The sequence below is a fragment of the Macrotis lagotis genome, chromosome 2 (genome assembly GCF_037893015.1).
Source record: "Macrotis lagotis isolate mMagLag1 chromosome 2, bilby.v1.9.chrom.fasta, whole genome shotgun sequence".
In the NCBI taxonomy this organism is placed as follows: domain Eukaryota; kingdom Metazoa; phylum Chordata; class Mammalia; order Peramelemorphia; family Peramelidae; genus Macrotis; species Macrotis lagotis.
The window spans coordinates 234,605,414-234,861,622 of NC_133659.1; the positions used below are offsets into that span (position 1 = coordinate 234,605,414).

General features: G+C 35.2%; 3 protein-coding genes, 1 non-coding gene and 1 pseudogene across 7 annotated transcripts; 2 read left to right on the plus strand and 3 right to left on the minus strand.

The window, feature by feature from the left end:
* The first annotated feature begins 24,428 nt into the window (after positions 1-24,428).
* On the plus strand, positions 24,429-55,356 carry ZKSCAN5 (zinc finger with KRAB and SCAN domains 5). 3 transcript variants are annotated; one of them, XM_074225161.1, is made up of 7 exons: positions 24,429-24,634; positions 24,802-25,318; positions 30,111-30,249; positions 33,149-33,240; positions 33,820-33,955; positions 52,097-52,708; positions 53,705-55,356. In XM_074225161.1, exons 2-7 carry the CDS (start codon positions 24,908-24,910, stop codon positions 54,826-54,828), a joined length of 2,514 nt encoding a protein of 837 aa, XP_074081262.1. In that variant the 5' UTR covers positions 24,429-24,634; positions 24,802-24,907; the 3' UTR covers positions 54,829-55,356. The 3 variants fall into 3 exon arrangements, with proteins under 3 accessions (XP_074081262.1, XP_074081263.1, XP_074081265.1); XM_074225162.1 differs by lacking the exons at positions 24,429-24,634; positions 24,802-25,318; positions 30,111-30,249; positions 33,149-33,240 and adding an exon at positions 33,247-33,304; XM_074225164.1 differs by lacking the exons at positions 24,429-24,634; positions 24,802-25,318; positions 30,111-30,249; positions 33,149-33,240; positions 33,820-33,955 and adding an exon at positions 43,043-43,405.
* A 30,196-nt stretch (positions 55,357-85,552) lies between these two features.
* Positions 85,553-133,474, minus strand: PMP22 (peripheral myelin protein 22). 2 transcript variants are annotated; one of them, XM_074225189.1, is made up of 5 exons: positions 133,311-133,474; positions 128,408-128,511; positions 127,137-127,236; positions 98,139-98,279; positions 85,553-86,807 (listed from the first exon to the last, which is right to left on the minus strand). In XM_074225189.1, exons 2-5 carry the CDS (start codon positions 128,483-128,485, stop codon positions 86,644-86,646), a joined length of 483 nt encoding a protein of 160 aa, XP_074081290.1. In that variant the 5' UTR covers positions 128,486-128,511; positions 133,311-133,474; the 3' UTR covers positions 85,553-86,643. The 2 variants fall into 2 exon arrangements, with proteins under 2 accessions (XP_074081290.1, XP_074081289.1); XM_074225188.1 differs by lacking the exon at positions 133,311-133,474 and adding an exon at positions 130,636-130,861 and having other exon boundaries at positions 85,554-86,807.
* Positions 133,475-154,774: 21,300 nt separating this feature from the next.
* Positions 154,775-215,926, minus strand: TEKT3 (tektin 3). Its single transcript, XM_074225173.1, has 8 exons — positions 215,789-215,926; positions 208,150-208,756; positions 205,662-205,745; positions 170,700-170,770; positions 165,997-166,140; positions 164,559-164,781; positions 161,466-161,620; positions 154,775-155,068 (listed from the first exon to the last, which is right to left on the minus strand). The coding sequence occupies exons 2-8, from the start codon at positions 208,702-208,704 to the stop codon at positions 154,852-154,854; spliced, it is 1,449 nt and encodes a 482-aa protein (XP_074081274.1). The 5' UTR covers positions 208,705-208,756; positions 215,789-215,926; the 3' UTR covers positions 154,775-154,851.
* Positions 179,663-179,805, minus strand: LOC141515821 (U4 spliceosomal RNA). Its single transcript, XR_012476558.1, has one exon. It is a non-coding gene; the product is annotated as a U4 spliceosomal RNA (small nuclear RNA).
* A 12,281-nt stretch (positions 215,927-228,207) lies between the features above and the next one.
* On the plus strand, positions 228,208-228,789 carry LOC141514389 (putative monooxygenase p33MONOX pseudogene; annotated as a pseudogene).
* The last annotated feature ends 27,420 nt before the right edge of the window (positions 228,790-256,209 follow it).

Here is a 256,209-nt window from a genome sequence, read left to right on the forward strand (position 1 = left end):
TTCTCCACTACCATGTACTATATTTTCTCTCTCCTTTCACTCTGACTCTGCTGTAGGGTAGCTGAGTGGCACATCAGACATATCCCTGGTCCTGGGGCCAAGAGGCCCCGAGCCTCCATACCACCCCTTAGGCCCAGCATCCACCTGGCCCTATGGCCCCAGACAGGTCTTCCAATCCCAGCCCCTTGCAAGAAGTAAAAAAGAAAATGTGTTATATCTGACCACTCTCCCCCCATAGTCCATCCTCTCCTCCATCACTCACATCACCCCCCCTTCCCCCTGTCTCCCCCCTTCTTACTCCAGATGCCTATACCCCATTGAGTATATATGCTGTTTCCTTTCCTAGCCACCTCTGATGAGAGTGAAGATTCCCTCATTCCACCTTGCCTTCCCCCTTCCATATCATTGCAATAGCTCATTGTAATAAAGAAAAATCTTATTATATGAAATATCTTGGCCTATTCCCCCTCTCCTTTTTCTTTCTCCCATTATATTTCCCTTTTTTCTATTGACTCCATTTTTACATCATATTTTTTCTTCAAATTCAGCTTTCTTCTGTGTTTCAACTATAAAAGCTCCCTCTACCTGCTCTATTAACTGAGAAGGTTCATATGAGTATTATCAGTGTCATTTTTCTATGCAGGAATACATGCAGTTCATCATCATTAAGTCCCTCATATTTTCCCCCTCTCCTCCAATCTCTATGCTTCACCTGAGTCCTGTATCTGAAGATCAAACCTTCTGTTCAGCTCTGGCCATTCCAAAAGGAACCTTTGAAATTCCCCTGGTTCATTGAAAGTCCATCTTTTTTCCCTAGAAGAGGACATTCAGCCTTGCTGGATAGTTCATTCTTGGCTGCATTCTAAGCTCATTTGCCTTTCGGTATATTATATTCCAAGCCCTATGAGCTTCCAATGTAGTTGCTGCTAAGTCCTGTGTGATCCTGACTGCAGGTCCACAGTATTTGAACTGTGTCCTTCTGGCTGCTTGTAATATTTTCTCTTTGACTTGGGAATTTTGGAATTTGGCTATAATATTCCTAGGGGTTGTTTTTTTGGAATCTCTTTCTCGGGGGATCTGTGGATTCTCTCCATTTCTATTTTGCCCTCTGCTTCTAGAATATCAGGGCAATTTTCCTGTAGTAATTCTTTGAAAATGATGTCAAGGCTCTTTTCCTGATCATGACTTTCAGGTATTCCAATAATTTTAAAATTATCTTTCCTAAGTCTGTTTTCCATATCAGTTGTTTTTTCAATGAGATGTTTCACATTTTCTTCTAATTTTTCATTCTTTTGGTTTTGAAGTATTGATTCCTGGTTTCTTGTAAATTCATCCATCTCCCTGAGTTCTATTCTTTGTCTGAAGGATTTGTTCTCCTCCAAGAGTTTTCTTATCTCCTTTTCCATCTGGCCAATTTTGCTTTTTTAAAGCATTCTTCTCCTTGATAACTTTTCGAACTGTTTTGTCCATTTGACCTATGCTAGTTTTTAACATGTGATTTTCTTCAGCATTTTTTTGGATTTCCTTGACTAGGCTGCTGACTTCATTTTCATGTTTTTCCTACATCTCTCTCATTTCTTTTCCCAGTTTTTCTTCTAACTCACTCATTTGGTTTTCAGTCTTTTTTGAGCTCTGTCATACCCTGAGCCCAATTTTTGTTTTTCTTGGAGTCTTTAGATGCAGGAGCTTGTGCTTCCTCATCTTCAAACTGAGTATTTTGAACCTTCTTGGGCTTATATGAAAAATATTTCTCAATGGTGTTCTTGTTTCTCTGCTTGTTCATTTTTCCAGCCTGAGCCTGATTTTGGGGTGCTCCCTGAGCTTTTGTGACACTCCCACAAGGGTCTCAGTGTGTGAGCCTCTGTACTCCCTCCTGGTCTGTGAATGAGCAATAGCACCCCACCCCCACCATGGGGTTGAGGTGGAGGGGGCCCTGCTGTTCTATTGGGGGGGCTAGACTGTGATCAGGATCTGAATGTGGTCAGAACCCCAGAGTCCTGTTCCAGGGGTAGAGGACAGAGCTTGCCAATCTCTCTCTTCACTCCCCTCCCTAGGTTCAATGGACTCATGCCCTGGGGGCTCCTGCTTACTGGCTCTGCCTGCTTCTGTTACTGGAACTCTGCTGCTCTGTCTCTCTGTGTGCCCTGAGGGCTGGGCTTCACATTCTCACTCTGGCAGAGGTCCCACAGCTGTTCCCCCAATTTGTGCCTGGTGCTCCCCAGGGCACAAGTCAGGAAACTCCCCCACTGCTGTGAGCCATGGCTCCCTGCACCCTGGGGCTGCTTCTGGGAGGCTGAAGTTCTTTTGCTCTGGCGGGCCACCCCTCTGGTGGCCTGCCCCTCTGACCCCGGAGAGCGGAGCCTTTCTGCTCTTTTCCAGGTTACTTTGAGTAGGAGAACTGCCTCATTGGGTCCCTCTGTGGGTTCCGTCTCTCGAAAATTTAGTTAGAGTCCTTAGCTTATAAGTTTTATGAGAGAGTGCCTAAGACATGACCCGTTCTTGTCACCATCTTGGCTCCAATTATTAATCTTTATATTTAAATCACATATGTATTTTGAGCTTATTTGAAATGTAAGTGAAGGGTGCTGCTCTGTGTCCAATTTCAACCAGATTCCATCCTAGTTTTCTGGCAATTTTTGTCAAATAGTGAGTTATTGCCCCAATAGCTGGAAAATTGAGTATCATACACTAAAGCTGTATTCCTTTTCATATGTTGTGTACCTAATCCATTCCAATGATTGACTCCTCCATTTATTGTATAGTACCAAATTATTTTAATGATTAAAGATTTCCATACTTTTTTTTAATCTAGAAGAAAATCAGGAAATGGAAAATCTTGCAGCAAATTTCTAGGAAAAGGTTTTGATTTCTCAAATGTGTAGGGACTTGAGTCAAAAAAATTTTTTTGCAAGATAATGGGGTTAAGTGACTTGTTCAAGGTCACATAGCTAGGTAATTATTACATGTTTGAGGTTGAATTTGGACTCAGGTTCTCCTGACTCCAGGGTTGGATAGTTACTGAGTATCCACTGTTCCACTTAGCTTCCTCTTGCATCAAAATTTTAAGAATAAGAGGTATTACCCAATTGATAAATTGTCAAGGGTTATGAAGAAAAGTTATCAACAATCATACAAAAATACTCTAAATCACTAATGATCAGAGAAATGCAAAATTTATGCTTATTAATTGTTGGATATGAATTATTTTGGATACCAAATGCTTATCAAGAGAAATTTCATATAAAGATTTTTTCCCAATCAACCATTTTCTTTTTCATCTTATATGCATTAATGTTATCTGTACAAAAGCTTTTAATTTCTTATGACAGTTGTCTATTTTGATCTTTTGTAATTGTCTTATTTAGTTAAGAATCTCTTAGAATCTTAATTAAATCTTTTACCTACAGCTGTGAGAAATGCATGATCTATTTATCTTATAATTTTTAAAAATATGATTTTTAATATTTTAAGATCACATATCAATTTAGAATGTATTTAGTGTATAGTATGAGGTATAAACCTAATTTTTGACAGACTTTTTTCCAGTTTTCTTAGTAGTTTTTATCAAATAGGGAGTTCCCCCAGGTAACTTATGTTTTCTACTTTATCAGACTCTGAATAAACATTTTTAAAATTAGAGAATTGAGAAATTATAGGGTTATTGAATTTTATTGTTTCTGAATCTCTTGTCTACTCTGTTCAATTGCTAAATATCTCTATTTTTTTAACCAATATCATGGAATTTGATGATTATTGCTTTATAATATAATCTGAGGTCTGGAGGTGCTATTTCCCCCTTTTCCTTACTTCTTTTCATCATTTCCCTTGATATTTCATATCTTTTGTTTTTCCAAGTGAATTTTATTATTATTTTATCAAGTTTTGTATTTTTCATAGTTTGATTGGTATAAAAGTGAAAGTATAAATTACTTTTTTGTATTATTGCCATTTTTTATTATTTTGATATAGCTGAATAATGTTCACCAAATATTTCTCCAACTATTTAAATTGTTTTTTAATTCTTTAAAAAGTGCCTTGCAAAAAAAAAAAGATTTTGCATCTGTATTCATCAGGGAAATAGGTCTATAGTTTTCTTTCTGTGTTTTAACTCTTCCTGGTTTAGATATAAGCACCATATTGGTGTCCTAGAAAGAATTAGGCAGAGTTTTGTCTTCACCTGTTTTGCCAAAGGGTTTATATAGAATTCAAACCAATTGTTCCTTAAATGTTTGATAGAATTCACTTGTGAATTCATCTGGCCCTGGAGATTTTTTCTTAGGGAGTTCAACAATGGCTTGTTGAATTTCTTTTTCTGAGATAGGGTTATTTGGGTATTTAATTTCCTCTTAATTTAACCTGGGCAATTTGTATTTTTTGTAAATATTCATCTATTTCATTTAGATTATCAAATTTATTGACATAGAGTTGGGCAAAATAGTTTTGAATTATTACTTTAATTTCCTCATCATTGGTGGTGAGCTTTTCCATTTATGATACTAGCAATTTGGTTTTCTTCTTTCTTTTTTTAATTAAATTGACTGGAGGTTTATCAATTAGTTTTTTTTTCATAAAACCAGCTCTTGGTTTTATTTATTGGTTCAATAGTTTTCTTGCTTTCTATTTTATTAATTTCTCCTTTAATTTTTAGAATTTCTAATTTGGTATTTAACTGGGGGTTTTAGTTTGTTCTTTCTCTAATTTTTTAGTTGTATATTTAGTTCATTTATTTCTTCTTTCTCTAATTTATTCATACATGTATTTAAAGATATAATATATCCCAACAGCCATTTGGAGTGTATCCCATAATTTTGGATATGTAGTTTCATTATTGTCATTATCTAGGATAAAAATAATTAATTCTTTCTATAATTCATTTTTTGATCCACTCATTCTTTAAAATGAGGTTATTGGGGTGGCTAGTTGGTGCAGTGTATAGAGCACTGGCCTTGGAGTCAGGAGTACCTGAGTTCAAATCTGGCCTAAGACACTTAATTACCTAGCTGTGTGGCCTTGGGCAAGCCACTTAACCCCATTGCCTTGCAAAAACTAAAAATAAATAAATAAATGAAATAAAAATAAAATGATGTTATTTAGTTTCCAATTAATTTTGGGGCTATATCTCCCTGCCCCAATATTGCATATGATTTTTATTGCATTATGATCTGAGAAAGATGTATTCACTATTTCTGCCTTTCTGCAATTGATCTTTAGGTTTTTATGCCCTAGTATATGGTCAAGTTTTGTGTAAGTGCCATGTAGTGCAGGAAAATAAATGTATATTCCTTTCTATCCCCATTCAATTTCCTCCATAAGTCTATTGTGTCTAGTTTTTCTAACAACTTAACTTCCTTCTTGTTTATTTTATGGTTAGTAAATCTGAGAGTGGGAGGTTGAGGTCTCCCACTAGTAGAGTTTTGCTGTCTCTATCTTCCTGTAACTCTTTCAACTTCTTCTCTAAGAATCTGGTTGCTATAGCATTGGGTGCATACATATTTAGTACTGAAATTACTTTATTATCTATGGTACCTTTTAGGAGGATATAGTTTCCTTACTTATCTCTTTTAATGCTATCTATTTTTGCAGCTGCTTTGTTTGAGATAAAGATTGCTACCCCTGCCTTTTTTCTTTTTTCTTTTTTTCAAGGCAAACGGGGGTTAAGTGGCTTGCCCAAGGCCACACAGCTAGGTAATTATTAAGTGTCTGAGACCAGATCTGAACCCAGGTACTCCTGACTCCAGGGCCGGTGCTTTATCCACTACACCACCTAGCCGCCCCCTACCCCTGCTTTTTTCACTTCATCTGAAGCAAAATATATTTTACTCCAACCTTTTACCTTTACTCTATATATATCTCTCTGCTTCAAATGAGTTTTTTTGTAAGCAGCATATTGTAGGATTCTGGTTTTTAATCCAGTCTGCTATTCACTTAAGTTTTAAGGGAGAGTTCATCCCATTCACATTCAAAGTTATAATTGCTAACTCTTGATTGCCTTCCATGTTATCTTCCCTCTGTCTGCATTTCCCCCCTTTTCCCCATTATCCATATTCTCCAATATTTTGTTTCTAAATACCACCCCCTTCAGTGTGTTTGCCCTCCCCTATTCAACCCCCCTCCCCTTTTTTCCTCCTTTTCCTTTGCCCCTTCTTGTTTTCCTTTCTTCTGTTGTTTCCCCCTTTCCTTCCCCTTCTCTTTTCCCCCTTTAACACTTTAAAGGTAAGATAAGTTTCTTAACTTAACTGAGTGTAGGTATGTTAATTTTAAGGCAATCTGATGAGATTAAGATTAGATGATTCTCACCTCATGCCTTCTTCCCCTCTATTGCAATAGGTCTTTTGTACTTTCATTAATTGCCCATCTTTTGCCCTGGAAGAGAAGGTTCAGTTTTGCCAGATAATGAATTCTTGACTGCATTCCAAGCTCCCTTGCTTTTCAGAATATTGCATTTCAGGCCCTCTGATCCCTTATTGTTGATGCTGCCAGGTCCTGTGTAATCCTTACTGTGGCTTCTTCATATCTAATTTTTTTCTTTCTGACTGCTTGCAGGATTTTCTCTTTTATCTGATAATTTTGGGATTTGGCCACAATATTCCTTGGCATTTTCATTTTGGGATCCCTTTCTGGAGGGGATCGATGTATTCTTTCAATACTTATTTTGCCCTCTGGTTCCATGATATCAGGGCATCTTTCCATCACTAAATCCTGTAATATTGAGTCCAGGCTTTTTTTCTCTTCAGTGTTTCCAGGAAGACCAATTATTTTTAATTTATCTTTCCTCAATCTACACTTGAAGTCAATGGTTTTGCTCATGAGGTAGTTTATATTTTCTTCTATCTTTTCAATTTTTGGTTTTGTTTAACAGATTCATGTTATCTCATGAAGTCATTGTTTTCCACAGACTCCATTTTTTTTCAGGGAAGAATTTTCTTCATTCACCTTTAGCAACTCCTTTTCCAATTGGTCAATTCTATTTTTATAAGAGTTTTCCATTTGACCAACTGAGGTTTTGAGAGAATTATTTTCTTTTTGCATTTGTCCAATTGTATTTTCCAAGGATTTGTTTTCTTGTTTCAAGGTGTTAATCTTCTCTTGGCTTTCTTTTCCCAAATTTTCCCAATTAATTTTTAAACTAGTTCCTGATTTCTTCGAGGAAGTTTTTCTGTGCTGGAGACCAACTCATATTCTACATCTGAGTTAGGGTCTCTCACTTCTAGGAATTTTTCTGTGGACCCCCTCTTGCTGCTGGCCTTTCCTCATTTTCCAAAGATCTTGAGTTGGGGAGGAGCTGGTTCACAGAGGTTTGGTGTTGGGATCCCTAGAGGCTTTACTTACTGAGTTTAGTAACTCTCAGTAGGGGATGCTAGAGGCTTTGCTCAGTGTAATATCTCCATCTGCCCAGTAGGGGGTGTACTAGAGGATTTGCTCACTGCATGTAATATCTCCTCCTGGCCAATGGGGGTGCTAGAGGCTGCAACTTACCCTCCAGTCCTTCAGGTAACCAGGGCCACGCTTCCACTCCCTAGTTGTTTTTCTTGGAGCATCTGCCTCAGGGCTGATCTTAGGCTGCTCGGCTCTCACCCCACCCCTACTGTCTGCTCTCTGTGCTGCGCACACCCACAATGCCCGAAGACAGACCTTGAGGTAGGTGTTGTTCTCCCAGCTTCTCTTTCTGGGTTTTGTCGATTGGACTTCCATTAAGAGGCTTGTTTCATATTATATATGAGGGAAGGTCAGAGGACCTTAGCACAGGGCCTGACTCCTTTCCGCCATCTTGGCTGGAAGTCCTATGAATTCTTTCGATTGAAATTTCATTTTCTGTGTTTGAAAGTTCTGAACATTTCTATTTATTCCTTATAATTATAGTATTTTTTTATAATTATATTATTAAAATCTTTGTTCTATCATGTTCTTCTGGGACTTCAAAGACATCCTGTCTTTGAAACTTGTATGTTTTGTTTGTATGGTGAACATATTCTCTTTTTATATGTTCTTGTTTTTTGCTTCTCTTCTTCAAAATTGTCTTTCACTTCTGTGAAAGTGCTGTTCTGTGCCCTTCCAATCTACAGTTCTCTATTTTCTTCCTTTGGCTAGGTTTGCCACTGTACATTCAAGGTTTTCTACTCTGCTCATTATTTTTGCTGTGCAGGACAAGTTTTGCTCTTATATTTCTCATTTATCTTTTAAACATGCTCAGAACTGCATTTTGTGTTTCCATATTCTCTTCAACTTTCACCAAGTCCCCCATTTTATCAAGTGTTGGATTATTTTTCTTGTTTTGCCAAATTTTTAGATACCTGAATTTATTTGCCAGATTTGGAAGCCATGTTTCCTTTTGTTGTTATTATTTTTCCTGTTGATTTATCTGTTTATGTTCAAGGTCTCTGAAATTTCTTCTTCCTAGAATCTTTAATACTTTCAGTCACCCCCCCATTTTCCTTATTACTCATTTCTGATCCCCTTCCCTCTGACTGTGGTTTCCTTGGGAGGTAATTCACACTTCACCAATCTAGGTCTCTGCCTTAACTGACTTTTGAATGATCAAAAGTCCTAGCTGGATGCTATGTTCTTTCAAACTTGTTCACTGTCTTGTCCTGATGTCCTGTCTCACTCTCAGTACTAGAATTTCAGAACCTGCTGGCACTGGCAGTTCAGAACCTACTTTCCTGGCACCAACAGTTCAAATTAACAGCAGGTCAGAGTTTTGTAGTGTTGATGCTTCCAGGTTACAGATTTCAGGAGACTTTTGCTCTTGAAGGACTGTGACCAAACTGTTGTGATTTGAGAAAACTTTCACAGCCTGTGGCCAGAGCCTCTATATCCCTGGAAAGAAGGAGGGACTGGGAAGATTTTGATGCAAAGCAGTGTTGGATGCTTAGATTTCCTAGTGTGGCTTCCCTGCTGAAAGTGTGAGAGGTAAGAGACCTCAATGTGCTTTGCATCAGTGATTGTCAATTCCTGGGTTTTTGTCTTTTTTTTTAACCTTGTCTCAGATTCTCAATTCCCAGACCAAGGAAACAGTTGAAGTTACTTTTTATAATTTATAATTAATAATTTTATAATTGTGGAGGTTTGAGAAGTCATGGAAATTGGAGATAATATTTAATCTGTCATCTTGTTACTCACAAGTTCCAGAAGTCCCTGCTAGTTTTCTGTAAGTGTGAGTTCAGTCTTCCTGTTGGTAAGAGAAAGTATTCAGTTTTATGAGTAGACTGTATTTAAAATTTTTCAGTAATAATAAAAACAGCTAGATTTCATTAATGCCTAAACATTTGCAAAATACATTACATATTTGCTTATTTGAACCTTGCAATAACCCCCTAAAATGGGTTTTTTTTATCTCCATTTTACAGATGAGGAACATAGCTTTTCCTGACAAAGAATATATTCTATTACTCTCTCTACTTGAGTTGTTACCATTATTCTCACCTTTGCTGTATTATTAAGAAAATGCTGTAAAAGTTAATGGTATTATGGTGACTGATCTAAGCTATTTCACCTTTGGATTCCCTGGTGCCAGAGGAATAGAAGTAACAGTTGAGGTAGCTCAGAAGAAGTACATTCCCATTGCTTGAATGGGATGTGGAATGTGCACAAGGAGCAACCCACAAAAAATCCGACTTCATTTTGGATATAGAAAGAGCCCTTTGTTCATGATGGATGACCTCAGAAGACAATTCAAGAACCTTCTGGTCAATGGCATCATCATAGAGCCACCATTAAGTTCAGTTTAAATATTGTTGAGAAAAAATATTTAATATTTAATAAAGGAGGGGTTTTCTTTTCCCTAACACAGCAAGAATATGCAGGACAGGTACATAGCTGGGTGCTCAGTTTCTTTGGTTGTAGCCTTCCTCATCTTCACCTGGAAATACATTTGGTTAGGGTATAGCACTTAGCCTGATATGGCTTGCTTTTGTTTTTTAAATTGGTCCTAGGATAGGAAGCTGCATTAGAGAAGTTGGGGCCAATCAGGGTAGGAAGTTTCATTAGAGAAATCTCTAAGAGAGTTGGGGCCAAAGAAAATTTTGTGGGGGTTGTATGTGGGAAGAAAATTGTGTCAGAGTAAGGGGAGCTATCAGAAAATTGCTGCCCTAATACATCAGGAAAAACCAATGTGGATACATCCAGAAGACCTCAGGACACCAAAACTTTGGTAATGCCTAAAGAAGAAAAAGAAACTATGGGCAGCCACAAAGACTGTATGAGGCATTATAGTGAAAATCTAGTCTACATGCTGACAACATATGTGAATCTCATTTCCTTGTACCTACTTCCATTGAGTTGGTTGTCAGCAGATTACTAGAGAACAGATGACATCATGAAGTATAGGGCAACACTCTATCATCCTCAAGGGGACTCATAATGTGAACATTTTAACCAAATTCTAAGAACATGTTAGAGACAATGAGACCAGGACAAAAATTTCAATAGAGCCAGAAAAGTCTGTGGCTATTGACAGAGAAATTGAAGATGTTCATGCCTAGTATGTCTCCTATTTGAGAGAAATTAGCTACACAATCATTTAGGAATGTTGAAAGAAATAAATGGCAATATAATGTTCATATTCATTATCAGGATCTTCAACAAGATGACAGTGTCCTGCTAAGAAATCTTGGCATTTGTGAGACATATAGCTTAGTACACCCATGGAAAGCTACTCCATATCTAGTTGTGAAGCTAGGCAACTTGCTTATTTATGAGGTAGGCCCTGAGACAAGTGAGGGCACACTAAATATAATACACTGTAATCATTTATTGTGAATTGGTGAATTAGTTGGTCTCCAGATGGACAGGATAAGGATGGAAGGCATTAACTTCAGTAGAGACTATATATGATTCAGATAGGGATTTAGAAATAGATATTTCTTTTTTTAAATTATTTTTATTTTCATTTCTGCCTCTTTATTCTTTTCATTTTTTCTTGTCTTATTGCTACTACTAGAATTTCTAGGAGAATATTGAATAATAATGGTGATAATGGATGTACTTGCTTCACCTCTGATCTTATTGGAAATACTTCTAGTTTATCCCCAGAAGAGATGTTTGCTCTTGGTTTTGGATAGATATTACTTATAATTTGAAGAAAAACTCCACTTAGTCCTGTGCTTTCATGTGTGTGTGCGTGAGTATATGTATATATTTAATAGTAATTGGTGTATTTTGACAAAGACTTTGCATCTAATGATATAATTGCATGATTTTTATATGGTTTGACTAAGATTGACTCTAGTATGACTCTAGTCAGATAATAGTGTATGTGATCTTTGCTGTCATCTCCTTGCTAGTACTTTAAATTATTTTGCAATAATATTCATAAATTTTTCTTTCTCTGTTTTGGCTATCCCTAGTTTAAATATTGAAACCATTCTTAAGTCATAGAAGGGATTGGTAGGACTCCTTCATCCAATTTTTTCCCAGTTTGTATGGTATTAGAATTAATTATTTGTAAAATGTGTTGTAGAATTCACTTGTAAAATTATCTAGTCCTAAAGTTTTGGGATTTTGGTTTAAATGAGGGGTCTCATTTATGACTTATTTAATATCCTTTTCTAAGATGAGGTTTTAAAAATATTATATTTCCTCTTCTGTTAATCAGGGTAGTTTGTATTTTTGGAAATATTCATATAATTCATTTGGATTCCCAGTTTTATTGACATAAATTGTGAAAATAGTTCCTGAAAATTCAGAGACAGAAATTTCTTTTTTATTTTTTTAATTAAAGATTTTATTTATTTTGAGTTTTACAATTTTTCCCCATCATACTTTCTTCCCCCCATCCCCCCCAGAGAAAGCAATTTGTCAGTCTTTACATTGTTTCCATGTTGTACATTGATACAAATTGAGTGTGATAGGATATCCTTAAGGAAGAAACAAAGTATAAGAGATAGCAAGATCAGACAATAAGATATCAGGTTTTTTTTTCCCCTAAATTTGAACTTTGTTCAAACTCCACAGCTCTTTCTCTGAATACAGATGGTATACTCCATTGCAGACAGCCCCAAATTGTCCCTGATTGTTGTGCTGATGGAATGAGCGAGTCCATCAAGGTTGATCATCACCCCCATGTTGCTGTTAGGATATAGAGTGTTTTTCTGGTTCTGCTCATCTCACTCAGCATCAGCTCATGCAGATCCCTCCAGGTTTCCCTGAATTCCCATCCCTCCTGGTTTCTAATCAAACAATAGTGTTCCATGACTTACATATAACACAGTTTGCTAAGCCATTCCCCAATTGAAGGACATACTTGATTTCCAATTCTTTGCCACCACAAACAGGGCTTCTATGAATATTTTTGTACAAGTGATGTTTTTACCCTTTTTCATCATCTCTTCAGGGTATAGACCCAGTAGTGGTATTGCTGGATCAAAGGGTAAGCACATTTTTGTTGCCCTTTGGGTATAGATCCAGATTTCTCTCCAGAAGGGTTGGATGAGTTCGCAGCTCCACCAACAGTGTAATAGTGTCCCAGATTTCCCACAACCCTTCCAACAATGATCATTATCCTTTCTGGTCATATTTCCAATCTGAGAGGTGTGAGGTGGTACCTCAGAGAAGCTTTAATTTGCATTTCTTTAATAATTAATGATTTAGAGCAATTTTTCATGTGGCTATATATTACTTTGATCTCCTCATCTATAAATTGCATTTGCATATCCTTTGACCATTTGTCTACTGGGGAATGGCTTTTTTTTAAAAATGTGACTCAGTTCTCTGTATATTTTTAGAAATGAGTCCTTTGTCTGAAACATTAGTTGTAAAGATTATTTCCAGTTTACTACATTTCTTTTGATCTTGGTTACAGTGGTTTTATCTGTGCAAATGCTTTTTTAATTTAATGTAATCAAAATCATCTAGTTTGTTTTTAGTGATGTTCTCCATCTCTTCCTTAGTCATAAACTACTCCCCTTTCCATAGATTGGACAGGTAAACTAGTCCTTGTTCTAATTTGCTTATAGTATTGTTTTTTATGTCTAAATCCTGTATCCATTTGGATCTTATCTTGGCAAAGGGTATGAGGTGTTGGTCTAATGTAAGTTTCTTCCATACTAACTTCCAATTTTCCCAGCAGTTTTTATCAAAGAGAGAATTTTTATCCCAATAGCTGGACTCTTTGGTTTTATCAAACAGCAAATTACTATAATCATTTCCTGCTATTGCACCTAGTCTATTCCACTGGTCCACCACTCTATTTCTTAGCCAATACCAGATAGTTTTGATGAATGACTTATGCTTTATAATATAATTTTAGATGGGGTAGGGTTAAGCCCCCTTCTTTTGCACTTTTTTTCATCAAATCCCTGGAAATTCTTGACTTTTTTATTTCTACATAGGAATTTAATTACAACTTTTTCTAACTCATTAAAGTAATTTTTTGGAATGTTGATTGGTAGGGCACTAAACAGGTAGTTTAGTTTTGGTACAATTGTCATTTTTATTATATCAGCTCTACCTATCCATGAGCAGTTGATGTTTTCCCAGTTATTTAAATCTGATTTAATTTGTGTGAGAAGTGTTTTATAATTGTTTTCAAAAAGTTTCTGAGTTTGCCTTGGCAAATAGGCTCCCAGTTATTTTGTATTGTCTGAGGTTACTTTGAATGGGATTTCTCTTTCCATCTCTTCCTGCTATATCTTGCTATACATATATAGAAAAGTTGAGGATGTATGAGGGTTTATTTTATATCCTGCGACTTTGCTAAAATTGCTAATTGTTTCCAGTAGTTTTTTGGATGAATTCTTGGGATTCTCTAGGTATACCATCATGTCATCTGCACAGAGTGAGAGTTTTGTCTCTTCCTTTCCAATTCTAATTCCTTCAGTTTCTTGTTCTTCTTTAATTGCTGAAGCTAACATTTCTAATACGATATTGAATAGTAGTGGTGATAATAGGCATCCTTGTTTCACCCCTCATCTTATTGGGAAGGCCTCTAGCCTCTCCCCATTGAATATAATGCTTGTTGATGGTTTCAGACAGATACTGTTAATTACTCTAAGGAACAGTCCATTTATTGCTACACTCTCTAGTGTTTTTAGTAGGAATGGGTGCTGTATTTTGTCAAAAGCTTTTTCAGCATCTATTGATATGATCATATAATTTCTGATAGGTTTGTTGTTGATATAATTGATTATACTAACAGTTTTCCTAATATTTAAACACCCCTGCATTCCTGGAATAAATCCTACTTGATCATAATGTATTATCCTAGTGATAACTTGTAATCGTTTTGCTAAGATTTTGTTTAACATTTTTGCATCTGTATTCATCAGGGAGATAGGTCTATAATTTTCTTTCTCTGTTTTACTTCTTTCTGGTTTAGGTATCAGAACCATATTGGTCTCATAAAAAGAGTTATGCAGAGTACCAGCTTCCCCTATTTTTCCAAAGAGTTTATATAGAATTGGAACCAATTATTCCTTAAATGTTTGGTAGAATTCACTTGTGAATCCATCAGGCCCTGTAGATTTTTTCTTAGGAAGTCCAATGATGGCTTGCTGAATTTCTTTTTCTGAGATAGGGCTGTTTAGGTATTTAATCTCCTCTTCATTTAACCTGGGCAACTTATATTTTTGTAATTATTCATCCATTTCACTTAGATTATAAAATTTATTTGCATAGGGTTGGGCAAAATAATTTCAAATTATTACTTTAATTTCCTCCTCAATGGTCATGAGTTCACCTTTTTTCGTTTATGATACTAGCAATTTGGTTTTCTTCTTTCTTTTTTAAATCAAATTGACCAGAGGTTTATCAATTTTATTGGTTTTTTAATAAAACCAACTTTTGGTTTTATTTATTAGTTCAATAGTTTCCTTGCTTTTGATTTTACTAATTTCTCCTTTAATTTTTAGAATTTCTAATTTGGTATTTAATTGGGGATTTTTGATTTGTTCTTTCTCTACCTTTTTTAGTTGCATATTTAGTTCATTGATTTCCTCTTTCTCTAATTTATTCATGTAAGCATTTAAAGATATAATATATACCCTGACAGCTGCTTTGAGTGAATCCCATATGTTTCATTATTGTCATTATCTAGGATAAAATGATTAATTTTTTTCTATAATTTGTTTTTTGATCCACTCATTCTTTAAAATGAGGTTATTCAATTTCTAATTGGTTCTGCATCTATATCTCCCTGGCCCAATATTGTGTATAACTTTTTTTGCATTGTGATCTGAGAAAGATGTATTCACTATTTCTGCCTTTCTGCAGTTGATCATTAGGTTTTCTAAAATTTATTTTTATTAAAGATATTATTTGAGTTTTATAATTTTACCCCCAATCTTACTCCCCCCCCCCCAGAAAGCAATCTGTCAGTTCTCTATACTGTATCCTAAAAACCAATTCAGAGGTGGAGTCAAGATAATGGAATAAAGGTGGAGACTTTGCCTAAGCTCTCCCCCAACCACTTCAAATGCTTTTAAATAATGAGAAACAAATTCTATACTGGCAGAACCCACAAAAAAACTGATTGAAACAATTTTCCAACCCAAGGGAACTTGGAAGATCAGTAGGAAGTGTTGTCTACATCAAGGTGAGAGTGGGGTACAGAACATCCTGGGCCACTCTTGGGCAAACCAGACCTAGCAATTTAGGAGCAGGAAGTGAGGCAATTGGGTCAGTGGCAGTGGTAATGGTTTCCAGGCCTTACAGTCCAGAGATTGCCAAAGACAACGTGGAAGGTTAGTAGGAAAATTCTGCCACACCAGGCAAGAGTAGAGCACATGCCAATGTAGGCAATGCTGATCTCAGTGAACCAGGAGCAGTCCTTGGGAGTCACTGAATCAGCTACTTCTGGAGCTCTCAGTCCACAGATAAGAGTCTCTGAGCAAATTATAGGGATCCCTTTGCTACCACTGAGACAGGACTCTAATGCTTTTCTCATACTCAGATCTGGGTTGCAGTCCCAGGACCAGGAAAAAGTGTGGAAGCACAACAGAGCAAACTGCTGTAGCAGAACTGGGACCCTCCTCACAATTCCAGGCAGATAGAAGTGCTTGTGGTCACTTGTAGATGAGTACAGTCCAGGAGAGTAGTCAAAACCTCTCCTTAGATCATAAGATCTTGGAAGAATTGAAACTTGTACTCCCTAGAAGGATCTCTGAAAACAGCTGCCAAACTCCCCACAAAACTTGGGACATTGTACCCTCCACCCTGGAAGCAGAGCCTCTCCTTAACAAAGAGTTAAAAATAAACTACAGCTAGGGAAATGGGAAAAAACAGAAGAAAAGAATCTAAGTATAGTCATATTACTATATGACTGAGGATAAAGAAGATCAAAATACTCAGAAGATAACAAAGCCAAAGTTTTATACCCAAAGCCCCCAAGAAAAATCTGAATTGGTCTCAAGCCAGGGAAGAGCTCAAAAAGGATTTTGGAAATAAGGGAGTTAGAGGAAAAATTGAGAAGACAAATGAGAGTGATGCAGGAAAATCATGAAAATTGAGCAAGCAACAGTGCAGGAGATACATAAAAATACTGAAGAAAATAACATCCTAAGAAATAGATTGGGCCAAATGGAAAAAGTGGTCCAAAAAGTCAATGAGGAGAATAATGCCTTAATAAAACAGAATTGGTCAAATGGAAAATGAAATATAGAAGCTCACTGAAGAAAATAATTCCTTAAAACATAGAATTGAGCAAAGAGAAGCTGATGGCTTTGAGAAATCAAGAAACAACAAAACCAAACCAAAAGAATGAAAAAGAAGAAGAAAAATGTGAAATATCTCACTGGAAAAATAACTGACCTGGAAATTAGATCCAGCAGAGATAATTAAAAAATTATTGAACTACCTGAAAACTATGATAAAAAAAGAGCCCAGACATCATTTTCCAAGAAATTATCAAGGAAAACTGTCCTGCTATTTTAGAAGCAAAGGGTAAAATAGAAATTGAAAGAATCTACTGATCAACTCCTGAAAGAAATCCCAAAGTGAAAACTGGAATAGTATAGTCAAATTTCAGAATTCTACATCAAGGAGAAAATATTGCAAGCAGTCAAGCCACAGTCAAGATAACATAAAATTTAGCAGTTTCTACAGTAAGGTATCAAAGAGCTTGGAACATGACATTCTGGAAGGCAAAAGAGCTTCAATTACAACCAAGAATCAACTACCCATTAAAGTTGAACATACTTTTCATGGGAAAAGATGGATATTCGCAAAATAGGGGACTTTCAAACTTTCCTGATGAAAAGACCAGAGCTATAGAAAATTTGATTTTCAAATATGATACTCAATTGAAGCATTAACAAAAGGTTATCAGGAAAGGTACATCATAAGGGATTTTTTTTTACCTGTGAGGTCTCTTCTAGCTTTAATACTTTACAATTTTTTTTTTACTTTTTTATGTAATATTTATTCTCATTTTGTACAAATAATGTTTTTTTACATTAATAAAATGTTCTTGTTTAAGAGTAAATGAAATACCCCCTTCCCCCATAAATATAGACTTGTTTGAGCGATAAAGGGGAGAGAAAAAAAAATTAAAATAAAAAAATAATAGTAACAACAATAATAATAAGTTTCCCTCATTCCCCCTTGTCTTCCCCCCTTTCATATCATTGCAATAGCTCATTGTAATAAAGAAAAATCTTATTATATGAAATATCTTGGCCTATTCCCCTCTCCTTTTTCTTTCTCCCATTACATTTCCCTTTTTTTCTACTGACTCCATTTTTTGCACCATATTTTATCTTCGAATTCAGCTTTCTCACATGCTTCAACTATAAAAGCTCCCTCTACCTGCTCTATTTACTGAGAAGGTCCATATGAGTATTATCAATGTCATTTTTCTATACAGGAATATATGCAGTTCATCATCATTAAGTCCCTCATATTTTCCCCTTCTCCTCCAATCTCTATGCTTCACCTGAGTCCTGTATCTGAAGATCAAACCTTCTGTTCAGCTCTGGCCATTCCAACAGGAACATTTGAAATTCCCCTGGTTCACTGAAAGTCCACCTTTTTCCCTGGAAGAGGACATTCAGCCTTGCTGGGTAGTTCATTCTTGGCTGCATTCTAAGCTCTTTTGCCTTCCGGTATATTCTATTCCAAGCCCTATAAGCTTCCAATGTAGTTGCTGCTAAGTCCTCTGTGATCCTGACTGCAGCTCCACGATATTTGAACTGTGTCCTTCTGGCTGCTTGTAATATTTTCTCTTTGACTTGGGAGTTCTGGAACTTGGCTATAATATTCCTGGGGGTTGGTTTTTTGGGATCTCTTTCTCTGGGGGATTAGTGGATTCTCTCCATTTCTATTTTGCCCTCTGCTTTTAGAACATCAGGGCAATTTTCCTGTAGTAATTCTTTGAAAATGATGTCAAGGCTCTTTTCCTGATCATGACTTTCAGGTATTCCAATAATTTTAAAATTATCTTTCCTAAGTCTGTTTTCCATATCAGTTGTATTTTCAATGATATATTTCACATTTTCTTCTAATTTTTCATTCTTTTGGTTTTGAAGTATTGATTCCTGATTTCTGGTAAATTCATCAATCTCCCGGAATTCTATTCTTTGTCTGAAGGATTTGTTCTCCTCAGAGAGTTTTCTTATCTCTTTTTCCATCTGGCCAATTTTGCTTTTTAAAGCATTCTTCTCCTCAATAACTTTTTGAACTGTTTTATCCATTTGACCTAAGCTGGTTTTTATTTTTATTTCTTTTTATTTTTTTAAATTTAATTTTATTTTTATTAAAGATATTATTTGAGTTTTACATTTTCCCCCCAATCTTGCTTCCCTCCCCCCTCCCTGCCACAGAAAGCACTCTGTCAGTCTTTACTTTGTTTTCATGTTGTACCATGACCCAAATTGGGTGTGATGAGAGACAAATCATATCCTTAAAGAGAAGAGAAGTCTAAGAGGTAACAAGATCAGACAATAAGCTATCTGTTTTTTTCTAAATTAAAGGGAATAGTCCTTGAACTTTGTTCAAATTCCACAGCTCCTTATCTGGATACAGATGGTACTCTCCTTTGCAGACAGCCCAAAATTGTTCCTGATTGTTGCACTGATAGAATGAGCAAGTCCTTCAAGGTTGAACATCACTCCTATGTTGCTGTAAGGGTGTACAGTGTTTTTCTGGTTCTGCTCATCTCACTCAGCATCAGTTCATGCAAATCCCTCCAGGCTTCCCTGAAATCCCGTCCCTCCTGGTTTCTAATAGAACAATAGTGTTCCATGACATACATATACCACAGTTTGCTAAGCCATTCCCCAATTGAAGGACATTTACTGGATTTCCAATTCTTTGCCACCACAAACAGGGCTGCTATAAATATTTTTGTACAAGTAATGTTTTTACCCTTTTTCCTCATCTCTTCAGGGTATAGACCCAGTAGTGGTATTGCTGGGTCAAAGGGTATGCCCATTTTTGTTGCCCTTTGGGCATAGTTCCAAATACTAAGCTGGTTTTTAGCATGCTATTTTCTTCAGCATTTTTTTGGATTTCCTTGACTAGGCTGCTGACTTCATTTTCATGTTTTTCCTGCATCTCTCTCATTTCTTTTCCCAGTTTTTCTTCTAACTCACTCATTTGGTTTTCAGTCTTTTTTGAGCTCTGTCATACCCTGAGCCCAATTTTTGTTTTTCTTGGAGTCTTTAGATGCAGGAGCTTGTGCTTCCTCATCTTCAGACTGAGTATTTTGAACCTTCTTGGGCTTATACGAAAAATATTTCTCAATGGTGTTCTTGTTTCTCTGCTTGTTCATTTTTCCAGCCTGAGCCTGATTTTGGGGTGCTCCCTGAGCTTTTGTGACACTCCCACAAGGGTCTCAGTGTGTGAGGCTCTGTACTCCCTCCTGGTCTGTGAATGACCATATGCACCCCCCTCTGCCATGGGGCTGAGGTGGAGAGGGCCCCTGCTGTTCTATGGGGCGGGGTTTAGACTGTGATCAGGATCTGAATGTGGTCAGAACCCCAGAATCCTGTTTCAGGGGCAGAGGATAGAGCTGGGCAGTCTCTCTTCACTCCCCTCCCTAGGTTCAATGGGCTCATGCCCTGGGGGCTCCTGCTTACCTGCTCTGCCTGCTTCTGTTCCTGGATCTGGGCTGTGCTGGCAATGCTTCGTGTGCCCTGAGGGTTGAGCTCCACGTGCTCCCTGTGGCAGAGGTCCCCTGCTGTTCCCCCAATTTGTGCCTGGTACCCCCCAGGGTGTAGCTCAGGAAACTCCCCCACTGCTGTGAGCTGGCTCCCAGTGCCCTGGGGCTGTCTCCACGAGGCTGAAGTTCTTTTGGTCTGGCGGGCCACCCCTCTGGCAGCTGCCCCCCCCAACCCCAGCAAGCAGAGCCTTTCTGCTCTTTTCAAGGTTACCTTGAGTAGGAGAACTGCCTCACTGGGTCCCTCTGTGGGTTCTGTCTCTCGAAAATTCAGTTAGATTCCTTAGCTTATGAGTTTTATGAGAGAGCGCCCAAGACACGATCCTTTCTTGTAGCCATCTTGGTTCTGCCCATCATAAGGAATTTAATGATGTTGAACTAACTACTTATATTCCTGCCAGGGAAGACAATAATGATAACTTTTTTAGGCTAGTTAGAAGGAGCATATATAGACATGGCACAAGTGGAGAGTTGAATATGAAGGGATTATATATTAAAAAGATGGAATTAAGAGGTGAGAGAGGGATGTATAGAAAGAAAGGGAAAGGGGGAGGTGGAATTGGGTAAGTTTTTACACATGAAAGAGGCAAGAAAAAGATTTTGTGGTGGAGCAGGAGATGGGGGCTTTGAGGGAGAGTAACTGAGTCTTACTCTCACAGAAATTATCTGAGAGGGAATAACATATACAATCAATCACAATCAATTGGGTTGAGAAATCTATTTTACCCTAGAGGAAAGTAGGAGTGAAAGGGAAAGGGAGAAAGGAGGGAGGAGATGATAAAAGGGAAGGACAATTGTGGGAGGGGTTGAAGAAGGACAGGATAAAAGGAGAGAGAGAGAATAGACTAAATAGGGATGGGGGGATAGGTTGGAGGGAAATGCGGTTAGCAATAGTAACTATGGAAAAAATATTGAAGCAAGTTTCTCTGTTAAAGACCTCATTTCTCAAACAGAAATGAGTCAAATTTATAAAAAAGTTAAGAGCCATTCCCCAAATGATGATCAAAGATATGAACAGTTTTCAGATGAGTTATCAATACCATCTATGGCCATATTTTTAAAAAATGTCCTAATTCAGTATTGATTGGAGAATGCAAATTAGAACAATTCTGAAGTTTTACCTTTATACTTTTTGGATTGGTTAATAGGACATAAAGAGAAAATGACAAAAGGTTATGGGATATAGAGAGAAAATGACACTATAATGTACAGTTGGAGAGTTGTGAAATAATTCAACAATTCTTAGAGCCATTTGGAATTATACCTAACTTTAAATCACTACCAGGTCTATATTCCAAAAAGAGATGAAAAACAAGAAGGAAAAGGATCTATATGTATAAGGATATTTATAGCTGTTCTTTTCTAGTGGCAGGGAATTAGAATTTTGGAAAATTGAGAGGATGCCCATCAATTGGGGAATGATTGAACAAATTGTGGTATATAATTATGATTGAATCTATTCTACTATAAGAAATGATGAACAGGATGCTCTCAGTAAAACCTGGAAAGAGTTACACACACAAATGCAATGGGGAATGTACTATATAGAAAGTAACAGTGATATTGTTGAATGATTAGTTACTAATGACTTACTTTTTTTCAGAAATGCTGTGACCCAAGACAACTCTGAAGGACTTATGATACTGAATATTATCTCTCCCCAAAGACAGTTGATGGTATCTGAATACAGATTGAAACATCTTTTTAAATTTAACTTTATTTTTCTTTAGAGTTCTCTTTTTTGGGAGGACACAGTGTTTACCTTCACTACTTGACTATTATGCTAATGTTCTGTACGACTACCCATTTTTAACCTATTACAAATAACTTGTTTTCTCAGTAAGAGGGAGTAGGATGAGAAGGGGAGAGAATTCAGATCTCAAAGTTTTAAAAATGAATAGTGAAGCTTGTTTTTATATGTAATCAGGAAAAAATAAAATTAAGATGCCCAAACTATGAAGGATACATGAGGGAAGATGCTATCTGAATCCAGAGAAACTTCTTATAAATAGAAGTATGTACAAAATGATTATACATAGACATATACATTTGTGTCTAATGATAGCTATCCCTGGGGGAAAAGGAAGAAAAAACAAAAAATAATTAAATGATAATTTTAATATATGGTTTAAAAGAATAGCAAGTTGTACATAAGCTTATAAATTCATGTGAAATCATCTTTTTATTTCATTATGTTATGAAATGCTTGTTTTGTTTCATAAATTATAAAATAAACCAATTCAGATGAGGGAAGATGAATCCAGTAGCAAAATCTTTTCTAGTATTTCAACTTTAAAGATTCCGAAGGGCCAACAATTACCTCAGAAAACAGAAACATTGTCAATCAACTCGAAGCCCTAATAGTGTTAAATTTAGGTAGAGAAAACCATCGAATACCACTGCTATAGGGGCAGAGGGACTGCCAGGGCACTGGAAGATTAAGACCACCTACTGGTCAAATAATCTTACTAGCCCCATGAGCTGGTTTATGAGCATGACATTACACTTGTCTACTCAACAACTAGCAATGTGCTTGGGCAGGTAGAACACCCTTAGTAAATATTCCTCATGCAGGATTATTCCTCATTTACACCTAGGAATGGTTATTAAATACTTTTTTCAGAGCAGGGAGAGCTTGAGAACAAAAGAACTGAGAACTTGAGTGGGGAAAGGGAAATATGTTTGAGGACAAGAAGAACAAAGATACAGTAAAAAAGAGACACTGCAAAACAAATCTCTCCTCTGTTTCAGGGACTGGTAGAGAACCATGGAAGACTAAGGGAAAGCGTCTTAGCTCTATAAATGAGTGTTTATTAAAATTGTAGCCCCCATAGGGCGGCTAAGTGGTGCAGTGGATAAAGCACCGGCCCTGGACTCAGGAGGAGCTGAGTTCAAATCCGGCCTCAGACACTTAATAATTGCCTAGCGGTGTGGCCTTTGGGCAAGCCACTTAACCCCACTGCCTAGCAAAAAAACTAAAAACAAGTATCCACCTCAATCTAATGAAGACGCCATGCAGAGATGGCTCCTCTCCTCCGTCTCACCTGCATGTTCTGATTGGTCCTTTGGGTGGAAGGGAAGCGTACACATTACATCATCCGGCTTTTGCAGACTTAGTACCTAAAGAAGCTTCTAAGGGAAAATCTTTTAACTAAGTTAGAAGGAAATTTGGAGATTAGTATAAACTCCTGATCTTTAAAGCTCTGGTGTCTGGTCTGGGGCTGAAGGGGTCGGGGCCAGGGCCCGGGTCGGGCCGGCTGGAGGACCAAGTGTGCAGGACGGCCAAGCCTGGTGCTGTGTAGGGAGCCTCTGGGGAGGGCGCGGCCTCGGGGAGGGCAGAGCCTGGGGGTGGGCAGAGCCTGGGGAGGGCAGAGCCTGGGGAGGGCGCAGAGCCTCGGGGAGGGCAGAACCTGGGGGAGGGCAGAGGGGGGGGCAGAGCCTCGGGAGGGCAGAGCCTGGGGGGGGCAGAGCCTGGGGGGGGGGCAGAGCCTCGGGGAGGGCGCAGAGCCTGGGGGAGGGCAGAGCCTGGGGAGGGCAGAGCCTCGGGGAGGGCAGAGCCTCGGGGAGGGCGCGGCCTCGGGAGGGCAGGGCCTCGGGGAGGGCAGGGCCTGGGGGAGGGCAGAGCCTGGGGGAGGGCAGAGCCTCGGGGGAGGGCAGAGCCTGGGGAGGGCGCGTGCTCCCGGCGCCGCACCTCGGGCCCCTCCTCCCCGCCCCCCGCCCGGTCCCACGCTTCCGGAGCGAGGCCCGCGGCGGGCGCCGTCGGGAGCTCCGGAGCGGGCACTGCCGGAGCGCGGCCCTGCGCCCGGGGGTGGGGGCCCGGAGCTGGTGCGGGCGCCAGAAGCCCCGCCCCGAGCCGTGGCCGCCGCCCGCCGGCCCACTCACAGCGATGCGAACCTCCGGGATTCCTAGAGAGGACTCGGAAGTTTATTCCGGGAGGGGAAGGGGCGGGCCTTCGCGGCCCTGCCAGCCAAGGGCAAGGAAGGCATTGATTTAGTAATTTCCCGTGAGTTTGGGCAAGTCCGGGGAGTGAGGCGGCCCCTCCTGGGTCTCCTGGAAAGAACCACTTACTTCTCCCTGGATTCCTCCCAGTGGCAAGTTCCGCCGCCCGAAGAACGAGCGTCCCGGGGGACAGCGGAGCCGGGCCGCGGAGGGAGCCTCGGGGCCGCCGGGGAGGCTCCGGCGGCGTCTCCCGCCGACTAGGCCCGGCCCTGGTCCCGAGCTGGTGCCGGGACCCCGCGTGTCCGGGGCCGGGGCCCCGCGTGTCCGGGACCCCGCGTGTCCGGGACCCCGCGTGTCCGGGACCCCGCGTGTCCGGGGCCCCGCGTGTCCGGGGCCCCGCGTGTCCGGGGCCGGCGGCTGTGCCGTGAGCGGGCTGCGCCGCTGCTGCCGGGAAAGCTTGGCCGGCGGCTTCCAAGTCTTGTTTGCTTAAACGGGAAAGTCTTCTCCTTTTTCATTTCTTCCTTGTCGAATCCCTGGGCCAGTTGGGATTGTCGTTTGGGATTTGGCCCGCCGTTAAGAAAGGATCCGCTTACCTGGATGGTATTTGTAAGTTTGGGTTTTATTACTTGATACCTAGTAACCTTTATGTTGGTTCGAGCTTTCCCTTTCCCACATTTACTCCTGTGGTTAACTCAGCAAACTTCCCTCCTCGTAGCATTGACGGGAACTTTGTTATTTCTTTATGCTAATAATTATTTTTAATGTGCCATTAGGTCGCCTTCTACTTAAAGTGCCATTCAAGAGTTCTCCTAAGAGCAGAAGTGGGTTTGAACTCCACAGGTCAGAGCTTTTAGTGAAGCATTGCTTTGGGTGCGAATCATGCCCAGAGAGTCGAGAGAAGCCGCGGCGCTACCCACCGCAGTTCATCCTCCACCGGAGCAAGAAGGACTTCTGATAGTGAAAGTGGAGGAGGAAGATTGCACCTGGATGCAGGCAAACAGCCCTCCCAGCATGGAGACCTTTAACCAGCGCTTCAGGCAGTTCCAGTACTACGAAGCGTCGGGGCCCCGGGAGGCTCTCAGCCAGCTACGGGTGCTGTGCTGTGAGTGGCTCAGGCCCGAGATGCACACAAAAGAACAGATTCTAGAGCTGCTAGTGCTGGAACAGTTCCTGGCCATCTTGCCAGGACAACTTCAGGCCTGGGTGAGAGAACATCATCCAGAAAGTGGGGAGGAGGCTGTGGTTTTGTTGGAGGAGTTACAGAGAGACTTTGATGAACAAGGAGAAGAGGTGAGGAGAGTGAAAAATTCCTACTGATTTTGCCAATGAGGAAACAGAAGGGAATTGGGTGATTTGGGAATCACCTAATATTTGTTTAATTGAATTAAGGAAAAAATTGGAAAATTATCTACAGTTTTTTGTACTCTGATCCCCCTTAGGATTTTTTTTTCTTTTAAATTCTACCTGAGTCCTAGTCTGAAGCATTAAGTATCCGTTATATACCAGGCAATTGTGCATATGAAACAAATCCCTTTTCTAAAGGAACATTATAATTCATAATAAAAATTTCTCAACATTTAAAAAAGGAAAACAATATTCATTGTGCCTATCTGAAGCAGATAGGTGGTCTGAACACCTTTCCTTTCACTATTCTTTTGGGGATATAAGTGGATTTTCTTGTTTTTTTTTTTCTGTAATGGTTTTTCTTTTTCCCATGCCTCAGGTCACTTTGGGCTTCTGACTGTACTCTGGATTTCTCTCTAAAAACTCCTTTTTCTCTCTTTAGACACTTCACAGGTTCATTCTCTGTGAGTACTCTGGGTGCTAGGCATGGAACAGAACAGAACCTTTTCGTCCTGGTATCTTTGGGCAAGTTTTCCAACGATCTATTTAACATTTCATTCTTTTAAAATTGAAATAGCAGGACCCTCCAACCTAAGACAAATAACCTTGATTTCAGAGAATGGCTGAGGAAACTGCTAGATTTTCTTCTTGCTCTACTACCAATTGCTCCCTTTTCACTAAGCTCATTTGGTTCTTTTGTACTATTAGCCAAATTCTATCAGAACATTAATAAATCGCTCCCAAGGTGCTACTTTAGACTAATACTTAGTCATCCTGAACTGCTTTGTAAAGGCATCAACATCATTAGTTTATAGTATTCATTGAGCTAAATACTATAGGGAGTAAGAAAAGACCTCAAGATCAGATATTAACTGATCCTAAAGAGGCTACCCCAAAAGGAGGTATAATACTGAAAGAACTCTATAAATATAATCAATTGAAGACAGGTAAGGCGATTGCCAGGGTGACTAGACTGAGAGGGGTTAGTAAAGCCTCCGGTTAGGCACTATGTCTTTATTTCAAACTGGAGATGTAAGGACCAAGATCACCAAGAGAACATGGTTCTTGATAAAGGAAAACAAACTTGTGAGTTATTTGAATTTTTCCTGTTAGCTACTCATTTTGATGTACACAGGGGATACTCAGTTCACTTTGTATTTTTCTGTACTCTTAGTATTCCTAATAATTTTTTTCTTTTCCTTTGATGCTTTATGTTTTAGCCATTTCCAGTATTTTCTGTGTGTCTCAGTTTTTGATGCTTTTGTCCTAATTGGGCTTTCTAGTGTTTGCTCCTTGAAGGGTCTCCATTCTAGGGTGGTCTGTCAGATGGAGGTGGGAGAGGGCAGGAAGAGATTCAATAACTAATGTTAATTTAGTTTGGGCAAGCTAGAGGTGTGTGAAATAAGATTTTAAAGGAAAGTTTGGACCTAACTAAACTAAAAAGTCTTGAAAGCCATAGTAAGGAGTCTATATTTTATCCTTGAGACAGTAGGAAACCCTACATGATGTGAACAGAATCGTGTATTAGGAAGATTACTTTAGCCATGGTGTGAGTAATGGATTAATAAAGGATGACAGAGAGACCAATTGGGAGGCTATTTTCATAGTATGAGTAAAAGAAAATAGTAGTCCTTGCATTGTGGGTAGAGAGGAGAAGAAAAATGCAATAGAGAAGTCCTAATCTCTGAAACTGGGAATTTAAGGATGTGAGAACTAGAAAAGACATAGAGTCCAAGATGACTCCAGGTTGAGAGTTTATTAAAGTAAGAGAATTTGGGAGGAGGGGAATTTTTTGCTAGTTCCTTCCCTCACATTAGCTCCAATTTATCCTATGTGTGTTTTATTTGAATGTAGTTGTTTGTAGAGTGACTCTCCCGGTTTCATTGTGGGCTTCTTACTCTTTTTTGTCTTTCTTTATATCCCCCCAGTCCTTAATATAAGCTCTAGTGTATAATGGATGATTAATGGATGTGTGTTGACTTGACTTTGGTATGGGGATAAGTTAATAAATTTTGTTTTGGATGTGAAGAATTCGAAGTAATTTTGAGTTATTCAGATTGATAAAATTTCACTTCATTAGAACATACTAGATTGGAACTCAAGTAGAGGTTGTGATTCATAGGTGAATGAGATTGCCAGAGGAGAACATGGGAGAGAGCCAAAAACATACCCTTGAAGGATTTTTTTTAAAGAACCAGAAGAACTGTGAAGAAACAGTTAAAAAGGAATGGGAGAATCAAAAAATAAATATGTCATGGAAGAGGAAGTATGGAGAATGTTGTTGGAAGTATCAAATTATGTAGAAATTTCGAATAATCTGACTAAGAAAAGATGGTTTGTCAAATTTAAGATTTAAGTAAAGAAAAACTTTCTATTAATTAGAGCTATTCAAAAGTGAAAGAGCTTGCCTTAGATAAGTTTCCCTCTCCTGGAAGACTTCAGTCAATTACTGTTTATTTTGTAGAGGTGAATCCTGTCTAAATACAGTTTGTATTTGACTCAGATGACCTCTGAAGTCCCTTTCACTGACAACTTGAAACTGTAAGCAGGAAAACTTTCTAGTTTGGTAGTGAGGAGGAGAAAAAGTATAACTTTTGAGGACCTGATAGCCAAATGACCTAGTGTCTGTCAGGCTATATGCCATTGTAGAAAGAATGGTTGGAAAACAACAGATATGAACTTGAATCATAGAATGTTAAAACTGGAAGAGACCTTAGAGAAAAACTGATCTAATTTAATTTATTTTTATTAGAAAACATTTTGTTTTCTTTCCCTTCTATCTTCTCACTTCAATTAAAAAAAAGGAAAAACAAAACCTTTTAGACAAATTTTCATAGTCTAGTAAAACAAATTCACAATTGGCCATGTCCAGAATTGCATGTCTCACTCTGCATCTTGAGTTTATTGCTTTTCTCTTAGTAAGAGGACAGTATGTTTCTTCTTCAGTTCTGTGAAATCATGATTGTACATTGCATTGGTGATCTTTCAAGGTTACTTGATTTTGCATTGTGTTGCCTTAGGAATTATTCTTCTGGTTTTTCTCAGTTTGCTTTGCTACAGTCTATAAAAGTCTTTACAAGTCTTTTTTTTTTTTAAAAACTGTACCATTTATCATATGGCATGGTTAGTATTCTATTACATGTATGTTCCATTGTTCAGCTGTTCCCCAATTGATGGATACATTAATATACAATTCTTTTATAGCACAAAAGAACTTATGGTAAATATGTATAAATGGATCCTTTTTCTCTTCCTTTGATTTTTTTTTTGAGGGGGGATATTGGTATAGTAGTGTTATCACTGAGTAAGAAAGTATGCCTAGTTTCCAAACTTTGGGCATTGTTCCAAATTGTTTTATAGTAGGTTAGACCATTCAGCACACGTTAATCCTTCCAACATTTGTCTTTTCCTTTTTTTTGGGGGGTGGTAATTTATCATTCTAATAGGTGTTATTATCAGAGTTGCATTTCTCTAATTAAGTTATTTGGAGCATTTTTTCTCATGATTTTTTTTTAGGGTTTTTTTTTTTGCAAGGCAAATGGGGTTAAGTGGCTTGCCCAAGGCCACACAGCTAGGTAATTATTAAGTGTCTGAGACCGGATTTGAACTCAGGTTCTCCTGACTCCAGGGCCGCTGCTCTATCCACTGCACCACCTAGCCGCCCCTCACATGATTGTTAATAGCTTGAATTTCTTTGGAATTTACCTATTTATATTTTATGACCACTTATCAGTTGAAAAATAGCACTTATGAATTTGAAACAGTTCCTTAAATAGTTAAGAATTGAGATCTTTGTTTTAGAAACTTGATATTGTAAAGATTTTATTTTCCAATTGCTCTTTTATCTAATTTTAGCTATATTTACTTTGTTGCATAAAACACTTTTAAATTTATGTCTTCAAAATTGCCCATTTTATCTTTTATGATCCTTCCATGTTTGGTCTTGAACTCTTTCATCTATGCATCCAAATTACTTCCTTGTTTCTGTAATTTGTTTGTGATATGACTTTGAATATTTAAGTCTCTTATCCATTTGTGACTAATTATCACATAAGGTATGAGGTGCTGGTCTAAACCTAATTTCTTGTTGTTGTTCAGTCATTTAAGTCTTGTCTGACTCTTCCAGACCCCATTTTTTGGCAAAGACACTGGAGTGGTTTGACATTTCCTTCTCCAGCTCATTTTACAGATGAGAAAACTAAGGTAAATAGGGTTAAGTGACTTATTCAACTTCATGTCTAAGTCTGGATCTGAACCTGGGTCTTTCTGACTCCAGGCCTGGCACTGGACTCAATTCACAGTGCTACTAGGTACCCCAAACCTAATTTTTACCAAGCTGCTATTAAGCTTTCCCTTCAGTTTTTGTTGAATAGTAGTTTTACCCCAGGAACCACAAGTATTGATAACCTATTCATTCTGTAGATGAGAAAGTTGAGGCTTAGCAAAGTTAAGTAACTTGTTCAAGGTGACAAAATCTACTACACCTTATTGCCTTAGACCCAAAGGTCCTTGAGACCAAAGTGAGAACCAAGGGAAAGTGATTATAGCAATCTACTAGAATTGGCTTTTTCTATTAATCTCTATCTCCCATTTCTTAGTCTCAAGTTTTTCCCTTGCTTGCTGTGAAACTGAATAATTTAGTTCCTCCTTTATATTTTATCTGTTTAATATGGAGGCTTGGGTTTTCTTAGTATTCCTGATATTGTTCTCTAAAATGATGCTTATTTGCTGTCCCTAGGTTCCTGATTATCCAGAAGTACCCCTTCAGGAAATGATGCAACAGAGAATGGTGCAGGAGTCCCTGAATATCCAGCTTCAATCCATGGACACCCAGGCTGAGAGTGGTCCCCAGAAACCTCTCTCTTTGGAGACAAATGGTGAGGGAGCAGCACTGTTCATTGATGGGCATGGGAAAATCCCTATGGAATGGAAAATGAGAATGTTGGACATAACAAGTAAAAGAATTCTGTGAAAGAAAAGTAAATATTGTGAAGTTGAGAACTTAGTTTGGAAGTCAAATTAAAGAAATTTAATTCAGCTCAACAGTTACTAAATTTTAAACTATACTCTGAAAATATGAATGTGAAATAAAATAGTCCTGCCCTCAAGAATCATTTAGATCATGGGTGTCCAACCTTTCAGTTTTTCTGGGCTGCCCAACTCCAGTGCCCACCAAAAACTTGTCAAAGGCTGCATATAAAGTTTAATATTTATTTATAACTACAATGTAACCTGTATCACCATTGAGTATCATAATAAAATGTAATAATACTACATGAATAGGCTTTGAGGTTCATATGTGTCCTGCAGACTGGACACACCCGATTTAGGTCAATAGAGGGGATGGAGGTGTGCAAACAAAATAGAGTGAAAAACCTGAAAAACTGGGGAAGATTAGGGAAAGAGATAGCACCTGGGGGGAGGCTTTAAAGGCAAAGATTTCAACAGATGGAGTTGGTAATTGGGGAATGAAGAAACATAGAAATGGGAAGAGTAGGATGAACAGTCCATTTTGCCTGGAATGTAATTCAGTAAACGTGTGCAAAGCACTGGACTAGTGTTTGGTGTATAAAAGACAAACATGAAACCATGGTCCCCCGGGAATTTTCATTTTACTAAAATGTCCAAGAAGAGCATTATAAGATTAGAGGAGATAGGACAGACTAACAATAGCAACAAAGGCAAATAAACAGTGACTAGCACTTACAGAGCACTGGTCTAAGCATGCTGTAAGTATGATTTCCTTTGGTTCTCCTAAAACTCTGGTAGAAGTAGAAGAAATTGAGGCCAGCAGAGGTTAACGTTTCTTGTCTGAGGTTACACAGCTTGGAATTGTCTGCAGTGGAATTTGAATTCAGGTCTTCCTGGTGCCAGGCCTGTGTTCTATCCTCTGTGCCACCTAGCTGCCTTGTAGAGAGTCAAGATGCCAGGGTAAAGAATATATTATTCAGTAGCTAGTGGAATCACTGAAGGTTTTCAAGTAGAGGAATAGTGATACATTAGTGAGAATACTAAGGCAGCAGTATTAGAATGGATTAAAGGGAAACTGAAATTAAATTATAATGTTATTACAGTAGTACAGCTAGGATTGATAAGGGCTTGAATTAGGGTTTCAGTGCAAGTAGACAGTAGGGAATGCATGGAGAGGTAGACACACTGTAGAAGTAGAATGGACAGAACTTGGCAACTTATTGGAGGAAGGAGAGAGAAGGGATGACTTTAGGAAGTTCTGAGTGATGAGCTAGCTGACTCAGACAAGTGAGGCAGAGATTCACAGGTACATTCTTTCATCCTTCTTTGTAGTTTAAAGTGATTGCTGATAGTGATACTTGACAGATATTCCTTGAAAATAAAAGCTACACAAAAGTCCTTCTCCAGTGTGTTCTAATGTGTTCATGTACTATTTTGCTGCTATTTGTAGCACTCCTTACTGTTTGTAAATCTCCCTTTTAGAGTCGACCTCTCAAAGCTTATGCTCAGAATGAATCCTCCTTTACTTGATTGCAGCATGCTTGGCTGATCGCTATTTCCCCTAAGTAATTATACCCGATTCTTTAAAGCTGTGCTTCATTGTGCCCTTAAAACATATTCTCTATTCTTGTCTCACTTCACCTTGACAGACCAGTTTACTAACTTATATCAAAGACATTATGGAAAGAAAATGAATAATTAGTGACCTAATGCCAGTTATTATGATGTTAACCTATATATTTTTGTTCTTTTCTTTGTATTTACTTTTCTTCATAACCAACTCTATTTGATTCTTAGCTATCTCTTCAAGTCCCTTAGGGTTTTCCCAACTCATTACTTTCACTCTCCCTAGGAGTAGACACTCCCCTCCACCCTCCATCTCCCCCTTTCAGTTTATCCTCTGACTGAAGGAGGCTTCATTATTTAACTGGGTACTACTCTTGTGTTCAGATCCTTAATGTCATTTAGAGTTATCTAATAATAATTTGGCAGTCATAGCACTTTTTATGTTTTTCAGATTTATTCTTCCTTTTTTTTGCTTTGATGTTCAGATCCCTGAACAATTTTTACTGCTACTTTTACAGTCATCTTTTTTTTTAATCACACATTAATTGCTTTTCATTCAAGACTTCTTTGACCCTTTGACCTTATTTACTTTCTTGGTTTTCTATTTTCAGTCTTTTCTCCATTCTACCTTTAGGCCACAAATAGAAAGCAATTCATATGTACCAGGCAGGTAGTAAGGACTGGAAAAACTGTTAACAAGATCTAAAGAACTAAACAAATATTTGGTCAAGGGAAAGTTTGAGGTAAATCAGTCTCAACCACAATGTATCCCAGGGTCAGGGTAACTCACAGGTAGAGCTTGAATGTATGGAGGAAGACAGACAAGGTGGCAGCAGAAATGCTAGCAAAGATTTAAAGAACAGCGGCATTAAATTCAGAAGTAGAGATTTGTTGGATCTAGATTAAAGTGTGGGCTTTATATTGTCAGAGATGAGGGCTTACCAAGTAGTAACCAATCAACAAAGGTGCAAAGACAAGAATAATCAGATGATCTATATAGGGCACAGAAATGGCTTGATTGAAGCATAGTGTCCATATTGGGGAAAATGGTAAATAAGGTTAAGTACAGTAGAGTGAGGGGCCCTATTTTTATGGGCAATGAAAATTAATTAAAGGAGTTTAAACTTGAAACAACAGGCAGTGGAGTTCCACTGTAGGTTTCTGAGCAAGGGAATAACATGATGACCTTGAGGGGTAGGGCAAGGCAATTCTCACTCAACTCCTTTTCTCCTCCCTCAGCTCTGCCTGTTTCCCAGATTCCAGTTATTCCTCAGAAGGGAAATCTTAGAGACCAGCAGATGGCAGCTGCATTTCACATGACTGGGGCCCAAGTGAGCTATCGTCCTTTCTCTGCCTTCATTGAAACCCTGTGGCTACTCCTTTGATTGTGGCCTTGTATGCTTCCCTTATCCTGTAATTTTTTTAGGACCTCCTCCCCCCCTCTGCCCACCCCACTTTCCCCCAGTTAAAAAACTTTACTCTAAATTCTTTTCCCAGAAAATAGACCCATCTTCAATTGGTCCCCAGTTCCCTATGTATTTTCAACTCTGCTTTCCTCCTCTCCATTTAATACCCTTTCTAGTGAGACACATAAATTATTGAATAATTATAGAAATGTTAAAACTGGAAGAAATTAAAAGATTATATTGTCTAACAACCTCATTTGACTGATGAAGATATTGAGATCTGTAGAGGCTAAGTGACTCGCCCAAGGTCACACAGTGAGCCAGTGGCCAAAACCAAGAGTAGAAGGAAGGTTTCCTAACTCCTAATTTAGTATTTCTTTTATGTAACACCACACTGCATATTTCCTCCCACTTCATTCTGCTTTGATGTTTTGATGCTCTGCTGTCCTTTATTTAAGAGCAGAGCACAGGGAACAGGAACTGAGCAGGGATCTCATGTTTCAGACACTGGTGAAAATTGAGGATGTAGCCGATGTGGCTGTATCTTTTATCCTGGAAGAATGGGGACATTTGGACCAGACTCAGAAGGACCTCTCTAGGAATGACAGACAGGAGAATTATGAGACCATTGCCTCAGTGGGTAAGAACTGTTTTCATATTATGGATTAGAATAAATTAGTTTTGTTATGTTGTATAGGACATTTATATCACATGTAATTATGTGTATATGTGCATGTATCTCTCCCTTCTCTTCCTCTATTGTTATGACTTAAATTTTTAATTATGAACTAGAAAATCATCAATAAACATGAACATTTGCATATAAAAATAAGAGGATTGAATAGGAAATCATCAATTTGGTACAAAATGATTTTAAAAATATATATTGAATTTAATTTAACAGACCAGCATTACTCTGCTTATCTTTGTTACTTTGTAAGCTTCCTTCACTATTTTTTATGTATTTTTAAAATGTTTCATTGTTCATTTTTTTGGCATCACTATTACTATCTCCTACTATGCTCCACACACACACACACACACACACACACACAAACACACACCTTCCTTTTAATAGATAAATTTAATCAAGAAAAGCATTTGTGTTGAATGTTTCTGAAATTTCCTGTCCTTTCTGCAATTAGAGGTGGGAACCATGCTTTATCAGTTTAATGGAGTTCTGATTTTTTTCTGTATTGATCAGTGTTCTTAAGTCTTTTCAAAGTGGTTATTACATAAATAATTTCCTTGGCTTTACTCACTTCAATCTGTATCAGTTCATAGAATTCTTTTATGGTCTTTAAAACCATGCTTTTTGTCATTTCTTATAACATAGTAATATTCTATTACATTTTTTTAGTATGATTTATTTAGCCTTTCCCAACTGGTTCCCTAGTTTACCTCTAGTTCTTTGCTGTAACAAAAATATATTTGTACAAAATATGGGTAGTGGTTACTTTTTGTCTTTCTTTGATTTCTTTGGTACATATCACTGGGTCAAAAGTTATGATTTAGTGACTTTGGGTATAGTTCTAAATTTCATGAATTAGTGTACCTTTCCTTTACTAGTCCTCCAATAATTATAATTTTCCTATTTGATCTTTTTTTGTCAGTTTGATGAATATGAGTGATTTTAGTGCCCAAATTCTCATTATTAGTGAGAGTAGCTGTTCTTAATGATTATTTTAATAACTCACTTTTTCTTTTGAGGACTGTCTATTCAAATGACCATTTTATCTGTTATATGGAAAAGACTTTGATTCTTTTTTTTTTCTTTAGTTTTTGCAAAACAAATGTAGTAAAGTGGCTTGCCCAAGGCCACACAGCTAGGTAATTATTAAGTGTCTGAGGTCGGATTTGAACTCCGGTCCTCCTGACTCCAGGGCCAGTGCTCTATCCACTGCCACCTAGCTGCCCCAAGACTTTGATTCTTAAGTATTTGTATTCAGCTTGGATATCAGACATTTATCAGAAGGATTTGCTGCAAATATTTTTTCCAGTTAATTGTTTCCCTTTTAAGAATTTAAAATATATTCCTTTTGTATGTGCAAAAACTTTCAATCTTAACATAATCAAAATTGTTTATTTTTATCTCCTGGTGATCCTCTTTTCCATCTTTAATCGAGAATTCTTCCTCTACTCATAGCTGTGAATGGTATCTATCTCCTTCCATTCTCCTTGAATTTTTATTGTCTTTATATAAGTTATATGCATCAGTGGAACTTATTTTGATATATTATGTGAGTTATTTAATTAAGCCTAATTTGTCTGAACTGCTTTCCAATTTTCTCAGCAGTTTTGTGTAATAATGAGTTGTTATTCCAAAGATTTGGTGTCTTGGGTTCATTGAAGACCATTCTATTATGTTCAGTTGCCCCAGCATCTTGTGTACTTAATGTGTATTGTTAATCTGACCTATTTTTAATCAATTTTTGTGATTTTTTTCTGTAATATCATTTGAGATCTGACATTATTAGGCTCTCTCCCTTCTTTTTTTCCATGATTTCTTTTGGGATTCTTGTCCTTTTATTCCTCCAGTTGAATTTTTTTAAAAACTTTTATTATTAAGCCAGTGGAGTTGTGACTTGCCCAAGGTCATACAACTAGGTAATTATTAAGTGTCTGATGCTGGATTTGAACTCTGGTTATCCTGACTCCAGCTGGTGCTCAATCTACTGTACCACCTAGCTGCCCCACTCCAGTTGAATTTTGTTATGATTTTGTCTAGTTCTATAAAGTAATCCTTTGGTAGTGGGGACTGCATTGAATCTGTAGGTAGTATTGTCCTTTATGTAAGTATAGTTCTAATTATTTAATTTTTGTAAAAAGTGTTTTGTAATTGTATCTATACTGTTTCTATACTGTATCTGTATATATTATATGTATATGAAATATATCCTGTGATTTTGATTAGATTTTTTTCTATCTCTGCTAAGTTTTGTTGTTATATAGGAAGATGTATGATTTTTTGACTTTATCCTGCTTTTTATTAAAATTTTTACTAATTTTTATCAATTCTACTTATTAATGTTCCTGTTGATTTTTAATTGAATCTCTTAGAAACTCTTGTCATCACAAAATGACAGTCTATTCACTTATTCCCTCAATATATATTTTTAGTTTTTGTTATTTCTTCTCGGTCTATGTTTAGTCCTTCAATTTGTTTATTCAGTTTAGTTGGGTTTTGTTTTTTTTTGCAAGGCAGTGGGATTAAATGACTTGCCCAGCGTCCCATGGTTAGTAAGTATTAAGTGTCTGAGGCAGGATTTGAACTCAGATCCTCCAGACTCCAAGCTGGTGCTCTATCCACAATGCTACCTAGCCCCCCCCCCCCCCCAATATAGTTTTCCTAAGATTATAGGCAGTATTTGAGAACATATGAAATAATAGAGCTACTGGAAAGGTTTCTAATATTTTTCATTACATATAATGATAACTCTTAATTAACAGATGGAACCTGTTGACCTTAGTAAGGAAATATTTTATTTATTCTCATGTTTTTTAACCTCCTGGGGGATGTATTTTTTTCAAAAGCTTTTTCTGCACTAGTTCATATAATCACATGATTTTTGTTACTTCTGTAATTGTGGTATATTATATGTGTAATTTTTCCTAATATTGAATTTAAACCTGCATTCATATTATAAAGCCAACCTAGTCACAATGTATCATCTTTTTAATATGTTGCAGAAATTGCTTTGCTAATTTTGTAAATTAATTTTTAATAGCAGTTCTTACTATTATTAGTTTCTCTGTTTTGACTCCTTATTTTTGCTGTTACCATATTTGCCTCATACTAGGAGTTTATTAAAATGTCATCTTTCTATATTTCCCTTGCAAACCATTTATGTAAAATTGGAGGAGTTTTTAGAAAGTTTAATAGAATTCACTTGTAAATTTATCTAGTCCTGAGGTTTTTCTTTTGTAGCTAATTTATGGCTTGTTAAACTTTCACCCTCTCCCCCACACACCCTCCACTTCAAGATTTAATTATTTAATTTCTTTTTTTCTTGTTCTTGTAATATGGGTTTTCTGTATATCCTGTATTCTCATGAGTTTATGATCTCGAAGTTCCTTCAGTAGTGCAGATTGCAATTCATCCAGTGCTAACTTATCTTGTTAGACTTCAATGTTTATCTTCTATTCTTGTTCACCACAAGAGTTCCACCTTTGTGCTGGAGACCTTTGATTTTTCCTGATATTTTGAAGTTACCAGTAGAGTACTCTGGCCATTCAGTTATCATTTCTCTTAAAATCTTAGCAGATTAACTTTTTTTCTGTCATTCCTGGCACCCTTTCCTTCTGTTCTGCTTCATGCTTTTCTTCACCAGTTCTTTGGCTGCCTTCTGTGTAAAATTCGTCTTTAGATTTTAGTGGTATTCTAGATCTTGAAATACTAGTAAAACATTTGTTTTAATAGACCTTTGCTTTTATAGGAAGCTTAACATCAGGGAAAGTATTCTGTAATTTTCCAATAACAGTCTAAAATTCTAAAAACAGCCTTCTCAAGATCATTAGGAGTCCTTAGAGGTTATAAAAATAGAAAATAACCCTGTTCAATGACTTTCTGAAATTAGACCTTAATGGTGAAATTAAAACAGGGAGATATGTGTGAAAAGAAGTATTTGCCAGTGTAATGGAAGAGATAGTTGATACCCTGTCACAGAGGAATTGGATTCTCTGTAAATGGTTAGATCTTCCAGATGCTGATAGTGTTGATTACATCAAAACCCAAGATATTGCCAAACCTGGAAATGAGAGAATAATTGTCCACACAGGAAAGAATTTATATCAAGGTTTCAACAGGATCTTCATGTATACCCAATAGAGCTTATCCAAACAATATCCTCTTCAGTTTTTTGAATTTTTTTAATTTTGGGAATTTGGTTTACCTTTTATTAGTGAATATTAACTAATGGTTTGCTTTTGTCATTATTTTATTTTAGAAGGTTTTTATCAATTCATTTTTTTATTTTCAATTTTTGTTTATTGGATTTTGAGAATTTTTGTTTTTTGTGTTTAGTTGGGGTTTTTTTTGATTTGTTTACTTTTCTAAGGTTTTTTTTTTGTTTCCCTGATTTTTTTCTCAATTAATGAAAGTGTTTTAGAAAAGTACTTTCCCCTCTATCTTTGGTATTATCCCCAAAACTTTCGTATATTTTCTCATTGTTGTCATTTTCTTTGATGGACTTACTCATCTTTTATGATTTTGTTTATTGCTGCACATATTTTTAAGGATTAAATTGTTTGTTTCATTGAAATAGGATTTTTTTCAAGGATTCTTTATTGATTATAATTTCATTATATTATAAAGTATAAAATATGCTTTTCTTTATTTGAAGTTTTCATACTTTAACACATGGTCATTTTTTTATAAAGGTTTTATGCATAGTAGAGAAATATACTTTTCTTGTGAGGTCTATTGTATCTATCTTTTCTAAAATTCTATTCATGTCTTTCATTTCTTATTTATCATTTTGTTAGCTTTTGTCTGGTTGAAAGGAGCCCAATAATTATAGTTTTGCAGTCTGTTTTGCCTTGTAATTAGATGAACTTTTCTTTTAAGTACTATACTCTTTGGTGCATATATATATATATATATCAATACTTTATGTTCTTGTATGTGTTTAAAGAAATGATCAGATACGAAATCCTCAGTTTATATTTTAAAGTCCTCCAGAGTCTGTCCCCTTCCTCCCTTTCTGGTCTTCATACATTTTAGCCCTTTCCATGCATTCTCAATTTAGCTATATTGTCCTCCTTGCTAATCCCTACTCATCAATGACCCTTCAAATCCTATCTCTGTATATTTGTACTGGCTGTGAGGCCTGAAATCCTCTCCTTCCACCTCTGTCTTAACTTTATTTGGCTTTCTTCAAGTCTCAGCCCAAATCCCATCTTCAGCAGGAAGCTTTCTCTTTGTTAATGTCTTCCCCTCCTCCATTGTCCCACTTGCTAATAACTAACTTCGCTTTAAAGATTATCTTTTATATTCTGCTTAAGTGTCTTGTGTGCACCTAAATTTTCACTTCTGTATAGAATTCTATATAGAATAACATATATTCTATATGTTATCTCCTTTCAGTCAAATGTGAGTTTTTTGAGGTGAGATTTTACTTCTTCATATTCCCACTGTTTGACACTGTGCTTGGCACATAGTTAGCACTTACTGATACTTTGTAGCTTACTAAATATTGGTATTATTTCATTTTCTGTTTTGTCTTTAAGAATAATGTGGTTTCCCTACTTGTTTCTTATAATTATGTCTGTTATGGTTATAATTCCTTCTTTTACGCTATTGAACTCACTTGAAGGTAAGTTTTGTTATAGATCCCTATTTAAGCTCTGTGAATCTTTATGTTTCAAGTTCATGTTTTACAAACAACATATTTTAGGATTCTGTTTTCTCATTCATTTTATTATCTCATGTTTTATGCATGAGCTCATACCATTTATGTTTGTGGTTATGATTGAGAATAGTTTTTCTGCCTTCCCTACTCCCTCTTTAAGTATTGATCAGTACTAGAAATGTTTAGTAAAAAGTGTCTGATCACATTTCTCTGCCCTCCTCTCTTCTAACAGATTTTGATCACTGGTTCTTATACTTTTTCTTTTTGACCTCCTCTGCATTGAGATTATCATTTTTTTCTTTCAGATAGACTATTTTTTTTTTGCAAGGCAATCGGAGTTAAGTGGCTTGCCCAAGGCCACACAGCTAGGGAATTATTAAGTGTCTGAGATTGGATTTGAACCCAGGTACTCCTGACTCCAAGGCCAGTGCTTTATCCACTATGCCACCTAGCTGCTCCCAGATAGACTATTTTTTTTTTTTGTTTTTGTTTTTGTTTTTTTTGCAAGGCAATGGGGTTAAGTGGCTTGCCCAAGGCCACACAGCCAGGTAATTATTAAGTGTCTGAGGCCAGATTTGAACTCAGGTACTACTGACTCCAGGGTCAGTGCTTTACCCACTGTGCCACCTAGCCGCCCCAGATAGACTAATTTTTAAAAAAAAATTTTCATTCAGCAACAGAAATATCTCCCAATATCCATTTTCCTTTTAGAGAGTTATCTTGTTAAAAAATTTTTTTGTTTTCAATTTTTGCAAGGTAGTGAAATTGAGTAACTTGTCCAAGGTCACACAGCTAGGTAATTATTAAGTGTCTCAGGCTGCATTTGAACTCAGGTCCTCCTAACTCCAGTGTTGGTGCTCTATCCTCTGTGCCATCTAGCTGTCTCAAAAAAATTTTTTTTGAAGAAAAGAGCAAAAAAAAGTACAAATGATCAACATATTGATAATCTGAAAATATATATATATATATATATATATATATATACTGTACTATACCCATCAACTTTTCGCCTCTACAGAGGAATAGGGTATGTAGTATTTTCTCATGTCTTCTTTGGAGTATATTTAAGTTTTTTTACAAAACAATTTCATTAAATATTTCCCAATTAAATGTAGACTTTTTTTTAATCAATCAGTTTTTAAAAATTTGAGTTCCAGGGGCAGCTAGGTGGCGTAGTGGATAGAGCACTGGCCCTGGAGTCAGGAGTGCCTGAGTTTAAATCTGGCCTCAGACACACCTGGCTGTGTGGCCTTGGGCAAGCCACTTAACCCCATTTGCCTTGAAAAAACCTAAAAAAAAGTTGAGTTCCAAATTCTCTTCCTTTCTCCTATCTCTCCACCTTCCTTGAGATAACAAAACAATTGATATTGATTACATATGTGAAGTTATACAAAATATATTTCTATATTAGCCATGTTATAAAAGAAAACACAAAAAAACTGGAAAAAATTGTGCTTACTTTTGCATAATTGAGTTCATTCTCTGACTTGAAATAGCATTTTTCTTCAAGAGTCCTTTGGATTTGTCTTGGATCATCATTACAATGTTGTCTTTACTATGTGCAGTATCCTTTTGGTTTTCTGCAGTTCCCTTTGCATGAGTTCATCTTCCTCAGGTTTTCTGAAATCATTCTGCTCATCATTTCTTATAACCATTTCTTATAACCCAGTAGTATTCCATTCCATCAGGTTATTCCATTCCATCAGGCTATTCCCCAGGTGATGGATATCCTCTTGATTTCCAATTTTTTGCTACTATAAAAAGAATTGCTATTTTTCCATTCTTTGCTCTCTTTTGCACACAGATCTAGTGTTGATATTGCTTGGCTAAAAGATTATGCACAGTTTTGTAGTTGTACATAGGTCCAAATTGTTCTCCAAAATGCTTGGACCAATTCACAATCATCATCACTACAAAAGTATTCCCTATTTTTCCATATTTCCACCAGCATTTGTTATTTTCTTTTTCTGTCATGTTAACCGATATGATAGGTGGGAGGTGATAATTCAGAATTATTTTAATTTGCTTTTCTCTATTTATCCATTTTGATCTTATCTTGGTATATGGTGTGGGATGTTGATCTGTGTCTAGTTCCTACCAAACTACTTCCTAACATTTGTTGAGTTCTTGTCCTAAAAGCTTGAATCTTTGGTTTTATCAAACACTAGATTACTATTGTCATTTACTACTATGTAATATGTACCTAATCTATTACACTGATCTACCACTCTATTTCTTATCCAGTATTGGATTGGTTTGATGATTACCACCTCATATTATATTGTGAAATCTGGAACTCCTAGGCTGCTTTCCTTTACATTTTATTGGTCCCCTTTGGTTTCATTGGCTGACCTTTTCTTCTTCCAGTTGAACTTTATTAATGTTTTTCCTGAGTTTATTAAATTTTTTTCAGAGTTTGATTAGTATGGCACTTATTTTTATTATATTGACTCAGCCTTCTCATCAGCAATTAATATTTCTCCAGTTGTTTAAATCTATATTTGTAAGAAAGGTATTTTACAATTATGTTCATATAGTTCTTATATTTGTCTTGGCAGATAGATTCTCAATTATTTTATATTGCTTTCAGAGTGCTATATTGTTCTTTGTGATTTTTCTCTACTCTCACTTTACCCCTTATAATCTTATTCAGTTTTCACCAGTTAGGGAGTTCTTTACCAAGAAATTTATATTTTCTGGTTTATTGAATCCTGGGTTATTTAGTTCTGTTGTTTCAGATTTTTCTTTACCCTAGTATATTCTATTGTTCTACCTCTGATTTTAAATCATTAACAAATTATTTTGATCACTGCTGCTTTCTAATACCATTTGTGGTCTGGTTCTCTCTATTTTTTGATTTGATATTCTAGATCTTTTATTTCTCCAGATGAATTTTGTTACTGCTTTCTCCAGAATTACCAATTATCTCTCTTTTTTTTTAGGTTTTTTTTTTAAGGCAAATGGGGTTAAGTGGAAATTATCTCTTAATTGTCAAATTCAATAACTTTTTTTTCAGTCCTCATTCTTCTCAACATCTCTACAGTCTTTGATCCCATTAATCATTCTTTTGTCCTTAATATTCTCTTTTCTCTAGATTTCTGGAACATCACTGTCTCATGGTTCTGACCATTCTCAGTCTCCTTTATTGGATCCTCCTCCAGATGACACCCTCTAATTTTTGGTGTCTATCAGTGTTATGTTTTGGGTCTTCTCTTCTCTGCTATTTCATTTGGTGATCTCATCAGCTCCCATAAATTTAAATACCATTTTTTATACTGAATATTCTTTTTTTTTAATAAATTCTTTTTTTTAGTTTAGTTTTTTTTTTTTTTTTTTAGTTTTTGCAAGGCAATGGGGTTAAGTGGCTTGCCCAAGGCCACATGGCTAGGTAATTATTAAGTGTCTGAGGCTGGATTTGAACTCAGGTACTCCTGACTCCAGGGCTAGTGTTCTATCCACTGTGCCACCTAGCCGCCCCTATACTGAATATTCTTAGATCTAATTGTCCTGCCCTTAGTTTTGTCTTTTGTTCTCAGATAAGACTATGATATCAGGGAGATGATGCTAGGACAAGCACATGAATTGGATTTAAGTGAGGGGGTGCTGTGCCAAGTCAAAAGCTTCACTTTCTCCTCCAGAGCCGTCTGCATCCAGTGACCAGATATGAATCAGGACAACTGGAGATGGTCCTGGATGGGAGGCATTTAGGCTTAAGTGACTTGACCAAGGTCACTCAGCTAGTAAGTATCTGAAGCTGGATTCAAACTCCTGTCTTCCTCACTCCAAGGCCAGTATTCTATCCACTGCACCACCTTGCTGCTCCAACCTCTGCTGTCTTGTGGCTCCAGGCATTTTCTTTTTCTTTTTTTTTTAATTTATTTTTATTAAAGATATTATTTGAGTTTTACAATTTTCCCCCAATCTTGCTTCCATCCCCCACCCCCCACCCCCACAGAAAGCACTCTGTCAGTCTTTACTTTGTTTCTATGTTGTACCTTGATCCAGATTGGGTGTGATGAGAGAGAAATCATATCCTTAGAGAGAAGAGAAGTCTAAGAGGTAACAAGATCAGACAATAAGATATCTGTTTTTTTTTTTCTAAATTAAAGGGAATAGTCCTTGCACTTTGTTCAAACTCCACAGCTGCTTATCTGGATACAGATGGTACTCTACTTTGCAGACAGCCCAAAATTGTTCCTGATTGTTGCACTGATGGAATGAGCAAGTCCTTCGAGGTTGAACATCACTCCCATGTTGCTGTTAGGGTGTACAGTGTTTTTATGATTCTGCTCATCTCAGCATCACTTCATGCAAATCCTTCCAGGCTTCCCTGAATCCCCATCCCTCCTGGTTTCTGATAGAACAATAGTGTTCCATGATACCACAGTTTGTTAAGCCATTCCCCAATTGAAAGATAGTCACTGACTTCTTTTGACTCTCAGCTTAAATCTCATCTTTTCAAGAAACCATTCAGCTCCTCTTAATTCTGGTGCCTTCCCCATGTTATTATTTTTTGTTTATCCTGTATGTAGTCTGTATATATTTGTTGTCTTTTCCATTAGATTGTGAGCTCCTTAAGAGCAGGGATTGTCTTTTTCCTCTTTTTGTTTATCCAGGGTTTGTTTATTGAGTAGCACATAACAGTTGCTTAATAAATGTTGATTGATTGATTGAGCTCTTATTTATTGGAATTACTTGAGACTTCATACACATAATGTTAGTTATCTAAATACTTTAATATCAACCCTTTATCTGAGAATTTGATGCAGAATTGATTTCCATAGGATAGTTTTACTTTGAATCCTTATCCTGGATGCCTTAATTTTTTTATCCGATTCATATAAACAAAAGTTTTTTTTTGTCTTTTGTAATTGCCTCTATCTCTTATTTGGTTAAGAATCCATTTCCTAGCAATATTATGTGCAGTTTTAAATTTTTAAAAATAGTTTGAGCTTTTATATTTTGAATTTATTTTGGAATATGGCATTAGATGTTGTTGTGAGCCTAATTTTTATTTTCAGTTATTCTGTTTTCACCAATTAGGAAGTTTTTTACCAAGTAATTTATACTTTCTGGGTTATTGAATACTGAGTTATTGAGTTCTGTTGTTTCAGATCTTTCTTTGCCTAGTATATTCTATTGTTCTGCCTCTGATTTTAAACAGTAACAAATTATTTTGATCACCTGCTTTCTAATATACATTTGTGATCTGAAAATACTATTTCTCTTCTCTTTATTTTTTCATTTTTTCCTTTGATAGTCTAGATCTATTATTTCTCTAGATGAATTTTGTTACTCTTTAATTGAATTCTATAAAGTATCCGCTTTGCTGACTTCTATTGGTATACCATTAAAAATATAAATTAACTTTATTATTGAATGTCCATCTTTTTATTCTATAGTTAAGTTGAGATTTGCAGGGTAGGTCACCCTGGGCTCCATCCTAGGCTTCATTGCCTCTTGAAACATCTAATCCATTCCTTCTACATTTTCTGGTGAGTAAGAATAGTTTAAATTTTCTTTGTATTTGAAGGTCTTTCTGTTGATCATTTGTGGAACTTGTTGTTTCTGAATTGAATTAATAAATTTAACTCTATGTCTTTGACATTTGGAGCTTTCCACCTACCACCACCCTGGAGGGAATTTGTGAATTCTTTCAATTGGTATTTCATTTTCTATCTTTTACAATGGTTAGGTTATCACTATGAATCCTGTCTTTAAGTTCAGTATGTTTTGCTTGTATAGTGAGCATATTTTCTGTTAATGTTATTGTTTCTTTCTTTTCTTCTAGATTTTTTTTTTTTTCTTCTAGGTAGTTTTTATTTCAGTATATTTTTATTCTCATTTCTCTACTTTGCTTCTTTGGTAAGCCTTGATATTATATTTTTTTCTTTCTATCTGTTATTTTTTTTCTGCTGGCCATAAATTTTGCTCTCACTCTTATTCTCATTTCTCTTTTAAATTCCTCTGAAACAGCTTGTTCTAGTTTCATGTTCTTCTCATATTCCTTAGGGTGCTCTTATCAAATGTTGAATCATTTTCCTTTTTTTTAGTTGTTTTTTTTTTTTGCAAGACAGTGGGGTTAAATGACTTGCCCAAGGGTCACACAGCTAGCTAATTATTATGTGTCTGAGATCAGATTTGAACTCAGGTCCTCTTGACTCCAGGGCCTGTGCTCTATCTACTATGCCACGTAGCTGCACCCCCACACACACACACTTTTTAGCTTTTTTTTTCATTTTCCTTTGTTTTGCGGTATATATAACTTATTTAAAAGATCTTGAGACATTTCCTTCTTTTAATATTTACTTTGCGCAATATGTTAATATTTGGGGGCCTTTGAATTTTCCTCTTCCTGAGATCTTTAGTAATTTCAGTCTTTTTCTTTCCTGATTTTTCTCCTATTTTCTTTGTCTTCTATGATAGAGGAGACCAGGGTATAGTGTGTTGTCTTTGGATCTGTTAGTGCACTTTTTTTTGGAGTATTGGAGAAAGGGGAGGGTTACTGAATGAGGTCAGGGTTAGTGAGAATCAGTTTATGGGTTCTTGCTTTTTTTTTTCTTTTTTTCTTCTTTTTTTTGTTGTTTGTTTTTTCTTTCTTTTTTTTTTTAACCTTCTTTGGGATTCTGCGTGACCTAGATCATGGAGACAGCTAAAATTGATTTATCTTTGGTGCATAATTTCTATTTTGGAGAGGTTTGAGAGGTTGTAGAGATCAGAAAATGTCTAGTCCTAAATCTCGTTATTCATGTTAGCTAAAAGTCTTGATTTTCTCTTCTTCTTTTCTCTTTGTAGTCATGTAAAACATTTCCATATTAATCATTTTGTACAAGAAGTCTCAAGAAAATGAATGAAAGAAAGTCAAAAATAGCATGCTTCATTCATTCTGTATTCATATAGTATCAGTTCTTTCTCTGGAGGTAGATAATATGCTTCATTAGGAATTCTTTGAGATTGTTTTAGATTATTGTATTACTAAGATTAGTTAAATTATTCATAGTGCCTCATCATGCTAAATTACTGTTACAGTACATACATTCAACATTCTCCCAATTCTGTTCACTTCACTTTGCATCAATTCATGTAATTCTTTCCTGGTTTTTCTGAAGTCATTCTCCTTTGTCATTTCTTAAAGCACAATAATATTCCACAGCTTGTTGTAGCCATTCTTCAATTGATGGGCATCTTCTTAATTTCCAATTCTTTGCCACCACAAAAAGAGTTGTTATACATATTTGTACAAATAGTTGCTCTCCCCTTTCCCCCTTTTTTTGATATCTTTGAAATATAAACCTGGCATTGATATTATTGAATCAAAGGGTATGCTCAGTTTTATATTCCTTAGGCATGGTTCCAAATCCAAGCATTTATAATGCTTGGATCCATTCGCAGTCCCAATTTTTTCACATCCCCTCCAACATTTATCATTTTCTTTTTTGTCCTATTAACCAATCTGTTAGATGTAAGGTGGGTACCCCAGAGTTGTTTTAATTTGCATTTCTCTAATTAAATGTAATTTAGAACATTTTTTATATGACTTTAAGTAGCTTTGAGTTCTCTATCTGAACACTGCCTATTTATATCCTTTAATCTTGTATCATTTGGGGAATGACTTGTATTTTTTATAAATGAGGCTGAATTTTCTATATTTGAGAAATGAGGCCTTTATTAGAGATTGTTGTTGCAAAAAAATTTCCCCAGTTTTCTGCTTTTCTTTTAATTTTGCATTAGTTTTGTGCAAAATCTTTTTAATTTTATATAATCAGTATTATGTATTTTAAATTTTATAATGTTCTCTATATTTTCTTTGGTTCTAAATTCTTTCCTTATCCATAGGTCTGTTAAATAAACTGTTCATACTCTCCTAATTTGCTTATGGCACTTGTGTACTTATTTTTTTTTGTTTTTTCAAGGCAGGGGGGTTAAGTGACTTGCTCAAGGTCACACAGCCAGGTAATTATTAAGTGTCTGAGGCCGGATTTGAACTCAGGTCCTCCTGACTCCAGGACTGGTGCTCTATCCACTGTACCACCTAGCTGCCCCTTGTGTACTTATTTTGGCCATATATTGGAATATGATGTGAGATGTTGGTCTACACCTAGTTTTTGCCATGCTGCTTTCCAGTTTTTCCCAGAAGTTTTTATCAAATAATCAAATTTTGTTCCAATAGCTTAGATCTTTGGGTTTATCATATACGAGATTATTGTAGTCCTTTACTATAATGTAATATGTACCTATTCAATTTTACTGATCCAGCACTCTATTACTAGAGTGCCGCCAGATTATTTTGATAATTACTGCTTTATGGCTAGACCACTTTCCTTCACATTTTTTCATTGATTCCCTTAATATCCTTGACCTTTTATTCTTTCAGATGAATTTTGTTACTATTTTTTCTAGTTCTGCAACTAGTATAGTAGTTTGAGATGGCACTGAATACATAGGTTTATTTACATAGAACTGTCATGTTTATTATATTGACTTAGCCTGCCCATGAGCAATTAATATTTCATTAGTTATTTATATCTAACTTTATTTGTATAAATGTGTTTTGTAATTGTGTTTATTTAGTTCCCATATGTGTACCAGCAGGTAGACTCTCAAGTTTTTTTTTTTGTTTGTTTTTTTGTTTTGGCAAGGCAATAAGGTTAAGTGGATTGCCCAAGGCCATACAGCTAGGTAATTATTAAGTGTCTGAGGCTGGATTTGAACTCAGGTACTCCTGACTCCAGGGCCAGTGCTCTATCCACTGTGCCACCTAACCGCCCTCTTTTTTTAAAATTATTTATTTATTTTGAATTTTGCAATTTTTCCCCTAATCTCACTTCCCTCCCCCCACCCCCCACAGAAGGCAGTCTGTTAGCCTTTACATTGTTTTCATGGTATACATTGATCTAAGTTGAATGTGATGAGAGAGAAATCATATCCTTAAGGAAGAAAAATAAAGTATAAGAGATAGCAAAATTACGTAATAAGATAACATGTTTTTTTTTTTTTAAATTAAAGGTAGTAGTCTTTGGTCTTTGTTCAAACTCCACAATTCTTTCTCTGGATACATATGGTATTCTCCATCACAGATATACCCAAATTGTGCCTGATTGTTGCACTGATGGAATGAGCAAGTTCATTAAGGTTGACCGTCACCCCCAGGTTGCTGTTAGGGTATACAATGTTTTTCTGGTTCTGCTCATCTTGCTCAGCATCAGTTCATGCAAATCCCTCCAGGCTTCCCTGAAATCCCATCCCTCCTAGTTTCTAATAGAACAGTAGTGTTCCATGACATATATATACCATAGTTTGCTAAGCCATTCCCCAGTTGAAGGACATTTACTTGATTTCCAATTCTTTGCCACCACAAACAGGGCTGCTATGAATATTTTTGTACAAGTGATGTTTTTACCCTTTTTCATCCTCTCTTCAGGGTATAGACCCAGTAGTAGTATAGACCCAGTAGTAGTATTGCTGGATCAAAGGGTATGCACATTTTTGTAGCCCTTTGGGTGTAATTCCAAATTGCGACCAGATTTGAACTTGAGTCCCCTTCACTTCAGGGGCGCCACCTAGCTGATTCTATCTGTGGTTATTTTAAGTGGAATTAACCATTCTTTCTCTTGATGTTGGATTTTTTGGACAATATACAAAAATTCTGATGATTTGTGTGTATTTTTATATCTTGAAATTTTTTTGTTTCAATTTAATTTTTTAATTGACTATCTAGGTTTCTCTAAACCATTATGTTATTTGTAGAAAGTGATATTTTTGTTTCTTCATTGCTTATATTTCTTCAATTTATTTTTCTGGTCTTATTGAAGTAGCTAACATTTGTAGAACTTTATTGAATAATAATGGTGGTAATGCACATCGTTGCTTTTATCCCTAAATTTTCTAGAATGGCTTCTAACATATTTCTATTATGGATGATACTGACCCTTGGTTTTGGATAGGTTCTACTTCTCATTTTAAGGAATGTTCTTTTTATTCTTATACTTTCTAGTGTATTTGATAAGAATGAATGGTATATCTTGTCACAAGCTTTTTCTGCATTTAGGTTTTGATGTTTTTGTTTTTAATGTGGTCAATTCTGTTAATAGCTTTCCTAATTTTGAATCACCCCTGAATTGCTGGTATAAATATAGCCTGGTCATCTTTGTGATTTGTTGCTAATGTTTTATTTAAAATTTTCACATCCATAGTCATTAGTGATATTGGCATATAGTTGGTGATTTTTTTTGGTTTTTAGGTTTTTGCAAGGCCAGTGGGGTTAAGTGCTTGCCCAAGGTCACACAGCTTGGTAATTATTAAGTGTCTGAGGTCAGATTTGAACTCAGGAACTCCTGACTCCAGGGTCGATGCTCTATCCACTGCGCCACCTAGCTGCCCCATTGGTCTATAGTTTTATCTGTTTTGACTGATCAATATGAAGACTATTTTTGCATTATAGAAAGAATTTGGTAGGACCTTTCTTTTCCTGTTTTTTCAAAGTTTTTATGTAGTAAAAATTAATTTTCTTTAAATAATTGGCAGAAACTAATTACAAAACCATCTGTTCCTGCCTTTTTTCTTTGTGAGTTCATTTATGGCTTGTTCAATTTTTTTTTCTAAAATAGGTTAAGTACTCTATTTACTATCATAATATTAACAATTTGTACTTTTTCAGTGTCCACCTATTTCTTTTAAATTATCAGTTCTATTGGAATGTAATTGGCATATATTTTTTTCTTCATTTGTTGTGTATTCTTAGATTTTTGATATTGAAAATTTGCTTTCATTTTTTATAAAATAATTAAGTTAGCTAATGACTTACCTATTTTATTCTTTCACCCTTCCCCCAAAATCTTAGTTTTGTTTTTATTTAAGTGATTATTTTTTGCTTTCAGTTTTATTAAATCTTTACTTTTAATTTTCAGAATTTTAATTGAAGGATTTTATTTTAATTAATGAATTTTTCAAGTTATTTTTTTTTTTTAGTTCAGTGCTCTATTTGTTGAACCACTTTTCCTCTTTTACTCATGAAAAGTACTGTGTTTCTTAAAGGATCTCATGGGAAGCTCAGTCTACTGAACTGTCATCAACTTTCAAATTTCCCTAGTCAGTCTGATCTAGCTAGGTCATGATCTGAATTTTTGCCCCCATGTTCTTACTTTGGATCCCATTTTGGGTTTCAGTAACAACTGAGTGCTTCCCCATAATTAGAACTCCTATAGACAGTTGTTGACTCTAGACCATGTCAACTAGTTGGAAAGCTGTATAGTTTAAGTGTCAGAACTTTAAGATGTCTTCTGGTCTGCAGCCCCTTTCTTTGGTCATTGTCTCCTGGTCCTAGTCCCAGATATGTTTCATCAGAGTGCCAGAGCTGCCTCACTACCTTGTTCTGGGCTTATTAGTTGTATTCTTAGTTCTTTCCTACTTAGCATGACATAACTTTGTGTGATGTTGATCTGATTGTAGAGTGACAGAGCCACTGGTCTACCCCTGACCTGTACCTGAAACTTTTATCCAAGATCCCTTTCCATGTTTGAAGTGAAATAGCTGCTGGTCTACCATTTTTCTTCAGTTTTTGTCCTGGACACTTTACCTGTGGTCTGAATTTATGATCTTGGACAGTAAAAATAATATTGTTGTTTTCCTTGGATTTTCTGTTCTCTTAGATATATTTTTTAATAGTCATAGTGGAAAACTCTTTTGTGCTATTTTCTCCTGACCATTATATTGACATTGTGTCTTTACTGATGATTCTTAAATCCAGCCACTCACCCTATTCTTAATTTTTTAATGGTAATATCTCTTCTCAATACATAGATATTATGAATGCTTTTTTTCTCATAGACTAATCCATTCCAAATTGAGTCTGTTTTGACATTGAAGAGGGTAGGAAAGACTTGCTAGGAATTAAGAGGAAAAAGAAAGGTAAAGTTAGACTTACAATGCAAAATTATATTTGATTATGAATATTTATAAATGTACAATTTACATTATTCAAATATGTCTCATTTTAAAATGAAAATATCATCATTAAAATAGTGTTTTCTGTACTTAAATGAAACAGGTCTTGGAGCCGGAAAAACCTGGGTTTAAATTCTGTCTCTGTCAAATACTGACTGTATGACCTTGAAAAGTCACTTAATCTATGTTCTTTGAGCAACACTTTCAAATCTATAGGTTACAGAGAAGACATTAGTTGAGGCAGTTTCTTTATCTGGGAATTCCATATACTAATGAAATCACAGGTTCCATTCCTATCACTGTTTTCCTGTGATTATCACTTTCCAAGTTTTCTTGCTGATTCTGATTTCATCTGCTGAGCTCTGGTTTCCTGCTTGAATACTTAGCTCATCTCATATCATTTTTTTCACTTGAATATTCTTTTCTACTTAAAGGTTTCTTTATTCCCAAAACAATTAACACTTGCATTTTAAATATTTCTATTTCAGATTATGAGCCCAGGAATGAGAATATGGAACTGATTGTAAAGCAGGAAATTTCTGAAGATGCAGAAGCACTCTGGATGTCTCCAGGAAGCATTCAAAAGAATGACTATCAGGATGGCGAATATGAAGAACTTGCTAGCTATGGAGTCCACTTAGAAAGACAACATGAAAATTATATGGTGGATAAACCAAAGCAGTCTCCTTCCCAGAAAAGGGGTTTTAGGGATATTACAGACATCAATAAAAAACAAACCATGAGGGTGGAAAAGGGTCATAAGTGTAATGACTGTGGCAAATTCTTTCTTCAAGCCTCAAACTTTATTCAGCATCGGCGAATCCACACTGGCGAGAAACCATTTAAATGCAATGAATGTGGGAAAAGCTATAATCAGCGTGTGCACCTTACTCAGCATCAGAGAGTCCACACTGGTGAGAAACCATATAAATGTCAGGTGTGTGGAAAAGCTTTCCGTGTGAGCTCACATCTTGTTCAGCATCAGACTGTCCACAGTGGAGAGAGGCCTTATGGATGTAATGAATGTGGGAAAAGCTTCGGTCGGCATTCACACTTGATTGAACATCTGAAACGCCACTACAAAGAGAAAACCCGTCAATGTAATGAAGAGAGAATTTATCTTTGGGGGAAACTGAAAACAAAACCGTGTAGTGCTCTTGAGTGGGGGGTGGAAGTGTTAATGGAGAATGGCTAGGCAGGGTAATAAGTAGAAATTAGTAAGCATGCCGAAGGTAACTATAAACAGTTTGCTGCTTGAAGGAAAAGGGAGTTAATTAGTTAATTATTATTATTGTTTTTAAAATAGTCGATTGGCTGTTTGTCTTTTGTCTTTTGTTTTCAGCCATTATTTGTTTCCTTTGTTTCAGCCTAACATTCTAGTGACTTTGCAACCTTTTAAAAATTGGAGTCAAATTAACCATTTCAGTCAATTCCATCCCATTTTGGAGTCTGACTGCTTTGCTAGAGAAAGCACTATTATATATATGTTCCTAGTCTTTAGAGTAGTAATTATCTTAAATTGGGTCAACTGTGGCAGCTTTATAGTTAACTATTAATCTTTTTTAAACAGCATTTCTTGTTGACCTCTTCATAGTGTTTTGACATTTCCTAGTCATTTTTTCCATTCATATGATTTCCCTTTCCCCCACTGCTAATCCTGCTTTTTATACCTTTTTTAGCCCACTTAGCTTCAGCCTTTCTAATTTTTGCCCCTTTCCATCATCTTATTTTCTCTAATTATTGACCCATTCATTCATTACTCTTATCCCTTCACTTCCTCTTTTTCTTCTATTAACTATTTTCTTCTGTCCCTCTATCCCGCCTCCCTTCTCCCAATCAGGATTCCTTTTTCCTTATTGGTTAATATTCTTTATTATTTACTCCCGGTAGAGCATTTTTCTTGATCAGCTCTATCCATCTTTTTGCCTTTACCTGGCCCAGTCCCAAAAATCTTGCTCCCTAAAGACCTGTGATGGGAGTTTTTTCCAATAGTTGTTATATTATAGTTTCATCTGATTAGATATTCATATTTACCACTTTTACAGTTTTTTTCCTTCTTTTAAGAAACAAATGACATTAACATTTTATTGTTTCAGGTGGTGAGAAAAGGGGTAAGAACATGAAGGTACTAAAGAAGAAACTTTCTGATGCCACAGAAACATACAGAGAAATATCAGCAAAAATTCAAAAGGATGTTTCACAAGGTCAGGAATTTCGAGATGGCCATGAACATGAAGGCTGGCTAGATAAGCAACAGGGAAAATTCACAGGGATGATACTGGGGAAACCTACTTCCCAGGAGAGAAGTTTTAGAGAAATTATAGATATCCACAAAAAAACCTCTGCAGGAGAGAGACCACACAAATGTGATGAATGCGGGAAAAGCTTCATTCAGAGTGCACACCTTATTCAACATCAGCGAATACACACTGGGGAAAAACCCTTTAAGTGTGATGAATGTGGAAAAAGTTATAATCAACGGGTACACCTTACTCAACATCAGAGAGTTCACACAGGGGAAAAACCCTATCAGTGTCCCTTGTGTGGAAAAGCTTTCCGGGTCAGGTCACATCTTGTTCAACATCAGAGTGTTCATACTGGAGAGAAACCTTTTCAGTGTAATGAATGTGGGAAAAGCTTTGGGAGGCGCTCCCATCTTGCTGGACATCTAAGACTCCATTACCGTGAGAAACCAAACCGGTGTCATGAAAGTGGAGAAAACTTTCATCAGTATAACAGCCTAATTGAGCATCAAATGATTCATAGAGGCCAGGGTCCTCATGAAGATGGCAACTGTGAGAAAGCATACGGTTGGAACATATCATTGATTGAAAATAAAGAAGTGCTTATGGAGGAGAAGCCCTATAAATGTGATATATGTGGTAAAACTTTTTGTTACAGTTCACACCTTGTTCAGCATCATAGAATGCACACTGGAGAGAAACCCTATGAATGTGACATATGTGGGAAAAACTTTGGCCAACGTTCTCACTTAACTCAACACCAGAAAAGCCACTCCTGCAAGAAACCTCATCAGTGTAATGAATGTGGGAGAGCCTTTGCACTAAAGGCACATCTTAACCAACATCAGAGAATTCACACTGGTGAAAAACCCTTTCAGTGCAAACAGTGTGGAATGAGTTTTAGTAGGAGTTGCAGCCTCATAAAACATTTGAAAAGCCATGAGAGGACAAACCCCATAAGCAGCTTCAGCACATAAACAACTTCAGTTTGGAGAATAAGTCTTATTCAACTTGAAAGAATTTCTCCTGTAGAAAAACCTTATTAGTATAATGAATGTAGTAACAATCTTTAGTTACAATTCAAACTTTACTTTTATTTACATTTTCTATTTATTGTTTGGAGGATCTACATTGAAGAAAAACATTCATTGTTAAGATTGGGAAATACTTCACATATTAGGTTCACCTAGAAGAAGAAAGCCTAAAAGAAAGAAGCCTAATGGATGTGTGAAAACATTTGAATATCACTATTGATAATGAACTTCAGAGAGTAGACACTGGGAAGAAGATGTTGAATATAATAGACTTAAGTCTATTCAATAGTCCTGCCTGCTTTAATTCACATCCAGGATTCTATATAGGTTCAGAGCTCAGTGAATCACAGTTAAATAAATAGGCAAGCTATAAGAGGAAAGTTCCCATCACTGAGCTCCTTCAAAAGAGATCTTTATACCTATGAAAGACTAGTTGGGTCCTAATTTGAACATTAAATACTTTAAAAAGAAGTTGGCTTAGGGTGTCTATATATTTGGGGACTTGGGAGCCCAAAAGGCTGGTAAACTATCTCAAGCACTTCATTAATTTCAAGACTTCTTCATAAGACCAAATCCATTTTTATTGCTCAGGTCAGAATGGATATAAGTAAGAGGACTTCATACCAAATGATCTAGAGCCTGACTAAATGTTTAACGTAGGTTAAAGGGGAAATGGCACAATGTGGCTGAGTGGGCTAAGGTGCTATATTATGGCTCATCTCTTTTGAGGTGTTTTTGAACCCTATCATTAGAAATGGACTAATAAATCATTTTTCCAGATCATGTTTTAACATTTGGGGGCAATTTTGTCTCTAGTACAACAGGTTTGATTACTCTGGAAGGGAGCATAAAGAGGAGAGTATCTTTTAGAAAAGTCATTTTGGTATAATGCAGGAGTTCTTTTTTTTTGTTATGGACTTTTTTGGCAGTCTGATGGAGTCTCTGGATCCCCTTCTCAGAAAAAAATGTTTTTAAATCACTGGAAATAGTAAATATCAAAGAATAATGAAAATGAAGATAATGTTTTTCCTATCCAACTTCACAGATCACCTGAAATCTCTCCATGGACCCTTGTATAGTGGAAGATGGAATCAAAAGACCTGGTTTTGAATTGGCTTTGCTACTTAAACCATTTAAGCTTTGGGCATTTGGTTTCCTCATTAGTAAGATGAAATTTTATTTTCTTAACCAAACTCTAATATTTCCTATGCAGGGTTCCCTATTTCTGCCCTTTGGGAATTGGAAAAAGCCTAATTCCTCTTCTACAGACCAACCTTTCAAATACTTAAGACCTTTGACTACTTCTCATGTGGCATAGATTCAATACCCTTCATCTTTGTGATTTCACTTCACATTATCTATGTCATATCTAAATGGTGTTTAGAACACTAATCCAGATGTGGATTGAGAACTGAATATAATGCTTCAAATATGGATTGAGTAGGGCAGAATACAATGAGATTATCACCTCATTCTTAATAGCTAGTATACAAAAGTTCTTATTATTTATTAAATATATATTATTGAATATAGTATTATATTTGCCCTTTTTTTGGTTGCCATATCACATTGTTGACTCATTTAACTTGCAGTCCACTAAAATCCCTAGGTCTTTTTTCGTACAAACTATGATTTAGTCATATGAAGTCACTTCTGAAAACAAGGGAAAGATTTTGCATTCATTCATTCCTGTTACTTTCTGAATTAACTTTCTTCCAGACCTGACAATCAGTACTTGGCACTTGGTGATTTGTGTAGGAAAAAGACGGTACCAACCAGAAGAAACCTTAGGGTACTGGGAGTATTTCTAGAACTGCTTTTTGAAGATGAAGGATTCAGAAAACAAAGTCAATTTGAAGTGAATAACTTATATGGAATCTGAAAATAGATTTTTAAAGTTTTGAAACACAGCTTAAAATAAAGACCCATGCTTGTCAAGAATCTTATAAATTTTAGCAAAAAGACTTTAAACTGAAAAGAAGATATAGGAAGAAAAATTTATATCTGTAAATATATACCTACATAGATAAGTTTATACACACATACATGTTTATAAGTTAAAAAATATGACTTTACAACCAAAAAATAGACTACATTTAGAGAAGTATAACTTATGTGAATGAGATAGTTATGTTATATTCTGCTCTCTCCACATCTGGATTTGCACATGCGCGCACACACACACACACACACACACACACACACACACACAAATGCATATATATATATATATATATATATATATATATATATATATATATATATATATACACACACACACACCTAGATACCATAGTATAGTAGCAGCTACAAGATGAGTAAGGGAGATCAAATAATTTATAGGAGACAAAATCCAAGAAAGGAACCAGCTATAAAATTTATGATTTTAAATGTCTATGCAAATTGACAAAGCATAAGTAAAATAGCTGAGTGAAAGTCAAATTTGACCTCATGTCACTGAGAATTAGTGGGATAGGACTCAAATCTAGAATATACCTGAGGGATAAATCTTAATCAAAAAGTGCAGAATAGTTAAAAGGTAGAGTAAGTAGCCTTGTATCTTAAGAAAATTTGTTTACACAATGAAATTCAATAGTGACATAAAAATAATGTAAAACATTTGGTTGAAGATCAGTGGAAGGAGAATTGGAAGTGATTATTGTGCAAATATAGAATGCTGATGACGAAATAAATACAGGTAGCTATAAAGAGGTAACAGGGCTAAATGAAAATATGTACATTTGTACATTTACTTGAAATCTGCTAAAATAGCTACCAAAGGTTTGTGTCTTAACCTTGATTATTTTATCTTCCAGAAGGAAAAGGTAACCACAGAAGTTACTCTTCTAAACATAATCTTGACAAGGAAGAACTATTTCCTAAATAGACATCTTGTTAAAAACCTTGAAGGTATTTCCATCACAGTTTATGACAGAGGAGAAGATAATTGGGATGTAGTCTGATTTGCACTCTAAATTTTGAAAGCATATTTCAAAAGATTCGAAGAAAATTTGGCTAGGGTCCAGAGTGGTACAAACCTAGGTTAAGGACCTAGGTTTGAATCTGAAGCTTTGCTGCTTGTGTAACCTTGGGTAAGTCACAAAATTTCTGAGTCTCAGTTTCTTATCTATAAAATGCAGATAGCTTTTAAGGTCCTGCACAATTCAATCAGTTATGTCCTGACAATCTATAGACAAATAGGATATTGAGCAGGAGGACTTTGGCTTAAGAGCTTTCAAGAGTGAAAATTTAAAGACAAGCAGAAATTACTCCAGTGAAAGAAGAGTTGTCTAATAAAAGAATAGAGATACTGACCAATTCAGATTTTTAGAATGAAAATGGAAACCATAGGTAACTGAAGGAGAATACAAAAGAAGCACGAGAATGCCAATATGGAATGAGAAAACTCCTGAATGAGCTGAGCCTTGTAACATGCTACAGAGAATATAATTTTGTTTTCCTGATAAAACATAGAATATATTATTAAAAGAATGATTTTTGAACATTTCACAAAAGTAGTGCTCACTGAAAGCCAGCATGGATTTTTTGTTTTGTTTTAAATCAATAACTAGTGATGACAAACCTTTCCTCTTTGTTACTACTAGTTGGGTTGTAAAATGTTTAGACTAGTAGCTTAGATTTTAGCATAGCATTTGACAGTCTGAAACTTTTTAGGTTTTTGCAAGGCAAATGGGGTTAAGTGGCTTGCCCAAGGCCACATAGCTAGGTAATTATTATTAAGTGTCTGAGGCCGGATTTGAACTCAGGTACTCCTGACTCCAGGGCCAGTGCTGTATCCACTGTACCACCTAGCTGCTGCCCCTTCCACTGCACCACTTAGCCACCCCTAGTCTCAAACTTTCTTGAGAGATTCCTGATCAATATTTTTATCAATGGCCGTGAAGCTGGAAGATACAGCAAACACATTGAGTGTCAAAATCAGAATTTTAAAATCTTTATTGGCTGGAATATTAGGTCATATTTAAATATATATCATAAGTACAGAGTGGTGCACCACCAGCATTTGTTGAAAAGGTGGGGAATGGGATGCGGTTGGTCTATGATCAAAGAGATCTCAATGTAACAACAGCCAAAAATGTTTACGGTATTGAAGGCAAGTATTAAAGAGTCACAGTGTTCGGAATGTTTATGATAGTCCTGTAAAATGCCTTGGTCAGAATCTATTGTGTATTGTATTTAGTTCTGGATGCCACAATTTAGGAAGGCTTCAGCCACACTATTCATTCTCTAGAAGAGAATGACCAGAATGAAGAGAGGAGTAGAGACCATGCCATGCAAGGATAATTGTTTGGCCTAGAGAAGAGAAAATTTGATAGGGCATTATGGCCACTTAACAGGGCTATTACTTAGAAAAGATGATGAAACTTGTTCTGCATGACCATAGAAGCCAAAACTAGGAGCAAAAAGGTAGAAAGGCAGATTTATACTTCTAAAGAAAAACTTACAAACAATTGAATTATCCAAAAGTGTAGTGGTCTGCTCTACTAAGTAGCAGTTTTTCATTCTCCAGAGGTTTTTTGAGTAGAGGCTAGATGACCTCTTGACAAATGACTACAAGAAATTTTTTTTTTTAGGATTTTGCAAGGCAAATGGGGTTAAGTGGCTTGCCCAAGGCCACACAGCCAGGTAAATTATTAAGTGCCTGAGGCTGGATTTGAACTCAGGTACTCCTGACTCCAGGGCTGGTGCTGTATCCACTGAGTCACCTATTTGCCCCAAGAAAATTCTTGAGAGGTCAAACTAGATAATCTGTGAAATCCCTTCTAGTTCACAAATTTTGTGATTTTTCTTAAAGAACTTTAATACCTTTTAGTAGGAGTATTTTTCTCAATCTTAGTTGATTAGCATTTATTGAGCACATCTATTTGTCATGCAAGACATAACTTTTTATCATTAAATGTTTTTTTTTATTAAGATAGCTTGACAAATGGCATACCTCTCTCATGGTGAGAGAGCGGGGCAAAAAATTCCAGAAATGGAAGGTCTTTAGTGCAGTTTGAAAGGCTTGACACAACTCTTTTCAAGGAGGTCACAGTAATGGGGGAGATCACGACCGTCTACAAATATATATATACAGAATAAATTGAAGATGATTTCAGAAAGAGAGTCCTAAGATTAAGGAGACTTGAGACTTTACAGAAGATGGGACTTCAAGGTAGATAGTATATGGAAATGAGGAAAGAATTCCTGGCATTGGGACAGTCAGAGAAAATGCTTGGAGCTGAGAGATGGAGCATCTTTGTTGAAAAATAATAAGGAGACCAGTATCATTGAATTGCAGAGAATGGAAAAAGGGATAAAATATAAGAAGACTTGGTGGTGGTGGTGGTGGTAGTGTACAAGATAGGGTTTTGAAAGATGAACAGATTTTATAGTTGATACTGAAGGCAATAGGAAGCCACTGGAGTTTGTTGAGTAGGGGAATGACATAGTCAGATTTGTGTTGTAGGAAGGTCACTTTGACAACTAAGTGGCAAATGGATTATTAGAGTGGGGAGACTTGCGGGAGGGAGAGCAACCCACAGGCTATTGTAGTGGTCATACCCCTTCTCTATTGACACTGACAATTTCAGTGCAAGTCCCCATCCTGGATTACTGCAACAGCCCACAGGATCTTATCACTAATTAGCTGTGTGGGGATAAGGTGGGTCAATGAAAGGAGTCAAAGATGGCACATAGTTTATGTGTCTAGATGACTGGAAGGTTGGTGATATTCTTAATGATAGGAAAGTTCTAGGGAAAGAAGGTGATAGTAAGTTCAGTTTGGGGTATGTTTGAGGTAATGGGACGTCTATTTTGAGATGTCTAAAAGTCTCCTAATGATTCCATCCTCAGCTCTTCCTGCCTAAATACATCAGGTGGAGGATTTCTCTTTTATGTTAGACTAAGAATAGCATAAAGGAGGTTAAAAAGTCTTTGGGAAAAGATTGGGGTCCTGGAAATAAAGGAATGGTTTTCCAGCAGAGTCAAAAGCGCTCATCTTGGGAGTCCTGAACCCGAGTTGATGTCCTAGCCCTGAACCTTATTGTAACCTTGGGGAATTTTTTTTTTTCATGTTGTATGTAGCTTTATTTTTTTTAATGGGAAATTTTTTTAAACTCTCTGTGCCCATTTCTTATTTACAAAGTGCTCATGATAATACTTTTTATTATGTTCCTTAAAAATTGTGAAAATATCACTTTGTAATATTAGGAATTATTAAGTTAGCTTTTATATAAAGTTTATGTCTGTCAGGATTTCCAAGCCAGGATTGACCTTCAGATTTGTAGGAGAGCCTCAGCCAAAGAACAATAGAAAGAAATCTTCCCTTTACATTTCACTTTGTCACTGTTCCACCAAATTCTGATCAATCATCAATTAATGAGTTTCCCAGGCACCTTTTGTTTTTACCACTTCTCCAAAAATCCTGCAGTTTTTTTTTTCCTTTTGGTGGATAGCATAAACTGGCTCTTTGCAACAGGTTTCAGGGCCTTCAGAGCTCAGGAAACTAGTTTGAGCAGGGTTGGAATTTAGACATTTTTTTGATCAGCATTCTTTTAGTCAATTTGTTAACTACTTGTTTCCTTCAGTTCAGCCACTCTTTTACCTGCTTGACAACTTCCCCTCATCTAAGTCCCTGTACCCACTCATTTATGTAATTTCTTCATACAGTGGACTGACCTTCCACCCTCCAATTAAGAGTATGGAATGTACTGTATAATTATGTATTTTGTGGGTATATTTCAATTTATGAAATCGATATATGCCCATGAAAAATTAATTGAATATATTTTATTTACCCATTGAAAACAATAGATGTACTTTTATATGGAATCATGGCTGACTATGGTATATTATAAAATTATACTTAAGAATTTAAAATTTAATCTTTAAAAGGGAAACATTTTTCTGATAAAATGTTAAGTATACTCAAAATAGGTTTCAACACAATACAAAAAGTTTAATGAGTTTAAAAGTCGAAGGGATGTGTCCCATAGCTTAGTTGAAGAGAACATACTATAGTTTCTCTCACATCTTGTTCCCTTATGTTGTTTTAAAACAAAACAATCAGAAAAAAAAACAGGATAACATAAAACTCTCTAGTTATTCAGACTACTTTTTAAGACTTTGTTTTTGTAGAAACTTTTTGATTTTGGAATGGGGTGAAAGTGAAAGATTTCTTAAAAGCAAAGAAATTGAATATGAATTAGCTAAAATTGAGGGTATGTATAGTAGTATAATATCTATATAATATATGTAAATCTATGTTTAACATATAGTAAATGTGAAGTACTCAGGGAAGTATACTCAAAGCCATTGGCTTGGAGGACTATCAGATTCTGTAAAATCAATTGCTATAAAATATTACATAAAATATCTCCCTGTAAATGAGTGCATAATGAGGTTCAGGTTAACAAAGTATACCTGTATATTTGAGTATATTTGAAGCATGTAAGTGTATTCTTAAATGTGTGTATATTTGCTCTATGTGTCAGTATTTCTAACTCTGTGGGCATGTATCTCTGGGGATTTATAATTTTGTGATCCTTGAAGCATGTTATTTAATCTCCATATTAATCTGTAAAAAATAGGGGTAAATACCTACTTTTTCTACCTCACTTCTTTTCATCATGGTGATATTTAGAAGATAGAATAGTAAAAATACTATATAGATGATAAATATGGGAGTAACTTTGAAAAAGTTGAAAATCCTAGATACACTGTCATTTTGAGAAGGAATGAAAACTGAATGCATTTTTGTATCTGAATGGGAATTAGATATGAAATGATTTATATAAGGAAGATGGAATAGTATGATTGCATGTCCCTTTTAATCATTCAACTTTCATTTTTCAAAGTAATGAAAAAGTGCACAAAAGCATTAACTTTCTCAGAGAACCTAGGATCAAATTCTATATCCAATGCTTACTACATGTGACACTGCACAAGTCACTTAATTTCCCTGGGTCTCAATTTTCTCATCATTAAAAGGAAGAGATTCTACTAGGTGTCTTCTGAGATCCCTTCCAGGTCTATGTTTATAATTCTTTGATTTAGTTCCATCCCTCCTCACCCACCATGCATCATATATTCAGGTATTTGTCATTATCTCTATTATCTTTGCAGCTCCAGCCCACTTAAGGAAGGTAGAGAGACAGACACATGCATGAATCCTGTGTACAACCTTATGTAATAATATGACAGGAAGACCATGCTTTATAAATGGGAGCATCATAATTGATTTTTTTAAACAAACACACCAAAATTTACACACTCAAATGAATCTCATATTCCAATCATGCTTCTTACTGTAGTTTAATATATTTGTATTCTTGGGAAGTTGCCTTCAAAGCTAGTTTGGAAGTCACACGTGCAAAAAATTTAGTCTTCCTTATAGTCACACCCACCTTACCAAAAAATTAGGGCCATTCACTGTAACAATTGAACTGAAGATGGTCTGAGTTTGAGTAAGTCGAGAATGAGAGTTGATCAGTTTCTTTTATCCATTTCATTTCCTCCTTTTGTGACAAATGCTTCTACCATATTATTGGGAATGCTGTGTTTGAATTAAAGAGGAAAAGAAAAAAACCCATGCAAAAGGCTTGACTTGTCTAAAAAAGATCTATTAAAGAACATTTTCAGCTGACTGAAGATGGGGAATGGGGTGCTGTGGGACTCCAAATCTGCATCTAGATAAGATGTGTGGGAATTCTCCAGGTTGGGATACTGATGTGGCAGCTTCAAAAATGGATTATTTAGCTTTCCTTTTTGGTATACAAGTCTTAAGTGAAAGCAATCTGCTCCTGATTAGTCTCAGAAATAGAAAAAAATGTTGGTCAGTTGTCATCACTTACTCTGGTCTAGGATACCTGGTCCACTATTAATGGAGTTAGGAATGGTGGCATCAAGGGGCATGATGAGTTTATTTGGTTCTGCATTCCACTTGTAGACTGACAAGTGTCTTCTGACTTCCTTATGGACCTGTAGGCTTTTGGTATGTTCCCATTAATATGTCCATTTTAATCTGTGCTATTCTCAGATCTAGTAGTTGCCCCTATGCTTTAATTGCATGATCCTTAAAAACTAAGAACTCTGTAACTGGTGGTCAAATGGTTAGGCCAATTTATATACAGCTTTCTTTCTGGGTAATTCAGATTCCCCCTTACATTATCTCAATTAGCCTTTTCTAGCATCCAGTGAACTAACTGTCACACACAGGTGGGTACTATTTAGAGGACTCTCATATCATTAAAAGGGTCTGGCCATGGGGGTGCTACTTGTATAGCCTTCCTTACTTGTATCTTAATTTGTTAATTTTAAACATAAATTGTGGTGGAAATATATCACTTACTAAAATGTTTAGGAGTGATGTTTAAGGTTATTTTACATAAAACAAAACACAATTTAGCCTTCACAATAACAGTAATAGAATCCCAAATTAATAATTAAAACTAATTATTCTTCCTTTACCCTGGACATTAGCCAGTGTTTTGGCATATGGATATAAGATTTTTGAAAAGTCAAGTTTTCTCAATCAAAAGAAAATTGAGTAATAATAATTTCAATTAGACTCAAAGCTTCAATTTTATTGACTTTGTCATTAATCTATATACAGTTCATTTCTAACTTGGAGACATGTCTAAATTAGTATAGTCTCTCATATCTTCTAACAGAATTTGGAACTAAGAAGATTTCAGGCAGCAAAATCTCTAACGGGGTTGGGGGTGTTAACAAACTTAGGGATTAACATTCCACAAGAGTCACCATTCAGTTCCATCCTAGACTGCTCCTTAAAAGTGTTTTTTTCCATTGATCAAATCACTGTCCTCAGTTTAGATGTAATGCACTGTTTATGTATGAGAAGACAATGATCCCGTGTAGACAAAGAGTTACTCCATCTCAAAGGAAAGCCCTAGTTTCTGTTCTTTCTATTTTCCTAGAGAGAATTACCTAAAAGGGGTTTTAGGCTGGAGAAGATATTTCTTAATATGGTAAAGAAATAGTTATACTTTAAAAAAATGCTTCCATATCCCTTTTCATCACTGGAAGAAATAACAATGAATATCATATTTGCATGTAGAGGCATATGGTTGCCTTGGAGAATATTTTCTGATCATCTTTATTCTGTGGCACATATAAATGTTTCAACTTTACAATGCATTGCCTGATTGTAGATGAGAGGGATTACAAGAATGAATCAGTGATAGGTGGTTTGTGGAAAAGGGGTGGACAAGGTAAATGTAGTTTTATCTTGTGCTTGTTTCCCTAGGTATTTCTGTGACTAAGGTATACTTGTATGTATATTTATATCCATAATCTCAAGATAATGGCTGCCAGAAACTAATCCTCTGCTGGAGAAATCTTCCAGGATCCTAGATAAATAATAGAACTTAATCAAAGTTATTTAATTAGACCTCCAAATTATTATCCATATTTCTTTGTTTTATCCTAATTCTAAATCTCCTTTTTAAAACTTTGAATCTCAGTGGTTCACTATTTTATCTATCAAAATAGATTCATTTTGATCTCAAACAATGTCAACTTTAACAATGCATCTGTTTAATTTTCCCAGATCTGGTTGCTATGATTTCTTTTGCAGTGCCCTTGGACTAGACACGTTTGACTGTCTTTACCTAGGAATTCTCCAAAGAACACTAATAGTCCTAAGAACTTGTTGGAAAGTAACAGTATTAAGAAATGAAATTACATGCTTCCCATATCTGATTTGTAAGTTTCCTATATTTAATTTGTAAATTAACCTCTTTAACATCAGGGACTCAAACAAAATTTGCTACTTTTTCCAGTTCCTCAAGACCACAATAGAACTCTCCCCTCTGAGTCCTTAAGAGTTTCTTAAAAGAAGGAAACAAAGACCTTTTTTCCCCCAAAATAATTCATCTAATGATCACATTTCTATAATCCTTGTTACCTCTGTGTAACTTCAGTGTCTGAAACATGAGAATCCTACTCATCCCAAGGTACAAGCCTATCTCACCATTGGAATCTGAAGGGAAGAAGAAGTCAGAACATCATGATCAGATACAAAATGAGGTGCTATATAGGGTGGGAGGAGACAGTGATGGAGATACATTGGAATTAAGGAACATTTCAGGATAGGCCATGAAGGAGGAAAAAAGAAATCCTAACTGATACCAGCCATGGCCTTTGTATTCCTTCCTTTTGATTAAGGATCTCCTTATCCCAGACCTATTTAATAGGTGCCCCAGAGCCATTTTAATACAGACTGTAAGGATGCTAGCTTATGTTTATAAAATGCTTAACATATTGTTTCACTTAGTCCTTAGAGCAAAGGACACTATTACCCTAAAACCTTATCCAAGTTAATAAAAGTCAATAAGCATTTATTAATCTCTGTGTTATGAGCACTAGTTTTAGAAAGAAAAGTCAAAATAAAAGCAAATGATCCCTCATCTCAAGAAGCTCACAGTCTAGAGGGAGAGAATTAGATTAGGGATCAAGTGTGTAACTATCCTACTTACTGGTTGGTCCTAGATACCAGACTATGGTTCGATTTCACATCCTATCCAACTATCTACCCAAGGTATCTCTCTTTTTCTCAGTCCCCTTTGCCCCAACCCATCCCTTTCCCCTACTTGTTTTCTACCTCCTTAGAAGAGAACTGTCTTCCCTGGTCACTTCTTTACATGTATTGTCTTTTTATTATTATAAATCACCAACAAATACATTTCCATATAGAAAACAAGAGTGAATCTCACATACTTTTTTGCAATATTTAATTTTTTTCCACAATCACATACTAAAACAATTTTTAAAACTTTTAAAAAAGTTTTGAGATCCAAATTCTATTCTTCCTCTCTTTCCTATCCCTTTCCTAAATTGATAAGTAATCTGATATAGATTATACATGTAAAATCATGTAAAACAATTCCATATTAATCATTTTGTACAAGCTGATTCCAAAAAAATAGAAAGTAAAAATAGCATTTTTCAGTAGTATTCAGACAATATCAGTTCTTTCTCTAGAGTTTAATAGCATGCTTCAGCATCTCCTTTGGGATTGTCTTGAAACATTGTATTGCTGGAGAATAGCTAAGTCATTCACAGTTCTTTATTATACAGTTATGTACAATATTCTCCTGGTTCTCACTTCACCAAGTCTTTCCAGGTTTTTCTGAAATCATCCAACTTGTCATTTCTTATAGCAAAATCACAATCACATACCACAGCTGGTTCAGCTATTCTCCAATTGATAGGCATCACCACAATTTCCAAATCTTAGCAACCATATAGAGCTATAAATATATTTTTGAACAAATAGATACTTTTTAAAAATGTTTGGAATATATACCTAGCAACGGCATTGCTGGATCAAAGGGCATAGTTTCAATTGCTCTCCAGAATGATTACATCACTTCACAATTTAAAAACATATTACATTTAACCTGATAATTCTAGCACTTTCCTGCTTATCTGGGATCAGCTAAATGGTGTGATGGATAGAGTATTAAGCCTAGAGATAGGAAGACCTGAATTCAAAGGTAGCTTTGATACTGAGAGACCATTAGCAAATTACTTAACCTCTGTCTACCTCAGTTTCCTCAACTGTAAAAAAAATCTATAAAATAGTACTTATCTCCCAGGATTGTTGTGAGGATAAAAATGAGATTATAATTTGTCAAGTGCTTTGAAAATCTTAAAGTAGAATATAAATGGTAGCAGTTTATGGTACTTTCTAGTTTTCCTTTTTTTCCCTGTAATTTTAAAAATGTTTCACTGATAGTCTTTAACATTATTTTGCCCCCTCCCCATTTTCCTTCCATAAGCATTTTCAAAGAAAATAAGATATATAACAGGGAAGTTTATATTCAATGTAACACAAAGACAGATGATATTCATGTCTGATTCTGCCAAAAGATTTGAAGTGTGAATTTGAACTAGTCTTCTGGATTCAGGCACCAATATTATTTAATTATAGAAATGCTAGCTATAGGTATAAGGATAAGGACTAGACTTATGATTTCATTGTTATATGAAGAAACTCTACCAAGGCAGTTCAACATTTTCTTTGCAGTGTATGAACAGAAATACTAACTCAAATGAAGCAAAGGGAGCTGTGGTCAGTTCTCTCTCAAGAAATCATTTGAGATAGAAACTAAAACTGAGGAAATGTGAATTGAATTCCCAATGTTGGAAGAGTCAGAGAACACTTTGAGCACAGTCCTCAGGAAAAAGTCTAAAATTATCAAAGTTCTAAAGAAGAAAAGTCAGTTAAAAACCAGAGGGAAAGTATAATTAATGAAAAGGAAGATTCAAGTGTAGGTATAAGCTACAATTTGACCAGGATCTAGGAAAACACTCTTCAATCAACACACACACAGTGTTTGGATGGGGATAGTAGGTACAAATTTAAAGAATTATGAGGGCAGCTGGTGGATAAAGTACCAACCCTGGAGTCAGAAGGACCTGAGTTCAAATTTGGCCTCAGACAATAATTGCCTAGCTGTGTGACCTTTGGAGTTTCCTGTTACTTGATTTCTTTTTCAGTTTTCCTCTTAGCTAGTTTTCTAATTCCCCTTTCTCTAAATCCCTCTTTTTTCCCTAAATCCCCCTTTCCTCTCCAACTTGTTATGTTTTATTTTTAATTTTGTTTTCTGCACTTAAAAAAGATCTTTACTTTTTTCTTCCTTTGCTGTAAATACTAAACTTCTATCTTTGATTCATGATTCTTATACTTTCTTTAGCTTCTTTATTCTTCATGAAATTAGTTTCCAAGGTACCTTTCTTTGAGTTCCATCTTCTAAACACTTTCTTTATTATTACTTTTAGATTCTGCTTACTTGGTCCCCTTTTTTATTGCACCTTGCCATCAGAAACACCAATTCTTGCATATGATAGATGGGATAGAAGTATTGTCTCATTGTAATAATTTTCTTATATCCCTGCTTGTGACCTTTGCCCTCTCCTTTGTAATTTTTTTTCTTTTGGCCATTGCCTGTGTCCCTTTCTTGTTTGCTGTATTTTTTTTAATCTTTCTTGTATTTCTGTTGTCTGTGGTGTTTTCAAACAGTCAGGTTAGCTTTGTACATACATATTTTGATAAACATGTTTACAGATTAGTAATTTTTGGCATGAGGAATTTGGATTAAGGGAAAGAGATACATAAGAGATAATTTTTATAAAGTGTTCATCAGATTCTGAAGGGTTGTTTTGTGTGTGTGTATGTGTGTGTGTTTTGTTTTGTTTTGTTTTTCTTCTTCCTCTGGATGGGGATAATGTTCATTGTCAATCTAATACAGTTGTCCTAGCTCTCTGAACTGCTGAGAGTAGCTGCAGAATCAAGGTTGTTCATCTCACAATGTTTTTAATATGTACATTGTTCTCTTGGTTCTACTTCCTTTGTTCAGCATCAGATCCCACAAGTCATTCCATGCTTCTCTAGAGTCCAATCATTTATCGTTTCTAATAGAACAATAACATTCCATAATATTCATGTATCATAACTTGCTTAAACATTCCCCAATTGATGGGTATCCCCTCAATTTCCAATTCTTTACCACTACAAAAAAGAGCTTCTATGAATATTTTGGAATATGTGGGACTTTTCCCTTTTTTTATAATTTCTTCTGGATATAGCCTTAAAATTGGAATTACCAGGTCAAAGGGTATGAACAGTTTTGTTGCTCTTTGGGCATAGATTCATATTGCTCTCCAGAATGGTTGGATCCATTCACAACTCCACCAGCTATGCATCACTTTCCCAATCCTCTTAAAATCTCTCCAATGATCATTTTCCCTTTTTCTTATCTTGGTCAATCTGATAGGTGTGAAATGATACCTCCTTGTTGTTTTAAGATACATTTCCTCTAATAATGATTTGGAGCATTTTTTCATATGATTATATATAGCTTTAATTTCTTCATTTGAAAACTTAATATTCTTTGACCATTTATCAATTGGGGAAATTTTAAAAAAAAGTTAACAAGAGTAGATATACTCATTCATAGCAGGAGAAAGATATGTGTTGAAGACAATCTTAGTTCATTCAGCTAAGTGAAGCTCCTTTGCCTGAGTAATACAATTTTATCCACAGTCAAGCATCATGGTGGGGCTGGAGTTCCTTGTGCCTATTTTGTTCTCAAGTAACCAACAAGTATGTGTAAACAATCTGAGCCTTTAGTACTCTAAATCAATCAAGTGTCAGGAATGATTTCAACACCCTTTAAGGAAAAAAGCAGCCTAACTTACATGGGGTCAAGAGTTAGGATATTGCTGCCACCATACTCCCCCTTTTTGGTGGTAATATCCTTAAGGACTTTCGACAACTTAATTGACTTTAGGGCAGTTACTACTTAACCCTGTCCTCTAGTATTCAAGAAACTTGATATAAGCAGTAGTCAAAAGGAAAAGAAAACTTAAAACAGAAACATAAGGGAAAAAACAAATCTCACAAATAACAGTAAATAACAATGTAATATTCCCAGGAGGAATGATTTAATATAGGAGAATAAAGCCCAGAAATGCCAGACTTCATGACCCCTTCTCTCCCCTTTAGAATTACAATGTCCTAGATATCTCTGCAGTCCACAGTCTCTAGATGCAATGAAGTTTGCATTAGCAGAACCAACAGTAGTAGGACCATAGCAAGGGGGATGACACTTTCAGGGAAAGTTACCCTAAACTACCATCATCCACTTAGTTTTCTCTGACTGATAGCCAGATCCTTCCCCTCCCTGGTTACTCTTTGGGTAAAGAGAATACAAAATCTTCTGAAGAACTATTGACTTATTACACAGGGTTGGGTGAACATTTTTGTCTCTTTGTTGCTAGAAAGCAATGCTACCCCCTTGTTCCTCCAAGCCTTTCCTGGGGAGGAGTTGTATTATGACTACTGGGTGGTGTGATGATGTTTGTCCTTTGTTTTCAAAGACTATGACTTCAGGGAGATGATGCCATAACATGCACTTTAATTGGATTTGAGTGAGTGGGGATGCTGTACAAAGTCACCAGCTTCACTTTCTTCTCCAGAGTCATCTGGATCCAGTACCAGATATGAATAAAGATGACTGGAGATAACCTTGGATGCTAGGCAATTGGGGGTGCCTGAGTCTGGATTTGAGCTCAGGTCCTTCTGACTCCAGAGCCAGTGCTCTATCCACTCTGCTGCCTAGTTGTCCTCAGGTGGTGTATTGGCAGTAAAGTAAAGGAATCAAATTGTTTGAGATTATAGCAAACAATAGGCTGCCTGCCTTTGGCCACTGCTCACAGAGCTCTTTTCCTGGGCTTACTATTGCTGCCCAGTCTTCTGGTGACAGTGTCCCTGCCCACTTTCCCCTGGCCATATTTGTTGAATTTCATTACTTACTCTTTCAGGGTCACCTGCTATACCTCTGAGCTAGGACTAGATAAAAGTATTTCTGAGGATTACTCTGCTGCTCAAATCCTGGACAGAGTGAGATGAGATGAGAGAACAATTGTGCTACCACTGCTGGAACTCAAGTCTGTCTTCCAGTGGCAGACCTGACTCTGCACCCTTATATTTTAGGTGAGCATTACTTACCCATGTTGGAGCCAATTGTTGCTTATCTTGTGGCCAAGTCTGGTTCCAGATCCCAATTCAGAGAACTGTTGTAGGCCTTATTGCTGCTGCTCCCTTTTGTTCAGTAGGAGTGTTGTAGAGCCTATTAAACTGGGGTCTAACTCTACCCTCCTATATGGGGACCAGGTGTTGCAGGCCAGAGTGTCACTGACACATAGTTGGTGAGATCAGGAACAGCCACAAGGATATCTCCCAATCATGTTGGGACTTGGGTTACTCTGTCAGTATTCATTCTCTCCAATGTAGCACATTTCTACTTCTTCCAGTCAGCTCCCACTTTGAAGAACCTAAGAATGCATGACATCTCCAACTTATCTGCCATCGGGTTAGGAACGCCTACTTCAAGATCACTCCACTTATGCTCAGAGAAAGACAACCAGTTGGCAATCCTAAGACACTTTGCCATGATTTTCTTCAAGATACAATTCTTTTTTTATTGGCAAAGCAATAGGGTTAAGTGACGTGCCCAGGGTCACATAGTTAAGTAAGTGAGGTCAGCAGATTTGAACTCAGTTCCTCCTTACTCCAGGGCTGGTGTACCACCTAGCTGCCCCCAAGATATATATTTTTTTTGTTTTGCAAGGCAAATGGGGTTAAGTGGCTTGCCCAAGGCCACACAGCTAGGTAATTATTAAGTGTCTGAGACCGGATTTGAACTCAGGTACTCCTGACTCCAAGGCCAGTGCTCTATCCACTGTGCCACCTAGCCACCCCTCCAAGATATAATTCTTAAGAGATTACATTTTCATTCTCTCCTAGATAATGAGCACAGCCAATTTATTCTCTACTCTTCCAGAAGTAGAGGGTGCCTCATAATAAGCAGCTAACAAATTAGAAGCATAAAGGCCATTCTGAATTCACTTTCCTCTACATTGCCTATTCCCCACTTCAACAAAATAAATCTATATAACTATACCAGTTGTTCTGAGGTCTGCCCAATTTAAGTCAGTTTCTTTTATATTGGAACAAAATGAGACATTTATTTTTAACAAGAGGAGATACATTTAACCATAGTCAGAGAATGATATTTAACAAGGATATGCACTACAGAAACAAGTTGATTTAGATGGGCAAAATTCTCTCATCAGAGTTGTCCACTGTAATCCACAATCAAGCATGAAGTGCCTTATGGCTCTTTTGTTCTCATATTTTACCAATAAAACTAAAGACATTCATTTGAGAGTTCCCACTTCACCTTTCACCCCCATCTCACATTACTCAGATACCTTTTGACACTATTCCTCCTTCACCTCTGTCTCACATCAAGAAGTGGCCCTTTTTACAAACGTTGACCTCTATTCATTCATAAATACTCCCATCCTACCTTCTCCAAGAGATTGTCCCCTCCATCATCTTCATCCCTATGGTCTGCAAAATCTCCCTTTTTAGTGACTGTTTTCCTATTGCTTACAAATATCCTCATCTTTCTGTCCTCAAAAACCCTTCACTTGACAGTCTCTCTCCTGCTTTTTGAATCTAACATCCTTGAGAAGACCATCTACAATAGGTACCTCCATTTCTTTTCTTCATATTCTCATCTTAATTCTCTAAGTCTGTCTTCTGATCTTATCATTCAAAGTTGCTTTTAACAAAATTATTAATACTATCTTAATTGACAACTCTAACAACTTTTTCTCAGTCCTCATCCTTGATATTGTCTGTATCCTAATGGCACTATCAATCACCTGATTCTCCTTACTACTCTCTCTTCTCTAGGATTTTGTTTCACTTCTCCTGGTTCTCCTACCTGACTATAACCTCTCAGTTTCCTGAGTTTCCTTTGTTGATCTTTAGCCAGTTCTCTTTCCTTCTCTTTGCCTCCAGGTTTCCCTGGCTTCTTTCAAGTCATGACCAAAAATCCATCTTCTAGGAAGCCTTTCTTAAATCTTTTTACTTCTAGTACCTTTCCTCTATTGATTATTTAAAATTTTTATTGTATAAAAATTGTTTGTACATGATTATTTTCATGTTTCCCTTATTAGATTGTGAACTTCTCAAGAACGTGGACTGTCTTTTATCTTTTTTTTTGTATTTCTAGAACTTAGAAATGTGACTGGTACATTGTAGACAATATATGTTTATTAAGGGATTGACTGAGATGACCAAGAAGTATTAGAAATAGCTTGACCCTTTCAAGGATCAAGGATTGTGCCAATTCTCTTAAAGGAAAAAAGTCTAAATTGCATGGGTGACAGGGAATAAGATAATGCTCCTACCAAAGTTTGCTTTCTGTTTAGAAGTTAATAGAGTTGATCCTTTTGATTGGAAGTACAGGAATTGAGGTTCAGAAACTACTGATTCAATACATTTCCCTGATAGGGATACTCCTAGAATTCTGAAAGAGAAAATTATAGCAATAGCTACCCTCTCTGGGAACCTGGCCTACCAGTTGGGATAGGTAGGTTTATTGTGTCAATACAGAAATAAATGGAAGAGGGGTTATTCTACATCTGGGTTAAAATAGAAAATAAAAAAAATCACCCCAATACAGGCACCGATACAACTATTATTTCAAGATTTCTGTATAACGATTTGGAATTAGGAAAAAGCAATTTTGAAACTGTTAAAAACCCTACAAAAGACCTTGTATGATTGCAAATCTTATTATACTACAGCAATTAAAGAACCATTGTTAAAGATGACCTTGAGTCAAAAGTCAATAAAGAGACACATGATAAATTCAAGCAAACTGCAATATATTTCCAATGATGTGCAAGAAGTGGCATTACGAATATCATGAAAATTTGTGGGCTGGCCAATATATCAAGAACAAAGGCTAACAGATAACCTTGCCCTTGTCTTCATTAAACTCAGGGAAAAGGTTCCCCTGGTTACAAATGGAATAGATATTTTTAAAGGTTATCATACCAGCAACAGAGGGAGGCACATGTACAGGGAGAACATGTGACAAAACATGCAGGGGTCAAGAAACATACCAAGAACATATATGCATATCTATATAGTGTGCCATGCAAGAGGAGATAGCTGTGACCAGGGATCACACATGATCAGGACAGCTTATAGCTCCAATTCTAGAGTCATCTATATTCTCTAGAGAATGCCATACTATTCTTTACTGTATATTGTGTCTATATACTCAGTTTTACATATTTGCTCTTTATTGAGCACATCATTTCTCTTGAGTGTGATGCCCAATTTCTGTTCTGAGCACTGTACTTCTGGACTCTTTGGCTAAGGATGATGTAATTCTTAAAGACTGTCACTTGCCTCACTGCTCCCAACAGTACAGTGGCTAGAGAGCTTCTTCATTAAAAAGGGCAGAGACTTTTAGTGTAGAACCTTAGTAAATATCACCCAATACACCTAACTGAAGTCAGATGAGCAAAAACCAAACTAATATGATTCTTTTGACTAACTTTGTCTGGTGCTGATTTGAAATCTCTTCTCCCAGACTTAGTTCCATATTAGAACTAGAAATTCTTTTGTAACTTCTATTTAATCAGTAATCAAATGTTTATTACATGCTAGGCACTGTACAAAGCTCTGGGGAAGAACAAGAAAATAAGTGTGTGTGTGTGTATATATATATATATATATATATATACATATATATATATATAGTTATATAGTTATATAGAGGATAAATAGGAAGTAATTAACAGAGAGAAGGCACTAGAATTAAGAGGAATCATGAAAGGCTTCCTGAAGATGAGATTTTTTTAGTTGGAATTTGAAGGCAACCAGGGAAACCAGGGCATATTGAGGAGAGAGAACATTCTATGCATGAAGGATTGCCAGTAAAAAATGTTCAGAGTGGAGATAGTATTTTATTCTAGGAGCAGCAAGGAGACTAATGCCACTTGATCAAAGAGTATAAGGCAAGGTATAAGATATAAGTTGACTAGAAAGGTTTTGGGGAAGGAGGGATGCATTATGAAGGTTTTGAATGCCAAAGAATTTTGCATTTGACCCTGGGATAAGGAGTCACTGAAGTTTTTTGAGTAGGGGAATGACGAGATCAGATGTTAACTTTATGAAAATCTTGGCAACTGATGGGGACTCTGTAAAAAAACCCAAATAAACAACCATTAGTGGGGTTGGCTTTTTGTTTTAGGGCTATTGAAGCTAACTTGCCTTTAAGATCCTCTTCATATTGGGCAAGTAAATGAAACAGAACAAAAGAAGGCCTTGTGATAACTGTTTCTTTGAAATTTATTGATATTGTCATTACAAATGATAGGATTCCAATATAGAGTCTAAGTGGTCCTAATGACCATAAACTTATAAGCAATGACAGCTTGTACTTTTTCATTGTCCTATTTCATTCTGGTCTTGTGACATAAACAATTGTGGCTTTTGACTGGATGAAGTTCCTTGCTACCTGAAAGGGCTATACAGCTATACCTAGTTCTAACATTTCCTTGATTACCAATTCAAATCTCATCCAGTTTCTGGTTCCAATTGGGAAACTCCCCTACCCAAGTCCTGTGTTGATAAATGATCCAGAGAATTTTCCCACCTCATCTCACTCTGATTAGGAATGCTCCTCTTTCCATATCTGTCACTGATTACTGTTCTTAACCCAGCCCATCTTTAAGGTATAAAACTTCTTTGCTCAGACCCCACTGAAATAGTTGCTATGGTATATGTCTCCCTTCCTCACATGAGAAACCCTGGTCCTATATGTGTGTCCAAATCTTGTTTATGTTGCCATAGAATGTGTTTGAATGCTACAGAGATGGGCTGAACAATCCCATAGTGTTCTTAACAGACCATCATCAATCAATGCAGAAGTCATTGTTTACTTCAAGTTAATCAGGCCCTACATGAAGTTCCACCTGAAGAAGAGGTTTTGAATGCCAGTAGGCTCCTTGTTTCACTTTTTTGGTGATGGGGAAATCTCAAGAGCAGCATCCACTATCTAGAACCAAGGCATGTATACCATCATGGAACTGATGTGATGAACTTCTCTGAGCAACCAAATTTTAACATAATTTTCCATAAACCCTCACTACTGATGGTATAAAGGCTTTGGCCAGATCTACAAATGTTGTATACAGACTTTTGCATTTCACCTGGAATGTTGGGCAGCAAACACCATATCAACTGTTCCATGTTCCTTTCTATAGACATTCCATCTATAAAAATAATACTTTCTCATAAAAAAATTTCCTTATTTTGAACCTGCATCTCTTTATGCATTTCAGTTTTAAATAAGGACAGATTTTCTTATGTTAAAATATAATCATGCCCATGCAGTAACTTCACTCACATCATCTGGCATTTTAAAGAATAGTTAAAGTGGCTTTCTATGGCTTGATTTTTGCTATATATATCAGAATATTTGTTTTCCTGTCTTATAGTTCATAGTTCAAATCTATCCTCATTTCAGTGTAGCTCATCAGTTCCAGTGTTAATTTAAAAACTGCTGCACTTAACCTTGCTTTGTCCCTGAACAAATGTTTATATTTTGGGAAATATCCAGCTTGGATAGAGGTCTTATTCCCCAGAAAGGGTCTCTGAATGGCATTATTGCTCTCATTTTTCAAGCCAGCCTATTTCAGTGCCAACCAGATGGTCATATGTGGCATTGAGTCAAATGTATTTTTCATATCTAACCAGGCCATCCCATAATTTTTTCAATGTGTAGAATCACTATTAACATTATACAGAGAAAAATGGTGCTCAATATAACTATAATTTAACATGAAATTCTTTTGGCACTTACTGATCCAACAATTCCGAAGGCTCCTGTCCTCTACTCATTTTGCTAAAACTGAGTCACAGGCCTTAGCCATTGTATTACCTTGAAAAATAGATTCTCATCATCTACATTTCACTTTGGAAGAGATCAGGGTCAGTAACATGAAATTGTGAATTGTCTAGAATCCCTGGATCTAAGTACTATCCAAAGGGGAGAAATGTTAAATGGTTTCCTGAAGGGTTTAGTATATTATCAGAGAGAGGGAAGGATAAATCTGAGACAGGAGCTCTCTAAACTTTAGGTGAGGGGAAGAACCACAGAGCACGTCAGGTGGAGTTTGAGAGAGTTGATTAGACTATAAAATTCGTGAGGGTAGGAATCATGTCTTATTAAAACTTTGGATTCTCATCAGTATCTAGCATAGAACTCTTCATTTTATGGGAACCTAATAAATGTTTTAGCTTAATTAAGTTGAACCCCCTAAACAATTTCAAAATGAGAAGCATTGTGGAAAGTATCATATACTTATTCTACTACTACTCCAATTAACTGACTCTTTCAAAGTGGGCATGTCCTTTCTCTAGACCTGTTTTCCTCATTTATGAACTGAGTTGAATTAGATGTGTCCCCTCCAGTTCAAAAATACTAAGATTGTATAGTATGGTGCAACTTGGTGTTATTTCTGTGACACCACTTATCATCAGAGGGAAGGCTTTGCCAAATGGAGAATTCTTTCAAATCTTTAAATTTTGAGCATAGCTGAATTTTTAGTGTGACTCAGATTTAAGTGTGATAGAGGGAAATAACTACCTTCTCATGTTTCTTGGGGGAAGCAGAAGCTGTAAAACTATTTAAAGATTGCCATGTTTTTCTGCATAATAGAATGCACAAAATAAAAGATTGCGATGACCATAGCATCATAACTAATCAGCATAGAATCAGTAATCAGATAGGCAATAGAATGAAAGGAGAACAAATAAGCTTTGCTCCTCAACATAGGCGGTTGTTTCAGAAAACCTTAGTCCAACATTCCTCCTTTTCAGAGCTTGTCTTTCTGAAAAAAGAAACAACAAAATACCCAACAACAATCAAAAACAACTGAAAAATATTTTCAGTTTTTCAGCAATTAAAACCTGTATTGTGGGGGATATATTCTATAACTATATTATTAACTGTATTCTATAGTTATATTATTAAATACACTCTGCTTTAATTATAATGATTAATATTAACCTATCAGTATGTCAGGAATTAGTTATCCTCAAGTATAGCAGTGAACAGGTGGTTAAAGCCTATTGGCCTACTTGTTCATGTGTCTGTCTAATTAAAAATAAGTTGTTTTTATTAAAAATCTTAAGCAAGCAGCATTTGGACCACGTGCCATATGTTGAACTCCAAGTCTTAGACAAAAGCACTCTTCTTTTTCCTAAGAGTCAGGAGAACAGTGGGTAGAGTAGGAGGAAGAGGAGAAACAAAGCGAAGCTTACTTATTCTTTCATGCTATTGCCTATTCCTGCCCTCTGTAGTTGGTGGATGCCAGACACCCTCTCCAAAACAGTTGAGAATTTCTATTTGAAAATGCCTCTTTTGCTTATTCCTAGTTTTTAAACATTCCTAAAATATATTCAGAAAGAAAAATAAATATCATCGAAGCAATTAACATTTTAAATTTTATTGCAGTGAAATTGGCAGGGAATAGATGCTATTTGCTGGAGAGTTATAGAGAAAGACTGAAACAAAAGAAAAAGCAAAGAATATTGATGGGAAGGTAACTCAAAGTATTATAAAATATTGTAATAGGAATGATTAGAGATTCTTAACTGAAATATCCTTATATGAATGAAGAAACTGAGGTTCAGAGGGATGAAGTGAATTGAATAAGGGTGCAAAAAAGAGACAAGTTTAGGTGCACCTGTGACAGTTTAAGATTCTGCTACTGGAAAAAATATCCTTCATTAATTAAATCATTTAGTTTTGTTGCTGATATACAAAATAAGAATGTTGCCTTTAAAAAGCAATAGAATATATTCTTTCTATGAAAGGGCATAGCCCTAAGCAAGACAATTTGGAACAATTAGGGCAGAGTTAATGATCAAAAAAGAAGTACAGTGATTGATAGAAAGTAAAATAAACAATTCTGAATGCATAAAATTTAAGAGTTTTTTCATAAGCAAAACCAATTCAGGTAAAATTAAATGAGAAGCTAGAAATTTGGGGGGGGGACCTTATCTATTAAAAGGTATCATTTCTAAGACTTATAAAAATACGATTAATTTTTATAAAAAAAATAAGAGCCATTTCCCAATTGATAAATGATCAAAGGACATGTAGTTTTCAGAGAAAGAAATTTTCAGGTATTGATAGCCATATGAAAAAATGCTATGCCACTAATTATTAGAGAAATGAAAATTGAAACAATTCTAAGGTTTTCCTTCATTCTCATGAGATTGGAAAAGCTGCAAAAAAATTGATAAGTGCTGAAGTACTTGTGAGAAAAGTACACTACTATACTATTTGTGGAGTTAAAAAAGCAATGGAGTTGTGGAGCTATTCTGGAAAGCAATTTTTTAACTATTTCTCCAAAGTAATTAAACTATGCATACTCTTTGAACTGGTACTATTACTAGGTCTATACCTCAAAGTCATCAGAGAAGGAGGAAAAGGAACCCATATTTACAAAAATATGAATAGCTGTTCTTTTTATGGTGGCAAAAAATGGGCCATCAGTTGTGAAAAGTTTGGTACATGCATGTGTTAGAATACTACTATGCTGTAAGAAGAGATGAAAGATGTAGTTTCAGAGAAAGGTGGGAAGAATTGTATGAATTGATAAAAAATGAAGTGAGTAGAACCAGAACAATTTGCACAACAATAATTTCATAATGACAAACGAGTCTGAAAGACATGGAAACTCTCATCAATATAATGACTAGCCACGATTATAGAAGACTTTTCTGAAACATGCTACCCACTGGCAGATAGAGAGTTGATAGATTCAAAATACAAAGAATCACACATACATATATAAATATTTTCCATATTTTTCATATGTCATAAATATATGACATGGCTAAATGTTTTGCTTGATAATACATGCTTGTAATGAGTTGTATTCTTCTTGGTTTCTTAATAAAGGAAGGATAAGGTGAGAGGGAGAAAATTCAGAGTTGGAAATAAAATAAAATTCAAAAATTTTTTGAAAGTAATGATTAGGGCAGAAGTATTTTTGATTGCTTTCTCTTTAAAAATAGCATTGGGGGCAGCTAGGTGGTGCAGTGGATAGAGCACTGACTGTACTCCAGAGTCAGGAGTACCTGAGTTCAAATCCGGCCTCAGACACTTAATAATTACTTAACTGTGTGGCCTTGGGCAAGCCACTTAACCCAGTTTGCCTTGCAAAAACCTAAAAATAATTAAAAAAAATAAAAATAGCATTAGAGGAAAGACAGTTGACTTTAGATTATGAGGCTTAGATTCTAAAGACCAGAAAACTGAGAACAAAGCAGGATATATATCAGAAAAAGATGGTTAAAAGAAGTTGTGAAATATTTGAAAATAGTACTGAAGTATAACTGAAAGGTCTTAATGAGATGTTTTTTTTTAACTCTTGAGTGTAAGGTGAAATAGCTTAAAGAGCCCCAAATGGTGAAAATGGTCTGCAGTAGCCATAAATAAGGACAATATTAATAGCTATATTTACATAGCGCTTTTAGATTTACAAGAAATATATCATTTGAACAACTTGATGAAGTACATATTACAGGTATTATTTTGATTTTATAGGTGAAAAAACTAAAGCTTGACTGTAGTCACATAATTAAGGATCAGAGGTAAAACTATTTTCCACAATTTACTATGGAGCTTATATTTTGTATTTCATGTTTCTGGTGTCACTTTTAAGGATGACTACATTTTAAGATTTGCATATGGGAAGTTAATCTGTGTAATTATTTTCAAAATTATATTTTCATCTTTATACAAGTACTTTTAAACATGTGTTCAAATTAACACATGAACATATTAAGTGGAACACCCCAGGTGGCAAAGCATTTTATTAGGAATAAGAACATCTAAGATAGATCTCTAGATTTGTCACTGATGAACTGTAGAAAAGACATTGGAAAAGTTACTTCCTCATGCATCTCAGTTTCCTCATCTGTAAAATGAAATACTTGGGCTAGACATATTTCTAAGACTCCTTCCATCTGTCATTTTTTTGGTTTCATGATTCTCTATTATGTATTACTCACTAGTGGCTGACAGTCACTGGAGATAAAATCAGAGTAAGTGGGAAGAATAAAAGCCTCTCCAGTATTAGTCCTAAAATCTTATTTAACTGACAGAAATGTTAGTGTTCTTTAAAAGAGAAGGGCCATGTGCTGACTTTTCCTGATCCTATTGTCTTTTGGTATTTTTTTTCCCAGTAAATGAATTTATCAGAAAGAGCAGACAAAAATTAGATACTGGCAAAGACACAAACTAGATACTTGGGGTATATTCAGCACTGTAAATGACTCACTCGGTGAAGTGAATAGAATATTAGGGTGGGTCTACTTTTGGGGGGGATTATGTGATAGTGGGGCCCTTCTCCTCCACTGCCCTTCAGGGCAAGTATATATTGTGTATATTCTGGTCCCACTTTCTCAGGGCAGATCTGCTACATCTCCTCCCTCAGGGTTCCTAACCTTGGGGGTTTTGAATATTTCTCTTTTTTTTCCTGCCATTGGCTCAAGCCCTCAGTGATTATGTAGCCCCATTGTTGGGGGTACAGTGACTAGTATCCTAGTTCCATTTAACCACAAAATATCAAGTAGTTTTACAAAGATATATTTACTTCAAAGTTATATATACATTTTCCCTCAATACATCCAGGATCACTTTCCTCCATAAAATCTTGGTTTCTGGGGGGAGTAGGCTCAAAATTTAATTTAGTCCCTACACTTAGTTGCTGGGTAACCATGAATAAGTCATTAAACCTCTGTTTGCCTATTTACCAAACTATAAAATGGGTATAATAATAGCACCTACCTCACAAAGTTGTTGTGTGGATCAAATAAGATATTTGTTAAAAAAAAAAAAAGAGTTTAACAAAGTACCTACCATATAGAAGGTAGTATATGAATTCCCTTGCCATGCCCTACCTAGTCCACCCAGTACTTGTCCACATGCAGCACTGGATGTCCTATTGGGTCAGGATCCTTGAGGTCATAACTGGGCTTATTGCAATGCCAAGAGAAGAGCCCAAGCTTTGGAAGACTGGAATGCTGGTGGATCCTTCAGAATGACTAGGTTGTGAAGTTCCACTTCCTGTACCCAGAATGAGAAAAGAACAAACAAAGCCAAAGACCCAGGCCTGTTTCTCAGGGGCCACATAACCTCAGAATATGAAAGATCTCAATGATTCCCTCACACCCCCACCCTAACCAAAGGATAGCATCTCACCAGACTGTGAGCAACAGTCACAGAATGAACTAAAAGTGGAAGAAGTGGAAACTGGTGGGATTTTTTGAATGTCCCTGAAGCCAGTAAGAAATTCTCCCTTTCATCACAGTGCTAATCAATCAGAACTACATGTGGACTGTACATGAACTTAAAACTTAGGCACTTATCTTTTTTGTCACCGTGATTCTTTGGGGAGGAAATTCCTCATAGTAGACAACCAATAACACTCCTATCTTCTGGCTGCTTCCTGTCAATCATGAAGGATTTTTACTGAGTGCAATCTTTTATTTAGAAGAGGTCATCTAGTCCAACCTTCAAATACAAGCATGAAATATGTCACTGTGTGAGTGAAATATTTACTACAGAACTCAATTTATTGACCATTTGCAATATCCTCAGTATCATGTCAGGTCTTGAGTAGGAAATAAGAAATAAAAGATTTCTTTGAGAAATTTACCATTTAATTGGGAAAAGAGACATCTACTAATCATATAAATAATAAAAATGCTTAAATATGAATTTAACTGATTAACAAAAAGTGGAGTAAGAGCTCAATAAAGAGAAAATCAGTATTGAAGGACTCAGATAAGGCTTCTTGGAAAACATACAATTTTAGGTGGGTTCTGGAGTGGAAAGGAAGGAGGCAAAAGGCCATTTCAGGTAGAAGGCTCAAAGCAAGCAACAAGAAAAAGATCAATGTGTTTAGATCAATATGTTTTGTGGAGGAGGAAAACCTGAATGGATAAAAGGTCCTTGTTGGGCATAAGAGGAGGACTAGTTGGATAAGAATCTTATATTACATGCTTCTTATAGAGTGGAGGAGGAGAGAATGAAGGAAAGTTAGACTTTTAAAGTAATGAAGGCTCAGACTTGGAATGTGTAATGGAAATGTAAAAGGAAGGGATAAAGATTGATGATTGACTAGCAATGGTCAATAAGGAAGAAGACATGTTTTAGACTGAGGGTGTGGGGAGAGAAGAGAAACTAAATGCAGTTTTGAGTTTGAGATAAAATTGATTTATCTTTGAAGTATGTAGTTCTAGTGAGAAGTTATGTCTAATAATAAATATTTGAAAATCATTCACATAGTGGTGATAGATAAGGGGATGTTAATTGAACTGAACCTTGAAAGAAATTTGGAATTTTATGAGGCAGAAATAAGGAAGAGTCATTACAAATATTATTACATATTAATATTATTATTACAAAGATAAGAGATAACCTGTACTGATTTATGAAAGTAGGAGATTTAATGAACAAGTTTGAGGAACAGAAAGAAGGTCAGTCTGATAGGAAAGTAGAGAAAATGAAAAAGTTTGGAAGCCAAATGATGAGGACTGAGGAGATTGCCTCAAGGCAAAAGGGGGGCATAGTTTGATTTAGTGAGTAGAAATTTATACTAAGAATAAGGAAGAGCTAGATTCAAATCCCACTTCAGACAAAGGCTGTTGAACTATGGATAATTTATTTAATTTCTCTTGGCCTCACTTTATCTCTAAAATGACAAGGCTAGACTCAATGATGACTAAGGTTTCATCCAGCTCTAAACATGTCCCTGGGATACTTGAACACCAAGCAAGATTATCAGACTTGTTCTTTATGAATATGAAAACTGTTTGGAGGAGGGATTGGAAGTTGTCACAAGAAATATAATGGAGGTTCAATTATTAAGATATGGCAATGGTTGGCTAGGATGGTGAGTGAGAGAAAAGAATCTTGCTAAAACACTCATGTTGTATTTTAGGTTTGTATTTTAGGTTGATTGCTTTCTGCAAATACAATTTCAACATGTCTATAAATTCCATTGTGGGATGCTTGATTCTGAGAAAGGTTATTATCATAGGACTGCCATTATAAAGGAAAAGTAGAACCAGAAAATCTCTCTGAATGGGTTTTAGTTCCATACAAAGAACATTTTTGAATTTTTATTTCTTACAGCTGTCAGTCTCTTGCATTAATCCTTTTTCAGTTTCATAACATTACTATTTTTAAGGTGTGTGTGTGTGTGTGACGCAGGCCAGAGAGACAGGAAAAAAGGAGAGTCAAGGATAAAGATGATTCAATCAGAAGATACAAGGGCCTAAACACTGAACATAAACTATCTGGAGGCATTCCTAACACACCTTTGGACAGGACATGTCACAAAAGACTATGGGAAAAAGTGGGAAAGGAATTAAGTGAAGAGTAGAAAGGGGATTGCTTATCAAAAATTAGAACTTCTAACTGAACCTAAAATATAGAAGACTCAAAGTACCCTTTTGATACTCTGTAGCAGGTCTTGTTTTGACTTCAGTGATGTCACTTGCTTTGCTAATTAAACTCTTCCTGGGTTGCTTTTGTAAGATCTTAAAAACTATGTTATTTATAACTCCTCCTAGGAATGGAGACTGTAGCAGTAGTCGTAGTAGTATGCAACATATTCAAGTAAGGCTCTGCATGAAGATTTGGTTAGAAGTAGAGCCAAAGTTAGAGACATGGCAGCTCCTTTCACCTTTGAAAGCTCCTTGAAATTAAATCTGGACCACCCCAAATAATGTGTAGCATTTGATAGAAATTTGGTTTCAGATGCCTATAATTTATATTTTCATGAAATCTTATAATCCCTCCTAAATAATAGTGGAATTTATATATCAAAATTACCTATAGATAAACTCATTTTTGAAATAATTTAGGATCTACAAGTCCTGTAATTCATGAGAATGGATCATACTTGTTTAGCTTTGCATAATGCATTTTAGCTCTAGATCTCAGCCCTTTCAAAGAGCAGTAAATTATTAGAAGTCTTCAATGATTTCTCTGAGGAGCAGAAAGGTATAGAACCATAGTTTGACTTTGGGTCTTTTAAAGATGACAGAATCAGAAAGACCTACCTTTCAGGATACCCTTCTTAACACACCCCTCCTATTCTTCTCCTCGCCCCCCCCTTTCCCCCCATGAGTTTTTATTATTTTTGCTAGCCACACCAAAAAATGAAATATCATTGAGTTATTCTGATGTTTATTTCAATGCATTTTAGTCAACAAAGTTGTATAAAATCAGAAAGGCAAAAAAAGGTTTGGAGTCTGAGCATCAGAAGGCACTGCATATACATCTACAGTTTTTGCCAATACAAGTCATTGCCAGACATTCCTTTGAAGCAGAGAAAAGAGGCTGCACCCAAATGAGCCCTGAGTGTTCATGGCCCCGGAGAGTCTAGAGGCTTGTCATAAGAAAAAAAAAGGAGGGAGTATAATGAAGGTTTTATTAAAAAATAAAAAAAGAAGAAATAATAGCAGCCTGAATACAAAAGCAGTTGTAGGCCATTTATATTATACAGAATTATTCAATTCTCCATTTTATCTTATCTTGTAAAATTGTTAACTGAGTTTTCCAGTGAGTAGGTTAAATGACTTAGCAATATAAGGAATGGTAAATACATAGCACCATTTTATAGATGTGGCTTAGCTGATCACTCATTTCGTTGTGTCACCGATTTACCTACATGAAAGGGAAATGCTTCAAAGTTGCTAGCTGTCTTTCTGATTGGGTTCTAGTTTTCAAAGGGAGAACATGTTCCTGGAAATGTACACAATGGAGATTTAAGCGGTTATGTTTAATTCATACAGCATAAAGGGACTTGTGGTTTATGCCCATTCAGGATTAGATGGGCATATATTGTTTTCTAAATGAGGGAATTGATACAGATGTATAGACATATTCGGTTTCAGGAGAGGGCAATAAAGAATGAAGTGGAAGGTGGAAGAAAAATATCAGGTGATATTTGATTTCAAGGAAAAACTAAAACAGAATATTGAACTTTGATTACACTGTTAGTATTTGAACTTTTCTTAGGCACTTCTTTAGGGTTTAACTCAAGGCAAACTGTCAAGACAAAAGCAAACAATGCTATGTACATACATGTAGAAAGTGTTATAAATAGGTTTTTAAAAAAAACCGTAGATATTATATACATATCAACACAGTAACCTCCCTCCATTTTTGTGGTTTGGTTTTTTGGATTTTTTTGGTTATTCCTTTTTGTGTTTCATTGTTTTCCTTTTCCCTTCCACAGGGAAGGCAGCTTGAGGACATTTCATTCACGTTTTCGCAAGATGACATAGATCACTCCACTGGTTAGAGCCAAGGGAAGAGCCACCCAGGCCAGGATATAAGCAAAGCCAAAGTTGTAATCCATGTTGTGCTGCCATTCCATGTGTTTCACTGTGTAGATTGATGCTGCACTCATTACACATAGGCCTGCAAAAAGAAGAGTTACAGGATATGAGAAAAGAATCAACTTAAAGTACACAGTAATCATAGGGAAAGGTAAATTGAGTTGTCATTAAATACTGGTTGAGCATCTACCAGGTATGGAATATATTAGATAAAATAAGAAAAATAAGTTAGAAAGATCTGAGTTCAAATCGTATCCTCCACTGGTATTTATCTCTATTATGCCATTGAAATTTGAAGACCCCATCCACAAAATAAACAACATTAAAAATGCAAAAATGAAAGAAAACATAGCTTCCACTCTCTAAGTGCTTTCAATATATTTCCCATTCCAATTCAACTTTTAGATTTCTCTAGGGAAAATCAGTGATAAAAATAATGTGAAAAATGCCTTCTAAATTCTTGGAAAGATGATTTTGTGAACAGGAGGGATATCTTCATTATCCACTATCTTTGTTAACAACAAAAAAGAAATGAAATGTCATTGAGTTTTTCAGATGTTTATTTCAATGCATTTTCGTCAACAAAACTGTATAAAATCAGAAAGGCAAAAAAGATTTGAAGTCCATCAAAAGGCATTGTATACACATCTACAGTCATTTGCCAACATAAGTCATTGCCAGACATCCCTTTGAAGCAGAGAAAAGAGGTTGAACCTAAATGAGTTTATGACCCCAGAGAAAAAGAAGAAATGAAACTCAGGAAAAAACCTTTCTCTTATCCACACCAAAACAACCCCAGATGAAAATATACTAACATGAGAAAAATGTCCTTCATTCTTATCAAAGGTCCTTGTCACATTTTCAAAGTTATATTGATGAAATCACAGGACCCCACCCCAGGAAGAATGTCCAAAAAAAAGTGATATAGTAATCTCATTGTAATATCCTGATAAATTCACATTTGGAGTACTGTGTTTAATTGTAGGGATTATACTTTGAAAAGAACAGCAAAAAAAAATTTCCCCAAGAAATATAGAGATACCAAGGCACAGGATAACCTAAAGAAGCTAGAGGTTACCCTGGGAAAAGAAAGAGTTGGAGAGGCAGATGATGACTAAAATATTTGAAGAGTTGTCAGATAGAAGATTAAATTTGTCTGTCTTGGCTTTAAAGGAGTGAACTGAGAGCAAAAGTTGGAAGTTGCAGAGGCAAATTTTGCTCAATATAAGCAATAACTTCCAAATGATCATAGCTGGGACATTGCAGAGGAAATTACAGCATAGCCAAGTTGAACTAGAGAAGCTTTGAAATCCTTTGCAATTTCTGAGATTCAAAGATTCCAATACCTATGTAATACCTAAGGAAAAGGAAAGGGAGAAGAAGGAAAATAAATGAGTGAGCAAGAGGACACAGGAAGGAAAGAGAATGCAAAGAAAGGAAAATAGAGCTGAGTGTTTGAAGGAAATGAAAGCATCTGAAGGAGCTATACAATGAATGCTCTAGTAAATCTAATAAGTAGCAAATTTGCCCATTTGTCTTCCACTAATGGCTAAAGGTCCGTGGTGATTCTTTGAACCTAGGTAAGGGTGAATGGACACTTGACAAACTGAAGGTAAAGGATCCTCTCCTTTCTCAGTTTAAGGATTCTCTAGTGAAGGGAGGGAAGACTAGACCAGTATCCCAATAATTCCAATCACATCTGCTGAAGTAGAGGGTGAAGAATCCACTGATGTCAACAGCCCCAGCTTATGCCTGCACAAAGTCTACTCTGTTCACCACTAAAAACAAGGTCTTTAGTTTCTACCAGAGATCCCATTATAAATTCAACATGCCACTGAGATTACTTTCATTCTAAATTTCCCGGACAGCCTCTAGGACCACCTACATTTAACCTCAATACTATTTGAGTTATTTGTACACTGCCACTTTTGTTTAAGCAAAGTGCAGAAATTGGAATATGTTGAATTAATAAGGTCCAGATAGTTTTCTTTTCTTCTAGTTAGAGAAGAACACTCCTACTTCATTGGCTTCCGTTGAGATAGCTAGGCAATTGTCTTAGTACTCTAGAATTAGAGTCACAAACTGCAATTGGACTTCTTATCTACAGAAAGCTAAGGTCTTGATAACTGAGAAAGGAAACAACTGCTAATGATGCATTTGAGGTTTGAATGAGCCATAGCTTAATAATCTTCTGGGACCATAATGACTATTGTTAAGACCACTGGTCCTTAAGTATTTTTATCCTGTTAGCCTCCTTACTCCCAGAAAAAAGAATTTCCTTTCTACTAAGAAAGGATCTTGTCTTTAGATGGTGCAGTGGACAGAACATTGGCTCTGGAATCAGGAGGACTTGAGTTCGAATCTGACCTCAGACACTTAATATTTAGTAACTATATGACCTTGGGCAAGTCACTTAACCCTGGTTGCCTCACATCCAGGGCTGTATCCAGTCATCCTGATTCATATCTGGTCACTGGACCCAGGTGGCTCTGGAGGAAAAAGAGGCTGGTGACTTAATACAGTCCCCCCCAAGCAAATCCAATTCATATGCTTGTCATGGCATCATCTTTAAGAAAATGTGAAATTGTTACCTGGCCAAAAGTCTATCTATTGAAAGGATGAGGGGAGGTGGCCCTAGAGTGAAGGGTATTTAGATAATGAGCTGCTAATAGTGTACTACCCAGAAAGGATGCGATAATGATACATCTAGATACCAATGATGATAATAAATTAAGGATGATAATAATAAGCTGAAGCTAGGTCAAAAGCTGATAATACAGGCAGGGTTTCAGTTAGGAGGAAATGTATCAATCAGTTCCTTTTGTTAGCATCTATGTATCCTAGTTGTATTAGTCTATGAAAAAACTGCAGGTTGAATTACCAGTCCACAGATGAAAAAATGGAAAATTTTGGTTAAAATGCATAGGCTTAGAAAAGCCACCTTCTATTTGTGTCTAGTTTCTGGAATTGGCAGAACTTCAGAAATGAACAAAACTCAATTTAATAAGAATTGTCAGCTAGGATAGTTTTAAGAAAAAGGAAACAAGTGAGCTTCATAAGTGCTCACATACTTGGAAGGATCTGTGATATTATCACTGTGAATGTTTTCTCTAATAAGGCAAATCATGACCCAGCCATGCCTGACAGTGTCCTGGGAACCTTTCTCACTTTCTCCTAATATTTCAAAGATGCCAGTGGAGTATATCAATTATTCCTTGCTCTTATCATGATTGGTCTATCTTTTTTTTTTTTTAGGTTTTTGCAAGGCAATGGGATTAAGTGGCTTGCCCAAGGCCACACAGCTAGGTAATTATTAAGTGTCCGAGACCAGATTTGAACTCAGGCACTCCTGACTCCAGGGCTGGTGCTCTATCCACTGCGCCACCTAGCTGCCCCGATCCATCTTTTTTGATAGTACATTTCTTTGGGGGGAAAAAAATTTATTTTTTCACATTTCCTTATTTTATTTTAAAGTCAGTTTATACCCCTAAGAGCTTTATCTGAAATAATTATTTGGAAGTTATGTTGTTCTATTATTCACAGGTAAATAGTAATATTAGTGTAATATTGGAATTAAAAAGATAGATCATTGTTCTAGGAGAAGCTTGGGGTCATTAAGGGAGATTTGAAACTTCCCAGAGAAAATCCAGGTTGTGCTCTTCTTGTTTTATTCTAGTGTCAACTTATTTTCTATTTACACTGTCCAAGACATAAATAAGTAGGTAGGTAAGTAGATAGAAGATGGATTCACAGATATACCAATTTGCTTTTTACCATTTCCCAAGTGGTGGGAAATCCCTTAGATTCTAGTTCTTTTTTTTCCCACTTCTTTTAATCCTCCCTTCAAGATCAGGATATTTGTTTTGCTTGTGACTATTTCCTCCCTAGTTCTATAACCCTCCCCTCCCATCCTCACTTATTTTCAGGTGGAGTTTGATGTATTTCTACAGAAAACTTTTTATTTGTTTATGCATGTATTCAACCCTTTATCCATTAAGAATGAAGTTCATTTGGTGTTCACTGCCATCTTCCTCCTTATTTGTATTCTTTTCATTACCCCAATTATAAGAAAAAAGCAAGTTCTACACTTTTCTCTCTCATTTCTACAATAATGTATTACTTTTACATTTCCTTTTCTCTTTTAAAACTTTCAGAACCAGTCATTTCACACCCAGATCCTCTGTTTTGTTTTGTTTTATAATTTTTTACTCCCTCAATATCCTTTTAGGATATTAAGGTTTCAATTATGGTTTCAAGCCTTCAACTTGTTACTTTTTTCCCAGTGCATTGTTAGTACTGCATCATCATATGGCCATTTCCAAATACGGAAATAAATTTTCTTTGGACTCCTGTTTGCATTTCAAAGTTACTACTCAGTGCTGAGCTTTTTTAAAGAAATGCTTGAAATCTCTCTATTTTATACTACCCCTAAGCTCACCAGGATTATACTGGGCAATTTATTTTTAGTTGTAAACCTGTCTTATAGTAGAATCTATGAGATCCTGTGTGATCCTGATCATAGATGCTTGATATTTGAACTTCTTTTTGGATGTTTGCAGATTGCTGTTTTTTATTTTCTTTGATATTGGTGCTCTGGATTTTATCTCTGACAATCCAGAGACTTTCCCTTTTGGGGTTTGTTTCAATGTAGTTTCCCCACTGGATTTCTTGATCATTATTCTATTTAGTGCAAATTTCAGGTGTTTATTTTGGGTAGATTAAGTTGTCTGAACTTAGGCAGTCATCTTGACCACAAGCTCATACCAATCTTTTAAAGCAGGCCTGAGAACTATAGGACTTTATTCTTTGGGGCTTGAACTATCAATCCCTTTGGAATGAACTCATCTCTCAAATCTGTAACAAAGTCATAAAGAGCACAAATCCCTAGTCACCGCACTGTTGTCCAGGGATGTGACAAGTCCAAGCCTGATGCTCTGCTACCTTTATATTTGCTTCACTGCTGCCAAATAAAGCTTTTCCACTGTCAGGTTCTGTAAGACTGCAGTTGGGGTAAATGTTTGACATTGAGCCAGAACTAGCACTGGAACAAATAATGTCACTACACTTCACACTGTGTAAGCAAGATTTGTAATCTCCGGATTATTTGTTAAAAAGCTGTTGGAAGTCTATTGGTTAAGGAATAATGACCTGGATAAATTGTTTGATCCCTCAGTAAACTAGCATTTATGAAATACCTACTTTGTACTGGTAACTGTGCTAGGCACTGGGGATAGCAAGATAAAAACAAAATAATCTCTTCCCTTAAGAAGCTTACATTCTATTGAGAAACTCCACCTTTGTCTTAATTCTTTTTCCCCCTTAAAGATAGAAAACTAAAGAACACTGCCTATTCCTACCAAGAACTCATCTCTTGATCTGGAACTTAGAGACTTCAAACCAAGGAATCTTTTATTCAGTGTACATTCACAGAGGCAGTTAAGAATTACCAAGGAAGGAAACAAGCCCCTAATTTAAGAGTTTAAGAATATTATTTCATTTGATCCTCTCAACAACCCTGGGAGATAGGTACTATTATCCCCATCTTGCAGTTGAAGACACTGAGGCAAACAAAAGTACTATATAAATGCTAATTATTATTAAGCAATAGAGTTTCCATTGTCCCCATTCTTGTGCCATCCTCAGCCTTACTGTCCTAGAATAACATGATAGTGAAGAATGGTGAAGAAACTCCATTTATTAAGCTCCAACTCCTGTTTGAATGGAATTGGACCCAGGGAGAGAGTAGTGAAGAAATTGTGCTCTAAAACATTTAATAATTAAATAGCTAGAGAGTTATAAAGCAGTACCTGTAGAGATAGTTTTCAAAATCTAATGATATAAGGAGTGTAACTATGAGACTAAAATTCATAAAAACCTCTATACTATGAACTGATTAATTGTCTGTAGGAAACTTTCCTGAAATAATATCCCCTAAGATATGACCTGAGGAGGTTAAGGTATGATTGATAGGTTACTGGAGACTACAAATTTAATAATAGTTTTTTAAAAACATCAAACTTGAGAATGTTGATTATGTTCCAGAAAAGAAAGATGGTAAAGAAATAGCACAGGCCAATAAAACAATGATCCTCTGAAGTCTGGAGGAGCAAGGTGGTTTGGTGAATAGATCACCAGGCCTGGAGTCAGGAAAATCTGAATTCAATCTGACCTCAGAATTGCTAGCTATGTGAGCCTAGGCAAATCACTTCACCCCCTATATGCCTCAGTTCTTCATCTATAAAATGGGGCTACTCTGGAGAAGGAAATGGCAAACCACTCTAGTATCTCTACTAAGAAAACCTTATGGTCATGAAGAGTTAGACACAGCTGAACCCTATGGAGTCTAGAAAAGAGATTGCCAGTATGCCTCCAGCACTTGTCCAAGAGAAAGACTGTCTATACTTAGTGGGATCAAGTATTCCAGTCATTAGAAACAGTGCAAAGTGATTATAGAGTTCATTATACTTTACCACAATCTGTATGAATTATATTTCAAACAAATAACAAAACCACAATGACTGGGTACACTAGAAATTTATGCTGGATAATGTCAACTAGATTCTCATTGTTGTAAAGTAATCTTATTACACCTCCTAAATCAATTCACTTACCACTGCAGCTCTTCCAAACCTTCTTATCCTTTCTCAAAACTCCTATGCCTCTCCTCCAGCACCAACTCATCCTCCCAGTTAAGAACCTTGCCTCATATTTTACTGAGAAAATTGAGGGGATTTGCCAAGAGCTGCTTTTTTTTCTCCTTCTCTCATCTCTTATCATTCACAGATGCCATATGTCATTATCTCCTCCATTTCTATCTCATATGAAGAGGTGGCTCATCTTCTTGCCAAGGCTAATCTGCTGCATGAACAAGTAATCCCTTTTAACATCCCTACTTTCTCACATATCAATCTTTCTGTGCATTGGCTACTTTCCTACTGTCCACAGATATGCCCATTTCTGCCCATCCTCAAAAAAACCTTCACTTGATCCTTCCATTCCCCATTTTATCATTCAAATCTTTCCTGCCTTTTGTGGCTAACTCTTTGAGAAGTCTATCTATTATAGCAATCTTCACTTCCTTTCCTCTCACTCTCTTCCTAAGTCTCTAGTCTGACTTCCGACCTCATCATTAAACTAAAATTGTTCTCTCCAAAATCACTAAAGACCCCTTAATTACTAAATCTAATAGCCTTTCCTCAATCCTCATCTTTCTTAGCCTCTTTGCAGTCTTTAACATTGTTGATCACCCATTTCTCTTTGATAGTCTCTTTAGCTTCTTGATACTATTCTCTCCTATCTGACTGCTCTTTTTGTTTCCTTTGGTGTCATGCCTGCTAACCATGGATGCCCATAGATTCCTGTCCTGGTTTCTCTTCTCTTTTTCCCCTTATACTGTTTCACTTGGTGTTCTTAGAAGCTACCATGGATTCAGTTATCATCTCTATGCTGATGATTCTCAACTCTACTTATCTTACCCTAACCTCTCTGCTAGCTTTCAAGTTTCATGTCTGTAACTGCAAATTGAACATCTTGAACTGGATATTCTGTATACATCTTAAATTCAACATTTTCAAAACATTCTCTTTCTCTCCAAGACCTCTTATTTTCCTAGATTTCCATCACCAAGGCTTGCAACCTAAGTACGATTCTTAAATTTTTATTCTCTCTCTCACACCGCCACCTCCACCTCTGCGATCTATTACTTTATTTCTAAGGTCTATTGATTTTGTCTTCCTAACAGTTGATACACATTCCCCCTTTCTCTTCTTGGCTTTTGCCAACATCTTTGTACAATTCCTCATCACTCCTACAACAACCTTGGTCTGACTGCCATAAATCTCTTCCCACTCCAGTTCATCATTCCTTCATCTATCAATGTGATCTTTACACTAAAGCATATCATTCCCTATTCAATAAATTCTGGTGGTTCCCAAAATAAAATACATCTTCCATGTGATGCTCAAAACCCTTCATTACCTTTTCGGTCTTCTTACAACTTACACCTCCCCCATCTTTCCCCACCTCCCCAACCTGTTTGCTATTATCTAATGACATTCTTCTCCCTGCTCTTCTTCAAACAAGGCACTTCATTTCTTGACTGAATATTTTCATTGGTTGTTCCTCATGCATGTTCCTCAATCCTTAACTCTGTCTCCTGGTTTTCTTTATGTCCTATCTAAAGTATCATCAATTTTCCCAATTCCTCTTAATGCCTTCTCTCAGTTGATTGTTTCCCATTTGTCCTGTATATAGTTTGGTGGCTCATAGTTAGTTTGTGAGTCCCTCAGGAACAGGGACTGTTTTTATCTTTCTTTATATTACTAGAGATTAGCACAGTGCCACATGCATAGTAGATATTTAATAATAAATGTTTATTGACTGATTTGCCTGTTCTGATCCCAAGCTTGCCAAATAACTTTGTGAATATGAAATTCCATGTACCTTGATAAAAGGAGTAGGAACACTAGGATAATGAACACAAAGTTAATGAAAAGGTTCAACACCTCATTCTAATCTAATAAATTGGGATTCTAGACATATCAATCCTTTTGGAGTGTGATTGGTTGCATCAATCCTCCAGAACCTGATACCTTAGGCTCTAAATCCTATGAGTCCCTTTCCCAGACCAGTTTATAAATGAGAAAACTGAAGCTGGTACAATGCTTATGGTAGGTGCTTAATAAATGTTTACTGACTGACTGATGGATTTTTCAAGTCTGCTAATCCATATACAACTGCCTACTGAAATCTTCAATTGGCTACTCCTGCATCCCACCTCAGCCACTGGAGATGAGGTAAGTGTAAGAAAACTGGAGAGGTAGGAGGAGTACAGGTTATGAAGGACTGTAAAAAGCAGATTTTTATCTTTGATAGAAAAAGTAAGAGGGAGTCACTGGAGTTTTCTGATTAGAGGGAGGACATGGTGAGATGTGCTTTTGGAAATTCCCTTTGATAACTGAATGAAGATGAACTTGAATGGGAGGATACTTGAGACAGGGTGACAAAAGGTTTGCAGGAGTTTGGGGGTTAGCTAGTGAGGGTCTGCACTAGGGTGGTGGGTGTATCAAAGGAAAGAAGAGGACACATACAAAATATGGTATGAAGATAAAATCAGCATCTTGACAATGGATCAAATATAAGGGTGAGTAGTTAACCTTAGTTTTGATTCTGAGTGAATGGCAGTGGGCACTGGATAGTGTCCTCAGTAATAATAGGGAAGTTAGGAAGAAAGAAGGGTTTGAGTTAAAAAAAAATGGAGTTTTTGGTTTTGGTCAATTCAAGATATTCATACAAGTCTCTTAGCAAATCCAAAGGCCTTTTCGCAATCCACATTCTTCCTGATTGCCTTAAGGCTGTTGATTGACACTGTTGATCACTCTCCTTTTTATTCTTTTCTCTCTAGTTTTTGGGAAGCCACTCTCTACTTGGCTGACCACTCCTATGGTCCCTTTGCTCAATCTTCTTCTGGATTATGTCCTCTAACCATGTGTCCCCCAGGGCTCTCTACTGGATCCTCTTCTCTTTTCCTCTATATTACTTTATTTGGTGATCTCATCAGCTCCCAAAGATTTAATTACTATCTTTATGCTGATTCTCAAATCTACTTTTCCTGCCCTAATCTCTCTGCTGACCTCCATCTACCCCAACTCCCACTCCTCACCCTTTCCTCACTACTGTAAGGGCAAAAGCATCCTCCCATTCACTCCCAACTTAATCATTCTGGATTTCTCACTGTCTCTATTCTTTTTCTACCATTCAAGCTGTTGATTTCACCTTTACAACATATTCTTCTCTCCTCTGACACTGCCTCCATTCTGGTGCAGGCCCCTATCACCTCGCACTTTTCTTATCATAAACAGGTGGGTCTGCCATCCTTATATCTGTTCCTTTTTCAATACATACTTTATTCAGTCATTAAGTTAATTTTCTTAAAATGAAGGCTCTGAACATGTCACCACCCCTCCCTTTCCCCATCTTCCCAAATAAACTCCATTGACTTCTAGTTGTTCCATGAACAAAACACTCTCTTTCTCACTTCATCATTTTCTCTGGTTGTCCCTTTTACTTAGAATTCTCTTCCTCCTCCACACTCACTACTGACTTCCCTGGCTTCTTATAAGTCCCATTTGAATCCCACTTTCTTCATGAAGTATTCTCTATCACATCTCTTAATTCCAGTGCCTTTGTTCTATTAATTCTTTTCTATTTATTCAGTACATAGTTAGCTTTGTATATAATTGTTAGCATGTTGTCTCCTCCATTAGAGTGTAAGCTCCTTAAGAAAAGAGACATTCTTTTGTATATTCAGTACCTTTCTATAACCTCTTTTTGTATCCTTTTTTTTAATATCCTCTTGTATACTCAGTGTTTATTAGCATACTTCCTGGCTGGTAGGTACATAATAAATATTAATTGAATTGAATCTAGGTTCAAATCCTAAGACATTTATTAGTTGCATGAACCCAATCAAGTTACTTAACCTATCTGCCTCTGTTTCTTCAAATGTAAAACTGGAATTAAAATAGCTACTACATTGTAGGGTTGTTGTGGGGACAAAATGAGATTATATTTGTAAAGAGCTTTATCCTTAATAGCTACATAAATGCTAGTTATTGTTGCTATTATATTATTATTACCCTTTTATATATCTTACTTGTTTATATTCTGTGAGCTTCCTGAGAGCACAGACTATCTTTTTACTCTTCTTTATATACTTCAAGCTTAGAGTAATATCTAGTACATAGTTGGTATTTAATAAATAATAGTTGACTAACTTCTGAATGAACGTTCTTCAAGTTTTTTTTTAGAGATAGTTATCAGGTTCCTTCTTAGTTTTTTTCCCCCATAAGATAAATATACCAGTTTCTTTCACCTTGGCATGGCCTCTATTCTGGTTACTCTTCTCTAGATACCTACCACCCCTGCTTCATTCCAAAGTCCATTTGTGGGTGTGTGAATGTGGTAGATATTCCTTATTCTATGTAGAAGTGAACACAGTTTCCTGTATAATATTATGCAAGGACACTTGGAGTCACTCCAATACATGTGTCCTGCCTAGCTTCACAGAGAAGATTTTATACAAGAACAGATTCTATGCAGCAAAAGCCAGTTGAGATAGGAACAAATAAATCTATAAATTTCTCAGTTCTGAGGAATAAGCAGCTGATAACTTAGAATAGGGCAGCTATCAGGGAAGTAGTTTAATGCCCAGGTTTAAGAGATTCACTTTTCTAAGTCTGTCTTTCTCAGAATGTCTTTCCTAGATTGCATCTTCACTTCCACCCTCAGACTCCAAAGATGATATTCAATGTGTTTCAAAGACCAGTGGGTATCTGCATGCCTTAAATCTTATCTTCTTACCCTTTGATCTTCTTTCCATTCTCCCACCCATCTTGTTATGGATATAACTTACCAGAGAGGATCTGGAAGATTCCAGTGATATAAAATCGTCCACCCTTGGTTAGAGTAAAAAGTTGGCAGAAGAACAGGAACAAGGAAAGGACACTGAATATAATGGAAAGAATCATCGTGGCTTGAACAGATTGCAGCCATTCTAGAGGGAAAGAGAGGGAAAAAACAATCAGGAAAACAGTTTATATTTTTGGCTTTCTGTTTGAAAAGGACCAAAGGGATCTGGAGGGCTAATTGTACATACTATAAGAGAAATCAAACAGAAACTAGCAGGGTAGCCACTGAACAATGGCACAAGCAGTTCAAGAAATATGTTGTTTTAGAAAAATCTGTTGTAAGAAATCTTACTGTCAACAGGAAAACAATAGTGAAATTCTAAAATATATTTCACATTCCCCTGTCTTAATTAACAAAGCATAGAAAATGTAATTTAATTTTCCTTCACCTTCTTCATTGTAAACATATCACTATAGACTACTTCCAAATCTCCCACTCCCTTTTCCCCTCTTAAACTCTTTGGTCATTTAGTCCATCAATTAACAAGTATTTATTAAGTGCTTACTAATGTGCCAGAATTTAATAAATACATAGTTAAGATTTGGAGCTACAAATAAAAAGTTAAAAAAACCTAGACTTTACCATCAAAGAACCTCTAGTCTAATGGGGGAGAAAAAATACATATATCAGTATATAGAGGATAAATACACAGAGTAGATGGAAATTAACCTTAGAATGGAGAAAGCAGCAAAGGATTCTTAGAGGAGGTGAATCTTGAACTGAATCTTTTTGTTGTTGTTTTTTTTTTTTTTTTTTAACAAGGAATGGGGTTAAGGACTTGCCCAAGGCCACACAGCTAGGCAGTTATTAAGTGTTTGAGGTCAAATTTGAATTCAGGTCCTCCTGACTCCAGGGTCTTTCCACTGTGCCACCTGACTGCCTCCTCTGGAACTAAATCTTAAAGGAAGTCAGGGATTTTAAGACTTAGAGGTTGAGGGAGGGCATTTCAGAAAAAGAGAAAAGCTAGTGCAAAGGCTTGTACAAAAAGGGTGATGGCTGTGTAAGTAGAGAGAAAGGGTCATGTAGGAGAGATGCTGTATAGAAATAAATGAGAAAATCTGGCAAGGGATTGGATATATAGATTGTGTGATAGAGGAATTGGAGGAGAAAGTGAGGATGGTGACTCAGCACACCACCCTCTCATTCAAATTCAATTCGTGTGCTTGTCATGGCCTCCCCTGATGTCAGGGTCTTCTTCAAGAACAAAGGACAAACATCAAGTAGGTGTGAGGGAGGAGAATAATAGGAGTAATCCAGGACTGGGGTTTGACTAATCATGTGTGGTGAGGACAAGGAATCAAGGTTTTCAAAGATTAGAATATACTGTAGAATGAACTAGAGCACCAAAGAGTAAAGATTGGGAAAGAAGCATAGTGAGGGCCTTGAATACTATTGAGGAAGGGAGGGATTATACAATAAAGACAAAGAGCATGTTTAGACATAGGGAGAATTAGAAAGATAAAATTATGATCAGATAATGAAAATTCAGAGTTCTTGAACATGGAAGTCAAACACTTGTGGAAGATTCCTACCCTTGGGTGAGGTAGAATGGAGGTCACAGGAGTTGAGAAGAATGGTGAACTGGAATGTTGTGATATTTGAGAGACTGTCATTATGTATATTGAGTCTTATGGAATGAGAAAAAGAGTTGGGGTGAAGGAAGATTATAAACTAGGCACTGAACTTTTTTGGAAAAAGGGAGAATCTTCTGGAAGTTGATAAGTAATAGCTATCAGAATAAAGATAGGGTGCTAAATTTGGACTAAATGAAACTCAAGAGCGGAGATTGCTAAGTGGTGGTAGTAGTAGAAGAGACTAGAAATGGAGACGCAAAGAGAATAGATATGAATGAACATATAGCCAGAATTATCAGGAAGGAGATGTGTTTCAGAGAGTGTCAAAAGAAGGAAGGAGTGAAAAAGGCAAAGGTTTGAGATCAGAGGAAGTTTGTCAATTATGGAGCAGTCATTCCAGAGTACACAACAGAAAAAATAGGCAGATATGGAACAGACCACTCTGGGGGTGGGGGAAGGGGGAGGTCAAGGGAAATAAAAAATGAGGGAAAGGACAGCTGAAGTTTGATCTATGACACTTAGAGGTTATAAATAATTAGTTGTCTTAAGTCTTTCTATTGTTTTCTTAAAATTTTATTTAAATATTTTACTTAACTTTTCAAGTCTTTATTTCTTGTCTGCCCAATGAAACAATAAACTTTTTGAGGTCAGGAACCAAATTTCAATTGAATATAATATCAGTTTTTTATTTGTTTTGTTCATTCTGTATGCCTTCAATGTTTTTACTCTCTTCTACCTGTTAATTTCCTACTCATCTCTAAAGTCTAATTCAAATGCTACCTTGCACAATGTAGAGGGGACATTCCTTGATTTCTTCCAGCAGGTAATGATTTGTTCCTTACAGAATACTTTGGTTGTAAATCTCTTGTATTCACTTTTATGTAAAGGTATATGTAATAGTTATTTTTGTAGGTATCATACTGTCCTCTTAGTCTATAATTTGATAAGAATAGGAACCATTGCCTTATTTAAATTCTATCTCCTCTAGAGATTAGCACAAGCACCTTCATATATTGTTGATAAATGTTTGTTAAATTTCAGTGATTTCTATCCTCAACCTAACATAGATGTTTGCATATAGAAACTCAAGAAATTTATTGATTTGATCATGAAATCTTAAAATGAGTACAAATGACAAAGAAATCCAATACCAACTCCTGAAATGCTTTCAAAAGTTATTAAAAGTCATCAATGTTAATATTTTATATGTAATTCATTAAAAGAAAATTCTATCAGAGTACCTAATTACTTTTTGAAAAGAAGAGAGAGAGACACATGACCTATCTCTTAAATCTATCCTAAGATATGCTTTCATGCTTGGCTTTTGGAAAGATCATGGAATTTCAGCATTTTAAAACTGGGATGGACATTAGAGAGGTAATCTTGTCCAAAGTATTCATTTCTCAGATGAGGAAGCTCAGATGAGGTTCAAAGAAAATAAAATGACCTACCTAGAGTCAAACAGATAGGAAGAAGTAAGGTCAAGATCTTTGGACTCCAATAAATGACTCTATAGGGGCTTTGCTCAAAGGAGTATAAATTTTGATTGCTGAAACCTCACAAGCTATCTTGGGGTCTATGGCCTAGATTTCTTTTTTAAATTTTTTTTTATTAAAGATATTATTTGAGTTTTACAATCCCCCCCATCTTACTTCCCCCCCCCCCCCCCAAGGAAAGCAATGTCAGTCTTTACTTTGTTTCCCTAGATTTCTTTAAGGACTATGCCTTGAGTCCAAATAATTCTGGCTCTCATTAATTTGCAAACAATAGATCTCATCCCAAGTCTCACTTGGTTATTGTTTGGGCTGATTGCTTAGAGTGAATGTAAATAGTAATTGTTTCTATTTTGGTCAGAAACTCTTTAAGTGTTCCCTCCCAGACTGATTTTTTTTTTTAAACTAGGCAAAAGAGGTCATTCTTTGCTTCATTTATTACCTAGTCTTAATCACTGAATAGGCATTGCCTCAGACAAACTGAGACCTGTGAAAGACTTTAGCTTAAAAAGGCAAAAACCTCCCACTGCATTTGAGGCCATCTACAATCCTCCTGACCTATATCTTGTCTCTGAACCCAGATGGCTCCAGAAGAGAGAGCGAGGCAGGTGACTTTACAAAGCCCTGCCTCACTTAAAGCCAATTCACTTGAAAGTCATGGCATCACCTTCCTCCACAAGAACTAAGAACAAACAGTGAACAAAATAAAATAGGAAAACATCTTTTAGTTATTATAAATTATGTGTTTAAATTTATATTAATTAGTACAGTTGCATTAATTTGTAAAAATCTAAAGGGGAAGGAAAGATCAAATCCAGTTTCTTTTTAAAGATTGGGAATAAAACCCACAAACAGCAACATTTTTATCCCTATTACTGGGGAGAGCCACTCTATTTTGAAGGTTACTTGGTTGGTCCTAAAGAAATGATTGGAAAAGCTGCAGAGAAATTATTGAGAGTCAGAAACTAAAGAAAATTTGCTATAATTTTCTCTAACAAAAATAGTTAATTGTAAAAAAAATTTAAAAATGCTTAGTTTCTGAAAAAGTTTAGGTAGATTGTATCTTCAGTTTAAATGTAATTTTCTTCCTTATGGATTTCTTTAACTAAATGAGGAAGATTTGCAATAAACAGTACATTTTAAAAACTTCTTATGGAAGGTGTCTTTATGCTAGAATTTCTTTTCCTTCTAAGTGGAGTTATACCACTCTTCTCTCTTCCTGCTCCCAGTGATGCTTTAAGACAGTTACAAAAATACTGAGAAAAGTAAAAAAGAAGGGAAAACAATTAGCCTTTTCCAGTTCATTAAAATCCCAACCCATGATCATAGTTTGAGATTGTGCATGTAAGTGAAAAACACAATTGACTGGAAATCAGGAATGCTGATTTTATTAGCTATATTAGCTTATCAGATCTCTTTTTTTCCACTTTCTAGCTCTCAGTTCCTATTTGTAAAATGAGAATATTAAGAGAGTTGATCCCTATTTCTTCTCTGGAAGTCTATATTCCTATATTCATCAGATCCTGTGAGATTTTTAAAAACCTTTTTTCCAATTGAATCATTACAGCTAATATACAGTACATCTTAAGAAAAGATAAGTAGACCAAATATCTCTGAAATTATTGCAATAATGTCCACAAAGAAATATGCCAAGTTGGTTATTAAAAAAGTATTAAAAATTAGGTTGGTTATAGTTAGAATCCATAATAACTATTAAGAATAACTTAAAAAACATATTGTATATTATTATTTCCTTTTAATACTTGCATTTTATGGTATTCTGCATTTTCGAGGGAATTAAAAAATAAAAATATATATATGTGTGTGTGTATATATATATACATATTATATATATATATATATATATATATATATATATAATTCTGTTGTATCTCTACATGCCATAAATCCAGATTAGCATTTTTATAGAATCAAAGTCAATCAAGTCAAGGTCAATGGGTACCTGAATTCCTTCTATAATATCCACTTATTATTGGTAACATCTAGTTTCTATTTGAAAACTTCTAGTGATGGGGAATTCACTACTGGGACAAGGAAAATTCATGTACACACATATATGTATGTAAAATAAATTATATATATATATATACACACACACACACACACATATTCATCCATATACACACATATATACATACATATTAAAGTACAGAAATGGCTGTGGGGGAGTATTGGCAATAGAAAATACATTTGAAGCCAATTCTAATCTTCCATGTAAAAAGACTTTGGAGGATAATATTTATTGTTGATGCTGGATATCACTGTTTTCTAAAAAAATGTTAAAGATGGACTGTGTTTTGGGGTTATAGAATTTAGAATTTGTACCTTAGAAATCATCTAATGCAATCCTATAATTTTACAGTTAAGGAAGATGACTTAGTTATGTCCAAGTATTGGTTTTCAGTTTCAAAAGGTTCAGATAGTATTAAGGACAGAATTCCTATATTTTCTTTGAGTTCTTTGAATTTTGAATAGAATCTTAAGCTTTCCACTGAAGCTACAAAGTAAGAAAGATCACCCATCTTACAGTTTCCTCAAGTTTACCGCCTATCATCTAGTTCATTGTGGGTAGAAGTGAGCATAGAAAAAAAATTAATTATATAGACAGCAGCTTGTTCTATCAGCTACATTGGTCCTGGACATTGTCCTAGACAATTTGTGCCCAAGATTAGTTTCTTCTTGGAATTTAATTATGGAATTTAATTCATCCAATTAGGAAGGGATTTGGGGATTACAACAATTTTCTTCACTAAAGAAACTGTCTCTTTGCTTGATAACTGAAAGAACTAACATAAGTCACATACATCACAAAAATATATCATTTATCTCTGGATGGTTATACTTTTCTGAGTGATTATGAATTTCCTTTAGGAGGTTCCCCATGGTTTGGGGCTTGATACAATCAATGTAATATTAACCACAACCTTCTAGAGAACCTCACTGTCTTTAGGGAATCCCTCTTCTATTTTTACTATGTGTTGGATATTTTTAATAAGACAAATCAATAAATCAATTGGGCATCTACTATCTACTATCTACTATTGAGCCAGGTACCTGTACTAGACTTGGTGGATACAAATTCAAAGAATAAATCCCTAACATATTAGTACACTCTTCCCATTGTATGCTTATAATCAGAACTGTCAAACAAAGTGTATCTCTGTTTATTACGTTTTTCAAGAAACCTTAAGTGATCATCACATTTATATGGAAAACACTTTACTGGAAGACAGTCACAAAACTGATTTATATTCTAATCTTTGTGGCCTTTAATTGCTACATCTTTCCATTTCAGAAGGATTTAGGGGCAGCTAAGGTGGCACAGTGGATAGAGAACCAGCCCTGTAGTCAGGAGGACCTGAGTTCAAATCCGGCCTCAGATACTTGATAATTACCTAGCTGTGTGGCCTTGGGCAAGCCACTTAACCCCATTTTCCTTGCAAAAACCTAAAAAAAATTTAAAAAAGAAGGATTTCAAGGTTTTCTAGGATGACTTTTAGACTTTCTATGATGTGGCATTTATTTTACATTAATTAAATAGTTTTAACAAATAGTGGTTGTCAATATCAGTCTCTCTTTTTTTTGTACATTTCCCTGTTTTGCAATCAATTTTTTAAATAGGTGAGGTTGAATTTCTTTTAACTACAAATTATAAGTTCCTATTTTGGCCTTCTAACTTGTTTTTAATTTTTATTCCTCCTCTTTATTGGTTTGACTATAGACAGACCAATAATCAAATTCACTTTTGTAACTTGGTCTTTTCCATATCTAGTATCTGTTTTTTTTCCCTGAAGATTGTATTCATGATAAACATACAAATCTGAGATCACTGTGCAGAGTCTTCAGTCTCCTGTTTCTTTTCTTTTCTTTTCTTTTTTTGTTTTTTGCAAGGCAATGGGGTTAAGTGACTTGCCCAAGGTCACACAGCTAGGCAATTATTAAATGTCTGAGGGCAGATTTGAATTCAGGTCCTCCTGACACCTTATGTGTATATGTATACAATATAGTTATAGTGTGTATAATTATATTATATAATTTATATTTTATTATATATATTACAAATTATATATAATTATGTTATATAATTTACCATTTTCTTCTATGCCTATATTTATATAGAATGAAGAATTAAAATATATGCTCATTTAATTTGTAGGATTTTATTGAGTTCCTCATAGAATTATTCTACATCCTCATACTCTAACAGATATATTGTCAACATGGGAAACTTTTTAATAAATGCTAATCACAAGCATTGATAAAGTATCCAATAATATACTATTTGTTGCCTTTGGACACCTAATAAAACCCATTCTCCAAGGAGAACCTGTTATCCAACCTCTCTTTTAGCTCCCACTTCCTTTTGTTTTCTGCTTCCATTTCTAGTGTGAATGCCAAGATTGGTAAGATTCAATTCTTTCAGGAGCATATCCATTCACAGGCCATTGGAGAAGTATCAATTTAGAGCACTAACAGTTAAGTTAATATTAATATGTAGACTAAAATCTGGATGATTCTTATGATTCATAACTATTACTATTTTTCTTGTCTTCTAACATCACTGAAAAATCAGAAGTTGAAGGGAAGGGGGCAGAGGGGGAAGGGAATTGAGGATCATTTTGTATTTTTCTTTGATGTCATGATCAAATTCATTACATTGTGAATCCTAATTATATTTCTCTCTGAATTCAGGTAAGCCTGTTGTAAATAAAAGCAATTTCCCAATGGAATCATATTGAATATCTTTCTCACATTCAAATCTTCCAATAAGATGGAGGACTAGATGATTTTTCCAATGATCATGAACTCTTTTTTTTTTTTTTTTAGGTTTTTATTTTGCAAGGCAAATGGGGTTAAGTGGCTTGCCCAAGGTCACACAACTAGGTAATTATTAAGTGTCTGAAGCTGGATTTGAACTCAGGTACTCCTGACTCTAGGGCTGGTGTTCTATCCACTGAGCCACCTAGCCACCCCCATAATGAACTCTTGAACCTCTCCAAAACAGAATAAGGAAGAGATGAGCAACTACAGTGATCTCTGAGACTGAGATATCAAGAAATTGAATGAAATAATAACCTGATGAAGTAGCAGCAAAAAAGGTTAATCCCTAATATGCTCACTTAGCACTCCATAAGTTATCACCACTCCCTGGCAAAAGTTACACAAGTCAACCAAGGGTTGGCAACAGAATTCAACTCTACTCCCGTCTCCCTCTAGAACACTGAAAGCCAAATGTCAGAAGCTTACACTGGCTGGAATGACAGTGGGGAGATGCTCTATGCTGCAATGATGCTCAGTCATAGAAATGGAGAACAAAGGGACCTGGGGCAAGATGGCAACACGTGTGAATGGATCCATCAATCTTGAGAAAAACAGGGCCTGAGATCTACTTATGGCTAGTTCTTTCTCCTTCAGAAGTCACCTGGGACAGAAACTAAGTAAGGCTGGTAAAATGTGAATTGCCTAACATGGTAGGAGATTGAGACAGATTTGAGATCTAGCCTCCAGGGAACCAACATCAAAGCAAAATGAGCCCAAAAGCAGAATAATTAGGAAAAAAGAATAACATTACCAAATATAACAGAGGAAGTTAAAGACCTTGGGTACAAGCAGATAATTAGTAACAAAATATTAGTAGCAAAAACGATAGGACTTACAGATCTTCTAAATGAATTTAGTCATTAGAGAAGGGGCTGAGGGTTGATGGGGAGGAGGGGAATGTAAGAGAACAAGCATTTATTAACAACCTATTATGTGCCAGGCATTGTGATAAAAGCTTTATCTTAAATTTTACCTCATTTGATAATCTATGAATAAATAATAAAAGAAAAAGAAACTGAATCAATTCCCAAAGAGGAAAAGGACCCTGTGAACTTCCAAGAAAACATGGATGTTTCTAAATGGTTTAAGAGAGAAATAAAAACACATTCTTACGTCCTGTACAACAGAAATAATTTGTAGAATAGAAAAACTTGAATCCATGATGGCAAATCACACTAAAGAAACAAAAGAAAGAACACTGATTGGGATCCAAAAACAAGAATTGAGAGGCAATCTGGAAGAAAAAAAGAAAAAACAATAACATTAAAAGAAAACATGATTGCTATGCAATACATATATGCATATAAAAGATAGGATGCATAGTGACAAAGAACACAAAGCTCCCTACCTCTTTGTTCTCCATTGACCTCAGCTTCCCTAACACAGCTTCCTAATTATTTAGAGATATAAAAATTTTAACTTTTTAAAGACTAAGCTTCTCAGAATTGGTGGGTGCCTAAGACCATGCTAATTGTCAAATCCTGATTACATATTGATCAGACATGTTTCCAGGTAGAGCCTAAGGTGTATGTGTTCAGAGAAGCTAAATGCCACAGTGTTCTTCTTGCTTATACTCCTTTATTTCATTGACTTTCATTGACTTGCATGTGCTTTTTATAAATTTTATTTATTTTTTTAATTGCATCCCAATCCTGGTGTTCAAGTCACACCTATAGTAAATGAATATCTTAGAAGCTTCAATTCTATGAAGAATACAGAAACTAAAGAAGGAATAAATACATATAAAGGCCATTAATCAAAAAGCAAAAGTCTGGAATAGATAGAAAAATAAGAATGATGGCAAAATCATTTTTAGAAAAAGGTGCACAAAATGAAATTAGAAAAACTAACAAAACAAGTTGAAGGAGAGAAAAGGAATTCTATTTGACTACTCAAATGAAAGGAAAAAACAAGGGGAAGAATTAGATAATGAGATAGAATGAAATAAAGGGAAAAGAATTAATAAACTAAGCAAAATGCAACATCTTTTTGTTATGAAAGAAACTGCCAGAGATTTTTCTCCCTTGGTGGAGCTTTCAAGAAGCCAGATTTCTTTCCACACTATGAGCAGGCATCAGAGCAAGACTGTAATGAAGCACATATTTAGGCATAATCCTCTTTACTAAGAGTTCTTTCCTTCTCAAGTATCTGGGTCACAGTTTAAAACTTTGTACTAACTGCTACCTCTAGACCATTTCAGTGACAGCTAAGGGTCATTACAGAGAGACAAATCTCACCATTAAAGCAGGAATATTAAACTGAGTAACAAAGGCCAAAAAGGTAAGTATTGGTAAAAGAGAGAAAATGGCAATTATAGAAGGTTCAATGAGAAGCTAAAACCACTAATATACTTTGTTGGACCATGAAATGGTTCAACTAATTTGTATGCAATTTGGACCATTTCTCTTAAATCACTACTCTTTGATCCTCCTCTTTGACCCTGAGATACTACTACTAGACATATACATCAAAGATTCAAAGAATGAAGGAAAGAACCCCTATTAAATTTTTTTTGGAAGGCAGTGAGGTTAAGTAACTTGCCCAAGGTTACACAGCTAGGTAATTATTAAGTGTCTGAGACCAAATTTGAACTCAAGTTCTCCTGACTCCAGGGTCGGTGCTCTATCTACTGTATCACCTAGCTACCTCCCCACCTATGAAATTTAAGAAAATCTCAGGTTTACAGAATAAGTTACAGGTCCCTTTAATAGTAGCTTTAACCTATACTATTCTCTTTTAAAAATTTTATAATTATGTCTTCTAAAATGTGGTTGGGGTGCTTGTCATTTATTATAGGAAGGTTATCATTCAGTTTTTAGTCATGTTTTACTATATTTGGGATTTTCTTGGAAAAGATTATAGAGTGGTTTGCAATTTCTTTCTCCAGCTAATTCTTCAAATAAGGAAGCTGAGATAAAAAGGGTTAAGTGACTTGCCCAGGGTCACACAGTTAATAAGTGTCTGAGGTCAGATTTGAACTTGGAAGAAGAATCTTTTTAACTTCAGACCTGGCATTCTATTCACTGCATCACACAACTGCTCTATTGTAGGAAAATATGAAGGGAAAATTGTAAAGTATTAGCAAAAAAATTTTTGGGAAACCAGTAAACTTAGAGTAGCGCAAGAGAATGGAAGAAAGTATTGTAAATTTCTTGAGAGCTAGAGATACTGTATTATTGATGTTTGTATTCATCCCTTTCCCCTCAAAATACCTTGTATAGTATAGTGTTCATAGAAAATGGGGGAAGAGGGTAGGAAAAAAAAGATAAAAGAGAAAAAAGAGAAGGAAGAAAGGAAAAAGGAAAGAAGATAAGGAAAATGGTAGATCCCTTATTTTTAGAGGGGTGCTGGAGCCAGTTTTAATAAGTTTGGAGAGATGATTGTTAAACTTTTAATGTCAGCATTTATAGCTTGGAAGTCTGCAAATGCTACAAATTAGAACTTTAGTTTTTGTTAATTGTTAGACTTATGAAAGTGATAAAGAAAAAATAATTTAGATTAAACTTAAAAATGTGTCCTGAGTACATGTTTTGTTTTTGTTTTTGTTTTTGGAGAGCTAGTTATAAACATTTATCAACACACCCCTTCCTGTAGCCCATTTTGTTTCCTTTCTTACATAAAAATCTAAGGAGGACTTTCATATTCTCATTCTACCTTCAAAACATTTTTCCTATATCATCCCGCTTTCTTTACTCATACAGACATCACACTCTTGTAGGTCCCCATTACCTTTTATATGGGTTACCGAAATAACCTTCTAATTCCCTCAAATCTCTCCCTGCTGCAATATATCTTCCATATGATTATCAAAGCAATTTTCACCAAAAAGTAAGTCTGACCATGTCAGATCCCTACTGAATAAATTCTAATGATTCCCTAATATTTCCAGGAAAATATAAAGTCATCTGGCATTTAAGGACTTTTCAAATCTGAAAACTTCCTACCTTTCTACCATATCATTCTTCACTCCTTTCCATAAATTTTGCAATCAGTTCTATTTGCTCTTTTTTACACACAACACTCTATCTACATGCCTTTGTACTGGCTGTCAGTTATTCCCCATTCCTAAAATTCATTGTCTTCAGATATCACTGGCTCCCTTCCAGACTAAGTTCAAATGCAATCTTTCCCAAGAATCTTTTTCTCATTCCCCTCTGCAACCTGAGCCTTTCTTTAAGATTGCCTTCAATAATGAATATTCTAAGTATTTTATAGATAAATTTTTAATATTATATTTCTTCATGAGTCCTTTAAGGGCAGGCTGTTTTATATTTTTACCTTTTTTGTATCCTTAGGGCTTATCCTGATACATGAAAACTATTTAATAAAACCTTCTCAATTAACTAACTCAATTAATTGGAAGCTGTTTCAGTAGCCTATACAAATGGTGATGGGGACCTACAAATAAGACCACGGAAAATTATGCATTGAATATAAGAACATAGAAAATTATGTATTGAACATAGTAAGAAAGAAGTAGCAGGTGGGTCAATGGTGGCAACAAGTATATCTTCTTTTCCCATTTCTCCTTTCCTCCATCCTTCTCCCAAGATAAGGAAGGGCAAGGATTGAATGGGTTGCACTGGTAATCTGGAAAGTGACTGAACCAGTTAATTTTTGAGGTTTCTTCTAGTTCTTCATCTATGATCTTAATTCAGTTGTTCAGTTTCTACATCCCCCTCCCACCAAAGACTCTAAAAAGAGACAACCCTTCTCCTTGTCAATATCAACCCTTCTATGTGTACATTTGATCCCATCCTCTCTTAGTCTTCTCCAGCAGATTGCATCCTTAATCAACTCTTCACTCTCAACTCTTTAACTTCTCCCAGTAGACTCCTTCTCCATTACCTTCAAACATGGCTAAGTCTCTCCTATTCTAAAAACAAACTTTCACTACACCATGCCGTCTCCTCAAGGTGTCATCCTATATTTCTCAGCCAAATTCCTTGAAAAAGCTGCCTACACTCATTGCTTCAATTCTTTGTCACTTCAATCTGGTTTCCAAACTCTTCTCTCAACTAAAACTTCTCTTTCCAAATTTACTAATAACTTCTTATTGTGATATCTCTTTTTTCAATCGTTTTTTGGCAAGGCAATGGGGTTAAGTGACTTACCCAAGGTCACACAACTATCTATTAGCTGTCTGAGGCTGGATTTGAATTCAGATCTCCCTGATTCCAGGGTTGGTGCTCTATCCACTGCACAACCTAGCTGCCCCCTCTTTTTTCAATCTTAATCCTTCTTGACCTGTGTACTAGTTTTGACCACCCTCTCTTCTGGATATTTTCTCCTCTCTCTCAGTTCTTCTGCTATTCATCTGTTTTAGCTGCTACCTTTTTGATCTGCATCTTTTTTTTTTCTTGGTGGCATCATCAACGTTTTTTTTTTTTAGTTTTTTTTTTTTTTTGCAAGGCAAATGGGGTTAAGTGGCTTGCCTAAGGCCACACAGCTAGGTAATTATTAAGTGTCTGAGACCAGATTTGAACCCAGGTACTTCTGACTCCAGGGCCGGTGCTTTATCCACTGTGCCACCTAGCCGCCCCGCATCATCAACTTTCATGGATTTTATCTTTCATCTCTACATAGCTGTTGCTCAGATCTATATATCTAGTTCCAATCTTTGTCATGAGCTTCTGCCCTGCATTGCCACTTAGTTACTGGGTATTTCAAACTGAATATCCTGGAGACATCTTAAACCCAACAGTTCTAAAACAGAATTCATCTCTTCACCCTAGATCCTTTGCTTTTCCAAACGTCCCAATTTCTGTGAAAGACATTACTGTTTTTCCAAGTTTCTAATATCTTCAACATTATCCTGGGGCTCTCCTCTCCATATCTTCAATAAGGTAGTAAACTTGGGTGGGGCTATAAGATGATCTTCCTCAGGGACTAACTTCTGAACCAAGCCTCCTCTGATCCCCTCAACTGCTAGCATCCTGTTCCCCAATTACCATATAATTAACTACTTTGTTTATATTTGTATTAATTAACTTTATATTTATAATGTGTGTGTGTGTATTACCTTGTAAACTCCATATGTGTAGGGATTATTTCATTCATTGTACTTGTAACCCCAGCACCTAGTAATTTGCATAGTGGATGTTTTAAAATACCTGTAACTTGACTTATTTCCAAATTAAGCAAAAAATAAAATAGGAAAAATTGCTATTCTCCAACCTCCATATCTGAACTCCCATCTTAAATTCACTGTCTTCATACTTTGTACCTCTTTGATAGGACAAAGCTTTCTTCTCCGCCGTAACCTACCTTCATTGTCTAAAATTGTTTTATTAAATGCTAGTTTGTGGGTCCCTTCCTTTGCTTAACCATCAGAATAAAGCACTTAGTTTAATATTATCAATATTATTATTGTTAATTGTGAATTTATCCTGTTTGGGGGTTTTTATTCTGTAGGAGTTCATTTGTGACTTATTCAAAAATTTATTTTGGAGGTAGATTTTTAAAATTTTCTATTTCTTTTTCTGTTAATCTCAGTACTTTATGTTATTGTAGAGATTCATCCATTTTATTAAACTTACAATTTTGTTAGCATATACTTAGGGAAAATAATTTATAATTTTTCTTTTTATCTTCATTTGTTATAACTCCCCTGCCCATTTATGATAATGACTATTTGGTTTTTCTCTTTTATTAAAATCAAATTAACGAATAGTTCAACTACATTATTGTTTCTTTCTCTTCATTTTATTTATCAATTTAATGCTTTTTTTCCCTTTCATTTTGTTAATCTCTGAGGTTAAGAGTAACCTTTTTTGGAATTAATCTTTTTTTCTAGATTGTTTGCTATTGTTGATGTACAATTCATTGATCTTTTTCTTTTTCTTTTTCTTTTTTAATGAAATTTCTTGGAGATACAAAATTTCCCTTAAAGACTGCTTTGGGCCAATTCACTGATCTATTCTTTCTCTTTTTTGATGAAATTTTTCCTTTCAAGACTGCTTTGGTTGAATTCCAAAAATTTTATTAAGTTGTCTCATTGCTGTCATTTTCTTTTCTATTTGTCTTTTATTCCATTCCATAAAATAAAGTTTTTAAATATTTAATTGATTTTAATCCTTTCTTTAGCATCCCTTTATTGAATAAGCTTTTATAGCTTATAGAATATGCACTATAGTCCATAAAGGATGTATCTAATATTTATGTTTTTTCAGCATTTGTTAATGAGGTTATTATGCAGGGAATCAGAGAGATACTAGTAAATGTGTTGCTAGTCCCCTGGGCTTACCTCTTTCCATTTATTTTTTTTTGCCTGAAGGAAATCAAAGATATCAATTCATCCTTTGCAAACCAATCCATTACATGCCAATTTTTGGGGCCTGTCTCTCCCTGATAGCAAGGTATATGAGAGATGCCAGTCCATCCTATTGAGGTCTCCTGGGCTAGCCTATTCTTATCTGTTGGAGATCAGAAAGATGCCAGTCCTTCATGTGCCAGGTCCCTAGGCTGATCTCTTCTTGATCTCAGGAGATAAGAGAGATGCTATTACATGGTGGGTTCTCTTCCTGACAGCAGGGAATTAGAGAATCCCTATTCTATCCTCTGATGGACTCCTAAGAGGGCGTCTTCTCTCTCTCTTTCAGTGGTCCCCTCCTGCCTGCGGTGGATAGAGAGATGCCAATCTTTACTGATTCCTTTGCCTGTATCTTGGACTGGCCTCTTTGTCAGCATAAGAAGGATGTTACTCCATCAGCTCTTCATCCTCTCTGGTCCCCTTATCTAAGCTAACACCCTGAGAGGACTTTACCCTGATTCTTGAACCTCAAGTGATATTAATAACTAACTGAATTCCTTCACCAAAATTAAGCAAGTTCCACCCAGTCATGCCTATCCCATCCCAGTGATCCTGAAACCTCAGGTGTTGTTATTAAAACTCTATTCCCTACCTCCTATCAGCTTCCTTATTCCCATCTTCCTCAACCCAAACTCCCCCACCCCCTAATTTAACACTCTAAAAGTACCCATCTCTTCCACTTAGTTCTCTGGAATACTTGCTTTCATTTTAACAAACTTGTTTTCATCTGAAATCTTTTCCTTTTCCCACTCAAGTCATCTGATTCTCACCAAGATCTGGTTCCTTCCTGATATATTCCCCTCAACTAAAGGTAGAGAAGTTGTTCCCCACAGTCACTTCCACACCTTCCTTCTACCTTCACACTCAGTAATCTATCCTTCTTTGAGGTTAGCTCACAGTCTTTTTTTCCTTTCCAATTCCTGCTCTCATAATAAGAGACATTCAACATCACAGTGAAACACCCTCAAACATACTGACCTCCCAGTTTCTCAACTTGCTCATTTTTCATGACCTTCTCCAACCCACTTCAGCTTCCCAGAGAAATAGTTTGCCATCATCCACAAATGCTCCACTTCTATGCTCAACAATGAAATTCCCTTATCTGATCACAATCTATTAATCATTTGACCAACTTCCTCTGCCAAATCCTCAATCCCTTAATTCCTTCCCAGGCTATCACCCCTGAATACACTGAATACATCTCTCATCCCTTATCTTTGGATATCTACCTTCCAGGATTTGATCTTATGTACAATTCATACCTTTATCTGAGGCTTTGCCTGAAGTCACTCCTATTCTCTTTGCTTAGGCTTGGATCATGGACATCTTTGTATTCACAAAATTTCTTCTTCTATTTGATGCAATCTCAACCACAGTTTCCTGAATTTACCAGCTGATTGCACTTAACACACTTTGGTGGAATAATGAGCCCCTGTTTATTTTTTGTAATTTCTAATATATGGTGGAACAGTGGGTAAAAGAAAAAGGGGAATAATATATTACTGTTTGTGAAATATAAATATTGCTATGAGAATAGAGAAGATATACTAGGGAGCTAGCAGGAAGAAAAATTGAGCTAAATGAGACCACTTGATTGATAGATGAGATGGAGTCAAATAAAATGAATAAATGTTGTTAAAAGGGTAGGGGATTGAAAGAAAGGCAAAAACATGTTTCTTTCCCTCAGAACTCACATTCTAATGGGAGAGATAAAATGTGAATTTCAGGGAAAAGTGGAAAGCAGTATGGAAGAACTTAGATTTAAATGAACATCTTATACCATATTTCATAATAAAATCAAAATGGATATGTGACCTTAAAGAGCATGTCATAAAAAATCAGATGAAAAAGATATCATAAGTCTTTCAAAGCAATAGCTAGACACCAATGCTACAACATCCAAATGTTTAAAGAAAAAGTTAAGTGAATCACAGGTGTAAACGGATAGTAATACTTAATAATGAAGAACATTAAGGTTTCCCTTTCAGAATCAGATAAATCTAAACAAAAATAAATAAGAAAGAAGTTAAGACTGTGAATGGAAAATCATATATATATATATATATATTAGATATTATTGAATTGAATTAGAAATGAATATACCTTGTTCCTCAGCAGTGTATAGTAGCTTTACAAAAATTGTAAATTTTTGTCAAATTTGTCAAGTTGTCAAATTTACAAGATTATGATTCATTCTCTAATTGATAAATGGTCAAAGAATATGAGCAGGCAGTTTTTAAATAGAGAAATCAAAACTATATTATACTCATATAAAAATGCTGTAAATCACTATTGATTAGAAAAATGCAAATTAAAACAACTTTAAGATATCTTATACCTATCATATTTGCTAAAATGATAGGAGGGGAAAGTGACAAAATTTTGAGGGCATGTGGAAAAATTGGGACACTGATTCACAGTTGGTAGAATCAGTGAACTGATTCAATCACTTGGATGGCAATTTGGAATTATCCCCAAAGTGCTTTAAAATGTGTTTAAACAGTAATACCACTATTAAATCTGCTTCCTAAAGTTATTAGGGAAAAAGAAAAAGAACTTATAAGTTCTAAAATATTTATAGTAGCTCTCTTTGTGGTAACAAAGAACTGGAAATTGAGGGGATGCCTCATTTGGGGAATGGCTAAACAATCTGTGGTATATGATTAGTGATGGAATACTACTGTGCTATAAGAAATGATTAGCTAGTTGATTTTAGAAAATCATGGAAAACTTGCATGAAATAATGAAGAATGAAACTAACAGGACCAAATGAAATGAGCAGAACAGTAATAGCAATAATGTTCTAAAAACAACTTTGAATGACTAAGTCATTTTGAGTAATATAAATATTTAAAGAAACTATAAAGGATGTATGAAGAAAAATGCTATCTGATTCAGAGAAAGACTGATAAATAGAAGTATATTCACACTAATGGTAGCCTTCTCTAGGGTGGGATGGGGAAGAAGGGAGGAACAAAAAGGTTTAGCAGAGAATAAAAGAAAACTTAAAAGAACCAGGGTAACTTTGAAAATGACATGCAGTTTTTAATACATATTTTTTTTTAAAATGTAAACAATGAGAAATGGAAGTTCATGGTTTTATACTGAATCTTCTCTTTATGTTGTAATGTGTACATGGAAATATTCTTTTTTTGTCTTTTTGCTTTTTGTATTTAAATTCAAAATGAATACAAGTTTTTTAAAAAATAAAAAAAGAGGAAATAAAAAGGGCTATAGAATTATTATAGAATATAGAATTATTCTTTTAAAAATGTATTTGATTGTTTTATATCACCTATTTTCTTAGTATCTCTCCCTAACCTTACACTGAGAGTGATTCTATATCACAAATAATATTTTAGAGAAAAAAAGAAAAGAATGGAAACCCTACTCCCATCCAAGCAAAATTATCCAATAAATAAAAAAAAGTTGAAAATATGTACAATGTACCAATCTTGTGAACCTCTCATCTCTGCAAAGGGGTGGAGTATCAACTCATCTCTACTCTTCAGAGCTATACTTGTTCTTGTAACTTTCCAGAATTTACTTTTGTCTTGTGGTTGTTTTTCTTTTTCTTTATATTATTTTATTTAGTATATTAAGATTTTCTTTTTATTTATATTATTGCAATAATAATATATTTGCAACAATTAGGATTTTTTGTTCTGCTTACTTTTTTTTTAGTTTTTTGCAAGGCAATGGAGTTAATTGGCTTACCCAAGGCCACACAGCTAGATAATTAAGTGTCTGAGGTCGGATTTGTACTCAGGTCCTCCTGACTTTAGGGCCAGTGCTCTATCCACTTGTTCTGCTTACTTTTAACAGGGTTCAGAGAAGACTTTTCATGTTTCTCTATTTATTGACTTTGCAAAAGAGGTCTTTCTTTGCTTCATTTCTTATCTGCCTTAATCACTGAGAAAACCTGAGGATTTTTCCCTTCCAGTTTGATTTTTTTTGACTAAGTAAAAGTGGCCATTCTTTGCCTTTTTTTTCTTACCTAGCAAAAATCATTGAATGGGCATTGCTTCAGTCAAACTGAGATGGGTTAGAAATATTAACTTTAAAAGCATACCACAAACTTATCATAAAAATGTTACAAATAGGGGCAGCTAGGTGGTGCAGTGGATAGAGCACTGGCCCTGGAGTCAGGAGGACCTGAGTTCAAATCCAGCCTCAGACACCTAATTACCTGACTGTGTAACCTTGGACAAGTCACTTAACAGCAGTGCCTTGCAAAAACCAATGTTACAAATATTGTGGTACCTAGAAGCATATTATTAATGGCCTCCTTGGGATATAAGTCTACTGCTCAAACTCATGGCCTTCATATTGCCTGTATGTAATAGGAAGGGGATCTGCCAGGAAACTAGTAGGAGCTCAGATAGACTTTCAGTGTGATTAATGATTGACATATATACCTGCAAGTCTCTGTGTCCAGAGGAAGTAAAAGTGATGGGGACTTAGGAAAGTCAGAAAAATCTTAAGAATGGTCCAAAAATTCCAGAATAGGGATCCCTGTCAGAGGGAATGGCAGTAATCAGAATGGCTCAGAAGCATTTAAACTAAGATATCCCAGGTAGCTAGGGACTCCAAGGTCCCCTGTATTCTGTTTGGAGATGCTATAGAAGGCAGTGAAGAGATACTGCTTTATACCTTAAAGATTTAAGAGTGACCCAACTCTGGGAGGAGGATGTCAGTGTAAGAACACAGGGGACCCAGGGTGAGACCAACCTGAGTTGAGCATCCTACTTCAAAAATGCAGTAAAATGCAAAGTCTGACCTTGATACAAAATACCAATTCAGAAAACAAAGCTAAAGAGATAAGAAAATCAAAGAAAACAAAAATTAGTATAAAAAATTATGTACAAAATATATGCTTTTAAGTTATTTTCTTAGTGATATGAAATAAAAAGTTTCATATACAATCCTCTTTTTATGTTCTGTGCACATATGTTTTTTCTCTGGTATTAAAATTTATGATAAAAATTTAAATATAAAAAGATCATGGAGAATGGGAGGGATATTATTGTAGCAACAAAAAGGCAAATGCCCTAATTTTAAAAAAATAAAAGTTTGTAAATTATAGACCAGAGAGCTTGTCTTTGATCTTGAGAAAAATCCAGAATGAATCATTAAAGCCATAGTTAATGAACATTTATAAAAGGAAACAAGTGAATAATGAAAAGACAATATGGGCTCATGAAGAACAGGTCATGTCACATTAACTTTATTTCCTCTTGTGACAGTTACTAAAGTGTATACTGAAGGGATGGTCTAGATATAATCTCCCTAATATTAGCAAAGCATTTGATAAAGTATCTCACACTATTCTTATTCTTGCAGAAAGAATGAAGAGATGTGGATTGGAGGGTAGTAGACCTTTCTACAATTAGATTAGATACTGACTGAATGTCCAGATTCATTGTGTTGATTTGATAGGTCTTCATTGGAATGCCCCATTGATCTGTACACTTGACCTTGTGCTTTAAACACTTTTATCAATGACATGAATGAAAACATTGTCAATATACTTATCAAATCTGCAGAAACACCAAGTTGGGAGAGTTAGCTAACATAAAGAATGATTTAGGATTCAAAGAGATCTTCACAGTCAAGTACACTGAGTTTAATCTAATATGGAGAAGTAAAAGGATAAGGATATGATTCTTATTTAGAATTCTTCTCTCTATTAAATAGAATCAGTAAGTGGGGACACATAATTGATTATTCACAGTACTGTTGTTATCACATAAATACATGACAAATTTAATCACAGAATGTGAAAATAGCAATAATCTTACTAGCAGGTTTAGAATTATACATTTTGTTTTCTCTCAGGCTGTGAACTCTTTCCCTTAAAGAAGACAATTAGACTCAAATTATCACAGTCACCATTAATAAAATTAAGCAAAGAACAAAATTTAGGCAGCCAAATGGCTCAGTGGATTGAGTGCTTGGCCTGGAGTCAAGAAAACTGGACTTCCAGCTGTATAAACCTGGGCAAGTCACTTAATCTTTCTGTACCTTACTTTCATTATCTGTAAAAGAAGGCAAGAAAAGCACTTAATTCCTAGGGTTGTTTGGAGAATAAAAATGAGATACTATTTGTAAAATAGTTTGCAAACCTTAAAGTGCTATATTATTATATTATTAGCTATTATTATCATAGATATCAAGATTGAAAACAACTGATACAATATAAGGGAGAGATAATAGAATGGATAATACTGAATTTGTAGTTTGATAGGGTTCAAATACTGCCACTATCTATGTGACCCTTGGCAATTCACTTAACCTCTCTGAGACTCATTTATTTTATCTGTAAAACAAGGGGGTTGAACTAGAGGGACTCCAGGTTTCTCTGAGCTTCAATTTTGGGACATTAGAGCCATTAAAATGTTTCCCTCCTTATCATGTAATTAGTCCATGAAATGTGGCAAATCAGAATAGTTGTCCATATTTTAGCTATTTATTGAAGAATAGGTTTCAATACATAGTTTGGCTGTCTATATGGATCAAATTCAGGAAAGGAAACAGATATCAAATATTTATCTAGTCATTTCCCTCTCTTTCTCCTGTGGTATGGGTACTAAAACAACCAAGGCAATAAGTCAAATGGCTACCTGAGTTATTAGGCAGCATGGAGATGGTTATAAATCATTCAAACATTCATCAAACTCTTTTTAAAGGAGGGATCCTGTGTAACAGGGTCAACAAGCATTTTTAAAGGATCTAACATGTTGCATAGTTTACTAGTTATATATAATTGCATAGTATACATAGTATATATGTAGTATACTATGTTATGTTATATTATACATATAAAATATGATTGTCAAATTATGTTGTAATTGGATAGTATACTAGTTGTATATAGTTGCATAATATACACAGTATGTTATATTATTTTATTATATATTCATATTTTGATAGTTTAGTAGTTATATAATTGCATAGTATACTATTATATTGTATATTTGTATATAAAATACAATTATATATTATAGTTGCATAGTATATAAAGTATACCATGTGATCCAATGTAAAACCCACAGAAAAATGTTCATTTTACTATTCTACAACTGCAGAAACTAAACTAAGAGCTAGAAATCCTAGCTAATCAACCTGGAAATCCTGCCAATCAACCCTCTCTTAGAGTTGCATGTGACTAAGTTCGACATTCAGAACAACATCATTAGCTAAAACAGATTTCTAAGATCCAATTACTTTTGTTAAAGAGCTTACAGTTTAATTCAGGGAGATAGTACATATACATAAAGGGAAACTAAAACTGTGAGATTCTCCACAAAAATTCTGCTTTTTTGCTTCATCATAGTATAGAGGTAGCCCAAAAATTTTCAGAGGAAATAAGCTCAAGATAGAATGCTCCCAAGAATGAAATACTGAAAACAGAAACAATTCAAAGGATGAAGAAAATAGGAAACAGTGAGGTTGCACATGGAAGACATTAACTAACTTAATTTTTAAAAGAAATGTACCGAAGATGGAAAAGGGAAGGTAATGAAGCATGAATACAAAAGACTGGCCTGGTCCTATAAAAATGGTTTCAGAATAAGGTTTGATCATGAATACTCAGAATCAAATCACCCAGTACTCCAGCCTTTCAGGACTGAAAGCCCTATTAGAAGTGACACCTGGGAGTGAGCCCTTCAACTCAGACTAGTGGGGTCTATAGTGGCTTGGTTTCATATCGCAACTTTCTAGCTCTTAGTTTTGTTTCTATTAAAAAGGAAAAGGAAATGAGTTGAGGGTTTGAATTAGAACTCATATAAACTACAAGATTAAGAAAATATCAAGCTAGCTATATTTTTGGCTTGCTCCAATTCCTACCTTGAATTGAGAGGAACAAATTTCCTTTTTCTTTAAAGGAATGTGGTGTTTTCTCTCTTTCCGTGCAATTATTTATGTATATAGTTAATATTTTATATATTACATAATGCAACCATACATATTTTGTTATATATTTATATATAATACATGTAACTATGTTATATATTAAATGTAAAGTAACATTTTATATATAATGCATAGAAAGTTTATACACACAAACCTAGCCAATGCACACAATCACACACATATAAAGTGTAAATATATAAATAAACCAGTTAAAAAAAACAGTTAAAAAAAAGCATAAGCATAAAATTAAGTGAGGAAACTGAGATTTTCAGTGCTGACTGAAGCATATGGGAAGAGTAAATGGGAACAGGAAATGAAAGAATTGATTAGCAAACCATGAAATTTGGCTTATCCCTGAAGAAAAGAAGGGAACTAGGACTTTATATAGGTCAGCAATAGAATTCCAGATGTTTTAAAGCTTCCAATCTGAGTATCTCTAACCTTCTCTCCTCTTGCCTATAATTCTTTTCTTTGTTTTAGACATCATTAAGGTACTCCAAAAGTTCCAGCTAATAATTACTCTGAAGTTACCCATTCTGCTTTCCTCTTTTTTCTCAGAAATTCAGTCAAAGATAAGATCACATAGTCTTGTTTACTCTTTTGAAAGTTCTTTCTACAGTACCAAAGTGTGAATTTCCAATTTCATGAGAAATGATGCAGTTCATATACCCCCTATATATATATACATATATAATAACAATAAGAAATCCTCTATACATACTCTAGCAAAAATAATTTTAAGAGCTGTATGGAGAAAAAGGGAATTCAAGGAAGGAATGGGACTGCTTCTTGAGAGGATAGATCAGAAATAAGATGATATTTTTATTTGAAAGCAAAACTATTCAACTTTTAGCCAAGTTCTGTTTTTTTTCTGACAAAAAAATTCTTCAGATTGGGAAGGTAGATTAAAAATGGTTAACAGAAAGAAGAAATGAGTAAGTGGTAAGAACACAAAATAATAATGAGTTCAAGTCATCTGGTTCATATGAACAATAACCTAGAACAGTAAATGAATTGATAGAAATTATTTCTGAAGAACCACCAATGATCAGTACCCTTGAACAATACAGAGAAGGAGAGAAATGTTATAAGAGCAAAGAAAGGCAAAATTCTGAATTAAAAAATGACTGCGAACTCTAGTCAGTGAGCATGACTTTAATTCCTGAACAACAACAAAAATAATTCCTTTTGATCTGTCTTCCATTTATACTATTCAACTGTAGTTGTGTTGTTTTTTTTTCTTGTTCTTTACTTTATTGCTAAATTCAGTGATTGTATTTTTGTTTATTTAACAAGGCAATGGGGTTAAGTGACTTGCCCAAGGCCACACAGCTAAGTAATTATTAAGTGTCTGAGGCTGGATTTGAACTCAGGTCCTCCTGACTCCAGGGCTGGTGCTCTATTCGCTGTGCCACCTAGCTGCCCCTAAATCCAGTGATTGTAAATAATCACTTTCTTGCCAAATTTAATGACCATTTTTTAGTTCATATCCTTCTAGATTTCTCTGCACTGATATCTTTATGGATGCTTCCTTTCTCTGTATTTATGTAAAAATACTGTCATGGCACTCTTCCTACCTATCTGCTTGATACTTCTTGATCTCCTTTGCAGCATCATCTCCCACATCTCTGTATATATATATATATTTACACACACACACACACACACACACACACACACACACACACACACACACACGGTTGTCTCCTAGATTCCTATACACAACATTCAATATGCCACCTCCATGCCTTTGTATACTCCAAACTTTTCTTCATACCTGTGATACTTACTTCCTTTCCTTTGTCTCTTGGAACCCCTAGCTTCTTCAAGGTTCAGCTAAAATACCACATTCTTTAAGGTTCCTTTCCTAATTCCCTCAAATATTAGTGCATTCTCAAATTTATTTTATGATTATTTTTATATAGGTGATATTTATTTATCTGTGAATGTGTTTTATTCCCTGAGGTAGAAAATAACTTCTTGAAGGCAGAGTCTGTCTCACTTTTTGTCTTTGTATCTCTAGTAATTAGCACAGCATCTGACACATAATAGAATTTTATTAAATGATTGTTGATTGATTTCATAACAGGAGAAAACAATGGGACAAACCCATTATATGAATGTTAAATAGGGATAAGCATATTGGATTTAAAATATTAACTTCATAACTACAGGATTGAAGAAATGTGGTTAGATTCAAATGAAAAAGAATCTAGAATTTTACAAGCTGGCAGAAATGAAAGGGACCTCTACATCTTACACAATAAATAGTTATTTAGTTTTTCGCTTGAAAATTTCCAACTGGGGAAAAAAATTCTTACTACTTCCCGAGGCAGCCAAGGAGAATTATCTGGAGATTTCAGTGAATTTCAAATATGTTATGAGTCAAAGATGTGACATGACAGCCAAAACAGCTAATGTGATCTTCATTAAGAAAAGTAAAGTTTTTAAATGATGGATGTAAATTTTGCTGTATTCTAGCCTAGTCAAACCACATCTAAAATTTTGTATTTGCTAAATTTTTCAAAGGGCTTTTACAAGTCCAAAAAAAAAAACGCAACCACTTTGGTAAGAGGATCAGCAAGTAGAAAGATAAGTTGGAGGAATGAAGGATGTTCATCTAGGAGAAGAGAAATCCTGGAGGGGACATGATGCCTCCTCAATATTTGGAGGGCAGTCATAAGGATGAGGAAATGAACTTCTGCTTACCCCCATGAGAAAGACAGATAAGGAAATAGGTACATTTAGACTTGATGTAAGGAAAAATACCCTTCCTAATAAGTCTAATTGTCCAAAATTAAAATTAGCTGCCTCAGGAGGAAGTTGGATTCCTTTCCTTAGAGGAAATCAAGTAAGAAACTGAATGACTATTTGTAACAGAAATTATAGAGGAATTTTCTGTTTAGACAGAGTTTGAAGTAGATGTCACTTTAGGTCCCTTCCAACTTTGACATTCTGTAAGGAAAAATAATTCACAAATTCCCAATGAAACCAGAATATAAATTTAATATCTACTTAAAACCTCTAATGCTAATTATAAAGTATCTGGCCCCAGACATTTGATATTTAATAGCTGTGTGATCTTGGGGCAAGAATTAATTAACTAATTAATGACATAAGGAAAATCAGAGTGCTCTTAGAATGGAAAAAAGTATACATAAGAAACTTCCCTAATAAAAAAAATACCACTGTCTTTCTACCATCTTCCTCTCTGATAGTAGATTTGTATTTATAACCACGGATGAACAGAATTCATGTCAATTATCAGAAGGTAATAATAATTACTCTCATTGCTGAAAATTTTCTGCACCAATTTGATAGTTGTTGTTATGTTCTATAAGTAAAAAAAAAAGTGGCACAGTGGACAAAGTGCAAGGCCTGGAGTCAGAAGACTCATCTTTCTGAGTTCAAATCTGATCTCAAACACTAGTGGTGTGACCATTCTTGAAGGAAGTCTCTCTCTTTTTGGCTTTGTATCTCTTAATTAGCAAAGCATCTGATGCATAGTAGAATTTTATTGAATGATTACTGATTGATTTTGTAACAGGAGAAAACAATGGGCCAAACCCAATATATGAACGTTTAATAGGGATAAGCATATTGGATTTAAAATATTAACTTCACAATTACAGGATGGAGGAAATGTGGTTAGTTTCAAGTGAAAAAGAATCTAGAATTTTACAAGATGTCAGAAATGAAAGGGACCTCTGTAGTCATACCAGAAAAAAGAATCCTCTCTACATCTTACACATTAAGTCAGTTAACCCTGTTTGCCTCCATTTCCTCCTCTATGAAATGAACTGGAGAAGGAATTGGCAAATCTCTGCAGCATCTTTTTGGTCAAGAAAACCCCAAATGACATCACAAAAAGTTGGACATGAACTAAAATAACTGAATAACAACAATTATGTTTTTAAAAACTAAACTAGTTTAAAAACTAAGAGATCCCAATTTCAATCCTTTTAATTAATTTTATAAGCAAGCTTAACATTAACAGGATGCCACAAGAGATCCTTTCCAGACTGTACATTCTACACTTTTGAGTTTCTCTTAAGGGAAAAAATGGGATTTCAAAAACTTTTATGCATCTGTCATTGTTTAGGTATGGGTACTGATTCAACTGACACCTCCTCTAGATTATTAGATGGTGTTCCTGTGGATGAAATCTGTCCCCTAGTCAGTCTAGTGATAAATCTATCTGAACTTCTCTAGGTTGGTCCTTAGATAACAGATAGGCAGGTCCATGAATCAAGCAATCAACAATAATTTATTAACTTCTTTCTAAATGCATGGCACTACTCTAATCACTAGTGATACAATGAAAAGCAGAACAACAAAAACAGTTCTTGTCCTCAAGGAATTTACATACTAATATGGGGGAGACTGCATGTAAATAGGTACATAGAAGATATATAGAGAGTAGATGCAAGTTGATTTAGTAGGGGAAGGCAAGGAATATCAAATAAACTGGTATTGCTGGATCATAGTGTACATAAAGGATAATAAAAATATGAAAACAATAGAAAGGAAATAGTCAAATTGTGAAGAATTTTAAAGCCAAGCAGAGGATTTTATGTTTGATCCTGGATCAGAATTATAATTTAGGAAAATCATTTTGGCATCTATGTGGAGGATGTATAGAAATGGGGAGACACAAGGCAGAGAGACCAATTAGAAAGCTATGGTAGGGGGCAGCTAGGTGGTGCAGTGGATAGAGCACTGGCCCTAGAGTCAGGAGGACCTGAGTTCAAATTCGACCTCATACACTTAATAATTACCTGGCAAAAAGTGATGAAGGCTTGCACAAATGTGGTGACTGTGTGAGTGGAGACATGTTCAAGAAGAAATGACAAGAATTGACAACTGATTGGATATGTGAGAGTTAGTAAGAATAATAAGCTGAAGATGACCTTGAGGTTGCCTCAGATATACCAGGAGGATGGTGATGTATGCAACAGTAATAGGGAAAGATGGAAGAGGATATGGTTTTGGGGATATGATAATAAATGCTATTTTAGACATGTTGAGTTTGAGATGTCTGTCTGACAGCCAATTTGAGATATCCAAGAGACAGATTAGGGAAGAATATACTTGTATTTATAACTAAACCTGGAGGAGCTGATGATATTGCCAAAGAAGATGGTATAGAAAGAAAAGAGAAGTTGGCCCAAGACAGAGCACTGGGAAACAAAAACTATTAGAAGGCAAAATAATGTGGTACAATGGAAAGAGCATTGGAATTGGGGTCAGAGAACCAGTGTTTAAATCCTAGCTTTGCCACTATCTTTGTAATGGTGTCTCAGTTTAGTCATCTGTAAAAGAATGGAGATGAATTAGATGACATATAACGTCTCTTCCTACTCTAGGCTGGTAGAATCTGTCAGAATTTGCATCTAACTGGAATGGCCAACAACGAAAACTCACTCTTAGTCCCTATCCCTAATGAAATAACAGGGTAGTATTTTAGCAGTCATGGCTTTTCTAAGGTAAATCCTGCTTGTAATTACTAGTCTAATGGGATCCCAAGCTTAACCATTTTGCCTCAGTCAAGCCCAGAAAAATACTTTTTTTTAGTAGCTTACAATATAGACATTAGGTTGTAGCTTGCCTACCCCCTGGATAAAGAGCCTCATCTCTTCTTTGCTTCCCTCTCTCCTTTTCACTATCAGCTATCATTTGTACAGTCTCTCAAAACCCAGAATCAGCCTACTGACCTGAAGTTTACACTGGTTTTAGTATAGAAAAGTATTTACAGACCTTAGTTCAGAAAAATTTGAGACATTAAAAGAATCAGGAATTCTTACCATTTGTAGAAGATGAGAAACAGTGCTGGACATTGCCTGAAGACTGAATAGTACAATTCTGCCAGAGATCAGTTGCATGTCCAGGTCCTATGATCCATTGCTAAAAACAAAACAAAATAAAAAAAAAACTTTGTATGAATAAAGATGATAATGAAATACAAAAGAAGAGCTAAAGAAATACGAGAAAGTCAATCTGGCTAGAAAAATAAATATTGACTACTTTTATGTTTCCATGAACAGACTTTTTTCTTTTTTTTTACTAAGTAGGAACAGTAGAACAATTATCAAAAATATAACCCATTCCTTCTTTGGAGAAGAAAATATCATTCAATTTTTTTTAGTACTTCCTGCTCTGTTTCCCTCTTTCCCCTCCGAGAAGTTGGGAAGTTGGGTTCCTGTACAGATTCCTGAGAGAGGAAAAAGGACCTAAAAGGAATTAGTAATATGGTTACTTGGTCATCCTTGAAGTTACAGATTTAAAGATAAACAAAATACTTAGGGAATAGCTTTGGTCAGATTTTGCTGCATAGTTAAAAACAAACAAACAAACCAACCAAAAAACTCTTGTGTTTAATTCCTAAGAATCAATGCTACTGGGTTTCTTATTAATGGAAACTTCCTTAAAAGAGTTTATCTTTAATTAAAGTCAAATTTGGTAACCCTTGAATTTGGTCTGGCAAAGTTAATTTTAATTTTCCTTTTAGATCCAGATCAAAGTCCTTTAAGATGATTTAGAAACTATTATCTTCATTTATAAATTAAGAATATGATATTTGTACTACCTAGCTCAAAGAGTTGTGCATAAAGTATTTTGTAAGTTTTAAGTGAGTGGCTATGCCATTAAATAGATCTGGTATTTGCAAAACATCGAAATAGGTTTTCACAAATGCCTCATTTCCTTCCTTAACTTCTATGTAAATGGAAGGCTCCAGATCTGCACTGAATTTAAGTCTGAAAAGAGGCACCAAACTTTTACTCAAAATTTTTAATACACAGTTGGAATGGCTCATTTATTCTCTGCGCCTGAAAGGAGGCAAGGATCCAGGACCTGTAAAATATTCTCGGATTTTTTTTTTTCATTTTGAAAATATGTCCAAAAGACAACTTAGATCTTACCAGGAAAAAGAATATTGGCAAGAAGGGGCTAGATTTAAATAGTGGAATAATGGAGAGATTATCTTTCTTCCTGGAGCCTCCAAATTCTGACAGGAAGTATCTGTCAAGTCTGAACCCTGTCTTTTAGAGGTGGGGGTTGGGGAGCCAATACTCACACTGACAATAGTAGAGATGAAAAGGAGGACCAGAACTGCTACGTGGAGCACGATAATTCCCAGGAGCAGAAGCAGCATTTTGGCCAAAGGGATCTTCCTCGGACCTGCAATGGGACAGAAGTCAGGGATACAGTTGAAAGGACTCCCCAGCTGGCCCTTCTACAGGAGGCTTGGTTGGGAGGGCCCCTGTGCCTGCTGTATTTGTGTCTCAGATTGAGTTGGAATCTCGCTGCAACTGGGCGGGTCTACCAATGGGCTGGACTGACCTCATCCTGGAGGGGGCAGCAACAGGCTGCCAGGAGAGAGCACTTTTCTCTCTTGGCCTGGGGCCCCTTACTGAAAACAGTGCTTTCTTCCCACCCACCCCACTCCACCCAGCCCCCCTCCCCCTTTTTTTTCTTAAAACAAAACACTTGGTTAGAGAAGCAAGCAGCTCTGGAAGGCCAGGGAGTTAAGACATTTCTAATACAAGAAATGTCTCACACTCCAAATGTGTTCTTCAAACCTCAGTCACCACCCAAAATCTGAGCCTTCTTACTTAGAGGCCTGAAAGACGGTTCTGGAAAAAGTTTGTGGGTTTTGAGACCCTGCAGACTACCTTTCTGGGTAGTTCCAAAACTTAACAAGGGTCTTTTCTGCATCAGGGATATAAAAGTGAGGGGTGGGGGGAAGGCCTGGCATAGATTCCTGGGAGAGGAAAAATGACCTAGAAGAAATAATTAATCCCTTAAATAATGATAATTAATTTCTTAAATGTGTCACCCATAGGACAACAAAATTCCAAAGTTACTTTACTTCTCTTCCATTCTCCTTCTCTCCCCCCACTTAAAGTAAAATTTCTAGTTTTGAAAAGAAAGAAGTAATAATTTTAAAAAAACCCTTAAGTTTCTAAGTTTCCAAGGAGGAATTTTGCAGAGGAGAGAAGGAATGCACGCAGCCTCTTGCCTTAAAACCCAGAAAGGAATTCTTTGAAGTTCTTGGATCTCTGTATTCTCCCCATAAATTAAACATTTATAGACAGCAGTTTGGGGGAGGAAAGGATAACTACTTGGGTGATTCTCCTGCTTCTTAGTTTATGAGGCTTTTTTTTTATTCTGCTGCATAGAAAGTTGACTCCTCACAATCTTACACTTCTTTCCCTTTCATGGCCCAGGACTTCCCCGACTTTTCCAGACCGGTCCTGGCTCATGCTCCAAGTTGACCCGTTTATTTCCATGGCCTGTGAATCATCCTCGGCGCTCTAATCTAGCCTTTGCCAATGGCAGGCCAAACTCAGGGTATGGGCAGGGCGCAGCGTTTCTCTAAATCCTCAGCTTTGTGGGACCTAGGATGCAGTGATGCTAGAAAAGAAATCTGGTGGAGTTTTCTTTTGGAAATAAATGAGGAATTAGGCTTCGAGGAGGAGGATTAAAATGTCTAGAAAATGGATCCCGGGGGAACTGCACATCTCAATGGAATTCCTAAAAAAAAATAACTAATAACTTTTCCCTTTCATACACCACTTCCTAATCTCCCCCGCTTCCTTCCAGATAATCCCAGATTAGAAGAGGGAGAAAGAATTAAATAGAACCTCTCCAATGTTGTTATCTGACTAGCACCAAAGGAGCTAAGGGGAGGACTCCGAGAGCACGAGTGTAAGGCAGATTGCTCAGGTAAAGTTAAGGGAGACCATGTAACCACAAGTTTTCCCGTCTTGTGATTCTTCCTTAACGGGAACCGGCATGTTTATAAGGTTAAAAATCTGTTATCCACATTCAACATCAATGTATAGCATGGAAACAATGTAAAGACTATCAGACAGCCTTGGGGGGGGGGGGGGCGGAGGGAAGGTAGGGTGGGGGAAAATTGTAAAATTCAAAACCTTACAAAAATGATAGGTACACATTACTATTGTATATAATTGTAAAACAAATAAAATGTTAAAAAAATTGAAAAACTAAAAAAAATCTGTTGTTCCCGAGGAATAAGTGTGGTCCTTCCCCCTTCAGACCTCCCCTCCATCCCTAAACCCTTTCTACTGCAAAGACTCGGTGGGAAGGGAGGAGTGTGAGTTTAGCAGCACGGCTCGCCCTGCCCCAGGTTTACCCCACCGCCAACCAAGGGCTGAAAAACATCTGGAAGGCCAGGCCAGGGGTTTGGCATGCTTTATCCCGGGGCCCGCCCAGGGATAAACAGCTAAATCCCGGCTGCCTCGGTGTTCTACACAGTCCATTTCGGAGCCAACTTACTGTCTAAAAGGTTAGCTGTCCCTGCTCAGGAAGTAGTCCAAAAGTAAAGTGGACCCAGGAAACAAAGTCCCGCGACGCTAGCCCGAGTTTCTGTGCTTGTCCCCCAAGGCGACCGTCTGAGACAGGATGCAAACCCAGGGAGAGGCAAGGGAGTTCGCCTTTAACGGGAACAACGCCCTAATTGTTTTTGGGATTAGGGTGTGTCCCTGTGTCAGTTTGTGGAGGGATGGAGGAAGGGAAGAAGACTGTTACTTGGCTATAAATCATTTCAGGGAAAGGCAGCGCCGGGAGCGCGGCAAGCAGACAGACCCCCAGAGGCTGCCATCTCTCCCTTCACACCTCCCCTCTCTCTGCCTTCCCTGCTTGGGAACCAAGAGTTGGTAAATGAATCCTGAGGCCATCCAAGATAACCCGCCCCCACCGAGAGGTATCCCTTCCAGACCTGAGCCGACAGCTCCTGAAATATCTTTTCCAGTATTTCGAGAGACACACTAGAAAGACAGGCACATGTCACTGCGTTGGTCTCATTTGGGCTCGAATGTTACACCTGTCGGGAAAGACTTGGGGGCGGATGGGGAAGAGGTCCCAGGAAATGGGGAGAGGGGTTGGGTGAAGCTCGAGGGGCGCGATGCCCGCTCCTCCCAGTAAAGAAGCCACTCCGGGGCCGCGGGGCCTTCCATCCCAGGAACCAGGGAGCCAGGGGCAGGGCGATCTTGTCCCCCTCCTCTCCTTTCTGGCTCTTAATGGAGAGAAAAGGCCCAGTCTTCCGAATGCAATGCCGACGCCCCGAGACGAGTTTAACCTCTTAGTCTAGAATCTGGTCTCATCCCATAAGGATGGACAGTGTCTGTTAATGCATAGGGCGCCACTGTTCATAAACTGCAATCTGGGTGGCCCAAAGGTATGAACCTGGGGAGAATGGTAGGGCATGGAGAGACCCAGCTGTTTCCCAGGCAGGGTTGTAAGTGTTTGTTATCGCTTTATTTGGCTTGTCCCAGGACTTTTAGGCCACAGGTCCCATCCTCTAAGCCAAGGGAGCCTGTGGTGAGGAGGTGATTGAATCTACCAGCCATAACCAGTTCTGGCTTGGTGGATTCATATACCTCAACTCAAAGCGTCAACAGGCTTAAAATAAAAGTTAAAAAAAAAACCCAAACTTCATAGAACCAAATTGTACAAGGCATGGAATGGAGAGGCAATGGAAAGAGAACTGGATGTGCAATCTGAAGCCCCGCATTGCGATCTTGCCTCTACCACTTGGAGGTTAAGTGATTTTGAGCAAATCTTAGTCCTCCTTTGTGAGCTGCTTACAAAGATGTGAAGAAAGTATTTTAACTTCTACACATATAAGCTATTAACTATCCTGAAACCCGCTTCTTCATGTAAGAAAAGAAGGATGATAGTATTGTTGGGAGGAAAGTGCTTTTGAAAACTACAAAGCATACCATATAAATGTAAACTACTATTACTGTAGGGGACCAATTCCAAAATCAGAACAGACTCATTCCCTTTTTTTTCACCTCTGCTTTTGTCTCTCTCCATCTTAGGTTTTTCTCTGATATAGCCACATATATTGTAAATCCATACCGATACAGATTATTCAAAAGTCTTAGTAATTCAAAGGAACTCTAGTTCCCAACTGTTTGATTTTTTTATTCATTTTATAGATTTTGTATCGATATTTTTATGTATCCCCTTTTCCCCTTTCCCCTTGTCATTATTAACCATTCCATATAACAAATAATTTTTTCATTATTCTTTAATTTAAAACATCTATCCAAATTCTCTGAATTCAGTCTTTGTTGATATCTTTCTTTCTTGGACTAAATGTCTTACTGCATATAAATATTATGCACAAGAATTAAAACATAATTTATATAAACTATAAATTTGTTGTTTAGGAAAGTAAAATAGTTTTTAAGCAATAATTTTGTAAATGTAAATTTCTCTTTCTCTGTTCTATCACTGACTTTCTCTGCAATTCTGAGGGGGGTGAAGACCAAAAAAATTATCCTTGACCTTAAAGAACTCACGTTCTGATGGGGGAGACAACTTACAAACAATTATGTACACACAAAATATATGTAGAGTAGATAGAACAGAATCTACTATTTTCCTTAATTTTTTGTTTTTGGAGACAGGGAGGAGAAATCAAATTAGAAGACACTCAGAATCTAGTTAGTATTTAGAATATTAATAGTCATAGTCTATTTCACCTGAAGTGTATGAGCATTTGTCTCTTCATACTTCCTACTCTTTTTGTTCCTCAGCTTCTTATTGCTGAGCTCAATTATCCTCAGTGTTTACTAATGAGTAACAGAAACCCTGAGATTCTTTACAAGGCATTTTTAAAAAATTTAATCTTTTTCCCCCAGTCTTTATCATAAATCAATACTAAACCATTAGCCTGATGGTTACAAGTTCATTGAAAATAATTCTGATCAAGATTTAACACTCCTTTCTGTGCTTTGGATCTGAATAGTATTAAAGTTTGATTTTGTTCAGTTGATTGGTTGATTAGCTTGTTTTTAAAAATAAAAGTCTCAGATTCTACTCTTAACAAACAATTAGGACTACTCTGAGAACTGAATTCTCTTCTTTTCATATACACGACAATACCCCAAAATGATAGAATATATTAAATATTTATGTGTGCATTGGTAAACAAAACTCACCAAATTACAGCAATATAATCCTTTTCTCAGTCTATTTCCTTAAAGTCCAAGAAATGATAAGAAACTCCAAATGATAGCAGTAGCAACAAAGATCCCAAGGTTGGCTCTTCAAAGACTCTCTTTGAACAGGGTTCCCTTGGTGGTTCCTTCTTGTTACTAGAACCCCAGATCTTATGATTTCCCAGTTTATTCAGCCACTGGTCCAATGCTGGGATATGTCATGATGGTCTGAGCACCACACAACCTCTACTATTTAAAGAGACAGTTTTTATATGTTCCCTCTGAATACAAGAAGCCTGAAACAGCTATTCAATATACAAAGGAGATTAAATCAATAGAGAGTGATTTGGGTGGCATAATTGAAATTTGAATGTTACCCTTAAAATGTGATAGCTTAGAAAAATCCAGATAAAACATTTTATGAAAGCTGCCATTCTGGGTAATAGGAAAAAGGATTCAAATACACAATATTATTTTACCCTGATGATAAAAACATACAGCACAGTCTAAAATATAAAATTCTAAAGTTATGGTAGAATGATGCATATTCTTATGATTAAGAGAGCAATTTGGCATAATGGATACAATTATCCTTTTCACAATATGACTATCCTCATATAGCATGGGTTGGCATATGAAATTAAGTGGGAATTTTGGAGGTCTTAAGGTGGAAGCTGCAGACAACCATCAAAGATCAGCAGATGATACAGAATAAGTTTAGAAACTCAGAAATGCAAAAAATACATGTATAATATTATATAATAATCAACCTATTTTATCTTTTAATACTCTTAATAATTCAAACTTCTTCTCTGGTATGAAAGGAGGGTCAGAAATTTTTATGCAGATTTTCAAGAATGTAGGGGCACCAAGTCTTTCTGTAATGTGGAAGGGATAATTGTATTATCTTATTTGATCCTCTTAATAAACTTGCAAGTTGATGCTATTGTTAACTCCATTTTACAGAAGAGAAAGCAAACAGAGGCCAAATAACTTGCCCAGGGTCACCCATATTTGAACTTAAGTCTTCTTGGCTCCTGGTCCAGGATTCTATTCTGTGCCACCTATCTGCCTTATAGTGTTTCATATTAGCAGGACAGTCATTGAAATTAAATTACAAAGCCTCCTTACTTTTGCTCAGGGATGTGACTAACTTCAAGCAAATAGAACGATTAAGCAAGTAATTCAGGTACTCAGTCATTTATTTATGTATTTATTTTTATTTTTTCATTTTAGAAAGATTTTATTTATTTTGAATTTTACAATTTTTCCCCTAATCTTGCTTCCCTCCCCCTACCCCCTTCAGAAGGCTTTCCATGGTATGCATTGATCTAAGTTGAATGTGATGAGAGAGAAATCATATCTTTAAGGAAGAAACATAAAAGTATCAGAGATAACAAAATTACATAATAAGATAACGATTTTTAAAAAAAAATTAAAGGTAATAGTCTTTGGTCTTTGTTCAAACTCCACAATTCTTTCTCTGGATACAGATGGTATTCTCTATTGCAGATACCCCATACTGATAGAATGAACAAGTCCGTTAAGGTTAATTATCATCCCCATGTTGCTGTTAGTGTGTACAGTGTTTTTCTGGTTCTGCTCATCTTGCTCAGCATTAGTTCATGCAAATCCTTCCAAGATTCCCTGAATTCCCATCCCTTCTGGTTTCTACTAGAACAATGGTGTTCCATCACATACATATACCAGTTTGTTAAGCCATTCCCCATTTGAAGGACATTCACTTGATTTCCAATTTTTTGCCTGCACAGTGTTGCTATGAATATTTTTGTACAAGTGATATTTTTACCTTTTTTCATAATCTCTTTAGGGTATAGACACAGTAGTGGTATTGATGGATCAAAGGGTATGCACATTTTTGTTGCCCTTTGGGTGAGGTACTTGGTCATTTAAAAAAATTATTAATGTTCAACTTAAATACAAAAAGACAAAAAAGGAACATATTCATGTATACAATACAACGCAAAGAAAGGATTCGATTTAAAACCATGAATCTCTATTTGTCTGTTTATTTTTAGACACCCATGTAATAAATACTGTTGGCTGGTTCTTATCCTTCATTATTGAAGAAGACCAAAATGACATCATGTTTGAGACAAATTACAGTGTTTCCAACTGTGACTGGTCAGACCAGTATGAGCTAGGAATGCTCTACCACAGGTTGGGCCCAAACAGTCCATGGGAATACCTGGGATGGGTACTCTAAACTTACATATGTCAGGTTTTCTTTGAGCTGCTTCAATTCTGACTTCCTCATAGAGTGCAGCCCCCTTACTGATGAGGGCACACTATGCTGGGTGGCCCTGTGCTGGATGCTATACAATCAATTCTAAAGTTCTTCAATGTAAATGTTTGTCCTGTGTGAGTTCTGTACATTATTTTCTTTCTTTCCTTTTCTTTTTAGGTTTCTGCAAGGCAAATGGGGTTAAGTGGCTTGCCCAAGGTCACACAGCTAGGTAATTATTAAATGTCTGAAACTGGATTTGAACCCAGGTACTCCTAACTCCAGGGCCGGTGCTTTATCCACTGCGCCACCTAGCCTCCTCTCTGTACATTATTTTCAAAGCTACAGTGCTTTTTTATAATTCCTTCTAAGTTTTCTTTTGTTCTCTGCTGTGTACTTTTTTTTTCTTTCTCCCTCCCATCCTGCCCCTCCCATCCTACAATGAAACTCAAAAATAAAGTGTGAATGTGGATATATATTTGTAAAACCATACTATGCTATTTCTCTTTATCAGTTCTTTCTCTGGAAGTAGATAGAATCTACCTTCATAGGGCCTTTGTGGTTTGTTGTATTTATAATACTCAAAAATGCATGTCATTCAAAGTTGTTTTTAGGAAAACATTTCTCTAACTCTGTACAATGTTCTTTTGGAACTGCTTATTTCACTTTTCGTTATTTCATGCAAGTCTTTCCATGATTTTCTAAAATCAACAAGATCCTAATTTCCTAAAGCACATATTTCATTAGTCATATACACAACTTGATTAGCTATTCCCCAATTGAAAGGCACCTATCTTTTAGCCAATCTGATTAAGTTTAAGATGATATCTCAAAGCTGTTTTAAGTTTCATTTGTCTAATTGACAATTTAAAGCATTTTTTAATATTACTTGTATGTAGTTTGATTTTTTCATTGAAAAATGAACTCAGTCATGTACATAGATATGAGAAATGAATTTATGGGAGTTGAGATCATCAAAAGAGAGAAAAAATAGAGAAAAAAACCCCACCAAAGTCCTTCAGTGTTATCCATGCATAGGAAAAGGATTCAGGAAATGATTGTGTAAGAAAGAGCAGTGGATTTGGAAGAGAACTGTGTCAGAGCAGTGTCCCTTCCAGAAGAAAAGACTAAGTATTTCCGAGAAGCTCAAAAGGATGAGGAAAAGAAAAGAGCAATGGATTTAGTTAGAAGAAAATAATTTCTGACTTTCTACAGACAGCTGTGTGGTAGAGACAGAAACCTGATTGTCAGAGGCTGAGAAGTGCTTGGAATGTGAGAGAGTGGAAGTAATGAATACAGAAACTTTTTTTTTCTAGGAATTTGATTGTGAATGTGGGTAATGTAGATAGTAGTAGTAGATAAGGTGGTGAAGTCAAATGAAGTGTTTTTTAAGGCTGGGGGTTATTTAAGCATTTTCGTCTTCTTCAATTCAAGTCCTGTGCAAAGTGGATCAATTGCCATCTTTTTTGAAGTATTGGTAACAGTGCTCATCTTGACTAGATCCACTATCCAACAGCCCTGAATAATCATAATGTTCCACACAGGAACACATCATTGAAATCATGTCAGTTAAATTTGTCTTATAGCATGTAGGCTTAACAGTACCTTTTCTAGATGTGACTTGGATTTTTTTTTGCTATGCCCAATTTGCTTAATATGGAGATCTCTATGTTCTCTACCATGTGGTAGAATCTTTAAAATTACTGAGACTGAGCCACTCACTCTCCACTCTTCTAATTCTGCTGTACTCTCTTTGGTCATTCTTATCTGCCAGGACCAGAGAATGAAGATTACATTTAAACCACAGCATAGGTGTCATCTACTGAATTGAAGAACACTGAGAAATGGGCCTACATGTAGTTTTTCCTATTCCATGTTGTTTTCCTCAGTTTCAGGTGCTGGAGGTGATCCTTATTGACCAGGAGTTTGAGATGTGGTGACTTTGGAACCAGGATTGCTGGTGAGATGGTGCCTGGGACTAGAACCCCAGGTGAGTTTTGAACTTAGATTTGGGAGTGGACTCTATAGAAACCAAGCTAAGCTATAAACCTAATCGCCTTTCTCATCCCAGAGATCACATTGGTGCATGGGCAGAGGAAGGGTTTATGTCTCATGTGTTGAGGAGTATGACTATGATTATGATTATACCTTTTGAAGTAAATATTTCTGTGTAAAAACTAATCTCACTATTAGTAGTTAAATAGAAGGGAGGTATAAGGAATTATTTCCTATAACTGAGGGAACATTAGTGAGGGCCAGCACTATTACTATTATCTTTTTTTTAGGTTTTTGCAAGGCAAATGGGGTTAAGTGGCTTGCCCAAGGCCACACAGCTAGGTAATTATTAAGCATCTGAGACTGGATTTGAACCCAGGTACTCCTGACTCCAAGGTTGGTGCTTTATCCACTACGCCACCTAGCCGCCCCAGCATTATTTCTTAGATAGATAAAGATAAAAAACTCGGAGAGGAGTAACTTTATAGAATATCTTTGCTTGGGGAAAAGTCCTTCTGGGAACTCTTTGCATTCTTTTTTGCTAAAAAACTCTCACAGCTTTACTACAAATAAAGAAATTGCAGGATGATCATTTTAGAACTTTACAACTCATCCAGTCTAGATTTCCAACTGATAAGAAAATAGGCTAAAAGAGGTTAAATGACTTTGCTAAGCTCACTCAGTTAAAAATGAAAGATTTTCTTCTCATAGATTATGTTAGTCTATAATCCTAATGCAAAACTCTTCAATATTATTTCCTTGAGAAATTATTATGATACTCTGAACAGAATGTTTTCATTCAAAATAAATTATTTTTTGTAGTGGTAATGGTATACCTGTAATTTGTAGTCTGTAATCTGTAATTAAAAATAAACAACTTTCACTGAAACATTCTTTTGGTCAGCTAGTTTATAGTGGCTATGACATAATGCAGAGTCAGTTAGGTCATGAAGTGGATAGAGTGCAGATTTAGAATCTCTACTCAAATTCTGCTACAGATGATTTTTAGTTACATGACTTTGGGCAAGTCACTTAATGTCCCAGCCTTCACTTCCTCCTTTGTAAGAACATAAAGTTTTACACACACACACACACACACACACACACACACACACACACACATATATATATAGCATTATAGCATTTTGTAAGGAAACTTGTAAAAAAGGATTTTTGAAGCCATAAATGACATTCTGACTTTAGCAATATAAGCTTATTAATATGCGATAATTAATATGAGCAAATAGGTTTAATAAAAGCAGTAATAAGCTGGAGATGGTTTGGAGAAGGGCAATGAGGACTTCAAAATGATGTTTAGCCTGAAGAAGAAAAGACTGAATCTCACTTACAGGGACAACTTGATTACTGAAGTAGAAATTATGGACATTTGAGGGGCAAGTATCACTATATCTCACATTTATGATAAAAAAGGAAAGGAAAACTAGGAATGGTGTGACATTCACCTTAGATTTTGGGAAAAGGTAGATTTCAGTGGGCTCAGAGGAAAAATGGGTAGATCTGATGGATTAAAAATAGGGAAAGTCTAAGTGATATAGGAGAATCTAATGATTGAAGTTTTGAAGACATAAATGAAAAATAATTACTTTGAGGTAATGGGATGGGATTTGTTTGTAGAGATTGGTGTAGAACATCAGAGAGAATTCATTTAAATAGAAAAAAATCAGAGGATGAATATGCATGTGGCATAGTCCTGTAAAAATGAACATGAGTAATGATAAACATTATAATGAGTTAAAGGAGCTAAAGGAGGCAGCTAGGTGGTATAGTGGATAGAATTCTGGACAGGAATGGCATCAGATACTTACTAGCCATGGGACCTTAGGCAATTCACTTAAGCTTTGTTTGTCTCAATTTTCTCGTATATAAAATGAACTGGAGAAAGAAATGACTCCAGTATCTGTCAAGAAAACCCAGAGTCATGAAGACTCATATATGACTGAAGAACAAAAACAAGGGAACTAAAGACAACCAAAAGGATTTTTAGGGTTTTTTTTCAAGTTGTAATGGAAGAAAGAGAAGAATCAAAGAGCTGAAAAGTTGAAAAGCCACTAAGTTGAATGGGATGATAATAACAGGAAAAGAAAGACAGAAATACTAAATTTGTTGATTTTAGAAAATCATGGAAAGACTTGCATGAAATGATGGGGAGAGATTTGAAGACAACAAGGAGTTGATACTCAAGATAAGTAAGATCTTATCTGGCCTTCATGAACTCAAGTTCCGATAGAACTAAATTTTTGGATCCTGAAAGAATTGGCAGATAGGATTATTACTGAGTCAAACTGTCAATGATATTTGAAAGATTGCCAAGAGAAATTTCCTGAGACCTCTCACAGGTCCACTTAATGAAGAAAGAAAAATACTCCAGAGCCCAGCCCAACCCAGCCCAGAGATCACCAGCAACAGCTTGAAGGGGCAGTGAGAGAACTCTGCTCCATCAGAATGAGTGTGGAGTAAGGAGCACCAGCCGCAGAATCTGCAGTGAGAATCTGCACCCCTAGAGATGGTAAGGGAAATCTGCAGAGATTTCTCTGCTCTCCCTAGGGTAGAACTCTGCTGTTTGCCTACACTCAGACATTGCAGTTTGGGCTTCCATACTAAGATAGCAGGATCTCTCCTTATAGCCCCAGGGAAAAGGGAAGTACTGGGAGCCTTCTACATATCAAAGCACAGGCAGGAGAGCATAAGACCTTGGAAGAATAAAGGTCCCAGTGGGGTATCCCCCCCCCCAAAAAAAACCCAAAGCCTTGGAAGTGCTGTCGAAATGAGTAGACAACAGAGAAAGAAGAATCTGACCACAGAGAATTACTTTAGTCCCATGGAAGATCAAAACACATACTCAGATGATGATAAAATTGAAGCTTCCATATCCAAAACCTCTAAGAGAAATAGAAAATGGGCTCATACTATGGATGAACTAAAAAAAAAAGACTTTTAAAGGCAATTAAGGGAGGTGGAAGAAAAATTGGGAGAAGAAATGAGAGCGATGCAGAAAAATCATGAAAACCAAATCAAAAGCTTGGTGAAAGATATACAAAAAAATACTGAAGAAAACAATATGTTAAAATACAGTTTAGGCCTAATGGAAAAAGCAAAACAAAAGGAAAATGAGAAGAATGCCTTAAAAAGCAGAACTGGCCATCTGGAAAAGGAAATAAAAGATCTCTGAAGAAAATAACTCCTTTAAATGCAGAATGGAACTAAAGGAAGCTGATGACTTTGCAAGAAATCAGGAAGAAATAAAACTGTTCCCCCAAAGTCAAAAATTAGAAGAAAATATGAAATATCTCATTAGAAAAACAACCAACCTCGAAAACAGATCCAGAAGAAATAATTTAAAAATTATTGGGCTATCTGAAAGCTATGACCAGGAGAAGATCCTAGACTTCATTTTTCAAAAAATAATACAACAAAATTGCCCTGAGATGCTAGAAGCAGAGGGTAAAAATAGAAATCGAGACAATTCACTGGTCACCTCCTCAAAGAGATCCCAGAAGAAAAACTTCCAGGAATATGATAGCCAAATTCCCAAACTCCCAAATCAAAGAGAAAATTCTAAAAGCTGCCAGAAACAAACAATTCAACTACTGAGGCTCCATAGTCAGGATTACACAGGATCTGGCAGCATCTACATTAAGGGCTTGTAGGGATTGGAATATGACATTCTGGAAGGCAAAAGATCTTGGTTTACAACCAAGAATCAACTACCCAGCAAAACTGAACATCCTCTTTCAGGGGAAAAGATGGATTTTCAATGAAACAAGGGACTTTCATACTTTCCTATTGAAACAACCAGGGCTGAACAAAAAGTTTGATCTCTAAGTACAGGACTCTGGTGAGCCACAGAGGGAGTGGAAGAGAGGGACTAGCTATGAGGAACTTAATGATATTGAACTGTTTGTATTCCTGCATGGGAAGAAGATATTGATAACTCAAATGAACTTTCTCATTTATAAGAGCAGTTAGAAGGAGCATATATAGACAGGACATAGGAAGGAGTGGAATATAATGGTATAATATAGTAAAAAAGATGGAGTCAATGGGTAATAAAGAAAAGTACTGGAAGAAAAAGGAGATAAAGAAGAAACTAAGAAATTTCACATAAGAGTCAAGAAAAAACTTTTTCAATGGAGTGGAAAGGGGGTAGGCAAGGGGGAATGAGTGAGCCTTCATTCTCATCAGAAATGGCTCACAGAGGAAATAACATACACACTTAATAGGGTGAGGAAATCTATTTTACCCTAGAGAAAAATAAGAAGGGATGGGATAAGGCGGGGTGGGAAGGGGGGTGGGAATAGGTGATTGTACTCAGATTCAACACAGTTTTGGACAGGGCCAGGATGAAAGGAGAGAGAGAATAGAATAAATGAGAGTGGGGAGAAATAGAGTGGATGTACAGCTAGTAATAGCAACTGTGGGAAAATTACTGAAGCAACTTGTTTGGTGAACTTATGATCTTATGATAAAGAAGGCAACTCAACCCAGAGAGAGAGACATTGAAATCTGAACACAGACTGAAATACAATTTTTTTTATCTCTTTTTATTCTTGAGGTTTCTCATCTTCTTGGTGGGGGTTATGTTTACTCTTATAACACATTCAGTTTACATCAATGTATGGCATGGAAACAATGTAGAAACTGTCAGACAGTCTTCTGTGGGGGGGAGGGAAGGGAGGGGAGGGTGGGGGAAAAATTGAAAAATTCAGAGCCTTGCAAAAATGATGAATACATATTACTATTGTATATAATTGGAAAACAAATAAAATGTTGAAAATAAAAAAAATTAAGATTTCCAAGAACAGGAGAGAAATCACAAGATTACAAAAAACCATATGCTTTGATTTTCTTTTTTTTTATTAACATTTTCTTTTATTTTTTCCAGTCAAATGTAAGGGTAATTTTTTAACATTCATTCTTTTGCAAATTTATGAGTTCCACATTTTTCTACTGTCCTCCTCATGGCAATAGTAAAAGTTTAGTAAACGTTATACATGTACATTCCTATTTAACATATTTACATATTAATATTTTTTGTCCTTCATTTTTTGAAGAAAACCACAAGGTCAAGAAGGTGACACCATAAATTGAATTCGAGTGAGGGAGTGCTATGCAAGGCACCAACCTCACTTTCTCCTCCGGAGTTATCTGGATCCAATGGTCAGATATGGATCTGGATGATTGGAGATGGCCCTGGATGTGAAGCAAACAGGGTTAAATGACTTGCCCAAGGTCACACTGCTAGTGAGAGTCAAATGTCTGAGACTGGATTCAAACTCCCATCCTCCTGACTCCAAAGCCAGTGCTCTATCCACTGTGTCACCTAGTTTCCTCTATTCATATATTAATCATATAGTAAAATAGGAATTAGAACCAAGGGGAAAGGAAAAAAACCCTGAAAGAGAAAGGAGAAACATACAAGAAGCTTTTAAAAAATGAACACAATATGCTTTGCTCTGCATTCAGATTCCATAGTTTTTTCTCCTCTGGATGTGGATGGCATTGTCCATAGCAGGTATCTCATCCTTGATCTCTGAACTGCTGAGAAGAGCTGCATACCTCATAGTTGATCATCTCTCACAATAGTCTTAGTTAATGTATACAGTGCTATCTTGGTTCTGCTCACTTCACCCAGCATCAGTTCTTGCAAGACTTTCCATGCTTCTCTAAAGTCCAATAGCTCACGATTTCTTATAGAACAGTAGAACTCCATAATATTCATATAATTGTTCAGTCATTCCCCAATTGATTGGCATCCCCTCGATTTTCAATTCAAAAAGGGCTGCTGTAAACATTTTTGAACATGGAAACTTTTCCCACTTTTTATGGTTCTTTGGGATATAGACTTAATTGCTCTCCAGAATGGCTGAATCAGTTCACAACTCCACCAATAGTGTATTAATGTCCCAATTTTCCCACATCCTCTCCAACATTGATTGTTTCCCTTTTTTGTCTTATTAGCCAATCTGATATGTGTGAAGTGGTACCTCATAGTTATTTTAATTTGCATTTCTTTAATCATTACATGACATTTATGTGACTGTAAATACCTTTAATTCCCTTCTTTTGAAAACTGCCTGTTCATATCTGTTGACCATTTATCAATTGGAGAATGACTTGTAATCTTAGAAATTTGATTCAGTTTTCTATATATTTTAGAAAGGAGCCCTTTATTAGACATACTAGCTGAGAAAATTATTTCCCAGTTTTCTGTCTTCCTTCTAATCTTGTATACATTGGTTTTATTTGTGATAAACCTTTTAAATTTAATGTAATCAAAATCATTCAATTTATAATATTCTATATTTCTTATTTGGTCATAAATTTCTCTCCTTTTCAAAGATCCAACAGATTTCTTGTTCTTTTAATTGGTCTATGATATCATCCTTGTATAGGGTGGGGATGTTGATCAATGCCTATTTTTTATATTATTTTCCAGCTTTCCCAGCAGTTTTTGTTGACTAATGAATTTTTATCCCAGTAGCTTGTGTCTTTGGGTTTGTCAAACATTATATTATGCTAGGTGGTACAGTGGATAGACCACCAGCCCTGGAGCCAGGAGGTCTTGAGTTCAAATCTGGTCTTAGACAATTAAATACTTATTTAGCTGTGTGACCCTGGGCAAGTCACTTAACCCCATTACCTTACAAAAACAGTAACAAAACATTATATTACTGTAGTCATTTACTATTGTTTCTTTTGTGCCCATACTCTAATCCAGTGGTCCATTACTCTATTTCTTAACCAGTACCAGACATTTTTGATGACTCTTTTTTTTAGGTTTTTGTAAGGCAAATGGGGTTGAGTGGCTTTCCCAAGGCCACACAGCTAGGTAATTATTAAGTGTCTGAGACTAGATTTGAACCCAGGTACTCCTGACTCCAGGGCCGGTGCTTTATCCACTGCACCACCTAGCTGCCCAGATGACTAACTCTTAATATAGTTTTAGATCCGGTACAGCTAGGTCACCCTCCTTTGCATTTTTTTTCATCAATTCCCTTGATATTCTTGATGTTTTATTGTTCTGGATGAGTATTATTTCTATTTTTCTAGCTCTGTAAAATAAGTTTTTTGGTAGTTTTATTGCTATGGCATTGATTAAGTAATTTAAGGTAGACTTGTCATTTTTATTGTATTAGCTCAGCCTAACCATGACTAATTGACATCTTTCCAATTGTTTGGATCTGACTTTATTTGTGTGAAAAGTATTTTGTTATTGTGTTCATATAGTTCCTGGGTTTGGCTTGGGATAAATGCTTTGATTTTCAAAAAATGAAAGAGTAAAGTGTCTGCCTACTAAAGGCTAGTGAGTTTTATATCAGTTCCTGTTACAATTCTAAAGAGTATCATCAAAGTGATAGTTAGCAAATATCTAAAAGGAATACAGTGATTAAAGAGAGCCAACACAGATTCATTAAGAACAAGTCATGCCAGGATGAGCAAACCAAGGAAAACAATGAACACGCTGAGGCAATATTTTGGATTGAGATTGGCTGAATTTTGCCAGATTAATCTCATTTTATTTTTTTTATATTAACTAAACTAGCATGAAACCTTTCCCTTGAGGCTCATTTGACCAAAAAACACTGTCAGGTGTGGCTACTTTTACTTTCAATGTTATATGAGTATTCTGTAGATGTCTATACTCCTGACATTAGTCCACAAACTTCACTGGTATGTTTCCTCTTAACAATCATCCAGCTGTTAATGTTTTTGTAAAAGGCAAAACAAAAACAGTAGTTACCAGAGGAGGTTTCCAACAATCTGTTTTAAAAGTCAATCTTTATTGCTCTTGCCATTCTTTTCTCAATAGCTATTCTATTTTGCATATCTTGTTTCAATTCTTTTAGACTTCCTGTTATACTTGTGGCCAAGGATGTTTTTACTCCCTCTGAGGTTTTACTTGAATTTGTGGAGTCACTCATTTCATTGGAGTTCATCGCCTAGACATTTCTCAGTCCAAAATATTGCCTCATAATGTTCATTGTTTTTCTTGGTTTGCTCATCTTAGAAACCTCAGTATCTAGGCTGAGATGTCTATGCTTGAGCCAAACTCTGTTTCTGTTCTTCTGAATGGGATAGGTAGACCTTACCTAGTCCTGAAGAACTTTAAATAGTTCAAGGGTTGCTACAGGACTGAATATTGCCTAGAGTCTCCATCCAGAAGCAAAGTACCAGGGCTGCCCATTGTTAGGATATGCCCGGGACCCTTCCTCTCTGAGGCTGGGCTCACTGGCTGCCACCCACAATGGACTTTGCCAAGATCTTCCTGCTATAGAGCTCTGGGAGACCCACTCATTACTGTATTCCAAAGAGCTTGCATACTGAGCCATAGGGCTTTGTAGAGATCTGAAAATTTAAAAGAGCTAAATGGAAAATATTAATTCAGTGAGAAAAATATTGAAGCAAATCCAAAGATTAGAAAAAAGATGAAAACAAAATTTTTGAAAAGCATGGAAAATATACTTTCTAAAACGACTAACTTGGAAAAAAGGTCAAGGAGAGATAATTAAGAATTATCAGATTATCTGAAAATCATGATTTTAAAAAAGTCTAGATATCATAATTGAAGAAATTATGGACTCCCAAAAGTGAGTAGGATCAAATGAATTTGTAAGTAAATTCTAGAAAACATTTAAAGAATAATCAACTAAATATTAAATAAACTATTTGCAATAATAAGAAAAGATACCTTTCCAATCCCTCTCCCAAGTATGATAGTCATCATACTGTTCCTAAAACAAAAAGAGAAAAAACAGAGAGAAAATTCCTAATTCATACTGATTTAAATACTTTAAATAAAGTATTAGCAAATTATGATCAGGTTGGATTTAAATCAAGAATGTACAGTTTGTTCAACATAAGGAAGATCATAAATACTACAAATAATGTTAATAATAAGACCACAAACCTCATGCTTACATCAACAGATGCCAAAAAAGGCTTTTGACAAAATCCATTACCTGCTTCTGAAAAAGAAATACTAGAAAACATAGGAATATATGAACTATTCTATGATGTAATAAATACTAAAACTAAGAGCAAACCTTATACTTAATTCAGCAAATTTAGAGATATTTGGAACAATAAAACCAAGGATTTATTTATCTTATACAATTAGAATCGATTATCACCATTTCTAATTAATATAATTATAGAAGTATTAACTCTAGCAATAAGATGAGGAGATACTGAGAAATAAACACTGGCAAAGAGGAAACAAAATGATTGTTTTTGCATAAGATATGATAATGTGGAGAGCCCTAGTTAACCAAAAAAATTAATTAAAACAATTATAATCAGTTAATAGCCAGTGAATAAGCATTTATTAAGGTCCTATTATGTGCCAGGCATAATTTGAAGTATTAAAATAAATCCATATTACTATTCTTGAAGTTACCAATAAAAGCAGCAGGGAGAGCTATAAAGAAAAATTCCATTAAAATAACTACAAAAGGTATAAACTACTTCAGAGTGTATAAATTTAGCAGACCCAAAATTTTATGAATTTAACCATAAAAAATTATTTGGAGAAATATTGATTGCTTAATGGTTGCTTAAATATAATTGAAATCACAATACTACCTAAATTAATTTTCATAATTCATTGTCATGCCATTCAAACTACTAATAGGTTATTTTTTCCTCTCTAGAAATTCATCTGAAGGAATAAAATGTGAAGACTCTCAACAGTAATAATGAAAAAATGTGACAAGGAAGGAGGTAGATCAATTCCTGATTTCAACCTATATTATAAAGCAGTTATAATTAAGATGATTTGGTTCTTATTGAAAAATAGGTTGATAAAGGGAACAGATATGTCATATAACTTACAGAATCAAGTGAATACATTTATATAGTGTTTGGTGAACCCAAAGTTTCAAGTTACTGGAGCAAGAATTTGTTGCGTTGTTCAGTCAACTCTTTGGTTTTTTTTTTTTTAGGTTTTTTTTTTTTTTTTTGCAAGGCAAATGGGGTTAAGTGGCTTGCCCAAGGCCACACAACTAGGTAATTATTAAGTGTCTGAGACCGGATTTGAACCCAGGTACTTCTGACTCCAAGGCCGGTGCTTTATCCACTATGCCACCTAGCAACTCCTGTGTTTTTTTTTAAGAAAGATTTTATTTATTTTGAGTTTTACAATTTCCCCCCCCATTCTTACTTCCCTCCCCCCCACCCCCACAGAAGGCACCCTATTAGTCTTTATGTTGTTTCCTTGGTATACATTCATTGATCTCAGTTGAATGTGATGAGAGAGAAATCATATCCTTAAGGAAGAAAAATAAAGTATGAGATAGCAAAATTACATAATAAGATAACTTTTTTTCCTAATTTGAAGGTAATAGTCTTTGGTCTTTGTTCAAAGTTGACAATTCTTTCTCTGGATACAGATGGTATTCTCCATTGTAGATAGCTCAAAATTCTCCCTGGTTGTTGTGCTGATGAAATAAGCAAGTCCATCAGGGTTTCAGTCAACTCTTTGTGACACCATTTTGAGTTGATTTGCCATTTCCTTTTCAAGATTACTTTACAGATGAAGAACTAAGGCAAACAGGGTTAAATGACTTGTCCAGGATCACACAGTCTTCCTGACTTCAGGTCCTGTACTCTATCCCCTATAACCCAGTTGCTCCAGAGCAAGAATTTACAATTTGACAATTTCCAAGAAACCAGAAAAACAGTTTAGCCAAAATTGGGTATATTACATTTTTCTCATGATAAACTCAGGCACAAAAAATTGCATTGTAAAAAAAAGGGGGAGGAGGGAGAGAGAGAGAGAGAGAGAGAGAGAGAGAGAGAGAGAGAGAGAGAGAATAAAAGAACAAAAGAAGAAATTTCAGATCTATGGATAGAGGAAAAGCTAGTGATTAAATTAAAAATTGATTAAAGAAATGAAATGTATAATTTTGATTCCACAAAATTTAAATATTTTTATGTTGACATCCAATAGATTTAAAATTAGAAGGGAAACAGGTTACTGGGAGAAAAATCTTTGCAAAAAGTTTCTCTAATAAAGCTTTAATATCAACGATATCTAAGGAACTGATTCCTTTTATAAGAAGACTAAGAACCATGAGAATATGAACAAAAAATTTTCAAAAGAAGAAATACAAACTATCAATAATCCTATGAAAAATGCTTAAAATCACTGACAACTAGAGAAATACAAATTAAAGCAACTCTGAAGTTCTATTTCATACCGATCAAATACTTTCCCTTTTAATATAAAGGTAACACTATCCTGCCAGTTCCTCAGGCTCACAACCTAAAAGTTATCTTGGATTCTTCACTATCTCTCATCCCCCATATTTGTCTGTTGCCAATGCCTGTCAATTTTGCCTCTGCAGCTTTTGTTTTTTGTTATTGCAAGGCAATAGCGTTAAGTGACTTGCCCAAGTTCACACAACTAGATCATTATTAATTATCTAAGGTTGGATTTGAACTCAGATCATCCTGACTCCAGGGCCAGTGCTTTATCCACTGCATCATTTAGCTACCCCTATGCAACTTCTTTTGAATATGCCCCTTTCTAACCTATGATATTATCACCACTCTAGGGTAGGCCTTCATGACCTCATGCCTTTGACTATTACAAAAGTGTTTTTTTTGTGGGTCTTTTTACCACAAATTTTTCCCTAGTCCAATCCATCCTTTGTCTAGTCCAACCCCATCTTCCTACTGCAAGAGATGATTAATTGGATCTGTAGGCACTAATCAGTTTGATATGCCTTTTTGTGACAGTAATTATAAATTCTGTATATTATTCCCCAGATCTGTGAACTGTAGACTATAAGTTCACTCAATCATAGAAATTTAACTAGAGGACTTCTACCTTTTTTTTTTGGTCTCATTATGGTGTTCAAACCCAGTGTGGCAGAGGTCACTCAATGACATGGAAAATTCCCCTGCTATTTTTGTTGTCCCTTTGTCCCTTTTCATTGCTCTATTGCTTAACATGGGGAGATGACCATGAGCATTTGACCAATAAGTGACCATTTGCCAGCCTGCGACCTGCTTTTTCTACTGGCCCATCAGTCTATATAGACTTGACATCTGTTTATCAACCCAGTAAATGGTCAGCTTATCATCTCATTCTGATAGGATTCTATATTTTGTGTAGACCCCTTTGGAAGATCAAAGCCAAGATCTATAAACCAATAAGACTATACATTATTGTATTTATCTATATCATCTGAGTATTAAGCACTATAAAACTAAGGCCCCTGGAGAAAGGGGCATCTCAGATCATAAGGAAGATCAGAAGTCCACTTTATTTGAGGGTATTATGGATCTTTTAAGCTAATGATGGGGCAGCTAGGTGGTGCAATGGATAGAGCAACGTCCCTGGAGTCCGGAGGACCTGATTTCATATCTGACCTCAGACATTTAACAATTACCTAGCTGGTGGGCAAGTCACTTAACCCACTGCCTTGCAAAAACAAAAAATAAAATAAAATAAAATAGCTAATGGTTCAGACCTCTGCTCCAGTTTCTTTTATTGTAGGATGTTACTTGGTAAACTCAATAAACAAAAATGACTCCCTACTACCACAACAAAATCAAATACCAAATATTCTGTTTGATAATCAAAGCCCTTTGTAACCTAGCTTCCTTCTACCTTTCAAGTCTTATATCTTACTCTTTGCCCATTTACCACCCTTACTTTTTGGTTCAGTGACACTGAACTTCTGGTTTTTCCATAAGGAACACCATGTCTTGGCTTTGGACATTTTCTCTGATTTCTCCTCATACCTGGAATGATCTCATTTCTGCCTACTGACTTCCTTGTTTTTAAGTTCCAACTAAAATCCCATCTTTTATATGAAGATTTTCCCCAACTTCTCTTATATTTATTTCTCTTTATTTCATATTGATCCTGTAAATAGTTTGCTTTGTATAAATTTGCAGTTTGTCTCCTCCATTAGATTGTAATCTCTTTGAGGGTAGGGATTATCTTTTACTCCTTTTTGTATCCCAGTGCCTATCACATTGACTATAGGCACTTTAAATGTTTAATGATTAGTAGATTTTTAACATCTTTTTTTGCTTCCCACCTTCTATATTATCCTTAACTCCTGTGTATTTGAATTCCCAATCTATTGTTTTCTCTTTTGTTTCTATAATGAGGCTTGTTATTTATTTCAAATTTTCTGTTCTGATTATTTTTGCTGTGCAGGTCATAAATTCTGCTCTCACAATTCTTATTTCTCTTTTTTGAACCATTCAGAAACATCATGTTATAGCTCCATGTTCTCAGGGTCCTCTGTCTCGAGTTGGATGTGGTTTTATTTTTTTATATTTATTCCTTAGATGTCTGAACACATTTACTAGATTTGGAGGCCAAATTTCCTTCTATTGTTACTGTTTTTCCTGTTTATTTACATGCCTTTGTTCAAGATTTTTGAGTTTTCTCCATCCTGAGATCTTTGCTAATTTCAACCTTTTTTTCCTCTTATTTTTCTCTATTGCTCACTTTCTGACTCCCTCCCATGATGGCAGTTTCCTTTGGGGATGGATCATAAAACACCTTAAATTCTCTCACATGGAAGCAATTCAAGTTTAACTAATCCAGTTCTCTATAATGTGGAGGGGTTAATACTAACTCCAACTGATTGCTTTGCTCTTTATCCTCAGGTTTCATGCAAAGCTACACAGCAACCTCATATATACAGTATTCTATCCTAGTATGCTGTTTCATTCCATTCATTCCTTAGTTCTTTGGCCCTGAACTAGCGGTTTAGAGTTTTACAGCTGATGCCTTGGGATTGCTGCCCCAAAGCACCCCTATGATGGTTCTGTGGGTTTGTGGTTCCATAGCTTTTGCCCCTGAAGAGTTGCTGCCATGTTACAATCATTATAGACTGTGACCAGATTACATTTTTTACCAGGAATGCCAGGATGGCTCAATATTAGGAAAGCTATAAATGACCATAGTAATAACAAAGCCAACAAAAAATCATAAGATTAGATTAGAGATGCCTAAAAATCTTTTGATAAAATAGAATACCATTTCTATGAAGACATTAGAAAATATAGGAATAAACAAAGCTTTCTTTAAAATAATTATTATTGATCTCAAACCAAAAGTCAGCATTAACTGTAATAAAGCTAGAAAACTTTCAAATAAGACCAAGCAAGGATATCCATTGTCACCATTTCTATCAATACTGTACTAGGAATGCTAACTATATAGCAATAAGACAAGAAAAAGAAATTGAATACATATTGGAAAGGAAGGATCAAAACTATCACTTTTGCAAATGTTAATGATGGATGTACTTAGAGAACTCTAAGGATTCAAAAACTAGTCAAAATAATTAACAACTTTAGCCAAGTTGCAGGATATAAAATAAGTCTACAGAAATAATCAGGATTTCTATATGATACAACAAAATTCAGCATGAAGAGAAAGAGATATTCCATTTAATATAGACTATATTTATATTTACATATACATACATATTTTATACTCTATATACAGAATGCAGATCCCTATATATGAAGTACTTACTAAAGTATATATCAACTATAATTCACATATGTATATGAACTATATAATATATATAATTATACACATATTATGCATATAATTATATAAATTGTATATTTTATAAATATAATATGTAAGTATATATTAAGGATAATTTTTGTGGGCAATATAGAGAAATGTTGATATTTGATATTTATATTAATGTCATATTTATTAAAATTGAATATTTATTTTTATTATCCTACATGTAAACCATCTCCAAAATTTTGTTCTAGCATGGAAGATATCCTGTGAATACAGTAACACTGCTAGGTTGTAAACGCATTTTCTCATCAAATTGTCACTTTTTGGATTCTTTCTTCAACCACTAAAATGTCATCATTGAGTTATCGTGTATCTGTTGAAAAATTGTAGTCTTAGAAATGAATATAATCTTAAATTTCTTACTGGAACCATCTCCAAACATAAACTCACAAATGCTTTATCAAATGACATATTTCCCCTTTTCCATATGTATCCTACTACAAAAATATTTCCAGCATATTTGTATATTATTTCAGAATTGCAACCTATTAAAGTATTTTTCTAATTTCCTGATTTCAGTGTGCTAATTTCTATATGAATATTTTGAAATTTCTCATTAACATATTTTTCAACATTCTTTTTTTACACTTCCAATATTTCAAATGATCTATTGGGGCTTCTATTTCCATAATTAAAAAAACAAATTTCTACAAATATTCATTTTTATATTTGATACTTATTAAACATGTAATAATCTTGTAGCAGTACAAGTGATCCCATTTTTTCAAGTAGTTTTTATAATAGACTATTGCCTATTAGGACAATTCCTCTTTTCTCCCCTCTTGATGAAAATCGATAGTTGCATTATGAAATATTTACTTTTCCACTGGTATTAAATTCACTTTCCTATTTCATTAAATTATAAATGTAAAGTTTAAATTCATATATTGTTTCATTTTCATCAATACTTGCATAAAAACTAATCTTTAAATGGAAGAATCATTTCAGACATGACTTTTATTTCCTCTCTACACTGGTATACCAGTATATTCTCTCAGAAACTATTGAATAAAGACCAACAATGCCAACAAGTTCCTTTGAAAATCCACCAAGAGAAGAATAGTAACGTGACTAAAAAGTAGGTTTAATTGGGAAAACAAACAATACTACAATGAAAGACAATATAAGGTTTGTTTTGCAGAATATTTGTGATAGTTTCAAGAAGTTGTAATGTGCTTGCCCAGAAATTATGGTTTTTAAATGGTCTGACATTTGTGAAGAAAAAATGAAAATGTTCATAGCATCATGATCATAAGATTACACAGCTGATGAAGTATAGTCACAAAAAGATATGAGGGAGCTATTTTAGTGTAGTAAGCAATTGAAGGTATATATGTGTCTGATCACTCACTGGGAATCACTTTGTTCTTAAATGTTGAAACTATGGTGATTTGGAAACAATTTGATGACAAGTTGAGAAACCATAAGAACATATTTTTGTTTAGTTATAGTCAAGGTTTGATGTAATCATTTAATGAACACCAAAATCATTGTACACTGATTGGTTGCATATAGCTGCAGAAACAAACCTATAATGTCACAAACGTGTACATGTTTGTTACAGAATAAACATATTTTTTAACATTGAACAATTATTTATTGCTTGAGGTTCCATTAGAGCATTTTTAACATATATCTCTTGGACTATCCTTGATCTTTAAGGTATTCATGAACCACTAAATAGAAACCAAAGCTTTATTTTTTTGATTCCTCAGAATCAAGCCCAAATAACTCAATTTGGCATTCAAAAGTCTCCATAATGTGGTTCCAATATAACTATCCATATATTTCAATATTGTTCCACACAAGTGTTAACTTATCAATAAGCATTTAAGTGCCTGCTATGTGCTACTGTGCTATATACTGGACACAAAATGACAAAGCATCCTATTTTTCTAAAAATTTGGAGTCTAATGGAGAGACAATATGGAACCAACTATGTACAAACAAGATAAAAGCAGGATAATTTGGAGATAGCCTCTGAGGGAAAACACTAATAATTTTGCAGAATTTTGTAGAATTTTAGCTAAGATTTGAAGCCATGCAAGAAAGAATCCAAGGCATACAAAGGGAGCAGTGTCAAAGGATAGTAGAATACATGGAGGGGAATAAAGAGTAAGAAGACTGGAAAAATAGAAAGAACCAGAAGGAACTTGATTAACAAGTCAAACAGCTGATTTTTATTTAATTTTGGTGGTAATGAGGTAGAAATGGAATTTATTGAATTAAATTTTCTGTTTTTGAAACAAAGGTTTCCTTCCACCCAAATTACTCCCTTATCTTTTCTTTCCACTTATATAGATTTTACTAATTCTTTTCAAGGGAGCACTAAAATTAAGTCTTCACAATTTATCTCTCCCCCTCATTTTTTATTTTCCTCAATTCTGTTTAGCATTATTTACTTTCTTATATTGTAAAGTATCTTCACATGTTTATGACTTGTCTTCCAGAGTTCTTTGAATGTGGGGTTGGTTTCTATACAGTTTCTAGAATGATCCTACAGTGATTCCTAAAAAAAAAAAACCCTCTGCGAATGCATTTGACTTGAATACAAGAAGGAAACGATAATAAAAATCACAATTATTTAATTTGTACTAAGAATATTCTTTAATGAATTAACATATTCTTACATTGTTTTTATAATCTTATAATAGAATCCTCAGATTCTTGCTTTTGTTTCATGTTATCAAATATTTGAGTAAATACATTTATGAGTATCCCACCAGCCTGAGAGTGCTAGGATAGCTTTTGCGCATTCCCATGCATTTTTCCTGGTCAATAAAGAGAGAGTTTGATTTGACAGCTAGGTCATGTTCCAAAGTAGATTTGGAATGGGCCATTGCTTCAAAGGTGTCCTCAGCATCTCTCAGTCGCTGCTGAAGACTTTGGATTGTATCATCAATTTCATTAACTTCATTAACAAGGCTGCAAAATGATAACAGAAGTGAAAAAGTTAGAAGTTCAATGATCCCATGGCTGATTTCCAGTTAAATTTAATTCATATGATAATTACACCTGTCCACCTCAAACTTGGTTATCTATGGTAATTCTACATCAAATGTATACTGAGAAGTGCTGGTCTAATAGAAAAAAGATTCCTAGGAAGAATAGCAGACTTTAGATTGCATCATTAAGTTCATGAACCTCATTAACAAGGCTGCAAAATAATAACAGAAGTGATATAGTTAGAAAATCCAGGGTTTCCATGCAAATAAAAGATGTAAGCACTCAGAAATGAAGTTCAATAATCAAGAAGTCATAGTCAAGATCACATAAAATTTAATGGTCATCCTTATAAGGGACAAAGAACTTGTAGTATAATTTTCCAAAAGACTGAAGAGATAGTAAATTAAGGAAAACTAAATTTAATTCTCCAGGAGAAAAAAAAATGAACCTTTGATAAAATAGGGACTTCCAAACAGAAATGAGTAGAAACTTAGAAATACAAACAAAAGAGTCAAGAGAAAGATAAATTGAAAACAAAAGTGAGCAATCAAAAGGGACTATATGAAGGAAGAAGTTTTTGCATTCTAACAAGAAGCAAGAAGAAATGTTTCCCCTAAGAAGCAATGGGTCTGCAGGATATATGGAATGATTAATATTGATTATAGAAGAATAGTTTTATTGTTTAAAATGGGAAAGAAAAGGAAAGGAAAAGGGAATACAAGGAAGAAAAAAGGAGAAATGGTAAGGGAATTTATTATCTTAGATAATAAATGTGAACATGTAAAGTGCACCCATGCGCGCACACACCCACGAAAAGGTAAAGCACTGTCACTTAAACCTCACTTTCACTTAAACCAGTGACAATATGGTAGACACATATAGAATTTAATATAGAAATGCATTTGACAAAATGGAAAAAGGAAGGAACCTGGGAAAGGAGAGTGAAATAAGAGGAGAGGTTGACTTATGAATTGGTCATAAATAAACTGTATCCACAGAAGATAGATTGTGAAGAAAGATTTCTAGGGGAAAAAAGTGAGATCCTGAGATGGTTTGAGTTAGAGGGAGAAGGAAAGGGAGCGGAATTAAAATTGTATCAAATATGGATCATATTCCTTTCCTATTGTGCAAAGGGAGGAAAAAGTATTAGCACCCATAACTATGAATAAGAATGGGATACACCCATAAAATGTAAAAGGACAGAATATTAGATTATAAAAGGGAATCCAGCAAATGTTATTCACAAAAACACTTGAAACGTAAATATTTGCAAAGAGTTAAAATAAGGGTAAGAACAAAATTTATTGTGCTGTAGCTGAATTAAAGAAAGAAAGAGTAGCTGTTAAGATATCTCAGATAAAACAACAGAAAAATAAATTTGATTAAAAATAAAAAAGAAAAATTGCATTATGTTGAAATGCAGGCATCATATGCAATGAATTAATATCAGTACTTAACAATACGCACCATATAGCACATTATATTAAATACTTAAAAGCAAAGCTAAATGAATTACAGGGAGAAAAAGATAGTAAAGCTATAAAAGTTGGAAACTATGACATAACTCTTGTGGATCTGCAGATATCCAGCAGCAGCAGCAGGAACAACAACAACAACAAAAACAAAAATAACAATGACTGCAATAATTTCTTAAAAGTTAGATATGTTAGATCTCTGACAAATAGTGTACAGGATCAGAAAGGAATGCATTTATTTCTCAGCTATGCATGGTCCCTTTACAGAAAATGACCATTCTTTAAGGCATAAAAGTCTCTCAAATGCAGAAAAACAAATATTAAATCTTTTAAAGACCAAAATGCAATAGCATTCATATTCAAGAAAAGGCTACTGAAGAAATAGTTAAAAATTAAACTAAATAATTTAATTCTAAAGAACTGGTTTTTCAAAGCAACGAAATAAATAAAAATATTAATAATTATGATACCACATACCAAAAATTTGGGTGGCAATTTTTATCTCTAAAGAATTTCATCAACAAAAGAGAGATCAAATCAGTAAATTGAGTATATTAAGAAAAACAAACCTTAGAAAACTAGAAAGAAAAACTCTAATAAAATACAAAATGAAAATTCTAAAAACTTAGAGATTAACGAGAAACTTTTAAAAAAATTTATAAAATTTGATTTTTAAACGCAGCAAACCAAATCATTATTAAAAGTGAAAAATTTCAGAATAAATAATTTTTAGAAACTATTTTGCCCATTACACATCAATAAAGCTCACAATATAAGTGAAATGGATGAATATTTACAAAAACATAAAATGTCCAGATTAACAAAATAATAGAGAAATCAAATAACCTAATCTCAGAAAAAGACATTGAACAAGTTATGATCATTAGCTCTGAAAAAAAGTAGGTTTAGATAGTCTTTCAAAATGAATTCTATTAACCATTCAGAGAACAATTAATTTCAATATTATGTAAAAGCTATTAAAATGGGAAAAGGGGGGCTTCAATCAAATCCTTTATATGATATAAATATAGTCTTTGAAAGTTAAATCAGGGAGAATCAAATTAGAAAAAGAAAACCATGGATCAATGATGCTAATGAACACAAAAATTTAAATAAAGCATTAACAAAGTATAGCAACATATGACAAATATTACATGTTATTCCCATAATGAATTTATATCGGGAATGTGGGGTTGGTTAATCATTAGAAAAACTCTCAATTTAACAGACCACATTAAAAACAAGAATAACAAAAATGGACAAAAGAAAAAGCTTTTGAAAGATGCAACACCTATTCTGTTTTAAAAAAAAATAGATCAGGGTTCCCCTATTTCTCCATTACAGTTATTATTTTTTCCAAGACAACAACTAAGCTGTCTCTGGGACATGGGTGACCCAGGTCTCCCTTGAAAGAGCTTCTGGGTCTTCTTAGGTCATAAAAAGTCCCTTTCTAATTAATTTGGTGCCCCTCTTAGAGCCATGGTATTCCTTGCTATATCCTTGCCATATCAGAGCAAGATTAATCTCCTTTTCCTAAATGTTCAAGTATCTTTCAAGACTTCCAAGTAACTCATTTATTCCTAATATATCAAGTCTGAACTAACAGGATGCTGACATTATGACCACAAATAGAAATAAATAGAACTGTCCTTAATACAGTATGTATAGTCTATCTAAAGTGAAGAGACAGCATTATTTGTAATGGGGATAAACTAGAATTCTTTCCAATAAGATCAAGAATAAAGCAACTATGTCCATTGTCAATACTACTAGTAGTGCTATATCAAGCTCTATCTTGATCTCAGTCTATAGCAATGATTAGAGAAATTGAGGGAATAATAATAATAGGCTAAAAGGAAACAAAGTATTTTCTTGCTGATAAGAGAGCATTAGAGTGTTAAGGAAAATTTAATTGAAATAGCATCACACAAACTTGAATGATGCAAAATAAATACACATAAATAATCAGTTCTATATTTTTCCAACAAATACAACAAGAACAGATGGAAAGAGAACTTTTATGTATATCTTACTTTGGAGTATATATATATATATATATATATGTATATATACATATATATACATATATATGTACATATATACATAGAAATGATATGAATATAATGTTATAGAATTTGGCATAAAAAGAGAAATAGTAAGTAGATTGAACCAATAAAATAAAATTTTATTTGAATTAATTTACTTATTTAGTGCTAAACCAATTGAACTATGAAAGAATTACTTTAGAGAATTGAAAGTAAAATTCACCTGGAAGACTAAAAAGACAAGAATTTCAAGGGAAATAATGAAAAGAAACTAAGAAAGACTAAGAAAGGAGATCTACCAGTATCAGATGTCAAACTATACTACAACTCAGTAAATATCAAATTAATTTGGCATTGATTAAGATTTAGAAAGAGTGACAGAGGAATTGACTATATACACAATGTAAAGAAGCAAATGAACACATTAGGCCAAGTGGATGATATTTCTAAATACTCAGGTTACTGGGGGGGATAAGACATCACTCTTCAAAGAAAGCTGCTGGGAAAACTAGAAAGCAATCTGCATCTCCAACCATTTACCATGAAAATCTTCAAATATGTAGATATGACTTGGATTAAAAAAGGGTGACATTATAAACGAAGTAGAGGAGCAAGGAAAAATTTTCCTTTCCTAGCTATGTATAGGGGGGTAGCACATGACCAAACAAGGGAAAGAGACACTTTTGATTAAATAATTTTTTTAAAATGATGAAAGGGATAAATGGATGAAGGAATTTGAAAATTCGTTGGAAGGAAAAAATATTGAAACTGAAGTTTAAATACTTTTGTCATATAATGAAAAGTCTCATTGAAAAAGATCTTGATTTTGGGAAACATTGAAAACAAAAGGAGAAGGGGATGGAAAGGGATGAAATCAATAGATAATGTCATGGAAGCAATGAACATGATCTTGGATGAACTTTGAAAGATAATAGAGAATAGAAAGATCTGTTGTGCTATGATCTCTGGGTTACCAAAAAATAGGACATAACTTAATGACTGAACAACAACAAAGTGACAGGTTCAGAGAAAACTGGGAAGATTTGTATAAACCAAACCAAAAATAATTTATATGGCTGTTTTTAAAGTGTAATAAAGACAAATTAGACTTAAGTACTCTTATCTTTGGGACTGATCTCTGATCCAGGGAACTGATTATGAAGCACAGGTAATAAATAGATTGAGTGTTCAATGAGACATATTATTTTGGATATAACCAATGTTATATAACCAATATTTGTTATAAGGAATTTTTTTCCAGTGGGAGGGAGATGTGGGAAGAAGAGCAAAAATGAGTCACACATATTAATCATTATTTTATATTTCCAATAAGGAAAGAATAAATTGAAATAGGTTTACAATGCAAGTGAAATCATGTTAGAAATGAGGAAGAATTAAATGACCATGAGCCGTGCTAATTATTAAAGCTGATCAGAGGTGATAGTTTTATAAATCATTCTGAAATGTTTAGTATGTAATAGAAATTAATGTTGTCTTCTCAGACTGGACAATATGACCATAAAGGACAATAATCAATGTTGGAAGGGATGTGGAAAATCTGGAACATTAATACATTGTTGGTGGAGCTGTGAACTCATCCAACCTTTCTGGAGAGCAATTTGGAATTACACCCAAAGGGCAACAAAACTGTGCATACCCTGTGATCCAGCAATACCACTACTGGGTCTATAGCCTGAAGAGATTATGAAAAAGGGTAAAAACATCACTTGTACAAAAATATTTATAGCAGCCCTGTTTGTTGTGGCAAAGAATTGGAAATTAAGTGAATGTCCTTCAACTGGGGAATGGCTTAACAAACTGTTGTATATGTATGTCATGGAACACTATTGTTCTATTAGAAACCAGGAGGGACAGGAATTCAGGGAAGCCTGGAGGGATTTGCATGAACTGATGTTGAGTGAGATGAGCAGAACCAGAAAATATTGTACGCCCTAACAGCAAAATGGGAGTGATGTCCAACCTTGATGGACTTACTCATTCCATCAGGACAATTTGGGGGTATCTGTGATGGAGAATATCATCTGTACCCAGAGAAAGAATCGTGGAGTTTAAACAAAGACCAAAGACTATTACCTTTAATTTACGGGAAAAAACCATTATCTTACTATGTAATTCTGCTCTCTTATACTTTACTTTTCTTTCTTAAGGATATGATTTATCTCTCATCACATTCAGTTTAGAGTAATATATACCATGAAAACAATGTAAAAACTAACATACTGCTTTCTGTGGAGGGTGGGGAAGGGAAGCAAGATTAGGGGAAAAATTGTAAAAATTCAAAATAAATAAAATCTTTCTTTTATAAAAAAATGTTGTTCTGTACTCAAGTATTATAAAGTTTATATATTGTAAAATACATATAAAACAGCATTTAATTTCCTTCTAGGGAAATACTATAATAATTGTAAAAACTTCAACTGAGATTTATGATTAAGTCATTTCCATATCATCAAAACCTCATCAAATGAAGTCAAACCATTTTTCTGTTCAAAAAAAGTTTTCTCAGGGCGGCTAGGTGGCGCCGCAGTGGATAAAGCACCGGCCCTGGAGTCAGGAGTACCTGGGTTCAAATCCGGTCTCAGACACTTAATAATTACCTAGCTGTGTGGCCTTGGGCAAGCCACTTAACACCATTTGCCTTGCAAAAAAAAAAAAACCCTTAAAAAAAGTTATAAAAAAAGTTTTCTCCTTCCAATGATTAATTTTTCTTTGGAAAAAAGTAATAAACATTTTAAACATATGCACCAAGCTACAACTGGTGAAGTCAAAATGAATGAAGGATGACAAATATTTTCTTCATAAGAAGTCACTTTGCACCATTAATTCCTGTCTTACCGTAGCTGTGCTGTATCTCGGCACAATTCCACATTTGGTCGTCTTGTACGCTCATCTAGTCTAGTTTGTGCCACCTTCAAAGGTGCTCCTTTTTCCCGAATGGCTTTCCGAATTCCTTCTATGGCCATTTCACTTTGGAAGATTTCTTGTAGTATCTAAAAGATTATAAAACATAAATATTAAATTCTACTTGAGATTTTCTTCTAGCTTATTTTTTCCCTTTTATCAGCTATTGCTTCTCTATATCAAATACTACGAGTTATTTCTCTTCACCATAAACCTCATTTCAAATTTGTTCCTCCATCTCATTTGAGAAGTTAAGAAAGATACCATTCTATATGACAGAATTCCATTTTCTCTCATAATCTGAGAAATCCATCACCTTTGATATAATTAGCTCTTCCAGCTTCCATGGCCATTCCACCAAATGTGGGAAGGTTACTATATAAAAAAGAATGGGAAAATAAATCCCTTTCATTAGATGTCTATACAATAATAACTTAATTGACAGATGATGGCATCAAATATCAGCTCTACTGGTGTGTGATAATTAACAAGTTACTTAACTACTCTGAACTTCAATTCCTCATTTGTGGAATAGGAATAAAAAATACTTATATTACTTACCTGACAGGGCTGTTGTGAGATATGTACTTTGTAAAGGTGAGTGATTATAACAAAATAGCTTATATTGTATAGTATATAAAGTTTTAAAAGTATATTTATATAGTTATTTCAATTGATTCTAGGCATTGTTGTTTTCATCTGGCAGATTAGAAATCCATTTCTTTTTATTCCCCCACCCTTAAGTCTAATATTCTTTCACCTATATCTTACTATCAACATCTGAATATTTTTTTACCTCTCCTCAGTATTTATTGGGCTAGACCTTCCAGAATTTCCTCAGTGTACATCTAGATTCATCAGTTGTCTGAAAAATATCCATATCTCCAAGGGAAGAGAGTATCTCCTGAAACCTCTCACACTATCAATTCTCTTAGAAAGACATTTCAACCCAAGTGTTTCATTCTCATCTCAAATGTGTTCAGAACTTACTTCATCTTCTTGTGTCCTTCCCTATGCCCCCCCCACAAGTAGTCTTCCTAATTTTAGACACTCTCATAGGTCTTCTAGTTCAAGATATACTTGAAAAATGATAACATTACCTGACAAATGGCTTTTCATTTTTAAAAAGAATAATATAGAACAATTAGGTATGCAAAGACTTTCACATATATTTTCTATTTTGAGTCAAAACAACTCTAAGAAGTGAGTTATTATCACTTAACTGCATTGTCTTGAAAAAAACAAAAATATATAAATAGAATATATTTTAAAAAAAGAAGTGAGTTATTATGCTCATTTTACATATTAAGAAACTAAGGTTCAGCAAAGTAAAATGAGTTACTTGTGGTCTCCTCCCTCCAGGTCTTTTAGAGAACAGAAAGCCACAAGTGCTTCAAGGCTTAATTACTTTTCAAGTCCCACTTTTGGGTAGTGCTTATCATTGAAATGTTCTTATTTATATCAACCCTAAATTTGTCTATTTCCAATTTCCACTAATTGATATTAGCTCTGTTCTCAAGTTGCCATCTTCTCTGGAACTTACAGTTTATTAGCTTTCAGAGCAGTGAGAGGATAAGACATAACTTGCCCAGGAAGATTACATGGCCAATATGTCTGAGGTGGGACTTGAACTCAATCAGTCCTAGTTTCATGGCCAGCTCTCTTTATTTATTATACCATTACTGCCCTATAGGAAAGCTATATAAATACATATAACAATAATAATATATCAAGAATTACAGTCAAAGCCTCTAGGAAAAGATAACATACATGTTAGGGACACAAGAAAGCAAAGAAATAAAAGTATTTTCCTTAAAACAGGATCAAAAGTATGCATTTATATGCAGGAACTAGCAATTTTTTATTATGAAAAACACTAAAAATATTGAATTAAGTCAATATTCCTATTTTTCTAGTTTTAATAGATCAAGCAATAAGGAAAAAATAAAGTGGGGGAACAGCAACAAATTTAAACAATATGGTGGTTTAATTGGAAGACATGTTTGATTGAATTTGGCTACCACCTTTAGTATGAGGGCAGGAGTTGGGGTGAAAAAAAGGATTGTGAGTTAGGAAAGGTAATATCCTGAGAGTCAATCAACAATGGCCCCCGGGACCTGTTTTGGATGATAAATTTATATAGCATGAATCTTAAAGGAGGGAGTGTTGCTGAATAATGGTGGTAGAAAGGGTATGAAAGTGACAAGGAGTATTTCAAGTCCTCCACTACAACTATGAAGGTACAGAGTTTTTATGAGTGAAAGTAAAACCAATGATAAAAAGGGTAGCCAGGGATACAGCATCTTTAGAAGGAATTAAGGTCTCAGTGAGAGAAGGAATTCAGGTCTCAGAAGATAGAAGGAGAGAAAATGGAAAAGGCTTAGGAGTAAAGGAAGTTAATTATGGAGCAAGTGTTCCAATAACTACAATGGAAGGGGTATAAAGTCGAGGGAGATACAACTGGGGGTGGGAGACAAGATTTGAGGACTGAAAGAGAAGAATGATAGAGTATGCTAACTATTCAATGATAAATCCAGATAGAGTATTGCCAGTTGCATTCTACTGAGAAATTTTGTTCTTGGAGACAGATGATTAAACTGCTTCAGGCCCCTCTATTTCAGGTCATGGCAGATGCTGTTGCTGTATCCTGTTAGGCTTGCTGTAGAGAAGGAAGGTGCAAAAGTATTTCTTTCTTATAGAATATGTACTTCCTAGTTATAATGAACAAAAATAGTATTTACAATTTTTAGGTATTTTGATCTATTTAATAAAGACATGTCATTTTCTATCTCTCTCACTCATACATTAGTAAGAGTTTTCTTTTTTTATCTAGGATAGATTTGTACTGATTCATAAGCCTATTTGTGAAAAATAGCATATGTTTCTAGGAGAGTAGGTTTTGGTTAGGCTACAGTTTAGATACAGTAGGGATAATTCATCCATATGATGAAAAAACTCAGGATCTTGGCTTTGTTATTTCATGTTGTGGCCAAATGAGTAATGAAATACTACAAAGAGCTGTCTTACCTTTGCTAAATGCATATGAATCTTATTTTTGGCTTCTCCTGTCTCAGAAATGCGATTGGTGAAGGCAATATTGACTGTATTGAATTGATTCCACATCTCATTTGCAGTCACAACCAACAGGTTTTCAATATCATTTCTCAGCTTTGCAGAAGCTGCCCTTTCACTCTGAGAACTCAGAATATTGTCATCAGTAAACTTGGCCCATGATTCTGGCACTGAGATCCTAAGAAAAATGAAACAAAATCAATGATGAAATTTTGTTCCTAAATCATATTTTATTAATAAGGAACTTAAAGTTATGATTAATATTATTAATAATAATTATATCTTAATATAATTGATCTTAAATAATTTAGCTTAAATTTATTCAGAACTAGGACAGCAGAAATGAGGTTGGAAAGGAAGGTTGTAAGGAATAGAAGTGGATTTTGAGGAGTTCCTAGAATCCTATGGTAAAGATTAAAACTACAGAACAGAAACCAAGTAAGCAGTTATATTCTAGGAAACACAAGTACTGAAAGGTAAGTCAAAGATGGGTCCACATGAGGTCAGGGTCAGTTAAAGTTGTTCAGGAAAAATTGAGTATTTAGGACAATACCTTTAAGGTATTTGAAAATGAAAATCTGGAATGAGAGGGTTCAAATCCCTCCCTGATGCTTACTATCTGTGTGACCCCTTGGTCTTAATCTCTCTGGATCTCAGTTTTCTCATCTGTAAAGTAAGAGTGAGAATAAATGGCCTCTAAGTTTGTTTTGTGCAACAAAAACGAGATATGAGTAAAAATTTAGGCCAACAACAGGTAGTGGATTATAAATCAAGGAAGCACTCATGAACCAAGGAATGGTCAAAATGAAAAAGTTTTAAGTAAGAAAGTATAGTGGTGATCAGGAAGTGCTTAAGAAATAGGGGGCACATAGGTGCTGGGGGGCAAGGCAAAAGAACTAGTAAAAAAAAATCAGGCCTTCAAAGGAAAAAAGGCCTTGAAAATGAGGCAATTAGAAACCTCAAGGCAGAAAAGGTTCCAGCACTAGTGCTCAATCAAATAAGAGATGTCAGGTAAAGAAAGGAAGATAGTCATTGAATTCTACCTGGATTGAATGGGAAGTGTGAGGTCAGAGAAATTAGTTGCTACATAATCATTGAGTATTTTCCAAACAGCTTGGACAATTGAATCATCATGCTACTAAGATCAACATTCCTATAGTTATGGGTTTACATTAAGATAGGTAGACATTAAATGTTTTTTTTTTAAAAAACTGGGTTTGTAGAAATGGTGTATATAAGATAGCATTATTTGAATATTTTACTGGAAATGGGGACTGTTCTATAAATTATTTGGCTGTAATAATGTGATTCCTAAAGACTACAAAGGCAGTAGCCACACAAAATCCTTGTATAAAAGTCAAGCATAGACACTTCAAATGTATATTTGACTTACGTAGTATCAAACCGTTCCACACCTCTATAAAAACTAATACCATCTGAGGTATTTCTCAGATGGTGACACTTATCATCAATTCGAAAGGCTGTCTGTTTATCACTGAGATCCTTCTCAAGCTCATGTTGGGTTGCTCTGTTAGCTCTGAGGCAAAAGAGAGGAAAAAACTTTAAGATTTATATTAGAATTGATACAACTAAATATAATTATAAAAACTTCATTTAATAAAATTTGCTCAAATGTAATTTGCCTTTTAACTAAACAGTAATACTATTTGAAACTCAAATATTTACATAAAGTCTATTTTTCCCCTACCAACTCTCCTCTAACACATACTTTGACAATGTGCTGAAATAGAGACGTTCTATCTCACAATTTGCCCTGTTCCAGAAGACATAATAATTAAAAACAGGATATTATGCATTCTTTTCCTTCTGCCTTATTTTGCTCTTTTTTACTCCTTGTCCCCTTCTTCCTATACTTGAGTATAGCTCAATTCTTACCTCTAATACCTCATTCCACCATTCTCACCCCTAAATATCTGTTTGTTTTAAGAGAGGACTTAAGAAAAAAAAGGGGAAGATTAACTTGAAAGGAAATGGCTAGAAAAGACTAGAATTAGGCCAAAACTGGAAGGCAAGAATAACAGGAAAAGTTCAACATTTCTGTTATAAGTCACAATTAGTTGAAAATATGGAAGGTTATAGAAGGAATTTCTATACAAAGTAGGAGGTGGGGCTCTATGATCTCTAAGTCTTTTCTAAATCTCAATTTTGTGAGTCTACTGATTTTTCAAGATAATTATTGGTAATATAATTCATATAATTAGAAAATAGATACAGATTAAAATAATTATATAAAGTCATGAATATATTACATTTGTAATCATTTTATACCTTTTCCCCAAAATGCATTAAAATATTTCTTCACAGCAACTCTATAATATAGAAAGGGTAGATAATATTTTCCCTATTCTACAGTTGAGGATATTGCATGCTCAGAGAGGATAAGTGATCATCATCACTAGGATATGTCACACCCAAGACTAGAAGTCAGTTCTCTTTGATCCAACTTTACTTTTTATACAATTTTATACATTTTCTATTTTTTTCACTTTGGGTAAGGGAAAGTCATTAAGGGTATTACATATATACATATACACACAGCCTTAGCTGTGTGAAACACATACCTAATCAGTAATAAAGATTAAGTGTTTATTACATGATTCAAAGTTTCAAAGTGGGAATTAGGGTTCAAATAATTTGCATTTTATATATATATATATCTTTCTATATATATCTCCTTTAAAGTCCTCTTAGAACCAAACATATAAAATCATTTATTTACTAAGGACACAAAGAAATTTAAGAGAGTTCTAATCTTCTAGAATTTTAAAATTCAATTAGGAAAACAAGTCCCCTAAATGTGAAATAATTAAATTTAAAAATGTAAGAAAACATATGATTCAATGCTAAAAACCAAATAAATAATAAACAATAAATGAAGTAAGAAATGGAGAACATAGTATTTGATATTCAAAGAAACCCTCAGAGACAGTATACACCCTTATGTGTGTATTCACGTGTGTGTGTATCCTATATATGCACTGTGCAATAGTATATATGCTATATATCCATTCTGTGTTCTATATATATTTATTTCTGCATATAGATTATAAATTCCTCAATGGCAAATTATGTTTTTTGTTTTTGTCTTTGCCTAGCCTACAGAGTTTAATAAATGTGTTTTTTTTTCACTGAAGGATGAGCAGATTTGGAAAAATAGAAAGGAGGGTAAAGAATATCTTAGATGAGGAGAATATGAGTGAAAGCTTAGCACTGATAATATTCTGGTATAATAAAGAGGTTGGTCTGGTTGTAATAAGAGGTTCATGTTGGGAACAAGTGGGCTAGATAGTGTGGGACAAGATTAAGAAAACCATTCAATATTACTTTAAGACTCAGAGAAGACCTAGTGATTCCTGAGCAGGGTGGGGGGGGATCTCTTAGAACTGCTGTTTTAAGAAAATCACCCTAGAAGTAATAAGTAGGATATATTAATGGGAAGATAGCCTGGAGTTAGCAAGAGCCTATAAGCCCTTGGATTTAGAGTAGTCCAACAGGAATAGAAAGGATGGGCTAGATGTAAGAGTTATTTAAAGAGAAGTATCCAAAGGATTTGTTAATTTTATAATAAATGGTACAAATTTTATGTAGGGCTTTAAAATTTTTAAAGAAGGTAAGTTGTATAAGTTGGTGATATCCTTATTTTAAAGGTGAGTAAATAGAGGGTGAGAGAAGTTAAATAACTTGCCCAAGGTACTAGTATCACATTCAGATCTCAGACACAAATCAAATAATTAAATGTTAGTGTTTTTTTCATAATACTACTCAACAGGGGAAGGATAAAAAAAATAACTATTCCTTCAATTTCTTATTCTCCTCGGAAGTCAATTCAATGTATTTTACCATCAGCAGAGATTCTCAAATGGTTTCCAGGGTTTTTGAGTTCAGACAGTTGAGGAGTGTGTTTTGATGAGGAGGTAATAATGTATTTGCAAAGGAAATCTCAGATACTTTAAAGTCTGTAAGGGCTGGTGGAGAAGAAATGAGGTAGAGAAGAAGCTAAAATCAGACATAGAAAATATTCCTTGAGATAAAAGTCAAATTCATGAGATAAAGGATTTTATGAAAAGGAGGAGTACTTTGAAAACCAGAACCTATACAGTTGTTTATAGCCTAAACTTTCCTTTAATACAGAAATATACTTCCCACAATTGAGAATTGGTTCATTATGAAGGAATACCAAAGTTTATGTTTTCAGATGCCCAACATGAGTAACTTAGGAATTTGGAACATTGAGGAACTGTCTTTGAAAAATTATAACAATGATGATAAATGTTCTAAAATTCAACTTAGAAGACACATGAAAGACTAGTATCAGTCTAGCTGATCAGGGTTAGCAGGGGTAGCTAACATGTTCAGTTAATGTGTTAGGAGTCAAAGAAATCTCTCCTTTGAACTTTGGGCTGAATTTAAAAGGGATAAATGTTTAGTTTTACTATTGAGTTAAAAAATTAACTTCTCATATCATAGTAGTTCAACTGAAAAATCTCTGAAGACTTTGGTGTAATACAAACTCAAAATAAATCAGTAGTGCTATATTAGTATAACAATATTAAGAAAGACATCTATGAAACCTTAGGCTGCTAATCATAATATCTAGGATTAAGAAATAAGGTAGTCATCTTGTTCTCTGTTTCTGGTCAGGCCACATCTGAAATATTGTGTTCAGTTCACATTTTAGGAAGGAAAATGAGAAATTGGACAATATTCAGAGAAGAGCAATAAAGAGTGGAAAATACTCTAAAAACCATGTCATATGAGGATTAATTTAAAGTACTGAGTAACTTTTGTCTGGTAAAGAGAAAATTTAAGAGAGATGTGTTCAGGTTTGTTTTGTGAAAAAGGGATTACAGTTATTCTTAATTTGACAGGCAGAACTAGAAATGAAAGATGGCAGATGTTAAGAGGGAGATATAAATGTGATATAAAGAAGAGCTTCCTAACCCATGAATCCAAAATTGGAATGAGCTACTTCAGTAGGAAGTAGGAAGTAGGTTCTTCTTTCACTAATAGTTTTTGAGGAAAGTTTGATTGACCACTCTGAGATAGTTTTTAGAACGACTTCTTGTTTAGGTTTAAATAGATGATTTTTGAGATCCCTTGCAAGTCTGAGATCCTGTGATCTCCAAACTGGGAGAAGTCAGTCAGTCTTAGAAGACTGTCAGTCTTAGGAGAATTGAGTCTTAGGAGAAGTCCGTCTTAGAGAATGACTGAAAAAAATCTTTCAGTTATAGCTTCCTAAAGTGTTAAGACAACAGTAAAGTTTAATGATATCTCGAAATGTAGACATGGATATACATAAACATATAAAGTACAGAGTCAAAGTGAAAAATTCTAATGTGCACATCAGGAAAGGCAAAAATGTAAATTTGTTAATTTGGTTTCTATTTATCCTTTTACTTTCATGAGATATTCAGTATTAATTTTCCTCTATCAAAAATATGAAAATGTAGCTGGATTTTACACTTTAAAGTAGGCTTTTTGGGTTTAGCCAATAAACTTTATATGCTAATACTTGTTATCAAGGAATAAGATGACCTTGTTTAAATTATTTTTCTTCATTCTAGAACATTTCTGGTTTTCAATAATACATATATACAAATCAATTTTATATTATAGAAATCTAACAATTTAAGGTTGAAAGAATTCTTAGAGATCTTCTACTGTAACCTTCCACACAGTTGCATAAATCCTTATATGACATCCCTATTTTCTTATGAATTTGATTCAAATTTGTTTGAAAGTAACAAGCTATTTTCAATTATAGTGGACATCTTAGCTTCTTGAAGAATTTAATTATACTTTAGTTTGTTTTTTTAGTTTTTTTTTTTTTTTTGCAAGGCAATGGGATTAAGTGGCTTTCCCAAGGCCACATGGCTAGGTAATTATTAAGTGTATGAGGCAGGATTTGAACTCAGGTACTCCTGACTCCAAGGCCAGTGCTCTATCCACTGCACCACCCCTTTAATTATACTTTAGTATTAAAGTTTAAGAGAAGGAAGGATGGAAGGTTATAAAAGATAGAGATTACAAATTTTAAAATACACCAATAAAAACAAAGGTAAAATTCTTTCTTACGCAAGTTGAGCAATAGCCTTGTCCAAATATAGCCTCATTCTTTCTTGACAAGATTTAATTACATCAACTTCCTATTCAAATGAAAGAAAAAAATTGTTAATGTTTTCTATTATCTATATCAGTCAAAATAATTTCAAATAGCAATGACAAAAAAGGAACAGGTATTTGAATTCAACAACTAATTAAATACTAGTTACAATTATCAATTGTTCAGTACATAACCTCCTCTTTTAATTTGAACATACTCTTCTGAAATCATCCCTTTGACCTGAAAAGAAACCATGGTACAAGTTATATAATCCACCACTGTCTCCTTTACTGAGTCCTGCTATTATATCTGAAACTAAGTAGGAGCTGGGAACATTATTATGCCTACTATTCCAAATAGTCAGAAGATGAAAATGATAGTTCTAATTATAGCTTAGTATAATTATGTTTAACTATGTTATACTAAATAGAGCTAAAAGTTTAACTTATAACCTCTTTCCTTTTTTCCATATTTTTCTAAAAATTTACCCTTTATCCCCCAAAGAAAAAAATATGTTTTCAGACAAAAGATGCAGGTCAGAATTTTCTGGTGTTGGTGGGTACACAAGGAACAAGTTACGAAAATAATGTGAGAAAGAAAATGAAGTTTAAATTCATTCAACCGTCTTTGAGTTAAAGAACAAACTTTTTTATCTCTCTTTTCCATAGGAAACTCCAACTAGCAGTGATGGGGGTCTTTTAAGGATGTTGATATGATAGGAACCACAATATTTAACATATGACACACATACATAACATTTCAACACATTAAGGATTAACTGGAAAATTCTCTCTCCTCCCTACCTAATATTGAACTATAGGTGTGGATTACTTCCTCCTAGCCCATAGCCCATAGCCTTACAAGGACAGTTGTAATTTATAACCATAACCTTTCTTGTGGCTCAGTGTTTTTTTCCCATTTATTTATTTATTCTTATTTTGTACAAATAATGTTTTTTATACATTACTAAAATATTCTTGTTTGAGAGTACACATAATACCCCTCCTCCCCCCAAAATATAGACCCACTTAAGAGATAAAGGGGAGAGAAAATAATAAAAATAATAATAATAATAATAAATAATAATAATGGTAGGTATGGCCAGGTAGTACAGTGGAGAGAGCACTGGCCCTAGAGCCAGGAGCACCAAAGCCAAAATCTGGCCCCATATACCCAACAATCACCCAGCTGTGCGTCCCCAGGCAGGCCACCCAGCTCCATTTGCCCTGCAAACATCCCCCCCCCAAATAATAATAATAAATGTGCTTCAGTCTTGTTCCAACACCATCAACTCTGTTGTGGGTGCATCACATTCTTTATGATAAGTCCATCACAAAAGTTACTTCCATATTTTTCCACTGTTGCTATTGCTGATCAAAACTCCCTCCATTCATACTTCTCTATGTACTATATTTTCTCTCTCCTTTCACTCTGTCTCTGCTGTAGGGTTGCTGAGTGGCACAGCAGACAGATCCCCGGCCCTGGGGCCAAGAGGCCCCAAGCCCACATACTACCCCTTAGGCCCAGCATCCACCTGGCCCTATGTCCCGGACAGGCCATCCAATCCCAGCCCCTTGGAAGAAGTAAAAAAGAAAATGTGTTATATCTGAACACTCTCCCCCCATGGTCCATCTTCTCCTCCATCACTCACATCCCCCCCTTCCCCCTATCCTCCTTCTCTCCTTCTTACTCCAGATGTCTATACCCCATTGAGTATATATGCTGTTTCCTCTCCTAGCCACCTCTGATGAAAGCAGATTCCCTCATTCCCCCTTGCCTTACCCCTTCCATATCATTGCAATAGCTCATTGTAATTAAGAAAAATCTTACTATATGAAATATCTTAGCCTATTCCTCCTCTCCATTTTCTTTCTTCCATTACATTTCCCTTTTATCTATTGATTCCATTTTTATACCACATTATATCTTCAAATTCAAGCTTTCTCCTGTGTTTCATCTCTAAAAGCTCATTCTACCTGCTCTATTAACTGAGAAGGTTCATATGAGTATTATCAGTATCATTTTTTCTATACAGGAATACATGTAGTTCATCATCATTAAGTCCCTCATATTTCCCCCTCTCTTCCATTCTCCATGCTTCACCTGAGTCCTGTATTTGAAGATCAAACTTTCTGTTCAGCTCTGGCCATTCCAACAGGAACATTTGAAATTCCCCTGGTTCATTGAAAGTCCATCGTTTGCCCTGGAAGAGGACATTCAGCTTTGCTGGGTAGTTGATTGTTGGTTGCATTCTAAGCTTTTGCCTTCCAGCATATTATATTCCAAGCCCTACAAGCATTTAATGTAGTTGCTGCTGAGTTCTGTGTAATCCTGACTGCAGTTCCACGATATCTGAATTGTGTCCTTCTGGCGGCTTGTAATATTTTCTCTTTGACTTGAGAGTTGTGGAAGTTGGCTATAATATTCCTGGGGATTGTTTTCTTTGGATCTCTTTCTCAGGGAGATCAGTGTATTCTTTCCATTTTGATTTTGCCCTCTGCTTCTAGGATATCAGGGCAATTTTCCTGTAATAATTCTTTGAAAATGATGTCAAGGCTCTTTTCCTGATCATGACTTTCAGGTATTCCAACAATTTTAAAATTATCTTTCCTAAATCTGTTTTCCATTGTCAGTTGTTTTTTCAATGAGATGTTTCACATTTTCTTCTAATTTTTCATTCTTTTGGTTTTGAAGTATTGTGTCCCCATTTCTCATAAAATCAGCAACCTCCCTCAGTTCCATTCTTTGTCTGAAGGATTTGTTTTCCTCAGAGAGCTTTATTATCTCTTTTTCCATCTGGTCAATTCTGCTTTTTAAAGCATTCTTCTCAATAACTTTTTGAATTGTTTTATCCATTTGACCTATGCTAGTTTTTAACACATTATTTTCTTCAGCATTTTTTTGGATTTCCTTGACTAAGCTGCTTCTTCTTTTTTTTTTATGTTTTTTCAAGGCAAATGGGGTTAAGTGGTTTGCCCAAGGCCACACAGCCAGGTAATTATTAAGTGTCTGAGACGGATTTGAACCCAGGTACTCCTGACTCCAAGGCTGGTGCTTTATCCACTATGCCACCTAGCCACCCCTTGACTTCTTTTTCATGTTTTTCCTGCATCTCTCTCATTTCTTTTCCCAATTTTTCTTATATCCCTCTCACTTGATTTTCAAAGCCTTTTTTGAGCTTTGTCATAGCCTGAACCCAATTTCTGTTTTTTCTTGAAGTCTTTAGATGCAGGAGCTTGTGCTTCCTCATCTTCAGATTGAGTGTTTTGATCCTTCTTGGGATCATAGACAAAGTATTTTTTTTTGCAAGGCAAACGGGGTTAAGTGGCTTGCCCAAGGCCACACAGCTAGGTAATTAAGTGCCTGAGACCGGATTTGAACCCAGGTACTCCTGACTCCAAGGCCGGTGCTTTATCCACTATGCCACCTAGCCGCCCCCGACAAAGTATTTTTCAATGGTGTTCCTCTTCTTTCTCTGCTTACTCATTTCTCCAGCCTGTGCCTGGTTTTGGGATGCTTCCTGAGCTTTTGAGTATTATTGGGACACCCCCCCCCCCCCCACAAGGATCTCAGTCTGTGAAGCTCTGTCCTCCCTCCTGGTCTGTGAGTGATCACAAGCGTACCCCTCTGCCATGGGGCTGAGGTGGGGGGGGCCCTGCTGTTCTATTGGGGGGGGGCTAGACTTCAATCAGGATCTGAGTGTGGTCAGAACCCCAGAGTCCTGTTCCAGGTACAGAGGACAGAGCTCAGCAGTCTTTCTCCACTCCCCTCCCTAGGCTCAGCACTCATGCCCTGGAGGCTCCTGCTTACCTGCTTCTGCTTCTGGTTCCTGGATCTGGGCAACCCTGGCCACACTGCTCACTGTGTGCCCTGAGGCCCGGGCTTCATGTGCTTGCTCTGGCAGAGGTACCCCTGCTGATTCCCCAAGTTGTGTCCAGTGCTCCCCAGGGTGTAAGTCAGGAAACTGCCCTTGCTGCTGTGAGCCGTGGCTCCCAGCACTCTGGGGCTGCCTATGGGAGGCTTAGGTTCCTTCGCTCTGTCAGGCCACCCCTCCAAGGGTTACCTTGGTTTGGAGAACTGCCTCACTGCATCCCTCTGTGGGTCCTGTCTTGAAAATGTAGTTAGTGTCCTTAGTTTATAAGTTTTAAGAGAGAGCACCTAAGAGAGGATCTTCTCTTGTTGCCATCTTGGCTCTGCCCCTGTAAGTTTGGCTCAGTGTTTGTCTAATTATGATGTGATTTGTTGTATCGTATAGTGTAAATTTTATTTATGCCAGACTGATTTTTATTTGGATTGTAGAGTGTGCAGATGGCACATTTTGAGAATTAGACTTTAACGAGGCTCTTTGGAGAGAACAAAATGATCAAATAATAAGAATATTAATAATTACCACTATTTAGGAACAGAGAGGTTAGTGGAAATGGAAAAAGTTTAAATCCAAAGTCTTGAGACTTATTTTTTTTAGTTTTTTTTTTTGCAAGGCAAATGGGGTTAAGTGGCTTGCCCAAGGCCACACAGCTAGGTAATTATTAAGTGTCTGAGACCAGATTTGAACCCAGGTACTCCTGACTCCAGGGCCAGTGCTTTATCCACTACACCACCTAGCCGCCCCAAGACTTATTTTTTAAATACCTCTATCTTAGTAACTTGAATATAAAAAAGGCTGAGTTAATTATGAAAGAACTGACATTCTAAATTACAGATGTGTTGATCTCTTGAAATTATTTAGATTGCATATTAGCTCAATGAACTTGGAGTCAGGAAATTCAATCTTAGACATTGTGTGTCCTAGGACAAGTTATTTAACCTATTTCAGTTCCCTTATCTGAAAAATAACAACATAAACAACAATAACAACAGTTGTTAATAATTATGTAGTACATTAAGTTATAAAAACATGTCATTTATCCTCACAACAATTATAAGAGGTCAGTGCCCTTCTAGAAGAAGACCATGACATCTGGGTGCTGATGCCATTACAAGCATGTGAATTGGATTTGAGTGAAAGGATGCTGTGTTACGTCACCAGTCTCGCTTTTACCTCCAGAGCTATCTGGGTCTAGTGGTCAGATATGAACCAAGATGGAGATGGCCCTGGATGTGAGGCAATCTGGGTTAAGTGATTTGCCCAAGGTCACACAGCTAGTTAAGAGTCAAGTGTCTGAGACTAGATTCGAACTTCTTTCTTCCTGACTCCAAAGACAATGCTCTATTCATTGTCTTTGCTAATTACATTGAAGAGTGTTTGGAAATAAGGAAGGAAACCCATTTTTATTCAGTGCCTACTATGTGCTTTAATTTTATATTTAATTATTAGTGGTTCAGAGCATATGATAGTTCATAGCTAAGGTTTCTTCCTTTGGAATTATATATCTTGACATTGAAAGTGAAACTTGCTCTAGAGATTATTTTCCTTGTTAACCATTTTCTATCTGATTTTAGCTGAATAGGTTTTGTTTGAACCAAAAAACCCAAAATCTTGTAAATTTTATGTAATCAAAATTGTTTATCTTCTGGAATTATTTTACTCATTGTTTGGTTATGACCTCTTCCCTTATCCTTAAATCCAAGAGGAAATTATCTTCTTTGTTCTTTTTATTTGTTAATGATGTGACCTTTTATATTTCATCATGTATAATCTTGGGGCTTATCTAGGGATATTGGTTTAAGTCTATTTTCTGCCAGTTGTCTTTGAAATTTTCCCTTTGATTTTTTTTTTTTGAATAGTGAATTCGTGCTCCAGTAGCTGGGGTCTTTGAGTTTATCAGTCACTAACTAGGCTACTAGATTAATTTTCGCTTTGTACTGGGTAACTAATTTATTCCATGAGCAACATATTTAACCAATATAAAATGATTTTTTTTTAAAATGCCACTTCTGGTACTGCTAGACCACTTTTCTTTTCACTACATCATCCTCAATTATTTCTCTTCATATTCTTGAACTTTGGAGCTTCTGGAATTTTTATTTTTTTTATCTATAAAACAATCATTTGATAGATTGGTATGGCACTAAATAAATAAGCTAATGTAGGTAGTAATGCTGTTTTTATTATTGACTCAGCCTACTCATGATAATTAGTATTTCTCCAATTATTTAGATTTATTTTCAGAAAATATATTGTAGTTGTTTCTCAATGATGTAAACATTCTATAGTTATTTTAAATGGAACTACTCTTTCTGCTTCCCTTCTTTTGTATTAAACAGAAATTCTGATTAAGTTGTATGGATTTATATTTTGGAACTTTATCAAAATCACCATTTCAACTAATTTTTAGTTGATTTTTTAGTTTCTCTAAGAATCACATTATCTGCAAAAAAAAAGTGATAATCTGTTTTCCTCTTTGTCTAAATTTATTCCCTCAATTTCTTTTTCTTGTCATGGCTATTGAAGCAGTGATGATGATAATGGATAAACTTGCTCTAAACTTCTTAGGAAGTCCTTTTATTTGTCCTCATTATATTTAATGCTGACTTCGTTGTTGTTTTTAGATTTATCTTGATTTGAAAGGAGTATACTGGAAATTCCAACTATTATAGTTTTAACCTTCTATTTCGCCCTGTAACATATAGCTTTTCCTTTAAGTATTTAGATACAGTACCACTTGGCCCATGCATATCAGGTATTTATATTAATTCATTATCTATGGTACATTTTAACCTGTAAATCTGTTTAATTTCTTTTTAAATCAAGTCTATTTTTTTGCTATTGCCTTAAGATATTGGCAACTCTGATCTTTTGAGTTCAGCTTAATTGTAATAGATTTTATTTAATATTAATATTATTTTTAATTATATATTTATATATAAATACAATAATATTCATTATTATTATTATTTATAAGATAATAGATTTTATTTATTGTGTGAATCTTTGTTTCATTTGTGTTTCTTCTGATGCAATCATTCTGGAAAGCAATTTAAAACTAAGCTCAAAAGGCAATAAAACTGTGCATACCCTTTGCTTAAGCAATAAAACTACTGGCTCATTATCACAAAGAGATCATTTTTTTTAAAAAAGGGAAAGGACTCCATGGACAAAAATATTTACAGCATTTCTTTTTGTAGAAGCAAAGAATTGGAAAATGAGGGGATGCCCATCACTTGGGGAATGTTAAACAAATTATGCTATATGAATGTGGTGGAAGTACTACTGTCCTGTAAGAAATCAGGAGCAACTGGACTTCAGAAAATTCTGGAAAGGTTTTCAATAATTGATGCTGAGTGAAAGTTAGTAGAATCAGGAGAACATTGTACACATAAACAGCAACATTGTGTAAGTATCTACTAGCATCTCTCAGCAGTTCAGTGATCAAGGACAATTTTAAAAGACCTGTGGTGGAAAATGCCATTCACATCCAGAGAAAAATTTATTAAGTTTGAATGCAGACCAAAGTATACTATTTTCACTTTTAAAACATGGTTTTTATTTTTTCATGTTTTTCTCTTTAGTTCTTCTTTTATGATTTGACTAATATGGAAATATATTAAATATGAGTGTACATGTATAATCTCTATCACATGATTTACTATCATGGGAGGGGCAGGGAAGGGGAAAAATAAAATGTGAAACTCAAAAGCTTACAAAAGATGAATGCTGAAAAGTATCTTTTGCATATAACTGAAAAAATAAAAGTAAAATAACATTTTAAAAATGTGATTATTGGGGCGGCTAGGTGGTGCAGTGGATAGAGCACTGGCCCTAGAGTCAGGAGTACCTGAGTTCAAATCTGGCCTCAAACACTTAGTAATTACCGACACTTAATAATTACCGACACTTAATAATTACCTAGCTGTGTGGCCTTGGGCAAGCCACTTAATCCCATTGCCTAGCAAAAAGTTAAAAAAAATAAGAAAAATGTGATTCTTATAAAAATATTGTTAGATTCTGTTTCTTATCAGTGTTGCTGTTATTTTCTAACTTATTGGTGAATTCATATCATTCATGTTCACCTTTAGAATCATCATCTATGTCATATGCCTTCTTTTTTTCCTTATACTTTTATCTGCTTCCTTATTCCCCTTTACAAAGAATGGTGATACAAATGTATGTTCAGTATCAGTGCTCTTTGATGAAGTCTCTTTCTGCTCCCTTGATACTCTTTTAGACCTGAAACACATCTTTTTTTAGTTTTTTTGCAAGGCAGCAGGGTTAAGTGACTTGCCCAAGGTCACACAGCTAGGTAATTATTAAGTGTCTGAGACTGGATTTGAACACAGGACCTCTTGACTCCAGGACTCGGTGCTCAATCCACCTACCTGCCCCTCTGAAACACAATTTAAAATTTTTTTTTCCTTTCCTTTTGAAACTTTTCACGATTTGCTTTCTTAAGTTAGAGTTTCTTTTGCTTAGGATGAGACTCTCCCTTTTTCATTCTCTCCTCTTTCTCTGTTCAGTTAAATGTGTTTCTACATTAAATTCTTCACCTATATATGCTTGTGGTTCAATCCTCCTATGATTGGTTCAAATAAAAATGAGCCTATTGCTTCACCTCCCACTTATTCCTTGTTAGTATGGTTAACTACTTGTACATTCTGATTATATGAGACAATAAGATCTTTCCTCTTTTTCTTTAGTGTTTCTTCCCCCCCCCCCCATCCCATTCCTTCCTTTGTGATTATGAGAAAATAAAAATATTTGCAAGTCCTCTCTTTTATTTAAATATGATTCCCTTATAACAGTTATGTTTGGGGGAGAGGAAGGCATTTGGATCATTTCCCCCAAATGCTTCATTATTGTAGAGTTCCTCATATTCACTTGTATTTACCCCTCCATTTTTTTCAAGTAACCTTATCCTATACTTTATTTTTTTGACTAGCAACAAAATACTGAAGTGAGTAACATAAATTACTTTAGAAAATAGAGCTTGAAATTGAATAGTAATATAAAGAAAAAAATTTGAGGAGTACTTTTTTTCATACAAGAATAATTCAGTCTCTGTAGAGACTGTCAAATAATTGCTAATGCTGACTATATTTCAAGTTTTCATGGCAGGGTATTGGGAAAAGTTTTCCATTTAGCAATAATCATGCCTCAAATAAACCTTATTGGCTATTATACTTCCACTGCGAAAAGCTTATCATATTTACCTTTTTTTGGGGGGGTTTACAAGGCAAATGGGGTTAAGTGGCTTGCCCAAGGCCACACAGCTAGGTAATTATTAAGTGTCTGAAACCAGATTTGAACCCAGGTACTCCTGACTCCAGGGCCGGTGCTTTCTCCACTATACCACCTAGCCACCCCTTGTATTTACATTTTAATGTTTTATTTTTTCACTGCTCTCTGAATTTCACAGTTTCTATTTAACTCTGATATTCTTATGATGAATGTATTTTTCCCCTGTAGAATTATATTGTTTTTCTGGGTTATTTCTTGGGCCATATTTATCATCTTTTGGAATGTTGTATTCCAAAATTTTCTGCTTCTTTATGATGGTAGCTGTCACATCTTGTGTGAGCCTGACTATGCCTCCTCTGTACTATTCTTTGGCTGAGTACAGTATTTTTTTCATTCTCCTGAAAACTCATGTTTTTGCTATGACACCACAAAGATCTTTTATTTGGGGTTTCTTTCAAAAAGAGATCAAAGGATCCTTTTTAATTTCATTTTGAATTCTGTTTCTAATAGATCTGAACAATTTTAATTATGATTTATTGAAAACTGATAAACCAGGCTCTTTTCTCTTAGTTATAACTTTCGTGTAATCCAATGACCTTTAAATTATCTCTCCTAACTTTCTTTGAGACTTTGTGTGAAAGTGTTGTAGAGTAATTTGTTTATTCTTGGCCTGATCTTTGTTTTTTTTCTGCTCTTTCTTCTAGAAATACTTCCTGAATTAGGACTTGCATTAGGGTCAGACTCTGTATACTTCTGTATGAAATATCTGTGTCTTGTACAGTTTTTATCTGTATTATCCAGGATCTTTTCTCTGTTTTCTCTGGTTAGCTATGAATAGTTATGCTCTTCAAGGATCTCCGGGTGCCTGACGCCAAACTGCTTAGTTGGCCCTAAGCAATCGACCCTAGGACTTAATCTGATTGCTCCTCTCCTGGGAAGTGGCAGGGAGGAAAAAAAGGGAAGAAGGGACTGATAAAAGGGAACGTGAAGGAAAATTAAAAGTAAAGTTAAAATTTAAAGAAAAAGTTAAAGGGGAAAGGGAGCAAAACATTTGTGATGAGAAATAAGAGGAAAGGGAAAAAAAAGTACAAATGGGGAAAAGCAGCATGGAGGGAAATACAGAATTAGTCATCTTAACTGTAAATGTGAATGGGATAAACTTTCCCATAAAACAGAAACTGATAGCAGAATGGATTAAAAATAAGACTCATATATTGTTTTCAAGAAATCTGACATAGAGAGATACACACAGGGTAGAGATAAAAGGCTGGAGCAAAATATACTAAGCTTCAGCAGAAGTAAACAAATCAGGGGTAGGATACTGATCTCAGACAAAACAAAAGCAAAAATAATGTTTTCATTAAAAGAGATAAGGAAGAAAACTACAACTTCTTAAAATGGCAACATAGGCAATGAGTTATACCATCATTAAACATATATGTAACATATATTAAACATATAAACATATAGTGGTACAGCATCCAAATTCTTACAGGAGAAGCTGAGAGAATTACAAGGAGACAGAGACAACAAAACTTTAAAATGGGGTACACTCAACCTCCTTGTCTCTGATTTAGATTAATCTAACTATAAAATAAGAAGGAAGTTAAGAAGGTGAATAAGAACTTTAAAAACTTAGATATTATAGAACTCTGGAGAAAACTGAATGCAGACAGAAAAAAATATAACTTTTTCTCTCCAAGACATGGCACCTATTCCAATGACCATGTACTAGGGCATAAAAACTTCACAATCAAATACAGAAAGGCAGAAATAATAAATTCATGCTTTTTCAGATCATGATACAATGAAAATTCATGTCATAAAGGTCCATGAAAAGATAAATCAAAAATTAATTGTACACCATATTCCTTAATTTTGAAGAATGAGTAAATGTAACAACAAATCATAGAAATAATCAACAATTTCATCCAAGAAAATGATGATAATGAGATATAATTCTAAAATTTATGGGATACAGTCAAAGTAGTTTTTAGGGGGAAATTTATATCTCTTAATGTTTATAGAGGAAATAAAAGAATTGGATATCAACTAAAAAAGCTAGAAAAAGAGCAAATTAAAGATCTCCAATTAAATACCAGATTAGAAATTATGAAAATCAAAGGAGAGATTAATGAAACTGAAAGCAAGAAAATCATCGATCTAATATATAAAACTAAGAGTTAGTTTTACCAAAAAAACCCCCAATAGATAAATCTTTGGCTAATCTGATTTATAAAAAAGAATATCACCAAATTACCAATATCAAAAATGAAAAGGATGAACTCACCACCCATGAATAAGAAATTAAAGAGATAATCCAGAGCTATTTTGCCCAACTATATACTGATAAATTTGACAACCTTAGTAAAATGAATTATTTGCAAAAATACAAACTACCAAGATTAACAGAGCAGGAAATAAAATAACCCCATTTCAGAAAATGAAATTGAAGAAACTATTAATAAACTCCCTAAGAAAAAGTCTCCAGGTATAGATGGATTTACAAGTGAATTCTACAAAATATTTAAGGAATAATTAATTCCAATTCCATATAAATTATTTTTAAAAATAGGAGGAAGAGTTCTGCCAAATTCCTTTTTTTTGGCATGAATATGGTGCTAATACCAAAAGTAAAAAGAGTCAAAATAGAACGAAGAAAATCTCCTTAATGAATTTTGATGCAAAAAAATTTTTTTAGGTTTTTTGGAAGGCAAAGTGGCTTGCCCAAGGCTACACAGCCAGGTAATTAATTATTAAGTGTCTGAGGCCAGATTTGAACTCAGGTACTCCTGACTCCAGGGCCGGTGCTCTATCCACTGTGCCACTTAGCTGCCCTGATACAAAAATCTTAAATAAAATTTTAGCAAAGAGATAACAATAAGGTATTACTAGGATAATGCAACATGATTAGGTAGAATTTATATCAGGTAGGCAGGAATGGTTCAACTTAAATAAACATCTCAATAACAAAACCAATAGAGATAATACAATTATTTCAATAGATGCTGGAAAAGTCTTTGACAAAATATAACATCCATTCCTACTAAAAACACTAGAGATTATAGGAATAAATGAAGTTTTCCTTAAAATAATTAGCAATATCTATCTAAAACCATCATCAAATATTATATATAATTGGGATAAACTTGGAGAATTTCCAATAAGATCAGGAATGAAAAAACAAGATGCCCATTGTGACTACTACTATTCAATATCATAATAGAAACATTAGCTTCTGCAATAAGAAAATGAAACTGAAGGAATTAGAATTAGCAATGAGCAAGAAAAACTTTCATTCTTTGTAGATGATATGATGGTATTCTTAGAGATCCCTAGAAAATCATATTAAAAAAACTCTTTGAAACAATTAACAATTTCAGCAAAGTAGCAGTTATATAAAATAAACCCACATATATCATCAGCATTCCTATATATGAACAACAAAGCCCAAGAGCAAGAGATAGAAAGAGAAATTCCATTAAAAGTAACTGCATGGGAATCTACCTCCCATGACAAATCCAGAAACTGTATAAACACAATTATAAAACACTTCACAAAAATAAAGTCAGTTCTAAACAAAACTGGAAAAATATCCCAAGTTAACATAATAAAAAAATACCCAAATTAAATCACTTATTCAGTGCCATGCAAATAAAACTACCAAATATCTATTTTTAGAGAGCTAGGAAAAATAGTAACAAAATTCATCTGGAATAACAATAGGTCAAGAATATCAAGGGAATTGATGGAAAAAATATAAATGAAGGTTGCCTAGCTATAACAGATCTAAAATTATGTTATAAAGCAGGAGTCATCAAAACTGTCTGATATTGGTTAAACAACAAAGTAAATAGTGGATTAGGATAGGTACAAAAGAAAAAGTAGTAAATAGCTATAGTAATATATTGTTTAACAAATCCAAAGATATTAGCTTCTGGGATGTGAATTCACAATTTGACAAAAAATGTTGGAAAAACTGGAAAATAATATGGCAAAAACTATACATAGATCCACATCTCAAACCCTATAATCAAAATACAGTTAAAATGGGTTCAGCCTTAAAGACATAAAGAGCGATACCTTAGACCAATTTACAGATCAAGAAATATTCTATCAGATCTACAGAAAGGAGAGGAATTTATGACTAAATAAGACATCGAGTACATTATAAAATTCAAAGTGGATGATTTTGACTTTATTAAATTGAAAAGTTTTTACAGTACTAAAACTAATGCTGCCATGATTAGAAGGAAAACAGAAAGCTGGGAAATAATATTCACAGCTAGGGACTCTGAGAAAGGTCTCATTTCTAAAATATATAGGGAATTGAATTAAATTTATAAGCTTACAAGTAATTCCCCAATTAATAAATGATCAAAGGGTAGTTTTCAAACAAAGAAATTGAAGTTATATAATCATATGAAAAATGCTTCAAATCATTGTTTATTAGAGAAATGCAAATTAAAATAACCATGAAGCACCACCTCACACCTATAAGATTGGCTAAGATGATAAAAAGGGGAGACAACGCATTGTAGGTGGAGTTGTGAACTAATCCAACCATTCTGGAGAGCAATATGGAACTACACTGAAAGAGCAATAAAACTGATGCAGCAATACCAACACTAGGTCTACATCCATTAGAAATAAAAAAATGGAAAAGTCCCACATGTTCCAAAATATTTGTAGCCACTCTTTTTGTAAAGAATTGGAAATTGAAGGGAATGGCTGAGCAAGTTATGGTATATGGATATTATTGAGTGCTACTGTTCCGTAAGAAACTATGAATAGGGGCAGAGCAAAGATGGCAGAGTGAAGGCAAGAAGTTCCAGAAACTCTCCTCCAGGCCTTTCAAATGCCTTTAAATAATGACTATAAGCAAATTCTAGAGTGGTAGGACCCACAGAAAGACTGAATGAAACAATTTTTTTGCCTAAGACATCTTGGAAGATCTGCAGGAAAAGACCATTACACCTAGATTGGAAAGGGCCACAGCACAGCACAGCCACACTGAAATGGGAAAACAGCTCCAGTAAGCCAGGAACAACTTGAGGGGCACCTGGGTCCATGGCAGCCTGTGAGGTTTCTAGACCTCTCAGCCCAGGGATTACCAAGGACAAATTGGAGGGTCAATAGGAAAACTCTGCTATACCAAAATGAGTACAGAATCCAGCCCAGTGCAAGCCTCAGTGTAGTCCCTGCCCTGAGAACCAGAAGGCCTGGGGAGCCACCTGGTAGCTACTTCCAGAGCATTCAGCCTACAGAAGTAAGGGGGGTGGGGCAAGAATGCAGAGTTCTCTATGCTATCTCTGAGGCAGGACTCTGTTGCTTTGCCCATGTTCAGATTTCAGTCTCAGAAAGGGGAGCTTTACTGCCATAGTGGAGCAGAGACCCTCCTTAAAACTTCAGGGCAGAGGGTACTGCTTATGTTCATTCACAGACCAGAGCACAGGCCAGCACAGCAGGCAGAGACTCTCATAAGACCTTGAAGGAATTGAGGTCCCTGGAGGGGTATCCCTGAAAACAGCTGTAAAAACCCAGCTAGGTAGCACAGTGGATAGAGCACTGGCCCTGGAGTCAGGAGGGCCTAAGTTCAAATCTGGCCTCAGACATTTAATAATTACCTAGCTGTGTGATTTTTTGGATGAATCACTTAACCCCATTGCCTTGCACTAAAAGAAACTCAAACCCTCAAGAATTTGGGAAAGTGTGTCCTCCATGTTCAGAGAGGCCTGGAAGGATGTGCATCAAGTGATGCTGAGTGAGATGAACAGAATCAGAACATTGTACACCATAACAGCAACATGGGGATGATGATCAATCTTAATGGACTGGCTCATTTCATCAGTGCAACAATCAGGGACAATTTTAAGGTATCTATGATGGAGAATACCATCTATATGCAAAGAAAGAATTGTGGAGTTTAAGGAAATACCAAAGACTATTACCTTTAATTAAAAAAAAATGTTATCTTATTATGTAATTTTGCTATCTCTTGTATTTTATTCTTTCCTTAAGGATATGATTTCTCTCTCAACACATTCAATTTTGATCTCTCTCTCTCTAATATATATTAGAGAGAGAGAGAGAGAGAGAGAGAGAGAGAGAGAGAGAGAGCATTGAAACAATGTAAAGACTATCAGACTGCCTTCTGTGGGGGGAGGGAAACAAGATTGGGGGGAAAATTGTAAAATTCAAAAAACAATAAAAAAAAGGAAGTGTGTCCTCCACCCTGGAAGTTGAGCCTCACCTTACTAATGAGTTAAAATCAAGTCATAGTCAAGGGGAGAGAGAACAGAATAGATGGGGGGGGTGGGGAAGAATAGGGTGGAGGGGAAATACACTAGTAAGAGCAACAGAAGGAAAAAGAACCTAACCATAGAAGATAACAAAGTTAAAGATTTTGTATCCAAAGCCTCCAAGAAAAATAGGAATTAGTCTCAAGCTATGGAAGAGCTCAAAAATGATTTTGAAAAAATCAAGTAAAAGAAATAGAGGAAAAATTGGGAAAAGAAATGAGATGTGAGAAAATCATGAAAACCAAGTCATCAGCTTGGTGAAGGAAATACAAAAAATAAAATAAAATAGCATCTTAACAACCAGATTAGGTCAAATGGAAAAAGCATTCCAAAAAGTCAATGAAGAGAAGCTTTAAAAAGAAGAGTTGACCACATGGAAAAGGGGATACAAAAGCTCTCTGAAGAAAATAATTCCTTCAAATGTAGAATGGAGCTAAGGGAAGCTGATGACTTTGTGAGAAACAGAGAGATAATCAAAGAAAACCAAAGGAATGAAAAACCAGAAGAAAATGTGAAATATCTTATTGGGAAAACAACCGTCCTGGAAAACAATTCTAGGAGAGGTAATTTAAAAATTATTGAGCTACCTGAAAGTCATGACCAGGAAAAGAGCCTAGACTTCATTTTTCAAGAAATAATATAGCAAAATTGCCCTGAGATCCTAGAAGCAGAGGGTAAAATAGAAATTGATAGAATTCACCAATCATTTCCTCAAAGAGATCCCCAAAGAAAATTTCCAGGAATATTATAGCCAAATCCCCAAACTTCCAAGTCAAAGAGAAAATACTAAAAACTGCCAGAAACAAACATTTCAACTACCATGACTCTATAGTCAGGATTACACAGGAACTACCAGCATCTACATTAAGGGCTCATAGGGCTTGGAATATGATATTTCAGAAGGCAAAAGGTCTTGGTTTACAACTGAGAACCAACTATTCAGCAAAACTGAACGTCCTCTTTCAGGGGAAAAGATAGCCTTTCAATGAAACAGGGGACTTGCAAGTTGTCCCATTGAAACAACCAGAGCTGAACAGAAACTTTGATTTCCAATTATGGGACTCAGTGGAATCATAGAGGGGGTGGACAAGGAGGACTAATTATAAGGAACTTAATGATGTTGAACTGTTTGTATTTCTGCATGGGAAGAAGACACTGATAACTCATATGAACTTTCTCATTTATAAGAGCAGTTAGAAAGAACACGTATAGACAAGGCACAGGAAGGAGTTGAATATAATTGCAGAATATAGTAAAAAGATGTAGTCAATGGGTGATAAAGGAAAGTATCAGGAGGAAGAGAAAGAAGAGGAAGTAGGGGTTAGTATAGTTCACATAAGAGTCAAGAAAAAAATGTTTTACAATGGAATGGGGGGCAATATCTTACCCTAGAGAAAAATGGGGTGAAAGGGATGGAATAAAGGGGAATGGGGGGAGGGAAGGGGGGAATATTGTGGGAGAGGGAATATTGGTGGGAGAGGGGACACATTTCTGAACAGGGGCAGGATGAAAGGAGAGAGAGAATACAATAAGTGAGAGTGGGGAAGAATAGAGTGGAGGGAAATACAGCTAGTAATAGAAACTGTGGGAACAATATTGAAGCAACTTCTCTGGTGGACTTATGATAAAGAAAGCAACTCATCACAGAGACAGAGTTGTTGGAATATGAACATAGACTGAAGTAAACTTTTTTCCCCTCTCTCTCACTATTCTTGAGGTTTCTCATCTTTTTTTGGGGGTATGTTTACTCTCACAACAAGATTATTGTAATAATATAAAATAAACCAAAAAAAGAATATACTTAAAAAAGAAATTCTCCAGGAAAAATCCCCTGATATCCTTGAAACAGAGGGTAAAATAGAAATTTAGAGGATCCCCCAATCACCTCCTGAAAGAGGTCCCCAAACAAAAACTGCCAGGAATATTATGGCCAAATTCCAGAACTCCCAAGTCAAGGAGAAAAATATTATATAAGCAGTCAGAAAGAAACAATTCAAATATTGTGAAGCTACAGTCAGGATTACACAGGATTTAGCAGCTTCTATATTAAGGGCTTGTAGGGCTTGGAATATGATATTTTGGAAGGCAAAAGAGCTTGTATTACAACTGAGAATCAACCACCCAGCAAAATTGAACATCCTCTTTCAGAGGAAAAGATGGACATTCAATGAAAGAGGGGAATTTCACTTTCCTTTTGAAATGACCAGAGTTGAATAGAAAGTCTTATCTTCAAGCACAGATCTCAGGTTAAGCATAGAGAGGGTGGACTGGAGGGTTTTGAACTGCTTGTATTCCTTCATGGGAAGATGATACTGATAATTCATAAAAACCTCATTTATTTGGTCAGTTAGAAGGAGCATATATAGACAAGGCACAGGAGGGAGCTGAGTATGAAGGTATAATATATTTAAAGATGGAATTAATGAATGGGAAAGAAATGTACTGGGAGAAAGGGAAAGGAGAGTTGGAATGGGCTTAGTTATTTCACATAAAAGAGACAAGAATAAATTTTTGCAATGTCATGGAAGGGGGGAAGGTGAGGGGGAATGAGTGAGTCTTCATTCTCATTGGAAGTGGTACAAAGAGGAAACCATGTACAGGCTCATTTGGGTATAGCAATCTATCTTACCCTAGAGGAAAATAGGATAGGAGGAAAGGGATGGGAGAAAGGGTAGAAGAGGAGGGAAGGGGAGGTGCAGGTGATAGAAGAGAGGGAAGATCGTAGGAGAGGGTAGTCAGATGCAATACACTTTTGAGGAGGGACAGAGTGAAAAAAGAGAGAGAAATTAGAATAAATGAGGGTGAGGAGGAATAAGATGGAGGGAAATAACAGTTAACAATAGCAACTGGGAAAATACTGAATCAATTTCTTTGATGGATTTATGATAAAGAATACTATTCATTCCAAAGACAGATCTGATGGTATCTGAATACAGACTGAAGCATGCTTTTTTTTCTTTCACTTTATTTTGCTTGAGGTTTCTATTTCTTTGTGAACTTATAAATATGCAAATGGAAGAATGTTTAAAAACTTTTATATTTATGTAATTGGAAAAATAAAACAAAACATCAAAAAATAAACATTATCTACTACTTCAGGTTCCTGCTTTTCTAGTTTTGTCTGCATTGGATTTGTGTAAAACCTTTTTAATTTAAAGCAGTCAAAATTATTCATTTTATTTCCTGTAACTTTCTACCTCTTGTTTGTTCCTATCTAACAAGTAATGTCTTCTATGTTTCCATAATATACTACACTCTTATGTTTAAATCATGTGTCCACTAGGATTTTATCTTGTTATACTCTGTGAGATAATATTCTGTGCCTGGCTTCTGCCATACTACTTTTCAGTTTTTCTATTTCATTTTTTTTTATCAAAAGTGAGTTCTGACTCCAGTGACTGGGATCTTTGGGTTTATAAAATTCTAGGTTACTATTTTCCTTTGCTTCTTTATATTGTGCAATGTTTACCATTGATCAACTACACTATTTCTTATACATTAGCAAATTTGCTTATTTTGTAGTATAGTTACCAGATCTTGGTATTGCTAGGACCCTTTTCCAGTTTTTTTTTCACTGAATACACCTTGATTATCTTTACCTTTTATTTCTCCATATTCTGTCTGCATTTATTTTTATTTTTTATTTTATTTTAATTTTTAAATTTTTAATTTTTTACAATTTCTCCCCTAATCTTGCTCCACCCCCCCCCCCCCCACAGAAGGCAGTCAGCTTGTCCCCACATTGTTTCCGTGGTATACATTGATCCAAGTTGAATGTGATGAGAGAGAAATCATATCCTTAAGGAAGAAAAATATTGTGCCTGATTGTTACACTAATGGAATAAGCAAGTCCATCAAGGTTGATCATCACCCCCATGTTGCTGCTAAGGTGTATACAGTGTTCCTCTGGTTCTCCTTATCTTGCTCAGCATCAGTCCATGCAAATCTCTCTGGGCTTCCCTGAACTCCCATCCCTCCTGGCCTCCAATAGAACAACAGTGTTCCATCAAATATCTATACCACATTTCGTTAAGCCATTCCCCAATTGAAGGACATCTATTAACTTCCAATTCTTTGCCACCACGAACAGAGTTGCTACAAATATTTTTGTACAAGTGATTTTTTAATATATTACTAGAATATTCTTTTTAAGAGTAAACATAATACCTCTTCCCCAAAAAATATAGAACCTCATGAGAAATAAAGAGACAAAAAATGTGTTTCAGTCTGTGTTCTGATACCATCAGCTCTGTCTCGAGTGGATCACACTCTTTAATACAAGTCCATCACAGATGTTACTTCCATATTTTTCCACTGTTGCTGTTGCTGATTGTAATTCCCTCCATCCATTCCTTCCTACTACCATATATTTTCTCCCTCTCCTTTCACTCTGTCCCTCTTCTAAAATGTGCTGTAGAGTAGCTGAGTGGTGCAGCAGACTGATCACTGGCCCTGGGACCAAGAGATCCCAAGCCCACATACCACCCCTGAGACCCAGCTAGCACTCAGTCCCATGGTCCAGGACAGACCACCCAATCCCAGCCCCTTGAAAGAAGTGAAAAAGAAAGCATTATATCTGATTATTCTTTCCTATGATCGACCCTCTCCTCTATCATCCACATCCCCCCTCTTCCCGCCGTCCCCCTTCTCTCCTTTTTACTCTAGATATCTATACCCTATTGAGTGTGTATACTGTTTCCTCTCTAAGCCATTTCTTGTGAGATTGAAGGTTCCCTCATCCCCCCCCTTGCCTTCCCCCCTTCCATATCATTGCAAAAAAATCATTTATATGAATTTTATATGAAATCATTTATATGAAATATAAATGGCCTATTCTACCTCTCCTTTCTCTTACTCCCAGTACATTTCCATTTTAGCCATTGACTCCATTTTTACATTATATCTTCAAATTCAGCTGTCTCCTGTGCTTCATCTATAAAAGTTCTATCTACCTGCTCTTATTAAATGAGAAGTTTCATATGAGTATCATCAGTATCATTTTTTCTATGCAAGAATACATGCAGTTCATCATAATTAAATCCCTTATATTTTTACCCTTCTCCTCCACTTTCTATGCTTCACCTGAGTCCTGTATTTGAAAGTCAAATTTTCTGTTCATCTCTGGTTGTTTCAACCAAACATTTGAAATTCCCCTGGAATTTCATTGTCCATCATTGTCCAAGTCCATTGAAAGTCCATCTTTTCCCCTGGAAGAGGATGTTCTGTTTTACTGGGTAGTTGATTCTCAGTTGCATTCCAAACTCTTTTGCCTTTGGGAATATCATATTCCAAATTCTACGAGTCCTTAATGTAGTTGCTGCTAAGTTTTGTGTGTTCCTGACTGCAGCTCCATGATATTTGAATTGTGTTCTGGCTGCTTATAATATTTTCTCTTTGACTTGGGAGTTCTGGAACTTGGCTATAATATTCCTGGGGGTTGTTTTTTTCTTTTTTTGGATGTCTTTCCAGGGGGAGATTGCTGGATTCTCTCAATTTCTATTTTACCCTCTGCTTCTAGGATATCAAGGCAATCCCTGTAGGAATTCTTTAAAAACAAGGTCAAGATTCTTTTCCTGATCATGACTTTCAGGTATTCCAATAATGTTTAAATTATCTTTCCTGAATCTGTTTTCCAGATCAGTTGTTTTTTTTTGACGTTTCACATTTTCTCCTAATTTTTCATTCTTTTTGCTTTTGAAGTATTGTGTCTTGACTTCTCATAAAGTCATCAGCTTCTTTTAGCTCCATTCTAGATCTGAAGGATTTGTTTTCCTCATAGAACTTTCTTATCTCCTTTTCCATCTGGCCAATTCTGCTTTTTAAAGCATTCTTCTCCTCAAATAACTTTTTGAGCTGTTTTATCCATTTGACCTATCCCAGTTTTTAACATGTTATTTTCTTCAGCAATTTTTTGGATCTCCTTGACTAAGCTGCTAACTTCATTTTCATGTTTTTCCTTAATCTCTCTCATTTCTTTTCCCAATTTTTCTTCTATCTCCTTTACTTGATTTTTAAAGTCTTTTTTTGAGCTCTGTCAGAGCCTGAGTCCAATTTCCATTTTTCTTGGAGTCTTTAGATGTAGGAGCTTGTATTTCCTCATCTTCAGATTGAGTATTTTGATCTTTCTTGGGATCATAGACAAAGTCTTTCTCAATGGTGTTCCTCTTTTTTCTCTGTTTACTCATTTCTCCAGTCTGTGCCTGGTTTTGGGGGTGCTTCCTGAGCTTTTGAGTATTATTGGGACACCTCCCCCACAAGGACCTCAGTATGTGAAACTGTCTGCTCTCCTGGTCTGTGAATGACCACAAGTGCACCCCTCTGCCATGGGACTAGGGGGGTCCTGTTCTATGTGGGGGGCCTAGACTGCAATTAGGATCTGAATGTGGTCAGAGCCCCAGAGTCCTGTTCCAGGGACAGAGGACAGACTTTGGAAGTCTCTCTCCACCCCCTACCTTCAGTGGACTGAGCACTCAAGGCTCAGTTGCCTGGAGGCTCCTGCTTGCTGGCTCCAAGTCTGCTTCCATTTCATGGATCTGGGATGCCATGGCCACTGTCACTGTGCTGACGGTCCTGAGGGCCTGGGCTTCACACTTGCTCTGGCAGAGGTCTCCCCAATGATCCTCTAAGTTATGCTGGTGCTCCCTGGGGTGAAGATCAGGAAACTGTTTCTGCTGAAGGGAACCATATCTCCCAGGTGCCCTGGGGTTGTTTTGGGGAGGCTAAAACTTCTTCACTCTGGCAGGCGGCTACTCTAGCCTCTTGTAGCAAAATTTTTCCACTATTTCCCAGGTTACCTTGGGCTGGAGAATTGCCTCACTGGGTCTTTCTGTGGGTTCTGTCTCTCAAAAATTTAATTAGAGTCATAATTCTAAGATCTTTGAAATATTTTGGAGAGAACACCTAGGAGTCTCTTCTCCTATCGCCTTCTTGGCTCTGCCCCTGCATTTATTTATTTATTTTTAGGTTTTTGCAAGGCAAATGGGGTTAAGTGGCTTGCCCAACCACACAGCTAGGTAATTATTAAGTGTCTGAGACCGGATTTGAACCCAGGTACTCCTGACTCCAAGGCCGGTGCTTTATCCACTATGCCACCTAGCCGCCCCTTGCATTTATTTTTAAATCTAATTTCTCTTTATACCTTCTCTTGCTGGACTTTGTTGGTAATATAAAAATTTTTGGAAATCTATCTACAAACACACACACATATAGGAATTATATGAATTACAATCCATATTGAAAGACAGTTACAAGGGGCGGCTACGTGGTACAGTGGATAGAGCACTGGCCCTGGAGTCAGGAGTACCTGAATTCAAATCTGGCCTCAGACACTTAATAATTACCTAGCTGTGTGGCCTTGGGAAAGCCACTTAACCCCATTGCCTTGCAAAAAAATAACTAAAAAAAAAAGACAGTTACAAAACATTCTTCCCACTAATATAAATTGAAATGGAGAAAAGTAATTTTCTCATAGATTGGTCAAGTCAATGTAATATAAATGACAATACTATTTAAATTTGCTTATTCTATGCTATATTGGTGAAAATACCAACAGATAACTTAATAGAGTTGGAAAAAATAATAACAAAATTCATTGGGAGAAATAAAAGATCAAGGAAAAGAGATCAATTGTCATTATACAAGCTTTTTTAAGGTGAGCTTCTTTTTTGTTTGTTTATTGCTCACTTTTCCAGTTTAATTCTTGGCTTTGGGTTTTATTCTAGAGTTGGGTTCTTCTTACCTTTGTGATGGGCATATGCACAACATGAAATTCTATCTTTTATGCCCTCCTACTGCTTTCATAGGTAGTTCTGGGGGGAGGGGAGCTGTATGCTTCCAATGAGCTGTGAACTGAAAAAACTTGTCCTTAGAGAGGAATCCTGCTCCTTTGCGACTGAGATTTTTCCTCTCCTCCCTGTAACTGTGATTCAAAACTGGGTAATGGGTGCCAGAGCTGCCAAATGATATCCATTCCTTTTCCTAACTAGTACAAGGGTTGCCTTTCTGCCTATATTTTTACATATAACAGTCCTTAAAGATATCTATTCAAGTAATCTCTTAATTTCATAGTTAACATTTAAATAGTACTTTAAAGTTTGCAAAAAATTTAAACATTTTGATTTTTCAACTACATGCACTGGTAGTTTTAACCAATTTTTTTTTGCAAGATTTTGAGATTTACAATTTTTCTGCCTCCCCTCTCCCTTTGACAGAAAGCAATCTGATATAAAACCATGCTAAACATATATAGATATTGAACTTGTTTTGAGAGAAGAATGAAATCCAAATGGAAGAAAGAAAACACTAGAGAGAAAAAAATGACACAACATGTAAGACAACTTTTAAAAATTAAGGATAATAAGTTTCGTCTTCATTCAAATGCCACAGCTTCTTTTTTTGGATATGAATGGTATTTTCCTTCACAAGTCTTTTTACAATGTCTTTGATTAATGTACTGCTGAATATGAACAAGTCATCACATTTGATCATTACACCATGTTGTTGTAAATGTGTATAATGTTCTTCTGGTTCTGCTCATTCCACTCAGCATTAATTTATGGAAGTCTTTGTAGACCTTTCTGAAATCCTGTCCCTCATGATTTCTTATAGAGCAATAGTGTTCCATCACAATTTGTTTAGCCATTTCCCAAATGATAGGCATCCCCTTAATTTCCAGTCCTTTGGACTACAAAAAAGAGTTGCTATGAATATTTTTGTACATGTGGAAGTTTTACCTTTTTTCTTGATCTTTTCCAGACACAGGTCCACTAGTGGTATTGCTGAGTCAAAGGGCACTGCAAATCTTTTTTTCTATCTCATTTGATTTTTTTTTTGGTTTTGCAAAGCAATGGACTTCAAGTGACTTGCCCAAGGTCACACAACTAGGTAATTATTAAGTGTCTGAGGTCACATTTGAACTCAGGTCATCCTGACTCCAGGGCCTTTGCACTGTGCCACCTAGTTGCCCTTCATTTGATCTTTCTAATAGCCCTATGAGACAGATGTTAATATTTTCTTCATTTTACAGATGAAAAATTGAGGCTATGATGGGTTAAATGACTTGCCCATGATCAAACAACAAAATAAGTGTCAAAGGCAAGATTCAAACTGAGTCATTTCTGTCTCAAAGTCTGCTTCCTTATCCACATGATATTTCTTCTAACTTCCCCAAACTAAACATTTCTCTGAACCAATCATCATAGAACATGATCTGGGGGTTTTCAACATCCTAGTTGTCTTTTCTTCAAGATCCCTGGTTTATCAATGTTTCTCTTAAAACCTTATAGTTAATACAGAAATATGTTTAACATATTTCTACAAGCATAACTTAGATAACTCTATGTCAAAAGGAGGGGAAAGGAAAGAATGAAAAATGTGGAACTCAAATCTTATAAAAATTAATGTTGAAAACTATCTTTTCATGTAATTGGAAAATTAAAAAAAATTATACAGAATTATACACAGAATTCTGAAAATGTTTTAAAAAACAATAATAGAATTGAACACAATAGGAACTGTCACCTCTTACCTGTAAATGATGGCTCTCTTAATGTATTCCCAAATCTCATAAGCTTTTTTGGCTGTCACATATCACTAATAGCTCATATTGAGCTTGCTATTCACTAAAATGTCCAGATCTCTTTCAAACTGCTATAAAGCAATGCCCTCCCCAGAGTTTATTTATGAAACTGATTTTTAAAAATCTAAATGTAAGCTTTTACTTTATATAATATCTCTGTTGAATTTCTTTGATCAGATTCATCTCAATACTTTAGAGCAGAAGTTCTTTATCTTTTAAGTGTAATAATCACTTATGGCAATCCATCTGATCCTCATCTCAGAATAAAACATAGAGGAATTCAAAGGCATTATTGTAAAAGAAAATTAACCTTTGTTTTTAAAAACCAAAAAGCTTGCTCTACCATTTAAGGTCTTTTTGAATCCTGGGTTTTAACTACTTGTCCTTGTTGGGTAACATTTGCAAATTTGATCACTATACCATTTATTTCTTTATATGTATTATTGATAAAAGTGTCAAATAGCACATCTCCCCTGACTATTCCAATGGATATCGAACAACGAACTACAATTCTTTAGGTCTGGTAATATGACTAGTTCTTAATCCATCTAATTGTGTGATCATCAATTCTATATTTCTCTATCTTCTTGACAAGAATAGTATGAGATATTTTATCAAATGCTTTGCTAACATAGCCTTCTTGTCTGGGAAGGTAGCCAGCAAGATTCACTGGTGCCAAATGTATCTATGGCAACAGAGTAGACTTTTACCCAGAATACACAGCAACTGTGACATTTTGAACTTGGTATTGAGAACTGTGGGAATAAGAATGCAAAGAATCCATTTTGATAAAACCACACAGAGCAGCAAGGCGCGGGCCGGGTGGGGTTTAGGAAGGCAGACTTGGACTTCTCTCCCCAGGTATTCTGTTCCTGCCTCCAGGACCCTTGTTAGAGGAAAAGTTGCTGTCAGTGGTAATGATTATGGTCCAGAGAGGTGCTGGCCAAGAGCAACTGTCTAGAGCTGGGGAGGGGGGTGGGAGGTGAAGAGGGGGATTTCTGATACACACACACACAGACACACACACACACAGACTTACAAATACAGACACACACAGATGCACTCAAACACAGATACACACATAGATAAACACAGAGTCACAAATACAAACATACACAGTTGTGCGCACACACACACACACACACACACACACACACACACACACACACACACATACCCTCCCTTGCCCTCTCTCCTCTGTCCTTCCAGGGAAGGCAACCCTCCTTTAAACTGCACAAATGGTCCATTTCCTGCCTGCTTTCCCCCATCCCACAAGGAATTAAGGGAAGTCTTTTCTGTTCTCTAACTGAAGGGCTAAACAGCTGGCATTCCAAACACTTTATTCCTCAGTTGTTTACTGTTCTTTAATTTCTAATAAATTTATTCCCATTGCTATAAAAGAAAAAAAACCCTTTAGTGACTAGCTCTTACACTTTTATTTTCACAGAAGGAAGATTTTTTGTTTTTTTAAAAAGGCAATTTTATTCTTCAGCAGAAGTTGAGGTGCGATTGTGTAAAGGGGTTTTGAATCCCCACAGGAGAAGGTGAGAAGGGGGAAAACTCTGAAACCCATTAAGGAAAAACGAGGATGACCAGTCCAGGTGCAACTACTTCCACTACTTTAGCCTAAGGCCCTGGGCTGCCACTGTTATTTGTGGACTAAGGCTGCTTGACTTAAGGAAACTGCTAAAGTGGCTATGACTTTTCACTCTGCTCTAAGCAACTTCTGTTTACCCATATGCTAGTTTATAGGGACCCATTGTTTCCAATCTTTGGCTACCACAAAACTTGCTGTTATGTTTTTATGCACTTTGCTCTTTTCAAGTTAACTGATGGTATAGGTCAAAGGACATGCACAGTTTTCCCCCTCATTTTTATATCGTATTATTTTTAGTTTTTAAGTAACACGCTTTTAAAAATGTATCTATTCCTCCCATACTGCATCTCAATTGACAAAACTAAAACAAATCCAAACAAATCATTCAATCTGTGGCTACATAGCTTGGCAAAACAACTTGCCAGGCATTGGGCTAAGTACTGGAGATACAAAGAGAGGCACAAGATTATTCTTGTTATTAAGTTGTTTAAAATCTCATGGGGGAGGCAACATGCAAACTTAGGCACATAAAGTATATATCCTATATATAGGATACAGAGGAAAGAGTTAACAGTAAAGCACTAGACTTAAGACAGCCATTTTGACTGTGAATACAAATAATTCTTGTAATAATGTAATTCTTGTGTATAGCAATCTTATTGGTTGGCATATAGAAAAATCTGTTATGTTAGAGGAATATAGCATGAAAATTAGAAGCAGACCTCTTGGATCAACTCTGGCCATCAAATGTATACACTCATAAATCTGTAAAATGGTATGAGCCAGTTTGCGGCCGAGTTCATGAAATTGCTCTGGTCAGTGGTAATATTGACTTACAAAATTCCAATAGTTATACAAAACTTGATGTTGCAAAGTTCAGGAGAAAGGGTTATTGGCCGCCTTGCAGATGGCCTTCTTTCAGAATACCAGTTACAGAAAGCCTGGAAGACCATCAAATAATCATCTTACTGAATGCATTTTTCAACATCATATGCTAATATGTCTTGCAAACTTGATTGTGAGGTGTATAGTAACAGCAAAATATGACAGATTAGTGTACCAGACAGTGTAAACAATGTAATGTACCAATGCGTGAAAGTGCTTGCTTTGAGTACTACCATATACTGCAACAGTATAAGCTGTTACCCAAAAAAATTTTAAGTAAAATATAACTCCCATTTTCATTTAAAATAAACAGTAGAATGCATAGCAATACATTGAGATTTTCTTCAAATGATAAATATTTGCTATCTAAAAACAATTATTTTTTATAAAAGCAATATGCTAGAAGTCTTTCCCATAAGATTAGGGATAAAGCAAGCAAATCAATAATCACCATTATTATTCAATAATGTAACAAATGCTAGCTCTAGAAATAATACAAGAAAGGGAGTGGGAATAAGCACAGGCAATGAACAAAATTTTTTTTACAATTGACAGAATAGAGAACTCTAAAACTAAAAAAGTAGTCAAAACAAAAGACAACTTTGACAAGATTGTAGGACAAAAATTGATCCACATGAGTCATCAGCTTTTCTGTTATCAACAAAACCCTGCAGGAAGAGATTGAAAGAAAAATTCTATTTCAATAATTACAGACAATATAAAATACTTGGGAGTCTGCCTACCAAGATACACATAAGAACTATAAGAACACAATTACAAAATACTTTTTTACACAATTGAAGACAGATCTAAATAACTGGAGAAATGTTAATCACTCATTGGTAGATCTAGCTGATATAATAAAGAGGTTCCATATTGACTAAATTAATTTACTTATTCAGTACCATATCAATCAAACAGAATACTTTATAAAACTAGAAAATAACAAAATCTGGAGGAACAAAATGTCAAGAATTTTGAGTAATTAAAGAAAAAAATAGGGAAAGGACCTTAGCAGTACTAGATGTGAAGCTACAGAACTCATTATTTGACAAAAACTTCTGGGAAAATTAGAAAATAGTCTGGCAGAAACTTTGCATAAATGAACATCTCCTACCCTGTTGTCAAGATCCAAATGGGTCTATGATTTAGATATAAAAGATGATATCACAAGAAAATTATGAAAGTGTGGAAGAAATTATATAAATATGAATTTGGGGAAGAGTTCATGACCAAGGAAGAGATAGAGTGCTTTACAGGAGATAAAATGGATAATTTTGACTACATTAAGTTAAAAAACAAAACCAATGCAACCAATATTAGGACAAAAAGGAAACTGGGTGAAGTAGATGCAAGTTTTTCTGATAAAGGTACTATTTCTCAAATAGAGAGGAAAGGGACATATTTCTAAGTATAAAAGTCATTCTCCAATTGATAGTGAACAGGCAGTTTTCAAAGGAAAAAAATCAAAGCCATCAATTCTATGAAAAAATTCTGAATCACATTAGAGAAATACAAATTAAAAGAACTCTGAGGTATTACCTCATCAGATTGGCTAAAATGACATAAAAGGAAAATTGGTGTATTAGTATATTACTGGTATGTGAAACAGCCATTCTGAAAAGCAGTTTGGAACAATGTACTGTGTTTAATAAATTATTAAATTTTATTTAATTACTCATTTAATTACCCTTTGCCTCAGCTGTATTGCTACCAGTTCTATACTCCAAAGATATCAAAAGGAAAAGGAACAACATGTACAAAAATATTTATAGTGTATCTTTTGTGGTGGCAAAGAATTGGGAAACTAGAAAATGGACAAACAAGTCAGTGAAATAGTATTGTGCAGTAAGAAATGATGAAGGGAGATGAATAACTTGGGAAGATTCATTTGAATCAAATGAATTCATTTGCAATGGGGTTAAGTGGCTTGCCCAAGGTCACACAGCTAGGCAATTTTTAAGTGTTTGAGGGCAGATTTGAACTCAGGTCCTCCTGACTCCAGGGCTGGTACTCTCTCCATTGGCATCTATTCATTTGCCCCAATTCATTTGATCTTTATGCAAAGGGAAGTAAGTGGAAGTAGGAGGGCAATATACACAGAGAAATTGCAAAGGCAATCAACTGTGAAAGACTCAATAACTCTGACACAATGGACCACCACAGTTCCAAAAGACTCATGAGAAAAAATACTGTTCACACCTAGATAGAGGACTGATCTCAAGAGTGCTAATTAAAGATTTATTTCTTTTTTAAAAAATAACTAAAGCAAAAATGTGTTTGGCTGAACTTTTTATTTGTAATAGATTTTGTGTATTTTTTTTTTTTTGCCTTCTCAATGATTGGGGTATTGATTATGGGATGGGAGAGAATCTGGAACTGAAAATAAAATTGATTTATTTTAAAAGTTCTTAAGGGCATCTAGGTGGCATAGTGGATAAAGCACTGGCCTTGGAGTCAGGAGTACCTGGGTTCAAATCCAGCCTCAGACACTTAATAATTACCTAGTTGTGTGGCCTTGGGCAAGCCACTTAACCCCATTGACTTGCAAAAACAAAACAAAACAAAAGTGAGACTAGGAAAAGAAACTGGAAAAGTAAAATTTTGATGAGGAATGAGGAGAGTAAAAAAGGTCTATGGATATATAGAAGCCTCATATGCTTTGAATATTTTCCTCAAAAGAAGAATTAGAATATACTAGGCTTGGGAAGCATCAAAAATTACAAAAATTGAATTTATTTACATTCTATTAAGCAGTAAGTGATTTGTTCCTTTTATGGAAATCAATTCTGAATCCTTTTTCTAAGTATAAAATAGGTCACAACCACTTAGAGCAAAAATTAAAATTAATACAAAGCAAAAGTAGAGAATAAAATTGAGAAAAAGACCATACAATTAAATCAATTTCCACTACATTTAAATGATTTATTGATGCTGATAATGGGACATGGAGAAACAAAAGAATATAAATGTTAACTTAATATTAAAAGAAGTTTTACTAATATAAATCATTTCAATAAGAAGAAAACCGAGAGCTTAAAAATCTTATTTATCAAATACTAGACTAGCAAGGCATGACAGAGAGAAACCAGTTAAGAATATGAATTTGTCTGTAAAATCTTAAAAAGATAGATAATAGATTATAATAAACAGAAAATAGAATTAGTAAATAGTAAAACTGATTTAATGTAAGCTTACAATCCACCAAAGTAAGTAAACACATTCCAAGGGAATTTTTTACTTGAACTAGGAGAAGGAATAGCAAAAAAAGAGAAATGATCAGTAAAGATTTCTATAATAAATTCTTATCAAGAACAATAGAACCTCATAGACTCTAGTATCCAACAAGTTCTGGAGAGCAAAGACAGGAGAAACAGGTAGATTAAATCAAGGGTTCACAAAGGAAGCCCATGTTGGAGATGACAAAACTGTGAGGGTTTAAGGGATAAGTTCTCAAAGTATCTGAAAGAAGATCCAAAGATATGGTTTTAAAAAACTGGATGTTAGCACCAAAATAAGGGAATGGGATGAACAATCTATATGCATTGAAGACAGCCTTAGTAGGGAACAGATAATAGTCAACCTTATGATCACACAACTTACTGAAAGAATGCCAGATCACAGTTTTTTGATTGTTGAATATAAAAATGCATGGATTCAATATTATTAATAAATCAAAAAGTATTAAATGTCTACAATGTACCCTCTGTGATAGGGACCAAGGATACAGGTGCAAAAAAAATGAAACAGTTCATATACACAAAATTCTAATGGGGAAGACAATGCAAGAACATAATAAAATATATATGGAATAAATACAAAGTTAATAATTACAAATTATAATCTATGCACAAATATGCATATGTAAATATCTCCAAAGTAGCTAAATGCAAGGTAATATGTGAAGCAGGACACTCGCAGTGGGGATTAGAAAAGGCTTCATGCTTAAGAGGGCATCTGAGGTGAATTCTAAAGGAAGAGAGGTAATAGATGTGTTAAATATTGCAGTCCAAGTATGAGGGATGGCTGGTACAAAGGCAGAGAAACGAGTTGAAGTTCTATGTATGAGGAACAGAGTTGTGATCAGTTTGGTCAAAAGGTGTGTGTGTGTGGGGGGGGGGGGGAATAATGGTTCAATGAGACCAGAAAGGGGCTGGGACCAAGGTTGTGCCAGCAAATGTTTGACATTTATTATTAACTAGGTCTTTGAAAAGATATATAAATATATAGTTATATAGTGTATATATATATATACACACAGAATAATTTAGGGTTTAATATGAATTATTAGCATTTTTTTCTTATAACTTTATGTGTAGAAACTCAACAAAATAATAAATCAAACCCTGACTTTTAGCATTTATTGATTTCCAAGGTTTAAATGCTCACTTTGAAAGTAGAACAATCAGCTCTCAGGAGCCAGTCTGTTTGGGTCAGGGAAAACAGGGTTTTGAAAGGCAACAGAGGAGTTTATATTTTATTCTAGAGGCAATAGGTAGCCACTTGTTGAATTGGAAAGTCACATTTATTTTGGCAACAGTGTGTGTTGGAAACTGCTGAGAGATTGGAGGTAATAGAACAAAATAATGTCTTAATAATTTTCCTCTAACAACTGTCCTCTATGCATATGTCAAAATCATAGAAAATTTCTTGAAAGATTTGTAATAGAGATAACATCATTATATAACCTTTTTATCCAGGTGAGGGATAAAAAGTCAAAACTACACTCTCTAAAAGAGTTCACTACTGTGTCAAGAGTACCTGAGTTCAAATCTAACATCAGACACTTGAAACTAGTCATATGAACTTGGACAAGTCACTTAAATCTGATTTCCTTATGTCCAGGGCTATCTCCTGTCATTCTGATTGCTATCTGGCCATTGAACCCAGATGACTCTGGAGGAGAAAGTAAGACTGGTGACATAATACAGTACTCACTCAATTCAATTCCATTTATCATAGGTGGCATCACCTCCTTGATATCATAATCCTCTTCAAGAATGAAAGTCAAGGGGCGGCTAGGTGGCACAGTGGATAAAGCACCGGCCCTGAAGTCAGGAGTACCTGGGTTCAAATTCAATCTCAGACACTTAATTACCTAGCAGTATGGCCGTGGGCAAGCCACTTAAGCCCATTTGCCTTGCAAAAACCTTAAAAAAAAAGAATGGAAAGTCAAAACATCATCATCAACAACTTTGTCAGAGAGGAAATCCACAATAGATTCCAAGTTGAGGAGGAATTCTTGATGAGATCCTTTAGAAGCTTCTGTTTGTAGGAGATATTAAACTACTTGCATTGACCTACAGATTATTGTAGAGGTTTGTAGGTAAATTTAAAATTATTCAAAAGAGTTTGGGCTCAATTGTCTCCTTAAGAAAAATCAAGTAGATGAAGAAGAAAACCTATTGTTTAAACTATGCTTTGCAGTTGGATAGAAGCCCATAGATCCACACCAGAAAACAAATGGAAGAACAAAGATAGGTATTATGTGCACATACATGTATATATATATATATATATATATATATATACATCTATACATACATATATATACAACTATATGTATTTGTATTGTGTGTGTCAAAATGGAATAGACTGACTTTTGAAAATTGTAAGTTTATTTTAAAGATCCAAGTTTCTCTCTGAAAGGCCCATATTTTTTAATACCGATATTCCTCTGCAATTTTGTATAGTTTTATAGCATAAAACACCATCTCTCACTGAAAATGAGCATCAACCTGAGCACAATGGAAAAGTGCATAGTGGGTATCTATCGGTGCAATATATTGCAAATAAGGCATTAAGAGTGAGAAACAGAGTAAACAATGTTATTAAATAAATAACTGAAAAAGATGGTTATTATAGCAAGGAAAAGAATAGCCAATATATATCCTGTTGCTACCATATCAAAATTAAATAAGATAGTCCTGCAGCATGTTGGATAGCCCCCCTCTGGTGAACTTATTGGAGTACCTGGATAAGGTTCATATAGAAGAAGCAGACCTAGATGAATTGTGATTTATATTATTGAGGGAAATAACATATCTGCTGGATTGTGATGTCATGCTAGAAAGAAAACAATAGTTGGCAAAACACAATAGATATAAAGGACAAATGTGTTCTTAAAAACAAGTCTGAGACTACATTTAGAATACTTGAAATGGGAAAGAAACTGCTATATAGCTGTCTACCCAGGCCATCTTTCCATCTGCTGCCATTGTCCTATTTCTCTTCCTTCTTTCTCTTCCTGTGTCACCAAGATTCTGGGGAAGTTAATTCATCTTTGCAAACTCCTTGGTTAGGTCCCAGTTATTTTAACTGATGACTGAGAGAAATCTAGCTAACTTAGCTCAAAATATGTGTATTTGACCTCAGAGCATGCTAAACCCTGACCTCCTATCCAGCCACCCACTCAGGTCTTATTATCTGCCTGCTGCTATATCTATTACTCCCCTTGCCATTGCACCTTTCCCCTTACCTTTCACCTCTGGTTCTGGGTACAGTAATCATATCAATGTATGGATGTATGCATTCGTGAATGCATGTATATTTGCACATATATTCCTTTGTATACACAATTACATGTACACACACCTACATTGATGCAATAGACACATAAATATATTTGTTCTTGCATATATATGAAACATGTGATGATTATGAATATCTACAAATACACACATATAATCTGCTACCAGAATGTAAGCTCCTTGAGGAATACAAATTTTTGAATGTATATTCCTAGGGCTTAGTATAGGAACTAGCACATAATAATTGCTAAATAATTTTTGTCATTCATTCATGCTGTATATGGGTACACTATACATTTCATAAAGTAAATCTTATTTTTCTGTTAAATTGGGCTAGTCCTAATTAAAATGTTATAAATGATGTAATAGACAAGTTTAGTCTTCTCAACTACCAACTTTCCCTTTCTGTGCTTCTAAAACTATTCTACACTTCCTTCCCACTCCTTTCCTTTCCTAAAATTGTTTTTAGTTGTCATATTCTTTTTCTCTTCTCCTATGTGCTTTCTGAAAGATATTTCAAAATAATATACCATAAATGTATATTTTATTGTCTTTCACAGAAGATAAATCTACATAAATTAATTTCTAATTGTGGAAATGCAGTAGGACAGGGATGTTTTGGATTATGGCATTATTCTCTCATACCCTGAAATCATATAATTTAGCAGCAACATTTTGATATAAGAATCTAGTGTGATATGATTTTAAATAAGTATGCATACTGAACTGCTGTTTTTATTTTGCTAGGTACTAATAAAAATGGATAACTATGTAAGTGCCTTATTATGGTGATATGGTTGATTGCTTAAAGTTCTAAATATTTGCTCTAGTGGCATCCTTTTTATTGAAATTGTACTCTATTTTTCCATAATACATTCATATTTACTTATAAATACTTTGTTGTCTAAAAGAGTAAACAACTTACAGTTAAGAGTTGTTTTTCTACATCATCATGAACAAGATCGATACCCATCCTTTTCTCTCTATGATATAAACATTCTTGGGCGACCTATAAATATAAAAGGAACCATTGAAGACTATTATTAATTAATCCAATCTAATAAATGAATAGTATTTATTTTACTTTAATAAATTTTTAAAAACTCATTGCAGTTCATAGGAACTCTCAGGATTAATTTTTCAAACTTAAGTTTTTATGTACTAATCAATCTCTAATCAATTTGATGACAACTCTCCATACATAACCCCACTCTCCCCAATTGTCTTGGTGTTAGAAGGTATGAACTTTTGTTGGAAAGATACTTCCGATAGAGGCAGATATGTACTTTAGCAAGTGCAAGACGATTAATGACAGCAGTCAAGGAGTCAAAATTACCATTTATACCTTATGGGTATATAAAGGTGAGCTAAGATATAAGCTCAGCCTCTTGTGTCCTATCTCTCTTGAACCTGCAATAAGGTGAGAGAGAGAGGTGATTTCTTCTCTCCCTATTAAAAATGGCAACTGAAAGGAAAAACCTAAAGTGATAATGCTGTACTTATTCATGGGGCCTGAGAGAGGAGTTCATAGACTTTGAGTTTCTGGTTACTTTCTGGTCTTTTTTTTTTGAGGATACATCAAAGACTCATTCTAAGTCCAGGCACATTCTTTATATATATATATATATATATATATATATATATATATATATATATATATATATATATATATAATACATATATATGTATACACACACACACACACACACACACACACACACACACACACACATATATACATATAATTTTTCTTTTTTTTTCTTTTTAGTTTTTGCAAGGCATTGGGGTTAAGTGGCTTGCCCAAAGCCACACAGCTAGATAATTATCCAGGCACATTCTTCTTAAAGCAAAAAGGTACTCTCCACAATTAAGAAACTAAAGCAATGAAGCAATGACATGGCGGCATGGTAAGGATGGTGAAGAGACAAACATTTTCAACTCTACTATAGCTGAAAGTTGTTTGGTGGGATAGGTTTAAGGTGATTGGGGAGAATTGGTTTAGTAGTCTTCCCAAAATATCTTTACTTTCTGGAAATAGTCGAAAATATTTTTGTGTGGTGTTTGTTGTTGTTGTTGTTGTTCCTGCATTTGTTTGTTAATTTCTGTGTCTCTTTGAATATTATGCATTTTCTATAGAGAGTGAGAAACTTGCCCACTCATCAAGGACCCCCATGATCAATCTGCTTTAGATTTAATATAATGAAATATCTTGTGATAAAGTAATTCTAGAAAAATTAATCTACCAATCAAATTGACAGTAACTTACTCTTGGCCCAAACTAGCTGTCTTTACTCTTCCTCATTTTGAAATAAGTCCTTTCACTATGGGACTCTGTCAGCTTTCCCTTGGACTTCCAGAAAGGGAGGATGGAGATAGGCTTTTACTCCATACCCTCCCTTGCCCAGTGAGAAATAAGGTATATATGCAAAATCAGCAAGACAATGACTTTGGACCTCAAATCTACTACTGCCTGTTCTCTTCTTAAATGTCTTTTTCTATCCCAAAAAAGAATTCTGAGAAATGATTTTCCTTCCTATGAAGTAACCTTATGAATTTTGAGAGGTCAAGAATTCCCGAGTTGATGCCAATATCCCGATAAGAGATGTTTCCTGCTAATAAACCTTTCCTCATTTGAAATAACTGCCAACAGGGTCATTCTGAACCAGAAAAGAATGAAGGGTCACACCTGATGAAACAGAAGATCTAGATCTTGAATGTTACTTTTACAACAAGAAAGAGGAAAGAGAGATCAATTTTTCCTTGCCTTTTGGATTACATTGGTAGGAATCATCCCTAAAATCACACACACACACACACACACACACACACACACACACAATTTGATCAATAATTAAAATGCAAATTAAAATTGCAGATTAGAGAAAGGCAGAAATGACCTCAGCATAGGAGAAAGAATGGATACTTAAATCTGAGACCACTATTGACTTGATGCCTGGGTTACTGTAGCAAATGGTTTTAATTCTATTTTAATGAAGTGTTCATTTTTTAGATGGGGTTTGATTGGATTAGCTAATGTTTTTATAGCAACAAAGGACATCAATACTATTGTGTGCATATATATATATCTCATGAAGCAGATTACATTTTTCTTCAATATCAGAATTATGCTAGTTTTGCCTCACTGCATGACACAACTATCAATCTTAAGTGTTTTTTCCACACTCAGAACCCCATTTGAGAGTAAGTCTTCTATATCTTAATCTTTAAAATGTACACTGTGCAAATGGATTAGATAATAGTAATTTTTAATTACAGAAAATTGTTATTAAAATTTATTTATAAAAGATAAATGCTCTCATATATCAAGTTAAAGCATTTCAATACCTACAAGGTGTCTACTAGATTACAGTATATAACATTTTCCAAGAATAAGTTTCACTACAAGATTTTACCTGAAGAGGTGCTTCTGTTTCAATCAAAGCTCTTTCCATTCTTTTCTTAACATCTGTAAGAGCATTTGTTTCTCCAATCATCTCATCCAACTCGTGAATTAGTTCTGATTTCCAAAATCCTATGTCATTGACTCTTTCTCCTATGTTTTTGGTGGTATCTGACTGGGTAATTCTTACTTGATGTTCTTTGTCTTGAAGCATTCTTGATGTATCTACTCTTAATCTCTCAGCATTATGTCTGGAACTTTCAGACTCTTTGAAATTTACTAGATTAGATCTGTACCAATCATCTGGTGTATACCTTGTGAAAAGTGCAGTTCTATTAGAAACAAAGGGAAGCATCCCGTTCTCAGTTAATCCCTCAGCTCCTCTAGATATTGGAGATAAGGAAGGTGAGTAGGAGGCTACTTTATAATATGTGCTTGGTCTCCATGGAAGGCTCAAGCTATGTGTCAAGGAGTAGCGAGGATGTCGATTCTTATAACTTGATGCCATGGTACTGATGGCAGGTAGAAAACTGGAAGGTGCTGGGCTAGGATGGGCATAAGCTGCCATTAATGTAGATCCAAAATGCTCAGGGCTGGGAAAATTGTTACTTAAGTTTATCCTGTGTAAACCAAAACAGAAAGAAGATCACTTAGGTCACAATAACCTCTAGTTAAAAATGAACATGTTTACCTTTGTGCTATATGGTAATTCCTATTATTATTATAGGGGGTTATATAAAGCAAAATCTAGTTTAGAAAGAGTTAATTTTCTTCCTGATAACTAGCAAATCAACTCTACCTTTATCATTTGTAATTAGGTCCCAAATGTAAAATCTGAATTTCTAAATACCTCAAATATGAAAAAAATTTCTAATATTGTTAGGGAAAAAATTCTATTGAATTAATATAAGTATGCCATAAACATAAATATATGTAAGTAATATATTTCTGGGTTAATAATTGCAGTTAATTACTTAAATATGATGTTCAATCCTTCAACCTTACAAGAAAAATTTCATTTGTTTGTTTTAAGATGAAGACTATAAGCAAGATTTAAACCACATTTACAATAATACTCTTGAAATGCACTTGAGCCAAAAGTCATTCTGAACATATAAAACAAAAGAACTATATTATTTTTACTAGTGCCATTTTCTATTAGTCCTTCCCCTGATTTGATAATCCCAATATTTACTTCAATTTAGTTTTTAAAATAGTAATTAACTCCCTACTATGTGTAAAGCACCATGAGATAAGATAAAAATTTACAATACTTGACCTCAAGGAATCACAGGGCATACTCTATTTAGACAAGTTTTGAAGTGTGGCAGAGGTTTAAGTGCCTCTCTGAATTAGTGAACGTTTATTTCAGAAATTTAAGACTGAATCATTGGCTTTTGGACCAAAGATCACAGAATCTCAATTTGGGAAAGAATTTAGGGGCTATCTAGTCCATCTAGATTGTACCTCTATCTTCAAGGAGTAGTCATCCAGTCTTCATTTAAAGACCTCTACAAAGGCAGCTCATTTCCACTTTTGGATATTTTAATTGTTACAAAGTTTTTCTCTTATCTGGAGCTAAAAAATCTGCCTGTTTGTAGCTTCTACTTATTTTTTCCAGGGTCTGTCCTCTGGAGTCAAGGAGAGATAAAGAGGCTTAATTCCTCTTTCATACAACAACCCTTTAAACATCTAAATATGCTCAACTTCATCTGGTCCTTGTGTCATGGTCTTTGGGCTCTCACAATCTTAGTTATCTTTCTCTACATGCTCTCCAGTTTATTGACATTTTCCCTAAAATGAAGCACTCAGAATTGAATACAGTATTCCAGATGAGGTCTGACTTGATGGGAGAGCAGTAACTCCAAACTATGCTGCCTGTATTCTAGTGATCCTCTATTCCTACCTCCAAGAACCTTGAATACTTGATTTTGAAATGCCTCACACCTTGCACCTCTCCTTCACTACCCCAGTTTCTCAAGCTCTTGTAGGTGAAAATTCTTGCTCAGAATCAGCCTTTCAACTCACTTTCTAGCCATTAGCTCTAAACAATCACTCACTCACACACACACACACACACACACACACACACACACACACACACCCCTTTTCAGTTCCCTTTATACATTTATGAACTTCTAAGGCAGGAACTGTCTTGTTTACTTGCATATGTGCCAGTTTCATAGTAAGCACATTCAATATTTCTCTATCTCCATCTTCCTCTCTGCCTTCCTTCATCCTCCCCTCCCCTACTGTTTTCCTCCCCTTCCCCCCACTATCATTTTTAAGTGCTGGATACTATGCCTCTCTTAAGGCAATCAAAATTATAATTAACTTTTTTGAGTTTCTATTATATGTTGACTTATATTTAGTTGATTTACATTTAGTATGTCTATTAAAAACCCTTAGATTGAGGGGGCAGAGCCAAAATGGCAGCATGAAGTCAGGAATTCCTGGAAACTTATTCCCCCCAAAACTCCAAAAGTTGTCAAATTATGACTCTAATTCAAAATTTAGAGGGGCAGAACCCAGAGAAAGACTGAGTGATACAATTTCCCAGCCCAAGACAACTTAGAAGTTCTACAGGAAAGGTCTGTTTCACCACGACAGGGATTAGAGAAAGCAGCTGCAGAGCAGCCACAGCCAAAGTGCAGAGCAGCCAGGCTGAGTACCTAGAACTCTGGGGGTACCTGGATCTGTGGCAGAAGGGGAAGTTTCCAGACTCCTGGCCCAGGGATCATTGAGAACAGCTTGAAGGGGTGATGAGAGAACTCTGCCACACCAGATTGAGTACAAGAGCAAGCACTGGCCTCAGAGCAGTAGGAATCTGGGAAGCCAGCCTATACCTCCAGAATACAGCCCACAGATGGTAAGGGGGTGGGGGAAGACTGCAGAGATCTCTCTGCTCTCCCTGGGGCAGGACTCAGCTGTTTGCCCACACCCAAATCCAGGTTGCAGTTTGGGCCCCCTTAAGACTATAACCAAGCAGGGATTCTCCTCACAGGTCCAGGGCAGAGGGGAGGACCTGTGATCATCTACATACTAAAACACAGGCAAGAGAGTAGTCAAAGCCTCTCATAAGACCTTGGAGGAATTAAGGTCCCTCTGGGGACCCCAAAGCCTTGGAAGTGTGATAAATCAGTCATAGGTTGAGGAAATGAGCAAACGACAGAAAAAGAAGAACATGACCATAGAAAATTACTTGGTTCCATGGAAAATTCAGAAGATGACAAAATTGAAGCTTCTGTATCCCAACCTCTAAAGAGAAATAGAAAATGGGGCTCAGGCTATGGATGAGCTCAAAAAAGACTTTGAAAAGCAATTAAGGGAGGTAGAGGAAAAATCGGGAGGAGAAATAAGAGTGATGCAGATAAATCATGAAAAACAACTCAGTAGCTTTGTGAAAGAAATACAAAAAAATACTGAAGAAAATATGTTAAAAACCAGTTTAAGTCAAATGGAAAAAAGCAACACAAAAGGCAAATAAGGAAAAGAATGCCTTAAAAAGCAGAATTGGCCAGCTGGAAAAGGAGATAAAAAAGTTCTCTGAAGAAAATAACTCCTTCAAATGCAGAATGGAACTAAAGGAAGCTGATGACTTTGTGAGAAATCAGGAAGAAATAAAACTATTAAAAAAACAAAAATTAGGAGAAAATGTGAAATATCTCATTGGAAAAACAACCAAACTCAAAAACAAATCCAGAAGAGATAATTTAAAAATTATTGGGTTATCTGAAAGCCACAATCAGGAGAGGAGCCTAGACTTCATTTTTTGAGAAATAATACAAAATTGCCCTGAGATCCTGGGTAAGCAGAGGGTAAAATAGAAATTGAGGGAATTCACTCATCACCTCCTCAAAGAGATCCCAAAAGAAAAACTTCCAGGAGTATTACAGCCAAATTCCCAACCTTCCAAGTCAAAGAGAAAATACTAAAAGCTGCCAGAAACAATTCAGCTACTGAGTCTCTAAGGTCAGGATTATACAGGATCTGGCAGCATATGATATTCTGGAAAGGCAAAAAGATCTTGGTTTACAACTAAGAATCAATCACCCAGAAAAACTGAACATCCTCTTTCAGGGGTAAAGGTGGGCTTTCAATGAAACAGGGGACTTTCAAACTTTCCAGAGCCAAACAGAAATTTTGATCTCCAAGTTGAGGACTCAGGTGAACCATAGAGAGGGTGGATGAGAAGGACTAACCATGAAGAACTTAATGATACTGAACTATTTGTATTCCCACATGGGAAGAAGATACTGATAACTCATGAAATTTCTTATAAGAGCAGTTAGGAGCATATATAGACAAGGGACTGTATATAATGGTATAATATAGTAAAAACAGCGGAGTCAATGGGATGATAAAGGAAAGTACTGGGAAGAAAGGAAAGGAGAGGAAGAAGAGGCTAAGATATTTCACATAAGAGTCAAGAAAAAGTTTTTACAATGGATTGGAATGGGGGTAGGCGAGGGGGAATGAATGAGCCTTCATCCTCATCAGAAATGGCTCAGAGAGGAAATAACATGCACACTTCATAGAGTATAGAAATCTATTTTACCCTAGAGAAAAAGGAGAGGAAAGGGAGGGGATAAAGGGGGAGTAGGTGATAGAAGAGAGAGAAGATTGTGGGAGAGGGTACTCAGATACAACATCTTTTTGAACAGGGACAGGGAGAAAGGAGAGAGAGAAAAGAATAAATGAGAGTGGGAAGAAATAGAGTGGAGGGGAAATATAGCTAGCAATAGCAACTATGCAAAAAATATTGAAGCAACTTCTATGGTGGACTCATGATAAAGAAGGCAATTCATCTCAGAGACAGAGCCATTGGAATCTGAACACAGACTGAAATACATTTTTTTCTTTTCTCACTATTCTTGAAGTTTCTCATCTGTTTTGGGGAGGAGGGGGGGTTATGTTTACTCTCATAACAAGATTATTGTAATCATATAAAATAAAAAAAAAACAAAAATTTTCATATGTTAAAAAACCCTTAGATCTTTTCCAAATTACAAGTTGACCATATATTTTCCCTCTTGTTCTTGGGAAAAAAAACCCTTTAATCCAAGTATAACACTTTAAATTTAACCCTGTTACATCCACTCTAATTAAATTCAGGCTAATAAATTGAAATTTCTGGATCTTGACTCTCATTCCAATGTTTATTCCTTCCAGTTTTGTGTCATATATAAATTTGTGTCATATACAAATTACTAAAAATCACTTTGAGACCTTATAATAATTATTGTTCAACTTTAAATCTGGGGGGGGGGGGATCCAACCATTATCCAAGATGATCATGGAGGTATCTTCTAACTCTAATAGTTTCTGAGGTTCAAAGGTGATGATGGGACCAAAAAAGATATGACTTCCTTCCACTGAGCAATCTCAGATTACTGCTATTACAAATGCTATCTCAATTAACTTGTAGCTGGTCATTCTTAACAATTAAAGCTCTTCAAAAGTGAAGTGGGTTGCCTCAAAAGATGGTGGGTTTTCCTTCTCTGGAAGTCTTCAAGCAGAGGATGAATGACTGAGTAGTTTATAATAATAGGTGGTAGCTAAGATCCCTTCCAACTCTCAAATTCCTTGATTTCTATGAGTTAGCAAAGAGAAAATCAGATTAAGGTCTACCACAGATAAGAAGGGAGAAAGGGTTGGCGTATGATGGCAAAGTAGATGAGTATAACTCCAGGTCAAGGAGATAGTATATATTTTACATAACACTTAAGTTATAATCTCAGTGCATTAGTTTGGCTCAAATGGTTAGATTATTAATAAGGACAAAATCACAGGGCTAACTGATCCTCTTATAACAGAGTGAGTTTCAAAATAAAATGGAAAAAAAACCCTTTCAGACTGAAATCTTATATTTTCTTTGTAGTCAATAACCTTTTTTCACTATTAAATAGTAACTGGGTAAAGCTATAGAATGTTCAGTACAACCTTGACAATCCAAAAATTCAAAGGTGGGTCAGTTTCTTAATTTTTCCTCCTTATTACACATTTTATAATTTAGCTATACTGTTTTCCTTGCTGTCCTTACAATATTCTATCTTCCATCTTTGTATTTGCACTGACTGTTCCACACAGTGGAAAGTGTATCCCTTCTCATCTTTAAAGCTGCTTCCCTGACTTCCTTCAGGATTAGTTTAAATCTCACTTTTTATAGGAGCCTGGGAGATACACTAAAACCTTTTCTAAGAATTATCAGAGACTAAAGAAAGATTTGAAATTGTTAGCAATTAGGGATAAGACGAGAGAAAAAAACTAAAGCAGTAAGGAGGAGGTAAATCTCTGTTTTTTGATGATATGATGGCTTACTTGGAAAATTCTAGGGAATCAGAAGGACTAATAATTAAGACAATAGCTTTAATAAGTTTCAAACTTCAAAATAGCCTGTTAAAAGTTTTTTGTATAGCAATAGCAAAATCTAAAAGGCACTATTAGAAGGGGAAATTATATGCCAAATTACCGTAAAATGTGTCAGTTATCTAGGGATCAATGTATAAAAACACACAACATACCTGAATAGATTTAATTACAAAGTGCTTCTCAAATAAAAAAAAATGACATTACAGGAAAATATTCAGTGTCTGTAATAAGAAAAATCCTGGATCCAGTGATTTCAGTATTTTAGGCAAAATTTTCAAGTGAGGCAACTCTCTCTACTAATGAAGATCAATACATTCTTTTAGAGAGCTGTGAGCATTGAGAGGTTAAGTGACTTGCTGAAGGTGACACAATCAGCCAATATCAGAAGCAAGACTTAAACCTGATTTCAGTTTGGGAATCAGCTCTCTACTATGCCATATTAATCCATTCATGTGACAACTTTCTAATATAATATTTGTAAAATATTTGAAGATAACTACATATTTAGGAGCTAAGAAGAGAGGGTCCTAATTCCAGTTTTGACCTAGGAAAAATCACTTGTATCACTCACTATCAATAATATCATACAAATGGGTGGGCTAGATTGATTTCTCAAAGAATTCTCAGGGAATTTACATTTTTTCCATTCCAATAAAAGTATTATAATTAAAAAAATTACATATAATCTTTATAAGTCCTAGGAGGTCAATGGAAAGGACCTTTTTATAGAAAGGACATTAAAAAAGGAACCTTAATTTTAATATATTTTGGTAACTCTCCTTCTGACCAACAGTTTCAATTGATAGAAAACCTACAGATTTTCACTTCCTCCAAAGATAAATACAGAAAGTCTAAATCACTAGTTCAAAGTCCTTCTGTATAGCAATGATTACTCCTAGACCTTTTCTTAGTCCTCAGGCTGGTGGTACAGTGAATAGAGAATTAATCCATGGAGTCAAGAAGATCCAAATTCAAATTTGGCCTCAGATGATTTATAGCTGTGAGACCTGAGATGGGGTCACTTCACTTGTTTGCCTCAGTTTCCTAAACTATAAAATGGAGATAATAGCACCCTTCTGTTGTGTTTTTCATGTACAGTTCTGGCTGTGTCCAAGGCTGGGTCAGGGAACGCTCTGCCCTTGGGCTTGGATTTGGGATGAAAAAGAGCCGGTCTCCCAGGTCTCCCAAGAGGACCCTCTAACGTGATTCCTGACCCTTCTTGCCCTAGGGAGGTAACTATGAAGGATCTAAGGGGTACTGATGTCATCTGGGTGACTTACCTATCAGCAGTTTCACCTCTGCGGTGTTATCAAGAAAGGACAAGGGACAACCACCGGGCTATGCCGGGATGGAAGCTTCCTATCCTAAGGATGCCTCCCGGCTCTCTCGGGCAGAGCCGCACCTACTTCATCCCAAGTCTCTTCCTTTGTGACCTATGGTTCTACGGGGCATTCTACAGCTTCTCACTCACTGCACTTAAGTGAAGCCCATTGGACCAATGAGAAAGGAGGGGGGAAGGGGGAAGAGGTGAAAACTCTGGGGGAGGAAAGTTGCCAGTGGTAGCAAAGAAGCCCCCAACAGAGAAACACTTCTAAAGTAAACCGATCCATAATGTGAAAATGAGAGTTTAGTGGTTTCTTCCAGTCACCTTTACAGCAATACAATTTCTTCTGGAAACTGTTACAGCTAAGCCAATGAGTTTTATTATTTTGTATTTTCATACTATCTCTTGCATCAGTCTTTTACTCTTCACTCAGACTTTTCCCTAGTTCAATGATTATTACAATACTCCACTCCCTACCTCTACCCCCTTCAGTCTCTTTCTTCCATCTGTCTTCCATATAACTGTCCAAATGTCTTTCTAAAATATAGTCTGATTAGGTCACTTCCCTTCTCTAGAATCATGAGCTGGTTCCTGGTGCATATAGGGTGAAATAGGATTAAAAAACCCTTCAGAGTACAGCTACCATCTACCAACAGGCAAAATGTTATTTTTGTAATTCAATGATATTTTCCAGTTTAGCCTTTCATTTCCAGTCTCCTCTATACCTGGAAAGCACTTCTTCCTTTCCTCTTCCTTTTAGTTTCTCAGGGTTCAGGTCAGGTACTACTTTCTACAGGAAGGTGGTTTTTCTTTCTCTTTTCTCATAAAGCTAAAACCCTAGAGAGGAGAGTATCTATTCACTGAACAATTTAACACAAGAAAGGATAATAATGAATTGGGTATAAAACTAAAAAAAAAATATCTAGAAAGAGAATAAATAAGTCTTAACAAAAACCAGATACTTTGAAAATCAGAAATGAGCAAAACTCAAAGAAAAAACTGATAAAACTGGGAATTTTGGTGAAAAAAAAAAACAAAACAAATGAAATATTAAGATGATTTAAGGGGCGGCTATGTGGCACAGTGTATAAAGCACCGGCCCTGAAGTCAGGAGTACCTAGGTTCAAATCCAGTCTCAGACACTTAATAATTACCTAGCTGTGTGGCCTTGGGCAAGCCACTTAACCCCATTTGCCTTGCAATAAAAAAACCCTAAAAAAAAGATGATTTAAGAAGAGAAAAGAAAATCAAATTAACTGCATCAAAATTGGAAAAAAAGAATTCTATAAATAAAAATTAGAGGAATATTAGAAATGATTGTATCTAATTAAATACAAACAAAATTGAAATTAAATGATGGTTACCAAAAAAAAATCCCATCCAGATTTTCAGAACAAAGAAAAGAAAATTACATTGAATTTGACAGGGAAATAAGTAGGGATAGGAAAAAAAATCAAATCAGATAGTGAATTCTCTTTGTACAAATGAAATTTGTCAATCATTCAAAGAATAGTCAGTTCTTATATTACACAAGCTATTTTCAAAAATCATAAAAAAGAATCACACCAAAATCTTTCTATGAGAAAAATATGACCTTTATATCTAGAGGGAGAGTTTAAATAAAGAAAACTAGCAACCACTATCTCTAATGAATATTTACTCAAAATTACTTAATAAAATGCAGTAGTTGTGGGTATTTCTGTTGAGGAAGTACTCAATCCTTTCTACTACTTGTTCATTCTAGAAAGGGGGAGAACTAAATCTTCAGCAGGTCTTGCTAATTTTCTCCCTGGGAAGTGATTTAGGGTATGACTTATTTGAGTAATAGCATCCCTTAGGTCTTCTCTCTTGGGTAAGAGGCTGGGATTTGATGAACCCCACCCCAACTCAATTCTATCCTTAGGACAGCATAAGGGGTCTCAGGTTCATGTGGTGCCTGTCTCTGATATTTTTATAGGTTATTTTTCAGACAAAACATTTTTTTTGTTTTATCTTTTATTTTCAAAGAGGACCAATGATATCAAGTAATGATTTCTTGACTCATGTGAATTGGATTTAAGTGAGGCAGAGTTGCACAAAATCATCAGCCTTACTTTCTACCAAAGAGTCATTGAAACCCAGTGGCAGGCTGACTAACAATGGCCTAGGATGTAGTGGATGACCTTGGTGTCTCCAATGTCTAATCAAACTTTATTTCAGCAATTCAGTTTTGATTCAATATTAGGAAAACAACCTGATAAATCATATCAATAATAAAAGAAAAAATTTTGAAAAAATTCAGTAGTCATTTCTTCTCAAAACACTAGGAATAATAAGAATATATAAACATTTCCTAAAGGCAGTGAGGAAGGATATCTTTGCACAACATTCCCCTCATTTGATGTCCTGATCTTCTTCTATTACAAAGGTCAACAAAAAACAAGAGGTATCTCTATAAAAGTAAGAGTTAACATTATATTCAAATAGTGATAAATGAGGGGGCCTTCTTAGTAAGATTGGGAGTGAAGCAAGAATTTTAGCATCAATCTAAATCAATATAATCCTAGATATGCTGACTATAGCAACAAGAGAAAATGTTATCAAAGGAATAAAAATGGGCAGAGAAGAAATGAAATAATCAATTTTATAGATGATGTAGTAATTAAATTAGAGAAATCTAGAAATTAAACAAAACTATTTGAACAATAATAAAAAAGGAACAATATAGAGAATAAGCTTACATAGATCATTAGCGTTTCTGTGTATTACCAACAAAGCCCAGAAAGAAGAGACAGAGAAATTCCATTTAAAATAATTACAAACTGTATAAAATATGTTAGATTCCAACTACCAAGATAAATACTGGAATTATATCAATATAATACAATTTTTAATAAACAGAAATGGATATATATATATATATATACATATATATATATATATATATATATATATAATTGTATAAAAGTCAGTTGCTGATGACTGGTCTGTTCCTATATTATAAAAAATTACAATATCCAAACTTATTCACTAGTATTGAATAAGTATTGAAGGAAGAAACTAGAGAAGTCAAGGAACTGAAGGGGGGAAAGTATTCCAAACATGGCAAGAGCACAGACTGTAAAAAAGCACAGTCAGGAGATGGAGTATACATGGGAGAATGGAGATGGAGATATCCATCTATGGGAGAAATTGCAAGGTCATTGTGACTGTATGGTGAAATCCCCAGAGAGTGAGAAAGTTTAAGAAAATTGGAAAGATAGGAAGGGGTTAGGCTATAAAAGACTAAAGTCAAATACAGGATTTTATATTTGGTCTTGGAAACTATAGTAAGCCGTTTATCAAAGTCCATTTACTTTATTGGGGAATTAGGTGGGAGAAACTGATTGGATTCAGAGTTTAGAAAAATCATTTTTCCACCTTAGATGACCTGGAATGGAGAGTGGCAATAAATCCCATGATTCTAATAAGACATTTCAACAAAAACTACTGGGGAAACTAGAAAGAAGTGTAGAAGAAATTAGATTTTGAGTAACATTTCACACCACAAGTTTCAAATTGATACATGACTTTTCTTTTGAGACATGTGACACATCTCATCTTTGATATCAGCATATTTTGTTTTTATGAAGAGAAATTCTGAATGCAGTGAAAAGGATGTCTTTGCACAACATTTCCCTCACTTTAATAAATATATTATGAAAGTCAGTCATTTGATGTCCCAGTCTTCTTTGATTATGAAGGATAACAAAAACTAGAGTGATTTTTTCTTTTTGTGTTACTGCTTTTTGTTTCTGTTCTTGAAGAGAATCTCTCAGTTTTATGTATGTGGCAGTGTCAGGAGACATAAAGAGATCTATATGTAAAATGTTAAGATACTAGAGTCAAAAAGACCTGGTAACTGATTGTGTATGGGGTCTGAAAGTGAGGCATTGAGGATGATATTGGCCAACTGATCACATATGTATAATCTTCCACCTAGGCAAGGTGGACAGTTTTGTTCTGGGAATGTGTAATGACTCAGATTAACTCAGAAATATTTGATTGCTATATTGTATAATTGTATAAAATATTTATCTATAATTCAAGAGAGGACCTTGTGAAAGATGACTCAAGAGATAAAACTCAGACTTTCAATGTAAACTGGAATCCTAGAGTCAATCAGTCTTTTATTTATTTAGTTATTCATTTGCTGTTATTATTTACTAAGCTCCTGCTATGTTACTAGCATTGAGCCATGGACATGTAGGAGAGCTCGCCCTTATCACATAAATGGACTTGCAGGGCATGTATTCCTAGATAATAGAATCTCTTTTTGTGAGATAATTTCCTCTTTCCTTGGTTGAGCTGAAATCTTATCTCACTCTTACTCATTTACTTTTTTTTTTCCAGGTTTTTTTTGCAAGGCAAATGGGGTTAAGTGGCTTGCCCAAGGCCACACAGCTAGGCAATTATTAAATGTCTGAGACCAGATTTGAACCCAGGTATTCCTGACTCCAAGGCCGGTGCTTTATCCACTACGCCACCTAGCCACCCTACTCATTTACTTTTGTGTGTTCTTTGGTATATTCTAAACTGTAGAACTTTTCTGGCTTCCAATTGTATTTTCTTTGATAAAGAAGTAACTAGCTCTTCCTGATGATTTTTTTATGTAACCAGTATGGGAAAGGGAAAGGTGGGAAAAGGCTAAGCTGATGAGTATTATAAAAGAAATTTCCAAATGAAGATAAAAAGAGTGAAAAATAAACCACAGACAGCCTTTGTACTCCACTGGTGCAGGGGCAAAGTATTGGCAGAACCAAAACCAAGCAGAATAGCTAGTGGAAGATGTAAAGTTGAATGGAAATTATGAAACCTCTATAAAAGGAGATTTGGAGAGGGATTTTTTTTTTCTGAGCACTACAGTCAGAGCAGAACAAAAAAAGGGTATTAATGAGGTGTGAATAGCAAAGCTGTTCAATCTTTAGAATAATGAGGTTCCTGGTGATGAATGTATCCTAGGAGAAATGTGATGTTGATGGAATGAAAACTAAGCAGATTAGGAGATGAAGATTTGGATAGAAATCCTGAGCCCTTTATTAAGGGAGGTTTGGGGAGGTTTTTAGCTTCACTCTGTAGTTTTACTGAATATATTTATATTGAATAACTGTAAAATTATAATTATACTTGCTTTTGTCTTATCATTTGTTAAACACTTTATGTTTAAAAGCTAAAAGTGTCATAGTGACTGATTTTGTGTAAATGGGAAATACCCAGGTAAGGGCTCATAAAGAGCTACAGTGGCACCTAGTAGGAATGTATCCATGTTACTCCTACCTCCATCACACCCCCAATAAGGTTACCCCCTCAGTCTCTGAAAGTTTGAGTTGTAGCTACTTGGTAGTGGTCTTTCTCTGAGAAACCGAGAACCACCATTGTGAGGGGATAAGTGAACTATTCCAGAGCAAGAAGGCCATGTCACTATTACAATAAAAACCATAGATTTAGAGCTAGAATTACTTTATTTTAAAGGAAATTGGAATTTATTTTATTAATATTTACTTGTTTTCCAATGATATACAATAGTAGTTTCTAACCATCATTTTCTGAAAGGTTTTGAATTTTACAATTTTCCCCCACCCTCCCTTCCCTTCCTCCATCACCCCACAGAAGGCAGTCTGATAATCTTTACATTGTTTCCATGCTATACACTGACTGAAATTGAATGTGTTGGGAGAGAAATCATCTCCTTGAGGAGAAAATAAAATATTAGTAATAGCAAAATTATGTAACACATAAGACACTTTTTTTAAAGTTTTTGCAAGGCAATGAGATTAAGTGGCTTTCCCAAGGCCACACAACTAGGTAATTATTAAGTGTCTGAGGCTGGATTTGAATTCAGGTCCTCCTGACTCCAGGGCCAGTGCTCTATCCACTGAGCAACCTAGCCATCCTTATAAGATACTTTTTTAAAAAAATTGAAGGTTTAAACTCCACAGTTCTTTCTTTGGATACAGATGGTATTTTCCATCACAGGTGCTCTAAAATTGTCTCATTGATGGAATGAGCAAGTCCATTAAGGTTGATCATCAGTCCCATGTTGATGTTAAGGTATATAATGTTCTTCTGGTTCTGCTCATCTTGCTCAACATCACTTCATGCAAGTCTTTCCAGGCTTCTTTGAAATCCCATCCCTCTTGGTTTCTAATAGCACATTAGTGTTCTGTAACATATGGACATTCACTCGATTTCCAATTCTTTGCCACCACAAACAGAGCTGCTATGAATATTTTTGTACAAGTGATATTTTTACTCTTTTGCATGATCTCTTCAGGGTATAGATCCAGTAGTGGTATTGCTGGATCAAAGGGTATGCACATTTTTATTGCCCTTTGTGCATAATTCCAGATTTCTCTCCAGAAAGGTTGGATGAGTTCACAGTTTCTCCAACAAAGTATTTAACTTGCCTATTTTACATAGGAGGCAAATAGTAAAGCCTTGAACCCTGATCCTCTGACTGTAATCTTTACTCTTTCTACTCTATCACATTGCTTCCAGGGATCAAGGTCATGCTGAGCAATGTGAGAATATGTTATACTTCAGGGGGAAGCTAGGTGGTGCAGTGGAGTCAGGAGGATCTGAGTTCAAATCCAACCTCAGACACTTAATAATTACCTAGCTGTGTGACCTTGGGTAAACCACTTAATCCCATTGCCTTGCCAAAAACAAGAGAGAGAGAGAGAGAGAGAGAGAGAGAGAGAGAGAGAGAGAGAGAGAGAGAGACTATATTATACCTATGCATAGATTTCTCCATTTGCAAATAACTGTGCTAGTTGTTTAGTTCTGCCAAAGTTCAGATAAACACTTAAGAGTTATTTAAAACACATTGAACTGTCTCCCTCAGAGTTAGGGTCTGCACCTATGATTTTATTGTTATAGTATGTATCAATTCAATTCGATTTCTTTCTGCAACTTTTAGTTTTAGAGAGCTGTCTTGAAGATTTATCCAGGGTTAAAAAGATAGGATGTGTCAGAGTGAAACTTGAACTCACATCTACTTGGATTGAGGCCAGCTCTCTAATTGTTCTTTGAATTAGTAATGAATGAATATACGTATACATAATGATGAACATTTTACAACAAAGTATTGTTTTAGAAAATTGGCTCTCATGTTTTTTAAAGGAGAGATTGCTAAAATAATTTCCCACGAGCATAGGGTGTGTTAATTCTTTTAAGGTCAAATTCAATGATTCCAATACTTTTTCATTATCCTTAATGCTTTCTTTAGGCAATCAGAATCAATCTGGTTATTACTGGTGGGATGTATTTATTAATTTATATGCAGGTTTTCACACATGAGACTGTTTTGGTAATTTCATTAAATTTATTTTAATAAGTTCATATGTTAAAATTAAAATATCCTTTGTATGAACAACAAATTTATTATTAAATTTATAAGTAAATTACATTAAAATTTATAAATTTATTAAAGTTTACACAAAGGCTATGATATTGTGGTTTGAAGACAGGTCTGAATATAATATTGGGTTGATCAGTGCTGTGCCTCTGTTTTAATAAATTAATCCTGGTTATAGATACTTAAAGAGTTCTATATCTCTTCTTTCTTTTTTGTTAGAGAATATTTTATTTTGCCCCAATTACATGAAAAGATTGTCTCTTCTTAACAAACTCTTCATTTCTCAAGTGCTATTGTCTTATATAAATCCACCAAATGTTTAGCTCTGTAATCCTAGAAGTTACTCTATAAGCCTGATAAACCTTGTTATTATGAAGCTTAATGTCTGGTTTCACATTTCTTTCTTTTGCACAGTTTCCATCCCTTTGTTTGCAACATAGAGTTCTTGTGATTAGCTGTCATAGTTCACCGGGATTTAAAAGTGTCAATAAATATAATACATTTCCAGGCCTATAGACATGATGTATATTGTAGGCACCAAAGAAAAATCATTTCCAAACTACTTTATTTCTACCTGTCCCATTTCAAATATATCATGCATAAAATACATGCAAGACTCATTTATGGGAAATGTGTCTGAGAACAGATTATAGAAGTTCTTTTGTGTAATTACTTCTTAAATTGAAAAACATCAACCATTACTTCAAAATAGTCTTATCTTCCCAAAAGTTACTGGTCCTAGCTTTGGCAAAAGCAAGGATCTTGACAGAACAGCAGGGAGTGAAGTGATCTAAGATCTCCTGAATGTCAGAAATGAGCACACAGCTACTATACCTGAGACATGGAGTAATTAGACTCTATGCTCATCTTGTGAGTGGAGTGAAATGCCTCTTCCATCTGCTGTTCAGAAGCTTTGGTCACCTGTCCATCTTGTTTGATGATCTAGGGACAAGGGTTATTTTCCAAAGTCATATAGCAGACAAAAATACCTAATAAGACTCTTAGCTCTGTGTTGAGTGTAACTTCCATGAAAATTCTGTCCTTGGATCCTGGGTCTTTTTGAAAAAAAATAGAAAAATGTCCATCATCTGTTTTATGCATAGGTATTAAATGTCTGGTGAAATGGGCTGGGTTACTGGTGTGGGTGTTGGACATGGAGTAAGGCTTTAGCTGAGTAAGCTTATGCTTGCTGTGACAATTGTAGCACCTTTCTTGAGTTGCTTACAAGGCAGAATGACTTCTTCGTGGGTCAATCCCTATAGGAATTCTTCACTCACTACTAAGATGTCTTCCTCTTTGTCTTTCATCATTAGCAGCTGCTCCATTTGGATCCCTGAATGAATGCTCACCACTCACAGTATGGAAGTCAAAGCCCTTGCCTCGCCCTTTCATCAACTTGATGTTGGAGATATTGTAGGGTATAGCTAGTCTTAAAGGGTATTCTATCTGAGTGAAGTTCAAGGACCGACTTGAGTTTTTCACATGATGTTTCTGTCTTTCCCAAGAGAATCAAGCTGCTGTGGAAGAGAATGTTTTGGGACCCTCAAAGAAAGCTTTTTCAACATCTCCACAGTGTGATCATAATTTTCTACCACAAGTGTGGTCACCATTTTTATTTTTGACTCATCATTTTCTCCTTACTATCAATCAGTTCATATGTCTTTCCTTGCTCTTCTCAATTCTTCATATTTATCATTTCTTTTAGTACAGTAATGTTGATGGGAAAATAGGGTTTGGGAGGGAAAGGGGGCTTAAGGGAAGATGTGGGTTTGTTTAGTGAAGAATTCACCAATCTCTCAGACATAGAGAAGTAAGAAAAGCTTTAATTCAAAGGTTACACAGACAAGTTTACATTCTACCACAAAAAGTTCACAGAATTAGATTTTTTTTTGGAGAAGCAGCAAAATAGTGAGTTTTAATAGAAGTAAGAAGAGGACAGGAGAGTTTGGGAAATCAAGCTTCCTGAGAATAGGTTGATTTTTCCACAGAAAGACAAGCAAGCAGGGGTAGATAAATAATAGAGAAGGGTGAAGGAGAGTTTAAGGGATGAGACTCTCCCCAGAATGGGCTGCTCTCCAAAGAAAAATGAGCCACCATAAGAAATGAAGAAGGATATTAGGGTTGGAGGATATCACTCCCCCAGAGCAGGTTACTCTCCAAAGACAGGGGAGTTTTATGAGACATTTTACTTTGATTGAATTTAATGTGTTTTTCCTGAAAAGTTTCTAGGTAAAGAAGGATGGTATTATTTTTGCATATCAAAAGCACAAATCCTACAGTGTCCAAGGACTAGAAAATAGAAAGTGATATCTTTCCCCAGATGTAGAACTTATTAGGAGAAACATTGACAGTTTTGATAGTGAAGCTGTAAAGAATCAATGCAATGTGGCCTAGGAAAAATAAAAGGGGATTTCTTGTTCCAGCTATAATTTGCGCATTCCAGCAGAGCCAGTGCTTGAGCTCAGGACCTTCACAGAATGGTCTTTGTCAAAATACTCCCATAGAAAATTTCAAGCAGTGGGAGTTACTACATAGGGGAGAGAATTGACTGTAGATGTCCTAGATATTTCTTTCTGTGGTCAAACTATGCCAGGAATTCATAATTATAGTTTCTGAGAGAGGCATAAGAAAATATCTTCTTGAAAAAAGGTATTACTTTCCAAGGATTTATTCATAAGGACTAGATATAGACCTAGACAATTTGTTTTGCAGGTTCTCAATATCACTTTTCTTTTATAGGAACAATAATTTGGAAAAAAAACAAAAAGGAAAAAAATTCTTTCTTGGATTTGATTTGTGCCAAATGTTTTATAGGAAAGCATATATATGTACATATATATATATATATATATATAAATGCACATATGTAATATATATGTATATATTTGCATAACAATTATATATAAATATTCATATATTTGTTCTACTGCTAAATATATAAGAATATATAAATATTTTTATATATTTTACATATTATTCATATAATTATATGTGAATATAAATTTATAATGTGTGGGCATACATATATAAATATATTTATCAGCATATATAGTTCTTTATCCAACTGGTGTACCACTAGCTATAATGAGGGAATAATTTTCTGACAATCCTGTTAAGAATATAGCCAGAGTTGACCTTTAGTTGTGAACTCTGAAAAATTCTCAGCACCAGAGATCCCAGCAGTGTCTGCATACCCAGCCCTTGCCACCTTCTACTTTTTTTATTTTTTTATGGAAGTTTTAGAGGGATTAAAACTACATTCCAATAGAGACACATTTCCTTGGAATAACAGAGGCAATAACTTAAAGGGCTTAGACCAAGGATTCAAATCAAACTGCTATATATGGTGCAGTGAATAAAGACTAAGGAATGGAGCCAGAAAGATCTGAGTTTGAAATTTGCTTCAAAAATGTACTTACTAGTTGTGTGACCATGGGCAAGTCATTTTATCTCTTTCAGCCTCAATTTCCTCATTTCTAAAATGCAGGTGATAGCACAGCTACTTGATAGGCTTATTATGAAGATTAACTGGAGTAACATATGTAAAGCACTTTGCAAGCCTGCTTACTAGTGATGATGATGATGATGATGATGATGAGTTACATATAGTCTACATAGAAGCCTGAGATCTTTGTAGGTTGAATGAAGTTCCAGCATACCATTTTTTTCTGTCTTTGAAATAAAACTATGAGAAAGAGTTAGTTATAAAGATGGACACTGAATTCTGTCACCCTCTGTGATTCAACTTATACCACACATATACTGCTGTATTGTTTTTCTTCACTCTCCAGGGATCATTTCACATGCTTGTTTCAAAGAGACACCCCAACTTTGGAGACTACTGGAGTAAAGGGTGGGGTAGAATGAATCTGGGACATTACTTTTATGATTGAAATTTCTTAGCTTGGCACTGAAAACTGCATAATATTATTCTAATCTGTCTTCTCAACCTAATCTTTAACTCTGTCCATACTAGATGCTCTTTATTCAGTCCCTAAATAAACTTTAGATCTTCATACCTTTGTTCTTTTGTTCAGCTTTTCTCCACCTGGAATGTCCTTACTATCATTTCTATCAATTAAAATCCTTTACAACCCATCTTGAATGCCACTTACTCCATGAAGCTATAAATGATCTTTCCTCTGAATCTCTTTGGAGTTTTGTTCATATAACCCATAGTAGTTATCATATGTTTGCCTTGTTTTTTGTGCATGTCTTATCTCTCATATAAACTCTTCAACAGTAAGGATCATGTGAATGCGATACTATGACTTAAACAGTAGATTTAATCTGTCAGAGGCTGGATGAAAGGAAGAGATTAGGAGATGATGTCAAATGGTTTTGAGTTGAAGTGAAAGAGAAAATTTTCTTCAAATGGCTTCATGTTTCTTAGTTCATTAAGAAGCAAAGGCCAGGCTTCACTGTACTTCTGCCAGCTGAGGTTCGTTTGGGTCTTGGCCTTGCTTCACCCTGTGCTTCGATGCTTAGGGAGTGATGGGCCCCTGGAGCCTTGTTAGTCTCAGCTTTCTGTTCATGCTGGAGCCTCGGGCTGTGGACTGTCTCTTCCCCCCATCCCATCCCCCTCCTCGTGGAGACCCAGCTGTCTGTAGAACCTCTGTATGAGAGCTGCTTGGGACTCTTTGCTAGTGTCATCACTAGCTGCAGAATGTTCCCTTTTGACATCTTTGCCCTATTTACATATCTTCCATAGACTTTCACCTGTGTTATTGAGCACAGTACAGGTGGCCTTCTAGGTGATATAACTTTCCCAGTTGGAATGTAGCATCGGGCATTCAATTATGATGATGTCCTGGAAGATCCCACACATCGATGACTCCACCTTCATCTCACATGTGCAGTAAGGTTCTGTGGGAAAAGTTGGTCATCTCAGATTGAAAGTACCCACAGCTTTCTAAGGCTGAGGAGGGAGACAATAATTTTTCCATACCCCCCTCAGCTTCTAGTGACCAAACAAGGTCCCAGTGGTGAAGACCAAGGCTATGAATGTCATCATGAATTCTCTAACTACAAAGCAGATACAAGAGAGCATCCAGCACTTTGAGCAGCAGGAAGGATTGAGAGATGCAGGGTACACTCTTCATAAAGGCCTCACCACAAAAGAAACCAAGTACCACCACATGGTAGAGGCAGTCCAAAAATTGAAGTTACAAAGTAGAGATATGACAAAAGAAGATAGACTGACTGCTTCAGCCCAGTCCACTCCAAGTAGTACATCCCATTCCTCTTCCAAGCAAAAGCCTAGAGGTTGGCTTTCTCATGGACCTTCTCCTTCCTTACCTGGCCTAAACATCAGCAGCATGGATGCTGGGAATGGAGATAGAGACAAACCCTCATCTGAAAAATGGGGCATTTTTGGAACAAGAACTCTTCAGAAATCTGACTCAGGTTTTAGTGTCCAATCCTACATGGGTAATCAGAAGCCATCACCAGTGGAACTTATTCAGGTTCAGGCTACTAAAATTGCAGATGACCCAGCAGCCTTTAAGCCACCTAAGATGGATCTTCCAGGGATGGAAGGAAAGAAACAATCTCCACCCATAACCTCAAACCATGAGACATGAATGTGTTGACACCTACAGGGTTCTAAATCTCTTTTTCATATGAGCAATGTTGCTTTCCCTGGCGATCCTCTGTTATGTAGAGAGAGTATCTTACACTTTTCTTTCTTCCATTCCATATTGCACTTGACATAGGAAAGATGTCATCCATTTACATTTCTACTAAGGATAATATTTCTGGGGAGTTGGTGATTGTTTGTTTTAAATATTTATAATATAGCTTAAATCTTTCTAATTCAGGAAGATGTATTCTGTGATGTCCCAAAGTTGGTTTAAATAACTTCTCAGAGTACAATTAACTACAGCCAATTACTGATCTATAGAACTAAATGGTAGGGGACAAGAGAAATAAAATCTAGTAGACTTTGTTCTGCATATTTATCCAAGAAAAAAAAAGCAAAGGCCAGAGCAGGGAAAGAAGTAAAAGAGGGATGTGTGAGGGAGGGTTGAGAAGGAAAAGAAGGGAATAGCTTGTGGATAAGGAATTAATTAGGTAAGAATAAGGGAACTACCTTGCTACAGTGAGGAATCAATTGGGGTTGGATAGCATGAGTTTAGAATTTACCTCGTCAAATGACTTCACATCTCATCATTATTTAAATTGGAGGATGACTTATTTTCATAAATTGTATCAAAACATAGATTGTAGCTAGAATTTAGATTTTTTAAAATGATTATTTTATATAATTTTTTGCAATGTCTATTTTCCCCTTATTTGAACTATATTGATTTTCAATTGAGCAAAAGTTTTTATATCTTTTATAGTATATTGCATTTTGTTTTATTATACAATTATCTACTAACCACAGGTATGTGAAAGATATTAATTTTCTCTACAGTAAGCTTCTGTACTCATTTACATCGAGATTTTACATTTAAATCTATTCTAGTTACCTACTTTTATGTTAAAAAAACCAAAATCTAGTACCAATTAGTTTTGATAATCACCATTTTAATCTGGAAAGACTTGCACAAAATGATGCAGAAACAGGGGAACATTTTGTTCGTTAACAGCAACATTGTGCAATGATCAACTATGATGGACTTCCTCATCTCAGTAGTGCAATAATCAAAGACAATTCTAATGGACTTGTGAGGCAAAATTCCAGTGACATCCAGAGAAGGAACAATGAAATCTGAATGCAGGCCAAGGCTTATTACTTTAATTATGTGAATCATTTAATGATTTTTATTTTCATGTAGATTAGTGACATTTAAATGTACAGATGTTCCTCATTTCAAGCTTCAGATTTTGGTGGAGAAAAAAAATTAGGCATTCCCTAATTTGTGTGGAAGGTCTTTTGAATATAAATATTTACTACCAAAGATCAAGGTTACATCAGAATTGTCTAGAGGCACTAATAAAACTCGAAGCTCTAATATATACTTCTCTCTTCAACTATTTGGCCTTCTCTGAAACTTAGTTTGAAAATCATTCATTTGCAAATATTTAAGAGTTTACTATGTATAATGAATTAGGATGTTGGAATTTAGGGCAGGAAAAGGATTCTTTTTTAAATGTCATCTGGTCCAAATCCTACCTTTTTTAGATAGAGAAACCAAGACCTAGGGAAGTTAAGTGTCTTATTAAAGGCCCCCACAAGTAATAAATAGCAGAGGTAGCATTTAAACTCTTGTCCAATGTTTAAATATTTCTGCCTCTACATCTCTCACATTTATCCCTTTCTTTCCACTCATACGGTATCACTTTAGTTAATATTCTTATAACCTAGCACCTAGATTATTGCAATAGGGTCTTTTAAAATTTCCCTCCTTTCCTTGGTTCTCCTGATTGTAGCTCATCCTATACATTGCTGCCAAAGTAATTTTACTTAAAATAGATTCATCTGTGTCTTCCCTACTCAATCATTTTAATTGGTTTCATATTGCTACTATGATAAAATATAAACTCCTATAAACTTTCAAAGCCCTACACAACCCATCCTCAATATATCTTTTCTGCTTCATTAATCCCTTTCCTCTCCTCTGTGAGTCAGCAAAACTGGCTTTCTCTCTGTTCCTCACATCTGACACTTGATCTTTCATGCCTGGGTAGTGGCCATCCCCCAAGCCTGGAACACATTCCCTCCATACCTCTGCCTTACAAAGTCCCTCTATTACTTTAGTAAAACAATAAAGTATATAATATGCAAGAATTTTGGTACCTAGAGAGAGACCAATATCTTTGAGAGAGTATTGTTCTTCCATGGATAGGATTCTCAAGAGAAAGGGGAAATTAGAGTTACTGGGGATAAGTGACATCCCAGAGGGTATAGACTCAGAAAATTTCACAATAAATAGGAAAAAGACATCATGGTAAAGGCAAGGAGCTGTAATAAACTGCACAATGGGGGGACAGGAAAAAATACAATGGCACAATATTAGAATTCTTTATATTGTTTGCAGGAACTGATAATTTTAAGTGAAGCAGAACAGAAAAAAATGGGGGATATGTCAAGAGGCAATAATAGAAAATGTTCAAAAGAGAGAACTAAAAATTGGTATCTTTAAAACTTTAATTTTATAAGGAATACAGAGACAATAGAAGAACTGTTAGTCAAAGTCTAAAATATACAGAAAGGGAAGAAAACTAGGGAAAAGTAGGAAAATATTCATTTTAGAAAAAACAGTTCAGAAAATGAAAACAAATTGAATGGAGGAGAGAAAGAAGATTCTACTTTAATACTTGAGAAAAATACTGGATGTTAATTAAATAAATGGAAGAAAGAAAATGAAATTTAAAAGTTATATAAAACTTTAAAACTAGGGAAAGAAGTAACAAAAAAAAGAAGTGGGAGGAACAGAATTTCCTTAATGTAGGTTAAACAAAAATAACTGAACAAAGTAAAATTATTGTAGAAAAAGATGAACAATAGTCACACATGGTGGGGGTAAAGATAAACTTCTCTCTCAAACTTGAAATGGGGATTTTTAAAATCCAATAAAATTTAAGAGTTACAGATCAGGAAAACAAAGCTCTACAATCTGGTAATTAGTCTAAAAAGCAACGACATAATAAAAATTAGAAAATGAAGCACAACTTACTATTCATCAATTGACAAAAATCAGGAGCTATAACCAAGATATCAGACAAAGCAAATGCAAAGATTCACAATAAAAAATATAAAGAAATTATGCTATACTAAAAAGAAACTATAGAAAACAAAACATATCAATATTAAAATTTGCTCCAAATTTATAATCAATGAATCTAAATTAATGAATATAAAATTGCAAGAAGACATAATAATATTATAATAGGTGACATTAATGTCTTTTTCTCAGTTCAAAACAAGAAAATAAAAGGGAAAATGCAGAATTGAATAAATTGTTGGAAAAACTAGAGCTAAAAGACTTATGGTATCTACTGAATGAGACTATTAAATAATATATACATTTCTCAGCATTACATGGAAGCTTTACAATTAAGGAATAGTATTTTGGGATATTGAAAATAATGTTGAAAGGCAGAAATAGTAAACAATAGATCATAACAAGGAGAAGTCATCAGTTCAGTGAGCTTAAAAGAAACAATGAAATACTAAACAATGAGAGATAACAAAATACAGACTCAATAAATATAAGAATGAAAATGATGATGGTGAAACAGCATGCCAAAATATATGGATAGAGCAAAAGAAATTCTTAGCAAAAAAAAAAAAAATTCATATCCCTAAAACCAGAAGTAACAAAATAGAAAAAGAGTTAAAGAACTAATTTTAAATTTTTTAGAAAAGTCAGCAAATAAAATAAGTGCAAAAGAAGAAACAATAAGCATCAGAAAAACAGATAAACTGGTAACAAAAAATACACAATCAGGGACAATTTGGAGCTGTCTGCAATGGAGAATACCATCTGTATCCAGATAAAGAACTGTGGAGTTTGACCAAAGTTCAAGGACTATTCGCTTTAATTTAGGTAAAAAACATATCTTATTGTCTGATCTTGTTATCTCTTAGACTTTTTCTTTCTTCCTTAAGGATATGATTTCTCTCTCATCACACTCAATGAGGATCAATGTACAACATGGAAACAAAGTAAAGAGTGACAGATTGCTTTCCGGGGCCGGGGGGGTGGGGAGGGAAGTAAGATTGGGGAAAGTTGTAAAACTCAAATACAATCTTTAATAAAGGTAAAAAAATAAAAAAATGATAATCCTTTAGCTAGTCTGATTAAAAAGTGGATAGAGAATCAAAAAAGTAATAAATAAACAAGGTGGAATTACAACACAATCACAATAAATTTATGTTGCACAATTACATGGTAGAAAAACTGTGAATTGCCATCAAAATAGGAAATACCCAAACAAATGGAAGACAAGATAAATCTTATAAAATCATAATAATCCATTCTCTTAAAGAAAATAGTTAACATAAAGAAAATACCAAAAGTTAAAATAAACCTCTTGATCCTGATGGATTCAGGTTAGTCAATAAAAATTTATCAAGCTATTACTATGTCTTTGGAGAAGGAAATAGCAAACCACCATTTCAGTATCTTTGTCAAGAAAATCCCATGATGGATGAAATGATGGTATAACTAGACAACTCTAGAAAATCATCTTAAAAACTACTGGAAATAATTTGCAACTTTAGCAAAATTGCAGTATATTAAAAAAAACCCACATAAATTCTTAGCATTTCTATATATTACTAACAAGATATAGCAGAAAGAGATAAGAAGAAAAATTCCATTTAAAATAATTTCAGAAAACATAAAATTCTCAGGAGTCTATCTGCCAAGGCAGACTCAGAAACTTTATGTAAATAATGATAAAACACTTTTCACACAAATAAAATCAGATCTAAATAACTGGGCAAATATCAATTGTTCATGGGTAGGCCAAGCTAATATAATAAAAATGACAATTCTACCTAAATTAAATTACTTACTTAGTTCCATACCAATAAAACTTCCAAAAAATTATTTTAGTTAGCTAGAAAAACTAGTACCTAATTTCATATGGAGGAACAAAAAGTCAAGAATAATAAGAAATAAAAATGTAAAAGAAGGTAGCCTAGTCATACTAAAATTATATCATAATGCATCAGTTAGCAAAGCTGTCTGGTACTGGCTAAAAGATAGAGTGGTGGATAAGTAGAACAGTTTAGGTACAAAAGAGGCAGCAGGAAATGACCGTAGTAATCTACTATTTGATAAACCCAAACACTCCAGCTTCTATGATAAGAACTCATTCTTCTCTAAAAACTGCTGGGAAAACTGGAAGATAGTATGGTAGAAACTAGGCCATCTCACACCCAATACCAAGACAAGGACAAAATGAGTGTAGGATTTGGACATAAAAAGGTAATATTATAAGCCAATTAGGAAAACAAGGAATAGTTTACCTGTGAGATCTATGGGAAGGGGAGAAGTTTATGATCAAAGAAGAGATATTATAAAAATCAAACTGAATAGTTTTGATTACATTAAATTGAAAGTTTTTTTGCACAGACAGAACCACTTCAACCAAGATTAAAAGCAATATAATAAATTGGGAAACAATTTTTACAATTAATGTTTACGACAAAGGACTCATTTTTAAAGTATATAGAGAACTGAGTCAAATTTATAAAAAAAGTAATTCTTCAATTAATAAATGGTCAAAAGGATGTGCAAAGGCTATTCTCAGTCAAAGAAGTCAAAGCTTTCTATAGTCATATGAAAAATTGCTCTAAATCATTATTGAGTAGAGAAATGTGAATTAAAGCATCTCTGAGGTACTACATCTCACCTATCAGATTGGCTAACATGACTAGAAAGGATAATGATCAATGTTGGAAAGGATGAAGGAAATCTAGGACACTAATGCATTGTTTGTGGAGTTGTGAACTGATCCAACCTTTCTGGAGATCAATTTGGAATTATTCCCAAAGGGCAATAAAAATGTACATTACCCTTTGCACCACTGGGTCTATATCCTGAAGAGATCATAAAAAAGGATAAAAATCCCACAGGTACAAAAATATTCATGGTAATTCTTTTTGTAGAGGCAAAGAATTAGAAATTGAGGTGATGCCCATCAATTGAAGAATAGAGGAACAAATTGTGGTATATGGATGTGATGGAACACTATTATTCTATAAGAAATCATGAAGGATGGGATTTCAGAAAAGCCTGGAAAGACTTGCATGAATTGATGCTGTGTGAAATGAGCAGAAGCAGAAGAACACTGTGCACACTGGCAGCAACATGGGCTAATAATCAACCATGATGTACTTGTTCATTCCAGCAGTGAAATAATCAGGGACAATTTTAAGGTACTTGTGTGGGAGAATGCCATCTATCTCCAAAGGGAACTATGGAATTTAAATGGCAACCAAAGCTTATTATCTTTGATATTTAAAAGTTGCCTTATGTATTATGTAATTTTTGTTCATCTCTAATGTTTTATTTCTTCCTTTTGAATCTGATTCTTCTCTCACAACACATTCAATTTTGATCTATTTTTAACATGATTACAAATGTAAAGTCTGGCTTTCTGTCAGAGGGGAGGGTGTAGGGAAGGGAGGAAGGAAGAAAAACTAACATTGTATGTAGTTGGAAAAACAAATAAAATAATTATATAATAAGAAAAAAATAAAATTGGATGTCAAAAGAAAAAGAAAACCCCATGATAGAGTCAAACACAACTGAAAGACTCAGCAACAGACTATGTATGTATCAAGCACTGTGCAAAAAAACAACAAAAAAGCAGTCACTGTCCTTGAATATGATGATCTTGAAGGCAAAGGAACTAGGATCACAACCAAGAATAATCTACTCCAAAAAACTGAGTATAATCCTTCAGGTTAAAAAAGTGGATAGGGGCAGTTAGGTGGTACAGTGGATAGAGCACTGACCCTGGAGTCAGGAGTACCTGAGTTCAAATCCGACCTCAGATACTTTATAATTACCTAGCTGTGTGACCTTGGGCAAGCCACTTAACCCCATTTGCCTTGCAAAAAAAAGCCCTAAAAAAAAGGTTTTTCAGCCATTCCAGATAAAAAAAAGACCAGTGTTGAATAGAAAATTTCATTCAAACAGAAGACTCAAGAGAAGCATAAAAAAAGCAAACATGAAAGTAATCATAATGGACTCAAAGTTAAATGTTTTACCTTCCTATGTGGGAAGGTCATATATTAATTCCTTTGAACTTTATCATCATTAGGACAGTTAGAAACAGTCTACACAGACAAAGGACATGGGTGGATTAGGTTAGCATTATTTAAAATGGAGTCAGCAAGAGGGATGCACTAGGAAAGGAGGAAGGTAGAAGTAAAATGGAGAAATTTATCTCAAATAAAAAGCATGCAGGAAGACCTTAAATGGGGATGATGGCAGACAATGTTTAAATCTCACTCATAAGAATTATTTCTCAAAGGAAGAGCACACATACACAAAGACACACACATACACACACACACACACATGCACACATGCATTCAGATGGGTATATAAATCTATCTCACCCCAAAGGGAATAGGAGAAGTGAATTAAAGAAAAAGGATGAATGATAAAAGGATTAAGAAAAGAAGAGGTCACAAGCAAAACATACTTGGAGACAGGATAAAAAGAGAGAGAAGGATAAATAGAAGAAAATAGGATAGAGGGAAATACACTATTAATCATAATTGTGAATGTGAATGGTATGAGCTCATCCTTAAAATGGAAGCAGATCACAGAATGGATTAGAAACATAATCCAACAATATGTTGTTTACAAATGACACAATTGAAACAAAGATACACATAAAGTTAAAATAAGTTTGGAACACAAGCTATTATACTTCAACTGATGTAAAAAAAAGGCATGACTCAGACAAAGTAAAAGCAAAAATAGATTAAATTAAAGAGATAATCACGGAAACTAAATTTTGGTAAAAATATACCATGGACAATGAAATAATATCAAACACTTTTAAGTTTCTCTGATAAAGGCCTCTTTTCTCAAACACATAGGGAACTAAGTCAAACTAATAGAAATTATTATCAAGAGATATGAATGAACAGTTTTAAGAAATCAAAATTACCTATAGTTATAGGGAAAAAACTCTCTAAAGATTAGAGAAATATAAAATAAAACAACTCTGAGGCATTACCTCATATCTTTCAGAAGTGACAAATGCTAGAAGAAATAAAGGAAAATAGGTATACTAGTGAATTGTTAGTGGAATTGTAAACTAGTCCAACCATTCTGAGAAATAATTAGAAACAATGTTCAAAGGATTATAAAATTGTCATTACTTTTTGACCTAGCAATATTACTACTGAATGTATACCCTAAAAAGGCCAAAAAAAAAAGGATTAAAGGATCTACATGTACAAAAATATTCATAGCAGCTCTTTTTGTGGTGGGAAAGAATTGGAAATTGAAGGGATATTCACCAATTTGGGAATGGCTAAGCAAGTTGTTGTATGTGATTATGATGGCGTACTATTGTGCTATAAGAAATGACAAGTGGGAGTTTCTAAAAAAATGGGAAGTTCTTTATGTACTTGATGCAAGTGAAGTGATAAGAACCAAGAGATAATTGTACACAGTGATAGCAATATTGTAATGAAGATCAATGTGAAAGACATTCTAATCAATACAATGATTCAAAAAAATTCCAGAGCACTCATGATGAATAATACTATTCACCTCCAGAGAAAGAACTGATCAAGTCTAAGTGCAAACTGAAGTTATACTTTTCTCACCTCATTTTTCTTGCTTTGCATAATTTCACCTGTATAATTGATATCATATAGTTTATCTTTTCAGTGGGTAGGGCAGGGGCAAGCAAGGAAGAGAATTCAATTTTTTAAAAGAATATTCAAAATAAATTTAAAAAGAAAATGAAGTAAAACAAAACAAATTTCACTAATATTCAAATAAAAAATTCTATGCTTCACTTTTTATCTTGATCTACCATAGTCTATTAGAATGTGCATAACAAAATTATTGCATACATTTTTCTACAGGCTCTGCTTTTTTTTCATTCTGTTTTCATTCTGTATCATATTATTCAAGTATTCATAGATTTAACTGAAATTGTCCTTTTCATAACTTCTTAAAATACAATAATATTTCATTATATTCCTATATTATAACTTACTCATTATATAATTAAAGATCATCCCTTTATCTAGTTCTTTCCCATTACAAAAAAGCTGCTATAGATATATTGAAACAGTTGCATCTTTCCCCTTTTTTCTTTGATGTCTTTGAGATATGGACCTAGTAGTGATATCATGAGTCAAAACAGTTTAATAAACTATTGAGCATAATTCCAATGTGTGACAGTGTATCCATTTTTCCAAAGTCTCTCCAACATTTTAATTTTCCTTTTTTGCCACCTCTGCCAATCTGATGAGCGTGAAATAGAAACAGAGTTGTTTTAATTTACATTTTTTAATTATATTTTTAAAATATCTATAGTTTTCATTGCTTTCTTTGGAAATGGCCTTTTCATATTGATCTTATTCTTATAAGCTCGAATCATTTATTTTGGAGCTTGGCAATGAGACCCTTATCAGCAAAATCTGTTGGAAAGATTTTCTCCAAGTTAAGTTTCTCTTCTAATTTTAGTTGCAATGGTTCTGTGTAAAAGCTTTTAAATTTTTATCATCAAATTGTCTAATTTTATCTTCTGTTTCTGTCTATTCCTTTTTTGTTCTATCTGTAAAGTTGAAAAGTAATTGTTTCTTTGTTCCCCAAATCTGTTTATGATGCCACCCTTTATATTAAAGTCATATACTCATTTGAATCTTTGAAGTATATGTGCAAGAGATTTTGGTCTGTATGTAATTTTTGTCATACTGTTTTCCAATTTTCCTGACTTTTCTCAAAGTTATTACCCAGTAGCTGGCATGTTTGAGTTTATCAATCACTAGACTTCTTTACATTCTGTACCTAATGTGTTCCATTGATTAACCTTTTTATTTATTCATAAGTACTTAAATCATTTTAATGATGATTACTGCTTTGCAATATAGTTTGAAATATGGTTTTGTTAGAACCCCCTCTTTTCCACTTTACAAAAAATTATTTCCATTGAGATACTTGTATTTTATCACTCCAGATTAATTTTGCTATTTTTTCTAGTTCTATAGAGCTAAAAAAGTCTTTGATTAACTGATTGGTACTTCAATAAATAAGTAAATTAATTGAGCTAATAGGTATTTGTAAATTAAATTCATGTATTTTCTGTGTCTTGGTAGGCAAATTCTCATGAATTTTAAACATTCTATAATTATTTTAAATGAAACTTCTATTTATTCCTCTTTGTTTTATTGGCAACATACTGATATACCAGCTATTTATGGGACTTTATTTCACATCTTTCAAATTTTACTATAGTTATTCATTGTTTCAGTTAATTTTAGTTAAGATTTCAGTTAAATTTAGTTCTGGGCACAGCATCATGTCAGTTCAGAAAAGTCATAATTCTGCTTAGTGTCTCAATTTAAAAAAAAGTAATGATGATAACAGATATTCTTGCTTTAGCCTTAACCTTAAAGGAAAGGATTATATAGTTTTTCCTTATTACATGTACTGCTGCCTCTTGGTGTTAGATAGACACCATTTATCAGAGTAGGCATAGGTCCATGTTTCCTAGGTTTTATAAAGAATGAGTATTTTGTCAAAAACTTTTTATATCTAACCATATCATTCCACTCAGTACTTTAATTATCTAGCTGATTGCTTTAGTACTATGGTTCATATCAATATCTCAATATCTTCAATAACTCTCCCTCTTATGTATGGCATTGACTGGTGAAGACTGAGGTCCATTGCCTTTTGCAATGAATACAGGAAAACTGCTGAGTTTGTTCAGTGCACATGCTTGTGAGATGGCATACCACTCTTGGGTAAACCTAGACTTTTGGATCTCTTGGAGCTTGGAAGATGGGATGGATTTACTGATTGAGCATGATAAGAATTAGATTTCTCCTCTATTAATTCATAATGTTAATTCAAAACCTTCTTTGGTTTCTTGGTTTGTTTGCATAGACATAATTATTCTACCTCTGGTACATAATTACTTTTATCTTTTTTTTTCAGAGTTAAAGAAGACTGAAGAAAATCTAGTTCCTCTATATTGTTGGCTACCAACCTGCTGTGTACATTTTTGTATTTACTTGCTGTCTTCTGCATTAGAATATAAACTTCTTGGGAGTAGGAATTGTTTTATTTTCCATACTTGTATCTTCAAGTATTTAGTCCTAAGCAACCATTAGTTGATAAATGGTTTATACTATGCTTTAACTGGTTGATTTATATTATCCATATACAATTTTGTGTGAGATTAGGAAAATCATCTCTGGGTCTTAGGTTTTTCATCTGTAAAATGTGGATGATAAGGCTAGATGAATGCTAAGATCCCTTTCAGTTTTAGGATGAGAATCATACTAAGAAGAATAGAAGAGATTAAAAACTCACAAGAGAGAAGAAATAAGATTTTTGGAAGCAAGAGGTAGAATAGACTAGGATACAAGTTAGGGAATTAGCCTTTTATATTTGAGAAATGATGCCATCATCAATTTTTAGAAGTTTTGAGGAATAGAAAAGTAAGGGCATTCATGTTAGATAGTAACAAACTTTTCTATGTAGCATAAGGTTAGGTTCTCTGTTTTTTTGAATTTAGAAGGTGCTTTTAGATAGCTGATATCTATCATTTTTAATAGTGCTTTTGCAATTTGAAAAGTGTTTTAAAAACTTCTCTCTCATATCAGCTTCACAACAACCCTAGGATATGGATACTATTGTGCCCATTTTACAGATGAGGAAACTGAAGCAGACAGTGAGTTTTGTTTTTCACTCATCCAGAGTCACACAAATATTAAGTATCTGGGGTATTTGAATTCAAGTCTTCCTCATTCTAAATTAACACTTTTAAAGAGAGAGATAATATTCTGAATAGTAATTACATGGAATCAGATAGTGAGAATAGAATGCAGTAGTAAAGACCCAGCTGAAATAATGCTTTGTGCTGATACCTTCAGGGAATTGCCTACAATGATTTGTGTGTGTGTGTGTGTGTGTGTGTGTGTGTGTGTGTGTGTGTGTGTGTGTGTGTGTTATGGATTATATCTGTAACAACTCACAGTCCCATCATCGTACATTTTCAATTATTTCAATTATTTTCCAGTTTCTTATAATTATTTCTCTACTTTTCAAGTATATAGGGTCCTCATTCTGGTAATAAAAGGGGAAAGTCAGTCCTTCTAGGAGTGCCTTATTTTCTTGGATATCAAAGGAAAAAAGAGTTCAATGTGCAATTTTTTTCCTCCATCAACTGGACTGTTCTTAAATCTTGACTGTTGGGATCCATAAACAGTACAAGAGCCCAAATGAATTTTTAATTTTTTTTTTTTAGCACTTAAAGGATTTTCTCCTTTTTTTTAAAAAAAGGATTTTCTGAGTTTTCTGGAAGGGTCAATTAATACATTTGTTCCCTTACACAAAAATTGATTTTTAAAATTAGCAGATCTATTTCCCAGCTCCATTATGCTGCTTTTATGCTAGTCAGGTTGTTGCTCCTCAGAGATTGCTAGAAACATCCGTGGGCTTCTGTCCAAACTCCTTCTCACTATAGCTAAGTAGTTAAGGTTAGTGTCCATCAATTTCCATTGAGAACAGAACCCTTAATGACTGCAAGCTGATAGCTGGCTTATGAAAAAATAAAGAGAAAAATCCATCTATAGATGTATTGTACATTTACAAAGATGAAGTTATTTGAATTGTTTCCTCTGATAATGGAGATTGGATGAGTGAAGCCATATACACTTATTTGTTCTAGTTCAGATGCTAAATAGATTCTAGAATTTGTTAGATAAGACCTGAAGCCTTCATTTCTCCAAGCAATCTGAATATTTGGAAACTGAAGCCCAAAGAGAAGTAACTTGCTCAAGGTTTTACAAACTGGAGACCTGGGACTAGGATCCAGGTCTCTGAACTACTTTTCCAGTGCTTTGTTAAACTACTCTTCATTTCAACAGCTCAAGATACTACTAAATAACAATCAAATACTGAAATATATCTTAATAAAATGAATTATCTATCAAAAAAGGCAGTAAAAATGAGCAATTCACTAAGCTATGTGTTTTGCAGAAAATGTACCTCTATACTTTATTCTAGAGCAACAAGTAGAGGGAAAATATCTCCATAATGAAAGTGTAGGCAGTAGCAGCCATTGTCACAGCCTATGCTAAACAGAAGACTTTTTATGCAGCCACCAGTTTTCTGGGTGCTTTCAGCTGACAAATAGCTCCTGTGGGTTGCCAGTATGACATCTATCCTTTGGGGTAGCTGAATGTGGGTGACAGTGACAAGTTTCTAGGGAAGAATGCTCCAGACAGAACCCATGCCTGGAATGGTGGGTGGAGTTCTCCCCTGGTGCTGGCTATATACAAAGAGGCATGTGTCTGGCAGAAGTTCAGGTAATCAGATATGGACTTTCCAAGGCCCTTGAAGCTGGGTGATTATACAAATTCCTAAAACTCTAAATCCTTCCTTCCTCTCTTAGCAGTCTTCAATACTATTTTATTCCACAAAAAAAAAATCTTGAAAGCCTCTCCATTTTTTCTTCATCCCTTTTCCCTGATCTGAAATGAAATGGCCTGGGATTGTATATCATATACACTTTAGAGGTTGAATAGATTTTAAAAATAATTTATTTCTTCCCTTTCATTTTTGCAAATGAGGATACTAAGGATAAAATGAGGGAAATGACTTGTCTAAGGCCATGCAAGTAGTGAACAACATAGTTGGGGTTTGAACCTATTTCTCCTGGATCCAATTATATAGTCCTCTTTCCACATAGCTTCCCTCAATTATACTTTGTGACTGTGAGTTGTTTACAGCTTCCTAACTATTCCTTGGTCTTTGAAGTCAATTTTATTATTAAATCTATTCTTCATATTCTCCTCATAGGAGAGGGCAACTAAGTGATGCTGGGGCCCTGAGTCAGAAAGACCTGAGTTCATAAAAGGCCTCAGACACTTACTAAGTTGTATGACCTTGGGCAAGTCACTTAATCTTGTTTGCCTCAGTTTTCTCATCTATAAAATGAGCTGGAGAGGGAAATGACAAACAAGTCCAGGACCTTTGCCAAGAAAACTACAAATGAGGTCAAGAAGAGTCTAATACAACCATATAACAACATGGGGAAAGCCAAGACTTCTATAGGCCCTCTGATTTTTCTAAGGTCATTCAAATCATAAGTTCATGATCTATGCTTATTTGTTTGATGATTACCATGAAAGCAGACACAGATCATTCCGAGGTAACTTAATAAAATCCCAATGTGTAATATTCAAATATGTTAACATGAGCCACACATGTGACTCACAGATAATCATTGATATACTGGAATGCTTCCTATCCTTTTCCAAAGCAAACTTTTCTTCTTTCCTGAAGGGGAGGAGGAGAATTTGCTTTCCTCTGAGAGACAGAGAGGTATTGAACTGGAATTAGATTTATCTGCCCAGTCTTCTAATATTACTGATCCAGGGAATGATTTTTTTAAAAAGTTTATGCAACTTTCTTCATTGCTTTTCCTTAAAGGTGGTAGGATAAGCTCATGCTTGCTCTTCAGGCTTAACTCCCTACCATTAAATACTAATTACACAAAAGACCAAATAAGTGAGCTCATCCACCTGGAATGAGCTATCAGCTCAAGTAAGAGAGAGATTCAAATACTCTATACCTCAAAGTATTTAGAGAAACATGTTGAAAATCAAGGGAATATTGATATGTCAGCTTTCCTCCTCTAAAATCTTCTCTTTAGAGCTAATCCTAAAGAGATTTTGGAACCAAATATGTATCTCCCTCTTCAAGAATATTTCATCTCAGGGCAGCTAGGTGGTACAGTGGACAGATCACCAGCCCTGGAGTCAGGAGTACCTGAGTTCAAATCTGACCTCCGACACTTAATAATTACCTAGCAAAAACCTAAAAAGGAAAAAAAGAGAATATTTCATCTCTATAAATCTCTTAAATCAACTCTTGTGCTCCCCTCCCCCCATCATGTAGGCATATAGCAAATAATTTTCTCACTACCAATTTATAATCATGCTTTAAGTAGCAGCACAGAAAATAATCTGTTTGAAACCTCAGTTATACCTTCATATGTGAAATCCCATTATAATGAATTTTAAGATAATCAAATGACCTGCTATACTAAAATTTTATATTTTATAATGTTGAAATGAGATTAGACTTGAAATATATGGGGGGTTGAGGTCAGGGGTTTGTAGAAGTTAAGAAGGCTCAAAATATCTTGTCTTGGCAAAAGTTTATGTTATCCATGAGTTATAATCTATTCATAATTTGAGGACACAGCATTTCAACAGTAATTTTCAGAAGCAATTCTTTATTTTGATGATAAACTTCTCCAGCCTCACTCATCTTTGCCTCTCAGTAGTTCTAATTCAATGAAACATTTGACCCAGGACCAGATTCTTTCAAACGACACTAATATTGGCATTGATACTTTGGTCAGTTATGTGATTTGTTCTAATGATATGTCCCTCTAAGACATCTCTCTATAATCCTAATTTTTTTTATTTATTTAAGGCATTGGGATTAAGGGCCTTGCACATGGTCACACAGCTAGGCAACTATTAAGTGTCTGAGGTCTGATTTGAATTCAGGTCCTCCTGACTCCTGAAGCCAGTACTTTATCCACTGCATCACCTAGCTGACCCTAAGATTTCTCTCTAAACCAGAAGATCCAGGATTATGAAAAAAAATGTTTCCCCCTTCCTAAAAAAGTTATGAAGAATTTTTATGTAATAATGTAGAAATCTTCACAAATTTGGTTCAAATAGCTCTCTAAAGTCTGGGTATTTCATTAAACTTTATCCAGGTTTGCTATAAGACAAGACTGAATGCCTCACATGACCATAATTTACCTTGCTATTCCTAACATATCTAATTCCTTGATTAGGAATACTGGATTTAGATTTGTATTATGACTCAGTATTGACAATATTGTGTTCACATTTCAGATAAAATTAAACAGAGTCTGTAAACTTGAGTTTCATAGGAGTTAAGATCCCATTGATACTGACATAAATAGCCTGAAAGAATAGGAAGAGCTGAGAAGTAGTGGTTAAGGAGAAAATTTTTGGAGGCGGTAACAAGGTGGAAATCTCTAACCAAAGTTTCAGTTTATAGATGAAGAAGCTAGAATCAGAGAGGTGAAATGATTTCTCCAAGGTCAAACATGTTATGTAGCCAGAATAAAAATCCAGGTTTTCTGATTCCAAATCAAGAACTCTTTCCACTACCTCATCTTCAGGGTATGCGTTTTTCACATCACTACCATTCACAAAAACATTTTGAACTTCTTAGACAACAATAATGAATTACTTATCCAAAGCTTCTGCAATTCCAAACATTTTCAGCATCAGATTATATAGGAGCAGGTTCCTTTTTGCTTAAAATGTGCAACATATATAAGGTACCTGGTTTTGGAATTGAGATCTCAAGTTTCATTCTCCTTGTATAACTGAGAAGACATCATCTTGCTCATATTTCAGCCAAGAACTAATTCAGGAGCCAAATAAGGCTCCAGTAGCATGACATATCCTTCCCACAGGGAGCCTTAACCATTCTAAGAATTCAGAAGGCTAACAATACTGAGAGCTTGTTCCCTGACCCATAAGGCTCACTGTAACTGAAACGCTGACATTTAGGCTTCCCTGGGGAAGCCTAGAAGAAGTTTCAGGATGGACCATCTCTTTATTTGTATGTGTCATGGCTAAGAAGAGTTATGTTCTCACAGCTGCTGGGACAGTGTCTATGTGTCTGTGTGTGTGTGTGTGTGTGTGTGTGTGTGTGTGTGTGTGTGTGTACCAGTACACATTTTTTCAACCAAAAGAGTTTTGTCATTTTAAAACCCTGCAACTTCACTAGTCCTTCTCTTTTCATTTTTTCAAGGGTTTTATTTACCCTAGAAGTGAAAAACTATATCCTATCCATTCACCCACTAAGGAAATGCTGCAGCTAGAGCACTTCTCCAAGAGTTAGTTGAGAAATAATTGATGATAATACTTCTTTAGCATCTTCATCCGATAAAAGGGAATGATAACTCTTGTACACAGTAGTTGTGAGGAAAGTACTTTGTAAACCTTAAAGTGGATGTAAATATGAGTTATTCTTGGAGTTATGAAAGATGAAGTTCAGACTAAGGCACTGTGATTTACCTAAATTCTTAGACTTAGAAAGTTGTAGGGACTTATAAATCCCGGTCTTTTGATTTCAGTCTTAGTGTAAAGCTATTCCTCTTTGTCATCCTCTACCAATAGGAAAGTTCTTCCTCTATGCTGTTTCTTCTTCTTGACAATTCTCTCAATTACGTGTAGAGAACATTAAGTGTAATATCATACACAAAGGTTTGAAGAAAGGGACCTCTCAGAATACCTGAGACAACGCAGCATAAATAACCTTCACGAAAACATCTTGGACCCAGTATCTCTATTACAGGCACATATTTACTTTTTTTTTCTTTGTTCATTTCTACTTAGGTAGCTTAGAAGTATCAGGAAGCTCCATGGTTGTCAATATCATACTAAACCATCTGGATTAGTAAAAACTACAGATACAGACATTTAGAATTCCTCAGCCTCCTTTATCTCTCTACATTATTTTTCTTGCAACCTAGAAGTGATCCCTCTGTTCTTAAATCAGTCAAGCCACTTAGTTGTTTTCTAATTTATATCATAGTCAGTTGTGCAAATATACCATTTACATATTAGATAATAAACTCCTTGATTCTCCAATTATGAATAACTTATAAATATAAACTATTTCTATGCATATGACATACATACAAACATACATATATGTATATATATATATATATATACATATATATATATATATATGGTCTGAGACATTGTTTATTCCACTGTCCCATATTCCCAATTTCCTGATGGATACCTCCACCTAGATATCCCTCTAACACCTAAAATTCAACAAAATCAAACCTGAACTCATCTTTCTCCCAAAACTGGATTCTATTTCCAGATTCCTTTTTTTCTATCAGTGGCATCATTTGGTCATCTGGAATCAAAACATTAGGGTTACCTTTAACTCTTCCTTTGCCCTCATCTTTTACAACTAATTTGTTGCAAAGTCTGGTTGACTCTGTTGGCAATATATTTTGTGCACACCCCCTTATTTCAAGTGCTCATTACATCTCAGCTAGATTGTTATAATACTCTCTTAATCAATTTCAATACCTTTAGACTTTCTCATTTCTAATCTCCCCTTCTTAAGGAATAATAACCTTTTTAATGCATGACTTTAGTAAAGGTGCTAACATAAAACATAATAAACAGATCTAGTTTCCCCAATAAATCCTAAAAAATACTTAAAAGGGAACCAGATGAACCTGTGATCATACCAAAGACCAAAGGGAAACATCAATCTTCTATCTAGCTCAGGTCTACACAAAAAGATAGTGAAAAGATTGTCAGTTATGTCAGAGGACCCTAAGGTCAATGAGATCTCCAGTGAATGGGACCTGAACTGAGAAGACACACAGTTTTTGGTGGGACTCAAAGAAATGGGGGGGTACCCCTGTCATTGATTATAGGACTCCAGACTTTCCAATAGACTTGAAGCCATTGTTGTATGTGATGCTACATTGGAGCCACATCAGGGGGACAAGAACCAGCTTCATAAAGTGATTCCCCAAAGAGGTAACAATAAGTACCCAGAAGACATGTGGAGAAGGGTGGTAAAGAGAGAGGAAGATGCTTCAGTTGTTCTGAAATTTAGATGATCTGCAATATTCAGAGACAACATTAAATTGCCAGGGAAAAATAAATGAGGTAGAGGTTACCAAAGACCATCCCAGAGGCAGGAAGCTAATAGAATCTGTGATGTCAGTTGAGGACCAGTAAGGAATAGAATGAACTTCTAGTGAGTGAATATGCAAGGAAATGGAAATGGGACTGAGACCAAGTGAAAGAGGGAGAAGATAAGAATTGAGGCAGGTCACTTAGACTAGTGCTTCAGAAGAAGAAGGCAGGGAGGGCTAATCAAGGATGAAGCCACCTCATTAAGAACTACAGCAGAGAAGCAGCAAAAGCATCCAGAGTATAAAGGAGACTGGACCAGGAATGGATGGACAGGACAAGGAAGGAGGATGCTTCATCCAACTCACCCAAGATTGAAGTGGTACAAAGTAACAATACGGAAGCTGAAGCTAGAGATATGGATAAACATGAAAACTCTGAATTCAATCAATGGGTAAAAAGACCAAGAAGTAAACACAAAGGAAAATAACTCTACTTGTAAAGCATCAGGAAAAAAGAAAAGAAATCAGTTCACCACACAGATTCTGAAAATATATGGAAAAAATGAAAAAAGTGAAAAGTGGCTTAAAACTATTCAGGACAAAATTAGAAACAGAGTAAATATCACATAATAGCTAAGTTGCACATAAGATAGAGTGCTGAACCTAGAGTCAGGAAGACTCAAATTCCTGAGTTCAAATCTGGCTTCAGACACTAATTGTGTGACCCTGCATACATCAACCTTATTTGCCTCCATTTCCTCAACTATAAAATGAGCTAGAGAAAAAAAATGACAAAAGAATCTAATGTTGTTGTCAAGAAAACTCCAAATGAGGTCACAAACATTTGAACACAATTGAAATGACTGAGCAACAACAAAAGATAGCTTATAATAGAAAATGAAGTGCATGACTCAAGTAGTGGACTCCCTGAAAAATATAACTCAGTAATTCCAGAGAAAGTAGAATACAGTCTTTACTATAAAAAATAAATCATCTGAAAAAAGGTCAAGGAAAGATAATTTTAAAAATGTGGTATGAGATGTGGGTCTACATCTAGTTTTTGCTATGCTATTCTTAAGGAAGCCATAAACAATCTAGAATTGGATAAGAAACAAAATGATGAATCAGTGGAATAGATTAGATATACAATACAAAGTAACAAATGAACACAGTAATTTAGTGTTGGATAAACCCAATGATCCCAGATTTTTGTGATTATTTGACAAAAACTGCTGGGAAAACTGGAAAGCAGTTTGGCAGAAACTAGAAATAAATCAACATTCATGCCATATACCAAGATAAGATCAAAATGGGGATATGATTTAGACAAAGGGTGATATTATAAACAAATTAGAGGAACATAGAATAGTTTATCTGTCAGAATGAAGAAAAAAGGAAGGATTTAAGGCCAAAGAATAGAGAATATTACAACATATAAAATGGATCATTCTGATTACACTAAAGAGGTGTTTTTTGCTCAAACATAACTAAGGCAACTAATATCAGAAGGAATGCAGAAAACTGGGGAAAATTTTTTTATAGCCACATTTCTCAACTTTATAGACAACTGATTCAAATGTATGAAAATAATAGCTATTGCTCAATAAATAATCAAAATAAATAATAAAATAATAATCAAATAATCAAAAAACATAAAATTTTCAGACAAAGAAATTAAAACTATCTATCGTCTTCCCCCCCATTACATGCAAAGGCAGTTTTCGGTATTCATTCATTTGCAAGTTTATGAGTTTCATATTTTTCTTTCTTCCATTCTCCCTAAAGTGGCAAAGAATTTTGAAAAAGGTGTACATGTAGAATTGTGTTTAACATATTTCCATATTGGTTATGCTGTGAAAGAGGCATTAGAATTAAGGTGAAAGAAAACCATGAGTAAAAAAGGAAAAAACATAAAAGAAATTTTGAAAAGTGAATATGCTTTGCTTTGCATTCAGACTCTTTTTTCCCCCTCTCAATGTGAATAGCATTTTCCATAACAGGTCTCTCAGAATTATCCTTGATCACTGAACTGCTGAGAAGAGCTGCATTCATCATCATTGATCTTCTCACAATGTTGTTGTTAATGTGTACAATGTTTTCTCAGTATCAATTCATGCAAATCTTTTCCTGTTCCTCTAAAGTTCGATTGTTCATGATTTCTTTCTTTTTTTTTCTTTTTAGGTTTTTTTGCAAGGCAAATGGGGTTAAGTGGCTTGCCCAAGGCCACACAGCTAGGTAATTATTAAGTGTCTGAGACCGGATTTGAACCCAGGTATTCCTGACTCCAAGGCCGGTGCTTTATCCACTACGCCACCTAGCTGCCCCTTGCCCATGATTTCTTACAGAACAGTAATATACCATAACTTGTTCAGTCATTCCTCAAGTGATGGGCATCCCCTCAATTTCCAATTTTTGCCAGGACAGAAAGCGTTGCTATAAATATTTTTGAACATGTGGGACTTTTTCCTTTTTTATGATCTCTTTGGGATATAGACTTAGTAGTAGTATTGCTAGATCAAAGGATATACAGAGTTTTATTTCCCTTTGGGCATAATTCCAAATTGCTCTCCAGAATGGTTGAATCAATTCACAACTCCACCAACAGTTATGCATTAGTGTCCCAGTTTTCCCATTAACATTGATCATTTCCATTTTTGTCATCTCAGCCAATCTGATGGTGTGAAGTGGTACCTCAGAATTGTTTCAATTTGCATTTCTCTAATCAATAATGATTTGGAGCATTTTTTCATATGACAATAAATAACTTTAATTTCTCCATCTGAAAACTATCTGTTCATATCTTTTGACCATTGATCAACTGAAGATGACTTGTTATCTTATATATTTGATTCAGTTCTCTAAATATTTTAATCCTTTATCAGAAACACTAGCTATGAAAATTGCTTCCCAGCTTTCTCCTTTCCTTCTAATTTTGGCTGCATTGATTTATTTGATCAAAAACTTTAAAAATTTATATAGTCAAAATCATCTAGTTAGTAATTTATAATGTTCTATAAATAATTTATAATAATTTAAATAATATAATAATTTATAATATATAATAAGTTAAATAATTTATAATGTTCTATAAATTTCTTTCCTCTCCATAGATCCAACAGATAGACTGTTTCTTGTACTTTCAATTGGCTTATGATATCACCCTTTATGTCTAAATCTTGTACTCATTTTGACCTTATTTTGGTATGGGGTCTATGGGGAGATGTGGGTCTATGTCTAGATTTTGCTATACTATTTTCCAGGTTTCTCAGCAATTTTTGTCAAATAGTGAGTTCTTATTCTAGAAGTTAGTGTCTTTGAGTTTATCAAACAGTAGATTACCATAGTTATTTTCTACTGTTTGTTTTGTATCTAATCTAATCTATTGATCCCACTATTCTATTTCTTTGCAAAATAGTTTTAGATCTGATCCAGCTACACTACTTTCCTTTTCATTAATTCCCTTAATATTCTTGACTTTTTGTTGTTCCAGATGAATTTTGTTACTATTTTTCCTAGTGCTATAAAATAGTTTTTTGATAGTTCGGCATGGCACTGAATAATTTAATCTGGGTAGAATTGTCACTTTTATTATATTAGCTTGGTCTAACCACAAGCAATTGATAGTGACTTGCCCAAAGTCACACAGTTAGGTAATTATTGAGTGAGGTCACATTTGAACTGAGGTCCTCCTGACTCCAGGGCCAATGCTCTATCCACCTCACCACTTAGCTGCCACAATTGACATTTATGAAAAATGCCCTAAATACAAATTAAAACAACTTTGATTTCCACTCCACACCTATCAGGTTGGATAATATGACAAAAAAGGAAAATGACACATATTGAAAAATATGTGAAAGAAATTGGGACATTAATCACTGTTTGTTCAAGTGAACATTAATCCAGTCATTTTGAAGAGCAATTTGGAACCATGCCCAAAGACCTATAAAATGTGTATATACTTTGACTCACTACAAAAGAAATTATAAAAAACAAAAAGGACTTCTTAGTACAGAAATATTTATAGCAACTCTTTTTGTGATGGCAAAAATTGGAAAATAAGTGCTTGTCCATCAACTGAGGAATGGCTGAACAAATTAAGGTATATACTTGTGATAGAATACTATAATAGTATAATAAAGGACAAACAGGATGTCGTCAGAAAAACATGGAAAGACATGAACTGATGCAAAATGAAGTTTGCAGAGACAAATGAACATTGTTTGAAAAAAACAGCAATTTTGTATGATGATCAACTGTGAATGACTTTGCTATTCTCAGCATTACAATGATCCAAGATAATTCTGAAGGAATTACAATGAAAAATTCTATCCAACTCCAAAGAAAAAACTGATAGAGTCTGACTTCAGATTTTTTTTTAGGTTTTTGCAAGGCAAATGGGGTTAAGTGGCTTGCCCAAGGCCACACAGCTAGGTAATTATTAAGTGTCTGAGACCAGATTTGAACCCAGGTACTCCTGACTCCAGGGCCGGTGCTTTATCCACTGTGCCACCTAGGCACCCCCTGACTTCAGATTGAGCCAAACTTTTTTAAACTTTTTTTTTTATTTTTTGGGAGGGGCTCTGTTTTCTTTCATATCATTATTAATATGGAAATATGCTTTGCACAACTATACCTGAAAAACCTTTATCAAATTGCTTGCTTATCATTGAGAGAGAAGGGAAGGTGGGAGGGAAAGAATTTGAAGTTCAAAGGTTGTTTTTTAAATGAATGTTAAAAATTGTTTTACATGTTATTGGAAAAATAAAATATTTGTAAATTTTAAAAAGAGAATCATGAACAAACAAAAATATTGGTGTCATATTTTCAAGAAGTCATAAAACGGCTCACCTTTAATGGAACTAAAAGGTAAAGTGAAAATAGAGGAAAAATCACTGATCACTTCTTGGTGGTGGGGAGTGGGCAGAGAGAGACTTAAAAATGAAAACTCAAAATAATATCATACACACAATCCCTGACTTCCAGTTCAAAAAATACTATAAAGAACCAGGAAGAAAAGAGTACAAGTTATAAAAAAAAAAACTACAGTGAGGAATAAACAAAATTATACTGCAACTATAGGACTCAGGATAGGTGGTCTTAGAATGATATATCAGGGATGGGTGAAGCCAAGATTCCAGAGTGAAGTCAACATTTTTTTGTGCTCTTCCAATACAACTTAAAAAATATACCACACTAAATTCTGAGTAGTAAAGCCAACAAAACATTAGTGAGTCATTTTTCCCAGACCAGAACAGCTTAAAAAGACAGAAAAAGAGATCTGAAACACTGAAAGGAGGCTGTCTGGGTGCATGACACAGAAGCAGCAGGACTGGCTACATAGGTTGCAGCAGCCTCTGGGAAGAGGACTGAACACTTGTTCGGAAAGAAATAGGATATTCCTAAACTAAGGAATACACACATACACACTTATGTATATACCTACACATACAGTGACACATTGGGTGCCATTTGACAGACCTCCCAGATCAAGGAAAAAAATACTGAAGCATGCCAAAAAGTTCAAATACTATGGAACCACAGTTAAAATCATAAAAGATTTAGCAGAATCACATTAAAGGAATAAAATGGTTTAGAATATGGTATTCCAAAAAGCAAAAGAGTTAGGATTACAACCAAAAATAATCTCCCCATAAAAACTGAGTCTAATTCTTTAGAGGGAAATATGTATATTTAATGAAATAGGACTTTCAAACATTTCTGATGGAAAGACTAGAACTGAATGGAAGATTTGACATTTTTTAAAAATTTGACATTTAAACACAAAACTCAAGAGAAGAATAAAAAAGGTAAAAATGATACAACTCGTGCCCTAAAAGCATCATCATATTAGAGTAGTTAGAGACTACTTAGAGGGCACAGGTATGAATCTATTATATTGGGATGATCTTAAAAGATGAATGAAAAGTTATAAAAGAGGGATACACTGGAAGATGGGAAAAGAGAAAGATGCAATAGAGGAGAATTTTTAAATTTTATATGATACTAAATTCCGTGAAATGGTCCTATATCAGAAATGGATATAGTTTTATCGGTGTGTAGACATCTGTCTGCCTTGCAGTTTGTACCCTAAGATACACAGGGTTTTTCCATGTTACCTTCAACTGACTATTCTCATATGAATCATCTCCCTCTTTTAGAGTATGAGCTTCTTGAAAGCAAAGGTAATCTTGTTTTTCTATTTGTATCCTCAGAGGTTACACAGTGCTTTGCATATAACTGCTTAACATTTTTTCATTCATACTTCATACTTACTTGTGCATGTATGACGTCTCCTCCTCTGTAGGCAGTTAAATATTGTAATCAGTAAATATTTCCTATAATACATACTCCATAAATGTTTCATAAATGACTGAACTGTATTGAAATCATATTATATATAGGGAAAAGGAATTCCTAACCCATACTTTTTCTAGTCTGATTTTTCATCCTTTATGATTTTTGTCTATGCCTTTCCATTCCTCATTAATTGGAATGCATTTTATTGCCAGAAAATACCATATAAGCAAATTCTCTGAATGATGGGTCTCAGTGACTACTCATACTGTATTTTTGGGGTCTGTAAAATACTTAACTTTGGTTGGTCCTACTTTATATACTTAGAACTGGGATGCTCATCAGATTGGATGGGGGAAAATTAATCTCATTCCCCATCCCACAAAGACACACACTTTGAGGTACCACATTCAGATATTGATACTGATTTTGTGTTAAAGTCAATTCTGTGAGTACAAAAGTACCGAAATGGACTTGAAACATAAATCTAAAATAATTTCTTAGAGGAACCAGATCCTGCTGACTGAGATGTCAAAGTAAACTGAGATTGTCTAGTTTGAGAAATATAATCAGCCACAGACAAAACCCATGGCAAAGAAGTGATAGTTGCACAAAGGCAGCCTGTTCACCCTCAAAACTATGGATACTCTGTTTAGAAATAAGCAGAGGTAGAAAAATGTCTAAATATCTATTTTTGCTTCCTACACTTCACCCACTACAAACATTGACATCATACCAGGCTCCTACTGAGCCAGTGTCTTTCTAAGACTAAAGAGGACCCTGTAACTCTCCAGCCACCTACAGGGAAAAGTTTAGAGTAGCAACTTTTTGGCTAGAATGAGTTATATTCCTTATTCTCCTCAGAGGAAAAAGGTAATATTAATTCACACTTTTATTAGTTTTGAACGTTTTCAAAGCATTTTCATTAACAACCCTGAACCTGTGATTTCCTAAATGTAGGAATCTTTACCAACACATACCTTAATTATTCTGCAACCAGTTATCTTTGAGTATAACCTGAGCCACAGAGAGATTAGGGTCTTGTCCAGAGTTGGAACAAATATGTGTCAAGGGACTTTAACCTAGCTCAACCTTCTTCTTAAGGCTTATTTATCCATTATACTATGCTACATCATTTCATACTTTTCCAGAGTTTACATAATTGGAATGTCAGAGCTGGAATTCAAAAAAATTTGCCTTTTCTAACTACCCACTCTTTTTAATTCTGTCTCTAAGATATAAGAACTAAGAATTAATAACTCATAAAAAAGTTTCCCATAAGCTATTTCATATAAAATGATACACCCATGAAAAAGGAGATTTTTTCCCTTTCTTTTATCCCACTTTAGCACTCTATAGAATCTCTAAGTTGGAAAGGATATTGTAGTTCATATCCCTGATCTGAATTAGGAATAATTTTCAACATAATGGTCATCCATTATCACCGTGAAGAATTCCAATGAAAACAAATTAACTATCACAGAGATAGAGCCTCTCTTCATTGTTGTATATCTTCAACTGTCAGAAAGATATGTTTTAACAGTGATCCAAGATTTGCTTCAATGATTTTCCCCTACAAATGTCCTTCCATGATTCATTGTGGTAAACCTAGGTTCTCAAAGGCTATTGCCAGCAGTTTATGAAAAATTCTACCATTCTAGCAAAACTTTGAGCAAAGCCACTTCCATCTGCTTTCCAAAAACAAAATCAATCTAACTTAGAATGGTGGGATGACTATGAATTCTTTGACCTTGTAGCCTTATGTTACAAAAATATTTTTGTTTCTATAAAGATGCCAAGCTGCTGTTTAATAAGTTTGTGATATGGCATGTTAGTAATTATATTAATATTTTATATTCAAATAATATTTTGTAAAGGTGGCATCTCAATCACAGATGAAGAAACTAATGACAAAAGGTGAGTGGCTTTGCCCAGTTGACAAAACCATAAAAATTGGAACTCCATAAGACATTATTGCTTTGTCCTTTTCGCTATACCATTCTGATGGCAGATTACTCAAGTATTGTCTTTCTAAATTCATACTGATGTGAAGAGTTGGAAAGGAGGATAATGCCATCTTCCCTATGTTATCTTAGAATTCTGTATATTCTGACATATATGTAATCTCCCTCAATGGAATGTGAGCTCCTTGAAAGAAGGAACTATTTTTTCCTTAATGACCCTAGAGTTTAGCATTGTGACCAAAATATAGAAAATTATTAATAAATGCTTTTTCATTGATTGTACTTCATAAACATAGTTTGAAAATTTTGACATCTCTGAGTTTTACTCTATTTTAGAACTTATCACAAAATAGATATCTATAGTCCATAGACAGCAGGACTTTTCTG

Bases quoted from the DNA above. Each gene is read 5' to 3' on its own strand.
- ZKSCAN5 (XM_074225161.1), top strand. From the start codon at position 24,908: ATGCCCAGAGAGTCGAGAGAAGCCGCGGCGCTACCCACCGCAGTTCAT. The intron at 33,241-33,819 runs GTGAGCTATCGT...CTCATGTTTCAG, and splicing joins TTCACATGACTGGGGCCCAA to ACACTGGTGAAAATTGAGGA. The intron at 52,709-53,704 runs GTAATGAAGAGA...TTATTGTTTCAG, and splicing joins CAAAGAGAAAACCCGTCAAT to GTGGTGAGAAAAGGGGTAAG.
- PMP22 (XM_074225189.1), bottom strand. From the start codon at position 128,485: ATGCTGCTTCTGCTCCTGGGAATTATCGTGCTCCACGTAGCAGTTCTG. The intron at 127,237-128,407 runs GTGAGTATTGGC...TTTTGTTTTTAG, and splicing joins TCATCTCTACTATTGTCAGT to CAATGGATCATAGGACCTGG. The intron at 98,280-127,136 runs GTAAGAATTCCT...CTTTCCCTCTAG, and splicing joins TTTCTCATCTTCTACAAATG to AATGGCTGCAATCTGTTCAA.
- TEKT3 (XM_074225173.1), bottom strand. From the start codon at position 208,704: ATGGCAGCTTATGCCCATCCTAGCCCAGCACCTTCCAGTTTTCTACCT. The intron at 205,746-208,149 runs GTAAAATCTTGT...TTATATTTATAG, and splicing joins AAACAGAAGCACCTCTTCAG to GTCGCCCAAGAATGTTTATA. The intron at 170,771-205,661 runs GTAAGTTGTTTA...TCATTTGAATAG, and splicing joins TAGAAAAACAACTCTTAACT to GAAGTTGATGTAATTAAATC.